The following is a 288,358-nucleotide window of genomic DNA, read 5'->3' as shown; positions in this document are numbered from 1 at the left end:
ATCCCCATGTGGCTTGTGATTCCACTTCAGGAAAAGCCCCTGTCGTCTGTGTCCATTTATGGACACTGAACGTTTTACTGGCTTCTCCTGTTGTGGAATCCCCGGTCACAGAGTGGTCGGGGATTCTGATACAGGAGTTGCCCCTGATGTCACTGTCCGTATATGGACAGAGACATCACGCGCTCTATCCAGGAGCAGAATCCCCGAACACACGGGGATTCCGCTCCTTCAGGGAGCTAAAGTGGGGCTAGCACATAGCAGAGCAGGGAGATACATCCCTGCTCTGCTATAGCGGCATCGCTACAGCAGTAGCAGCCGCAGCAGCCATCGGCCATGGGAGGTGTCACCGCTAGCAGCCGCTATCGCGGTAGCGATGCCTGTAGAAGCGCCCGGGCGGAAAGGCGGCTGCTGATTCGCGGGGCCAGGGCGCTTTTAAAACAAGCAGGGGAAAGGAGCCAGCGCAGCGCCCCCTTCCACCTGCTGTACACCCCGGCCCTGCCACACAGTACCCCTGCATACAGCAGCCCCACATTGTAGAAACTTACCTGCAGCATACAGTGCTTCGTCCGAATGGCATAAACTTCTCCTCCTCACATGCACTCTGCGCTGTGAGGAGGAGTCAGCGAGCGAAGGTAGACACGGCCATCACTCGGGACACATTCCAGTGATGGCCGTGTATTACCCGGCCCCATAGACTTCTATGGGAGCCAGGCGGCCGGGTGAATGGCTGAAAATAGGGCATGTCCCATTTTTTGACTGCCAGGTTTCCTGGCCTGTCAAAATATCGGTCGTGTGAATAGCCCCATTAGGGGTCTATTGTTCCTACTGCGGCCGTGTGACGGCCGTTTTATGAACGGCCGTCACCCGGCTGGGAAACCCTGTCGTGTGAATAAGGGCTAAGTTATGAACCTAGATGTGATTGAAAACAGCTCGATCCTACGTGTCAGAGACATGCAGTACCCCCTTTCACTGAACTAGATACAGCTGCTCTGTATACAGTATACAAAGCAGCTGTATCTGAAAAAGTAAAACAAATTTTTAATAAAAACTGATTAGAAAATTGCACCACTCACACTGACACACTGTTTTATTTAGAAAAAAAATAAATCAAGCTGAAGTTACGTAAATACAACAAATTTATTAAGAGGCACATGGAAATGGTGGAAACTATTCAAAGGCCGTAACTTTTGGGCCGTTTGCAAAATTTCAACACCAGAAAACTGGTATAGAACTGTTGTTACATTCCCTCAAAGAGTTTTTAAGAATAGGTAGTGGGACTATAGACTATCACATTGATGGACTAGATTTAGTATTGGCCATCTATGTTTAATCGTATGGGGACTGACCTCTAGGACCCAGATTGATCAGAGTCCTCATTAGCACAGTGAAAGGTAGAAGAAACCGCAGCACTCGTCCAGTATGTAAAAAAAGTATTTAAATCACTGGCGGGCACTGCACAAATATTGCCACATACCCTGAAAAGCACAATATAAAAACACAAAACACAAACGGGTATGTATATGGCAAGAAAAAATATATCATGAGATAACTATGTATATTACAAATATACGGTTTTGTTGAAAGTAATTACACCAAATGACAAAGTTAAAAACATTTAAAAAAGCATAAACATGCTACAAAGAATTCAGTAATAAACGGAAACCATAAATAAAAGAACCAAAATTTGGTGGAACAAAGCTTTCTTGGAGAAATACATCTCTAGGGGTCTTATACCCAGGGGTCTTAGAGTCCAGGTGTTTCCCTCTTTTGAGATAGAAAGTGATGACTTCAAAAAGAAGTGGGAGGATGTAACGTCCGTGGTCGCTGACCACGTACTCCTTCCATCCATTCGACGCCCTTCTCTCAAGAGATGTCTGCACATACGGCCGTCCTGCTCCACTATGACCACCAGGGTGCGCTCACGAGCTCAGTCCAGACTTAAAAAGCATGTTGGTGATTTGAGCTAATTGCTCCAGAGCACCCTGGGCTATAAGAAGGTCCCAGCCCCATCCTCCCACGCCTGAGCCTTGTTGTTGTATCCCTAGTCTGTCTTGCAAATGGCCCCCTAGTGTTTCCTGCTCCCAGTGTTTTCCTGTTCCTGTTCCTGTATCCTGAATCTAGTGTCGTGCTTGCTGTAGCCGTGCTGTACTGTATTCTACGCCTGACCTGTCTCTCCACACCGGACGTCCACCTGCTGCCAAGTTCCTGCCTAGCCTGCCTCGCTACTATCTGAGCTGCCACAGGTACCCTATACGAACTATAAACATTTACCTGCGTCCTGTTGGCCAGCTGCCATACCGCCAAGACGGTACGGCCCAGTGGGTCCACGAACCAGTCGTGACAGTGGATCTGGCCAATACATGTTCTAAAGGGTTTATGAGTCTTCTGATTCAAATCAAATTTAACCTCATTAGTGGAAATAGAAAAGGATATAGATAAAATTCAGACCATCTTGAAAAAAGATTTCCCTAATGAGACTTTGGTTAAAATAAGGGAGGATCTGGATAAAGAATATGCTAAATGGGAAAAGAGATATGCTCTGTTAAGTCAAGTAAATTTCAACGTGATGTACAAGACTACCAATCTAACAGGGTATATAGGTGGTGTATAAAACATGATCGATGTAGGTCCATATCCCACTCCAGATACTCCTCTATATCATCTCAAACCTCTGGTGATGAATCAGGTAGAACACGGGACTTAAAAACCAATACTAACACTGGAACGAACCATGGATTTCAAGGCCAACGGAGGTTGTATGACTGAAATGCAAAACGCAAAAATCCACTGAACTATCAATAGGACAAGAAGTCCGGAAACAATCTGGGAGGTAATAAACCGGTCCTCTCATGCCCTCTCTGATGCCCAATGTGAGGTCCTTAGCAAAGGGTTGACATTTTCACCCACTCTTTTGACTTTTTTACAGCTTTAACCCCTTCAGGACGCAGCCACTTTTGGACCAAATGACACAGCCTCATTTTTTAAATCTGACATGTGTTACTATATGTGGTAATAACTTGGGAATGCTTTTACCTATCCAAGCGATTCTGAGAATGTTTTCTCGTGACATATTGTACTTTAAGTTAGTGAAAAAATGTGGTCGATATATTCAATATTTTTGTGTGAAAAACACCAAAATGTAGAGAAAATGTGCAAAAAATTAGCATTTTCTAAATTCAAATGTATCTGTTTGTTAGACAGATAGTTATACCACACAAAATAGTTACTAGCTAACATTTCCCATATGTCTACTTTAGATCGGCATCATTTTTTGAACATCCTTTTATTTTTCTAGGACGTTACAAGGCTTAAGTTTAGCAGCAATTTCTCAAATTTTCAAGAAAATTTCAAAAGACTATTTTTTTTAGGGACCAGTTCAGTTCTGAAGTGGTTTTGAGGGCCTTATATATTCGGAACTCCCACAAATCACCCCATTTTAAAAACTGCACCCCTTAAAGTATTCAAAACAGCATTTAGAAAGTTTCTTAACCCTTTATGCGTTTCACAGGAGTTAAAGCAAAAAAGGAAGGGAAATTTGCAAATTTCATTTTTTTTTGCAGAAATTCCATTTTAATCCATTTTTCCTGTAATACTGAAGGTTTTTACCAGAGAAACACAATTGAATATTTATTGCCCTGATTCTGAAGTTTTTAGAAATATCCCACATGTGGCCCTAGTGCGCTATTGGACTGAAACAAAAGTCCCAGAAGCAAAGGAGTACCTAGAGTATTTTTGGGCCTTCCTTTTCTTAAATTATATTTCAGGCACCATGTCAGGTTAGAAGAGGTCTTGTGGTGCAAAAATAAAGGAAACACCCCAAAAAAGACCCCATTTTGGAAACATTTTTTCAAAACATAAATGATGAAAAGCACCCCAACATTTGTAAAGCAACTTCGCCAGAGTACGGAAATACCAAACATGTGGTCATAAACTGCTGTTTGGGCAAGCAGCAGGACTCAGAAGGGAAGGCACGCCATTTAGCTTTTGGAGCGCTGATTTTGAGGATTCATTTCTCTGAACCATGTCGCATTTGTAAAGCTCCTAAGGTACCAGTACAGTGAAAACCCCCCAAAAGTGACTCCATTTAGGAAACTACACCCCTTGAGGAATTCATCTAGGGCTGTAGTGAGCATGTTGACCCCACAGGTGTTTCATAGATTTCATTAGAATTGGGCAGTGAAAATTAAAAATTACATTATTTTCCAATAAGATGTAGCTTTACCTCAAAATTTTTATTTTTTTCAAGAAATAAATGATGAAAATCACCCCAACATTTGTAAAGCAACTTCTCCAGAGTACGGAAATACCCAACATGTGGTCATAAACGGCTGTTTGGGGAAGCGGCAGGACTCAGAAGAGAAGGCACGCCATTTAGCTTTTGAAGTACAGATTTTGCTGGTTTGATTTCTCGACACCATGTCGCATTTGTAAAGCTCCTAAGGTACCAGTACAGTGGAAACCTCCCAAAACTGATTCCTATTGGGAAACTACACCCCTAGAGGAATTCAACTAGGGGTGTAGTGAGCATTTTGACCTCCCAGGTGTTTCATAGATTTCATTAGAATTGGGCAGTAAACATGAAAAATGTCATTTTTTTTCCACTAAGACGTAGTTTTAGGTAAAAATGTTTCATTTTCTCATCAAATATAGGAGAAAAATCACCGTAACATTTGTAAAGCAACTTCTCCAGAGTACGGAAATACCCCATATGTGGTAATAAAGTACTGTATGAATACACATCAGGGCTCAGAAGGGAAGGAGCGCCATTTGGCTTTTGGAGAGTAGATTTTGCTGGATTGGTTTTTCTGCGCCATGTCGCTTTTGCAAAGCCCCTTGGGTACCAGTACAGTGGAAACTACCCAAAAGTGACTCCATTTGGCAAACTACACCCATTGAGGAATTCATCTAGGGGTGTAGTGAGCATTTTGACCCCACAGGTGTCTCATAGATTTTATTACAAATGGGCAATGAAAATGAAAAATGACATTATTTTCCAATAACACGTAGCATTACTTCAAATTTTTTCATTTTCTCAACAAATAAAAGAGAAAAAGCACCCCAACATTTGTAAAGCAACTTCTCCGGAGTACGGAAATACCCCACACGTGGTCATAAACAGCTATTTGGACACACAGCAAGGCTCTAAAGGGAAGGAGCGCCATTTAGTATTTGGAGTGGAGATTTTACAAGATTCGTTTTTTGACATGTTGCATTGAGCTATAGTACCAGTACAGTGGTACCCCCTGAAAAATTACCCCATTTTGGAAACTAGATCCCTCAAAGAATTGATCTAGGGGTGTAGTGAGCATTTTGACCGCACAAGTGTTTTGCAAAAATGAGTAAACAATAGATGTTGCAGATTGAAAATTGCTGTTTTCCAGAGATATGCCATTTCTTTGCCCAATGTGTTGTGCCCAGCTTGTACCACCGTAGACACACATCCCATAAATTGTTAAGCGGGTTCTCCAGAAAACAGTAATACCCCATATGTGGTCATAAATTGCCGTTTGGGTACACTGCCAGGCTCAGTTGAACCACCATTTGGCTTTTGAATCGCAGATTTTGCTTGGTGTATTAGTGGTATTTCAGCTTATAATGTGGGGGCATATGTGAGCTGGGTGGAGTACATCAGGGTATATGTAATCTGGGCGGAGTGTATCAGGGTATATGTAATCTTGGCGGAGTACATCAGGGTATATGTAATCTTGGCGGAGTACATCAGGGTATATGTAAACTGGGCGGAGTACATCAGGGCATATGTAAGCTGTGAGTACATCAGGATATATGTAAGCTGTGCGGAGTACATCAGGGTATATGTAATATCCGCGGAGTACATCATGATATATGTAAGCTGTGCGTAGTACATCAAGATATATGTAAACTGTGAGGAGTACATCAGGGTATATGTAATATGTGCGGGTACATCAGGCTATATGTAAGCTGTGAGGAGTACATCAGGGTATATGTAAGCTGGGCGGAGTACATCCGGGCATTTGTAAGCTGGGCGGAGTACATCAGGGTATATGTAAGCTGGGCGGAGTACATCAGGGCATATGTAAGCTGGGTGGATTGGTGTGGTACGCTTTGAACCAATCCTTTATACACAGGCCGGGTTTATTGTGTATTATACAAAATATCTGCGCTCCAGTGTTGCCTTATATTTGACTTCTTCACTAGCCCTATAAGCCGCACAAGGCCCTAAAGTTTCCTCATCTCCGCTGCGTCTACGGTGTCCACCTGTGGGGTCCAGCAAATGACGATGTGGGGTATTTTGTGATATTCTACTGGACCTAAAAATGAGTCTGGGCCGTCATTTTGTATCATTTTGCATCATTGCGTTTTGAGAGTCATAACGTGTTATTTTTTGGTTGACGGAGCTGTGTGAGGGCGCGTTTTTTGTGGAACGAGCTGTAATTTTTATTGGTTCCATTTTGGGGTACATGCGATTTTTTTATCACTATTTATTCAATTTTTTGGGAGATGAGGAAACCAAAAAACAGCCATTCCAGCACGTTTCTCTTTTGTTTGTTTTTTTACAGTGTTCACCGTGCAGTATAAACAACATGTTAACTTCATTCTGTGGGTCAATACGATTACAGCGACACCAAATTTATATCGTTTTTTTACGTTTCACTATGTTCCCACAATAAAAATACTCTTTTCTAAAAAAAATCATGTTTTAGTGTCGCCATATTCTGACAGCCATAACTTTTTTATTTTTTAGTTGATATCGCTGTGGGATGGCTTGTTTTATGCGTGACAAACTGTAGTTTCTATCGGTATCATTTTGCGTTACTTGCAACTTTTTGATCACTTTTTATTAAAAAAATTTTGAGACAAGATGACCAAAAAATAAAATGCGGTCATTGTTTTTTATTAAAAATGTTTAAGGTGTTCACCGTGCGGTAAAAATAATGTGATATTTTTATAGATCAGGCCGTTCCGAACGCGGCGATACCTATTATGTATAGTTTTTTTTTCATATTTTCATTTTTTTTCTAATAATAAAGGAGTTGATCAGGGAAACAAGTGTTGTTTTTATTATTTATTTATTAACTTTTATTTATTTATTTTTCTTTCACATTTTTTTTTACTTTTTTCACTTTTTCTTTTACACTGACCTGGGGACTTGAAGATCTGGTCTTCTGATCCCCGCTACGATACACTGCACTACTTATGTAGTGCAGTGTATCGTAACTATCATTCTTCATTTGACAGTTAGCGTATTAGGTCCTGCCTCGGGCGGGACCTAATAGGCTACAGTACCTTGGCAACCAGGAAGCCTAGTAACGGCTTCCTGGTTGCCATAGCAACAATCGCCACCCGCGATACATCGCGGAAGCCCGGGGGGGGGGTACAGAGGGCGCTCTCTCCCTCTGTCAACCACTTCAATGCGGCGGACATCATTGACAGCCGCATTGAAGGGGTTAAATGGCTGCGATCGGCGGTAACAGCCATCGCAGCCATTGCAGCGGCATGTCAGCTGTGTATAACAGCTGACAGCCGCTGAAGATAAAGCGTGCACAGCTCCTGTGCTCGCTTTATCTGCAGGGCGTAACTGTACGACCAAATGCGGGAACTCACTCAGAATTTGGACGTACAGTCACGCCCAATCGCGGGAAGGGGTTAAAGGATCTACATTTATTCTCTCGAAAACTGGTGTTAAAAAAGTTACATAGTAGGTACTCTGGATCTATGAAGATAGTGAAATGGAGAGAGAGGGGCATTACAGGCATTAGAGGAACTATTACGAGAACAGACTGCTGTGGCAACAGGTATGTTTCCAACATCGGTAATACCAAGATCCACAAGGTTTCCCCCCTTATCTCTGTGCCCTCAAGTGGAAATTTTTACAAAACTAGTGATGGATGTGTTTAAACAACTGTCCACCTCTAGGGGCCATGATAATCTAACGGCTCCTCAGAGGAAGGCTCTGAGGGAACTTCAATCACTCGATGACGTCGTTTTCAAGGCCGCAGATAAGGGGGGAAACATTCTGGTCTGGCCGACTGTTAAATATGAGAAAGCAGCATTTAGACAATTGCGGGACAAACAGACGTATGCCAAATTAACACACAACCCATTGTCCTCATTTTCCTCAGAACTGGCCAAGATTTTAAATCGAGCCCTGGATAAGGGTATTATCCATATTTTTTTTTATGAAGGACTAATGACCGGTGACCATAAGATTCCCACACTGTATTTTTTGCCAAATGGTCCACTAGAATCCATCGGACCCCCCAGGACTCCCGATCGTATCAGGTATGGGAGGTCTATGTGAACATATATGTAAATTTATTGATCACTATTTAAAACCATTGGTCATTGAGTTACCATCACACGCAAAAGATACAACAGACGTCCTGGTGAGGATCGACGGGATTCAAATAGAGCCAGACATGTACCTTGTGTCTGCAGAGGTCAAATCTCTATACACTTGTATAAGACATCATGACGGTTTGGAGGCAGTCCGCTTTTTCCTGGGGACCAGCAACCGGGATGGTGAAATGTGTGAATTAATTCTGGAGTTGCTCCAGTATATTTTGAGTCACAACTTCTTTGTGTTCAAAGACAACTTCTAGTTACAGACACAAGGCACTGCCATGGGGGCGGCGCGCGCGCCATCCTATGCAAACCTGTTTCTCGGTTTTTGGGAGAGACAGGTTTTTCATGGGGATGGCGCCCGCGCCGCGGACCTTGTGCAGTGCTTGTTACGCTATATAGATGGTATTCTCTTTATATGGCAAGGATCTGAGTCTGAGCTGACGAGTTTCATGTAGCAATTAATTGCGAAACAGTTCAATGTCAGATTAACACATACTTTTCACAGACACAGAATTTAATTTTTGGATATACAAATTTTTACTGCTCTGTATGGATTTCTCCAAACTGATGTCTTTCTCTAACCAACCTCCACTAATTCATTGCATTGCTACATGCCTCGTCCACTCATACACGCTCAACAGTGAAAGCCATCCCGGTTGGTTAGTTCCTCAGGATGAGGCGGATCTGCTCCACTGATAGCTTGTTTGAACAGCAATCTGAAGAGCTTTGATCTAGGTTTGAGGATAGAGGCTACAGCAGACGGACTATTAAGTTAGGGTAGATTAGGGCTAAAAAAAAAACAACACGCAGTGGTCTTTTGAGGAATAAAAGCCATCGAACGGGAGAAACAGGTGTACGGTTTATAATGACGTATAATAATCAATGGGAGAGAATGAGGACGATTTTGGGGCATCATTGGCCTGTCCTAAGGTCGGAACCAGCTTTGGCTCTCTGTTTGGGCGAAGGGCCCATGATGACGGCCAATAGAAGCAGAAATCTTAAGGACCTCTTTATAGAAAGCCATTATGAAAGCCATTATGTACCGAAAAAAATACATCTATTTGGATCTGAGAGTGGGATGTTACCCGTGTGGTCATTGCATGCGTGCAGGGCGACGGATTTTATGTCAGTGGACGGGAAAAGATCCTTTAAAATCAGAGAGTACATCTCTTGCAGTACCACACATGTAGTGTACTATGCGGTATGTGGATGTCCGAAAGTCTATATAGGCTTGACATCCAGAGAGTTGAGGTTACGCACTAGAGAACAGGTGCGTGACATCTCTGGAGCCAGTGCCACAGATGATCTTACACAACTTAAAACTCTGCCGAGGCACTTCAAACTATATCACGGCTGTAACCCTAAATCTCTAAAGGTCCGTGGTATTGACCGTATACATTGTGGCATCAGGAGGGGGTAATTTGAAGAAGGTTCTGGCACAAAGAGAGTGCAAGTGGATAGTCAAATTGGGTTCAATGACACCTTTTGGACTTAATGAGAAACTTTGCCCCATTTCCTTAAACTAATGCACTTCTACCATCAGCATGTTTTTAATTTTGTGTCTTGCACTATATTTTATTAGGTATCTGATGTACCATCTTCAGTCTGATTGCCTTGATAGGAAGTCTAAGTTCTAGACCGGGGTGATCCCTATAATTTTGAATTGAGAAGATTCCAATAAATGTAATTGTCCTCTGATGCGGAGTTAACATTGATATTCTTGTAATTTCCTTTTTTCCCCTTTTTCCTTTTTTACACATTATCTTGTTATGGGAGTTAGATTGTCATGTTCTGTCGATACCCATACACTTATAATTTTTTCAGATCATTTGTTAATTTAATAACTTGACGTGATCTCATATATCACGTTATTAATATTTATTTTATGAGGTTCACTGTTGCTGCACTTTACTGTGACTATTCACAGCCAATTTGTCACTTATTTTAATTATTTTACACCACGATCAATGGGAGTTATTTATTATTCCCTCTTCTATGTATGTTATAATTTATACAAAAAAAATGAATGTATCACATGACATTTTTTTGCAGTTTTAATAATGCAATGTTTTTGCCATCTCTTTGGCCTTGATGTTTTGTGGATATCTGGAATGGATCGGATTAACCACTTCAGTAGACGACTAGTTATAACTTACCTTGTTTTTCTTCTCCGTCCTAACTGTCCAATGAGGTGCGCACTCTGTTCGTACGTTGCCGGGGGTGTCGCCTGCTCTGCTCCCGCCTCGCACTGCGCATGTCCAGTATTCCTGTATGCGTCAGGAACCCGGATGTGCGCTGCGGCGCTGGAGGTTGGCTGTGGGGCATGCCTTACTTCCAGTCGCGTTGACGGACATGCGCCGTATTCTCATGGAGGCAGAAATAATAGACGAATGCACCTGGGTCTATCCAGATTTAAGGCTACAATTTCAGTTTGACACTATGCACACCCTGAAGAAGCACACACCGGGAAACGCACGTTGGGGTTTTATGCATGCTGTCCAGGCTTCCACCATGACTTTTGATATGGGTAAGGTCTTTTTTTGATTCTTCTACTTTCTTGGCTCCCAGTATATTTCTTCCCAGGACCATTGTGTCCATAATTTGATGTTTTTTATTTTTACATGTGGGGATAGCCATCTGCTGAGCAATATACTACCCATTCCATATATCCTTATTTTAAGGACTATAATCTGTACTGTATTCTCTTCAATACATGGAAAGGCTGATCTCATGCTATAATTTGTAACTTTATAGAGTCGTCTCATTCATCATGTACTTATTTTAAATCTTTGTCCCAATTCTGTGAAACGAATAAAGATTTTGATATTTATTTTTATATATATATATATATATATATATATATATATATATATATATATATATATATATATATACACACACACACACACACACACATACACACACACGTTTTTATACTCTGTTTTCTTCTCTGTAAAAAATGTCTGTGAAGGAGTTGCCTTTGCATTGAAAGAGGGAGGAAGCCTGTCACTATAATGCTCTAGGAGTTTATATAATTGCTTTGTATCCTGTGTACAGAGCAGCTGTATCTTGCACTGAGACCTGTATCCGTTAGGTCACCAGGCTGACAGGTTCAGTGACAGCGGGTCTTGCATGTCTCTGACACAGGATCCAAAAAACATAATGGACATAGCACCCAAATATCAATATGAGAATATATAGCTGACACGTATCGTCAAAAAGTATAAATCTTTATTAATACATAATAAACAATACACAATATAAAAAAATATATATACAATAAAATAGGTCACATTCGAAGAGCATCAGAGAGGTATAGATGTAATTATATCCAAGGGTAAACAGAACAACCCATCTAAGACAGTATGTACCATATCCTAACTCACCATGTTATGCAAAAACACACAGGATCCACCTGTTATCGATGAAATCTAAGTTATCAACCTAGATGTGATTGATAACAGCTCGATCCTGCGTGTCAGAGACATGCAGGACCCCCTGTCACTGAACTAGATACAGCTGCTCTGTATACAGGATACAAAGCAGCAGAAAAAAAAAATCAAGCTGAAGTTACGTAAATACAACAAATTTATTAAAAGAGTTACATGGTAATCCAAAAGCCGTAACTTTTGGGCCGTTTGCGAAATTTCAACACCAGAAAACTGGCATAGAACTGTTGTTACATTCCCTCTTAGTGTTTTTAAGAATAGATAGTGGGACTATAGACTATGACATTGATAGACTAGATTTAGTATTGGCCATCCATGTTTAATCGTATGGGGTCTGACCTCTAGGACCCAGATTGATCAGCGTCCTCATTAGCACAGTGAAAGGTAGAAGAAACCGCAGCAATCGTTCAGTATGTAAAAAAAGTATTTAAATCACCGGCGGGCACTGCACAAATATTGCCACATATCCTGAAAAGCACAATATAAAACACAAAAACACAAACGGGTATGTATATGGCAAGAAAAAATATATCATGAGATAACTATGTATATTACAAATATACGGTTTTTATTAAAAGTAATTACACCAAATGACAAAGTTAAAAACATTTAAAAGAGCATAAACATGCTACAAAGAATCTCTTTGGGGGGGGGGCTTAAACCACCCCGAGTGGTAAGAAAAATGCAGGCCCCCACAATACCTCCTAATCCCCTAAATATGCAATCCTAACATATGCACATGCAATCCTAACATATGCACATGCAAATATTGCCTCAAACCAGCATGTTACCGTAATGTATCAAGAGGGGAGAAGGGGACTGACTGCCCCACGCGTATCGCCAAAATGTGGTCTCCTCAGGGGTTATTTCTGTGAAGGGGTGTTACCTTACTTATATAGTCTGTTGTTAACATGTAACAATTAATGCAATAGTGTGCAGCTTTTGGGCGCATTTACCTCTCTCCGGTGGTCACCATGTGAGTCCCTGGTCGTCCTGAATTTGTCATGTGGTGTAATTACTTTCAATAAAAACGTATATTTGTAATCTCATGATATCTTTTTTTCTTGCCATATACATACCCATTTGTGTTTTATGTTTATAGTATGTAAAAAAAGATGTATAGCTTTATTCACCGAATCATGCGATGTTTCAACTCAACATGGATTTTTTTCAAGAATGCAAACAACGTGCAAGGTGCGTCATATATAGAGGGTGAAATCACACCGCCTTATTCAATATGCAAATATAAAAGGTGTAAAAGGTGTAAGCATTTACAAACATATTCAGGTGAAACAAGTAACAAATTCTCAATCCAATACTCACAATGGCTTAAGCATGCATGTAAAAGATATCTGTAGGATGGAAAACGGGATCATACTGTGCAAGAAATATTTTTTTCGAAGTGAGCATTGTTGGCGTTCTGACGCCTGTACTGCGCAGGGGTGTAATACTGAAGCATTCTCATTGCCAAGCAATCGGATCGCCGCATCTGTATCCATGACAGCGGTTCCGCCCACTGCGATACTTCACTAAGGCTTCCAAGATACAAGGCCATAACAATATAGAAAATGTAAATATAAGTATAACTCCATATGGTGGTGATGTTAAAACTCCAAAAAAAATGAAAAATATTTTTAAATAAAGGCCACATTATTACAACCTCTTACACACCTATTTAAACATACTAACATGCATATTTATAGACGTTCACAAGTCCAAGCCTGGTCTTCTCTATATCGGAGACACACCAGCCATTAGATAAGGCATGAGGAGGAGACTGGCTGCTTTAAAGGAGGTCAACCGTGCCATAAACACATAGTATTATCCGTATTTGCATGTTATCCTATGGGACCAACGTGTTCATATATCTTGTACTACCCACGATCTTGCGGACAGCAAGTGCAGTCATATACATTTTGTGGCTATAGGGTCGGCCATAATAATTTTTAAGGGAATGTAGACAATTATCAACATTAAAGGGCCCAGATCAAGGGAATATATATGCCATATCCTAAACGACAAATGTATATCCTATAAATGAGACAGCAGAACGCCAAAAAACTTGCAAAAATACAGATGTTATATAAGAACACAGACCGATCCGGAACTCTATCCTCGCAAAAAATCAGGTTATAAAACATGATCCCAAAAGTTATACAACAAAAGCATACAAAAGATCTTTGTTAAAGACAAAAATGGAAACAAACAAATAACCATTACAGTTGGGCACTAACCTAATACTAAAAACACCTATTCCTTTTTTAAGGGGGTTATCCGGGTTTTTAAAATTGATGGCCTTTCTATAGGTGCAGAAGAACCGTGTAAACAATGTACGAGCACCGCGGCCCCTTCAAACAGCTGATCGATGGGATTGCAGGGAGTCAGACCCCCACCAATCTAATATTGATGGCCTATCCTAAGGATAATCACTTTAATGCCTATACAGACTCACAAATACATTTAAAGTAGGGGAGTCAAAATAATGTTCTTAAAATTAAGCTTCTTGGTTCTAGAGTCCCCAATTCATAGATCCAGCGTAACTCAATTTTTTTTTAATTATTTAGTTATTTGACCTCCCCTTTTCAGGGTTGATATTCCATCAAAGACTTTCAATCCATGGAGGTTGGATGCCCAGCAATCAAATATTGATGGCCTATCCTAAAGGTAGGCTATAAATGTTATAGTCCTGAAGAACCCCTTTAATGATTTGGCCATTACCAAAATGAAAAAATTATGTTAAATATAAAAATAATCATATTGACTTAAACCGCTCACATTACAGCCATCTGAAAGCAGCCATGTATATCACTTACAGTAATATTAAAAATGATTCCATTTATGATTAAAGGACAATTTCAAAAACCATAATCTCTAATCTTTAAGATTGGATGTATTTGTAGAAAGTATTTTACTTTTGCCATACGTGGAAATTGAAAAAACCCTGTCACCATGTCTTTTTTTTTTTTTACTGTTTTATCCTGTTTAGCTGTTTTTCCGAAATGTTTGAATGACTATTAGGAGGTTTGCCTATCATTCAAGTTGGTGGAGCTTATTTAATTTTAATGGGAGTCTGACTAGGCACATTCAGTGATGCTCAGCAGAGAATGTGAGGTCACATGACAGGCCAACAGAGGAAGCTGCTAAAAGTGCAGCCAGCAGGTGGCAGCATCATCTACAGAGAGAGTCCTTGCCCCGTTAGTGAGGCGTCTTTCTGCCCGAGGGACAAGACTGGAGCATGTGAGTTATGTGTGAAGGCTGTTGCGGTTATGGAGTTATTATGGCTGTCACTGTATTTGGGGGCACTGTGACTATCACTGTATTTGCAAGAACGATGAACGAAGCCCACCATCCTTTACGGTATATTATAGATGTCCTTATTTATAGCACTATTCGCTCATGCCAGTAGAATTTTAATCACTATATTGTCTTCCATAATATCCAATCGGTATATCCTAAAAATATGTCTCATCTAACCTGGATTTTGTATTATGTTTCAGGAGCCACTAATATATGCAACTTCTTTTTGCTAGAATAATATAATGTGTGTCTTTAAAATGTACTGTACACATTAGGCTATTTTTTTGCTGTTTTTTTATTGGACCTGGCCACTGAATCCTATTTACAAGGAGTTATTTAATATTTAGCTGACGTCAACTGCGTATGGAGCAGGCTCAGCTCCTGACCCCGCTCCATACTTCCCTTTCCAACTTCCACTGTATTTATAGGGCTGATGTCAGGAAGAGCTTAATGTTTCTGTACCATGATCTACAATATGGAAAATGATTTGGCTTTACTACGAAATGGTCAAAACAGTGGAAAAATGTTTGTAACGCCGGCGGCCGCTGCCACTCCTGCCAGCGGGTCCCACCACCAGGTTGTCTACCTGCGAATCCGCTGGCCTGGTCCCTCTGCTACTCGTGGCTGCTAGCGCCTCTGTCTTCCTCCTCCTGCTCGCTGCCACTTGTTTTTTCGGGTGCATGCACTTCCTGGCCGCCTCTTAAAAGTAACCCCATTTTGGAAACTACACCCCTCAAGGAATTTTTCTAGGCGTGTAATCACTTTTTCAACCCTATAGTGTTTTTTGCCGAATCCTGTGAAATTCTGGCGTGAAAAAGAACATTTAAAATTTTTTCACAAATGCTTCATTTATAGGACAGATGTTTCAGACACAGAGCATGCAAGGGAAGAATAGCACCTCAACATTAATTGGCCTATTTATACTGAGTTCAGAGATACTCCCAAAGTAGACCAAATATGTTGTGTGGACACATGGCAGTGCCTGGAAGTGAAGGAGCAGCCTTAGATTTTCAGGGACCAAGATTTGCATGAGACTCTGAGCCCCCATAATGATGGAAAACCGCCCAGAAATTACCCCATTTTGAAAACTAAACCCATCTAAGAATTTTTCTCAGGGTGTGATCACTTTTTTGACCACACTTTTTTGGCAGAATCTTGTGGAAATCAGGCGTGAAAAAAACGTTTCCATTTTTTTCACCAATGTTTCATTTATAGGACAGATTGTTCAGAGCCTGCAAGTGAAGAATAGCACCTCAACATTTATTGGCCTATTTGTACCGAGTTTAGAGATACCCCCAAAGTGGTCAATATATGTTGTGCGGACACATGGCAGTGCCTGGAAGTGAAGGAGCAGCCTTAGATTTTCAGGGCCCAAGTTTTGCATGATTGGTTCAATGGCCCCATTTGATCTTTGAAGAGACTCTGCACCCTCAGAACGATGGAAAAAAAAAACAGAAATGACCACATTTTGAATACTACACCCCTCAAGGAATTTATCTAGGGGTCTGATCACTTTTTTGACCGCAGTTTTTTGGCAGAAACTTGTGGAAATCTGGTGTGAAAAATAACATTTTTAATTTTTTCACAAATGCTTAATTTATAGGACAGATTGTTCAGAGCATGCAAGTGTAGAAAATCACCTCAACATTTATCAGGCTATTTCTCCTGAGTTTAGAAATACCCCCAACTTGGCCCTAATCTGCTGATACTGGACATCTGGCAGGGCCAGAAAGTATTGGAACGCCACAAGGAGTTTGAGGCCTTAGTTTACTTGGATGATTTTTGGGCACATATTATATTTGCATAGGCCTAAAAAATTGTGCAGATAATACGCCATACTACAAATCCTAGGTATTCATCTAGGGGTATAATGAGTATTTTTAGTTTTGTTATGGGGGGGGGGGGATGTTAAATTTTTAAATGGTGAAATGGTAATGGTAAATGTAAGGGACGGTAATTCTAAATGAAAGGGACGATAATTATAATTGAAAGGGGCAGATAAAAAAAATAAAATGTAGAACTCCAGAGAGGTGCGATACATCTGGAAGCACTCCTTTATACATAGTCTTGGGTGGGTGGGACATGTGTTTCACTGGTATGTCGTGTCTCTTCTTATGCCTCTTTTGGCACAGACACGACACCTTTTCTGGGGGGCGCCTTTTTTTTCTGTGGGTGGAACTTCACCAGGAAAGGGCTGTCCTGGTACTATACTGGTGACATCACTACTTGCAGAGGTAGAACTTTCTCCTACCTCTGCCACATTCACAAAGAGAAGGGATTTGATCACCTTCTCCTAGTACTCCAGGTATGTCCCCTGCTCACCAGTGCTCCTGTATATTACAAAAAAGTTGTACAATGCCATTTGGACAAAGTACACCGCCAGTTTCTTATACCAAATTCTGCATGCCATTGTACGGCTTGAGCATCTGGTCAGAAAAGTCCACTCCCCCCATGTATTTGTTATAGGCCTTGATGCAGACAGGCCGTGACGTGGTGGTGGGTGTTTCACCACGCACAGGGACAAGGGAGCAGGTGGCGTCATGAATGGATGTTAGCATCAACACATCCTCCTTGTCCCTGAATTTCAGAAAAAGGACCCTTTCGCTATGGAGTGCCCTGCTCTCTCCATGCTGCAGGGTTTGGCTGAGAAGGGTTTTGGGAGCGGTCGTTGGTTTTTGCGGACCGTCCCACATGCCACCGTTTTTTGCTCCGCCAGGAATTTGAACAGGGCTACACTCGTGTACCAAGTTGTACCCCTGATTAAACAGTGGGTGCAGGAGGTCCCAGACAATCTACCCAGTTGTGGTCAGTACTGGTGGACAGTTTGGGGGCTCATTGTAACTGACCCTTCCCTCGTAAATTTTAAAATTGTGTGAAGCTCGAGTCGGACTCCATTTATAAAATGCTCCAGGAGTAGCCCTGACGTTACTGTCCATAAATGTAAAATCAGGAGCTACTCCTGGAACAAAATCCCCTGCCCTAGCGTCGGCAACGGGGATTCTGAAGCGGAATCTCCGTTGGAATCCCCTGCCATAGCGTCGGCAATTGGGATTCCGCTTCAGAGGAGCCACTGACGTCACTGTCCATATATGGACAGTGACGTCAGTGGCTGCTCTGAAGTGGAATCCCCGTTGCCGATGCTATGGCAGGGGATTCCGCTCTAGGAGTAGCCCCTGACGTTACTGTCCATATATGAACATTAGCATCTAGGAGCGGAATCCCCGGCCTATGCTCTGGCTGGGGATTCCACTCCTAGAGGGAGTCCCAATTGCGCAATCTACAGGGCGGAGGGGGTAGCACTATCTACAGGGACAGTGGTGCTATCTTCAACGGGGTGTGGCACTATATAGGAGCACTATACACAGGGGACACTGGCGCTATCTACATGGGTACTGTGGGCACTATCTACATGGGCACTGTGGCATTATCTACATGGGCACTGGCACTATGGGCATCTAAGGAGGCATTATACTGTATGGGGCATTTTACTGCATGGGGGCATCTGAAGTGGCATTGTACTGTATGGGGCAGCTATGGGGGCTTTATACTGTATGGGGGTAGCTATAGGGGAATTCTACTGTATGGGGGCAGCTATAGGGCACTATACTGTATGTGGGCAGCTATGGAGGCATTATGATGTATGGGAGCAGCTATAGGGGCATTATGCTGTAAGGGGGAATTTGATTGGGCATTATACTGTATGGAGGCATCTATATGGGCTTTATACTGTATGGGTGCATCTATGGGGGCATTATACTGCATGGTGGCAACTATAGGGTCATTATACTGTATTCTGGCAGCTAGAGGGCATTATACTGTGTGAGGGCAGCTAGAGGGAATTATACTGTGTTGCTATAAATGCTGCATCGGTTGTCCCTCTTTGTGATACTTGAAAGTTGGGAGGTATGGAGGAATCTCTGGCCAAAGTGTTGCCAATGCTTTTCCCAGGCATTCCGCTCCCTGACGTCACTATCCATACATGGACAATGACATCAGAGGCTCCTCTAGGGAGACCGAATGGCGCTATGTACAGGGAGGAGGGGGTGTAGTACTATCTACAAGAGGTTGTGCGTGCCACTATTTACAGGGGGGTGTGTGGCACTATTTACAGGCGGCTGTGTTGCACTATCTACAAGGGCGGATATGGCACTATCTACAAGAGGGTGTGTGTGGCACTATCTACAGGGGGGCACTGTGGCACTATCTACAGGGTGGCTGTGGGGTACTATCTACAGGGGGACTGTGTGACACTATCTACAAGAGGAGGTGTGTGGCACTAACTACAGGGGGGGCGTAGCACTGTCTACACAGGGGCACTGTGGCACTATCTACAAGAGGAGGCTGCTCATTATGTCACCATATAGTCTCAGAAGCATCAGTTATACAATCTATTTTAGTCTGGCACTGACATGTTTATTTATTTTCTTTTAATTTATTGTTATGGTAACTACCTTATAGAAATATATTGCTTGTAAAATGTACGAATGGTTTTATGCTCGAGTTACATAAAAAAAAAAATATGAAAAAAACCCAATGACATCTCATTGATTGGTAGAGAAAGCAAACCTGCTGAGGGGGAAGGAGATGTCGGGAAAGAGGTTGGGGGGGGGGGGTGCCAAACTGAATATTTCCCCCCGGGTGCTAGAGAACCTAGCTACGTCTCTGGGTAGCGCCAGGCCTGGCCTTAGGATAGATGACGCCCTATGCAAATTTTCTTTCAGCGCCCCACTCCATCATAAAATAAAATGCCCCATAAAAGAGTATAATGCCCCAAACAGTATAATGCCCTTTTTAGTGCCCCCACACAGTATTTTGCCCCCCACACAGTATAATGCCCCTTTAGTACCCCCCACACATTATAATGCCCCTTTAGTGTCCCCATACAGTATAATGCACCTTAGCTGCTCCATACATTATAATGCCCCCATAGCTGCCTCACACAGTATAATGCCCCTTTTACTACCCCACACAGTACAATACCTCCTCATGCCCCCACACACAGTTTATGTAACGTCTATGGCCGAGGGCCGATGCTCAGACTTACCCTCTGACGGCCCCGGCCATGGACATCTGTGTTCCCGGCGACATTTCCCTCCTGGGAAATGCCAGCACTCAATTCCGGGTCCTGGGACTGTTTCCCGCAGGGTGCGCGCGCCCACGGCCTTAAAGGGCCAGTACGCGTCCAGCTATCTCACTCAATAATTTGCCCAGAGTGCTGCTGGACTATAAAAAGGGCTCTGCCCACTTGATCCTTGCCTGAGCATTGTTGTCTACCTTAAGTTTGTCTTCCAAATGGTCTCCCAGTGTTTTTCAGTTCCCAGTGTTACCCGTTCCTGCTGCCTGTACCCTGTATCCCGTGCTATCGCATCTACAGTGAGAGTCAAGTCATGTCTTCCGCTGCATCTACTAAGCCTTCTACAGTGAAAGTCAAGTTGTGCCTCCGCTACTGTCTACATTGCCTCAGGTACCTGTTCTGGACTATAGACATTGTTTTGTACCTATTTGGCTAGCTGCTATCCCGCTACGCGGTACGGCCCAGTGGGTCCACACCCCGCGCCGTGACAGTACGCTCAGGCCATGCACCCCGCTGGTTAATTCAAGGGCATGCGGACCTGCAGGATCTGCGAGCATGACAGGATCAACTCCTTGTGGCAGTAGACTCCATGGCACAGCAGCTAGGGGCACTAGCTACTTCCTTCACTGCTCCTATTCAAGCTCCTCAGACCTCAAGAGGTTCGACAGGAGAGACGGCTTCCTAGACTGGTGCCCAACTTCTAGCAACCCCTCTTGCCTTCTTCTTCTTCTGCTCCACCCGAGGTTCCGATGCAGGTGGATCGGCTTAAACTGTCCGTTCAAGAGAAACAGCGCAGGCACACCTCTGGACTCTGTTTATATTGCGGCCTCGCTGGCCATGTTGTGCGTCTGTGTCCTCAGAAGCCAAAAAACCCCAACGCCTAGGATTGCTTGGAGAGACAACCCTGGGTGATACTGCATTTAATAGTGAACTCTCGTCCAAGCTGTTCATTCCTGTGACCATCGTCGCTGGCAAGAGACCTCATCCAGTCTCTGCCTACCTGGACTCTGGCTCTGCAGCCAATTTCATCTGCCAAGACCTTGGGGATCTTCTTCAGTTGCCCACTGTTCTGCTGGAAAGGCCGTTGATCGTTGCCTCGTTAGATGGACTGCCTTTGCCTGACCCAGTATTGTCTGTGTCCAAGCTGTTAAGACTCCAAGTGGGAGTCCTTCACTCTGAACTAATTTCCCTGTTTGTCCTGCCCAAGGCCGTCAACCCCGTGCTGCTGGGTTTGCCTTGGCTCCGTCTACATGCCCCAGTCCTGGATTGGAACTCTGGAGAGATTTTCCAGTGGGGTCCCAAGTGTCTCGACCGCTGTCTCGTGCATGTTCATCCGCCTCAGTCTCCGCCGCATCAGTCACTGGCAGGGTTGCCTCCTTGTTATTCTCAGTTCGCAGATGTCTTCGACAAGAAGGAAGCAAAGACGTTGCCACCACATCGAGCATATGATTGCCCTATCGACTTTGTTCCTGATTCGTCCCCTCCTCACGGTAGAGAATACCCTCTCTCCTTGCCTGAGACCCAGTCAGCCTACATTAAGAATAATATGGAGAGGGGTTTCATATGAAAACCCTCATCCCTGGCCGGAGCCGGGTTTTTCTTTGTCAAGAAGAAAGATGGATCCCTCCGACCCTGCATTGACTACCGAGGCCTCAACCAGATTACGGTCAAAAACAGGTATACTTTGCCTTTGATTTCTGGACTGTTTGATCGCATACGGGGAGGGGGGGCAAAAAAAATTTCCAAGCTAGACCTGCGGGGGGCTTACAATCTAATCCGGATTCGTCAGGGTAACGAATGGAAGACGGCATTTAATACACGTGATGGACATTACGAATATCTGGTCATGCCCTTCGGCCTGTGTAACACCCCTGCGGTGTTTCAAGAATTTGTCAATTCAATTTTTCGTGATCTCCTCTATGTCTGTGTTGTGGTGTATCTCGATGACCTTTAGATTTTTTCCCCAGATCATCAGGGTCATGTCCGCCATTTGTTGCTTCGATTAAGGGAGACTCATCTTTAGGGTGCGTGTTCGAAGAGAAGTCTCTACCCTTCCTGGGCTATATCATCTCTGATCAGGGTCTCAAAATGAACCCTGAGAATGTAAAGGCTGTCCTGGAGTGGCCACGCCCCCCAAGGCTTAAGGGCCATACAACGCTTCCTGGGATTCGCCAACTTCTACTGGCTGTTCATTCCAAACTTCTCATCATTGACAGCCCCCATCTCTACGCTCACAAAAAAGGGTATGAATGCCAAAATGTGGACTCCGGAAGCAGAAGCTGCATTTGAGACCTTAAAAAAAGCCTTCAAGTCAGCCACTATTCTTTACCACCCTGATGTGTCCCTACAGTTTTCTTTAGAGGTGGATGCTTCCTCTGTTGGTGCAGGTGCACTGTTGTTCCAGAGAGGTTCTAAAGGCAAGACGGTGGTATGTGGCTACTATTCCAAACTGTTTTCTTCCTCAGAGCGCAACTACTCGATTGGGGATCGGGAGTTACTGGCCATCAAGCTGGCCCTGCAGGAGTGGAGACATCTACTGGCAGGCGCAGTCCATCCTATCCCGGTCTTCATGGATCACAATAATCTGACCTATTTAAAGACGGCTCAACAGTTGAACCCTCATCAAGCCAGGTGGTCGTTGTTCTTTGCTTGGTTCCAGTTCGGACTCCACCACCGACCTGCCGACAAGAATGTGAGGGCCGATGCCTTGTCTTGGTTGTTTGAAACTGAGGAAACTGGTGTCCCCACAGAATATATTGATCCTTCCTACATCTTCTCTGTGAACCCTCTGCAGGTTAGGGACATTCCTCCAGGATGAACTTTTGTACATCTGGCAGACAGAGGAAGAATCCTTCGCTGGGGTCACAATTCCAAGCTGGCAGGTCACGCGGGTGCCCGTAAGACCCGAGACCTAATTGCCCATCAGTGAAAGTCAAGTTGTGACTCCGCTACTGTCTACATTGCCTCAGGTACCTGTTCTGGACTATAGACATTGTTTTGTACCTGGTTGGCCAGCTGCTATCCCGTTACGCGGTACGGCCCAGTGGGTCCACACCCCGCGCCGTGACAGTTTAATGCCCCCTTTAGTGCCGTTCACACGGTATACTGCACTCTTTGGTGCCCACCATGCAGTATCATGCCCCCTTTAATGCCCTCACACAGTATAAGGGCCCTTATTGTCCTCTTCCACAGTATAATGTCCATCAAGTGTCCCCACAAAGTATAAATAATGCCTTGGAGGGCCGGGGAGCAAGTTTTGGTAGGTTTTCACTCACCACATGGCACTCATACATTGCATTGTAATGTCACGTGACACGTCACATGTTAGTTTTAGTGCCTTACTCTGGCACCGGAGCAGAGAAGCCTGCACCGGAAGGCAGCTGCAGAGTTCTGGGCCCGGGCGCCAGTTTTAGACAAAGTGTGGCCCTGGGCAGAGTTAAAAGTGGGGCCCCAAATGCTGAATTACTGTATCAATAATACTGTGTCAATTCAGAAGGCGGTGTGCAAAGAACTGCATCGCTGATTTCTAGCGCCTACAGGACAGGAGTGATCCAAGCCCCAAAGCATATGTCCCCCATCTCACACAAATAAATTATCCGTATACAGTTTTTAAATCAATCCACTATACCAGATGAAATATTACCTGCCTACTGTTACTAAACACAACTTACTATTATAAGACCAATATTAAACCGTTCCCGCTTTGGCCACTTTTGACCTTGACAGAGCCTCATTTTTCAAATCTGACAAGTTTCACTTTATGTGGTAATAACTTCGGAATGCCTTTACCTATCCAAGTGATTCTGAGATTGTTTTCTCGTGACACATTGGGCTTTATGTTACTGGCAAAATTTGCTTGATACATTCAGTATTTAATTGTGACAAACATTTTTCTAAATTTAAATGTATTTGCTTATAACACAGGCAGTCATACCACAAAATTTTCTTTGCTAATTAACATCCCCCATATGCCTACTTTAGATTGGCATCGCTTTGTTGAACAGCCTTTTATTTTTCTAGGATGTTACAAGGCTTAGAACTTTAGCAGCAATTTCTCATATTTTCAAAAGGATATTTTTACAGGGGCCAGTTCAGTTGTGAAGTGGCGTTGAGGGCCTTATATATTAGAAACCCCCAATAAGTCACCCCATTTTAAAAACTTCACCCCCAAAGTATTCAAAACAGCATTTAGAAAGTTTCTTAACCCTTTAGAAGTTTCACAGGAATTAAAGCAAAGTAGAAGTGAAATTTACAAATTTCATTTTTTTTTGCAGAAATTCATTTTGAATCCATTTTTTTTTGTAACACAGAAAGTGTTACCAGAGAAATGCAACTCATTATTTATTGCCCAGGTTCTGCAGTTTTAGGAAATATCCCACATGTGGCTCTAGCATGCTACTGGACTGAAGCGCCAGCCTCAGAAGCAAAGGAGCACCTAGAGGATTTTGGTGCCTTCTTTTTATTAAAATAAATTTAGGCACCATGTGAGGTATGAAGGGCTATTGCGATGCCAAAACAGTGGAAATGCCCCAAATGTGACCCCATTTTGGAAACTACACCACTCAAGGAAATTATCTAGGGGTATAGTGAGCAATTTGACCCCACAGGTTTATTGCAGAAATTATTGGAAGTAGGCCGTGAAAATGAAAATCTACATTTTTTCAAAGAAAATGTAGGTTGAGCTAAATTTTTCTCATAGTTCACACTGCAACATTTGTAAAGCAATTTCTCCAGAGTAAAACAATACCCCACATGTGGTCATAAACGTCCGTTTGGACACACGACGGGGCTTAGAAGGGAAAGAGCGCCATTTGGCTTTTGATGCTCAAATTTAGCAGGAATGGTTTGCAGAGGCCAAGTCGCATTTGCAAAGCCCCTGAGGGACCAAAACAGTGAAAACACCCAAAAAGTGACTCAATTTAGGAAACTACACTCCTTGAGGAATTCATCTAGTGGTATAGTGAGCATTTTGACCCCACAGGTGTTTCATACAATTTATTAGAAATGGGCAGAGAAAATAAAAACAATCCTTTTTCTTCAATAAGCCGCAGCTTTAGCTCAACATTTTTCATTTTCTCAACAAATAAAGGAAAAAAAGAACCCCATCATTTGTAAAGCAATTTCTCCCGAATATGGCAATACCCCATTTGTGGTCATAAACTGCTGTTTGGGCACACAGTAGGGCTCAGAAGGGAAGAAGCGCCATTTGGCTTTTGGAGTGAAGATTTTGCTGGATTGGTTTCTTGTTGCTATGTCGCATTTGCAAAGCCCCTGTGGGACCAAAACAGAGTAAATCCCCCAGAAATGACTCCATTTTGGAAACTACACCCCTCAAGGTATTCATCTAGGGGTGTAGTGAGCATGTTAACCCCGCAGGTGTTTTGCAGAAATTAGTGTGCACTCGATGTTGCAGAGTGAAAATGGGACTTTTTCCATAGATATGGTGGTACGTGGTGCCCAGCTTGTGCCACCATAACAAGACAACTCTCTAATTATTATGCTGTGTTTCCCGGTTTTAGAAACACCCTAAGGGTATGTGCACACACACTAATTACGTCCGTAATTGACGGACGTATTTCGGCCGCAAGTCCCGGACCGAACAGAGTGCAAGGAGCCGGGCTCCTAGCATCATACTTATGTACGATGCTAGGAGTCCCTGCCTCGCTGCAGGACAACTGTCCCGTAGTGTAATCATGTTTACAGTACGGGACAGTTGTCCTGCAGCGAGGCAGGGACTTCTAGCATCGTACATAAGTATGATGCTAGGAGCCCGGCTCCCTGCACTGTGTTCGGTCCGGTACTTGCGGCCGAAATACGTCCGTCAATTACGGACGTAATTAGTGTGTGTGCACATACCCTAAATGTGGCCCTAATCTTTTGCCTGGACATTCAAAAGGGCTCAGGAGTGAAAGAGTACCATGTAAAATTGAAGTCTAATTTGGCGACTTACAAAGTATTGGTTCACAATTGCCATGCTCGGATGTAAAGTAATAAAAGAAAACCCTGAGAAGTGACCCCATTTTGGAAACTGCAACCCTCAAGGCATTTATTAAGGGGTGTAGTGAGCATTTTCACCCCACAAGTCTTTTCTATAAATTATTGCGCTGCAGATGGTGCAAAGTAAAAATTTACATTTTTCCCTAGATATGCCATTTCAGTGGCAAATATGTTGTGCCCAGCTTGTGCCACTGGAGAGACACACACCAAAAATAGGTTAAAGGGTTCTCCCGGATATGGCGATGCCATATACGCTACCGTTCAAAAGTTTAGGGTCACTTAGAAATTTCCTTATTTTTGAAAGAAAAGCACAGTTTTTTTCAATGAAGATAACATTAAATTAATCAGAAATACACTCTATACATTGTTAATGTGCTAAATGACTATTCTAGCTGCAAACGTCAGGTTTTTAATGCAATATCTACATAGGTGTATAGAGGCCCATTTCCAGCAACCATCACTCCAGTGTTCTATTGGTACATTGTGTTTGCTAACTGTGTTAGAAGGCTAATGGATGATTAGAAACACTTGAAAACCCTTGTGCAATTAGGTTAGCACCGCTGTAAACAGTTTTGCTGTTTAGAGGAGCTATAAAACTGACCTTCCTTTGAGCTAGTTGAGAATCTGGAGCATTACATTTGTGGGTTCGATTAAACTCTCAAAATGGCTAGAAAAAGAGAGCTTTCATGTGAAACTCGACAGTCTATTCTTGTTCTTAGAAATGAAGGCTATTCCATGCGAGAAATTGCCAAGAAACTGAAGATTTCCTACAACGGTATGTACTACTCCCTTCAGAGGACAGCACACACAGGCTCTAACTAGAGTAGAAAGAGAAGTGGGAGGCCCCGCTGAACAACTGAGCAACAAGACAAGTACATTAGAGTCTCTAGTTTGAGAAATAGACGCCTCACAGGTCCTCAACTGGCAGCTTCATTAAATAGTACCCGCAAAACACCAGTATCAACATCTACAGTGAAGAGGCGACTCCGGGATGCTGGCCTTCAGGGCAGAGTGGCAAAGAAAAAGCCATATCTGAGACTGGCTAATAAAAGGAAAAGATTAATATGGGCAAAAGCACACAGACATTGGACAGAGGAAGATTGGAAAAAAGTGTTATGGACAGACGAATCGAAGTTTGAGGTGTTTGGATCACACAGAAGAACATTTGTGAGACGCAGAACAACTGAAAAGATGCTGGAAGAGTGCCTGACGCCATCTGTCAAGCATGGTGGAGGTAATGTGATGGTCTGCGGTTACTTTGGTGCTGGTAAAGTGGGAGATTTGTACAAGGTAAAAGGGATTTTGAATAAGGAAGGCTATCACTCCATTTTGCAACGCCATGCCATACCCTGTGGACAGCGCTTGATTGGAGCCAATTTCATCCTACAACAGGACAATGACCCAAAGCACACCTCCAAATTATGCAAGAACTCTTTAGGGAAGAAGCAGGCGGCTGGTATTCTATCTGTAATGGAGTGGCCAGCACAGTCACCAGATCTCAACCCCATAGAGCTGTTGTGCGAGCAGCTTGACCGTATGGTACGCAAGAAGTGCCCATCAAGCCAATCCAACTTGTGGGAGGGCCTTCTCGAAGCATGGGGTGAAATTTCTCCCGATTACCTCAGCAAATTAACAGCTAGAATGCCAATGGTCTGCAATGCTGCAATTGCTGCAAATGGATCATTCTTTGACGAAAGCAAAGTTTGAAGGAGAAAATTATTATTTCAAATAAAAATCATTATTTCGAACCTTGTCAATGTCTTGACTATATTTTCTAGTCATTTTGAAACTCATTTGATAAATATAAGTGTGAGTTTTCATGGAAAACACAAAATTGCCTGGGTGACCCCAAACTTTTGAACGGTAGTGTATGGGGAAGTAAACTGCTGTTTGGGGTACTGTAGGGTTCAAAAGGTGGGGGTTACTCGCCATTTGGCTTTTGAAGCGTGGATTTGCTTGGTAGTAGTTTTGTTTGGATTATTACTGGTATTTCAGTTTATAATGCGGGGGCACATGTGAGCTGGGCAGAGTACATAAGGGGCATAGTCAGGTGGTATAATAATTGGGTAAAAAAGAAACCAATAAAATAATTCATAAATGCGTGTTACGCTGTGAAGCAATCCTTTCTGCACAGGCCAGTGTCGCACTGATAAATGTCCTTACTTATCCCCCTTTTAGTCCACACTCCTCACTTTTGCAGTTTGGGGGATTTTGCTGGGAAGGTGTTGTCCTGGTATAATACGGGCACCCTTGCTTAGAGCAGATATGTTTGGGCCCTCCCCTTCCTGGTTCCCTAATTTTAGGGCCTTGATAATTCGCCTCTTGAAACAGAAGAAATGTTCCCCTCGGGCCTGCACAACTGCATTTTTTTTATTTTCTGACTTATTGGAGCCTTAACTAATTTTATTTTTTGATAGACGCAGTGGTATAAGGGCTATTTTTTTGCGGGACAAGCTGTAGTTTTTATTGGTAACATTTTGGGGTATATGCGACTTTTTGATCACTTTTTATCCTATTTTTTCAGAGGCAAGGTGACCAAAAAAACTGCAATTCTGGTATCGTTTTTTAGTTTATTTTTATACAGCGTTCAACATGCATTATAAGGGTATGTGCACACACACTAATTACGTCCGTAATTGACGAACGTATTTCGGCCGAAAGTCCCGGACCGAACACAGTGCAGGGAGCCGGGCTCCTAGCATCATAGTTATATACGATGCTAGGAGTCCCTGCCTCTCTGCAGGACAACTGTCCCGTACTGTAATCATGTTTTCAGTACGGGACAGTAGTTCCACGGAGAGGCAGGGACTCCTAGCATCGTACATAAGTATGATGCTAGGAGCCCGGCTCCCTGCACTGTGTTCGGTCCACTACTTGCGGCCGAAATACGTCCGTCAATTACGGACGTAATTAGTGTGTGTGCACATACCCTAAATGACATGTTAACTTTATTCTGTGGGTCAGTCTGATTCCGGCGATGTTTTACAACTTATGTATTTTTTCTGTCGCCAAGTTGTGCGAACCATAACGTTTTCATTTTTTAGTCGATGGAGCTGTATGAGGGCTAGTTTTTTGCGAGATGAGCTATAGTTTTTATAGGTACCATTTTTTGATACATGCGACTTTTTGATCACTTTTTATTCCAATATTTATAGGGCAAAGTGACCAAAAAACAGAAATTCTGGTATAGTTTTTTTTAAGTAGTTTTTTTTTATGCCGTTCGCCGCATGGAATAAATAATATAATATTTTTATAGTTCAGGTCATTATGGTCGCGGCAATGCCAAATATGTATGGTTTATTTATTTTTTTCATTAATAAAGGACTTGATAAGCGAAAAGAGCAATTGTATTTTATTTTATTACTTGAAACTTTTACTATATGTTTTAAAACTTTTTTTTTTTCACGTTTTTTTACACTAGGGGACTTGAAGGTCCAACTGTCTGATTTGTTTTTTTCTAATACAGTACACAACCTATGTAGTGCAATGTATTAGATCTGTCAGTCAGTCATGGACAGCGAGCCAATTAGGCTTTGCCTCCCGGCGGGGCCTAATCGGCTTCCATAATGGCAGAGCAGGAGGCCATTGTTAGGCCTCCTGTTGCCATTGTAGCAGTCGGAAGCCGTGCTATCGCATGGCAGGGCTGCCGATCTGCTAGCAAACTCTAAGATGCAGCGATCGCTTTCGATCACTGCATCTAAGAGGTTAATGGCAATGATCAGAGGTAGCTCCAGTTCCTGCCGTTACAGTTGTAACATTCAGCTGACATCCACCGCTGATGATGCCGAGTCAGCTCCTGAGCCGGCGCCATCTTGCCGTCGGCTACAGAAGCCTTTCAGGCCCCGCCTCCGGGGAGCGTGGCCTGAACGTCTTCCATGCTAGGTAGACCGGGAGGCCAGTATTAGGGCTCCGGTGGCCATTGCAGCCACCGGAACCTCGGCAATTTCATTGCTGGGGTGCCGATGAGCTGCAAACTCCTTAAATGCAGCGATCGCTTTTGACCACGCCATTTAAGGGGTTAAAGGCGGGCATCAAAGCTAATTTCAGTCTCTGCCATTACAGCCGGATGTCAGCTGTAATACACCACTGACATCCGGCGATGATGGCACTGACTCAGCTTCTGAGCCGGTGCCATCCATTTGTCATATGGATACGGCAAAACGCGTGAAGAACTAGCTTTCCATGACGTATCCATACGACAAATGTTGGGAAGGGGTTAACAATAATAACAGAATATACCGGTCAAATTATACTGCCACACCATAACCACAGTGACTGAATAATACCCCCATATTGTTACTGAATAATACCAGCACACCATAACCAAATAGTGACTGAATAATACCCCCATACAGTTACTGAATAATACCAGCACACCATAACCAAATAGTGACTGAATAATACCCCCATACTGTTACTGAATAAAAACCACTATACAAAGACCAATATTACCACCATGTAGTGATCATATAGTGGTAGATGCAAGTTATACACAGGAGCTCTGCAGACTATATAAGAGATTACAGCACATTTATATCTAGCGACCCACAGGTGATGTTTTCTCTCATTAGAGTCGCTCACTTTCCCTTTTCTTCTCCATCTGGCCCAGACCACTGTGAAGACTTATTCCAGCCACGACTTGTCTCTGCAGAAAATGACAAACAGACTTGTTGGTTTCTCGCTTCTCCAGCATCCTCCCCACCTATACCTCTTCCTCTAAAAAAAATTGTAATCCCCCGTGTCCAAGATAGTAATAATGATCCCTCAGTGCTCGACACAACAAAAGTGCCCCTCGGAAACCATGTCCCCACACAGTAATAATGCACCCTTTGTGCCCCCTGTCAATAGTGCCACTTTGACCCCTGTAAATAGCGCCACACTCACAGCCCAATGTAGATAATGCCCGACACACAACCCCCCTCTTGTAGATAGTGCCACACAGCCCTCCCCCTGTATAGTGTAACAAAGCTCACACCCCTTTGTAGATAGTGCCATACAGCCCCCCCCGGTAGGTATTGTCACACAGCCCTCCCCCCTGCGTAGTGCCACACAGCCCCACCCTTAGTAGATAGTGCCACACTGTCTCCCCTTGTAGATAGTGGCAGACCCCACCCTAGTAGATAGTGCCACACAACCCTCCTCCCTGTATAGTATCATACAGCCATCCCCCTGTGTAGTGCCACACAGCCCTCCCCCTCTATAGTGCCACACAGCCCTTGTAGATAGTGCCAAACAGCAATCCCCCCATTTTAGATCCACAGCCCCTCTTGTGGATAGTGCCACACAGCAATCCCCCCCATTTTAGATACACAGCCCCCGAGAAAAAAATGTACTTACCTAGCCTCGTTTCGGCGACTGATGGAGCGCTCCAGGCCTCCAGACAGGACAGATGCGTAGGCCAGCATGATGCAGTGACATCATCACACCGGCCTGCGCAGGGACTCTGTCCCAGTGTCTTATAGGCTGCAGGCCTAACGTAGCCTGCAGCCTATGGTATTTAATTGTATCTGCGTCCTGAGGACGCAGATACAAGTGAATGTGGCAGTCGCTAGCACCACCCACGCCGGTGCTAGCGATGCCACCGGGCATGAGGGTGCCTGTGCCATCTGGCACATAAATCTTATCTGACACGTGGTGCAGGCCCCATAGCATACACTATGGCTGCTAGAGTGGGCAAGGGGCCGTGGGCAATTGCCCAGTTTTCCCTCCCTTAATGCTGGCATTGCTGGGCACTTCAGAATCGCAAGGGGAGGGGAGCCAGCGCAGCGCCCTCTTCCTTTTGCTGGAGTGATATGCCCTGTGCGATCGCACAGGTCGCACACCTCAAAGGCTGGCCCGTGATGGATCAGACTTGTTTCCCGCACATCCCACAAATGCTCGATTAGATTAAAAAATTTAGAGGCCAAGTCAACATCGTGAACTCTTTGTCATGTTCCTCAAACCATTCCTGAACAATTTTTGCAGTGTGACAGGGCGCATTATCCTGCTACTAGAGGCCACTGCCATTATGAAATACTGTTGCCATGAAGAGACGTACTGCAACAATGGTTTGGAAGGTTGTGTGTAGAGATGAGCGAACCGGGACAACCGAACCCGGTTTCGGTCCGAACTTCCGGAAAAGTTCGGTTCGCAGCGAATCCGAACTTCACCGGGTTCGGCCGAACCCGTTTTGACCGAACCCGGTCAAAAACATTATACAAATCGGTAGCCACTTGTCTCTATCAATCACTGATAGAGAAAAGAGGCTGCTGATTAAAAATAAAATAAAAAGCATTTCATACGTACCCGGTCGTTGTCTTGGTGACGAGTCCCTCTTCTTCCTCCAGTCCGACCTTTTCTGACGCGGCAGCCTGTGATTGGCTGCAGAGGCCTCTGCAGCCTGTGATTGGCTGCAGAGGCCGCGGCAGCCTGTGATTGGCTGCAGCGCTCACATGGGCTGCATCGTCATCAAGGGATGTCGAGAGGGACGCGTCACCAAGGCAACGGCCAGGAGACCGGACTGGAGGAAGCAGGGAGTTCCCGGTAAGTATGAACGTCTTTTTTTTTACAGGTACTGTGATCGGTAGTCACTGTCCAGGGTACTGAAACAGTAACTGCCGATCAGTTAACTCTTTCAGCACCCTGAACAGTGACTATTTAGGGTATGTGCACACACACTAATTACGTCCGTAATTGACGGACGTATTTCGGCCGCAAGTACCGGACCGAACACAGTGCAGGGAGCCGGGCTCCTAGCATCATAGTTATGTACGATGCTAGGAGTCCCTGCCTCTCTGCAGGACAACTGTCCCGTACTGTAATCATGTTTTCAGCACGGGACAGTAGTTCTACGGAGAGGCAGGGACTCCTAGCATCGTACATAAGTATGATGCTAGGAGCCCGGCTCCCTGCAGTGTGTTCGGTCCGGTACTTGCGGCCGAAATACGTCCGTCAGTTACGGACGTAATTAGTGTGTGTGCACATACCCTTACTGACGTCGCCTAGCAACGCTGCCGTAATGACGGGTGCACACATGTAGCCACCCGTCATTACGGGGCCTCATGCACACGACCATAAAAACACCCGTTATCACGGGTCGTAATTACGACCCGAAATAGCGGGCCCATAGACTTCTGTTAGCCACGGGTACCTTCCCGTTTTCTCACGAGAAGGTGCCCGTGCCGTTAAAAAGATAGAACATGTTCTATTTTTTTATTTTACGGGCCGTGCTCGTAATTACGACTCGTAACTACGAGCACGGCCGGCCGGCCACGGGCAGCCGGCCGCTTTTGCGAACCGTGCTGTCATTATAATTATAGCAGCACGGCCTGTAAAATAGAAAAATAGAACATGTTCTATTTTTTTAACGGCACGGGCACCTTCCCGTGAGAAAACGGAAAGGTACCCGTGGGTAACAGAAGTCTATGAGCCCGTTATTGCGGGTCGTAATTCCGACCCGCAATAACGGGTGTTTTTACGGTCGTGTGCATAATGGGAGCACGGCTCGGAAAAACGAACGGCTGCCCGTGCTCATCTCCTGAAATACTCTGTGCTGCCTTAAACTCTGTGGACAGGTCAGGATCCTGTTTATTTTAAATGCTGCTAGGGAACCCGCTCGATCCACTATATAAGGCTACGCTACAGTGCAGCATTTAAAAGAAACAGGATCCTGACCTGTCCACAGAGTTTAAGGCAGCACAGAGTATTTCAGGAGATGAGCGTGCAGATTCAGTGCTGCTGTGAACTCTGCTCTTACCATTACGTTGCTCTCAGTCTGTTACCTCTCCTCCACTCCTGTCCTCAAGAACACCTTCACATGATTGGCAAGTCACCACGTAATGGTAAGAGCAGAGTTCACAGCAGCACAGAGTATTTCAGGAGATGAGCATGCGGATCTTGTGCGTGGTGGTGACTTGCCAATCATGTGAACGTGTTATAGAGGACAGGAGTGGAGGAGATGTAACAGACTGAGCTACGTAATGGTAAGAACAGAGTTCACAGCAGCACAGAGTATTTCAGGAGAGGAGCTTGCAGATTCAGTGCTGCTGTGAACTCTGCTCTTACCATTACGTAGCTCAGTCTGTTACCTCTCCTCCACTCCTGTCCTCAATAACACCTTCACATGATTGGCAAGTCACAACCCCGCACAAGATCTGCACGCTCATCTCCTGAAATACTCTGTGCTGCTGTGAACTCTGCTCTTACCATTACGTGGTGACTTGCCAATCATGTGAAGGTGTTCTGGAGGACAGGACTGGAGGAGAGGTAACAGACTGAGAGCTACGTAATGGTAAGAGCAGAGTTCACAGCAGCACTGAATCTGCATGCTCATCTCCTGAAATACTCTGTGCTGCCTTAAACTCTATGGACAGGTCAGGATCCTGTTTCTTTTAAATGCTGCACTGTAGCGCAGCCTTATATAGTGGATCGAGCGGGTTCCCCAGCAGCATTTAAAAGAAACCGTGTTTGTGTATGTGTGTGTATATATGTGTGTTTGGGTATGTGACTTTGTCTGTTTTTGTTTTTATATGTGTGTTTGTGTATATGTGTGTGTGTGTGTGTATATATGGGTGTGTTTGTGTATATGCGTTTGTGTATATGTTTGTGTATATATGGGTGTATTTGTGTATATGTTTGTGTGTAGATGTTTGTGTGTGTTTTTGTATATGTGTGTGTTTGTGTATATGTGTGTATATGGGTGTGTGTTTGTGTGTATATATGGGTGTGTTTGTGTATATGTGTTTGTGTATATGTGTGTTTGGGTATGTGTGTTTTTGTTTGTATATGTGTTTGTGTATATGTGTTCGTGTATGTGTGTGTATAACTGTGTGTGTGTGTGTGTGTTTGGATATGTGTGTTTTTGTTTGTATATGTGTGAGTTCGTGTATATGTGTGTGTGTTTGTCTGTTTATGTGTGTGTGTGTGTGTGTGTGTGTGTGTTTGTATATCTTGTTGTGTTTGTGTATATATGTGTGTGGTTGTGTATGGTTGTTTGTTTGTGTGTGCGTGTATATATGTGTGTAGGTGAGTAGAAGTATTGTTATTGTTCACATTGATAACTGGTTTTTTATGTTGTTGCAGATTTTGATGTACCGATTGGACTACGTCTTCGATTCGTTGGACTACTGCGTAGATCTACGTTTTTTCAAATTTTAATAAAATGGTTAACGAGGGTTTTGTTGGGGATTTCTTATTTCAATAAAAATGAATTGTCTTTGTGTTTTTTTTTTAAACTTTATTAGTGCCTAGATAATGGCAGTTGGCTGATTGACAGCGTCCATTATTAAGGCGGTACTTAGTGTTAGCCGGTGCAGAGGCTAGCACTAACCACCCATTATTACCCCGGTACCCACCACCACCAGGGGTGCCGGGAAGAGCTTGGTACGATCCAGTACCCGACCATCTGTTGTGATGGTCGGGTACTGGGGCGGCCGTAGGCTGGTATTATGAGGCTGGGAAGGGCCAAAATCAGTGGACCTTCCCACCCTTGTAATGCTAGGCTGCTGCTGCTGTGTTGTATCGGGCTGGTTATAAAAATGGGGGGGACCCCCACGTCGTTTTTTTTTTTGAATTTAACAAATTTAGCAATAGACTGGTCCCCCACATTTTTAATAACCAGCCATATACAAGGCCGCAGCAGTCTGGCATTACATTGGTGGGAAGGGCCACTGGTTTTGTCCATTCCCAGGCTAATAACACTGTGTTGTATGTGGCTGGTTATGATAAATTGGGTGGAACCCCATGTCTTTAAAAAAAAAAAAAATTAAATAAATAATTTAAAAAAATGACGTGGGGTCCCCCCCACTTTTATAACCAGCCAGATACAACACAGCAGCAGCAGCCTAGCATTACAAGGGTGGGAAGGTCCACTGTTTTTGGCCCTTCCCAGCCTCATAATACCAGCCTGCGGCCGCCCCAGAGCCCGACCATCACAACAGATGGTCGGGTACTGGATCGTACCTGGCTCTTCCTGGCACCCCTGGTGGTGGTGGGTACCGGGGTAATAATGGTGGTTAGTGTTAGCCTCTGCACCGGCTAACACTAAGCCTCGCCTTAGTAATGGATGTTGTCACTCAGACAGCGGCCATTACTAAAGTGGTAGTAATAAAATTTGAAAAGAAAAAGACAAAGATATAGATAAAATATTTTATTGAAATAAAGCACCCCCAACACAACCCTCATTAACCATTTTATTGTAGAAAAAAAACACGTCATCTAAGTAGTCCTCGAAACCGACGTAGTCCAAACACCAAACCTGTGAAAAAAAATAATTAAATAAAACATGTCGTAGGCTTAGATTCAGTTTAATGTGTGATACTGACTGTTATACCATGTATAGAAGCCTGCCGTGAAGTTGACTTAGATACAGGGCGCCAGCAGACAGTATCATACATGGCCATACATACATATATACAAACATACATACAAGCATGCACATATATACATGCAAATATACATACATGCAAACATACACACATATATACATGCAAACTATCATACATACATGAATACACACACACACACATGAAAACATTCATACAAACAAACATGCAAAGATACATACATACATATATACAAGCATGCACAAATATACATGCAAACATAATTACATACATGCACATATATATAAACATACATGCAAACATACATGCAAAAATAAAAACACGCAAACATACATACATGCACATATATACATACATACATGACAACATACATACAAACATACATGACAACATACATACATACATGACAACATACATATATATATACACACATGCAAATATACATACAAACATGCATACATACATACATGCAAACATACATTCATGCAAACACACATACATGCAAACATACATACATTCATGCAAACATACATACATACATACATACAAATATACATACACACATGCACATATATACATACATACATGACAACATACATACATACATGACAACATACATGCAAAAATACATACATGCAAACATACATACATACATGCAAATATATACATGCAAATATACATACAAACATGCACATATATACATACATGCCAACATACATGCACAGATATACATACATGACAACATACATACATGCCAACATACATACATACATACATACATACATACATGCCAAAAAAAATAATAATACGTTCATACTTACTTTCCTCCTGTCCGGCCTCCAGCGATGACGTTTCATCCATGTCGCCGCTGCAGCCTGTGATTGGCTGCAGAGGCGGTCACGTGGGATGTAGCGTCATCCTGGCGTGCGTGACCGCCACTACAGCCTGTGATTGGCTGCAGCGGCGAAAGGGATGAAACGTCATCGCTGGAGGCCGGACAGGAGGAAAGTAAGTACGAACGTATAATTTTTATTTTTTTATTACATTTATTAAAATTGTATTTTCCGCGCGCCGAGCATGTACTGTGAAGGTTGCTGAAAGAGTTAGTGCAGCCCATTAACTCTATCAGCACCCCGGACAGTAGCATGCTCGGCGCACGTAAGTGACAGGTTCGGTCAGAACTAGTTCGGTCCGAACCGAACTTTTCTGTGAAATTCGGCGAACTAGCCGAACCGAACTTTTGATAAGTTCGCTCATCTCTAGTTGTGTGTGTCAATGTAACATCCACATGTATGCAAGGACCCAATGTTTCCGATCAGAACATTACCCAGAGCATCACACTGCCTCCGCACACTTACCTTCTTCCCATAGTTCATCCTGGTGCCCCCTCCTACACATGTAAGTGACACACACATCCAGGCATGCACATAATGTAAAAGAAAACGTGATTTATCAGACCAGGCCACCTTCTTCCATTGCTCCATCTTACAGTTCTAATTCTAATGTGCCCATTGTAGGTGGTTTCGGCGATGGACAGGTTTCAGCTTAGGCACTCTGACTGGTCTGCGGCTACACGGCCCCAAATGAAGTAAGTTGTGATGTATTGTATGTTCTGACAACTTTCTATCACAGCCAGCAGTAACTTTTTCAGCAATTTGTGATACAGTAGCTCTTATTTGGGATTTGACCAGATGGGCTAACCTTCGATCCCCATGTACTTAAATGGCCATGATGCAGATTCACAAGTTGTCCCTCCTTGGTCCACTTTTGGTAGGTACTAACCACTGCAAACCGGTAAAACCCCACAAGACTTGCCATTTGTAGACTTGCCATTTGTAGATAATCTGAGTTGTCAAGCTATTACAATTTGACCCTTGCAGCCTAGTTTGGGCCTTAAGGCTCAGAGCCCATTTTTCAAATCTGACATATTTCACTTTATGTGGTAATAACGTCGGAATGCTTAAACCTATCCAAGCGATTCTGAGATTGTTTTCTCGTGACACTTTGGGCTTCATGTTCGTGGTAAAATTTGGTCGATATATTCAGTCTTTATTTGTGAAAAATTGCAAAATTTAGAGAAAATTTACAAAAAATAGCATTTTTCAGAATTTAAATGCATCTGCTTGAAAAACAGACGGTTATACCACCCACAATAGTTACTAGTTCACATTTCCCATATGTCTACTTAAGATTGGCATCATTTTTTGAACATTATTTTATTCTTCTTGGACGTTACAAGGCTTAGAACATAAACAGCAATTTCTCATATTCTTAAGAAAATTTCAAAAGCCTTTTTTTGAAGGTACCGGTTCAGTTCTGAAGTGGATTTGAGGGGCCTATGTATTAGAAACCCCCATAAAACACCCCATTTTAAAAACTAGACCCCTCAAAGTATTCAAAACAGCATATAGAAAGTTTTTTAACCCTTCAGGCATTTCACAGGAATTAAAGCAAAGTGGAAATTAAATTTGCAAATTTCATTTTTTCTGCTGAATTTCAAATTTATTAAATTTTTTTCTGTAACACAGAAGGTTTTACCAGATAAACACTACTAAATATGTATTGTCCAAATTCTGCAGTTTTTATAAATGTCCCACATGTGGCTCTAGTGCGCTCGTGGACTAAAACACAAGCCCTAGAAGCAAAGAAGCACCTAGTGCATTTTAAGGCCTCTTTTTTATTAGAATATATTTTAGGCAGCATGCCAGGTTTGAAGAGGTGTTGAGGTATCAAAACAATGGAAACCCACCAGAAGTGACCCCATTTTGGAAACTACACCCCTCAAGGAATTCATTTATGGTTTTTGTTATCATTTTGACCGCACAGTTTTTTCACAGCACCTATTTGAATTGGGCTGTGAAATGAAAAAAAAGATATTTTTTCCAAGAAGATGTAATTTTTGATCAAAATTACTTATTTTCACAGGGAACAACATACCCCATTTTGTTGCCCAATTTGTCCTTAGTGCGGCAATACCCCATTTGTGGTGATAAACTGCTGTTTGGGCCCATGGGAGGGCTCAGAAGGAAAGGAGCGCTATGTGTTTGTTGGAGTCCAGATTTTGCTGGATTGGTTTTCGGGTGCCATGTCGCATTTGCAGAGCCTCAGAGGTATCAAAGCAATGGAAACCCACCAGAAGTGACCCCATTTTGGAAACTACACCCCTCAAGGAATTCATTTATGGTTTTTGTTATCATTTTGACCGCACAGTTTTTTTACAGCACCTATTTGAATTGGGCTGTGAAATGAAAAAAATGATATTTTTTCCAATAAGATGTCATTTTTTATCAAAATTTCTTATTTTCACAAGGAACAACATACCCCATTTTGTTGCCCAATTTGTCCTTAGTGCGGCAATACCCCATTTGTGGTGATAAACTGCCGTTTGGGCCCATGGGAGGGCTCAGAAGGAAAGGACCACCATTTGGCCTACTGGAGCTTTTCTGGTGCTAAGTCATGTATGCAGAAGCCCCTGAGGTACCAGTACAGTTGAAACCCCCGAGAAGTGACCCCATTTTAAAAACTACACCTCTTAAGACATTCATCTAGAGGTGTAGTGAGCATTTTGACCCCACAGGTACTGTGTAAAAGATAATGCGCAGCAGATGGTGCAGAGTGAGATTTGCAATTTTATATATATATATGGCATGTCAGTGTCCGATATAGTGTGCCCAGCATGCGCCACCGGAGATATACACCCCTTATATTGTAATGTGGGTTCTCCTGGGTACGGCAATACCCTACATGTGGCTGTTATCAGCTGCCTGGGCACACAGCAGGGCTCAGAAGCGAAAGATGAGGGGGGTAAGCTGTGCGGAGTGCATCAGGGTAAATTAAAAATCAAGGGATGTATGATACATTTTAAAACAATCTTTTATACAGAGCCCTGGTTTTTCGGGACACGTGTCACAATGGTATATTGTGTTCTTCCTTATCCCCCTCTTATAGCAGACTCTGCACCTCTTTTGACTCTTTCCCTTTCCACCGGTTTGGGGAACTTCTCTTGGAAAGTGTTGCCCTGGTACGATGCGTGTGGCCTCGCTTCCAGAAGTACTGGGTGCCCCCCCTTCCTGGTCCCTAAAGATTAGATCTTGAAATTCCAGGAAAGTTCCCCTCTGGCCTGCACATCGACGTAGCACGTACGCATTGTACAAAGCCATCTGTATGATGTGCACGGCCAGCTTCTTATACCACACCGCATGGCGCTGTAGGGCTTCAGGACTTGATCTGACAAGTCCATCCCTCCCATGTACCTATTGTAGTCCAGGATGCAGTCTGGTTTGGGGGTGGCCTTTCCTTCATATATCCTAAACCTGTAGGTATACCCTGATGCACTCTCACAGCTTATACATCTTCACGCCATACCTTGCCCTCTTACCCGGCAGGTACTGGCGGAATTGAACCCTCGCTTTAAAATGTACCAGGGACTCATCAATAGTAATACACGTCTCGGGGGTGTATGCTTGGGAAAACCGGGCACTGAAACGGTCTAATAGGGGTCTCCGTTTATACAAACGGTCAAAACTGGGGTCATCTCGGGGTGGGCACGTCTCATTATCAGTATAATGTAAGAAGCGAAGTATTGCCTCATTTATTTATTTTTTTAGGTTCCAGTTCAGTTCTGAAGTTGCTTTGAGGGGCCCATATATTAGAAACCCCTATCAAATACCCAATTTTAGAAACTAGACCCCTCAAAGTATTCACAACAGCATTTAGAAAGTTTATGAACCCTTTAGGTGTTTCACAGAAATTTAGAGCAAAGTAGAGGTGACATTTACTTTTTTTTTTTTTGTCAGAAAATTCTCTTTATACCATTTTTTTTATAACACAAAAGGATTTATCAGAGAAACGCAACTTAATACGTATTGCCCGGATTCTGCAGTTTAGAGAAATATCCCACATGTGGCCCTCGTGCGGTAATGGACTGAAGCATCGGCCTCCGAAGCAAAGGAGCACCTAGCGGATTTTGAGCCCTCTTTTTTATTAGGCACCATGTCCGGTTTGAAGAGGTCTTGTGGTGCCAAAACAGTGGAAAACCCCCAAAAGTGACCCCAATTTGGAAACTAGACCCCTTGAGGAATTCATTGTAGTTTTCTTGGGGTGCATGCGGCTTTTTGATCAGTTTTTATTCTATTTTTAGGTGGCGCGGTGACTAAAAAACCGCAATTCTACTATTGTTTTTTTGTTCTATTTTTTTCACAGCGTTCACCGTGCGCTATAAATGACACATTCACTTTATTCTGCGTGGCGATACGATTACGGCGATACCAGATGTTTATAGTTTTTTTATGTCTTATGGCGTTTGCACAATAAAATACGTTTTGTAAACAATCATTCACTTTTTGTGTTACCTTATTCTAAGAGCCAGAACGTTTTTATTTTTCCTTCAAAAAAGCCGTGCGAGGACTTATTTTTTGCGTAACGAACTGTAGTTTCGATCAGGACCATTTTTCGGTACATGCGACTTTTTGATCTCTTTTTATTCCATTTTTTGGGAGGTGAAGTGACCAAACAATTGTGATTGTGGTGCGGTTTATTATTTTTTTTTTTTACGGCGTTCACCGCGCGGGATAAATAACGAAATAATTTTGTAGTTCAGGCCGTTACGGACGCGGCGATACCAATTATGTATAGTTTATTTGTTTATTTATTTATTTATTTTAATAATAAAGACTGACAAGGGAAAAAGGGGGATTTTTACTTTTATTACTTTTAAAACTTTTATTTTCTTATTTTTACACAACTTTTTTTAACTTTTTTTTTACTTTTTTACTTTGTCCCATTAGGGGACTTGAGGGCAGGAGGCCCTGATCGCTATTCTAATACACTGCACTACATGCGTAGTGCAGTGTATTAGAGCTGTCAGCTACTCACTGACAGCAAGCATAGTGGGTCCTGACGTTGTCAGGACCCACTAGGCTTCCGTCTATGGCATAGCCGGACGCCATTTTTTGGTGTCCGGTTGCCATAGTCACCATCGCCGGCCGCTATCGTGTAGCAGGCCGGCGATGGCGGATTAACCCCTAAGAAGCCGCGATCGCTATTGAACGCGGCTTCTGAGGGGTTAAATCTGCGGGGACCACCGCGATCGGTCCCGGCACATTGAGCAGTGATAGTCTGCTGTCGGAAACAGCAGCTATCACAGCTCATGCACGCGCCCCGCGCGAACGGCGCCGTGTTTACTCCATGACATACTATTATGTCATGGAGCGCGAACGATGCACTTACCATGACATAATAGTATGTCCTGGAGCGTTAAGGGGTTAAAGTCTGTCAGATACTTTCCCCTGCCCATTTTTCTTGCTTCAACTCATCAACTTCAAAAACTGACTGTTCAGTTTTTTTCAGGCCAGCCAAGTTCTTCCATACAAAACTCACCCAACTATACCTTTATGGACATTGTTTTTTGAACTGTGTCAGTCATGCTGGAACAGAAATGATTCTTCTTCAAATTGTTCCCACAACGTTGAAAGCTACAATTGTCCAAAATGGTTGGTTTGTTAAAGCATTAACCGGTTCCCAACTGCTCACTGTCAATTCACGTCGGCGGTTGCTGGGCTCTGTGCAGCGCTGACGTGAATTCACTATGGGTGTTAACAGAGAGATCAGGTGTCACGGAGTGCTGCTGATACACGGAGACAAGATCGGGACCTGATTGGTTCAGGTCCCGATCATGTGATGGTCATGGTAACCAATCATGTCTATCGCAGGGAAAGTTTGTTGTAACAAAAAACTGGAAAGTTTGTAATAGCAACAAACTTTCCGGGGATTGTTCGCGGGTGTTGCCGATTGTTGTCATGGTCCTGGAATGCACAGAAGCATATGAGGCCCAGCCGAAAGGCTGGTCCTGAGAGGCTTCCTATCAGAGTGACTGTCAGCGTCACACTGACTGTTATAATGCATTACACTACCTAGGTAGTGTAATGTATTATAGCAGAGATCAGTGCTGCAGGTCTTCAAGTCCCCGAGTGCGATAAAAAAAGAAATGTAAACGGCCGAAAAATCAAAAGCAGAACTCCTCCAAACATCTGCCCTTTGATTTCAATGGGAAATACGGTGTTCTGTTCCGACAGGGCGTATTTTTACGCGGCCGTTGTTAAAAACTGCTGCGTAAAAAAAGGCCTGCGAAAAAGAAGTGCATGTCACTTCTTGAGAGGTTTTTGTAGCCGTTTTTCATTGACTCTAGAAAAACAGCTCCAAAAACAGCCGTAAAAAAAGCTGCAAAAAAACTCTAATTAAAAAAGTCTGAAAATTAGGCCCTGTTTTCTCTCGAAAACAGCTCCGTATTTTCAGATGTTTTTTAGTAAGCATGTGAACATAGCCTAATAAGTCATTTATTACATTAAAAAAAGTTATAAGAATTACCATCCACACCCTCATTGGATTGCGGATTGTCCACTGCAATTTTCTGGGAGAGAGAGTCCATACTGAATGATATTGGACTGTTACCAGTGCCGTCTGAGCGGCAAACTTAAGGGTATGTGCACACACACTAATTACGTCCGTAATATACGGACGTATTTCGGCCGCAAGTACCGGACCGAACATAGTGCAGGGAGCCGGGCTCCTAGCATCATACTTATGTACGATGCTAGGAGTCCCTGCTACTCCGTGGAACTGCTGTCCCGTACTGAAAACATGATTACAGTACGGGACAGTTGTCCTGCAGAGAGGCAGGGACTCCTAGCATCGTACATAACTATGATGCTAGGAGCCCGGCTCCCTGCACTGTGTTCGGTCCTGGACTTGCGGCCGAAATACGTCCGTCAATTACGGACGTAATTAGTGTGTGTGCACATACCCTAACTGTACGTTATAAATGTCATTTAGGGTATTTGTTGGATCATACCCATTTTAGTTTTGCCTGCTCCGGTCTGAGAGATATATTGTGGGTATTTGAGCCAAGAGAAACCACCATTATATTTGTGGCTTTCAGAATATGGTGACAAAAAAAAAAATATTTTATAAAAAAGTGATTTTATTGTGCAAACACTGCAAAACATAAAAAAAACAATATACATATGGTATCACCATAATCGTATCATTTCACAGAGTAAAGTAAAATTTCATTTATAGCCCACGGTGAACGCCGTAAAAAATAAAGCATTTCACACGCCAAAATCGCAGGTTTTTTTGGTCACCTTAGCTCTCAAAATTTTTTTGATAAAAAGTGATTAAAGAGCTGTATATACCAAAAATTGATAAAAACTACAGCTCGTCACGCCAAAAATAAGCCCTCATACCGCTCAATCGACCAAACAATAAAAAAGCTATGGCTCTTGGAATGTGGTGAAACAAAACAATTTTTTTTTAACAAATATTTTTTTCTTTGTAGAAGTAGCAAATATAAAAAAAATATATACATTTGATATCACCGTAATCGTATTTAGCCGCAGAATAAAGTTACGTTTTCGTTTTTGCCGCACGGTGAAAGCCGTAAAAACGTAACCAAAAAAACAATGGAGAAATCGCAGTTTTTTTCCAGTTTCAGTCCACAAAGAATTTTATTTTCGGTTTCCCAGTAAATTTATATGGTAATTTAAATGGAAACTACAACTCCTCCCCTAAAAAAATAAGCCCTCACACCACTCTATTGATGGAAAAATAATGTCTCTTGGAATGCAGGGAGTGAAAAACGAAAATGAAAAAGCAAAAAACAGAATGAAAAACGACATGTGGGTTATTGCTGTAATTGGGAGAAATTGCTTTACAAATTTTGGGGTGCGTTTTCTCCTTTATCTCTTGTGAAACTGAAAATGTCAAAATTTTTGTGGAAAAAAATTTGATATTCATTTTCACGGCTTAATTCCACTAAATTCTGCAAAAAAAAAAAAAAAACCTGTGGGGTCAAAAGGCTAACTATACCTTGAGGGATGTAGTTTCCAAAATGGGGTCACTTTTCATGGGTTTCCACTGTTTTGGCACGACAAGACCTCTTCAAACCTGACATGGTGCCTAAAATATATTCTAAAAAAAATGGAGGCTCCAAAATCCAGAGGCTCCTTTGCTTCTGAGGCCGGTGTTTCAGTCCATTTGCACACTAGGGCCATATGTGGGATGTTTCTAAAAATTGCAGAATCTGGGCAACAAATATTGAGATGCATTTCTCTGGTAAAACCTTCTGTAGTACAGATTTTTTTTTTATTACAAATGAATGTCGGCAAAAAAAATATTTATTTGTAAATTTTTAAAGCTTTGCTTTAATTCCTGTGAAACGCCTAAAGGGTTAAAAAAAACTTTCTGAATGTTTTCAAATACGTTCAGCGGTGCAGTTTTTAAAATGGGTTGAATTATGGGGGTTTCAAATATATAGGCCCCTCAAAGCCACTTCAGAACTGAACTGGTCCCTGAAAAAATAGCCCTTTGAAATTTTCTTGAAAATGTGAGAAATTGCTGCTAAAGTTCTAAGCCTCCTAAAGTACTAGAAAACAAAGGACGTTCAAAAAACTATGCCAACATATGGGAAATGTTAAAGAGAACCTTTCACCTCCCCATACATGTGCAGCTGAGTGCAGCATGTAATGGTCAGGGCTGCACAAACCCTTGGGCACTTTAAATTTTTTCTACCATCCTCCGTTATTTAGATATCGGTGCCGTTATATTTGGCACCCGATATTTAAATAACCCCCTGAACTGTATGGGGCATTATACTGTATGGTACAGCTATTGGGGAATTATACTGTATGGGGGCATTATACTGTATGGGGCAACAATGGGGGAATTATACTGTATGGGGCAGCTATGGGGGCATTATACTGTATGAGGGGCATAATACTGTAGGGGGCAGCTATGGGGGGCATTATACTGTATGGGGCATTATAGTGTATGGGGCAGCTATGGGGGCATTATACTGTATTGGGGCATTATATTGTATGTGGCAGCTATGGATGGCAATATACTGTGGCGGCAGCTATAGGGTCATTATACTCTGGGGGGCATCTATGCAGACATTATAGTGTGGGGGCAGCTATAGGAGCGTTATACTGTGGTGGTCAGCTATGGGGGGCATTATACTCTGTGGGAGCAGCTAAGGGGAGCATTATACTGTGGTGGCCAGCTATGGGGGGAATTATACTGTGTGGGGGCAGCTGTGGGGGTGCATTATAATGTGTGGAGGGCAGCTATGGGGGGCATTATACTGTGGGGGCATTCATGGCATCTGTCGGGCAAGGCAGCTGGGCATAGGTGTGCGCAGGGGTCTGGTGGTGTTGGGGATGGGTAGGGGGGCCCAAGCTGAATTCTTGCACCAGGGCCCATGAGCCTTTAGCTATGCCCCTGGTCCCAGGCAGAGGGCTAGTAGTGCTCTGCCCGGGACTATGGCTCTGGGGTTCTCCTGAAGCAGAATCCCCAGCCAGAGCGTCAGCAATGCTCTGGCTGGGGATTCCACTCCTAGAGGGAATCCCATAGGCGCTACCTACAGGGAGAAGGGCTGTGTGGCACTACCAGGGAGGGTGGTTGTGTAGCACTACCAGGGAGGGGGTCTGTGTGGCACTACCAGGGAGGGGGTCTGTGTGGCACTACCTAGGGGTGGCTGTTTGGCACTACCTGGGAGGAGGGGGCTGTGTGGCACTACGCACTACCTGGGAGGGGGAGGTGTGGCACTACCTGGGAGGGGGGCTGTGTGGCACAATCTACAGAGGGCACTAAATTTACGGGGGTACAAACTTGGGGCCTAACTTCTATATGGGATCATAAACAGGGCCTAACATCTATATGGGGGCACAAAGTGATGTTTTCTGCCATTTTCCTCCCGCCGTGAGTTCCCCCGCAAAGGGGCCTACTAAGTATGTGTCGTCCGAGGGCCCACATAAACCTGGAGCCAGCCCTGCATCATCTATCGCCTTTCCAGTCCCTTACTTACAATATAAGGAAAGTCTAGCCACAAACCTGAAACAGATTATCCACAATGTTTTGCATATATTAAAACTTTCTGGAGAATTACAGTAATTTAGGATCCAGGAGAGAATGTTTGCTAGATAATATATTGAGAGCCTGACAATGCTGCAAACTCTGACACAGAATTTGAGGTTTGCGTGTTTTGGGGGAGTAAACCACATTTCCAAAGATAAACTGGAGTGAGCATCTATGACAAACACTTTTGTTAAACTTCGCCCAAAAAAACAAACAAACAAAGAAAGAACATAACAACTGCCAAATAAGTACGAAGTCTGAATTTCCCAGACAAATAAAAAGGAACAGACATGGGCACCATGATCGCCGCTAGCAACGCAAATTTATTTATGAGGGAGTTTGACTCTAACATCATTAATGACTCATTTGTTACCAACATTTTTTCCGTCAATTTATTTATCATTTAGAGTGGAACTTTATATGATTTATTAATGTTTCCTGGATTTCTGCAGTGCTTATTCCAAAAAGTGGCTGATCAACGTTTCATAGGGCCAGTTCACACGTTGCGTAAATACTGCGTATTTTCCATAACGGAATTCGTTGTGGAAAATCCACAGCAAATACAGTAGCAGCAATGTGGATGAGATAAAACAAATCTCATCCAACCGAAGTGTAAAAACTGAGCAGAAAAAAATGCTCAGAGATTGACCTGCGGTGCAGAGTTTTATTCCGCAGCATGTTAATTGTATTTACGTAAACGCTACTTATTTTTTGCTGGATTTCCCCATTGAATTCAATGGGCATGTAAATCCTGCATCAAATATTAGTTATCCTGTTCTTTGCAGCGGGTTCTCAGTGATTCAGCCGGAAAAAAATGCTACTCAGAAAACAAAAAAAATATTCATCCTACCTAGGAGTCTCTGTTTCATCCTCCTGGGATGACGCTTCATCCGATGTGACCGCCGCTGCAGCCAATCTCAGGCTGCAGCGGTCTTCTGGGATGAGACCTCATCACGGTGGCTAAGTGCTGCAGTTTTTCACAGTTTGGTGCACTTTTTTGCCCGGAATACCCTGTGGCACACAGGTCAGATACGCTGCATGCTGTTACGCAGTGTATCCGCCCCATGTGAACTCAGCAATATAGTCAGTACAACGGGCTGATGAAAAAGTATGCAAGCACATAGACCTTTAACCCCTTAAGGACACAGCCAATTTTTTTACATTTCCCTCTTTGCATCCTGAAGCTCATAACTTTTATTTTTTGTACGACATAGTTGTATGAGACTGTTTTTTGCGGGACGAGTTGTACTTAATGTATTTGTACCAAAAAATGGTACCTACATAATCGTTTAATTTCTATACATTTTTATTTTGGCGAAAATGCAGAAAAAAAAGCAGTTCCGCAGCAGTTTTAATATTTAGTTTTTTTACACCATACACGATCATCATAAATAATGTTATACATTTGTTGTACAGGTTGTTACGGTCGTGGCGATACCAAATAGGTCTATATTATTTCATGTTTTGGGACTTATATTTTAAAAAGTTTATTTATTATAAAAAAAATGTGTGTGTATTTTTTAAACTTTTTATTTACATAGTTACATAGTTAGTACGGCTGAAAAAAGACACATGTCCATCAAGTTCAACCAAGGGACGGGAAAAGGGAAGGCAAAAATGTCTACACATAGGAGCTAATACTTTTTTGTTCTAGGAAATTATCTAAGCCTTTTTTAAAGCCATCTACTGTCCCTGCTGTGACGGCTCCTGCGGTAGGCTATTCCATAGATTCACAGTTCTCACGGTAAAGAAGGCTTGTCGCCTCTGCAGGTTGAACTTTTTTTTCTCCAGACGGAGGGAGTGCCACCTTGTTTTTTGAGGGGGTTTTACATGGAACAGGATTTCACCATATTTTTTGCATGTGCCATTAATATATTTATATAAATTAATCATGTCCCCCCTTAGTCGTCTTTTTTCAAGGCTAAATAGATTTAATTCTTTTAATCTTTCCTCATAACTTAGATTCTCCATGCCCCTACACATTATGTATCGTAATTTTTTTTTACAAACATTTAACTTTTTTTTTAATCCCATAAAGGGATTTATCATTTTGATTTTGTAACTGTAATGTACTGGCATAGATCTATATGCTAGTACATTAGCCTGTGTACTGATTGTACACAGGCAGTTGTGAGGGAATACCTCAGTATGCCCTAACAGGAAATAAGTTCAGACAGCCCTGGGGTTCTTCAATGGACCCTGGACTGTCTGGCCATACAAGTTGTGGGCTTTGATCGCGTCACAGTTATCTTCTGTGACGCGATCAAAGTGCAGTCCCCTCTCCTTGAACACCGCGATCAGCTTTCATCGCGGCATTCAAAGGGTTAACGGCGGAGAGAAGATGTTTCTCTTCTCTCCGCTATCAGAGCGGGGCCGTGGCTGTGTATTACAGCTGTTGCCCCACTCTCGATAGCGCGCACAGACGGCTGTCAAACAGGACGAGAATGCTCGTCCTAATGCGCCAAGTACTCGCCGCTCAGGACGAGCATTCTCGTCCTGTGTCGGCAACCAGTTAAAGACTGGTTTTAGTTGCAGAGTCTATCCCACTTCTCTGTCTTTCTCCCTATCAGATTGGAGGGTGGAGTATTTTTAATCTGGTTTGGTTCTGTCTTCTTTGCTTGTGATTCTCCTTGTCTCCTTGTCTCATGTGTTTGATCAAGCTACTGACTATACCCTGTACCTTTGACTATTTGAATTTTTGGAACTGGACCTCGGCTTGTCTCTGGATTTACCCCTTGTTTACTGATTTGGACATTCTTCTCCCGGTTGGTTTTGACCTCTGCACCAGTGTTCCCTAACAGGTGCGCGGCTGCGCACCTTACACAGTCCGCACGATCACTAAAGTTTAAAGCATGCGCACTGTCATGGGCGGTGGCCGATGCAGTGGCGTCGCTAGCACCGGAAGTGTCTACGGTGCAAGTGACAGCCAAATACACTTGTTTGTGCGTCCTCAGGACGCAGATACAAACGAATACTATAGGCTGCAGGCCACGTTAGGCCTGCAGCCTATAAGGTGCTGGGAAGACTCCCTGCGCAGGCTGGCGTGATGACGTCCCATCATCACGCCGGCTTGTGCATGCGTCCCGTCTGAGAGGCAGTGTAGCGCTTCGTCCGTTGCGGGAGCAAAGTGAGTACAATCTTTTGTTTTTTGAGGGGGCTGTGTGGTAATATACAGGATGGGGGAATTGCTGTATGGTAATATACGGGGGGAGATTGCTGTGTGGCAATATAAAGGGGGGGATTGCAGTGTGGCAATATATACAAGGGGAGAGGGGGCTGTGTAGCACTATATACAATGGGAGGGGGATTGCTGTGTGGCAGTATATACAAGGGAAGGGGTGCTGTGTGGCAGTATATACAATGGGAGGGGGAATTGCTGTGTGGCAGTATATAAAATTGGAGAGGTGGGCTGTGTAGCACTAAATACAAGGGTTGGGGGATTGCAGTGTGGCAGTATATACAGGGGGGAATTGCTGTGTGGTAATATACAGGGGGGAATTGCTGTGTAGCATGAAATACAAGGGGAAGGGGGGTTGTGTAGCAGTATACACAAGGGGAGAGGGGGCTGTGTCGAACTATATACAGGGGGTATTGCTGTGTAGCACCATATACAAGGGGAGGGGGATTGCTGTGTGACAGTATATACAAGGGGAGGGGGGATTGCTGTGTGACAGCATATACAAGGGGAGGGGGGGATTGTTGTGTGGCAGTATATACAAGGGATGGGGGATTGCTGTGTGGCAGCATATACAAGGGGAGGGGGACTGCTGTGTGGCAGTATATACAAGGGGAGGGGGATTGTTGTGTGGCAGTATATACAAGGGGAGGGGGGATTGCTGTGTGACAGTATATACAAGAGGAGGGGGGATTGCGGTGTGACAGTATATACAAGGGGAGGGGGATTGCTGTGTGGCAGCATATACAAGGGGAGGGGGATTGCTGTGTGGCAGCATATACAAGGGGAGGGGGGGATTGTTGTGTGGCAGTATATACAAGGGATGGGGGATTGCTGTGTGGCAGCATATACAAGGGGAGGGGGGACTGCTGTGTGGCAGTATATACACAAGTGGAGGGGGATTGTTGTGTGGCAGTATATACAAGGGGAGTGGGATTGCTGTGTGGCAGTATATACAAGGGGAGGGGAGATTGCTGTGTAGCAGTATATACAAGGGGAGGAGGGATTGCTGTGTGACAGTATATACAAGGGGAGGGGGGATTGCTCCAGTGGCAGTATATACAAGGGGAGGGGGGATTGCTGTGTGGCAGTATATACAAGGGGAGGGGGGATTGCTGTGTGGCAGTATATACAAGGGGAGGGGGGATTGCTGTGTGGCAATATATACAAGGGGAGGGGGGATTGCTCCAGTGGCAGTATATTCAAGGGGAGGGGGGATTGCTCCTGTGGCAGTATATACAAGGGGAGGGGGGATTGCTGTGTGGCAGTATATACAAGGGGAGGGGGAATTGCTGTGTGGCAGTATATACAAGGGGAGAGGGGATTGCTATGTGGCAGTTTATACAATGGGAGGGGGGATCGCTGCGTGGCAGCATATACAAGGGGAGGGGGGACTGCTGTGTGGCAGTGTATACAAGGGGAGGGGGACTGTTGTGTGGCAGTATATACAAGGGGAGTGGGATTGCTGTGTGGCAGTATATACAAGGGGAGGGGAGATTGCTGTGTAGCAGTATATACAAGGGGAGGAGGGATTGCTGTGTGACAGTATATACAAGAGGAGGGGGGAATGCTCCAGTGGCAGTATATACAAGGGGAGGGGGGATTGCTGTGTGGCAGTATATACAAGGGGAGGGGGGATTGCTGTGTGGCAGTATATACAAGGGGAGGGGGGATTGCTGTGTGGCAATATATACAAGGGGAGGGGGGATTGCTCCAGTGGCAGTATATACAAGGGGAGGGGGGATTGCTCCTGTGGCAGTATATACAAGGGGAGGGGGGATTGCTGTGTGGCAGTATATACAAGGGGAGGGGGGATTGCTGTGTGGCAGTATATACAAGGGGAGAGGGGATTGCTGTGTGGCAGTTTATACAAGGGGAGGGGGGATCGCTGTGTGACAGTATATACAAGGGGAGGGGGGATTGCTGAGTGGCATTTGTAATATTATAGTATTTAAAATAAGTAATCAAAACAAATTTAAAATAAGTTTTCTTATTCTCCTATTTAGCACGCTATATTAGCGTTTACTGGGGGCATTACTTTTGGTCATCAGATCGCCCAGCATTGATGGAGACTCGCCCTGCTCCCTAACTGCCCCGCTCAGGAGCTGCCAAGTCTTAGAGGGAACATTGCTCTGCACTTCCGGATATCCTCTTGTTTTGTGATTTGGATTGTCTGTTTACCCTCGGGCTGTCTTGTTACCTATTCTGGTATTGCCTGCATTGCACCTCTTGTCCAACACCTAATTCTGTTAAAGCAACCTTGGTTCTATGCAGCCAAATCCAACCTGCCTTGCGGTGGGCTATGGTGAAGAACATAGAGTAGCCTTAGACTCCGCTGATCAGAGTTGTGATGGATTTGAGGTAGCGGATTTACTTGCACGCTTGTTCCAGACAGTCTCCAGCTGCCTTTGGGGAATCACTCACATAGCAATTCCATTAAATTTCACTCTGGGAATTGATCAACTAGTGATTCCATAACAATAAGTCCTTGTTCACATATGCGATGGAGACTCCGTTAGGGATCTCCATCGCAGATCCGACCGGGATTACCAGAGACAATAGCACAGCATGCTGCGCTATTGTCTCTAGTAAAACCACGGACGCCCTGACGGAAAGCCCACAGAACCCATTAAAGTCAATGGGTTCCATCGGCCGCCGGGGGCGTCCAGAGTGCAACGGAACCGTTGCTTCCATTCCCTTTTTCTGCTTCGATGACGGAGCAGAACAATGGAACACACCGACGCAAGTGTGAACATAGCCTAAGAATTGAACAATCACAAGAGTCCCGTTTGGAAATAAAATAGAAGACTCATAATCAAAGAGAAACTAAGGAAAACTCCAAACATAATTTTATAACCACATATACAGATAATAAGGCCGGGTTCCCACATAGCGTATATGCTGCAGAATTTCAGCAAACTGAAAAAATTCTGCATCATTTAGCAGAAAAGTGGACGAGATTTTGAAAATCTCATGGCCACGCTGCGGAAAAAAAACCGCAGCGAAAACGTAAATAAATTGACATGCGGTGAGAAATTTAAATCCGAGGCATGGCAATTTATGCAGCATTTTCATTGCTTTTTTGTTGCGGGTTTTCCCGCAAAATACGCTACAGATAGCCAAGTTTTGCGAATTTTGTGTTATAGAAAAAATCTGGCTCAAAATTCCTTCAAATTTTGACCACCCTGCATTTTCTTGCCGCGTTTTTCAGCCGCGGCCATTGGAGCGCCACGGGCTAAAAACGCTGTGAAAAATGCTTTCTCTGTCTCCCATTGATTTCATCGACTAAAACCTCGAGCAGGAAAAAAAACGCCTCCGGCTCCCATTGGAAACAATGGGAGGCGGTTTTGGGCATTTTTTGGCATGGATTCCGACACGGTTTCCGCGTCTAAATTGGTCAGGTCATGTATTACCACATGGTGGCGGTTCAAGGGGTTAAAACTACCAGACATATTCCCATTAAATATACAATGAACTGAAAACAACTTCATCTGCTCTGCAATTTTGTTATTATAAATATATCCTACATAATTACAGCTTCAGAACTAAGCTCATACATATATATATGGCACGAGAACCAAGCTCAGTACATACATACATCCCCAGAACATCTATACTTCCCCATAACCAAGCTCATTACATATATACAGCACCAGAACAAGCTCAATATACATACATTATATATATATATATATATATATATATATACACACACACATGCATACATACATTATACACACACACACACACACACACACACACACACACACACACACACACACTGCACCAAGCTCAGTACATAAATACAGTTTCAGAACCAAGATCAGTACATAAATACAGCTCTAGAAACAAAATCATAACATATATACAGCACCAGAACCAAGATCATAACATATACACGGCACCAGAACCAAGCTCAGTACATAAATACAGCTCCAGAAACAAGATCATAACATATATACAGCACCAGAACCAAGATCTTAACTTATATACAGCATCAGCACAAATACAGCTCAATTTAGTGCAACCCCTGCTGTATAGGTTTGTACAGCGTAAAACTACATCTCCCAGCATGGCCCGAACAATGGTAAGGATATGCTGGGAGTTGCTGTTTTACAAAAAAAAAATCATACCACCCATCATCTCGCTGCAGATCAGACAGTGACTACAGTGCTGATTAGAGGCAGAATAAACATTTACACTAAGTGACTTACCGGTGACATCTCAGATTCTAGTTCTTTTTCTCTTTTCTACTCCATCCGTTCCAGACCTCTATGACGACTTCTCCTGGCAACAGCCCATTTCTGCAGTTTGCCGCTCAGATGTCTTCAGCTTCTCACTTTTCACACATTTCTGCACCTATAAACGAAGATAAAATTCTCATGGTGCCACACACAACGCCTCTGATTATAATAGCACCATACACTTTGTCACACACACGCACATGCACACACACACACACACACACACACACACACACACACACACACACACACACACACACACACACACACACACACACACACACTGCCCCCTGCATATAGTATAGTGCCCCAGAGCACCTGTAGGCAGTGCCCCACATAGAGCCCCCTGTAGACAGTTCCCCACATACATAGTACCCCCTATAGAGCCTTCTGTAGATACTTCCCCTCATAGAGCACCTATAGATTATGCCTCCTATAGAAAGTGCCCTACAAAGATCCCCCTGTAGATAGTAGACCCTGTAGATAGTGCCCCACATATAGCCCCCTGTAGATAATGTCCCACATATGGCCCCCACCCCCTGTAGGTAGTGCTCCACATGTAGCCCCTCACACTTTTAACAGAAAAAAACCCCTTTACATACTCCCCTAAACCCACTCCCATGCCATCCTCTTACAATGCAGGCCTGCTCTCTTCCGAGCAGGTCTGCTGGGGCTGAAGGAAGGAGCTGAGTGGCCGGGCAATCATTCTGTCCGGCCAATCAGCGCCTTTCAACGCTGCGTCGTTGAAAAGCGATGATTGGCAGGCTGCCTTGCACTGTCAATTAACGATTTAAATGGCGCGATGACGACATTGCGGTGCTTACGTCATTAAAAGCTGCTGAATAGCGACCGCGGTACCTAAGCCATTAGAAAGAGGGGTCAACCCGCTCTGACAGCCCATCGCCCCCCAAAGACGTGATGTTTGGCACGGCAGCCTGGGAGCCTAATGAAGCCCCCGGGTCAGCCATCTTTGTACTCCAGTAGGGCTTAATGGGAGCCTGTCAGAAACACAATATTATACCTTAGTTTTGCAGTTTATCTTCCAAGCGATCGAATGATCGCTTGCTTAAAACCCTTTTCCCCCCTAAAGCATTGTATAAAAAATAGTAATATAAATAAGTGTTATCGCCACATCCGTAAAAGTCTGAACTATTACATTAGACCATTATTTAACCTGCACGGTGAACGCCGAAAAAATAAAAAGCCGGAATCGTTGTTTTTTGGTCACCCCATCTCCCACAAAAATTGGACTTAAAAGTAATCAAAAATTTGCATGCACCCCAAAACAGTACCAATAAAAACGACAGCTAGTCTTGCAAAAAATAAGCCCTCATACCGCTCAAATCGACAAAAAAGTTATGGCTCTCAGAATGTGGCAACACAAAATAAATTTTATTTTTAACAATTAGATTTTTCCTTGTAAAAGTAGTAAAATATGAAAAAATATATATAAACTTGGAATCGCTGTAATCGTATTGACCTGTTGAGTAAAGGTAACATGTATTTTTTATTTCGCAGTGAACGCCGTAAAAACGAAACCAAATAAATAAACAATGGAGGAATCGCTGTAATTTCTCATTCCACTCCACAGACCTTTTTTTTCATGTTTCCTAGTGCATTATATGTTACAATAAATGGTGCCAAGAAAAACTCCAACTTTCAAATCAAGCCCTCATATAGCTTTATCGAGTTATGGCTTTTGGAAGGTGGGGAAGAAAAAAACCAAAATTTAAATCTGAAAAATTGCTGTGGCAGGAAGGGGTTAAACAACTGCCAACTTTCCCAGGCCACGTTGTCCCAGAAAGTCCTGCCTAATAAGAGAACGCAAAATGCTAAAAGTATTCTCTAAGAACTCCAGAACTTGATGTTAAAGTGTGTGAACCTTACAACGATGCTGTACAAATTTAGTTCTACATGCGAGGTATGCCAGGAGGAAACCTTTGCTGGCCAGAAGAAAAAAAAATCAGGGCAAGACTAAAGTTTGGGTCTATGAAGACCTAGGCAAATACTAGGACTTCTTGAATAATGTGATCTGGACAGAATAGTCAAAGAATTATTTGGCCACAGCATCAGAAGACATGTTTGGTTCACTAAGGTCTCATGCACACAACCGTAGTGGTGTGCACGGCCCGTGATTTGCAGCTCGGACGGCCGCGGATTGTCATCCGGGGGCCGACCCGCAAATCACGGGCTGTGCACATGGCCATTTATATTCATTTCAATGAGCCCAGACTGCAAAATGCGGCCCATATAGGACATTTTGCGGTCCAGGCTCCCGGGCAATGCACGGACCGCGGAAACCACGTTCGTGTGCATGGGCCCATAGAAATGAACGGGGGTGAATTGCCGCCACAAAAACAAGTTTGTGTGCATGAGGCCTTAGAGAAACCTTATACCAGCTGTAAATCGTGGGGGTGGATGTTATGGTTTGGGGCCAGGGCCAGACTGGGACTGAAATTCAGCCCCGTCATTTGATGGAACACAGACTTATTTGAATGTTTATTGTAAAAAAAGGTGTGTGTGTATTTTTTTAAATTTAACATTACTTTGTTTTTACTTTATTTCTAAACTTTAATGTACTGCCATATATCTATGTTACGGATAGTACACAGGCAGTTGTTAGGTCATACCTAAGTATGCCTAAGTATGCCCTAATAAAAGGAAATATGGTAAGACAGCCCTGGGGTCCTTCAATGGATCCTGGGCTGTCTGGCCATATATGGTATGTCCGATCCAAGGGGCATCCCCCCCTTCTCATTTTCCCCTGAATGCTGCAGTATAGGTACCTGTGGCAGCTTGGACAGCAGCAGGGCAGGCTCGGCTGGGACTAGGCAGCAGATAGACATCAGGGGAGGTGAAGGAGGTCAGACGTGGGATACAGCACGACACGACTTTGGCACAACACAGTTCTCGACCGGGATAGTATGGAATGCAGGGTACAGGAACAAGAAAACACTAGGAGGCCATCACAGACAAACTTAGCAAACATCAACAACGCTCAGGCATAGAAGCAGGGGACTGGAGCCCTCTTATAGTCCAGGGTACTCACGGGTTCAAGTTCATCAGAAGTCCCTTTAAGAGCGGGCACGAGCGTGCGCGCGCACCCTACGGGATCCTATTGTGGTGAGTGGATGCGAGCACTGGCGTCTCCTGAGGAGGAGGCTGGGGCCAGCGCTCACCGACTCGTGGCTGCGGCTGTCATGAGGAGATTGGAGCTGACGGCCCGCAGCAGCGGATATTACATTATCCCCCCTCTTCTTGGTACCAGAGCGAGAGAGAAACTTTTTCAGAAGCATAGGGGAATTGAGGTTCTCCTCTGGCTCCCAGGACCTCTCTTCTGGACCAAACCCCCTCCAATCCACCAAATAAAAAGTTTTTCTTCTCACTTTCTTGGTGTCCAAGTTCTCCTTAACCTCAAAGGTGTCCGAAGGGCCGCTGGAGGCAACCACAGGGCTAGGAGTCTTGATATAGCGGTTCAGAACCACCGGTTTCAGGAGGGAGACATGGAGGGAGTTGGGGATCCTGAGGGTAGGAGGCAGCCGAAGCTTGTAGGCGACAGGGTTGATCTGCTGCAGGATCTCAAATGGTCCGAGGAACCTGGGAGCAAATTTGCACGACGTCACCCTTAGTTGGATATTCCTAGAAGACAGCCAGACCTTTGTGCCAGGAAGAAACTGAGGAGGTTCTCTTCTCCTTGTGTCAGCCTTCCGTTTCATGCGGTCGACTGCCATTAGGATGGAGGATCGAGTCTGCTGCCAGATCTGCAGGAAGTCTGAAAAAGCAGAGTCAGCCGCTGGTACCTCGGAAGTATCGGGCACCGGGAGAGGAATCTGTGGGTGCTGGCTGTAGACAATGAAGAACGGTGTATTCCTTGTAGACTCGCTGGTGTGATTATTGTAGGAGAATTCAACCCATGGGAGCAACTGCACCCAGTGATCATGCTGCTTGGAGATGAAGTGGCGTAGGTAGTTCTCCAAGATCTGATTGATCCTCTCGACCTGACCATTGGACTGAGGATGGTAGGCTGAGGAAAAGGCCAACTTCACACAGAGGAGTCTGGAGAGGGCTCTCCAGAACTTCGAGGTAAACTGAACCCCTCGATCAGACAATATGCTGCGGCAAACTGTGCAGGCGGAAGATGTGTCGGATGAACAGCTTGGCCAGCTGAGGAGCAGAAGGAAGGGCGGTCACAGGAACGAAGTGAGCTATCTTCGAAAATCGGTCCACCACCACCCAGACAGCACTGCATACACAGAGAGAGGCAGGTCCATAATAAAGTCCATAGCTATATGCTGCCAGGGAGCATTGGGCACAGGCAATGGCTGTAGCAGACCAGCATGTCTGGAGTGAGTGGCCTTGTTGGCTGCACATACAGAACAGGAAGAAACGAAGTCCATAATGTCCTTGGGCAGCGTAGGCCACCAGAAATGATGAGCTATCGTATCCCGGGTCTTACGGACCCCCGCGTGACTTGCCAGTCTAGAGGAGTGTCCCCAGCGGAGGATTCTTCCACGATCAGCCGGGCGCACAAAAGTCCTCCCTGGAGGAATGTCTTCAACTTGCAGGGGATTGACAGAGACAATGCAAGACGGATCAATAATTTTCTGTGGAATCTCCATGGTGTCTTCCATCTCGAAAGACCTGGACAAGGCATCGGCCCTCACATTCTTGTCGGCCGGGCGATAATGGAGCTCAAACTGGAACCTGGTAAAGAACAGTAACCACCCGGCCTGACAAGGGTTCAGCCATTGGGCCATCTGGAGGTAGGTCAGATTCTTGTAGTCTGTAAAAATTAGGATCCGAAGAGCTGCCCCCTCTAGTAGATGTCTCCACTCTTCCAGAGCCAATTTGATGGCCAGTAACTCCCGATCCCCAATCGAGTAGTTGCGTTCTGCGGAAGAGAAGAGCTTAGAGAAATATCCACATTCCCTTGACTTGCCCTTGGGACCTCTCTGGAACAGGAGTGCACCAGCACCGACAGAGGATGCGTCCACCTCCAACGAGAACTGCAGAGAGACATCCGGATGATGGAGGATAGAGGCTGATGTGAGGGCACTATTCAGGCTATTGAATGCGGACTCTGCCTCGGAAGTCCACACCTTGGCGTTCATACCCTTCTTAGTGAGGTTAGAGATGGGAGAAGTCAGTGAGGAGAAGTTTGGAATTGCCTGTAAAAATTGGCGAATGCCAAAAAGCACTGTATGGCCCTCAAGCCTTGAGGTCGTGGCCATTCCAGGACAGACTTTACCTTCTCATGATCCATCTCGAGACCTCGATTCGAGATGATGTAGCCCAGGAAGGGTAGAGCATCTCTGTCAAACACGCACTTCTCCAACTTAACGTACAGACGATTCTCCCTTAACCGTAGCAGAACTTGATGGACATGTCTCTGATGCGTCATAGGATCTGGAGAAAAAAAATCAAGATGTCATCAAGGTAGACTACTACACAAACATAGAGGAGGTCACGGAAAATGTCATTCACAAACTCCTGGAAGACCGCGGGAGCATTACACAGATCGAAGGGCATTACTAGATACTCATAGTGTCCATCACGGGTGTTAAATGCAGTTTTCCATTCATCACCCTGGCGAATCCGGACTAGGTTGTAAGCCAAATGCAGGTCTAGTTTAGCACCACGTATACGATCAAACAGTTCAGAGATCAGTGGCAACGGATATTTATTCTTCACCGTGATCTGGTTGAGACCTTGGTAGTCGATACAAGGATGAAGAGAGCCATCTTTATTTTTGACAAAGAAGAACCCAGCTCCTGCCAGGGAGGAAGACTTTCGTATGAAACCCCTCTCCAAGTTCTCTTTCACATAGGCGGACATGCACAGAGTCTCTGGCAAGGAGAGAGGATATACCCTACCATGGGGTAGGGATGCACCAGCAATCAGTTCAATAGGGCAGTCATACGCTCGATGTGGAGGCAATGTCCCTTCCTCCCTCTTATTGAAGACGTCCGAAAATGCAGCATAATGACTCGGCAATCCTGCCAATGACAGAGGCAGAGAAGGCTGAACCTAACTAATCTGCACCAGGCAACGGCTTTGACACTCAGGGCCCTACTGGAGAACCTCTCCAGAATTCCAGTCCAGGACTGGGGCATGCATTCGGAGCCAAGGCAGGCCCAACAACACAGGGTTAACAGCTTTGGATAGGACATAGAACGATAGAAGTTCGGAGTGAAGAACCCCTACTTGGAGCCTCAGCGGCTTGGTCACAACTATAACTGGGTCTGGCAGAGGTAGTCTATTTACTAAAGCAACTATCAACGGGCTCTCCAGAGGGGTGGTGGGTAATTGCAGAAGGTCCACCAGGTCTCTACGGATGAAATTAGCAGAGGATCCAGAGTCCAGATACGCAGAGACCTGATGCGTTCTCTCACCGGACACTATGGTCACAGGTATGGACAATTTAGTTGGAAGTCCATTCTTACCCAAGGTTGTCACTCCTAGCAACCCTGGGCTTTGGGATCTTTGGGGACAGAGGCGCAGAAGATGGCCAACGAGGCCGCAAAAAAGACAGAGTCCAGAAGTGCGTCTGCGTTGTCTCTCCTGGGTGGATAACTTACACTGGTCTATTATCACAGACTCCTTAGGAGGATCGACATCTGAGTACAGCAGGGGTTGCTGCAAAGCAGGAGCCAGACTGGGAAGGACGCCCTCCCGTCGAACCTCTTGGGGGCGTTCTCAGATCCGTATATCAATCCGGGCGGACAGAAGGATGAGGTCATCCAGGGCAGACGGAAGATCACGAGTGGCAAGTTTGTCCTTAATTTTAGGAGCCAGTCCATGCCAGAATGCAGCCACCAGGGCCTCATTTTTCCCTGACAGCTCTCCCGCCAGCGTGTGGAAGTGGATAGCTTACTCACTCACGGAGTTGTCTCCTTGGCGTAGGTTAATCAAAGAAGCCGCTGCAGATGAGACCCGACCAGGCTCTTCAAACACCAAACGAAAAGTCCGGAGGAAGGCTTGGAAGTCACGGGTCTCTGGTCCCTGTCTCTCCCAGATAGGATTCGCCCATGCAAGAGCCTTGCCAGTGAGGAGAGAGATGATGAAAGCGACCCTTGCGCTATCAGACAAAAATGTCCTATTTTACAGGCTGACGTGAATCTGGCATGGATTCAGAAATCCACGACAAGTACTTGCCTCTCTATCATAGCGGTCAGGAAGTGGCAAAGAAACAAGCGGGTCAACACTGTCAAGAGATGTAGTCTGAGGATTAACACTGCCTGGAGGTGTAGTAGGAGGAACGGCAGCTTGTGCCTCGTGCCAACGTGCAAGAATGTTCAACGCCTGGAGGAGTTGGTCCTGTCGAGACCGGAGGTCTAGCATATCCGCCCGCGTTTCTTGAGACACCGTCATAGTCTTGAATTGACCAGCGGGGTCCATGGCCTGAGCGTACTGTCACGAAGGGTCTGTGGACCCTCTGGGTCGTACCGCCTTGGCGGTAAGGCAGCTGACCAACAGGGTGAAGGTCAATGTTCATAGTTCGTATAGGTACCTGTGGTAGCTCGGACAGCAGCAGGGCAGGCTCGGCTGGGACTATGTAGCAGGTAGACGTCAGGCGAGGTGAAGGAGGTCAGACGTGGGATACAGCACGACACGACTTTGGCACAGCACAGTGCTCAACCAGGATAGTACAGAATGCAGGGAACAGGAAAACACTAGGAGGCCATCACATGGACAAACTTAGGAAACATCAACAACGCTCAGGCATAGAAGCAGGGGACTGGAGCCCTCTTAGAGTCCACAGTATTCACGGGTTCAAGTTCATTAGAAGTCCGGTGCGCACGCTGCCCCTACGGGATCCGGCTGAGGTGAGTAGACGCGAGCCCTGGCGTCTCCTGAGGAGGAGGCTGGGGCCAGCGCTCGCCGAATCGTGGCTGCGGCTGTCAGGGGAGATTGGAGCGGACGGCCCGCAGCCACGGACCTTACATATAGCACTACGACCATATAGCTATGGATAGGATTAGATACAGTGGCTCAGCAGACACTATCACACATGATAGCGAGCTGAGACCTATATCTAAGCCTGACATTGCGGCTCCAACGCTGGACCCAGGAAAGGCAAGAATAATAATTGTTTTTCTTTTTTTATGTGTTACTAATTATTTTTGTGTGTTTGTGTTTTTTTACAGGTTCAGCTGTTGGACTACTTCGGATTCAAGGACTACTTCGATAACGGCGTTTTTTTTAATTCTCAATAAAATGGATAACGAGGGTTGTGTGGGATTTTTATTTCAATAAAATATTTTTTCTATGTCTTTGTATTTTTCTAAACGTTATTACTACCACCATAGTAATGGCCGCTGGCTGATTGACAACATCCATTACTAAGGCGAGGCTTAATGTTAGACGTTAAGAGGGGGAACCCCACATCATTCTTTCCAATAATTTTTTTATTTTTTAAAAATGACGTGGGGTCCCCCCCCATTTTTCATAACAAGCCAGCTACAGCACAGCAGTAGCAGCCTGGCATTACCAGGGTGGGAAGGGCCGCTGTGTTTGGCTTTTCCCAGCCTAATAGCACCTTCCTGCGGCCGCCCCATTACCCGACCATCAGTACAGATTGTCCGTACTGGATCGTACCCGGCTCTTCTCGTCACCCCTGGTGGCGTTGGCTACCAGGGTAATAATGGTGGTTAGTGTTAGCCTCTGCATCATCGGCTAACACTAAGCCCCGCCTTAGTAATGGACGCTGTCAATCAGCCAGCAGCTATTAATAAGGCGGTAGTAATAAAGTTTAAAAAAAAATATGAAGACATAGAAAAAACAGGTTTATTGAAATAAAAAACCTCCACACAACCCTCATTAACCATTTTATTGATAATAAAAAAAAAAAAAATCATCATCGAAGTAGTCCACGAATCCGACATAGTCCAACCACCGAACCTGTAAAAAACAAACACAAAAAAAAACATTAGTAAGGACCGGTTTACATCACCGCTGCCCTTCCGTCTGAGGTTTCCATCGGGTAACCCCTCAACGGTAAGGCAAACTGAAACCTCAGCTTTTGATCTCCATGGTGATGGAAACGTTGCTAAAGGTTTCTGTTTGTCACCGTTGTGACAGGGTTCCGTTGTTTTGACGGAGTCAATAGCGCAGTCGGTTGCATCAAAAACAACGGAACCTTGTCACAATGATGACAAACGGCTGTAGCGGCGATTCACAGTATTGCAGCCTGATCTCATTGAAGCGAATGGGAGAAGACGGCTGTAATACTGTGAATCGCCGCTACATCCATGTCCGTGATTCACAGAGAGCAAGTAGAAATGAAGGGGAAGCACCACTCGTATGAGCGCTGCACCCACTTCAAAACAGCTGATCAGCGGGGGTCCCGGGAGTGGGACCCCGACCCATCAGCTATTGATGGCCTTTCCGGAGGATACGCCATCAATTTTTAGGGACTAGACAACCCCTTTAATGCAAACTGTGTGGGGAAACCTCAACTCCCAGTAGGTCCTGAAGTCCTACAGGTGTCTGGGCATGCTGGGAGTTATAGTTCCACATGGAGGGGAAGGGGATAACACAATATTTTTTTTTGCATATTTACTTTCTTTATTTACCTACTTGTTGAGACTGGAGAGGACTGAAGATGGACACACTTTCCTATGAAAATGCTAGACTGACTCATTTGTCAGCTCAGCTCTGTGTGAGCAGTAAACCCGCCGCTGCGCTGTAGACAAAAGGCTGGGAATACATGCTCACGCAGAGCAGCAAGAAGCTGCACCGTGATAGGGTATAGTATGGAAGAGGCGGGGCAAATTATGGAGGAGGCGGGCCTTAGAACAGAGACAGAGAACTGAGGAGCCGTGTCAGTGGTTGAGGAGGAGGGGCCGGGACACGGCCGTGAAAAATAAATTTATGACATATAGCAACACTGGCTCAGCAGCAGGCTGCTTGCTTGGTGCAGAGGCCAGTGCACCACACAGCAGAGCGACATGATGACAGGCTAGCGCTACCCAGTGAGAGGAAGAGGTGAGCTGGAAGCGGCCCACAGCGTACACCGGCCCATCTGGCATTTGCCAGAATTTCCAGATGGGCAGTCCAGCAGTTCACCATCATATAATCCACCCAAAAAATATTCTTTGCACCAGAAGTTGCTTTAGGATAATGTGAGACCGTTAATATAAGATTGAAAACTGGACCTTGCAACATGATGACCCTAAGCAGTAAATCAACTAAAAGAATGTCTGAAAAAAATGGAAAGCTTCTTGAATCAGCAAGTTACAGGCCAGATCTGCATCCCATCGAGATCCCGTGGGAGAATTTGAAACATTTGTATACACTGCGCCAATATATCTACAGTTCTCTGATATTACAGAATACACTGTACCCATATATGCAGAGGTGGAAATTGACCGATTCTTCCAGATTCCCCCAAACCAGTTGTTAAAATAACAGCCGGTTTGGGTAACTGGGGAGAAGGGGGATCCTGACCCGGCCCTCCTTACGCTTCAATTGTATCTAAACTTAAATTTCCTGCCCCGCCATTCAATGTTTTTTCTGTGACACAGGCAGAATGATTACTTCATTGCGCCACTTGCGTCGTTCCTCAGGAGCAGAAGACAGCGTGGGAATGGGTACAGGTGAGTACTGTATGTTTATTTTTTAGGGGGCACAGTGACGCTTCATCTCTAGAGGGCACAGACTGAGGCATCAAGGGGTACTGGCACTGTGTGTGGGGCATTATACACAGGAAACAGTTTGGTACTAAAGGGGGCACCCCGTGTGACAACAACCTAAGTGGGCATTCCATGTGTGGCACTATCTACAGAGGCACCGTGTTTGTGGCACTATGTACAGGGGGGACTGTATATGTGGAACTATGTACAGGGAATAATATATGTGTGGCACTATGTAAAGGGGGCAATATATGTGACACTATGTACAAGGGGCACTGAGTGCTGCACTATGTACAGGAAACACTGTGTGTGTGGCAATATGTACAGGGAGCAATGTGTGTGACATTTTTACATTTTGCATCGGCCATGAGGCGAGGTGAGCTTCTGTCCGACTCCCAGCTATTAGCAGCCATGGCCTGTGCTGCTATCTTACATCTCCCTGTGCTGCTTTGGAAGCTCCCCCTCCAGCCCCCCTTCCCTGCTCTACACACCTCTCCTCCTCCTCCTGCTGTTACCAGTCGGGATGTGAGGGGGAGGGGAGACTGTCGGCGGGCTCTGTGTCGGGCTGTGAGCAGGAGAAACGCTGAGTGAAGGCTCCCACCCCATCAACCTGCTGAACACCCTTCACAAATATCCTACATAAAAGGTAAGTGCATGTGTGTTTACAATGTGTACTTTATATGTGTATAATGTGCATATTCATATATATATATATATATATATATATATATATATATATAATGTATGGGGAGAGAGACAGAGAGAGAGAGACAGAGAGAGGAGAGAGAGAGAGAGATGTAGAGCCGAAACGTTGCACAAGGGCTAATAAAAAGGCAATTTTTTCATTATTACTTGGAGTGCTGCCTATTCTTGGACAACTATATATATATATATATATATATAGGTGTGTGTATATAATGTATGTGTGTGTGTGTGTGTGTGTGTGTGTGTGTATAAATATATATATATATTTCTGCAGCAATTCCGCAGAAACTAGCAGAAATTCTGCTTCAGAAAAAAAGCACCATTTCCTGCGTTTTTGCTGCAGAAAAAGGTGCGTATTATGCTGCGTTTTTCTCGCTGCTGGGAGATGGTGACGACTCCTCTGAAAAACGCAGCAATTCAGTCCACTATCCGCAGCAGGAATTGACATGCTGCGGCACGAAAAATACGTACCGCAGGACAAAATTTCTGGTCGTAAATTTTACGCAGCGTCTGGATGAGATTTGTTAAATCTCAACTTTGCTGCTACTGTATTCTGCATATTTTCTGGGCGGAAAATACGCAGCAATTCTATTAAGTGTGGACAAACCCTAATACAGTAGCAGCAGAGTATATTAGATGTGAACAAATCTCATCCACACGCTGCTTAAATGATAAGTGGGGAAAAAAAGCTCAGAAATTGACTTGCGGTGCGGTTTTTTATTCCGCAGCATGTCAATTGTATTTGGGTAAATGCTGCTTATTTGTTTCGGGTTTTCCCCATTTAATTCAATGTGGAGGTAAAACCCGCAACAAATAACAGATGTTATGTAACAACGCAATTTTGAAAAAATTAAAATCTTATACTTGCCCAGAATTCTGTTTCTTTGTCCGGGCCGGCCTCCTGGGATGACGTTTCACCCCATGTGACCGCTGCAGCCAATTTCAGACTGCAGCAGTCATACGGGATAAAATGTCATCCCAGGGCTGCAGTGTAGCACTATATACAAGGGGGGGGGGAGCGCTGTGTGGCACTATATATAAGGAAGGGTGCGCTGTGTGGCACTATATACAAGGGTGGAGTGCTGTGTGGCTCTATCTATAGGGGGCTGTTTGATGCTATCTATATGGGGGCTGTGTGTGGCGCTTTCTACAGGGGGTGTGTGTGGCGCTATCTACAGGTGTGTGTGTGTGGCGCTATCTACAGGTGTGTGCGTGGCGCTATCTACAGGTGTGTGCGTGGCGCTATCTACAGGTGTGTGCGTGGCGCTATCTACAGGGGGGGGGTGGCGCTATCTACATGGAGGTTGGCGCTATCTACAGGGGGCACTGTGTATGTGGTGCTTTACTTTACAGTGTGTGACACAATTATATTCAGGGGCACAGTGCATGGTGATATTATATTTAGGGGCTGCAGAAATGGGTCATGGCCGGGAGAAGTCGTCATGAGCTCTGGACCGGATGGAGAAGAAAAGAGGAAAAAAAAACTACTAGCATCTGAGATGTCGTCACCTGTGAGTCACTGGATTTGTAGAGAATCTGTCCCCTCTCCTGAAATCTTTAATATAGGAAATCCTTGTATTCCACATAAAGTCTTTGTGCAGTCCAGGACTGATAGAAAAATTGGTGTTACCAATCCCCTTGTCAGGAGGATGTGTCCCTGCACAGTGTGATACTGTCAGTATGTAGGGACACAGCCCTGTGAAAGGGGGATCGTAAGACCCATTTGTTAATGCTTGCGCAAAAAGGTAGTGTTAGCAATAGTTATGGCGCGGCAGGGTGGCGGTGGAGAAGAGGGGCCCAAGTTTGGGTAACAGCTCAGGGCCTATGGTCTACTTAATACGCCACTGCATGTGACTGTATTTTTATTGGGCACTGTGGGTGTGACACTTTATTTTCAGGGCGCACAGTATGTAGCACTGTTATATTAAGAGGTACAGTGTGTGGCGGTATATTCAGGGGGCACAGTGTATGGTGCTATTAGATTCAGGGACGCAGTGTGTGGAATTTGTGTTAGTTCATAGGTTCGGATGTGTTGGAATAGCGAAGAGCCAAAGACATCTGAGCGCCAAACTGTAGAGATTGGTCGAGGTCGGAAAAAGTCGTATAGAAGTTTTCGCACGCATAGAGAAGAAAAGAGAAAGTAAATTACTCCAGTCACAGAAGTCGTCACCTGAGAGTCATTGATTGAAAATGTTTATTCTTCCTCTGACTTCCTCAGTGCTGTAGTCACTAATCTATAGCAAGATGACTGGTGGTAACATTCTCTTTTGTGAAACAGCAACTCCCAGTAGATCCTTAGCATTGTTCAGGCCATATTAGGAGCAGTAGTTTCACGCCGCAGGGGCAAAACTGACTTTGCAAATGATCCCTGTACTGATCTGGTGCTGTATTTATGTACTTATCCTGGTTCTAGAACTGTACTCATGTTGGCTTGATTCTAGCACAATATCTATGCATTAAAGGGAACCTGTCACCAGCATTTCACCTATTGAACTTTACCTATCTCTCACTGGCCGCTGCTATCAAAAGTTTATTGCCGTAATCCCCTCTCCTAAACTACTCCTCTGACTGTAAATAACGGTCTGCAAACATTTCGCGCCTTTTATCGTAATAATACGGTGTCCATTTGTGCGCACACAACAGAAGAGGACATCAATGCACAAGCGCAGGATTTTGTGTGCTGGGGGAAGGCGAGGAGCTGTCAATCAAAAGTATGGAAGCGGGGTAAACTCGGAAAGACTTGAGGAATGAAGATTTGACTCTTTTCAAAGGAAGATTTGACTCTTTTCAAAGGAAGATTTGACTCTTTTATGCTCATTAGCATACGGTGTGGGAACACTACAATGCTGAATATTAAAGCTACAGAGCCGACTAAGCAGACAATTATAGGTAATATAGAAATGATTTTTCACCCTCTACCACCAGGTATTGCTGGTTTAAAAGGTGAAATGCTGGTGACAGGTTCCCTTTAAGCTTGAGTCTTAGGGGGGATTCACACGAGCGTGTATTCGGTCCGTGCGGGCTGCGTGGTTTTCACGCGGCACGCATGGACCAATACAAGTCTATGGGGCAGTACAGACAGTCCGTGCTTTTTGCGCAGCGTTTGTCTGCTGCGCAAAAAGCGCGACAGGTTCAATAACTCTGCGTATTTCGCGCATCACGCACCCATTGAAGTCAATGGGTGCGTGAAAATCACGCGCACCACACGGAAGCACTTCCGTGGGACGAGCGTGATTCGCGCAACAGCAGTGAAAAGGATGAATGAAAACAGAAAAGCACCACGTGCTTTTCTGTTTCCAAGCATCCAAACGGAGTGTCTTTGCGAGGAGCGAACCCCGACAACCGAGGCAAACTTCACCGGGTTCGGCCAAACTCGTTTTGGCCGAACCCGGCAAAAAAATTTCCGGTCCGCGACGTCGGGAGAGATTCACTGTGCATGGTGCTGAAAGAGTTAAACTGTTTCAGCACCATGGACAGTGACTTGCGATCCCAAAATACATGAACCTGTAAAAAAACGAAGTTCTAACTTACCGATTACTCCTGTCTCCTTCCTGCAGTCCGACCTCCCGGGATGACACTTCAGTTCAAGTGACAGCTCCAGCCAATCACAGGCCAAGCACAGGCTGCAGCCAATCACAGGCTGCAGCGGTAACTTGGACTGCCGCGTCATCCAGGGAGGTGGGGCCCGATGTCAAGAGAGGCGCGTCACCAAGGACGCGTCACCAAGGACGCGTCACCAAGGCAACGGCCGGGAAGTTCTCGGTAAGTAGGAACTTTATCTTTTTTTTTTACAGGTTTTTCGCTGTTGTGTTCGGCATTCACTGTCGAGGGTGCTGAAAGAGTTAGCTCTTTCAGCACCTTGGACAGTGACGGGCGTCGACAAGCCTCATCTCTATGATGCCGGCTGCGCGAAAATCACGCAGCCGCGCATCAGACACGCATGACACACGCAGCTGTCAAATGGTTTTTGCGCTCGCAAAACGCCGCGTTGTTTGCGCGCGCAAAAACGCAACGCTCGTGTGAATCTCCCCTTATACTGTATCTGTAAACTAAATGTTTGTATTTGGGGTTATGGCAAAAAGCTGAGTTTTGCATGCCGCAAAGCCCTCCTCCCTTCTCTCAAAACAGAGTCTCACTACATGGGCTGCATGCACCTATGGTACTGAATGTGCACATATAGGTCTATAAGTAACAAATGGGTTTAATATAGCGAATGTAGCAGGCTAAATTCTGGATGGGAGCCACACAAAATGGGAAAGTTTAAAGGATATTACTTATACGTACAAAAATATTTGATTGGTGTATTTGGAATATTGTAACTTTAAAAAAGGCTTAGATTATTTCCTAGAACAAAAAAATATTATCTCCTATATGTAGAAATGTTTACCTTCCCTTTTCCCATCCCTTGGTTGAACTTGATGGACATGTGTTTTTTTTCAACCGTACAAACTATGTAACTGTTTTACATGATTATTCGAGTCGGCATCATTTTCTGCAGCACGCTATACTGTGCCTCTGCCGCACGTATATCCAGGGCCGCCATCAGGAATTTCAGGGCCCCATACAGCAAAATTTTCTGGGCCCCCTACCGTGGCACCGCCTATTAACGGTACTCCGTCCAGCACTATATCATGCTACCCAGGGCCGCCATCAGGGGGGGTATTAGGGGTACTGATGTGAGGGGCCCTGCCAAACTTAATTGAAAGGGGGGCCCGGCAATTGCCGTGACTTGCCCCTGCAATGAGACCCGTTTTTTTCACCAAAAGAATGTCGTGAGCTGCGGGCCCCCCAATCGTCATTGGGGCCGTCAAACACCGCCCGCCCACGCGACCGATTGCGCGCACCCGCAAACTCCAGTGCGTGCGCTCTCGCGAGCGCGAACCCGCGACCGCACGCACCTGCGGCCGCCTGGAACAGTGCACCGAATTTTGAGGCAAATTTTGACCTGCCCACACTATCTTGCCTGCGGCGATTGAGGACAGCAGACAAAAAAACGCACCAAAAAATGCATTTTCTGCCTCCCATTGATTTCGATGGGAGGTCAGAGGCGGAACAACGGCAAAAAAGGACGTGCTGCTTTTTCTTTTTTCCGCGACTGGCTCCCATTGATTTCAGATTAAATCAATGGGAGGCGGTTTTGGAAGTTGTTTGGTGCTGATTCTGACGCAGTGTCCGACTCAATATCAAGGCCCAAAAACTCTGTGAACTGGGCCTTATTGTTAGGGCTTATTCAGACGAACGTGTAATACGTCCGTACAACGCACGTGATTTTCACGCGCCTCGCACGGACCTATGTTACTCTATGGGGCCGTGCAGACTGTCAGTGATTTTCACGCAGCGTGTGTCCACTGCGTAAAACTCACTACATGTCCTATATTTGTGCATTGTTCGCGCATCACGCACCCATTGAAGTCAATGGGTGCGTGAAAATCATGCCCAGCACTTCCGCAGCAGTATAAACTATGAATGAAAACAGAAAAACACCACGTGAGGGTCATAATGATGGCGGCTGCGCGAAAATCACGCATCATACGCTGCTGCCACACGGAGCTGTCAATTTATTCTGTGGAATCGCTGCTCCTCTGTTGCGGAAATGCTGCGGTTCTGCAGCAAAAATCACAAATGAGGGAAAAAAAAGGCACTTTTTTAAATTTATAAAAAAGTTTAGACATACCCCGGCCGTAGTTTAGGTGACGCGATCCTCTATTCTTAGCGCAGCCCGGCCTCCTGTCATGACGTTTCATCCCATGTGACTGCTAAATGTAAAAAAGTACCTTTTTTTTTTTTTTCTCATTTGTGATTTTTGCGGCAGAACCGCAGCATTTCCGCAACAGAGGAGCAGCGATTCCACAGAATAAATTGACATGCTGCGGCTTAAAAAGCCACACTGCAGGTCAATTTTTTTTGCAGCGTGTGAATGAGATTTGTTCAAATCTCATCCACTCTGCTGCGACTGTAATACGCTGCGGATTTTCCACAATAAAATGTGTTTCATAAAATCCGCAGTGTTCATGCCTAGTGTGTTCCTACCCTAAGGCCAGATTTACACGAGCGTGTGCTTTTTGCGCGCACAAAAAACGTGGCATTTTGTGCATGCAAAAGGTCCATAACAGCTCCGTGTGGCAGCAGCGTATGATGCGTGATTTTCGCGCAGCCGCCATCATTAAGACCATCACGTGGTGCTTTTCTGTTTTCATTCATAGTTTATACTGCTGCGGAAGTGCTGGGCGTGATTTTCACCCACCCATTGACTTCAATAGGTGCGTGATGCGCGAACAATGCACAAATATAGGACATGTCGTGAGTTTAACGCAGCGGACACACGCTGCGTGAAAATCACTGACAGTCTGCACGGCCCCATAGAGTAACATAGGTCCGTGCGAGGCGCGTGAAAATCACGCGCGCTGCACGGATGTATTACACGTTCGTCTGAATAAGCCCTAACAATAAGGCGCAGTTCACAGAGTTTTTGGGCCTTGATATTGACTCGGACACTGCGTCAGAATCAGCACCAAAAAACTTCCAAAACCGCCTCCCATTGATTTAATCTGAAATCAATGGGAACCAGTCGCGGAAAAAATAAAAAGCAGCACGTCCTTTCTTGCCGCGGTTCCGCCTCTGACCTCCCATCGAAATCAATGGGAGGCAGAAAATGCATTTTTTTGGTGCGTTTTTTGTCTCCTGTCCTCAATCGCCGCAGGCAAAAAACGCAGCAGAAAACGCGGCAAGATAGTGTGGGCAGGTCAAAATCTGGCTCAAAATTCTTTAAGGAATTTTGAGGCAGATTTTTTCGTCCTGCAAAATACTCTGTGTGAACAGGGCCATACATGATCAGCACTTTGAGACACTTTACTCACTGTCAGAAGAGCTGCTGGCTCCCACTCCAGTCCTCGTCAGGCGATGTCTTCGGTCCAGATGTCCAGTCCTTCACCTCCAGGCTCCAGAAAATGGCGGGGATCGTAGAACTCCTGCCGCCGCGCAACAACTGGACTCCTCCCCCTCTCCTTACGCAGCTACGCTCTGGAGGAGGAGGAGGAGGCGGGCCAGCAGGTAACTAGTCTGTGCGCCGCTCTCCCTGTGTGGCTGTCCTTGCCAGTAGTTTGGCGATGTTCTTGTGGTGCGGGTTGCGCGCCGGCACGCCCGGCCGGTCGGCAAGCGGGCAGTGTTTCACGGCGGTGTTTGACGAGAGGGGGGCCCGCAGCTCACGGCATTGTTTTGGTGAAAAGAACAGGCCCCATTGCAGGGGCCTGTTTTTTTCTACCAAAGGCAAGTCGCGGCAGTTGCCGGGCCCCCCTTTCAATTAAGTTTGGCCGGGCCCTCTACAGTATTACCCCTAATACCCCCCTGATGGTGGCCCTGCGTATATCTTTGTCAGCCAAGTAGGAGACCTGTTAAAAATTGTAATCCCACCCCTGCTTATATCTACAGATCTCTAATATTACAGACTACACTACAGCATATATCAACAGTTCTCTGATATTATAGCATACACTGCATGTACATATCCACAGTTTACTCATATTACAAAATACATTTCACCCATAAATTGACAGTTCTCGGATATTACAGACTGCACTGCAGCATATATCTACAGTGCTCTCATATTACAGAATATACTGCACCCATATTTCTACAGTTTACTAAAATTACAGAATATACTGTACCCATATTTCTACAGTTCTCAGATATTACAGAATATGCTGTACCCATATATCTACAGTTCTGGCATTACAGAATACAATGCAACCATATATCTAGAGTTTTCTGATATTACATTATACACTGAATGTACATATCTACAGTTCACTCATATTACAAAATACATTTCACCCATATATCTATATATCGACAGTTCTCGTATATTACAGAATACAATGGACCCATATATCTATAGTTCCGATATTACCGCATACACTGCATGTCCATATCTACAGTTCTGATATTACAGAATACAGTGCCCCCATATATCTATGGTGCTATGATATAATAGTATATACTGCACCCATATATCTACCGTTCTCTGATGTTACAAAATAGAATGCACCCAGATATCTACAGTTCTTTCATATTAAAGCATGCACTGTACACATACATATCTACAGTTCCTATGCCGCACGTATATCAGCCAAGTAGGAAACCTAATGTTAAACATTTGAATCCCACCCATGTATATGTATATATATATATACACACACACACACACACACACACATTTCTCTGATATTACAGACTACGCTGTACTATACACATTTCTCTGATATTACAGAATATAATGCATATATATATATATATACATACACACACACACACACTTTTCTGATATTACAGTATACACTGCACCTAGACAGTATATCTACAGTTCTCTGATATTACAGAATACAATGCACCCATATTTATACATTTCTCTGATATCACAGTATAGCATGCACCCATATATCTACAGTTCTAAGATATTACAGAAAACAATGCACATGTGTGTGTATATATATATATATATATATATATATACACACACACACACACACACATTTCTCTGATGTTACAGAATACGATGCACCCATATATCTACAATTCTAAGATATTACAGAATACAATGCACCCATATATACACACAGTTCTCTGATATTACATAATATAATGCACCCATATATCTACATTTCTCTGATGTTACAGTATACACTGCACCTATACATTATATCTACAGTTCTCTGAGCTGATATTACAGCCTGCACACATACATATGAACTAGCACATTGCACAATGTGTTAAATATCGTTTCGAAATCTGATTTCCCATCAACACAAACTGCTTTCAATAAAGGGTAGGAGGTAAAGTTTCGTTATGAAAATGTGGGAAAATCCCAGGTATACACAGAATAAAAGGTCAACGAGGAAGCTGGGGAAACACACTTCATCCAGACTGTATGAGGAGAAGGAGTTGTGGTGAAGGCGACAGGTTATACCTTGGCACCACAAGCTGCGTTTAACATAGTAGGCTGTATGTGGTGAGGACTATGCCCAAACATCACCAGTGGAATCTTGTGAGGACTACACCTGGGAACTGGAGGGTGCAGGTGGTGAGGCTACACCTGGACATGGCAGACTACATAAGGTAAGAACTGTAACAGAGCACTGCAGGCTGAATGTGTGGAGTACTATACCTGGGCACCACTACTCTGCATGTGGTGGGAACTATATTTGGGCACCACTACTTGCATGTGGTGGGAACTATACCTGGGCACCACTACTCTGCATGTGGTGGGAACTATATCTGGGCACCACTACTCTGCATGTGGTGGGAACTATATCTGGGCACCACTATTTGCATGTGGTGGGAACTATATCTGGGCACCACTATTTGCATGTGGTGGGAACTATATCTGTGCACCACTATTTGCATGTGGTGGGAACTATATCTGGGCACCACTACTTGCATGTTGAAGACTATACCTGGGCACTACTAATTGCATGTATTGAAGACTATACCTGGGCATATTGTGAGCACTATTTCTGGGCACTGCAGGCTGCATATGATAAGGGCTATGCCAAGCCAGGAGTACTTGAGTGCAAGCCTGGCACACATAGAACGCTGCTTACCATTTACCATGGTCTGGAAGGTGGGTATATGAAGTTGTAGTCATCTTGAGGTGTCCGGGACAAGTGGCTTAATCCTAATAGAGTCCATGTTAGAGTTTGTGACTCCGGTCACTGACACTATCTGCAGCTGTAACTGTGTGAACATGCCATGGATGAAAAGCATTACCAAAATGTGTCCATGTCCCTCCTATGGGCTTTTCTAGTTGTCCGAAACTTCCGTGTTTCCACTTTCAGTTTCAAGCTTTGGAATGAATGGTGGCTGCCAGGACAGCGCTGGAGGATCACTAGCAGACTTGGGTGTGCTTAGCTTGCACTCTGGAAACAATCATGCTTTTAACCCTCCTCTTACACTGACAATTTATACTCCCTCTGGATGAAGTCCTAAGTTCATCACTCTGTTCTAGACAACTCGCATACTTTATTACAACACTGCATCCGAAAACATTCCTAATTCAACTATATTACCATTGTACCTGTTCATCAGGCATTCAGGGACCCTGGGGCGGAGTTGTCATTTCACCTGGTTTCCCCAATATTTCCTGTTTTTATCCTCCATCACCAGTTTACCTAATTGTCCTGCAATACACACACCCTGAAAAATGTGCAGCTTAGGGTTATGTTCACACTGGTGTTTTCTCTACGTTATTCTGTTTCAAAATGTTTCCATCAAAATCTCAATTGATTTTGATAAGAGGATTTTTCTGATGGCAAGTGCAATCACATTGCATGCCACACTATTCTACAAAATCATAAACCTGGCATTCCCTTATTTTAACCATTAAAGTCAACGCCGATACAAATGAAAGGTGTCGATTCTATTTTGATCCTTTAGAAACGTAAGCGTGACTAGTGTGAACATGTACATACTGCTTCTCTGTGTGCAGTTTTCTCCCCCCCCCCTACCTCACTGACGAACACTTTCAGGACTGTTAGAGGCCCGCCCCCGGCTGCTGCCAGTATGAGATCCTGGGACTGTGAGATGAGGAGGGGAGAGGGGTGGCTGGAGGTAAATGGAAGGGGGTAGAAGTGACCAGAGAGGAGGAAGTGATGACTGGAAGAAAAGTGTGCCACCTGCGTGAGCCCCTTATAGTACAGAGATGCATACCTTCCAACGTTTCAGAATAGGTACAATATAAGTGGCCATCGTTCCCAGTACAAGATACAGCAAATTCAGCATTACGAGAACCATCTATTGTGCTGGCCCCTTTTCCTGACACAAAAGATTGTGACAGATGCCAACCGAAGGCAGATGTCTGTCAGATATTACATTTTCTGTGTTTGATATTTTCGGTTGCTGTTTGGGTATAATAGCTCTCTCATTTAAGTCCTTCTCGACTGCCCACTGTCTTTTTACGGCAGGAGGTGCAGGTCCAGAATCTACAGCGACGTCTTTTGGCATCGCTGTAGAAAAGGCCAATGAGAGCTCATTCTCGAAGTAGGAACTGTAACTAACATCTCCCGAACTTAGAGAAGTCTAGTAAATACAGCTGGGATCGAAAGAAACTATAACCCCAGCTGTTTGAGAGTATGTTCACACGCACTAATTACGGACGTAATTCGGGCGTTTTTGCCCTGAATTACGTCCGAAAATAGCGCCTCAATAGCGCTGACAAACATCTGCCCATTGAAAGCAATGGGCAGACGTTTGTCTGTTCACACGAGGCGTAATTTACGCGCCGCTGTCAAATGACGGCGCGTAAATAGACGCCCGCGTCAAAGAAGTGACCTGTCACTTCTTTGGGCGTAATTGGAGCCGTTATTCATTGACTCCAATGAATAGCAGTGCCAATTACGTCCGTAATGGACGCGGCGTTCAAGCGCCTGCACATGCCGTTACGGCTGAAATTACGGGGATGTTTCAGCCTGAAAACATCCCCGTAATTTCTGCCGTTACGGACGCCCTCGTGTGAACATACCCTAACCCTTTTAATTGTCGCGGTCTGTGACAGCGGCATTATCAAAGGGAACTCCCCTGTTCAATCGAAAGGACCCCAGGGCTGTCTGTTCTGTAAGTCTGCTGTTAGGGCACACTATGTGTCATGGTGACACAGTTTAATGTATTAGTATACAGGAGTATGCTAATACATTGTAGGTAAAAAATAATGTTGTTAAAAAGTCTCTTCATGGGATTAAAATAAAAAATTGTAACCAAAAAAACTAATAAAAAAGAAATGTCCAAAATGTCATTATTTAGCATAAAATATGTTAGATTGCCCATACATTACATAAAAACAAAAAAGCTACACATATTAGGTATCTACACGACCGTAATAACCTGAAGAATTCATTAAAGAGGTTATTTAGTGTGAAACGTGAACGGGATTATGCCGCAAAAATAAATGTAACTTACACAGTAAAGTTTTTGTGACCCCAAACTGCGCACAAAAAATATACAATTTATCCCGCATAAAACTAGGCCTCATACAGCAACGTCAATAAAAAAAATAAGACCGTTGTGGCTGCGGAAAGGCAGAGAAGCAAAACAAAAAAATTAGCTGGTCAATAAGGCCTTTTAAGAGCCAACATGAACATTGTGTCCATTCTCTTTAATATCAAATAAAGCCAGTAAATGGAAATGTTCTTGTTTACATTCAGAGGACTTCGTTCTACTGTCCACCGGATATAGCAGTGTAGGAAAGAGCTATCAGCCTGGAGCAAAGACAGAGATTTGAGCTGCTGCTGTTCAGCTCAGAGGATTTCCTGCACTGATACAGTGTAACAAACTTGAGCTCTATACACCGTATTAGTAAATGTGCCCTAATATATAATTAACAAGTTGCATATATTTATTATACAGTGTTAGGGCTTATTCAGACGAACGGGATATACGTCCGTGCAACGCACGTGATTTTCACACGCGTTGCGCGGATCTACATTAGTCTATGGGGCCGTGCAGACATGTGCGTGATTTTTACTCAGCGTTGGTCCGCTGCTTAAAAGTCAGGACATGTCCGTTCTTTGAGCGTTTTTCGCGCATCACGCACCCATTGAAATCAATGGGTGCGTGAAAACCATGCATGTTACACGGAAGCACTTCCGTGCAAACAGCTTGATTCGCGCATTAGCTGTCAAAAGGATGAATGAAAACAGAAAAGCACCACGTGCTTTTCTGTTTACAAACATCCAAATGGAGTGTCATAATGATGGCGGCTGCGCGAAAACCACGCAGCCATGCATTATATGATGCTGCCACACGGAGCTGTCAAGTGTCTTTTGCGCAGGCAAAATGCAGCGTTTTTTGCGTGCGCAAAAGGCACACGCTCGTGTGAATCCAGCCTTATGGTAAATACAGCCACAAATGATCTGTCATAGAAACATATCAGAAGGCCACATTGGTGGAATTTGTGAGCTCAGACCAACAGTGATTTCCAAAATGATGGGAGGGCAAAAACCCTTTTGACCCTGCTCTTATGTTGCAGCAGGGCTTTAGGCTGTGTTCACACAGGGCGAATACGCTGCGTAAAAGTACACATTATATCCGCCCTGGTCCCTGCTGGGAATTTCTTCCCAAAAAAACCCCACCAAATTGTGCTGCAGTTTTTTGGTTGGAATGTCCTCTGCGGAAAACAGCAGGTAAAAAAAAAAAAGCCTATACTTACCTGTCGTCATGGTGAAGTGTCCCTCTGATGTCCTGCAGCCCGACCTCCTTGGATGCCGTTTCATCCCATGTGACTTCCGTAGACTGTGATTGGCTGCAGCAGTCACATAGGATGAAACCTCATCTCTGGAGGCCGGGCTGGACACAGAAGCATGGAGATCTGGGTAACTATATATTTTTTTCTTATGAGTTGCGATTTATTTATTTTTTTTTCCCGCAAAATCACAACTTTTCTGCTGCAAAAATGTAAATATCTGCTATTTGTTACAGGTTTTAACTCCCCATAGAATTCAATGGGAAAAACTCGCAAAAGGAAAGCAGCAATTCCGAAGCATAAATGAACATGCTGCGCATTAAGGCCTCAAGCACACGACCGTAATTTTTATGGATCTGTAATAAATGCGGATAAAAATACTGATCCATTAATTTCTTTGTCCCACGGATACCTTCCAGTATTTTTGTGTGTAAGTGTCCAGGCCGTATAAATGACAAACAAAAAAATAGAGCATGTCCTATTTTTTTAATTTGCGGACCGTGGTCCTATACTTTATAAAGGGACCACGGCCCGCAAATGGCGTGACAGTCCATGGCCGTCTGTTCCTGTATTCACGGACCGTGCAGATGTCTACGGCTGTGTGCATGAGGCCTAAAAATGCACACCACAGGTTAATTTCTGAAAAGTTTTTTGGCGCATTTTTTACACAACGTGTGGATGAGATTTGTTCATATCTCATCCTCTCTGCTGCTACTGTACTAGCTGCGAATTTTCTAAAATGAAATCCGTTGCGGATTTGTGTGGACATTGTTGAATGTGTTTGGCAAACTATGGATATTCATTAGGCCTCATTCACACATTGCAGATATGATCAGTATTTTGCTTCAGTATTTTAAACCCGAAACCAGGACTGGACCCTAAACACAGGGGAAATATAATGGAAAGATTTATACGTCTTCTCTTCTTTGCGTTTTCTCCTGATTTTGACTTCAAATTTTTGTTTTGTAAAGATTTGTAAAGTTGTATTCATATGTGGGGCGATCTTGTTGCGGTTTTGTCTTAGGTGCTGTGGATGAGAACAGGTTGTATGATCACTCCAACCTGTAAATTCACAGTGGGGTTATGAATTTGATATTCCTATTTCAAGCATTCACACGCTTTAGGGCCAAAAGCATAGGAGGCCGAATACCTTGAAGTAACACTGTCTTGATCTACTAACCAAATAACTTGTTCAAATTTGCAGCAGACACAACGCCAGAAAGGGCAGTCTAGTAACGTTTTTAAATGTCTTGCCAACAAATATCGGGTCATATTGATCGTGCGGGATCAGTAGTGGGGAAGCCTCGCTTTAAGGGCTGATTCAGACGACCGTGGCGTTTTTGCGCACGCAAAACACGCGGCGTTTTGCCTGCGCAAAAGCCACTTACCTGCTCCGTGTGGCAGCAGCATATGATGCGCGGCTGCGTGCTTTTCGCGCAGCAGCCAGTATTATGACACGCCGTTTGGATGTTTGTAAACAGAAAAGCATGTGGTGCTTTTCTGTTTACATTCATCCTTTTGACAGCTGTTGCGCGAAACAGGCAGTTCGCACGGAAGTGACGTGGTTTTCACGCACCCATTGATTTCATAGATATTGAACGTGCCACGCTTTTTACGCAGCGGACAAACGCTGCGCAAAAAGGACGGACTGTCTGTACTGCCCCATAGACTTCTATTGGTCCATGCGTGCCGCGTGAAAACCACGCGAACTGCATGGACGCAATTAACGGTCGTCTAAATCAGCCCTAACACTGGAGATCAGAGAAGCCTTTTCATTTAGGCTGGGTTCACACAACCTATTTTCAGGCGTAAACGAGGCGTATTATGCCTCGATTTACGCCTGAAAATACGGCTCCAATACGTCGGCAAACATCTGCCCATTCATTTGAATGGGTTTGCCGACGTACTGTGCCGACGACCTGTCATTTACGCGTCGCTGTCAAAAGGCGACGCGTAAAATGACTGCCTCGTCAAAGAAGTGCAGGACACTTCTTGGGACGTAATTTGAGCCGTTTTTCATTGAATTCAATGAAGAACAGCTCAAAATTACGCCCGTAATTGACGCCTCGCAAAACGCGAGTACGAGCAATTATGTCTGAAATGCAGGAGCTGTTTTCTCCTGAAAACAGCTCCATAATTTCAGACGTAATGGTCGTTATCGTGTGCACATCCCCATAAGGTATGTTCACACAGCCTAAAAATACGGAGGCTGAATGCCTTCAAACATCTGCCCACTGATTTCAATGGGAAAAACGGCGTTCCGCTCCCACAGGGCGTCTTTTACACGGACGTTTTTAAAAAAAACGCCCCGTAAAAAAGAAGTGCATGTCACTTCTTGAGCCGTTTTTGGAGCCGTTTTTCATTGTGTCAATAGAAAAACAGCTCAAGAAAAGGCCGTAAAAAACGCATCAAAAAACGCTTGATGCATAAAAAACGGCTGAGCATCGGATGCTGGTTTCCGTTGAAAACAGCTCTGTATTTTACAGCCGTTTTTTGTTTAGATTGTGAACATACCCTTACCCTTTGTATGCCCCAATGCTAATAAGTATGTGCCATAAAATGGCAACCAATTAAGGGTATGTTCACACGACCTATTTTCGGCTGTTTTTCGGGCCGTAAACGCCCGAAAAACGGCCGAAAAATCGGAAGCAGAACGCCTCCAAACATCTGCCCATTGATTTCAATGGGAAAACGGCATTCTGTTCCGACGGAGCGTTTTTCGCTGCGTTTTTTTACGCGTAAAAAACGGCCGCGAAACAGAAGTGCAGGACACTTCTTGGGACGTTTTTGGAGCCGTTTTTCATTGACTCTATTGAAAACAGCTCCAAAAACGGCCGTAAAACCTCCTCTCTTCCCTTCTCTTTTCCGGTTCACTCTTTTTCGGCCTGGTTTACACGAGCGTGTGCGTTTTTTGCACGCAAAAAACGCTGCGTTTTGCGTGCGCAAAAGGTACTTAACAGATGCGTGTCTCATCAGTGTATGATGCGCGGCTGCCATCATTATGACACTTCGTTTGGATGTTTGTAAACAGAAAAGCACGTGGTGCTTTTCTGTTTACATTCAGAGTTTGACAGCTGTTGCGCAAATCACGCAGTTCGCACGGAAGTGCTTCCGTGCGGCATGCGTGGTTTTCAAGCACCCATTGACTTCAATGGGTGCGTGATGCGCGAACAGAGCACAAAGATAGGACATGTCGTGAGTTTTTTCAGCGCACTCACGCTGAGCAATACTCACGGACTGTCTGCATGCCCCCATAGCCTAATATAGGTGCGTACCACACGCGTGAAAAGCACGCGCGTCGCACGCAGGTATATCACGCTCGTGTAAACGAGGCCTTTTTTTGTATTCTCTATGTCTGTATAATTTTCATTCGTGCTCCTATGTCCTAACTGTGTATCACAGAGTCGTGAAATGTTTTATTTCTCTGTCATTCACATTTGATAAATAAATAAAAACAGAAGTTGAAAAAAAAAACGGCCGTAAAAAACGCAGCGAAAATCGCAAGCGGCTTAAAAAACAGCTCTGTATTTTCAGACGTTTTTAGTCACTGTGTGTGAACATACCCCAAAGTACAACTCAAAGCAGGCCTTATACAGCTACGTCTTCACGGGGTTAATTTTTAGTGATTGCTCAATGTATTTGGTAATTTAATAAATTGTGAAAAAATATTATAATAGGTATACTGGTAACGGATTGTCATAAGATAATAAGATACATATGAAATTTCCATCGTCACAATTTATTCTCACAATTTCTCACTTATTTTATGGGGCGCTCAGTTAATTTTAAAATATTCTACAATAATCCCAAAAAATCTGAAGATTTTATTTTTCTAACAAAAAGTGATTACGGCTGCGTTCACATTTGCGTTGTGGCTTCCGTTCTAGCGTATCCGTCAGAGGACAACAAGAACGGAAGTTAACTTTTCCATAAAAAAAAACATTGATTTCAGTTGTGCTCAGTTAGGCTCCGTTTCGTGAGGTTTCCGTTTTTTTGAACGAAGAAATACCGTAGTCTGCTGTGCTGTTGTTTCTGTCAAAAATGACTGAAACCTGATTGGAAATTAGCTTTCCGTTTTTTTTTAACATTGAATTCAATGGATGACGGATACAAACTGATATGCCATCCGTTTGTATCAGTTAGGCTTTGTTCATATCTGCATTGGGGTACCGTTCTGACTTTCCGTCAGAGCTTTCCGTCAGAACGGGTCCCTGAACAGACACAAACTGACACCGGAAACCAGAGGTACAATAGCATAGTCGGATCCGTTTTTTTTCTGCACGAGCGCAGACTAAAAATGAAAGCAAGAAAGATGCAAAGATAAAAACGGATCCTTTAAAAACGGAGTATAACTGATGACAAACTGACACAAACTGAAACAAAAGTCAGTTTTTTTTGATGGATCCGGTAAACTGATCCGTCAAAAACAAACATATTTTACCTTCCGTTGCATTCAGTCAGTCTGTCAGTTTTTATTTTAACGGATCCACTAAAACGGATGCCACAACGCAGATGTGAACGAAGCCTTAGGGCCTGTTCACATCACCGTTCGCTTTCATTTCCTGGGGTTTCGTCTGAGGTTTCCATCGGGTGAACCCCGGAACAGAAAGTGATAGTGAAACCACAGCTTCCGTTTCAGTCACCATTAATCTCAATGGTGACGGAAACATCGCTAATGGTTTCCGTTTGTCACCATTCCGACAGGTTTCCGGTTTTCCGACGGAATCAATAGCGGAGTCGACTACGATCAATGGTGACTGAAACGGAAGCTATGCTTTCACTTTCACTTTCTGTTGCGGGGTTCACCCGACGGAAACCTCAGACGGAACCCCGGAACGGAAATGAACGGTGATGTGAACAGGCCCTTATACGTGTTCTGTATATTATTGTTTTTAATTTGATTCCTTTCTAGAGACTTTACATAATAACAGAGCCAGACAATTTATACAGCTATAAAAACGGCCACGTTAAAACACAAAAAGAAAAAGACGTGCATGTCACTTCTTGAGTTGTTTTTGGAGCCGTTTTTCATTGACTATATAGAAAAACAGCACCAAAAAGGCTGTAAGAAAAGCAGTGAAAAACGCGAGTTAATTGAAAAACGGCTGAAAATCAGGAGCTGTTTTCTATTTTTTATTAAGCTTGTGAACATACCCTTAGAATATGGCAACACAAAACAAATACCTTTTTTAAAAAAGAGTATTTTTATTGTGCAAAAGTAGTAGAAAATATTTTTTTTAATATATAAATTTGGTATTGACGTAACCGTAACGACCTGCAGAATAAAGTTATGTTATTTATACCACACGGTGCACGGCATCAATTTCTGTGTGTTTTTTTAAATATATTTATATATTACCACCGAAAAAAGCTAGCCAATAAATTCTATGTACTCCAAAATGGAGCTATTAAAAACTACAACTTGTCCCGCAAAAAAGAAGTCCTCATGCAGCTATGTCGACGCAAAAATAAAAAATGTATAGCTCCTGAATTGAATGGTAATGCTTCCGTTGCAATTGGTTTTCTGCTTTTTCTTAGTAGAAAAAAAATTGAATAAAACTACAGCTCGCCTCGCAAAAAATAAGCCCTTCTACTGCTCAATCAACGCAAAAAAAAAGCTATGGCTCTCAGAACATGTAGACTAAACTCAAATATTATTTTTAACAATCAGCTTTTTCCTTGTAAAAGTAGTAAAACGCAGTTTTTACTGCAAGGTGAATGCTGTTAAAACAAACCCCCCCCCCCCAAAAAAAATGGAAGAATCACCGTTTTTCTTCCCATTCCACCATACAAAGATTTTTTTTTTTTTCCAGTTTCCCACTACATTATATGCTACAATAAATGGTGCCGTGAAAATCTACAACTCGTCCCACAAAGAAAAAAGCAAGCCCTCATACGGCTATATAGATGAAAAAAGAAAAAAGTTATGGCTTTTGTAAGATGGGGAGGGAAAAAGAAAAGTGAAAATGGCTGTGGCGGGACGGGCCATATTCTGGCGTCTAGCAAATCTAACCGCGTATGTCCACAGAACGTCATAACCCCAGCAGTTCTGCTAACATACCAATGCACATGCTCCAAGAGCTATCTATCATTGGTTTGTCCAGACAGTCCGTGTGCTGTCCGTGATTTTCACGCACCCGTTCACTTCAATGGCCGCGTGATCCGCAAAAACGCACCAGAATAGGACATGCATTGAATTTCACGCAACAGAAACACGCTGTGTGAAAACTCACGCATATCTGAGTAGCCCCATAGGTCCATGTGCTGTCCATTGTTTTCACGCACAGCACACAGACATACGGACGTATACAACTCTTGTATGAATCAGGCCATGTAGTACAATGGAGAGGGCATTTATCGATAGTATCATAATCTACTTAGGGCAGTTGTTAGGTCATTCTTTGGTATGCCCTAACAACTTCCTCTGTACTATCTGTACTATCAGTACATAGGCATATAGATATATACCAGTACACTAAAGTTAAATAATCTAAATAAAAAATCCCCTATGGGATTAAAAAGAAGGTAAAATTAATAAAATGCAGTCATGTTAAATTCAAAAACATTTGTAGAAAAAATTCACACAAATGCAAATTTTTGTTACAATAAATAAACTTTATCAAATATAAGTCCCAAAATAAAATAATATGACATATTTAGTATCCTCTTGACTGTAACAACCTGAAAAACAAATTTATAGCATTATTTATGATGATCGTGTATGTTGTAAAAAAATAAAAATAGAAAACTGCAGCGAAACTGCTTTTTTTCTGCATTTTTGCAAAAATAATAATTGATATAAATTAAATGATAATTTAAATGTACCAAAAAATGGGAGATATATTATACTTGGTTTGTTTTTTTACTCTTTTTGCACTTGGCACTTTATGACCCTTTAGGGAGAACATTTAATATGAATTTTGATGTATTTATGTAATTTCTACTGTATTTTGTATACATTGGATTTGATTATTTGTTTGTACTCAGTACCCTTTTATTACTTTGTTCGACACACTGTTAAATGAGAAAGGACCAAGATGTTTGACAAAGGCCCATGATGGGGTCTGAAATGTCGCATCACAATGGGTGAAAAAAAGTATAATTTATATCAAACCGAGTGCTGCCTATTCCTTTGAAAGTTCTCTTATCTATCTATCTATCTAAAAATATAGAAACTGGCAGCACTCCAAAAAATGTAGCGATTAAAAGCTGAATACTTTATTCCCCCATACGTATGTGCAACGTTTCAGCCCTTCCCCCAGCTCAAAGGCCCCATGAAAAAGCATACATACTGTAGGTATTCAAATGCATTATAAGGATAACAATTAAAATGTTTAAAGAGGCTCTGTCACCAGATTTTGCACCCCCTATCTGCTATTGCAGCAGAGAGGCGCTGCAATGTAGATTACAGTAACGTTTTTATTTTTAAAAAACGAGCATTTTTGGCCAAGTTATGACCATTTTTGTAATTATGCAAATGAGGCTTGCAAAAGTCCAAGTGGGTGTGTTTAAAAGTAAAAGTCCAAGTGGGCGTGTATTAGGTGCGTACATCGGGGCGTTTTTAAGGGTATGTGCACACACACTAATTACGTCCGTAATTGACGGACGTATTTCGGCCGCAAGTAGTGGACCGAACTCAGTGCAGGGAGCCGGGCTCCTAGCATCATACTTATGTACGACGCTAGGAGTCCCTGCCTCTCCGTGGAACTACTGTCCCGTACTGAAAACATGATTACAGTACGGGACAGTTGTCCTGCAGAGAGGCAGGGACTCCTAGCATCGTACATAACTATGATGCTAGGAGCCCGGCTCCCTGCACTGAGTTCGGTCCGGGAATTCCGGCCGAAATACGTCCGTCAATTACGGACGTAATTAGTGTGTGTGCACATACCCTAATACTTTTACTAGCTGGGCGCTGTGAAGAGAAATAACATCCTCTTCTCTTCAGAACGCCCAGCTTCTGACAGTGCAGATCTGTGACGTCACTCACAGGTCCTGCATCGTGACGGCCACATCGGCAGCAGAGGCTACAGTTGATTCTGCAGCAGCATCAGCGTTTGCAGGTAAGATCGACTTACCTGCAAATGCTGATGCTGCTGCAGAATCAACTGTAGCCTCTGGTGCCGATGTGGCCGTCACGATGCAGGACCTGTGAGTGACGTCACAGATCTGCACTGTCAGAAGCTGGGCGTTCTGAAGAGAAGAGGATGTTACTTCTCATCAGAGCGCCCAGCTAGTGAAAGTATTAAAAACGCCCCGATGTACGCACATAATACACGCCCACTTGGACTTTTACTTTTAAACACACCCACTTGGACTTTTGCAAGCCTCATTTGCATAACTACAAAAATGGTCATAACTTGGCCAAAAATGCTCGTTTTTTAAAAATAAAAACGTTACTGTAATCTACATTGCAGCGCCGATCTGCTGCAATAGCAGATAGGGGTTGCAAAATCTGGTGACAGAGCCTCTTTAAGCAAAAGTCCTCTTGTGGAACCAAAAAAAATACAAAGTTTAATAAAATAATTTGTTTAAAAAAACAAACAAACAAGCACATGAAAAGTAAAGAATAAACACTATTAGTTTTACTAAAAACTGTTTTTATTAAATAAAAATCATAGCACATAAAAAAATACATATATTATATAGCCACTAAACATATTCCTAAATTTAAAACATATTTCATGGTTTCCAGAGAATGACAAAAACCACATAAACACATTGGCGGATGTAAATTTTTTACGCATTTCAGTTACAAATCTTAATATATATTAAACCCAAAATTATAGTTACAAAAAAAATATAAACCCCTATACATAAAAAAAAAGCAAAACCTCACACAGCAACTTCAGCAAAAAAACAAAAAAAAAAAAACTTTTTATGTTAGAAACAGAAAAATGAGCTGCGTCCGTTAAAGATATACGCATTTGAGCTGTGCATTACAATAACATTGGGTTTTATCTATGCTATTATTAGTTTTAAGTAAAATGTAATATATAAAGTGTGTGTGTGTATGTGTGTATACATATATATATATATGTATGTGTGTGTGTGTGTGTGTGTGTGTGTGTGTGTGTGTGTGTGTGTGTATATATAGTACAGTAAGATGTCTCATTAAAAATATAGGAGGTCCTGCCTTGGATTTCTGGGAATTCAGTACACATCCACAAGATTTTTAGTCTAGTAGCAAGCTAAATAAATCTGCATATAGGTCTTGAATGTTTGCGGACACCTACCAGCGTATTTTTGGGTCAGTACTTGTGTGCTACAATATTGCACAAAAATGTATGCAGGAATCAAATGGTAAGAATCCATGGGTTAAATATACTGAATCTAAACGCATTCAAACACAATAACATAGTCTTTATGGGGACAAACGGTTTATTAAATTACAACATATTTTAAGATTTTATATTTATTATGTTATTGTCTTTCACACACATATGATACAGTGTATTTACCAAATAGATGATTACCAACTAATTCATACACATTTTTTTCCTTTTATAGCTCTACATTCATTTTAGTTTATTTCATTTGAAAATAAACACTTTCTAGAAATATCCGCTGCAAATTTGTGATAGTTTAACACTATCACTAACAGTCTAATTCGGTATTGCAAACTTTAGGGGTCATACATTATATAAATTTTTTTTTAATATATAATACATTTTTCTGTCTGATATTGTTTTGGGTGATGCACATAGAAATATGCGTAACCACATGTGAGCTGTACATCTGATGTATACATTTGTATGCTAGAACAAATTGAAAAAACCTATACTGTAAGGCTATGTTCACACGGGGTATTTTGCCGAGTTTTTTGACGCGGAAACCGCGTCGCAAAACTCGTCAGAAACGGCCCGAGAACGCCTCCCATTGATTTCAATGGGAGGCGTCGGCGTCTTTTTCCCGCGAGCAGTAAAACTGCCTCGCGGGAAAAAGAAGCGACATGCCCTATCTTCGGGCGCTTCCGCCTCCGACCTCCCATTGACTTCAATGGGAGGCAGGAGAAAGCGTATTTCTCGCTGTTTTATGCCCGCGGCGCTCAATGGCCGCGGGTGAAAAACGGCGCGATAATTGCCGCGAAAATCGGCGTGCAGGGAGAGGAATATCTGCCTCAAAGTTCCAAACGGAATTTGGAGGCAGATATTCCTCCCCCAAAATACTCCGTGTGAACATAGCCAAACATGGGATTATAACCTCAATTAATTTACAAATAACCATAAAGACACATAAAAGAAATTTCGGATTAACCCCTTCCCGCTGTGGCAAATTTTGGCCTTCCTGACAGCCTCATTTTTCAAATCTGACGTGTCACTTTATGTGTAATAACTTTGGAATGTTTTTACCTATCCAAGCGATTCTGAGATTTTTTTTCTCATGACATATTGGACTTTATGCTAGTGAAAAAATGTAGTCGATAAATTCAATATTTATTTGTGAAAAACAACAAAATTTGAGAGAAAATTTGCAAAAATTTATATTTTTCTAAATTTAAAAGAGTCTGCTTCTAAAACTGATAGTAATACCGCACAAAATAGTTACTAGTTAACATTTCCCACATGTCCTCTTTATGTTTGCATCATTTTTTTAATGTTCTTTTAATTTTCTATGACGCTACAAGGCTTAGAACTTTAGCAGCAATTTCTCACATTTTTAAAGAAAATTTTAAAAGGCTATTTTTTCATGGACCAGTGCAGTTCTGAAATGGTTTTGAGGGCCCTATATATTAGAAATCACCCATAAATCACCCCATTTAAAAAACTGCACCCTCAAAGCATTCAAAACAGCATTTAGAAAGTTTCTTAACCCTTTAGGCGTTTCACAAGAATTAAAGCAAAGTAGAGATGAAATTTTCAAATTTCCTTTTTTTGCAGAAATTCCTTTTTAATTCATTTTTTTCTGTAACACAGAAGGTTTTACAAGAGAAACGCAACTGAATATTTATTGCCCATATTCTGCAGTTTTTAGAAATACCCCAGATGTGGGGTAAAGTGCAGACTCTCAGCTATAATTTGAGGGTATTCACATTGTAATTTGAGGAAAGGTTTAGGAATTACAGCACTTTAATATGTAGCTGCCTCTTTTTCAAGGGACCAAAGGTAATTGGACAATTAGCTCAAAACCTATTTAATGGGCTGCAATATTCCCTTGTTAATCCATCAGGTGAAAGGTCTGGAGTTGATTCCAGGTGTGGCATTTGTATTTGGAAGCTGTTGCTGTGAACCCACAACATGAAGTCAAAGGAGCTCTAAATGCAAGTGAAACAGACCATCATTAGGCTGATGATCCAAATCACACCACATCCTCTGTATAACATGGTGGAGGCAGCGTGATGGCATGGGCATGCATGGCTGCCAAAGGCACTGGGTCACTAGTGTTTATGATGATGTGACTGAAGACAGAAGCAGCGAGATGAATTCTGAGATGTCCAGGGATATACTTTCTGCTCAGATTCAACTAAATGCAGCAAGGTTGATTGGACGTCGATTCACAATACAGCTGGACAATGACCCAAAACATACTGCGAAAGCAACCCAGGGGTTTTTTAAGGCAAAGAAGTGGAATATTCTGCAATGGCCAAGTCAATCACCAGATCTCAAACCAATTGAGCTGCATTTCACTTGCTTAAGACAAAACTTAAGGCAGAAAGACCCACAAACAAGCAACAACTAAAGACGCTGCAGTAAAGGCTGGCAAAGCATCACAAAGGAGGAAACCCATCGTTTGGTGATGTCCATGGGTTCTAGACTTCAGGCTGTCATTGCCTGCAAAGGATTCTCTACAAAGTATTAAAAAAAAAAACATTTTATTTATGGTAATGTTAATTTGTCCAATTACTTTTGAGCACCTGAAATGAGGAGCCTGTGTAGAAAAATGGACGTCCGACAACCGAGCCCCCAGAAGGGGCAGAGCCAGCTAACATACAAAAGACGCTAGATTCAAGGCGCTCGCTGCCACTGCCATTTGACTTTGACTTGTTATGCCATTACCCTGAATATCTCCCTGACGACCCAGAAATAAACTGGTGAAACGCGTAGGAGCTATAAGTTAGGAAAACAGTCTCAGCAATAGGGATAGGTTCTAGTGATAACAGGGTCGTTCTTAGTCACTGTGTGTGAACATACCCCAAAGTACAACTCAAAGCAGGCCTTATACAGCTACGTCTTCACGGGGGTTAATTTTTAGTGATTGCTCATTGTATTTGGTAATTTCATAAATTGTAAAAAAATATTTATTGAGGTATACTGGTAACGGATTGTCACAAGATAATAAGATACATATGAAATTTCCATCGTCACAATTTATTCTCACAATGTATCACTTATTTTATGGGGCGCTCAGTTAATTATAAAATATTCTACAATAATCCCAAAAAATCTGAAGATTTTATTTTTCTAACAAAAAGTGATTGAGGCTGCGTTCACGTTTGCGTTGTGGCTTCCGTTCTAGCGTATCCGTCAGAGGACAACAAGAACGGAAGTTAACTTTTCCATTAAAAAAAACATTGATTTCAGTTGTGCTCAGTTAGGCTCCGTTTCGTGAGGTTTCCGTTTTTTTGAACGAAGAAATACCGTAGTCTGCTGTGCTGTTGTTTCTGTCAAAAATGACTGAAACCTGATTGGAAATTAGCTTTCCGGTTTTTTTTAACATTGAATTCAATGGATGACGGATACAAACTGATATGCCATCCGTTTGTATCAGTTAGGCTTTGTTCATATCTGCATTGGGGTCCCGTTCTGACTTTCCGTCAGAGCTTTCCGTCAGAACGGGTCCCTGAACAGACACAAACTGACACCAGAAACCAGAGTTACAATAGCATAGTCGGATCCGTTTTTTTTCTGCACGAGCGCAGACTAAAAATGAAAGCAAGAAAGTTGCAAAGATAAAAACGGATCCTTTAAAAACTGAGTATAACTGATGACAAACTGACACAAACTGAAACGAAAGTCAGTTTTTTTTTGATGGATCCGGTAAACTGATCCGTCAAAAACAAACATATTTTACCTTCCATTGCATTCAGTCTGGCATCAGTCAGTCTGTCCGTTTTTATTTTAACGGATCCACTAAAACGGATGCCACAACGCAGATGTGAACGAAACCTTAGGGCCTGTTCACATCACCGTTCGCTTTCCGTTCCGGGGGTTTCGTCTGAGGTTTCCGTCGGGTGAACCCCGGAACAGAAAGTGATAGTGAAACCACAGCTTCCGTTTCAGTCATCATTAATCTCAATGGTGACGGAAACATCGCTAATGGTTTCCGTTTGTCACCATTCCGACAGGTTTCCGGTTTTCCGACGGAATCAATAGCGGAGTCGACTACGATCAATGGTGACTGAAACGGAAGCTATGCTTTCACTTTCACTTTCCGTTGCGGGGTTCACCCGACGGAAACCTCAGACGGAACCCCGGAACGGAAATGAACGGTGATGTGAACAGGCCCTTATACGTGTTCTGTATATTATTGTTTTTAATTTGATTCCTTTCTAGAGACTTTACATAATAACAGAGCCAGACAATTTATACAGCTATAAAAACGGCCACGTTAAAACACGGCCGCGAAAAAGACGTGCATGTCACTTCTTGAGTTGTTTTTGGAGCCGTTTTTCATTGACTATATAGAAAAACAGCACCAAAAAGGCTGTAAGAAAAGCAGTGAAAAACGCGAGTTAATTGAAAAACGGCTGAAAATCAGGAGCTGTTTTCTATTTTTTATTAAGCTTGTGAACATACCCTTAGAATATGGCAACACAAAACAAATACCTTTTTTAAAAAAGAGTATTTTTATTGTGCAAAAGTAGTAGAAAATATTTTTTTTAATATAGAAATTTGGTATTGACGTAACCGTAACGACCTGCAGAATAAAGTTATGTTATTTATACCACACGGTGCACGGCATCAATTTCTGTGTGTTTTTTTAATATATTTATATATTACCACCGAAAAAAGCTAACCAATAAATTCTATGTACTCCAAAATGGAGCTATTAAAAACTACAACTTGTCCCGCAAAAAAGAAGTCCTCATGCAGCTATGTCGACGCAAAAATAAAAAATGTATAGCTCCTGAATTGAATGGTAATGTTTCCGTTGCAATTGGTTTTTCGTTTCTCTCCGTTCCGTATGGTTTCTGGTTTTTCTTAGTAGAAAAAAAATTGAATAAAACTACAGCTCGCCTCGCAAAAAATAAGCCCTTCTACTGCTCAATCAACGCAAAAAAAAAAAGCTATGGCTCTCAGAACATGTAGACTAAACTCAAATATTATTTTTAACAGTCAGTTTTTTCCTTGTAAAAGTAGTAAAACGCAGTTTTTACTGCAAGGTGAATGCTGTTAAAACAAACCCCCCCCCCCCTCCCAAAAAATGGAAGAATCACCGTTTTTCTTCCCATTCCACCATACAAAGATTTTTTTTTTTTCCAGTTTCCCACTACATTATATGGTACAATAAATGGTGCCGTGAAAATCTACAACTCGTCCCACAAAGAAAAAAGCAAGCCCTCATACGGCTATATAGATTAAAAAAGAAAAAAGTTATGGCTTTTGTAAGATGGGGAGGGAAAAAGAAAAGTGAAAATGGCTGTTGCGGGACGGGCCATATTCTGGCGTCTAGCAAATCTAACCGCGTATGTCCACAGAACGTCATAACCCCAGCAGTTCTGCTAACATACCAATGCACATGCTCCAAGAGCTATCTATCATTGGTTTGTCCAGACAGTCCGTGTGCTGTCCGTGATTTTCACGCACCCGTTCACTTCAATGGCCGCGTGGTCCGCAAAAACACACCAGAATAGGATATGCATTGAATTTCACGCAACAGAAACACGCTGTGTGAAAACTCACGCATATCTGAGTAGCCCCATAGGTCCATGTGCTGTCCATTGTTTTCACGCACAGCACACATACGGACGTATACAACTCTTGTATGAATCAGGCCATGTAGTACAATGGAGAGGGCATTTATCGATAGTATCATAATCTACTTAGGGCAGTTGTTAGGTCATTCTTTGGTATGCCCTAAAAACTTCCTCTGTACTATCTGTACTATCAGTACATAGGCATATAGATATATACCAGTACACTAAAGTTAAATAATCTAAATAAAAAATCCCCTATGGGTTTAAAAAGAAGGTAAAATTAATAAAATGCAGTCATGTTAAATTCAAAAACATTTGTAGAAAAAATTCACACAAATGCAAATTTTTGTTACAATAAATAAACTTTATCAAATATAAGTCCCAAAATAAAATATGACATATTTAGTATCCTCTTGACTGTAACAACCTGAAAAACAAATTTATAGCATCATTTATGATGATCGTGTATGTTGTAAAAAAATAAAAATAGAAAACTGCAGCGAAACTGCTTTTTTTCTGCATTTTTGCAAAAATAATTGATATAAATTAAATGATAATTTAAATGTACCAAAAAATGGGAGATATATTATACTTGGTTTGTTTTTTTACTCTTTTTGCACTTGGCACTTTATGAACCTTTAGGGAGAACATTTAATATGAATTTTGATGTATTTATGTAATTTCTACTGTATTTTGTATACATTGGATTTGATTATTTGTTTGTACTCCGTACCCTTTTATTACTTTGTTGGACACACTGTTAAATGAGAAAGGACCAAGATGCTTGACAAAGGCCCATGATGGGGTCTGAAATGTCGCATCACAATGGGTGAAAAAAAGTATCATTTATATCAAACCGAGTGCTGCCTATTCCTTTGAAAGTTCTCTTATCTATCTATCTATCTAAAAATATAGAAACTGGCAGCACTCCAAAAAATGTAGCGATTAAAAGCTGAATACTTTATTCCCCCATACGTATGTGCAACGTTTCAGCCCTTCCCCCAGCTCAAAGGCCCCATGAAAAAGCATACATACTGTAGGTATTCAAATGCATTATATTGATAACAATTAAAATGTTTAAGCAAAAGTCCTCTTGTGGAACCAAAAAAAATACAAAGTTTAATAAAATAATTTGTTTACAAAAAACAAACAAACAAGCACATGAAAAGTAAAGAATAAACACTATTAGTTTTACTAAAAACTGTTTTTATTAAATAAAAATCATAGCACATAAAAAAATACATATATTATATAGCCACTAAACATATTCCTAAATCTAAAACATATTTCGTGGTTTCCAGAGAATGACAAAAACCACATAAACACATTGGCGGATGTAAATTTTTACGCATTTCAGTTACAAATCTTAATATATATTAAACACAAAATTATAGCTACAAAAAAAATATAAACCCCTATACATAAAAAAAAAATCAAAACCTCACACAGCAACTTCAGCAGAAAAAAAACGAAACTTTTTATGTCAGAAACAGAAAAATGAGCTGCGTCCTTAAAGAGGCTCTGTCACCAGATTTTGCAACCCCTATCTGCTATTGCAGCAGATCGGCGCTGCAATGTAGATTACAGTAACGTTTTTATTTTTAAAAAACGAGCATTTTTGGCCAAGTTATGACCATTTTTGTAGTTATGCAAATGAGGCTTGCAAAAGTCCAAGTGGGTGTGTTTAAAAGTAAAAGTCCAAGTGGGCGTGTATTATGTGTGTACATCGGGGCGTTTTTAATACTTTTACTAGCTGGGCTTTCTGACGAGAAGTATCATCCACTTCTCTTCAGAACGCCCAGCTTCTGCCAGATCACGCTGTGACGTCACTCACAGGTCCTGCATCGTGTCAGACGAGCGAGGACACATCGGCACCAGAGGCTTCAGTTGATTCTGAGCAGCATCGGCGTTAGCAGGTAAGTCGATGTAGCTACTTACCTGCAAACGCTGATGCTGCTGCAGAATCAACTGTAGATCATACTGAATCTAAACGCATTCAAACACAATAACATAGTCTTTATGGGGACAAACTGTTTATTAAATTACAACATATTTTAAGATTTTATATTTATTATGTTATTGTCTTTCACACACTTATGATACAGTGTATTTACCAAATAGATGATTACCAACTAATTCATACACATTTTTTTCCTTTTATAGCTCTACATTCATTTTAGTTTATTTCATTTGAAAATAAACACTTTCTAGAAATATCCGCTGCACATTTGTGATAGTTTAACACTATCACTAACAGTCTAATTCGGTATTGCAAACTTTAGCGGTCATACATTATATAATTTTTTTTAAAATATATAATACATTTTTCTGTCTGATATTGTTTTGGGTGATGCACATAGAAATATGCGTAACCACATGTGAGCTGTACATCTGATGTATACATTTGTATGCCAGAACAAATTGAAAAAACCTATACTGTAACATGGGATTATAACCTCAATTAATTTACAAATAACCATAATAACACATAACATAAATTTTGGATGAACCCCTTCCCGCTGTGGCAAATTTTGACCTTCCTGACAGTCTCATTTTTCAAATCTGACGTGTCACTTTATGTGTAATAACTTTGGAATGTTTTTACCTATCCAAGCGATTCTGAGATTCTTTTCTCGTGACATATTGGACTTTATGTTAGTGAAAAAATGTAGTCGATAAATTCAATATTTATTTGTGAAAAACAACAAAATTTTAGAGAAAATTTGCAACAATTAGCATTTTTCTAAATGTAAAAATATCTGCTTCTAAAACTGATAGTAATACCACACAAAATAATTACTAGTTAACATTTCCCACATGTCCTCTTTATGTTTGCATCATTTTTTTAATGTTCTATTAATTTTCTATGACGTTACAAGGTTTAGAACTTTAGCAGCAATTTCTCACATTTTTAAAGAAAATTTTAAAAGGCTATTTTTTCATGGACCAGTGCAGTTCTGAAATGGTTTTGAGGGCCCTATATATTAGAAATCACCCATAAATCACCCCATTTAAAAAACTGCACCCTCAAAGCATTCAAAACAGCATTTAGAAAGTTTCTTAACCCTTTAGGCGTTTCACAAGAATTAAAGCAAATTAGAGGTGACATTTTCAAATTTCCTTTTTTTGCAGAAATTCCTTTTTAATTCATTTTTTTTCTGTAACACAGAAGGTTCTACAAGAGAAACGCAACTTAATATTTATTGCCCATATTCTGCAGTTTTTAGAAATACCCCAGATGTGGGGTAAAGTGAAGACTCTCCGCTATAATTTGAGGGTATTCACATTGTAATTTGAGGAAAGGTTTAGGAATTACAGCACTTTAATATGTAGCTGCCTCTTTTTCAAGGGACCAAAGGTAATTGGACAATTATCTCAAAACCTATTTAATGGGCTGCAATATTCCCTTGTTAATCCATCAGGTAAAAGGTCTGGAGTTGATTCCAGGTGTGGCTGTTGCTGTGAACCCACAACATGAAGTCAAAGGAGCTCTAAATGCAAGTTAAACAGACCATCGTTAGACTGATGATCCAAATCACACCACATCCTCTGTATAACATGGTGGAGGCAGCGTGATGGCATGGGCATGCATGGCTGCCAAAGGTACTGGGTCACTAGTGTTTATGATGATGTGACTGAAGACAGAAAGCAGCCAGATGAATTCTGAGATGTTCAGGGATATACTTTCTGCTCAGATTCAACTAGATGCAGCAAAGTTGATTGGACGTCGCTTCACAATACAGCTGGACAATGACCCAAAACATACGGCGAAAGCAACCCAGGGGTTTTTTAAGGCAAAGAAGTGGCATATTCTGCAATGGCCAAGTCAATCACCAGATCTCAAACCGATTTGAGCATGCATTTCACTTGCTTAAGACAAAACTTAAGGCAGAAAGACCCACAAACAAGCAACAACTAAAGACGCTGCAGTAAAGGCTGGCAAAGCATCACAAAGGAGGAAACCCAGCGTTTGGTGATGTCCATGGGTTCTAGATTTCAGGCTGTCATTGCCTGCAAAGGATTCTCTACAAAGTATTAAAAAAACCAACATTTTATTTATGGTAATGTTAATTTTTCCAATTACTTTTGAGCCCCTGAAATGAGGAGCCTGTGTAGAAAAATGGATGTCCGACCATCGAGCCCCCAGAAGGGGCAGAGCTAGCTAACATACAAAAGATGCTAGATTCAAGGTGCTCGCTGCCACTGCCATTTGACTTTGACTTGTTATGCCGTTACCCTGAATATCTCTCTGACGACCCAGAAATAAACTGGTGAAACGCGTAGGAGCTATAAGTTAGGAAAACAGTCTCAGCAATAGGGATAGGTTCTAGTGATAACAGGGTCGTTCTTTTCAGAACGACCCTGTGATCACTGGACCCCAGGTAAGGCTGCCGATTTCGTATAAACCTCTAAGATGCAGCGATCGCTTTCAATTGCTGCATCTAAGGGGTTAATGGCAGGGATTTGAGATAACTCTGGTTCCTGTCGTTACAGCAGGGTGTCCGCTGTAAGTATATAACATAAAGCGGACACCCACTGCTAACGCCTGCTCAGATTCTGTCGGCGCCATCTTGGCTTTGGTACCGGAAGCTTTTTAGGCCCCGCCTCTGAGTGGGGCATAGGAGGCTTCCATTGCTGGCTGACCAGGAGGCCAGTATTAGGCCTCCAGATGCTATTGCAGCCACAGGCAACCCAGCGATCACGTTGCTGGGGTGCCTGTGGCTAAAAAACCCTCAGATGCTGCGATCTCTATTGAACGCAGCATATGAGGGGTTATTCGGATGGATCGGAAGCTAGCTCCGGTCCTGGCCGTTACATCAGAGTGTCCGCTGTAAGATACAGCTGGTACCCGGCGATGATGGTTCGGGCTCAGCTCCTGAGCCTGCACTATCACTGTGACGTAATAGTACTGCGGTTCGCGGAAACTCCTGCCCGACAGCGCTATATATATATATGTCGGGAAGGTGTTAAAAAGGCCGCTAGTGCTTTAGATTGGATTGCATAAACAATAACCATAATGTAACTCCGCTAATAAACTCGATAATAATTTTAAATATTTATATAATCATTGTCCGCCCAGCCCAAAAGCCGGGTGACTGAGATGACTAATAAGGATACAACATTATATTCTTGAAAAAGGGTAGGGTAAGGGTGAATTCAAACATGGTAGATTTTGCTGCAGAAATTTCTGCGTCTAAACTCCAGTTCCAATCATCTGATTGGTACTTGCAGAAATCCATGTGCTCGCTTCAAAAACAACAGCCATTCAGATTAACGGAACTGATATTTAGATGCAGAAATTTCTGCTACAAAATCTGTAACATGTGACTGCACCCTAAGGTCTTTCTTGTTTAAGGTTCTTGATAGAAGACAACTGATCTGACAGGAATGCTGGCTATTTTTAACTCTGCTTTTCCGCCACAGACTCAGACAGGATTCAAGCTGGAATCTTCTGAAACCATCTCGTCCCACCCACATCACAGTTAAACCTTTCAACTAAAAAAATAGGTAAGTAACATTAACCCCTTAAAGGGTTTATCTGGGTTCTGAATTTTTTTTTTGTAAGGGCTGTAAATAAGATAAATTATTAAAAGAAGCATTACTTACCTATTCTTTAATTCTTAATTTAGCTTTTTTGCATGCATTAAAAAATTTATAATTTCAGAACCAGGATGCGGCCTTCAGGATGCAGACCCATTTTTCAAACCTGACGTGTCATTTTATGTGGTAATTACTTTGGAATGCTTTTACTTATCCAAGTGATTCTGAGATTTTCTGTGGCACATTATACTTTTATTTGGTGGTAAATTTTGGTCGATATGTAAAGAAAATTTGGATAAATTAGCATTCTCCCAAATTTGGAATCCTCTGCCTCTAAAATGGATAATGATACCACACACATTAATAAATACATTAGGTTCACCATATTTCTTCTTAATGTAGACATCATTTTTTAAATTTAATTAAAAATGTTTAGGATGTTATAAGGTTTATAAGTTTAATAGCAGTTTTTCACACTTTAACCCTTTCACGACCAAGGACGAAAATGCACGTCCTGGTCGGCTGCTAGTTCCCGCACCAGGACGTGCATTTTCGTCCGCATTTCAAACTGTCACTCTGTGTAAACACAGAGTGACAGACCCGCGCTGACAGCTGTCCTAGACAGCTGAGACATCAGTCTCGCTGGACAGCGGACCATCGCCGCTGCTTTCGGCAGTTAACCCCTTAAGTGCGGCGACGGATTGCCGTCGCCGCATTTAAGTGGTTTGAAGCACATCGGCAGCCCCCACGAAGTGATCGTGGGGGCTACCGATGCTTGTCACGGCAATCGGAGGTCAGATAATGACCTCCGGGTTGCCATGCACGGAAGCCTCGGAGGAACAGCCTACGGACGTTCCTCCTCTGCTTCCTGTCAGTGTGACAGTCACGTCACAATGACAGTTAGAGTACATTACACTACGTGTGTAGTGTAATGTACTCTAGCAGCGATCAAAGCTGCAAGACTAAGTGTCCCCTAGTGGGACAAGTAAAAAAAGTTAAAAAAAGTAATAAAAATGTTTTTAAAAAAGTGTAAAAATAAAAGTTATAAGTTATATAAACACAAAATGCTTTTTTTCCTATAATAAGACTTTTATTATAGAAAAAAAATGAACACGTTAAAAAAGTACACATATTTAGTATCACCGCGTTCGTAACGACCCCAACTATAAAACTGTAATGTTATTTTCCCCGCACGATGAACACCCCAAAAAAAATCAATAAAAAACGACGACAGAATCACAATTTTTTTGGTCACCACCGCTCCCTAAATAAAGAATAAAAAGTGATCAAAAAGTCGCATGTTCCCAAAAATAGTACCAATAAAAACTTCTATCCGTCCCGCAAAAACAAGCCCTTACACAGCTTTTTTGACTAAAAAATAAAAAAATTATGGCTCTCAGAATATGGTGACACCGAAATTTTTTTTGTTTATAAATAAGTCATTTTATTGTGCAAACGCTAAAAAAAAGGACCAAACCTATAAACATATGGTATCGCCGTAATCGTACCGACCCGCAGAATAAAGTAAAAATGTCATTTATAGCGTACGGTGAGCGCCGCAAAAAGAAAACCTAAAAAACTGTGTCAGAATTCCTGTTTTTTGCTCAGGATTGCAAAAAAATTGAACAAAAAGTGATTTTAAAAAAAATGGCATGTACCCCAAAATGGTACCAATGAAAACTACAGATTGTCCCGCAACAAATAAGCCCTCACACAGCTCCGGTGGTGAAAAAATAAAAAAGTTCTGGCTTTCAGAATATGGCGATGCAAAATGTGCAGAGTGTCCAAAAGCGGATAAGATCGGGCACCATTTATCAGTGCGACACCGGGCACATATCTATGAAATATTATTTATTTACCCCATTATTATACCCTCTTATTATACCCTGATGTACCCCGCACAGATTACATATACCCTGATGTACCCCGCACAGATTACACATGCCCCCCACATTATAAACTGAAATACCAGTGAAACCCAAAACAGAAAAACTACCAAGCAAAATCTGCGCTCCAAAAGCAAAATGGCGCTCCCTCCCTTCTGAGCCCTGCAGCGTGCCCAAGCAGCAGTTTGCGCCCACACATATGGTGTCGCCATACCCGAGAGAACCCGCTTAACGTTTTATGAGGTATTTGTCTTCTGTGGCACAAACTGGGCACAACATATTATGCACTAAAATGGCATATCAGTGGAAAATTGCAATTTTCACTTTGAACCATCCGCTGTGCATTAACCCCTTTGCGCACTATGACTTAATTGGCGGTCATGGTGCGGCGGTTGATGTATGGAGCGGGCTCATGTGCTGTGCCCGCTCCATACGCTGCGGGTGTCGGCTGTGTATTACAGCAGGTCCCCTCGGTACTAACGGACAGGTACAGCGATCGCTCTGTTACAGAAGCCTGTAAGAATAACAATATACTGCAATACATTAGTATTGCAGTGTATTGTACCAGTGATCCAATGATCGCTGGATTAAGTCCCCTGAGGGGATTGATTAATAAAATGTGTAGAAGAATTATAGTTATTAGTAGTGAGAATTTTTTTTTTTAAAGTTAAAAAAACAAAACACCTTTTCGCATTTTTCTTCTAAAGTAATGTAAAAAAATTAACAAAATTGGTATAGCTACGTCCGTAAAAGTCCGAACTATTACAATATACCATTATTTAATTTGCACAGTGCACACCTTAAAAAATGTAATAATTGAAACCGCCAAAATCGCATTTTTTTTTTTGTCACCTTCGCTCTAAAAAAAAAATTCCTTGAAGGTTATTCCAAAATGGGGTCACTTTTGGTGGGTTTCCACTGTTTTGGACCCTCCAGTGCATTGCAAATGCGACATGGCACCGAAAACCATTCCAGCAAAATCATAAATCCAAATGGCGCTCCTTCCCTTCTGAGCCCTGCTGTGGGTCCAAACAGCAGTTTATTACCACATATGGGGTATTGTCGTAATCGGGAGACATTGCTTTACAAATGTTGGGGTGCATTTTCTTCGTTATTCCTTGTAAATAATAAAAATTTATATGTTGTTTCAGAAAAAAAGTACATTTTAATTTTTACAGACTAATTCCAATATATTTAGCGAAAAACCTGTGTGGTCAAAATGCTAACTATACCCCTAGATAAATACCTTAAGTGGTCTAGTTTTAGAAATGGGGTCGTTTATGGGGAGTTTCTATCATTCTGGCAGCTCAAAGCTTCTCCAAATGTACAGTGGGGCCTAAAACATTTTCAAGCAAAATATGAGTCCTGAAAGCCTCCGGGTGCTCCCTTCCTTTGGGGCCCTGCCGTGTGTCCAAACAACGCATTAGGGCCACTATGTGCGTATTTTTGAAAACAGGAGAAAGAGGGTGATAGATTTTGGGGTGTGTTTCTTCATTTTCATGTTCGCTTTACAAAGAAATCGGTCTTCAAACAAATACTTTTATGAAAAAAGTGAAATATTTTTTTTTTCCACCTGATATGCATTAAATTTACCAAAAAACTGTGGGGTCAAAATACTTACTATACCCCTAAATAAATACCTTATGGGGTCTAGTTTTCTAAATGGGGTCGTTTATGGGGAGTTTCTATCGTTCTGGCAGCTCAAAGCCTCTCCAAATGTACAGTGGGGCCTAAAACATTTTCAAGCAAAATATGAGTCCTGAAAGCCTCCGGGTGCTCCCTCCCTTTCGGGCCCTGTCGTGTGTCCAAGCAATGCATTAGGGTCACAATGGGGGCATTTTTGAAAACAGGAGAAACAGGGTGATATATTTTGGGGTGTGTTTCTTCATTCTCATGGTCGCTTTACATAGAAATCGGTCTTCAAATTGATACTTTTATGAAAAAAGTGTTTTTTGTTTTTTTTTCACCTGCTATGCATTAAATTTAGCAAAAAACTGTGGGGTCAAAGTACGCACTACACCCCTAGATAAATACCTTAAGGGGTCTAGTTTTCTAAATGGGGTCATTTATGGGGAGATTCTATCGCTCTGGTAGCTCAAAACCTCTCCAAATGTACAGTGGGGCCTAAAACATTTTCAAGCAAAATATGAGTCCTGAAAGCCTCCGGGTGCTCCCTTCCTTTCGGGCCCTGTCGTGTGTCCAAGCAATGCATTAGGGTCACAATGGGGGCATTTTTGAAAACAGGAGAAACAGGGTGATAGATTTTGGGGTGTGTTTCTTCATTCTCATGGTCGCTTTACAAAGAAATCGGTCTTCAAAGTGATACTTTTATGAAAAAAGTGAAATTATATTTTTTTACGCCTGCTTTGCATGAATTCTTACAAAAAAACTGTGGGGTCAAAATACTTACAACACCCCTTAATAAATACCTTAAGGGGTGTAGTTTTCAAAATGGTGTCACTTGTGGGGGTTTCCACCATTCTGACACCTATGAGCCTCTGAAAACCTGGCTTGGTGCAGGAAAACAAAATTTACTTCAAAATGTCTAAAATGATTACTAAATTTGTAAGTCTTCCAAATTGCTCAAAAAAAAAATTTTTTTTCCAAAAGTGCTGCCAAAATAGAGTAAAGAGATGGAAATATATATTTAATTAAAAAAATTGTGCAGTATGTGTGTACATATGTCACATATTGCAGTTAAAAATAGGGAAAAATGATAATTTTTCCAAATTTCTTCAATTTCTCTATTTTTTAATTAATTTCCGCAAATCGTATCAGTCTACTTTTACCACTAAAATAAAGTACAACATGTGACGAAAAAACAATGTCAGAATTACTTGGATATTCAAAACTTTCACACAGTTATTCTCTGATAAAGTCAGACATACCAGATTTGACAAATCTGGCTTGGTCATTAAGGTACAAACATGCCCGGTCATTAAGGAGTTAAACAAAATTTGCAAAACCTATTGTTTTTTTTAGGGTATGTGCACACGTAGTGACCAAAAACGTCTGAAAATCCAGAGCTGTTTTCAAGGGAAAACAGACCCTGCTTTTCAGACGTTTTTTTACCAACTCGCATTTTTGGCGCCGTTTTCGCGGCGTTTTTTACGTCCGTTTTTGGAGCTGTTTTCATTGGAGTCTATGAGAAAACAGCTCCAAAAACGTCCAAAGAAGTGTCCTGCACTTCTTTTGACGAGGCTGTATTTTTACGCGTCGTCGTTTGACAGCTGTCAAACGACGACGCGTAAATAACAGGTCGTCTGCACAGTACGTCGGCAAACCCATTCAAATGAATGGGCAGATGTTTGCCGACGTATTTGAGACGTATTTCCAGACGTAAAACGAGGCAAAATACGCCTCGTATACGTCTGAAATTAGGCCGTGTGAACATACCCTTAGGCTTCGTTTCAGGTTTGAAGTGGCTTTGAGGTGCCTAAATATTTGAAATCACCAAATTTAAAAAAAAACTGCACCCCTCAACGTATTTAAAACCGCATCTAGGAAGTTTTTAATCCCATTAGGCATTTCAAAAAAATTAAAGCAAAGAGGGTTGAAATGTACAAATTTCATTTTTTTTTGCAAATATTTAATTTAAATCCTTTTTTTTTTCTGTAACACAGCAAGTGTTAACAGAGAAACACAAATTAAAATATATTACTCTGATTCTGAAATTTTTAGAAATATCCCATATGTGGCCCAAGTGTGCTACTTGATTCAAACAGAGGCTTCAGCAATAAATTAGCACCTTGTGGATTTTGAGACCTTTTTAATTAGGATGTTTACCAGGCACCAATTAAGATTTTTGGGGTTATTACGATGTTTTGGCACCTCAAGGCCCATACAAAGGATACTATTTTGGAAACTACAAACCTCAAAAAAAAATTCTAAGAAAGTAGTGAGATTTTGACCCAACTGGTGTTTCATAGAACTTATTCGAATTGGTCCATTAAAATAAATATTATTTTTTTTTTCAATGATAGATTTAGCACAAAATTTGTCATCTTCACAAGAAATTCCGTAGATAAAGCACCCCAAAAATTCTAAGGTGATTTCTTCTGAGCACAGCAATACCTCATATGTGATCATAAACTACTGTTTGGGCACACGGCAAAGCTCAGAATGGAAGGAGCGCCATTGGGCTTTTGGAGAGCCATTTGGCATACTGAGCGAAGATTTTGCTGGAGCGGTTTTCAGACGACTTGTTTTGTTTGCAAATCCCCTAAGGTATTAGTGCAGTAAAAACCCGCCCGAAATTACCCTATTTTGGAAACTACTCCCCTCAATTCATGTAGTGGGTATAATGAGCATTTTGACCCCATGGTGTATGATGGAATCTATAAGAATTTGTATATATTATCGGGGAAGAAAATTGACATTTTCACAGGGAACACAGAATAAAAAGCATGCCATAATATGCAATGCAATTTATCCCAAATACAGCAATACCCCATATGTTGTCGTAAACTGCTGTTTGGACACATGGCAGATGGGGAGGAACGCCATTTGGCTTTAGAAAACCATTCTAGCAAAATCTGCATTTCGAACGCCATGTGCCATTTGCAAAGCCCTTGAGGTACCAGTACTGTGGAAATCCTCAGAAAGTGACTCCATTTAGGAAATTACATTCCTTAAGGAATCTACGGATGTATTGAGCATTTTGACCTCACAGGTGTTTTTTTTAGCAAATTAATTAGAATTGTAACTAGAGATGAGCATAAAGATTCTACATGAATCAAATTAATAACAAATTTCCAAAAGGTTTGGATTTTAGCAAATCTGAAACTGTTGGAATTCATGTCGGGCAAATTGCTCAAAATGGCGGCTGCTATTTTACACATCAGGAGAAGACAAGAAGAAGGATTATATGACCTTGGGCGGTGGCCTAACGAGCTTCCCTATAATGCCTTGCAGACAGCTCTCCCTGAAGCACAGCCAATCATGAGGTGTATAGGGTGTGAGTCATCATAGCCACTATAACAGGTCTGTCATCTTTGTACTCCTATTAAATCCTGCCTGTCCGAATCACGATATACTGCAATACAATAGTATTGTGTTATATCTTGTAAGTGATCCAACGATCGCTGGTTCAAGTCTCCTAGTGATTAACTATTTTTACTATCTGAGTTTTTTTTATCATATATAAAAAATACTCCTTTTCTCATTTTCCCCAAAAAGCAATGTAAAACAAAAAATATAACATAACTGTAATTGCCGCATCCGTAAAAGCCTGAACTATCACAATATAACTTTAATTAACCCGCAGATGAAACGGCGTAAAAAAAATGAAACCGCCAGAATCACTGTGTTTTGGTCCACTCATCTACCACAAAAAATTGAATAAGAAGTGATCAAAAAGTCTCATGTACCCCAAAATGGTATCAGTTGAAACTGCAGCTCACCCAGTAAAGAATAAACCCTCATACGACGGAAAAATAAAGATACGGCTCTCCGAATATGGCGACACAAAACAAATAATTTTTTATCAATTATTTTTTTCCTTGTAAAAGTAGTAAAAAAAAAAAAAACTATATCAATTTGGTATTGCCGTAATCAAACTGACCACAAAAATAAAGTTAGCATGTCGTTTTTACCTCACGGTAATTTAAAAGCATAACCCCCCCCCCCCCAAGAATAATGGAATAATGGAGGAATCACTGTTTTTTTTTTTTGTCATTCCACCCATCAAATAATTTTTTTTCCAGTTTCCTAGTACATTTTATAGGATATTAAATGAGAAAAAAATGGATCATAAATGGAGCTGCTACAGTAAAGATCAAAATGAGCATGGAGACTAGGCAATGTGAACTAAAGTAATGAATTTAATGATAACCATGATTAAGGCTACGCGTTTCGACGTTGGATTAGCGTCTTCCTTAGGCCGTACATACGACAAACAGATCTGGTGTTCCCGCAAAGCACAGTACAGTTACGTCGCGGTGATGGTGCGGGCTCAGAAGCAGAGCCGGCACCATCACCGCGGGGTGACAGCTGTAACTGCCAGGACCGGAGCTATTCTCCGATCTGGCAGATTAACCCCTCAGATGCTGCACTCAATATTGCGCAGCATCTGATGTCCGAGTCTGCCTTGTACGGGAGCCGATGAGGACCTGCCTACGGCGTGTCCTCATAGGCTTGCTGTCAGTGAATAACTGACAGCGCTAATACACTGCACTACGTATGTATTGCAGTGTATTAGAGTAGCGATCGGGGCATCAGGCCCTCAAATAAAAAAAAGCTAAACTGACTTTTTTCCCATAGTAAGTCTTTTTTATTATAGGAAAAAACGTAAAAATTAAAAAACTATACATAATTGGTATCGCCGCGTCCGTAACGCCCCAAACTACAAAACTATTCTATAATTTATCCCGCACGGTGAACGCCGTAAAAAAAACAAATGAAAAACAACGCCAGAATCTTTGTTTTTAGGTCACATCTCCTTCCAAAAAATGCTATAAAAAGTGATCAAAAAGTCACATTTACTCCAAAATAATACCAATAAAAACGGCAATCTGTCCCGCAAAAATTAATCCCTGACACCGCTTTGTGTACGCAAAAATAAAAAAATTATGGGTCTTAGAATATGGCGACACAGAAAACAAATGATTTTAGCAAAAAAGTGATTTTATTGTGCAAAAGCTGCAATACATAAAAAAACTATATAAATTTGGTATCGCCATAATCGTATCGACCCGCAGAATAAAGCTAACATGTAATTTAGGGCGCACTGTGGATGCCGAAAAAAACCCCAATAAAAAACTATTCCAGAATTGCTTGTGTTTGGTAATTTCCTTTACCAAAAACTGAAATACAAAGTGATCAAAAAGTTGTATGTATTCTAAAATGGTACCAATAAAATCTACAGCCCGTCTCGCAAAAAACAAGCCCGCACACAGCCCAATCAACTGAAAAATAAAAAAGTTATGGCACTAGTAATGCGGTGATGAAAAACATCTCAATGCGCAGGCCGGAGGGGAACATTCCTTCAGTTTCAGGGCCCTAGTATTTAGGAACTAGGAAAGGGAAGGGACATCGCACATCCGCTGGAAGCGAGGGCGCCCGTATTATACCAGAGCAAAACTTTCCCAGCAATATTTCCCAAACTACGAAGTAGAAAAGGTCCCCAAAAGGTGCATAGCGTTACAAAAGGGGGATAAGAAAGAAAACCGTTTATCAGTGTGACACCGGCCTGCGCATAACAGATCGCTTCACATTGTAACACACATCTATGGATAATTGTATTATTTACCCCATTTTTATACCCTTTTATTATGCCCTGATGTACTCCGCACAGATTACATATGCCCCCACATTATAAACGGAAATACCAGCAAAACCCCAAACAGAACTATTATCAAGCAAAATCCATGCTCAAAATGGCGGTCTTTCCCTTCTTAGCCCTACAGTGTGCCCAAACAGCAATTTATGGCCACAAGTAAGGCATTACCATACCCGGGAGAACCCGCTTAACAATTTATGGGGTAAGATTCTCTAGGGGCACAACATATTGTGCAGTGAATGGGCAGATCAGTGGAAAAATTGCAATTTTCACTTTGCACCATCCACTGCGTATTCATTTCTGAAAATCACCTGTGGAGTCTAAATTCTCACTACACCCCTTGATAAATGCCTTTAGGGGTGTAGTTTCTAAAACGGGGTCACTTTTGTTTGGTACATCAGTGGTTTAGCAAATGCAACATGGCGTCCTCAAACCATTCCAGCAAAATCTACGCTCCAAAAGATAAATACCGCTCCTTTCTTCTGAATGCTCCCATATATGTAAACAGCTGATTATAACTACATATGGGGTGTTACCGTACTCGGGAGAAATTTCTTTACTAATGTTGCCGTGCTTTTTCTTCTCTATTCCTTGTAAAAATGAAAAATGTTGATCTAAAACTGCATGTTGTTGGAAAAAAAAAATATTTTTCATTTTCATGGCTTAATTCTAATTAATTCAGCAAAAAACCTTTGGGATCAAAATTTTCACTATACCCCTAGATGATTCCTCAGGGGGTGCAGTTTCTCAAATGGAGTCACTTTTGGGGTGTTTCCACTGTACTAGTACTACAGGGGCTCAGCAAATGTAACATGGCGCCCAGAAACCATTCCAAAATCCAAATGGTGCTCCTTTCATTCTGAGCCCTACCGTGTGTCCAAACATATGTTTATAATCAAATGTGGGGTATTGTTTTACTCAGGAGAAATTGCTTTACAAATGTTGTGGTGCTTTTTCTCCTTCAGTCCTTGTGGAAATGAAAAAAAAATACCTAAACCTACATTTTCTTTGAAAAAATTTAGATTTTCATTTTTACGGCCTAATTCCAATAAGTTCTGTAAAACACCTGTGGGGTCAAACTGCTCACTGTACCTCTAGATAATTTCCACATGGGGTGTAGTTTCCAAAATGGGGTCACTTGTTGGGGGTTTCCACTGTTTTGTCCCCTCAGGGGCTTTGCAAATGCGACATGGCCACCGCAAACCATTCCTGCTAAATTTGAGTTCCAAAAGCCAAATGGCGCTCTTTCTCTTCTCAGCCTCGCCGTGTGTCCAAACAGCCGTTTATTACCACATGTGTGGTACTGTTTTACAAGGGAGAAATTTCTTTACAAATTATATGGTGCTTTTTCTCCTTTAGTCCTTGTGGAAATGAAAAAAAATTAGCTAAACCTACATTTTATTTGAAAAAATGTAGATTTTCATTTTCACAGCCTACTTCCAAAAATTTCTGCAATAAACCTGTGGGGTCAACATGCTTACTATACCCCTAGATAATTTCCTCAAGGGGTATAGTTTCCAAAATGGGGTCACTTGTTGGGGGTTTCCACTGTTTTGTCCCCTCGTGGGCTTTGCAAATGCGACATGGTCTCCGCAAACCATTCCTGCTAAATTTGAGTTCCAAAAGCCAAATAGCGCTCTTTCCTGTAAAGGATTTGCCAGACACCGCTTCTGTGTCGACGCCCGTGGGCAATCAGTCTGCACCTGCTCCTATGTCTGTGAGACTGACTCCATCTTCCACCACTCAGGATGGCAGGCTTAGGAGTGGGAGAGCCTATCACAGCCTGGCCAGACGGAGCTAACTCCCGCCCACTGTCTATTTATACCTGCCTTTCCTGTTCCTCCTTTGCCTGTGATTCTTCTATGCTTGTTTCCTGGCTTGCCGCTGCTACTTGTACTACTCATCCTCTGCTTGTTATTGACCTTGTCTTTCTGACCACTCTCCTGCTCAGCGTTTTGTACTTCGTTCTCTCCTGGTTTGACTCGGCTCGTTCACTACTCTTGTTGCTCACGGTATCTCCGTGGGCAGCTGCACCGTTTCCCTAGCTTCTGTGTACCCTTGTCTGTTTGTCTGTCTTGCACTTACTGAGCGTAGGGACCGTCGCCCAGTTGTACCCCGTCGCTTAGGACGGGTCGTTGCAAGTAGGCAGGGACTGAGTGGCGGGTAGATTAGGGCTCACCTGTCTGTCTCCCTACCCTGTCATTACATTTCCCTTCTAAGCCCTGCCGTGTGTCCAAACAACCGTTTATTACCACATGTGGGGTATTGTTTTACTCGGGAGAAATTGCTCTACAAATGTTGTGGTGCTTTTTCTACTTTAGTTCTTTTGGAAATGAAAAAAAATTAGCTAAACCTACATTATATTTGAAAAAATTTAGATTTTAATTTTCATGGACTAGTTCCAAAAATTTTTTGCAAAAAAACTGGCAGGTCAAAATGCTTACTACACCCCTAAATAAATTCCTCGAGGGGTGTAGTTTCCCAAATCGGGTCACTTTTGGGGGGTTTCCACTGTTTTAGTTACACAAGACCTGTTCAAAGATGACATGGTGCCTAAAATATATTCTAATAAAAAGGAGTCCCAAAATCCACTAGGTGCTACTTTTGCTTCTGAGGCCGGTGCTTCAGACCAGTAGCACGCTAGGGCCACATGTGGGATATTTCCTAAAACTGCAGAACCTGGGCAATAAATTTTGAGTTGCATTTCTCTGGTAAAATCTTCTGTGGTACAAATAAAAATGGATTCAAAATTAATTTCTGGAAAAAAATAATGAACTTTGTAAATTTCACCTCTACTTTGCCTTAATTCCTGCGCAAAGTCTAAAGGGTTAATAAACTTTCTAAATGCTGTTTTGAATACTTTGAGGGGTGCAGTTTTTAAAATGGTGTGACTTATTGGGGGTTTCTAATATCTAAGGACCTCAAAGCCACTTCACAACTGAACTGGCCCCTGTAAAAGTAGCATTTTGAAATTTTCTTGAAAATGTGAGAAATTGCTGCTAAAGTTCTAAGCCTTGTAACGTCCTAGAAAAAATAAAATGATGTTCAAAAAATGATGCCAATCTAAAGTAGACATATGGGTGATGTTAGTTAGCAACAATTTTGTGTGGTATAACGGCCTGTCTTACAAACAGATACATTAAAATTGAGAAAAATGCAAATTTTTGCAATTTTTCGCTAAATTTTGGTGTTTTTGACAATTAAATACTGAATGTATCGGGCAAGTTTTGCCAGTAACATAAAGTCCAATGTGTCATGAGAAAACAATCTCCGAATCGCTTGGATAGGTAAAAGCATTCCGGAGTTATTACCACATAAAGTGAAACATGTCAGATTTGAAAAATGAGGCCATGTCAGGAAGGTCAAAAGTGGCCAAAGAGGGAAGGGGTTAAAGAAATATATAAGTAGGGAAAAAAAAGGAATATTTGAAGAAATAGAAATTTAAAAACACTACATCAAAAAAACTTTACAGTAACAAAAAAAGTATACAGTATGCTGGAAAGAAACTCTAGATCATCAATGAGACAGTTTTAGTAAGGGAAAAAAAGTCCATATAAAAAAAATTACTTACATCAAAAGAAAGGGAAAGGGACCCCGAAAAGCACCAAGACAGCTAACGCGCCGCTGATTGCACAGGTACACAGGCGGCACAGGAACGCGTCCCTGGAGACAAGGCAAAACAGAAGCGGCTACGGAAGCCGAAGAGGGCCAAAAAGGGAAGTGATGGACAAAAACACGCTGCAAGAATGGTAAGTAATAGGGGGATTAGTAAAACAGATTACGATGTACTTTAGACTTTTGCAAGATCTTTGTATTGGATCATAAACTAAAATATATGGCCGTTAGGTAAAGAAATGGGGGGGGATTTTCGGAACTTTCAAAATGTTTCTGACAAGTGAAGAATGTATACCAGATAACACCAATTGCATCGATAAGAGAATACACATATTAATCAAGTGATGATTCAGAAATATCGAATTGAAAGCTGCTCTTCCACACATAATCGTCAATTCGACACAATTACTATTACCCCTATTGAACATATTCCCCCTGATGTTCCAAATAGATTCCATAAATTAAAACAACAAGAGAATTATTGGATCTTTAAACTTTCAACCTTAGACCCAGGAGGTTTAAATGATATTTATGAATCATCCATCACTTGATTAATATGTGTATTCTCTTATCGATGCAATTGGTGTTATCTGGTATACATTCTTCACTTGTCAGAAACATTTTGAAAGTTCCGAAATTTATTCCCTCCCCCCCTATTTCTATACTTAACGGCCATAAGTTTTAGTTTATGATACAATTTGCTGCATTGTACATCATAGACAAAGATCTTTCAAAAGTCTAAAGTACATCTTAATCTGTTTTACTAATCCCACTGTTACTTACCATTCTTGCAGCGTGTTTTTGTCCATCGCTTCCCTTTTTGGCCCTCTTCGGCTTCCGTAGCTGCTTCTGGTTGCCTTGACTCCAGGGACGCGTTCCTGTGCCGCCTGTGTACCTGTGCAATCAGAGGCGCGTTAGCTGTCTTGGTGCTTTTCGGGGTCCCTTTCCCTTTCTTTTGATGTAAGTAATTTTTTATATAGACTTTTTTTTTTCCCTTACTAAAACTGTCTCATTGATGGTCTAGAGTTTCTTTCCAGCATATACTTTTTTTGTTACTATAAAGCTTTTTTGATGTACTGTTTTTTCATTTCTATTTCTTCAAATATTCTTTTGTTTTTTTCTACTTATATATTTCTTTAATTTATACACACTTTTTGTTGATGTTTTGTCCTCTTATTGTAATGGTTTGCAATGTTTTTACAAACTATTCATTGTGGTTTTATTCTGTCAATGACGTCACGGCTGCACTTTGACCTTTTTGCCTTGGCGGCTTTTTTTTTTTATTAAATATTTTTAAGTATTTAAGGAGCAGATCTGTTTGTATGTATGGCCTGAGGAAGACGCTAGTCTAGCTTCGAACCGCGTAGCCTTAATCATTGTTATCATTAAATTCATTACTTTAGTTCACGTTGCCTAGTCTCCGTGCTTATTTTGATCTTTACAGTAGCAGCGCCGTTTATGATCCATTTTTTTTCTCATTTATTATCCTATTTCATTGCGGTGACCTCTTGATTAACCGGTCTGGATCTTGGCAGCAGCACACCTTGGACCTACCATTTATTTACATCAGAGTTGGGCCGGTTTTTGAGCACAACCACTATAGGTGAGCATACCACTGTTTCTACCTATATGTTCTATCACCTTGGATTTACCTGCACTATGTGGCACCGTGCATTTTCCTTTTGTTTCTCTGGTACATTATATGGCACAATAATGGTGCCATGAAAGACTACAACTCTTTCTGCAAATCAAGCTCTCAAATGTCTATATCAATCGAAAAATAAAAAAAGTTATGGATTTTGGAAGGTGGGGAAGAAAAAATGTAAATTGAAAAAATTATTGTGGCGAGAAGGGGTTAATTCAGTACCATTGCCATGGGTGTATAAAATCAAGCACCTAGTCATGCAGTCTGCCTTTATAAACTTTTATGAAAGAAAGGGTCATTTTAAAGATCTCACTAAATTCCAGCATAGTACTGTAATAGGATGTCACCATTGCAATAAGTTTGTAAAACGTTTTCCTGCCTAGATATTCCACCATCAACTGTGAGTTGTATTATTGCAAAGTGTTTAGGAATCACAGCACTCAGCCACGTAGAGGGCGACCATGTAAAATTACAGAGGAAGGTCACCGAGTACTGAGACGCATAGTGCATAAAACTCGCCAACGCTCTGCTGACTAATGGCATGAGTTTCCATGGCATAGCAGCGGCACGCAAGCCTTTCATCATAAAGGACGTCGCCACTGGACTCTGTAGCAGTGGAAACATGTGCTGTGGAGTGACTAAACACCCTTCTCCATCTGTTTGTTGGATGATTCGGGGTTTGGCGAATGCCAGGAGAACATTACCTTCCTGACTGCATTGTGTCAACTGTAAAGTTTGATGAAGGAGGGATAATGCTATGGGGTTGTTTTTTTAGCGGTTGGCCCAGGCCCCTTAGTTCCAGTGAAGGGAAATCATAATGCTTCAGCATACCAAGACATTTTGGACAATTGTATGCTTCTAACCTTGTGGGAACAGTTTGGGTTGGGCCATTTTTTGTTCCAGCATTACTGTGCCCCAGCACACAAAGCAAGGTCCAAAAGGGCATGGTTGGGTGAGTTTGGTGTAGAAGAACTTGAATGTCCTGCACAGAGTACTGACATCAACACCATCAAACACATTTGGGATGAACCAGGAGGTTGCGAGCCAGGCCCTCTCGTCCAACGTCAGTGTCTGACCTCGCAAATGCTCTTATGGATGAATGGGCAAAAATTCCCTCTGACACTCTCCAAAATCTTTTACAAAGCCTTCACAGAACAGTAAAAGCTGTTTTCGCTGCAAAGGGGAAAACTAACTCCATATTAATGCCTATGGATTTAGAATGGAATGTCATAAAAGTTCCTATAGCTGTAATGTGAAGGTGTCCCAATACTTTTGTCCATATAGTGTTTATGTATGTATGTGTGCGTGTGCGTGTGTGTGTGTATGTATATATATATATATATATAATATACTTATTAATTTATTTTTGGGACGCCTGTTAAAAAGCGTGTATAAACACCGGCAGGCATCTAACTCCATGAAGAGATAATTTTTGGACTTTTTATTTTTATTTTAAAATGCATAAAAAAATCAGACAGTGCAGTGTATAAACAGACTGTTACCAACAGCTACCGTCTTTTTACCCATAGCCATATATGTTGCTGTCACTTTGACATTACTTATTCTGTCTTGGCATTAAAAAGCTTGAGAGGGATTAGATACAGTCCTACGACTTTTTAGGGCAATCGAGCCACTTTTAATTTGCAATGAATTTATACGGACTGAATTGAATCTGATGGCCGTTTTAATAAAACCTGACCCGAAATAATTTACGTGTAATTCGCTCATCTGTAATTGGAACGTAAAAATTGAAAAATTTTTAACCAATAATATGTTGTAATAATAATAATAATACCCCATATATGGACAGCGATGTCAGGGAATTCCACAGAGTCCTGGAGCAGAGCCTATACTAGCGCTCTGCCTGGGACTCCGCTCTGTGGAAGAGCCTGTCAACACTGTCCATATATGAACAGCGATGTCAGGGAATTCCACAGAGACCCGGAGGAGAGCCTGTACTAGTGCTCTGCACGGGACTCCGGCTCTGGTGAAGCCCTAGACATAGCTGTTCATATGTGGACAGCGATGTCAGGGAATTCCAGAGTCCCGGAGCAGAGTCTGTACTAGCAGCTCTGTGTCCCGCGGGCCGCAGATGACAGCCCCAGGGGCCGCGTGCTTGAGATCCCTGGTTTAGGGGTTATCTAGTATTTTAGTTTATAATGTGGGGTCTTATGTAATCTGTGCGGAGTATATCAGCGTATAATAAGGTGGTATAATGTGGTGAATAATCCATGGGTTGGTGTGGTACGTTTTAAAGCACTACTTTATGTACAGGCCAGGTTTTTTCAGGGCAGGTGTCCCACTTATAAATGGTGTCCTTATTTATCCCCCTTTTGGAACAAACTCTGCGCCTTTTTTGGGTCCTTACCTTCTTTGTTGCCTTGATACAATACAGACGGTCTCGCTTCCAGCAGAGATGATGACGTTTTAGGGTATGTGCTTGGGCCCTCCCCAGGGCTGCCAACCATCCTTAAATTTACATACAGTCCACAAAAAATGTTGGTTTTTTTCTGCCGTCCGTAGCGTTTGTCAGAAAAAAGCACCGTCTGCGGTTTTTCCACATTCTCCATTTAGTAGTGCGTCTATGACATGAAGTCAGGTGACTCATGTCTGGTGACTGGACTGGTCCACTCCCGGGCCGCGATCTACCCCAGTCAAAACGCTGTCGCATGACCTCCTGGCTCCTCCTAACAATAGGTCACATCAGGCAGAGCGGAGAGAGGTAGCAGTAGGCTACCGCTCTCCACTCTGGGGGCAGTGTGACACTAAGTATAAGGGGGAGGGGGGGTGGCACTAATTACAAAGGGGTGGGGGCGGTGTGGCACTAAGTACAAGGGGGCGGTGTGGCACTAAGTACAAGGGAGGTGTGTGGCCCTATGTACAAGGGGGGCAGTGTGGCACTAAGTACAAGGGTGTGTGTTGCCCTAAGTACAAGGGGGGCAGTGTGGCACTTAGTACAAGGGGGCAGTGTTGCACTTAGTACAAGGGGGGCAGTGTGACACTAAGTACAATAGGGGGCAGTGTGGCACTAAGTACAATAGGGGGCAGTGTGGCACTTAGTACAAGAAAGGCAGTGTGGCACTAAGTACAAGGGGGGTGTCAAATTCTGCAGGGATGAGTCGTGGCTGGAATAAGTCGTCACAGTAATGTGGGCCGGATGGAGAAAAAAAAGGGGAAGTGAACGACTAATCAGAGAAAACTTCACCTAAGTTAGGCCGGAAGAAAACGAGCGTGTTCGGTCCGTGACATACGGACCGTATTTCGGCAGTATTTCCCAGACCGAACACACTGCAGAGAGCCGGGCTCCTAGCATCATAGTTATCTATGATGCTAGGAGTCCCTGCCTTGCTGTGGAAAACTGTCCCATACTAAAAACATGATTACAGTACGGGACCGTTTTCCCGCAGCGAGGCAGGGACTCCTATAGTCATAGATGACTATGACGCTAGGAGCCCGGCTCCCTGCAGTGTGTTCAGACCGGGAAATACTGCTGACATACGGTCCGTATATCACGGACCGAACACGCTCGTGTGAATCCGGCCTTAGTGTGGGAAAGCTACAAGCGGAGCTGTGATTGGTTGAGTCACTCCTAGCACACTGCACAGGCAATGGTTTTGCAATGTGTTCGTAAAAATGTTGGTCTGTCTGTGATTTTCAACTCCGTTGTCCAGAAATTACTGAAGTGGAGGTTCACAACCCAGGCCCTCCCTTTCTTGGTTCCCAAATATTTTTCCATCGACATAGCCATATAAGATATTTTTTTGTGAGACATGTTGTATTTTTTACTGTAATAAAAAAACCAATACCGCAATAGTTTTTAGGTTTTGTTTTTATGGCGTTCATCGCGTGGTATAAAGGACATATCAACTTTATTCTGCGGGTCAGTACAATTACAGTGATACTAAAGTTATATATATTATAAAAAATCATGTTTTAGTGTCGCAATATGCTTATCTTGTTTGTTTTCCTTTCAAAAAGCTGTAGCTTTTATTGGTACAATTTTGGTGTACATGCTACTTTTTGATCACTTATTATTCCATTTTTTTTGAGAGGTAAGGAGACAAAAACAAATCTGGCATTGTTTTTTATTTATTTTTGTATGGCTCTCACCATGCTGTATAAATATGTTAAATTCATTTTGCAGGTCGATCCAATTATGGCAATTACAAATTTATATATATATATATATATATATATATATATATACATATATATATTTATTTTTTATCTGTTTACACAACAAAAACATTTTCTAAATTATGTTTTTGTGTCGCCATTCTGAGAGCTATAACTTTTTTATTTTTTCATCGATGGAGCTGTTTGAGTTTTTGATCACTTTTTCTTTTTTTAGAGGTGAGGTGACAAAAAAACAAGCAATTCTATTTTTATTTGACTTGGGACTTTTATAAAACATTTATTTTTTCTTTAAAAATCGTCCGTAATTGCAGACCGTAATTACAGTCCGCAATTAAGGACCCATTCACTGTGATTGTCCACGGACACCTTCCCGTTTATTTACGGCAAGGTGTCCGGGCTGTAGAAAGCCGCTGCAAAAGATAGGACATGTGGGTAGAAAATGCGGGTGGCTGTCTGTGGCTGGTGGCGGCCAGCTGGGCCCGCGATCACGGGCAGTGATTATGGGCACGACCGTGTGCATGAGGCCTAACTTGGAGATTTGAAGGCCTTTACTGCAGTCTATTGTACAGGCGAACACTAATACTTTTGTAGTGTAGTGTATTGCAACTGTCATTTTTAAACTGACAGGCAGCCTAATAAGCCCTTGCCTCTGGCAAACCAGGAGGCAGACTTTAGGCTTCATGGTTGCCATAGCAACCATCAGCAACCTTGCGGGGGGTTGATGGATTACCCTATGTCAACCATTTAGATCCTGCGGTAGCGATTCCCCGTGGCATCTAAGGGGTTAAACAACCAGGAACAGAGCTAGTGCCGATCCCGGACATTGTAGTAGGAGCCTCGCTGTATATAACAAAAGACATTCACTGGAATCAAATGCGGACTCAATTTCGGGTAAGCTCCTTCCCAGCCATGACACACTAATACATCCTGGGGCGGGAAAGGGTTAATAACAGTGAATGTATTAATTAGTATTTTCACCATCATGCAATTGGCCCCTTACATTTAATTATTCCTGGTGCTTTACATGAGATTAAATTACAAATAACCATATACTTAAATAAAGACATATAAACATACGTTTTGGATTAAACAAGCCGCAGTGCTTTAGGCCCTGTTTACATGGAATTTTTTTGGCGCTGATTTTGACATGGAAACCGCATCGGAATAAATCTCAAAAAATGGCCCAAATCTCCTCCTATTGATTTCAATGGGAGTCAGAGTTTTTTTTTCCTAAGCCTTTTTTGTCCGCTCGCGGTAAAAAAAAATACTGACATGACCTATCTTGAGGCGTTTTCCACCTTAAAAACCCCTTTGGAATCAATGGGAGACGAAAAAAACGCAGCAAACGGCCGCATCAGTTTTTGACACGTTTTTTTACTCTTTGTTTTGTTCATAATCACTCGCGGTTTTTTCCTTTGTCTGTTAAAGAAAGAGGTAAAAAATGCCTAAAAACGCATGCGGTACAAAACCACTTAAAAAAACAACTCCGTGTCAACTGGGTTATTTAAACACCTATCCAATAATAAAAAATAGCTCAGGAATTACAGGACACGATCAAAGAACTCCCTAATGGTAAATCACCGGGTCCTGATGGCTTCTCTTATCTCTATTACAAAGTCTTTCAGGATTCACTAACTCCACACATGATAGACCTCTTTAATTCCTTCCTGTCGGGGGAGCAGATACCCCCCTCAATGCTTCATTCTTTTATCACGGTTATTCCTAAACCGGGGAAGGACCACTCTGATTGTTCTAACTATAGACCGATATCGCTGCTGAATGCTCCCTTCTGCCCGGGTTGATCCAAAAAGATCAAGTGGGATTTGTCATACATAGACAGGCGGGGGATAACACTAGAAGAGCTATAGATCTGATAGATGTTATCAATAAATCAGAAACATCGGGCCTACTCTTGAGTCTGGACGCTGAGAAAGCATTTGATCGATTAGACTGGTCCTTCCTCTTCGCCACCCTAGCGACGATTGGCATCTCTGGCCCTTTTCTTCACGCGATATGTGCACTATACTCCTCCCCGAACGCAACGGTAAAATTGCAAGACATAAACAAACTCATATCTAGATGGTCTGTCCTGCCCTTGTCTTTTTTCGGCAGAGTATCGGCGGTTAAAATGACTATCCTACAAAAGTTTCTATACCTTTTGGAAACCCTTCCGGTTCCTATACCACGAAAAGACCTGTGCAAATTTCAAACGACTCTTTTGAAATACATTTGGGCGGGTAGACGACATAGAATCCCAAGCTCAGTCATGCTCTCGTCTGTTATGGCGGGTGGCTTAGCTATCCCAGACGTTTACCGGTACTACCTGGCGGTACATTTGGGAAGGCTCCCATGCTGGACCTCACTAAGGGCATATAATAAATGGACTGAGATTGAGAAATGATGGATCGCACCTACACACCCGAATGCTTTGTTGTGGTCTGGAACGGCGGACACCCTGACGACCCCCCTCCTACACTCAATGACGTTCACTAGGAAATTTGGAGGATATCTAAAGCGAAGTACGCACTGTCTTCCTCAAAATCCCTAATGACACCCTTCCTATATAATCCTTCCTTACCTGTGAGCCTTACTACAAAAATGTCCCAGCCATGGTCGAGAGCCGGTTTATTTTACTTTGCTGACATAGTAGACCCCAGTCAACGAACGATTTTACCGTTCTCGACGTTGCAAGCTAAATATAATTTACCAAAAAACTCCTACTTCAGTTATATGCAAATCACACATTTTGCTAACTCTATGCGAGCGGAACCGTGTTTTTCTAAACCCACAGCCTTTGAAATGCTCTGTAAAATAACTGTCCCAACTAGGGGGTTAATATCAGGGATATATGCTATTCTTGCTGATTCGCCTCTTCAGGAGACGGCCAGACATGGCTATATGGCCAGGTGGGAGGCGTACCTGGGCAGGGAGCTCCCCATGTTGCTGTGGCAAATCATCTGGTCCCAGGCAGCGAAATCATCTCTATGTGCGGCTTATAAAGAAAACCAATATAAAATTTTGATGCATTGGTATCATACTCCGGAATTCCTCCATCGCATTTTCCCTTTGGTATCGGATAGGTGTTGGAGATGTCACAGCGACGTGGGGTCACTTCCTCATATCTTTTGGGACTGTCAACTAATAAGGCCCTTCTGGAGGGAAGTTGGAGACCTTATTCAGGGGGTTTTGGGGGTTAGACCCCCAAGGCAAGCTTTGACCTATCTTCTAAATGTGCCACCGAAGGGATGGGGGAAGGTCCAGTCCCGGTTGCTTCTTCATATACTTACAGCTGCGAAGTGTCTTATTGCGGCCAATTGGAAACGCAATACTCCTCCTACGTTGAATACCCTTCATAATAGAATTAGGGAAGTCAAGAGAATGGAATCACTGACGGCCTCATTGAATAATTGCATAGATCGCTTTACAAGTGTGTGGAGGCTCTGGGACATGTATGACTCCTCTAGACCACCATGATAGGGACCATTGCTCTCAAAGTACACTTAAGCCTAATGGATAGAATATAACAGCTCCTGGGATCCATCTTTACCTTACCTTCTTTCTACCCTTGTGTATCTGTCTATTGTCATGTTATTATTGTTGGAATCTTTTCTTATCTTGTGTAGGCGGTGGATGCTGACGTGAAATAGCATAAAGCTAAGCTTCGTATTTCTTACTGTATATTCCGAGCGGACAGTAGCCTCATCAATGTTTTCATAATGTATAGATAGAACTTGGAAAGTCCGCCCATTGAGTCCTTGTACTACATTGTGGTAATATTGTGTTGACCTATGTATGGACGATCAATGTAATGTACAAATTTTTCTTTTGTTCATCCACTTTGTGCCCTCACTTCTGTATTTGCTACTGTTTTTTCTTTCAATGTTGATGCAAATGAAAATAAAAATATATAATTATAAAAAAATAAATAAAATAGCTCAGGTAATAATCTTGAGCCATTAGCCACAACAATCTCAAATATTTATGTAAACAATATCCACCCAGTGTAAGAGCTGGATGACTTGGCTTATAAACCAGTGTAAGCTAAAACTCTAAAAAATGCCCCCCCCCCCCCCAACAACACCACGGCCTTTAAAGAAAAAACCCGGCAAAACCTAGATAAAATGAATCTAAACTTACGTATGATAAATGAATCAGTCATTCCTGGAAAAAAAAAAAACATCCAAATCTCTGTGTGTCAGGGAGTAACCGCCAATTAGAGGCGTAAACTTGGCAATGGATTTATATATACTTTTCCTAATCTTATTAAAAAATCTTTGATCTCTACCAAACCATGAATACCTAGGAACTTCTGAAGAAAAACTGAGCAAAATAAAACAGCAATTGAATCCTTAGTTTTTATTTTACCTACATTGTTTCCTCTTGCATGAACAAAAATGAAATAAGGAAGGGCCAACCAAACTTAATCAGGCTACATTTAATCTAGGTTACTCTGAGATTTACGAATAGAGCAAAATCTAGACCATCTCCGCTATGAAAAGAATAATTCAGAAAAGTCTTACAGGCAACTGATCTTCGAATGTTATCAACAATTATTCCCTAATTTCTCCCCATATGAGGCTGTGACACTCTGCTCCAATCTCATCTACTTCATGCACTAAATCTCGTAACATCCGCCACTGGACATGGCACCGACCACCGCATCTGAGTGGTTTTAGAGGGAGGGGGCTCCCTCTCTCACCCCATCGGCATCCCGCAATGCAATCGTGGGGCGTGTGCATGGTTTCTATGGCAGCCTGGGGGCCTAACAAAGGCCCCCAGGTCTGCCTTTAGTAAATGCCTGTTAGCTTTACTAAAGGTATATATTCTGAAAGGCATAATACACTGCAATACAGAAGCATTGCAGTGTATTAAAAAAGCGATCAAAAGATCACACATTAAAGTGCCCTAGTGAGACTAAAAACAAGTTAAAAAAGTTTAATAAAGATTGTAATAAATAAATAAAAGTTCCAAGTAAAAGTTTTTCTTAAAAAAAACAACACTTTTTCCGCCTTATAAAATACATTATGAAAAAAAGTGAAAAGTTAGTTATATTTGGTATCTCTGAGTCCGTAACAACCCGATCTATAAAATGATTGCATTATTTAACCTGCATGTTGAACGCCGCAAAAAATAAAATAAAAAACAATGCCAGAATTGCTGTTTTCGGTTCATCCTGCCTTCAAACTTTAATACAAATTTGATAACGTGATCAAAAAGTCGCATATACTCCAAAATGGTACCAAAAAAAACTACTAAATCGTCCTGCAAAAAAAAAAATCCCTCATACAGCTGTCAGCAGAAAAAGTTATGGCTCTTAAAATATGGCAACACAAAAACAAATAATTTAGAAAAAATAAGTGTTTTTACTGTGTAAAAGTAGTTAAACATAAAAAAACTATTTAAATTTGGTATCGCCGCTAAATTAAGTTATTATGTTATTTATACCACACAGTAAACAACGTAAATTTAAGACACAAAAAAGTGTCAAAATGTAATTTTCTTTCCTATTAGCCCACCAAAAAAGTTAATAAAAGTTAATAAATAAATTATAAGTACCCCAAAATGGTGATATTAAAAAATACAACTTGTTCCGCAAAAAAAAAGGTCCTTATACAATTATGTCGACGGAAATGGAAAACTAAAAAAGTCATAGCTCCTTGAATGCGACCATGGAAAAACTAAAAAAATTGCTTGGTCATTAACCCCTTCAGGACACAGCCTGTTTTGGCCTTCAGGACGCAGCCAATTTTTTCAAATCTGACATGTTTCACTTTATGTGGTAATAACTTCGGAATGCTTTTACCTATCCAAGCGATTCTGAGATTGTTTTCTCGTGACACATTGGACTTTATGTTACTGGCAAAATTTGCTCGATACATTAAGTATTTAATTGTGAAAAACACCAAAATTTAGCGAAAAATTGCAAAAATTAGCATTTTTCTAAATTTATATGTATCTGTGTAAAGGATCTGCCAGGCACTGCTTCAGGGTTAACTCCCAGAATTAATCAGTCAACACCTGAGTGTACATCCCTGAGACAGACACCAGCTTCCTCCACTCAGGCTGGCAGGCTTAGGAGTGGGAGAGCCTATCGCAACCTGGCCAGACTCAGCTAGCTCCCGCCCTCGGTCTATTTAAGCCTGCTCTTCCTGTCCATCTGTGCTTGTGAATTCTTTCCTTGAGGTTTCCTGGCCCAGCTACAGCTCCTGCTACTTTTTGATCCTGCTCCATACAGACCCCGGCTTACCGACTACTCTTCTGCTTTTCGCTTTGTACCTCGCACTCTCCTGGCTTGACTCGGCTCGTTCACTACTCTGTTGCTCACGGTGTTTCCGCGAGCAACTGCCCATTTCCCTTGCTTGTGTTCCCTTGTTTGTTTGTCATGTTTGTCATGCACTTACTGAGCGCAGGGACCGCCGCCCAGTTGTACCCCGTCGTCTAGGGCGGGTCGTTGCAAGTAGGCAGGGACAGAGTGGCGGGTAGATTAGGGCTCACTTGTCCGTTTCCCTACCCCCCCCCACCATTACAAATTCACAAGCCCTATACCTAGTCTACCCTGGTCCCTGACACCATTATGGAACCCCGTGAAACCCTGGCTCAGCAAATGCAGGGTCTCTCCCTACAGGTCCAGGCCCTGGCTCAGAGGGTCAACCAGCCTGATGCTACCTTGGTAGTTCCCCTCACCGCACCCCTTGAACCCCACCTCAAGTTGCCCGACCGGTTCTCAGGTGACCGGAGGGCTTTTCTCTCCTTTCGGGAGAGTTGTAAGCTTTACTTTCGCTTAAAGCCTCACTCCTCAGGTTCTGAGAGCCAGCGGGTGGGTATAATTATGTCCCGGCTCCAGGAAGGGCCCCAAGAGTGGGCCTTCTCCTTGGCTCCTGGCGCCCCTGAACTTTCCTCCGTTGATTGTTTCTTTTCTGCCCTCGGACTTATTTATGACGAGACTGACAGAACTGCCTTTGCCGAGAGTCAGCTGGTGACCTTACGTCAGGGTAAGAGACCTGTTGAGGAGTATTGCTCTGACTTTCGGAAGTGGTGCGTAGCTTCTCGGTGGAATGACCCTGCCTTAAGGTGCCAGTTTAGGTTGGGTCTGTCGAACGCCCTGAAAGACCTGCTAGTTAGTTATCCCTCTTCTGACTCCTTAGACCAGGTTATGGCTTTAGTGGTACGACTTGACCGACGTCTCAGGGAACGACAACGTGAACGTTTATGTGTTTTTTCCTCCGACTCCCCCATGATGCCTCCCGAAGTCCCGTTGCTTCGTTTCTCCCCTAAAGACTCAGAAATACCTATGCAACTCGGGGCCTCCGTGTCCCCTCAACAACGTAGAGAATTCCGCAGGAAGAATGGTCTCTGCTTCTACTGTGGGGATGTCAAGCATCAAGTAAACAACTGTCCCAAGCGTAAGAATGCTGCCAGAGAGCTCCCGCGTCTAAGTGATCATCGGGGAGGTCACTTGGGCGCACAGGTATTTCCCGTAAATATGAAACGTACTAAGATATTGCTTCCCTTTCAGGTCTCGTTTGGTGGTAGGTCTGCTACCGGCAGTGCCTTCGTGGATTCAGGGTCCTCTACTAATATCATGTCTGTGGAATTTGCTATGTCTCTCGCTATGCCTCTGATTGATTTGCCTAAACCTGTTCCGGTAGTGGGTATCGACTCCACTCCTCTTGCTAATGGTTATTTTACACAGCATACCCCTGTTTTTGAACTCCTTGTTGGCTCCATGCATTTGGAGCAATGCTCTGTACTATTGATGCAGGGATTATCGTACGATTTGGTTCTAGGTCTTCCCTGGTTGCAGTTGCATAATCCTACGTTTGACTGGAATACTGGGGAGCTAACCAAATGGGGTAATGAATGTTGTACGTCATGTTTTTCTGTTAATTCTATTTCTCCCCCTAAGGAGGTGAATACGCTACCCGAGTTTGTTCAGGACTTCGCTGATGTTTTCTCTAAAGAGGCCTCCGAAGTATTACCGCCTCATAGAGAATACGATTGCGCTATCGAATTGGTACCAGGAGCTAAGCTTCCTAAGGGTAGGATATTTAACCTTTCTTGTCCCGAACGTGAAGCCATGAGGGAGTATATCCAGGAATCCCTGGCCAAGGGTTACATTCGTCCCTCTTCTTCTCCGGTAGGTGCTGGCTTCTTCTTCGTAGGGAAGAAGGATGGGGGTCTTAGGCCATGCATTGACTACCGTGGCCTGAATAAGGTCACGGTAAGGAACCAGTATCCCCTTCCTTTGATTCCTGATCTCTTTAATCAGGTTCAGGGGGCCCAATGGTTCTCTAAATTGGATCTACGGGGGGCGTATAACCTTATTCGCATCAAAGAGGGGGATGAGTGGAAGACTGCGTTTAACACGCCCGAAGGCCATTTCGAATACCTCGTCATGCCCTTTGGGTTGTGCAATGCCCCTGCGGTCTTCCAGAACTTCATAAATGAGATTTTGAGAAATTACCTGGGGATATTTCTTGTAGTGTACCTTGATGACATATTGGTGTTTTCCAGGGACTGGTCCTCCCACATAGAGCATGTCAGGAAAGTGCTCCAGGTCCTTCGAGAAAACAAACTGTTTGCCAAAATCGAAAAATGTGTATTTGGGGTACAGGAGATACCATTTTTAGGTCAAATCCTCACTCCTCATGAATTCCGCATGGACCCTGCCAAGGTTCAGGCTGTGGCTGAATGGGTCCAACCTGCCTCCCTGAAAGCGCTACAGTGTTTTTTGGGGTTCGCTAACTATTACAGGAGATTTATTGCTAACTTCTCGGTCGTCGCTAAGCCTCTTACGGACCTCACTCGCAAGGGTGCTGATGTCCTCCATTGGCCCCCTGAGGCCGTCCAGGCTTTTGAGACCCTCAAGAAGTGCTTTATCTCGGCCCCCGTGCTGGTTCAGCCCAACCAAAGGGAGCCATTTATTGTGGAGGTTGACGCGTCCGAGGTGGGAGTGGGGGCCGTCTTGTCCCAGGGTACCAGCTCCCTCACCCATCTCCGCCCCTGTGCTTACTTTTCTAGGAAGTTTTCGCCCACGGAGTGTAACTATGATATTGGCAACCGCGAACTTTTAGCCATTAAATGGGCATTTGAAGAGTGGCGCCACTTCCTGGAGGGGGCTAGGCACCAGGTAACGGTCCTTACCGACCACAAGAATCTGGTTTTCCTAGAATCTGCCCGGAGGCTAAACCCGAGACAAGCTCGATGGGCGTTGTTTTTTACCAGATTCAATTTTTTGGTTACCTATAGGGCCGGGTCTAAAAATATTAAGGCGGATGCACTGTCGCGTAGCTTCATGGCCAGCCCTCCTTCGGAGGAAGATCCTGTTTGTATTTTGCCTCCAGGTATAGTCATTTCCTCTATCGAGTCCGATTTAGTCTCTGAAATTGCTGCTGATCAAGGTTCAGCTCCTGGGAACCTTCCTGAGAACAAGCTGTTTGTTCCCCTGCAATTCCGGCTAAGGGTACTTAGGGAAAATCACGACTCCGCACTATCTGGCCATCCAGGCATCCTGGGTACCAAACACCTCATTACCAGAAATTATTGGTGGCCTGGTTTGCCTAAAGACGTTAAGGCCTACGTCGCCGCCTGTGAGGTTTGTGCCAGGTCCAAGACTCCCAGGTCCCGACCAGCGGGCTTACTGCGTTCGTTGCCCATTCCCCAGAGACCTTGGACACATATCTCCATGGATTTTATCACCGATTTGCCTCCATCCCAAGGCAAGTCGGTGGTGTGGGTGGTGGTAGACCGCTTCAGTAAAATGTGCCACTTTGTGCCCCTCAAGAAACTACCCAACGCCAAGACGTTGGCTACCTTGTTTATCAAACACATCCTGCGTCTCCATGGGGTCCCCGTCAATATTGTTTCTGACAGAGGGGTACAATTTGTTTCATTGTTTTGGAGAGCCTTCTGTAATAAGTTGGGGATTGATCTGTCCTTCTCCTCTGCCTTCCATCCTGAAACCAATGGCCAAACGGAGAGGACTAATCAGTCTCTAGAACAATACTTAAGATGTTTTGTCTCTGACTGTCAATTTGATTGGGTTTCTTTCATTCCCCTCGCCGAATTTTCCCTTAATAACCGGGTCAGTAACTCGTCAGGGGTCTCTCCCTTTTTCTGTAATTTTGGGTTTAATCCACGGTTCTCCTCCGTTTCACCTGGTTGTTCCAACAATCCCGAGGTGGAGGTCGTTCATCGGGATCTGTGCACAGTCTGGGCCCAGGTTCAGAAGAACCTAGAGGCGTCCCAGAGCATACAGAAGGCTCAGGCCGATAGAAGACGTTCTGCTAACCCCCTGTTTGTGGTCGGGGATCTGGTGTGGTTGTCATCCAGGAACTTGCGTCTCAAGGTTCCGTCCAAAAAGTTTGCTCCCCGGTTTATTGGGCCGTATAAGGTCATTGAGGTCCTCAGTCCTGTCTCTTTCCGGCTGGAGTTACCCCCGTCTTTTCGTATACACAACGTGTTTCATGCCTCCCTCCTGAAACGCTGCTCCCCGTCCTTGGCCCCCTCGAGGAAACCCCCTGTTCCCGTCCTCACCCCTGAGGGGGTGGAATTTGAGGTGGCCAGGATCGTGGACAGCAAGATGGTCCAAGGCTCCCTCCAGTACCTGGTCCATTGGAGAGGATACGGGCCCGAGGAGAGGACTTGGGTACCCGCCCGGGATGTTCACGCTGGGGTATTGGTCAGGAGGTTCCACCTGCGTTTCCCCAGTAAGCCAGGTCCACTTAGAAAGGGTCCGGTGGCCCCTCATAAAAGGGGGGGTACTGTAAAGGATCTGCCAGGCACTGCTTCAGGGTTAACTCCCAGAATTAATCAGTCAACACCTGAGTGTACATCCCTGAGACAGACACCAGCTTCCTCCACTCAGGCTGGCAGGCTTAGGAGTGGGAGAGCCTATCGCAACCTGGCCAGACTCAGCTAGCTCCCGCCCTCGGTCTATTTAAGCCTGCTCTTCCTGTCCATCTGTGCTTGTGAATTCTTTCCTTGAGGTTTCCTGGCCCAGCTACAGCTCCTGCTACTTTTTGATCCTGCTCCATACAGACCCCGGCTTACCGACTACTCTTCTGCTTTTCGCTTTGTACCTCGCACTCTCCTGGCTTGACTCGGCTCGTTCACTACTCTGTTGCTCACGGTGTTTCCGCGAGCAACTGCCCATTTCCCTTGCTTGTGTTCCCTTGTTTGTTTGTCATGTTTGTCATGCACTTACTGAGCGCAGGGACCGCCGCCCAGTTGTACCCCGTCGTCTAGGGCGGGTCGTTGCAAGTAGGCAGGGACAGAGTGGCGGGTAGATTAGGGCTCACTTGTCCGTTTCCCTACCCCCCCCCACCATTACAATCTGCTTGTAAGACAGATGGTAATACCACACAAAATTGTTGCTAATTAACATCCCCCATATGTCTACTTTAGATTGGCATTGTTTTTTGAACATCCTTTTATTTTTCTATGACATCATAAGGCTTAGAACTTTAGCAGCAATTTCTCACATTTTCAAGAAAATTTCAAAAGGCTATTTTTACAGGGGCCAGTTCAGTTGTGAAGTGGATTTTAGGGCCTTATATATTATAAACCCTCGATAAGTCACCCCATTTTAAAAACTTCACCACTCAAAGTATTCAAAACAGCATTTAGAAAGTTTCTTAACCCTTTAGATGTTTCACAATTAAGGCAACATAGATGTGAAATTTTCAAATTTCTTTTTTTTTTTGCAGAAATTAATTTTTCATCTATTTTTTTTGTAACATAGAAAGTTTTACCAGAGAAACGCAACTCAATATCTATTGCCCAGATTCTGCAGTTTTTAGAAATACCCCACATGTGGCCCTAGTGCACTTATTGACTTCAGCACCAGCCTCAGAAGCAAAGGAGCACCTGGAGGATTTTGGGGCCTCCTTTTTTATTAGAAAATATTTTAGGCTCCATGTCGGGTCTGAAAGGCTCTTGCGGCGCCAAAACAGTGGAAATCCCCCAAAAGTGACCCCATTTCGGAAACTATACCCCTTGAGGATATTATCTAGTGAGCATTTTGACCCCGCAGGTATTTTGGAGAAATTATTGGAAGTAGGCAGTGAAAATGAAAATCTACATTCTTTCAAAGAAAATGTAGGTTTAGCTAATTTTTTCTAATTTCCACAAGGGCTAAAAGGAGAAAATGCACCACTACATTTGTAAAGCAATTTCTCCCGAGTAAAACAGTACCCCACATGTGGTAATAAACGGTTGTTTGGACACACGGCAGGGCTTAGAAGGGAAAGAGCGACATTTGGTTTTTGCAGCTCAAATTTAGCAGGAATGGTTTGCGGAGACCACGTCGCATTTGCAAAGCCCCTAAGGGACCAAAACAGTGAAAACACCAAAAAAGTGACTCCATTTAGGAAACTACACCCCTTGAAGAATCCATCTAGGGGTGTAGTGAGCATTTTGAACCCATAGGGGTTTCATAGATTTTATTAGAATTGGGCAGTGAAGATAAAACAAATACTTTTTTTCCAATAAGACGTAGCTTTAGCTCAAAATTTTTCATTTTCTCAACAAATAAAGGAATAAAAAAAAAAAACAACATTTGTAAAGCAACTTCTTTGGAGTACGGCAATACCCCATTTGTGGTCATAAACTGCTGTTTGGGCACACGGCAAGGATCTGAAGAGAAGGAGCGCCATTTGGCTTTTGGAGCACAGATTTTGCTGGATTGGTTTCTTGACACCATGTCACTATTGCAAAGCTCCTAAGGTGGCAGTACAGTGGAAACTCCCCAAAAGTGATTCCATTCACAAAACTACACCCCTTGAGGAATTCATCTAGGGGTGTAGTGAGCATTTTGACACCACAGGTGTTTCATAGATTTTATTAGAATTGGGCAGTGAAAATTAAAAAAAATCCTTTTTCTTCAATAAGACGTAGTTTTAGCTGAAAATGTTTCATTTTCTCAACAAATAAATGAAAAAAAGCACCACAACACTTGTAAAGCAACTTCTCCTGTGTACGGCAATACCACATATGTGGTCATAAACTGCTGTTTGGGCACACAGTAGGGCTCAGAAGGGAAGGAGCGCCATTTGGCTCTTGGAGTACAGATTTTGCTGGATTGGTTTCTGGGCGCTATGTCGCATTTGCAAAGTCCCTGTGGGACCAAAACAGTGGATCCCCCCCAGAAGTGACCCCATTTTGGAAACTACATCCCTCAAGGTATTCACTTAGGGGTGTAGTGAGCATATTAACACCACAGGTGATTGGCAGAAATTGGTGTGCACTCGATGTTGCAGAGTGAAAATGGGATTTTTTTTCTATATATATGCCAATATGTGGCGCCCAGCTTGTGCCACTGGAGACACACACCCCAAAAATTGTTAAAAGGGTTCTCCCGGGTATGGTGATGCCATATATGTGGAAGTAAACTGCTGTTTGGGCACACTGTAGGGTTCAGAAGGGAGGTAGCGCCATTTGGCTTTTGGAGTGTGGATTTTGCTTGTAGTAGTCTTGTATTGAGTCTTACTGGTGTTTCCGTTTATAATGTGGGGGTACATGTAAGCCGGGCGGAGTATATATGGGGAATAGTCAGGTGGTATAATAATGGGGTAAACAAAACAATAAAAAATAATCCATAGATGTGTGTTACGCTGTGACACAATCCTTTCTGCACAGGCCGGTGTCGCACTGATAAACTGTGTCCTTTCTTATCCCCCTTTTGGTCCACACTCCTCACCTTTGCAGTTTGAGGAATTTTGCTGAAAAGTGTTGTCCTGGTATAATACGGGCACCCTCGCTTTCAGCAGATATGTTTGGGCCCTCCCCTTCCTGGTTCCCTAATTTTAGGGGCCTTGATAATTCGCCACTTGAAACAGAAGAAATGTTTCCCTCCGGCCGGCACAACTGCATATTTTTATTTCCTGGCTTATTGGAGCCTTAACTAATTTTATTTTTTCATAGACGTAGTGGTATGAGGGCTGTTTTTTTTTGCGGGACGAGCTGTAGCTTTTATTGGTACCATTTTGGGGTACATGCAACTTTTTGATCACGTTATCCTTCTTTTTTTTTTGGGAGGCAAGGTGACCAAAAAACAGCAATTCTGACATTATTTTTTTTAATTCTTTTTATACAGCGTTCACCATGCGTTATAAATGACACGTTACTTTTATTCTGCGGGTCAGTCCGATTCCGGTGATACCTAATTTATAGAACTTTTTTATGTTTTACAACTTTTTGCACAATAAAATAACCTTTGTAAAGAGAATGGATTTTTTCTGTCGCCATGTTGTGAGAGCCATAACGGTTTTAATTTTTTCGTTGACGGAGCTGTATGAGGGCTTATTTTTAGCGAGACGAGTTATAGTTTTTATAGGTACCATTTTTGGGTACATGCGACTTTTTGATAACTTTTTATTTCAATTTTTGGAAGACAAAGTGACCAAAAAATAGCAATTATGTCAGTATTTTTTAGTTTTTTTTTTATGGCGTTCACTGTGAGGAATAAATAACATAATATTTTTATAGTTCAGGTCGTTACGGTCGCAGCGATACCAAATATGTTTGGCTTTATTATTTTTTTCAATAATAAATGACTTGATAAAGGAAAAAGGGCGATTGTGTTTTGTGTTATTATTTGAAACTTTTATTGTATTTTTACAACTTTTATTTTTACTTTTTTTACACTTTTTTTTTACACTTTTCTTTAGTCCCACTAGGGGACTTGAAGGTCCAACTGTTTGTTTGATGTTCTAATACATTGCACTACCCATGTAGTGCAATGTATTAGAACTGTCAGTTGTTCACTGACAGCAAGCCGATCAGGCTCCGCCTCCGGGCGGGGCCTAATCGGCTAACGTAATGGCAGATAGGAAGCCTTTGTTAGGCTTCCATTTGCCATAGCAATCGCCCCCCCGCAACAATCGGCCCCCGCAATCGCATAGCGGGGTGCCGATGTTGCTATAAGAACTTAAATGCGGCGGTCACTATTGACTGCCGCAATTAAGGGGTTAATCGGTTCGGATCACCGCTGTGATCCGACCCGATGTTTTCCCCCAGTACTAAGGCTGCTAGTAGCAGCCTGTACTGGGAGATGCCGGGCTGCGGGGAGTGTCTGTGTGCTCTGTTAGGAGCACACGTGGATTAACGGGCTGCAGGCACAACGACCAGCTTTGCAACCCGTTAATCTACGTGGGGTGGTCGTGAAGGGGTTAAAGGGACTCTGTCCCCATTTTATCAATTCCCTATCTCCTAACTAATCTAATAGGTGCTTTGCTGCTGATAACTACAGTGTCTCAAAGTTATGAGCATTATTTGCAAAGTTATAAGCATTTTTCTAAATATGCTAATGTGGCTCTAGTAGCCAAATGGGAGGTGACTTGTTCTTTTTACTCTGGGCGAAATAATGTTTTCTGTATGACGCCTTCCCCTTGCCAGTTAAGATGTAAGTATACGTCAAATGTTGGCAAGGGGTTAAGCAGCACCTTTCTCCTTGTGACCATAAAAACAATAGTCCTTTAAATTTGGATTCTTTTTTTTTCTGATTCGTGAAATTCCATCAAGTGTGACTCAATAGTGATCCCCAGAAACGTAATCATTCTACAAGGGAAGATCAGTTTTTCTTCTGCTAATGGAAAGCCAAAATTATCAGCCATATCTTTAAATCTTTGTAAAAACCTAAAATTATAATTAGAATCCTTATGAACAATGAACAAAAAATCATCTAGGTAGTGTACGCATCTACCCCAATGTCGAACTCAAAAATAGAAAGTAGAAAAATGCATTTGTCAAAAGAAAAATCTATCAAAATGAAAACCTAATGAGCTAAAGCTTCAAGGGTTTTCATCATCTAAGTATCGTCATATAAGTTGAACTAGTTATCTGACCTGAATAGCGCCGTCTCCCTGATTCCAGTGCTGTTTATTTATTTTTTCCTGGACTCCCCCGTTCCAGAAATATGGCCCACTTTTTTGTGTTGGCTCCCCATATGCTAATTTGTTGCATTTAGCCAATGGGGTGGAACAAGCTTCCTTGCCTCTGATGCTGACCAATCAGCGCGAGGCAGCTTGAGGGTTGTTCATGCCCTGTTGGCTAACTACAGCAAATTAGCCTAGAGGGAAGCAACACAACAATGGGCCATATCTCTGGAACAAGGGTTTCCAGAAAAAAAATAATATATGCGCTGGAATCAGGGAGACAGCGCTATTCAGGTCAGTAAACCAGTTCAGCTTATATGACCATGACAGGTCCTCTAAGTTAGCAGTCAAGGGCCTTCCTGCTCAATGTTGCGCCAATTATTGTCCCACTGAAACCTTCGCCTATTAGGAACATACACCACATAAATTCAGCACATGGGGGACTCCTCATACTTGCGATGGACCCCCAATTTTTCCAAAATGTACCTCCTTCATAGTCTCCATTCCCGCAAGCTGCTATCAACCTGCACAAAAAGAAGCGAAAACAAAAGGAAAAACAAGAAACAAAGCTGGGGTGGGTTCGTTGGTACGCTGATCTACTGCTGGATTTTGCCTGCTTGACTCCTCTCTGCCTATATTTACCCCCCTATAGACCCAGTTTATCCAGCAATAAGGTAAGTGGCTACCCCCTTTCCTTCCTATTACACCTCCCCTTGTACTTCTGACCTCTACTAGCCCGCTATTTATTCATTAATGCTGTAACCCTTTCCTAACGTACCCAGAGCCAGGCCCTACCCTTAGCTGCACCCCGGTCTTGGCCCATGCTATACTTTTCTGTGTCTACACTTGTTTATTTGGCATCACTAGAATAGCTGTACTGTTCTTAGTTGAAAAAATTAATCCCCAAATGTTGCAATATTTTTTTATTAACAAATTGAAATGAGATGCATGGAAAAATAGCTCCTCAATACCACAGGTAAATATTTAAGCCGATTCTTTATTGAATAAATGTATTACTTTTATGCTCCCTGTACACAACCGTGTTAGGGTGCGATCACATGTGGCGTATTTGTACTGTATTTTTGCAGTGTAATCATACGCTGTGGAAAACTTTACAATGTATGCCTATGAGAAAATATTCTGCAATGCAAGAGCTAGAGAAATCTGTCCTATTTGCAGAATATTTTCCCCATAGGCATACATTGAAATTTTCTGCAGCTTATTTATACGCTGCAGAAAGACAATCAAAGTAAACCACATGTGAGCGCATCCTTACTGCTCCGTGCATGAGCCCAACAATGAGGATGATAAGTCACAGGGGAAAACATAAATTTATATAAGCTCTATTAAATAAAATATTTTTTTTCAGAAATGTGTTCTGCGTCATTTTTGAAAAGAAAAACCCCAATTTTTTTATATATATATATTTTCCCTACGTTCAGAGTTGGCGGACAATTGCAGCAATAAAACCGCAATAGATCTGATTTGTTACATGCTGCTTTCTCCCAACAGAATGAGAATGGTGCGGATTTGAAAATCGGCAGCATTCTCTGCTTTCAGTGCAGATTTTATACATTACATGAGTATCCGTTTTTGAAAACCCCCATCCGCTTGTATTGTACTGTAAATTGATGCAGATTTGCAATGCAGAATCCACAACACAAATCCACGTAAATCCGACACGTTTGAACGTGCCCTTGGACTTATATTTTAATTTGGGCTGAGTTCCCACGGGGCAGATAAATTGCGTAAAAGCATGCAACGTATACGCCCTATGTGCCGCAGGGGACTCCGAGCGAAAAACTGAACCAAACTGTGGTGCAGTTTTTCGCCCGGAACGTCCGCTGCGGAAAACTGCAGGCCTTCTAGCAGGCCGGCCTCCTGGGATGACGTTCATCCCAGGAGACCACTGCAGCCTGTGACTGGCTGCAGCGGCGGTCACATGGGATGAAGTGTCATCCCAGGAGGCCGGCCCTCTGATGTCATCCAGACTGGCCTCCTAGGATGATGTTTCATCCCAGGTTACCGCCGCTGCAGCCTGTGATTGGCCGGATGGAAACCGATACTAGACAGAGTCTATAAGCTCAATAAAAATAAATACTTAATTTAATTTCTTAAAAGTTTAACAATATATTTAAAAATGAATCCACACTGATGAACAGATAAAATCACCACGCCAGGAATGTCATATATCAACACTTTGCAGAGCTATCTATTATCAATAAATATATAACTGCTAAGGTGTATGCAGGGCGTAACTAGGAAAGACTAGGCCCCATAGAAAACTCTTGACTGGGCCCTCCCAGGTGCCACTCGCGGCCCACCTTATAGATGGTGCCCCCTGTGGATTGTCAGGTCATATATTACCGCATGGTGGTGGTTCAAGGGGTTAAAACTACCAGACAGGTTCCCATGAAATATACAATGAATTGAAAACAATTCTATCTGCCCTGCAATTTTGTTATTATAAATATATCCTATATAATTACAGCTCCAGAACCAAGCTCATACATATATACAGTACCACAAGCAAGCTCAGTACATAAATACAGCACTAGAACCAAGCTCTGACATATATACAGTACCACAAGCAAGCGCAGTACATAAATACAGCACTGGAACCAAGCTCATACATATATATGGCATGAGAGTCAAGCTCAATACATAAATACAGAACCAGAACAAACCTCAGTACATAAATACAGCACTAGAACCAAGCTCTGACATATATACAGTACCACAACCAAGCTCATACATATATATGGCACGAGAGCCAAGCTCAGTACATATATACAGCACCAGAACTAAGCTCAGTACATAAATACAGCACCAGAACAAAGCTCAGTACATAAATACAGCACCTGAACAAAGCTCAGTACATATATACAGCACCTTAATAAAGCTCAGTACATATATACAATACCAGAACCAAGATCAGTACATAAATACAGCACTAGAACCAAGCTCAGTATATATATATACAATACCAGAACAAAGATCAGTACATAAATACAGCGCCAGAACAAAGCTCAGTACATATATACATCCCCAGAACCAAGCTCAGTACATATATACTGTAGCGTCCATAGCCGCGGGCCATCAGGTTTACTCACCTCCCGAAGCCCGCAGCCATGGATCCGTGAGCGCTGGTCCCCATCTCCTTCCTAGCAGATGCCAGCGCTCACTTCCGCTCTGGTCTGCTGTGTCCCGTAGGGTGCGCACCAAGGAGATCATCATCATCAACTGCCATGATTTCCTGGTCTATAAGAAGGCCCCAGGCCATCTGATCCTTGCCTGAGTGTTATTAGTTTTCCCAGTCTGTCTTGCAAATGGTCCCTTAGTGTTTCCCGTTCCAGTTGTTACCCGTGCCTTGTTCCCTGTTCCTGTTTCCCGTGCTGTGCCTTTAGTATCAAGTCGTGCCACGTCCTGTCTCATCTGCCACATCCGGAGGAATCCGCCACGTCCTGTGTCATCTGCCACGTCCGGAGGAATCCGCCACGTCCTGTGTCATCTGCCACGTCCGGAGGAATCTGTCACGTCTGGCGCAACCTGTGTCATCTGCCACATTTGGCGTTATCTGCTGCAACCATCTCCATCAGTCCAGAGCTGCGGCCACTGTCTGGACTATCCAGGTACCCTTGTGCGGGACATTGTATTTCTGGGGTTTCCTGTTTGGCCAGCTGCCTCTCCGCTACGGCGTTACGGCCTAGTGGGTCCACTAACCTGCTTCGTGACATATACAGCACCAGAACCAAGCTCAGTACATGAATAAAACGAGATAGAAGATATCGAGGCACTCACCGGATATTCAACAAACTTCTTTATTTCTGGATCTCGGTCAGGATGTGGAATTAGCCTACGGCCGTTTCACGTGCGTACACGCTTCCTCAAGGCCTTGGCGTCACTTCCTCTACCTGCCTTTTTATCCACATGTCAGTACAAAATGTTATGCAACAAAATACTAAAAGACAGGGAAATACACAATATATAATATGGTGAAATAGTATATCATATTTGTATCAGAATAGAGTAACAAAGTGTTACTATTTATTCATTACGTTTAAAAACAACAAGGTTCTTTTATGTTATAAAGGCACTAAGGTCGTTTCGGTCATTGAGGCCGAGAGGTCCTAGTGCCCCTGTCTGTGAGATGATTTCTGCCTCTTTTTGCAATAGACCTCGATGCCTGTCTCCTCCAGACACTAACGGTTTAATGTGAACTATACCCACAAAATATACCCTATACCCATAAAAATGGCATGAATATGAGTTTTACACACAAGTTTGGTGATCAGGAAATCGAATTCTTGGACGTATATGTGACGATAGAGGAGGGTGAAATGCAGACAAAAGGATATCGAAAACCCACAGCTACTAATACACTTTCACGATATGATAGTTACCATACAAAACATGTAACTCAATCTTTACCATATGCTAAATTTTTACGTTTAAGAAGAATTAATAGCAGTGATGTGACATTCCTTGAGCAGGCAGATGAAATGAGAAAAAGGTTAGAAATTTGTGGCTACCCTTCTAGATTGGTAGAAGAAGCTTTAAATAAAGCTAATAACAATAAACAGTTATCTCTATTACAACACAATAAAAAGAGAAAAAAATAAAAAATAATAATTTAATACAAAAGAGGATAAAAGGTTAGTTTTATCCTTTGGTCATAGTCCAATGAGCGATGTTATCCGTACGAGTATTAGAAAAAATTGGCATCTTGTTGAAAATGATCCTCTATTAATGGAGGTCGCAGTTAGGAAACCAATAATATCTTTCCGTAGATGCAAAAATTTGAAGGACATATTAGTTAGAGGTCGTTTTTCCCAAAAATAGAAGGGAAATGAGAATTGGTTATCAGCCATAGGACCGAAAGGTAATTATAAATGTGGACAGTGCAACTATTGCAACTCCATTATCCGCACTAGGAACCTTAATTTAGGGGGCTGTGCGTTTGAAATTAATGAGCTGATAACATGCAAAACCCAATTTGTTGTATATGCTATTGTCTGTAACTGTGGCAGATTTTATGTAGGTAAAACTATCCGACCCATGTATATTAGATTTCGTGAACATATTAGATCACTAGTCACAAGTGAAGGTTGTCCTAGATTAATACAGCATATGCAGAAAGAACATAAAGGCAATGCTAGATGTATGCGTTTTGTGGGTATAGTTCACATTAAACCGTTAGTGTCTGGAGGAGACAGGCATCGAGTTCTATTGCAAAAAGAGGCAGAAATCATCTCACAGACAGGGGCACTAGGACCTCTCGGCCTCAATGACCGAAACGACCTTAGTGCCTTTATAACATAAAAGAACCTTGTTGTTTTTAAACGTAATGAATAAATAGTAACACTTTGTTACTCTATTCTGATACAAATATGATCTACTATTTCACCATATTATATATTGTGTATTTCCCTGTCTTTTAGTATTTTGTTGCATAACATTTTGTACTGAAATGTGGATAAAAAGGCAGGTAGAGGAAGTGACGCCAAGGCCTTGAGGAAGCGTGTACGCACGTGAAACGGCCGTAGGCTAATTCCACATCCTGACCGAGATCCAGAAATAAAGAAGTTTGTTGAATATCCGGTGAGTGCCTCGATATCTTCTATCTCGTTTTATTCAAGCTATATTGTGCTGTGCTGATCGATGAGCACCTCCGGGCAACTTGGCTGCTATAATCAGCAAAGATAAGAAAACCATTTAGATATACTCCGTTTACACAAGTGATTCTGGTTCAGCAGTGCCAGCCGTTTTTTCCTTCTTCCTATTCATGATTCAGTACATGAATACAGCACCATAACCAAGCTCAGTACATATATACATCACCAGAACCAAGCTCAGTACATACACCGTGTTCCAAATTATTATACACATTAGATTTAAGTGTTATCAACATTTAATTATTAGTTTTTCAATGAAACTCATGGATGGTATTGTGTTTTAGGGCTCTTTGGATCATTGTAATCAATCTCAGACACCTGTGATAATTAGTTTGCCAGGTGTGCCCAATCAAAGGAAAACTACTTAAGAAGAACGTTCCACATTATTAAGCAGGCCACAGGTTTCAAGCAATATGGGAAGAAAAAGGATCTCTTTGCTGCCGAAAAGCGTGAAATAGTGCAATACCTTGGACAAGGTATGAAAATATTGGATATTTCAAGAAAACGTAAGCGTGATCATCATACTGTGAAAAGATTTGGGGCTGATTCAGAGCACAGACGGGTTCGTTCAGATAAAGGCATAATGAGGAAGGTTTCTGCCAGACAAATTAATAGGAATAGGAGAGCAGCTGCTAAAATGCCATTGCAAAGCAGCAAACAGATATTTGAAGCCGCTGGTGCCTATGGAGTCCCGCGAACCTCAAGGTGTAGGATCCTTCAGAGGTTTGCAAGTGTGCATAAAGCTATTATTCGGCCACCCCTAAACAATGCTCACAAGCAGAAACGGTTGCAGTGGGCTCAGAAATACATGAAGACTAATTTTCAAACCGTGTTGTTTACTGATGAGTGCCGTGCAACCCTGGATGGTCCAGATGGATGGAGTAGTGGATGGTTGGTGAATGGCCACCATGTCCCAACAAGGCTGCGATGTCAGCAAGGAGGTGGCGGAGTCATGTTTTGGGCTGGAATCATGGGGAGAGAGCTGGTAGGCCCCTTTTAAGGTCCCTGACGGTGTGAAAATGACCTCTGCAAAGTACGTAGAGTTTATGACTGACCACTTTCTTCCGTGGTACAAAAAGAAGAACTGTGCCTTCCGTAGCAAAATTATCTTCATGCATGACAATGCACCATCTCATGCTGCAAAGAATACCTCTGTGTCATTGGCTGCTATGGGCATAAAAGGAGAGAAACTCATGGTGTGCCCCCCATGTTCCCCTGACCTCAACCCTATTGAGAACCTTTGGAGCATCCTCAAGCAAACTATGAGGGTGGGAGGCAGTTCACATCAAAACAGCAACTCTGGGAGGTTATTCTGACATCCTGCAAAGATATTCAAGCAGAAACTGTCCAAATACTCACAAATTCAATGGGTGTAAGAATTGTGAAGGTGATCTCAAATAAGGGGTCCTATGTTAACATGTAACCTGGCCTGTTAAGTTTTTTTTGATTGAAAGAGCTTTTGATTTCTGTAAATATGAACTCCTGATCCTGCAAATTCAACAAATTACCATTTTAGTTCTCTTTACAACCTTTAAAATGTTTTGATCTCTGTTGTGCATAATAATTTGAAACAGTGCATTTTGAGTTTTTTACTTCTAAAAAAAATCTGTTATCATTAGGAGATTTGTTCAATAAAATTTACATTATACTCCGGTTGATGGCTTGAAGATTATACTGACTGTCGTTTGCATTGACTATTTAGGAAAAACAGCGAAAAATAACATTTGCATAATTATTTGGAATGCAGTGTATATACAACACCAAAACAAATACAGCTTAATTTAGTGCAACCCCTGCCGTATGGGTTTGTACGGCGTAAAACTACAGCTCCCAGCATGGACGGAACAGTGGTAAGGATATGCTGGGAGATGCTGTTAAAAAAAAAAAAAATCATACCACACATCATCTCACTGCAGATCATACAGTGACTACAGTACTGATTAGAGGCACATTAAGTGACTCATCGGTGATGTCTCAGATTCTAGTTCTTTTCTTCTCCCTCCGGTCCAGACCTCTATGATGGATTTCTCCCAGCCACGACCCATTACTGTAGTTTTCCACTCAGATGTCTTCAGCTTCTCACTTTTAAAACATTTCTGCACCTATAAACGAAAGTAAAATACTCAACATCTCTAAATATAATAGCGCCATACACTGCACCTCTAACTATAATAGTACCATACACTGTGTCCCACACACACATCATGCCCCCTGTAGATAGCGCCCCCATGGCCTCCTGTAGATAGTGACCCCATAGAGCCTCTCTAGATAGTGCCCTACATAGAAGCCCCTGTAGATAGTGCCCCACATACAGCCCTCTGTAGATAGTGCCCACATATGGACTCCAGAGCTGCAAAGCAATAGTGCTAAACACTGAGCCACCGTGCTGCCCTACATATAGCTTCCCCTATAGATAGTGCTCCACATATTTCCCACCTCTGTAAATCGTGCTTCACATATAGCCCACCCCTGTAGACAGTGCCCTACATATAGCCCCCCTGTAGATAGTGCCCCACAGGTAACCCACCCCTGTAAGTAGTGTCCCACAAATAGCCCACCCCTGTAGATAGTGCCCTACAAATAGCTCCCCCTATGGATAGTGCTCCACGTATAGCCCATCCCTGTATATAGTGTCCCACATATAGCTCCCCCTGTATATAGTGCCCCACATCCCCACATATAAGACCCCCTGTAGAAGGAGCCCCCACTGTAGATAATGCCACTCACAGTTTTAGTAGAAAAAAAAAAAGTACATACTCACTCTGATCCCGTTCCCGCGCCGCCCCGTGGCAATGCAGATCTGCTCTCTTCTGACAGGTCTGCCGGAGCTGAATGACGCAAGCGGCGTGTTGTTGAAAGGCGCTGATTGGCAGGGCAGAATAACTTGCCATGTCAATCAGTTCCTTTCAAGCACGGAAGTGGTGCGATGACGTCATCGCACCGCTATCGTAGTTGAAAGGCGCTGATTGGTCATTCAGCGCTAATGCATGTATTTGTACCTGCGTGCTATAGATGCAGGTACAATTACTGCAAGAGGGGGTGGCTGTCGCTACCAGCGGCCCCCTCCGGTGCTAGCGGTGCCAATGGCCATATGGGGGGCATGTCGGCAGGCAGCACGAGCCCCCTCATGCCGCGGGCCCCGTAGCAGGCGCTACGGCTGCTACAGCGGTTGTTACGCCACTGGGTGTATGTACAGGTAGTATAAGTGGAGAAAGAAAGGCTAGTATAATAATGGCTAACCTGTGGCAATAACAATATTATTAAGTAGCAGGGAACTTACTCAATTCCCATTCAAATGGGCACTATTGCCATATATAAAGTGCCAAGTGCAGAAGTTGATAAAGAACTAATCATATTCCCCCCATAATAACATCACCACTACTAACCAGTCATCTCTGATTGCCTGGAAGGGCTTCCTACCCCAACGTGGGTTTCGGCAAGTATCTTCGTCTAGGGGTCTGTGATTGGCTGTAGCGTTCACATGGGATGATACGTCATCCCAGGAGGCCACACTGGGGGGAGGAACACAGACTTCTGGGTGAGTATGAGATATTTTTTTTTCTGAGCTGCGTTTTTTGCAGTGGAATTGCTGCGAACCCGCCGCAAAATACGCAACGCAAAACTGCTATTTGTTGTGGGATTTACAGATGTAGCCGTCTTTACCCTGACTTTTAACGCATTAAATACACAGTGTCAAAATCCTTTTTATCTTGACTTTTTCAATGGCTTTTGTTGTGTGATATCACAATGTAGGAAGTTATTAGAGTCACGATAAAGATGGCTACATCCGTACCTCCCCATTGAATTCAATGTAGAAAACCCGCAACAAATAAGCAGCGATTAGGCAAATACAATTGACATGCTGCGGAATAAAAATCTGCACCTCAGATCACTTTCTGAACGTTTTTTCCGCTTTATTATTTACGCCTCGTGTGGATGAGATTTATTTTATCTTATCCACTTTGCTGCTACTGTATTTGCTACGGATTTTCCAGAACAAATTCAGTTGAGGAAAAACCGCAGTATTTACGCAACGTGTGAACTGACCCATAGGCTTTAACCCTTTAATGACCAGCCTATTTTGAACCTTAATGACCAAGCTATTTTTTAAGTTTTACCTTCGTTGCATTCGAAGAACTATAAGTTTTTTTATTTATGCGTCGACATAGCTGTATAAGGTCTTGTTTTTTGCGGGACAAGTTTTTTTTTTTTTTTAATAGCACCATTTTGGGTTACATATAATTTATTGATTAACTTTTATGAATTTTTATTTGGGGGTAATAGAGAAAAACGCAATTTCGCCACACTTTTTTGCGTCCTAAATTTTTTGCCGTTTACCGTGTGGTATAAAAAACACAATAACTTTATTCAGCGGGTTGTTACGATTGCAATGAAAGCAAATGTACATAGTATTTGTATGTTTTACTATTTTTAGGCCCCATGCACACGACCAGGGGCGTAACTAGGAAAGACTGGGCCCCATAGCAAACTTTTGACTGGGGCCCCCCCTCCCATGTGTGTCACACAACCCCCCCCTTGTAGATAGTGCCTTTTTTACAGCCCCCCCTTGTAGATAACGCCATACAGCCCCCTCTGTAGATAACGCCATACAGCCCCCTCTGTAGATAATGCCATACAGCCCCCTCTGTAGATAACGCCATACATCCCCCCCTGTAGAGAACGCCATACAGTCCCCCCTGTAGATAACGCCATACAGCCCCCTTTGTAGATATTGTAACGCCCATGGCCGCGGGCCGTCGGGTTCACTCACCTCCCGACGCCCGCAGCCATGGATCTGTGAGCGCTGGCCTCCGTCTCCCTCCTAGGAGATGCCAGCGCTCACTTCCACTCCGTCCTGCCGGGTCCCGTAGGGTGCGCGCGCACGCTCGCGCCCGCTCTTAAAGGGCCAGCGCGCGCACATGAAAACTATGATCATTAACCCACGTGATTCCCTGCTCTATAAGAATGCCCCAGCCCTTCTGATCCTTGCCTGAGCGTTGTTAGTTTTTCCCTGTCTGTCTCGCAAATGGTCCCTTAGTGCCTCCCGTTCCAGCTGTTACCCGTGCCCTGTTACCGTTCCTGTATTCCGCTTTGTTCCTGTGCCTACCCGTGTTCAAGTGCCATCTGCCACGTCAAGTGCCATCTGCCACGTCAAGTGTCATCTGCCAAGTCAAGTGTCATCTGCCACGTCAAGTGCCATCTGCCACGTCAAGTACCATCTGCCACGTCAAGTGTCTTCTGCCACGTCAAGTGCCATCTGCTCATCGGATACTGCCAGCCACGTCTGGCGCCACTCTCCGCACCTGCCTCCATCCAAGCTGAAGCCACAGCCACCGTCCGGACTATTTCAGGTACCTAAGCATTACTGTCTGCCATCTTACTTTCACATAGACTGTGACCTGGTCAGCTGCCTCCCCGCTACGGCGGAGCGGCCTAGTGGGTCCACAAACCCAGCGTCCGTGTCAGTACGCTCAGGCCATGGAACCCGCTGGCCAGCCCAAGACCCCAGTACAGAAGATTCAGACAGAGATGCATGACCTACGCACTCGTCAGGATCAACTCCTTGAGGCGGTGAATTCTATTCTGGTCCGCCTGGATCTACTCGCTGTTCCACCCCCGGTTCTTCCTCCAGAAGCTGTTGCCGTGCCACTGCCTGTTGCTCCCCCTGTTTGTTTCGGATCCCCAGTTCCTCTGCCTCTTCCTCCTCGCTACGACGGTGATCCCAGAGCATGCAGAGGATTTCTTAATCAATGCACGGTGCATTTTAGGCTACGGCCACATCTCTTCCCCTCCGAGGAGGCTAAAGTAGCGTTCATTATCTCCCTCCTCGCTGGCAAGGCCCTCGCATGGGCGAACCCAATCTTGGAGCAACAAGGACCTGTATCTGCTGACCTAACCTTGTTCCTGCAGTCCTTTCGTGCCGTGTTCGAGGAGCCGGGTCGAACATCCTCTGCCGCAGCCACTCTGTTGACCCTCAAGCAAGAAGGCTCCACAGTAGGGGAGTATGCGATCTCCTTCCGTACCCTAGCAGCCGAGCTGGCATGGAACAATGAGGCACTGGTGGCGACCTTCTGGCAGGGACTGTCCTCTCCCATCAAGGACGAACTGGCAGCCTGCGACCTTCCTTCTACCTTGGATGCCCTCATCCTGTTAGCCACCCGGGTTGATATGAGAATCCGGGAGCGCTCTCAAGAGGTTCGTCAGGAGAGCCGGGCCCACAGACCAGCACCCCCTGCCCAGAGACCACAATTGTCCACTCCTAGTGCGCTACCTGAGGAACCCATGCAGGTAGACAGAGTCCGGTTATCTGAACAGGAGAAGCAGCGCAGACGCTCCTCTGGACTTTGCATGTATTGCTGCCTCAAGGGTAATTTTGTGCGTCAATGCCCACAGAAACCGGGAAACTCCAGTACCTAGGGTTGGTAGGAGAGGCAACTCTAGGTGGAACGTCTCCAAACGTTAAAACCTCTTCCAAATTATCGATACCTGTGGCCATCGTCACCGGACAGGCATCACATCCTTCCTCCGCCTATCTTGACTCTGGAGCGGCTGCTAATTTTATCCACCAGGATCTAGTGGATCGGTTTCAACTACCCACAGTCCGTCTGGAGAGACCCCTGGCAGTTGCCTCTGTGAATGGTCTACCGCTGCCTGATCCAATCATGCTCATCACTGAGCCAGTGACATTACGGGTCGGAGCTCTTCACTCAGAACAGATCTCCTTCCTGGTACTACCCAAGGCTATCAATCCTATCCTGCTGGGTCTGCCATGGCTCCGTCTACACGCCCCGACACTCGACTGGAGTTCTGGAGAGGTTCTTCAATGGGGCTCCAGATGCCATAGCCATTGCCTGTCACAAGTCCGTCCTGTTGTGCCCCCTCTGCCTCAGTCACTCTCCGATCTACCGTCTCAGTATGCCAGTTTTGCGGATGTCTTCTGCAAACGAGAGGCTGAGACGTTGCCTCCACATCGGAGTTATGACTGTCCCATTGAACTGGTTCCCAATGCTTCTCTTCCCCGTGGACGAGTATATCCTCTCTCCTTTCCAGAGACGTTATCAATGTCAGCCTATATCAAGGAGAACTTGGAGAGGGGTTTTATTCGAAAATCTTCCTCCCCGGCCGGGGCAGGATTCTTCTTCGTTAAAAAGAAAGATGGATCTCTCCGACCCTGCATTGACTACCTTGGTCTCAATCAGATCACGGTCAAGAACAAATACCCGTTGCCACTCATTTCCGAGCTGTTTGATCGCATACGAGGAGCCAAACATTTTTCCAAGCTAGATCTGCGGGGGGCCTATAATCTAATACGGATTCACTGGGGTGACAAATGGAAGACGGCATTTAACACCCGCGATGGGCACTACGAATACCGAGTGATGCCCTTCGGACTGTGTAACGCTCCCGCAGTATTTCAGGAGTTCGTTAATGACATCTTCCGAGATCTCCTCTATACGTGTGTTGTAGTTTATCTCGATGATATTCTAATCTTCTCCCCAGATCTGATGACCCATCGGAGGCACGTTCGTCAAGTTCTTCTGCGACTAAGAGACAATCGCTTGTATGCCAAGTTAGAGAAATGCACATTTGAAAAGAGGTCTCTGCCCTTCCTGGGCTATGTCATCTCGGATCAAGGCCTTAAGATGGACCCTGAGAAGTTAAAGTCTGTCCTGGAATGGCCACGTCCTCAAGGCCTAAGGGCCATACAGCGCTTCCTTGGTTTCGCCAATTTCTACCGGCAGTTTATTCCGGACTTTTCTTCTCTGACGGCCCCCATCTCTACCCTTACCAAGAAGGGTGTGAACGCCAAGGTGTGGACTCCGTAGGCAGAGTCCGCATTCATTAGCCTCAAGAAAGCCTTCACTTCAGCTTCGATCCTCCATCACCCTGACATATCTCGGCAGTTCTCACTGGAAGTGGATGCTTCCTCTGTTGGTGCAGGCGCACTTCTGTTCCAGAGGAGCTCCAAAGGAAAGGCAGTAGTGTGTGGCTACTATTCAAGACTGTTTTCCTCTGCTGAGCGCAATTATTCCATTGGAGATCGGGAGCTACTGGCTATCAAATTGGCCCTGGAGGAGTGGAGACATCTTCTGGAGGGCGCTGCTCACCCCATCCTGATCTTCACCGACCACAAGAATCTCACTTACCTTCCGTCCGCTCAAAGACTGAATCCTCGTCAAGCCACGTGGTCACTGTTCTTCACCAATTTCTGCTCCACTACCGTCCCGCGGACAAGAACGTGAGGGCCGATGCCCTGTCCAGATCATTCGAAACGGAAGACACGGTGGAGTCCCTTCAGACGATCATAGACCCATCCTGCATTGTCACCGCCAATCCTCTGCAGCTTAGAAATATCCCTCCAGGGAGAACTTTTGTTCGGTTGGCTGACAGAAAAAGAATTCTCTGCTGGGGACACAGTTCTAAACTGGCTGGGCACGCTGGTGTCCGTAAAACCCAAGACCTGGTCGCTCGTCACTTCTGGTGGCCCACGGTACCTAAAGATGTTCTGGACTTTGTCTCTGCTTGCACGGTGTGTGCCTCTAACAAGGTGGCTCACAGCAAGCCTGCCGGCCTGCTTCAACCCCTGCCTGTACCCAGTGCCCCCTGGCAGCACATCGCTATGGACTTCGTCACGGATCTTCCTCTCTCAGCAGGATGCAACACCATCTGGGTGGTGGTGGACCGGTTCTCTAAGATGGCACATTTTATCCCGCTAACCGGCCTACCCTCTGCTCCTCGACTGGCAAGCTTCTTCATTCAGCACATCTTCCGCTTGCATGGCTTGCCTCTTCACATTGTGTCCGACCGGGGGGTTCAGTTTACCTCCAAGTTCTGGAGAGCCCTCTGTAAACTCCTGGATGTGAGTTTGGACTTTTCCTCTGCCTATCACCCCCAGTCCAATGGGCAAGTTGAGAGGATCAACCAGATCATGGAAAATTACCTCCGCCACTTCATCTCTTCACAGCACGATAACTGGGTACAGCTTCTACCATGGGCGGAGTTTTCATATAATAACCACACAAGTGAGTCCACCACCTCCACTCCGTTTCACATTGTGTACAGTCAACATCCCAGAGTTCCTCTTCCAGTGTCGACTTCATCTCAGGTACCTGCTGCTGACTCTGCATATGGGGACTTCCTGCAAATCTGGCAACAGACCCGGTCCTCTATTTTGCAGGCGGTAGATCGCATGAAGCGTAAGGCAGATACCAAAAGAAGAGAGCCGCCTCAGTATCTTCCTGGGACTAAAGTCTGCTTGTCCTCTCGAAACATTCGCTTGAGGGTGCCTTCATACAAGTTTGCTCCCAGGTTCCTTGGTCCCTTCGAGATCCTGCAACAAATTAACCCTGTTTCCTATAAGCTGCGGCTGCCCCCTACCCTCAGAATCCCTAACTCCTTCCATGTGTCCCTCCTGAAACCAGTGGTCCTGAACCGCTACAGCAAGACCTCTAGTTCCACAGTTGCTTCCAGCGGTCCTTCTGATGTATTCGAGGTAAAGGAGATCCTGGACCGCAAGAGTGTAGGAGGAAGGACTTTCTATCTGGTGGACTGGAGAGGGTTTGGTCCTGAGGAGAGGTCCTGGGAGCCAGAAGAGAACCTCAGTGCTCCTGCTCTTATTAAAAAGTTCCTCTCTCACTCTGGCCCCATGAGGAGGGGGTGTAAGAGGGGGGATACTGTAACGCCCATGGCCGCGGGCCGTCAGGTTCACATGAAAACTATGATCATTAACCCACGTGATTCCCTACTCTATAAGAATGCCCCAGCCCTTCTGATCCTTGCCTGAGCATTGTTAGTTTTTCCCTGTCTGTCTCTCAAATGGTCCCTTAGTGTCTCCCGTTCCAGCTGTTACCCATGCCCTGTTACCGTTCCTGTATTCCGCTTGTTCCTGTGCCTACCCGTGTTCAAGTGCCATCTGCCACGTCAAGTGTCATCTGCCACGTCAAGTGTCATCTGCCACGTCATGTGCCATCTGCCACGTCAAGTGCCATCTGCCACGTCAAGTACCATCTGCCACGTCAAGTGTCATCTGCCACGTCATGTGCCATCTGCCACGTCAAGTACCATCTGCCACGTCAAGTGTCTTCTGCCACGTCAAGTGCCATCTGCTCATCGGATACTGCCCGCCACGTCTGGAGCCACTCTCCGCACCTGCCTCCATCCGTGCTGAAGCCACAGCCACCGTCCGGACTATTTCAGGTACCTAAGCATTACTGTCTGCCATCTTACTTTCACATAGACTGTGACCTGGTCAGCTGCCTCCCCGCTACGGCGGAGCGGCCTAGTGGGTCCACAAACCCAGCGTCCGTGACAGATATCTACAGAGGGGGCTGTATGGTGTTATCTACAAGGGGGTCTGTATGGCGTTATCTACAGGGGGCTGTATGGCGCTATCTACAGAGGGCTGTATGGCGTTCTCTACAGGGGGGACTATATGGCGTTATCTACAGGTGGGGGCTGTATGGCGTTATCTACAGGGGGGACTGTATGGCATTATCTACAGGGGGGGTCTGTATGGCGTTCTCTACAGGGGGGGCTGTATGGCATTCCCTACAGGGGGGCTGTATGGCGTTCCCTACAGGGGGGCTGTATGGCGTTCCCTACAGGGGGGGCTGTATGGCGTTCCCTACAGGGGGGGCTGTATGGCATACATTTGGCTCTTGGAAGACGGGAAGTGAAAAACGAAAACGGAAAAATGGCTGTGACTGCAAGGGGTTAATGTATGAGACGTGCATTTAGGGCACATTCAGACGTGGCTGATTTGCTGTGGACTTGTGCGGATTCCGCATCGTAAATCCGGATTGACAGTGCAATAAAAGTGGGTGTGGCTTCCAATACCCCATCTACATGTAGCGGAAATAATCTGCACTGAAAGCAGAGCATGCTGCAGATTTTCTAATCCACAGCATGCTCATTCTGTTGCAGAGAAGCAGCAGATTTTCACAGTGGATTTAACCCTTTGCAATGCATGAACTGAAACCTGCGGTACTCTGCAACAAAATCTGCGTGCAACATATGCAGATTTTGAAGATAATTGTGGATTTGCTAGGAATTCACGGCAAAATCTACGGCGGAAATTGTGCACCAGGTCTAAAGTGTCCTTAAGGTGCCTAGCGCATGGAAACATTAAGTTCTCACGGATTTAGGAAAGCACTGTGCGATGCTGATGTTCCCCCCCTATGAACCAATTGTCATCTGAGATACAGGTCAGTAATAATTATGATGGCCATATTTACTTACAGCTTATTCCCAGCTTAAAGGCCCTGTTCACACAGAGTTTTTTGACGAGTTTTCTGGCTCGGAAACCGCTCCGCAAAAAACGGCCGAAAATGCCTCCCATTGATTTCAATGGCAGGCGGAGGCGGTTTTTTACCGCGAGCGTAAAAAACGCATCGCGGTAAAAAGAAGGTTTTCGCCTCCAAAACCCCATTTCAATCAGTGGGAGACGGAAAAAAAACGCCTCGACGAGTGTTTTGACACGTTTTTGTCAAACCACTGTGCAAAAAACGTCTGGAGCGATTTTGCAGGAGGAATTTTTTTTTTTTTTTAGTTAAACATCTATTATTTCAGTGATTACACATTGTTTTAATTTTTTCAGAAGTCAGAAAATATTATAAATTAGATTCTAATTTATAACATTTCCATGTGCTAGGCACTAGAGGGAGCAGTTCCCAAAATTGCAGCATAGTCAATGTGGTAAAGCAACCTCACTGCTGCAAATTTGCTCTCTAGTGCTCTCTAGTGTCCTCACACAATCCCCCCTCCCTTATTCTGGCTAGTGCCAGGAGAAGGAGGGGGTTTGAATCGTCAAACCTCCTACACTGTGTGCCACCATTTTCTGAGCGACTGCACAGTGTAGGATGATTAGATACAGTGCTCAGCAGACCGTATCACAGATCACATACGCGAACATAACTTACCTGCTCCTGCCGCCGCTGCCGCCTCCGCTCCTATTCCTTGCGCCTTCGCCTCCTTGAACATATGGCCGGAAACCGCGGCCGGAAGTCGCCATCTTACTGTCTGGCCGCGGCTTCTGGTCCACATGTAAATGTCGCCGGATTTCGCTCTGGCAAAGTCCTTCCTTTTGGTTCCCACACAGACGGTGTACACTGCAGTGAATGGAATGGCTCCCGTTCGCATTCTCTATGGGGCTGTATGTGCCGTATTCCATCTCTGTATGTGTCGTTAATCAACACATACAGAGATGAATAAAAAAATGGCAGCCCCCATAGAGAAATAAAAGTAAGAAAAAAGTAAAAAGTAGAACATAAGAACACAAATAAATAAAATTTATTTTAATATCATACTAAAAGCAATTTGATAAAAAATCATGACACCTTCACTTTAAACTCATGTACTCCTGGAGGAGACACATTTCTTTAAAGGAAACAATAGAATTTAACTGGAAAATCTGGCCATGGTGGGTGGTTCCTACAGAACTAATGTCTGTTGCAGCAAAATGTAATTTATTGCATGTTTTCAATTCCTTACATTAATTTCAGATGTAAAAAAGAATTTGCTACCTGCAAAAGCTCAACAAGCAGGACAGGCTAAATAAAGTTATAAAGGTGTTTTTATTCTTATTTTAGTTTGTTATACTTATGAAATTTGTTGAAATGCCAACTCCGTTATCCATGAAGACATGATGTTTTGGAATTTAATGCATGTAATTAATCTGCCAAATTATACAGAACAATGGTCTTATTATTCAACATTATTTTCAGTGAATCCCAGGACATCAAATCTATGTTTTTTCATGTCTTACTTTGCTTGTATTGGCTGAGAAATTACAATTACCGGTAACAATTGACAAGACTAAACACATACAGTACCTGGATCAAGTACCTACACTAATGTGGACCAAAATAGAAGCAGTTCTAAATTAATAAACACATGATCAACTTCCATATGTAAATAAATGCCACACTCCAGATGAAGGCATCCAGGTAATAGTATAAGATAATATAATACAAGTCAATGGACATTTTCTTGCTGATGTCTCTGTAAATAATATTTATATAAACATCTCTGATATACAGAGATGAGTGGCGCTACAAAGGCGCGGGTTAACTTTTCCTGCGGAAGCAGGTTGTAGAAAGTCACTTTTGTAGAAAGTTCTTTCTCCTGTGCCAACAACTGATTGACTCCCTCATAGGCTCCCTTATTCTTTATGAAAAGGTTCTTGAGCAGCTGCAATGTGTATTATAAAGTACTGTGCCACAACTGCTGCAGAACATAAGTAGGTGCTGCATCCCTTCTTTATGAATAGAATGAGGGTATTTAATATCAATCGATTAATGGTTGACAGGAATCTGCTCCATACGCAGCCAAATTTCAGTAGGACAAACTGTGCTACATCATTAACCCCTTTTGCTATGAGAAAAGTGCTTTAACCACTTCCTGACCAGAAGCTTTACCCCCCCCCCCCCTTCCTGACCAGGCACATTTTTAAGTTTTAGCCATGTGCCAATTTAAAAGCAAATTGTTCTTCTATTACTCTTCCAATCTACATGTATTTGGTCTTGATTTTTTCAGAACATATTGAGCTTCCATATTGTGTAAAAAAATAATAGATATATTTTACTTTTTTTTAAAATACGGAAGGAAAAATGGAAAATAAAGTTGAAAAAAATGTGAATGTGTGATTTTAGATGTTTTTTTTTACATCTGGTGCATGCCACTGGGTAAACAGACCTCAATACATATTTGGCAACTTCTACCGACTTCAACAATACCAAATATGTGTGTATGTCTTACACGCTGGGCGCAAGGTGGCACTTACAAATAATGGTGCGCAAACTGGGTTTTAGAGAAAAAAAATTCCAAAGCTGGTTCGCTGACACCATACGACCATTACAGATGTTGTGATGTTCCCAGTCCACAATAACTGATGGCCTATCCTCAGGTTAGGCCATCAATATCTGATCAGTCAGGGACCGATACCCGGTACCCCCGTCGATCAGCTGTTTTGTAGGGACCACAGTGCTTATACGAGCACTGCTTCCCCTTCATTTCCTTTACTGCTCACACTGTGAATCGTGGACACACTTGTAGTGGCTGTTCACAGTATTACAGCCTTCTCATTCAAGTGTATACTGTAATACTGTGAACCGCCGCTACAAGTGTGTCCGCGATTCACAGTGTTTTTTATTAGATGCAATGTCGGCTACGGGACATATCGATTTTTAGCTGGTCGACCGGTGTCGTGCATGGCCAAAGTCGCCGTGTTGAAGATAGACAAATTTATATAAAGAGAAAAATTTTCTTGAAAAAAAAAAACTGTGTGTGTTTTTTTGTTTTTTTTTACATTACATTATTCTTCTCTCTGGCAGTCTGCCAGAGAGGGAGAAGATTCAACTAGTGATCGCTGTGACAGGCTGTCACGGCGATCACCTGACCAGAGACCACTCCGAAGCTCGGTGATACAGCTGTCTAGACAGCTGTATCATGGAGCTCCTTACCATCGGCATGGATGTGATCGCTGTGACAAGCTGTCACAGCGTTCACATAGCTGAGCGCCTTACCGTCGGCGCACAATTGCTGCTGGGAGGAGCAATGTGATCGCTATGACACGTTTTCACAGCGATCACATGACCGTAGACCACACTAAGTGGTCTCCGGGTGAAAGCTCAGTGATATCAGCTGTCTCTAGACAGCTGTATCACTGAGCTCCTCACAGTCGGCACGTAAGCACTGATGTTAGGAGCAATGCGACAGGTTGTCACAACGATCACACGACCGGAGACCACGCTGAGTGGTCTCTGGTTAAAGTTCCATGATACAGCTGTCTAGAGACCGCTGTATCACGGAGCTAAAGGCCCCCGGGGAGCGGCAAACAAGCTAAATCTGCAGGACGTTCTGGAACGGCCCTGCAGAGTTAAATGCCGAGCGCCTGGACGTTTATAGTCTATGGGCGGTCCGGAAGTGGTTAAAGGTGTATTTACATGTAGCATAATTTTTGTATTGGAAAAATTCACTGCAGAAATTTAAAACATGCATTCCTCTATGTGGAAAAAATTTGAAAACACATACATGGTTTAACCCCTTCCCGCTTTGGCCACTTTTGACCTTCCTGACAGAGCCTAATTTTTCAAATCTGACGTGTCACTTTATGTGGTAGTAACTTTGGAATGCTTTTACCTATCCAAACGATTCTGAGATTGTTTTCTTGTGACACATTGAAAAATTGCAACATTTCGCATTTCTCTATGTTTAAATGTATCTGCTTGTAAAACAGGCAGTTATACCACACAAAATAGTTGCTAATTAACATCCCCCATATATCTACTTTGTCATTATTTTTGAACATCCTTTTATTTTTCTAGGATGTTACAAGGCTTAGAACTTTAGCAACAATTTCTGACATTTTCAAGAAAATTTCAAAAGGCTATTTTCACAGGGTCCAGTTCAGTTGTGAAGTGGCTTTGAGGGGCCTATACAATACAAACCCCTCAAAGTATTTAAAACAGCATTTAGAAAGTTTCTTAACCCTTTAGACGTTTCACAGGAATTAACGCAATATAGCGGTGAAACTTACAAATGTCTTTTTTTGCAGAAATTCATTTTTAATGAAAAAAAAATTTGTAACACCGAAAGTTTTACCAGAGAAACGCAATACAATGTTTATTGCCAAGGTTCCCCAGTTTTAGGAAATATCCGACATGTGGACCTAGTTTGCTTATGGACTGAAGCACAGACTTCAGAAGCAAAGGAGCACCTAGAGAATTTTGGGGCCTCCTTTTTATTAGAATATATTTTAGGCACCATGTCAGGTCTGAAGGGCTCTTTTGGGGCCAAAACAGTGCAAATTCCCCAAAAGAGCATTTTGACCCCACCGATTTTATGTAGAAATTATTGGAAGTAGGCCGTGAAAATGAAAATCTAAATTTTTTCAAAGAAAATGTAGGTTTAGCTACTTTTTCTCATTTCCACAAGGACTAAAGGAGAAAAAGCACTGCAACATTTGTAAAGCCATTTCTCCTGAGTAAAAAAGTACCCCATATGTGGTATTAAATGGCTGTTTGGACACACGGCAGGGCTTAGAAAGGAAAGAGCGCCATTTGGCTTTTGGAGCTCAAATTTAGCAGGAATGGTTTACGGAAGCCATGTCACATTTGCAAAGCCCCTGAGGGGGCAAAACAGTGGAAACCCCCAACAATTGACCTCATTTTGGAAACGATCAATCATTGGGGTTGCCTCAGCTGCTCTCCTGGGTCGCCTTTGGGGGGGTTCCTCATCACAGGAGGAGGAGGAAGAAGAGGAGGAAACAAAAAGCAGTGGGGCATATTCCTCGTCTCCCTCTCTGGCCGTATCAGCGTCAGAGGCAATGATGACCAGAGGCAATGATGACGTATGCCTCCTCGGCTGAATACAACCTTTTGGATGATTGAGACATTTTGATTTATTACAAGGGGTGGCTGTGGTGTTTTAACATGTGTAATCAACTTTTATTTTTACACAGGTGGGTGGGTGTGTTTAGTGTTTCTACATGTGTATGGTGAACAGAAATTAAAGATAAGAAGAACTAAAAAAAAAAAAATCTGAAAAAAATAAAAGATTAGGCGGACATAAAAAGTAAGACTAAATTAGAATAAAATTAAACTAAAACAATAAAAAAAATGTGACTAAAACAGTAAATCTATGTTATGTAAAATTTACTGTACGAACGTCTGTTAAAGAAAACCTGAACGTCTGTCAGTAACAGACGCTATCTATTACTAAAAAAACCCGGTAGTCTAACTAATGTGCTACAGTAAAACTAGGCGCTAAAAATTTACTGTACGAACGTCTGTTAAACAAAAAAACGGAACGTCTGTCACTAACTGACGCTATCTATTACTAAAAAAAACTGTTATCTAAGGGTATGTGCACACGACCTCTTTTCAGACATAATGGAGGCGTTTTACGCCTCGAATTACGCCTGAAAAGACGGCTCCAATACGTCGGCAAACATCTGCCCATTGCTTGCAATGGGTCTTACGATGTTCTGTGCAGACGAGCTGTCATTTTACGCGTCGCTGTCAAAATATGGCCTTTTAAAATGACGGCTCGTCAAAAGAAGTGCAGGACACTTCTTGGGACGTTTTTAAATCCGTTTTCTCATAGACTCTATTAAAAACAGCTCCAAAAACAGCCGTAAAACGCAGCGAAAAATGCAGCGAAAAACGTGAGTTGCTCAAAAAACGTCTGACAATCAGGAGTTGTTTTCTCTTGAAAACAGCTCCGTATTTTCAAACGTATTTTGTTAATCGTGTGAACGTATCCTAAGGGTACATTCACACGATTAACAAAACACGTCTGAAAATATGGACCTGTTTTCAAGGGAAAACAGCTCCTTATTTTCAGACGTTTTTTGAGCAACTCACGTTTTTTGCAGCGTTTTTACAGCTGTTTTTTAAGTTGTTTTCAATCGAGTCTATGAGAAAACGGCTCCAAAAACGTCCCAAGAAGTGTCCTGCACTTCTTTTGACGAGCCGTCATTTTACGCGCCGTATTTTTACAGCGACGCTTTATAATGACAGTTCGTCTGCACAGGACTCGGAAAGGGAGGGGGTGGATTGGGACAGGCGTCGGGTGGGACAGGCCAAAGGACAGGGAAACGGCCAAAAAAATCTGTCTGATTACAATAAAAAGACTGCTGGTGATCAGACAGCAGCAGCAGCAAAAAAGCACTCTTATTTTTTACAGAGTAGTGCAGATCGCACTACAAATCTCAGCAAAGCACGCACAGATAGTCTCTCAACTGCTCTTCTCGCCTCCTTGACCGGAATGGCGGCGTGCAGAGCGGTGTCGGTAATCATAACACCTGCTGGTGCTCTGATTGGTTGGACTGTAATGACCAACCAATCAATCAACCAACCAACCAATCAGAGCGCTCTTAGAGGTGGCATCACTGCCACCCCCCTAGATGACATTGGTGGTGACGGGTGCTGTCTTAGACAGCACTAATCACCATCGTCTAACTGTGACTCCCGGGCACAGTTTTAAGAAAAATGTCTGTGATTGGCCGGCCGAAACGGCACACTAGTCGAGTATGTAGAGATGGCCTGCTATCAGGGACAGCAGCTATCTTTACTTTTGTCACGGTGTAATCAGCACCGGTGACCGCTTCCCTGCTGAGCCGTACCTATACGGCGCTTTGCGGGAAGCACCTCCCAACAGCGCCCTATATATACGGCGGATGTCGGGAAGGGTTTAAGGAAGCACTCCAGCAATTATTATTTTTATTTATTTGCACATATCATGCTAACTCACGAGTTGCATCTTAACATTTTTAATCCTTTCATTATGGGCAGCTAGGTCATGTGATCTCAGTATAACCACCAAAATAACACATGCTCTCATGTGTAGACAAGAGGTTATTCTCACTTGTGTGGCTGACTTCCTGTAAACTACAGAATTACATAATCACCAACCAAATCGCTCCTGGCAGCAATGAGACACCTGCTCTCTCCACCCAGCTCCACACTCCTTGTTCCTTTGTAGGTCCCCCATGCATATAGTGCTGCTGAAGAGATAATTTTGCCCTATCTAAGGGAGCAGAAGTGCAGTGATATAATATGTGAATCCATACAATCATTAGATGCAGAGTTATAAAACTCCCCTGATTCAAGCTGCCTGTCTATACTACCTGTGAGTGCAGTGTGCAGAGAATCCAGTATATTTCTATGAGATTCTGCTTCTTACTGTCCCCTTTTTGTATCGGCTAACATGGAGAAACCTATCACTAGCAGAAGTGCAGTGATATAAAAGGTGAGTTCAAACAAAGATTTGCTGCAGAGTCATAAAACTCTCCTGACTCACACTAACTGTCTATACTATCTTTGTGTACTGTGTGTAGAGAGTCCTGTGTATTTATATGAGATGCTGCTCCTCACTGCCTCCTATGTAAAAAAATTACAGAGAGGAATCTATCACAAGTAGGAGGCAGAGGAGACAGACTGAAGCTGTGTGAAGAAGGTAGGCAGCACTCAAATGGTGGAGATAAATAGGCAGTGGTTTATTCCACATGCAGTGAGTGGCATTTCGGCTTGTGTAAGCCTTTATCAAACATACAAATAACTGATACAATACAGACTTATATAACAGTGTACATCACACATGGCGTTTCGAAATCATTGAACAAATCAAGAGGCCTGTAGTGTAAAAAGTTGGGCAGCAACATTGGTTTTCCAATGGAGATGTGTGTAATAGCAAAGAACTTGTCTGATTGTCTTGATGACTGTGAGTAAACAAATGGTGGTTATGGTCAGAGTGACCGTGGTGAGACAAATACAACCATTAGGTTACAATGATGGGTGAATGAAGGGATAGGTTGTTTGGGGTGGGTACATACCTAGATATGATCGTAGCCGGGAGAGATCCTGACACTGTATGCATACCCCATATGTGGTATTAAATGGCCGGAGTGTGGCGCTGGTGCTCTCATCTGAGGCAATGTGATGTCACGCATTGCGCCAGGGTCCAAGGATCACGGGGATAATGACGCAATAGCGTCATATGCCTAGAGTGGAGGATACGGCATTCGTCAGGTCCATAATGACGCACCAGCGTTATACATCTGGGGTAGAGACTAAGTGTAATGACGTGTAGCTAGACTGCAGCTATGGGCTGGTAAGGAGAGTGCAATGCCCACCGTTACTATGGAGATGGGCTAGCATTAAGAGCGTAGTCTCAGGATTGTAGAGTGCCCAAGATTGGTTTACACATGTCATAGGAGAGTGCTGGGATTGGTCAACTCTATTGGTGTCCTGTATACATATTTGGAGCTTTACTGATGACCTGTACAGCTGTATGCATGGAGTAGTCCTATGATCTGTATGTCTGTTCTGAACATGCATGTACTATATATAATAAATGGCATATGTGAGAGTATGTGTATACAGGCAAAAAATTGCAAAACCTGAAGCTGCATCACATAGGATACACTGGGATTCTGCAGTGCGAGTACAGAAGTTCTAGGTCACTGATCTATGTATCACTTGCTGCACTTAGATGGGTCTCCGAGCAGAGCAAATGCAGTGTGATGAGACTCTGCATCTCTGCCTCTGCAAGGCTAGAAACATCATGGGAAATCTAGGCTCCATTGGGCCTGAGGAAGGAACCAAGATGGCAGACAACCCATAAATGGCAAATTAACTAAAACAGGTATACACAAGGCATACACAGGAGCCTCTACTTTATTATTTAACAATAGCTTATGCTGCACTATATAGTAAAAAAAAAATTGCTGGCGTGCTTCTTTAAATTTCGGCATGAGATTCTTCCATATGCATTTTCTTTATGTGTTGCAGATTTTGAATGCGGAATTTCATCATAGACTTTAATGTTATGTATAATTCTGCACCAAAAGCTTCAACACAAATCCGCTGCAAATATGCCACAAAATCCACAACACATTAGTGTTGCAAATGTTGTGGCGTATGTTTATGAAACGTGTGATTTCACCCTTATTGTGAAAATATAGTAAAAAACATTAACAAAAACTTTACATATCTGGTATTGCCATAATCGTACTGACCCATAGAATAAAGTTAAAATGTTTTTCATACTGCATGGTGAAAGATGTGAAAGAAAAAAAAAACTGCCGAAATTGTTGCCAACAAAATAGTAATAAATAAAGTTAATTAAGTTAAATGTAACTCAAAACAGCATGTTTTGGGGGGAAAAAAAACACCTCATTCCACATAAAAAAACTCCTTATACAGCTATCTATTGGTAGAATAAAAAACGCTGTGGCTCTCCGATTGTGATGATGAATTGAAAAACAATTGTTGTGTCCTGTAGGCCAAAATAACCTGCATTCTATGTACTAAAGTGACCCAAATTATGTGCCAACTATACTTTCACAAGACAGAAATTCAATGTCTACGATAAACACTTTTGGGACAGTTTTTCACATTTTTATGTGACCGAGAGATTAAACCACAATCTCTGTTGTGGCAAATCTAATCTGTTATGCAACAACTTGGTGAAGTAGAAAGCACTCGAAACATCTGTCCCTTTATATTAGTTTATAAAGAGCATTTAAATGTTCTAACTATATATTTTTTAATTAGTGTTTTTAGTTTAATTTGCCATAGTCTGTTTAAAATACACCAGTGCAACAACGAAGCTCGAAATTCACATCTATCTATTATGCATATAAGAACATAACTTTGGCACACTATATATTTCTGTAATTCAAACTACTAGAAGGAAAGCAACATTTATCCAACAGTACTGTTTATAGTGTGTTAACTGATATTTGAAATAATTCAATAAGGCCGCAGATTTATTCCCGCTCATGTTTTCTTCTTACTTTGCAGCCTCCAATGGCGAAAGGGTAACAATGTAATACAAAATCATGCCGAATCACTCAGACTGGGAGTCACTCTGCAGTTAAGCAGAGGTCACGTAAACCCGGTACTACATAAGCCTATAAGTGTGCAGGCAATTATTTCAACATGTATACAGATGTTTTAGGCTTCATGGCTCTCATCAGTACAAGATTTGGAAAGCATGGCTATTAAGTATGATTATAGTATAGCCAGGGAAGGTCAGTGTGAGGATAATTTTACATTTTTGTATTAAGAGGAGTTAATGTCCACAGCAAATTTTCACCTTTTGAAATGCCACATTCTAAGGGTGAATATTTTTATCATTATATATATAACCCCTGCTGGGGGGACATTGGGGGCAGTTAATTAAGCCTGAATCTAAAGAAAGTTGGAGTTAGATGCAACTAATTTATTAAGAGGCACATGTCCTCCTAATAAATTAGGCAAATTTGTGGCCATCTGTGCACCAGAAAATCAAATCTACTTCAGCCATAAACTGGAGTAGATTTACGCTATAATTTACGCCCATTTAGTGTAATCTAGCGTAAACTATAGTAAATTTATCGGATCACAAAGGCCCGGCCCCCTCCGCTGACCCCAGGCAACTTTTTTGAAAACTGGCAGAGGTGGCTGAATAATAGAAAAGTCACAAAATTTTGCTCAAAAAACATAAATTGCCGCTATTGTGTGCAGTGGATGCTGAAGCTGGTGCGAAACAGGGACTGACAGCAGCAGGTATCAGCACTTCTTCTCCTGAAATGCACCGGACTACAGTTCTCAGCACCCCTTGCTTCTGTGTGCCTGGACGAGGAAGAGTCACAGAGGAAAAGACAGATTGGCTGAGCAAGGACCTGGTGGGAAGAGGGGCCCAGTGATTGCATCATTCAGTTGCTCTGCACGGTCACTGGCTTTACTGGTAACAGTTATGCAGTGTGTGGGTTTTATTCCATAAATCTGACAGATTCACAGACATTTCTACCCTTATAGACTCAGAGTTTTCTTTAAATATTTAACCCTTTCCGTATTATGATGTAACTGTATGTCATGGCTCCACGGGAGAAGTATGGAGCAGGCTCACGGGCCGGGCCCGCTCAATATGCTGCGAACTTTGATCCAGCAGTTTGCTTATATTTCACGGTCAATAGCATCTAATCCGTTAGAAAGAGGAGGTGAGCTTACTTCGGACCAATTTTGGCTCAAAGTGTAACTTTAGGCACATCCTTTTTGCGCTAAGCTTCAGGCCTTGTCGGATGAGTTGCAAAAAGTGTCTAAAATACTTCATTAATGTGGCGCACAGCATGTGCACCAGAATTCTGGCTCAATTTGAGCCAGAGTTTTGGTGCATTTTGAATAGCAAATCTGCCCCAGTGTTCATTCGCGTGTAAACCAACAATAGAACACTATTTGAGCTTTATATTTTTCTCATGTACTAGTGCTAGACTCAGGTTTTTTTTTAACTAGCATTGAAAGGACTATCAAGTTAATGAATAACAAGAGCAAGTACCAAATAATTATTTGTATTGGATAACACATGATATGTCTCGGGCTGAAGTATGATATAAACGTGAACCTGCCAAACATAATTTTAGACCAATGTCCAAGTCTCCTGTTTGGATGTGAGTCAAATGACGACTTTTCGGTATGCAAAGTACTAGTTTAAAATGGGGAAAAATACGAAATACATAAATAAATCAAAGAATTTCAACTTGTTGATTTGTATCTTAGTAAATTCTGATTGCTTCCTATCCCTAACAAGTTTAGTTGCATTACTATTTTATACCTCACTTAAACTGAAATGTCATAAATAAGAAAACATCAAAATAAAACACAATTTTTCATAAAATTGCAGGCAATACCTGAAACTTTTAAACTGTGTTGCCAAAACTGAGATCGGAGGGTACACAAGACTCATGGTTGTTGGTCCGGTGTGTTCGTGAGCTGAGTCTCCTCACGCCCACCTTGCAGTGGTTGACTATTGGCTGCTGTGAATATGCATGCATGGCCGCCCGTCAGTTGCTGAGAGGAGAGCTGTGGGAGACATGGAGAGGCAGGGGAGCGCTCTCTTTGGGAGTGCACCGGAACTCCTGGCTGTGGGTCTAGAGTATTCTTTCGATCGCTTCAGTTAGCCGAGTATTTTTGTGCCGTGTTGGCCGGTGGAGGAACGGACTTGTCCTTGTGGTGTGCTGCCCTTGCTCGGGGCAGCATATTAAGGTGACCGATCTGATTTAAATAAAATTAATTTCTTCAAGCACACTTGTGTTACATAATTCTTATATATAACAACCGCAACCACACAACAGCATACAAACTTACCTGGTCAGTCCTTAAATATGCTACCCTCTTTCCATCTCAATGCAGCTTTAATATATTTGTTTGATTGCTTTCTCTTCTGATTGTAATACCCCCTGAAGTGTACTCACCCCAAGTTATGTAAAACAGGACGTTTTCAAAATATCACTACATTCTCAAACAATGAGAAATAATATATTCTGAAACTAGACACGCTGCTAACATTTAAAACTGCTTTCTGTATTTTACACTGCTGCAATTGGTGCAAAGCACAACTTTTGAGAAAGAAATATCAAAAATAATAATTTCTCACACTAAGGGCCTCATGCACACGACCGTGCTCGTAATTACGACGGGCAGCCGACCGCTTTTGCGAGCCGTGCTCCCATTATAAAGTATAGGAGCACGGCCCGTAAAATGAAAAAATAGAACATGTTCTATTTTTTTAACGACACGGGCACCTTCCCGTGAGAAAACGGGAAGGTGCCCGTGACTAACAGAAGTCTATGGGCCCGTTATTGCGGGTCGTAATTACGACCCGCAATAACGGGTGTTTTTACGTTTGTGTGCATGAGGGGGGGGTTACCAACACAAAAAAGAATTGTGTGCTAAAAACAAAGATGCCACACGTGTCTAATTTTACTTGGCTAGATCTTTAGAGAATAGCAAGAAAAGTAAACATGGTTGCCACGATTAAATTTAAAACCTTTGAGAAAACAGTTATGGAAATTATATATATATTCGACTCTATTGAAATTAAAACTGGTTTCTCCAATAAAGTAATTTGAGGTTAAAATGCAAAAATTAAAAGTTACATTTACATTTCTTGCGCAGGTAAGGAGTAACAACCACAAACCCCCCCCCCAAAAAAAAAGTTAAAAGAACCACAGATACCACACCGAGGTGTTTTTAAAGGAATCATGCCGTACCATATTTAACTATTTGGATCTTGATGATTTTGGCTCCACAGTTGTGAAGGTACGGTAGGTGGATAGTGAGGGGTTGGGCGGGTAATGGTAGATTGAGGGATAAGAGCCTTGCTTAAAATTAGTAAGGGTGGTGAGGTGGTAACTTTTGGAGAAAGATTTGTGGTATTCTATAGAGGTAGGGGCAGCTAACAATCAATGCATGCAAAAGTACAATGTGCAAACAGTAAATAAATAAAATCCAAGGGGAGAGAAAAGACATGGACCGCACATCCACTGTATACAATGATCAATTGCGGCTAGGCAAAATATATTCTTTGTAACATTTTGATCAAATTGTATGCAAGCCCACTTGCCACTTCACGGCGACCTCTGAAAGTGGGTCCCTACTCTTGCTGTAGTGCTGCACTTGTGGGGGGACATGGCCCAGAGCCAAGGAGGCTTGGCACGGTCTGAAGGCATGGGTGCTTTTGGGCCCCTGGGTTGCTCCCTCTGCAGGAGCGGCGCTGCGGTGGCGGTAGCCGCCATGCGGTGCTGCAACCGTTAGAGTAGGGACCCACTTTCAGAGGTCGCCGTGAAGTGGCAAGTGGGCTTGCATACAATTTGATCAAAATGTTACAAAGAACCTCTCGTTCATATTTATATATTTTGCCTAGCCGCAATTGATCATTGTATACAGTGGATGTGCGGTCCATGTCTTTTCTCTCCCCTTGGATATTATTATACAGAGTCTATCCCCTCTGTTTTTTTGTTTTACTTGGTACCAGCACTCCACACTTTTGGCCCAGCTGATTTTAATTTAGGAATGACCTGATAAGTGTTCCTGCTCCTGCTTGTACTCTCAGTTGGCCACTGGGGGCGCATGGCAAGGTGAGCTCATTTCCATCTGTTCACATGTTGTGGTGCTGTGTGGTGGTGTCTGTTGCTGTAGTGCTGCACTTGTGGGGGGACGTGGCCCAGAGCCAAGGAGGCTTGGCACGGTCTGAAGGCATGGGTGCTTTTGGGCCCCTGGGTTGCTCCCTCTGCAGGAGCGGCGCTGCGGTGGCGGTAGCCGCCATGCGGTGCTGCAACCGTTAGAGTAGGGACCCACTTTCAGAGGTCGCCGTGAAGTGGCAAGTGGGCTTGCATACAATTTGATCAAAATGTTACAAAGAACCTCTCGTTCATATTTATATATTTTGCCTAGCCGCAATTGATCATTGTATACAGTGGATGTGCGGTCCATGTCTTTTCTCTCCCCTTGGATAGTAAATAAATAAATCTGCTGATAATGGCATGTAAACTCTCAATACATTTTATGACTGTAGATAGATGGAGTGAAACTAGTGAATATCTTATTATTATAAAACAATATAATTAATATAGTAAGTTATGATATTTACCTACTACTTTTATGTCTAGTGTTCTTACATTTATCAGAGACTATACTAGTCCAGCTCAATGAATTAGAATATCATCAAAAAGTTAACTTATTTCAGTAATTCATTTCAAAAAGTGAAACTCATATATTATATAGATTTATTACACACAGAGAGATCTATTTCCAGCATTTTTTTTCTTTTAATGTTGATGATTATGGATAACAGTTAATGAAAACCCAAAATTTAGTCTCTCCGAAAATTTTAATATTGGGTAAAAGCTCAAGATTATACACTCATGGTGTCACACTCTAATCAGCTAATCAACACAAAACACCTGCAAAGGTTTCCTAAGCCTTTAAATGGTCCAACAGTCGGGTTCAGTAGCTACACAATCATGGGGAAGACTGCTGACTTGACAGTTGTCCAGAAGAAATCAAGGTCCCAGAGTCTGGAGGAAGAGGGGAGAGGCATCAATCCATGTTGCTTGCGGTCCAGTGTGAAGTTTCTGCAGTCAGTCATGGTTTGGGGAGCCATGTCATCTGCTGGTGTTGGTCCACTGTGTTATATAAAGTCCAGAGTCAACGCAGCCGTCTACCAGGAAATTTTCAAGCACTTCATGCTTCCCTCTGCTGACAAGCATTATGGAGGTGCTGATTTCATTTTCCAGCAGGACTTGGCACCTGCCCACACTGCCAAAAGTACCAATACCTGGTTTAATAACCACAGTATCACCAGAAAATTTGCCTGACCTAAACCCTATAGAGAATCTATGGGGTATTGTCAAGAGGAAGATGAGAGACACCAGACCCAACAATGCAGAGTTGAAGGCCGCTATCAAAGCAACCTGGGTTTCCATAACACCTCAGCAGTGCCACAGGCTGATCGCCCCCATGCCACACCGCATTGATGCAGTAATTCATGCAAAAGGAGCCCCGGCCAAGTATTGAGGGCATATACTGTACATACTTTTCAGTAGGCCAACATTTCTGTATTAAAAATCATTTTTTAAATTGGGCATATATAATATTCACATTTTCTGAGACACTAAATTTTGGGTTTTAATTAACTGTTACCATAATCATCAACATTAAAAGAAAAAAATGCTGGAAATAAATCACTCTGTGTGTGTAATAAATCTATAGAATATATGAGTTACACGTTTTGATTTGAATTACTGAAATAAATGAACTTTTTGAATTTTGATGATATTCTAATTCATTGAGATGGACAAGTATATGGGAACTTTACAACATTGTTCTTTAAGTCTAGAAGCTTAGAAGACATTATTTTCCATGCACTGAATCTTAACTCAATCAATTCAAATCAAATTATTATTTAATGTGTTAGATTAATTTTAGCATTGTTCGTGAGACTCAATGCAGATGAGACCAACAGTTGTTCAATTGAAATGAATAGGGCTCTAGGGATCGTTGATTGTAGGACAAAGGTATTATTTAGAATTTAAAGATCACCTAATCCTGCTCCTGCCAATCCAGTGTTTTCCATAGCTCATTTCTCTACAGACAGAAAGGAAAACTCTGCTGACAATGAAAACTGTGTGACATTATACTGTTGTAGTTGGTGCAGTGCTACAGAAGTAGATGGTAAGTTATGGTTAGCAAGGCCACCATCCAATGTTTGATCAATTAGAAAATAGTGGAACATTTTTAAGGAGTTTATGCTATGCCTACATTTGCATGGGTTTCATCTGAGGTCTAGGACTTTCATCCTTTCTCCAAAATTATCCTTTTGGCTAGCCATGTTAAAGAAAATAAAAATGTTTAATAGTGTATGTATGTGTAATGTCAGATTACAGTCCCATTGATATTAGTGGGAGTGCTGTCAGCATGTATGGCTCAGATATATAGCTAGATCAGTTGGCATAATACCATCGCTGAACATAATAAGGGACTATTGGAGCATAGTATGGCACAAAATGAGTGCTATATGACATTATTGGGGAAATGTATGCCACAATATGGTCAATGTATGGCACATTATAGTCACTAAATTATGTTATTTTTTTGGGCAATGTACAGCAGTATTATTTTTACTCTTTTATAGGTAATTTTTGAGCATTGTGTGAAGTAAAAAAGTAGAAACATTTTTTCAGACAGTGAAGCAGTATCCAGATGCATCACATCTAAGGACATGTAGCTTTACTATTATTCTCAACATTTTTTTTCGGCCACCTTTACTAAAATAGTGGTATGCCATGGGGATGTCTTTACCTTCTATATTAACTGCTACATGTTTATGTATGTGCAAGCCTCCATTATTGCAAATGTTTACATGTGCCCTGGTCCCACAGTACATGTTACAGATCGGGCAGGTGAAGTAGAACTTTAAAATTAGCAATTAGTAATTCTCATAACTTTATTTCATGGCATATGACAGCAATGTATAAGAGCGTTTGTACGTATGCAAGTTCTGCACTGTCACACGCATACGAAAATAAAAAAATACACACATCCTAAAGTTTTAATACATACTTTGTAAGGAAGACTTGTTAGGTAAAAATACTTGCCTGGTGTCTTCCTAAAACACATTAAACCTATGTCACAATATCCCAAACCTAGAATGTCTTTTCCATTATTTTTTTTTAAATTGCATTAAGCTGTCTGTTTATTCTATTGTAAGAACATTCCAAACAATTATTGTTAACTGAGTAATATTTGTAAACCTTAACCCCTACCCGCACGAGCACTGGCGTAGCTATAGGGGTCGCAGCGGTCGCAATTGCGACCGGGCCCCGAAGCCAGGGGGGCCCACGGCCCCCCACACCACATCAATAAAAAGTTACTATAGTAACTCGGGCTGCGGGCCCCTGTTACTATAGTAACAGACTGTACTTACCTTCCTGGTTCCGGATCGCAGCGGAGGTCCTGATGTCAAGCGCTGTGCGCAGCGCATGACGTCACAGCGCTATGCGCCGTGCACAGCATCGAGACGACAGAACTACCGCCGCGGCTGAAGAGGAAGGTAAGATTAGCCCTGACTGGCGGGGTCCGACTCCCGGGACCCGCCAATCAGCTGTTTTGAAGGGGCCACAGCACTCGTACGAGAGCTGCTCCCCTTCATTCCGGTCACACTGTGAATCGGTGTCGGCGATTCACAGTGTGAGCGAGTAGTGAAATGAAGGGGAAGCAGCTCTCGTATGAGTGCTGCGACCCCTTCAAAACAGCTGATTTGCGGGTCCCGAGAGACGGACCCCGACACATCAGCTATTGATGGCCTATCCTGTGGATAGGCCATCAATGTTTAGGGACTGCACAACCCCTAAGCCTACAATGTAGCAGGCTTAGAGGGCCCATGAGACAGGATCACAGGTTGTGTGATCCTGTCTGCTGGGCCCTGTATCTAAGTCAATCATATGGTAGGCTTAGATACATGGCCCATGCGTGATCCTGTCTGCTGGGCCCTGTATCTAAGCCAATCACATGGTAGGCTTAGATACATGGCCCATGCGTGATCCTGTCTGCTGGGCCCTGTATCTAAGCCAATCACATGGTAGGCTTAGATACATGGCCCATGTGTGATCATGTCTGATGGGCCCTGTATATAAGCCTACCACACTGTAGGTTTAGATACAGGGCCCCAGCACACAGTAATCTTATACTGTATAAGATTACTGTCTGCTGGCCCCTTTATCTAAGCCTACCTTGTGGTAGGCTTAGATACAGGGTCCCACAGACAGTATCACACATGGGCCCTGTATCTAAGCCTAACACGTGTTACTAATAGTTTTTTTTTGTGTGTTTTCTTACAGGTTCGGTCGTTGGACTACGGCGGATTCCAGGACTACTTCGATGACGGCTTTTTTTTTATTATCAATAAAATGGTTAATGAGGGTTGTGTGTTTTTTTTTTTTTATTTAAATTAAATATTTTTTCTATGTCTTTGTTTTTTTTTAAACTATATTACTACCGCCTTAGTAATGGCCGCCGGCTGATTGACAGCATCCATTGCTAAGGCGGGGCTTAGTGTTAGCCGATGCAGAGGCGAACACTAACCCCCTTTATTACCCCGGTACCCACCGCCACCAGGGGTGCTGGGAAGAGCCGGGTACGATCCAGTACCTGACTATCTGTAGTGATGGTCGGCCACTGGGGCGGCCGCAGGCTGGTAGTATCACGAGGGGAAAGGCCAGATACAGTGGCCCTTCCCACCCTGGTAATGCTAGCCTGCTGCTGCTTTATTGTATCTGGCTGGTTATGAAAAATGGGGGGGACCCCACGTCATTTAAAAAAATAAAAATAAAAATAAATTATTGGAAAGAACGATGTCGGGTCCCCACCCCAATTTTCATAACCAGCCAGATACAACACAGCAGCAGCAGGCAGCATTACCAGGGTGGTAGGTGCCACTGTTTTTGGCCTTCCCCAGCCTAATACTACCAGCCTGCGGTCGCCCTGGTACCTGACCGTCACTACAGATGGTCGGGTACTGGTTCGTACCCGGCTCTTCCCAGTACCCCTGGTGGCGGTGGGTACCGGGGTAATAATGGGGGCTTAGTGTTAGCCTCTGCACCTGCTAACATTAAGACCCGCCTTAGTAATGGAGGTTGTCAATCAGCCAGCGGCCATTACTAAGGCAGTGATAATAAAGTTTAAAAAGATACAAGCACATAGAAAAAATATTTTATTGAAATAAAAAAACACAACCCTCATTAACCATTTTATTGAGAATAAAAAAAACGCCGTCATTGAAGTTCTCGTATCCGAAGTCCAACAACCGAACCTGTGAAAAAACACAAACACACAAAAATAATCAGTAACACAAAGAAGCAAAATTATTATTCTTACCTTTCCTGGGTCCAACGCTGGACCCGCAATGTCAGCGAGCTGAGCCCTGTATCTAATCCTATCACGTGTGATACTGTCTGCTGAGCTCTGTATCTAATCCTATCATGTGTGATACTGCCTTCTGAGTCACTGTATCTAATCCTATCATGTGTGGTACTGTCTGCTGAGCCACTGTATCTAATTATATCATGTGTGATACTGTCTGCTGAGTCATTGTATCTAATCCTATCATGTGTGATACTGTCTGCTGAGCTGTGTATCTAATCATATCATGTGTGATACTGTCTGCTGGGCCACTGTATCTAATCCTATCATGTGTGATATTGTCTGCTCAGCCACTGTATCTAATCCTATCATGTGTGATACTGTCTGCTCAGCCACTGTATCTAATCCTATCATGTGTGATACTGTCTGCTCAGCCACTGTATCTAATCCTATCATGTGTGATACTGTCTGCTCAGCCACTGTATCTAATCCTATCACGTGTGATACTGTCTGCTCAGCCACTGTATCTAATCCTATCATGTGTGATACTGTCTGCTGAGCCAATGTATCTAATCCTATCCATAGTTTATAGGGTCGTAGTGCTATAGATATGCTATGCTGTCTCCTATACACACACTTTTTTTTGGGCGGACACATATGTATAGGGGCTATTTCCCCTGACATTTTAAGCCCTTAGGGTATGTTCACACGGCAGCATCCGTTACGGCTGAAATTACGGTGCTGTTTTCAGGAGAAAACAGCTCCGGAATTTCAGACGTAATGGCATGTGCAGGCGTCTTTCGCTGCGTCCATTACGGACGTAATTGGAGCTGTTTTCCATGGAGTCCATGGAAAACGGCTCCATTTACGTCTGAAGAAGTGACAGGCACTTCTTTGACGCGGGCGTCTTTTTTACGCGCCGCCTTTTGACAGCGGCGCGTAAAAAAAATGACCGTCGGCATAGAACATCGTAAGACCCATTCTAATGAATGGGCAGATGTTTGCCGACGCTTTTTCGGACGTAATTCAATGCTAAAACGCCCGAATTACGTCCATAAATAGGGTGTGTGAACCCAGCCTTAGTGACGCCCCCGGCTGCTAGTGCTGCATTGTTGGGTCACTTAGGAGACCCAGCGATGCAGCTGAAAGCTGCGGACCGTCGGCCATGAGGAGTTTGCGGTGGGGGGGGCCCAATAAGAACTTTTGCATCGGGGCCCATGAGCCTTTAGCTACGCCCCTGCGCACGAGTAAGTAACTGTACGTCGTTGCGGGAGGTTACTTCCCGCACGAGGACGTACAGTTACTGAGTCATTCTTGCTGTACACCGCCGGTGGATGTGTGCGCCGGGAACCGGGATAGAAGCTGTCCCTGACAGCTAACACTCCCTAGTCACCGGCAACGTACCCCGATTAGCGGTCCGATGCCGGCGATCGATGTGGTCAGTGGATTTGTACAGATCCACCGATCACAATTTTTTAAATGTAAAAAGTTTTAAAAACCTTTGTCGGGACTTGTAATTAAGTCCGGGAATGGTTACAAAGGTCCCCCTTCCTTCCCCCATGTCCCATGTGACCGGCAATGGACTGCTGCTATTGGTCTATTGCCAAAGAGAGCTGTGATTGGTTGGTTTGTTCAGACCCACCAATCACAGTGCACTTTTAGCCGGGGAGGGGTAAAAAATGCCCTCCTGACAGCTTACACATGTCACTCACCGGCAACAAACCCGTAAAAGCGGTCCAAGGCCGGCGATCGATGTGATCCACCCATCCTCTATAAAAGTTATGAAAAGTTTTGAAAAGTTTTCAAAACTGTTCCTGTACTCCCACCAACCCTCCCTCATGTCCCTCACCCATGTCCCTCCCCCATGTCCCATGTGACCGGCAATGGACTGCGGCGAGAGCTGTGATTGGTGGATCTGTTCAGACCCACCAATCACAGTGCGTTTTCTTGCAGGGCGGGTGAAAAATACAGGATACAGGCTCTGATCTCTTAGTTGGTGTTTAGTAGTTGGAGAGAAAGGAGCCTGTATTGTGTTGTCAGTGAAAATAGTGAATAACTCCTAATTTTCACTTCCCCTGTTCCCCAACGCCTCCCAGTGCATAAGGGAGATATTTTTTCTCTTATTTGATCACAAATAATAATTTGATTTAGTTCGTAGGTAGTTGCTCGTCTACGTCAATTCGTCGCGTCAGTGTGTCAGTGTCCGTTGTCAGTTAGTCTGCGTCAATCCGTTGTCAGCGTCAATCCATTACTGTCAGTCGCGTCACTTGTCAGTAAGTGTCAGTTAGGGCCTGTTCACATCACCGTTCGCATTCCGTACCGGGGTTCCGTCGGAGGTTTCCGTCGGGTGAACCCCGCAACAGAAAGTGAAAGTGAAACCACAGCTTCCGTTTCAGTCACCATTTCTATCAATGGTGGCGGAAACATCGCTAATGGTTTCCGTTCATCACCATTCCGGCAGAGTTCCGGTTTTCCAACGGAATCAATAGCGCAGTCGACTCCGCTATTAATTCCGTCGGAAAACCGGAAATCTTTCGGAATGGTGACGAACGGAAACCATTAGCGATGTTTCCGTCACCATTGCTATCAATGGTGACTGAAACGGAAGCTGTGGTTTCACTTTCCGTTGCGGGGTTCACCCGACGGAAACCTCCGACGGAACACCGGAACGGAAAGCGAACGGTGATGTGAACAGGCCCTTAGACAGAGTTAGTTAGTCAGCATCAATCCATTACTTTCAGTCGCGTCACTTGTCAGTAATTGTCAGTTAGTCAGCGTCAGTTAGTTAGTGTCAATCCATTACTGTCAGTCACGTCACTTGTCAGTAAGTGTCAGTTAGTCAGCGTCAATCCATTACTGTCAGTCACGTCACTTGTCAGTAAGTGTCAGTTAGTCAGCGTCAATCCACTGTCAGTGTCAATACGTAGCGTCCGAGTCAGTCAGCCTCAGTGTCCGTTAGTAAGTTTTACTAAGTGCTATAAAACCAAAAAATCAAAAAATCTTTGTTAGACTTTGTTACAGTTCTCTGAGCTACGTGTGCGTAAACACTGCATATACATATATACGCACACACACACACACAAATGGCAGCGAGACTTTAGACCGCTGAAGAGGCGTATGCCATGATCGCGTCCAATACGGACTCAGCGAGTGGGGAGGAACCACAGTTCTTTCTCTCATCCTCCTCCTCCAGTGACAATGAGGAACCTCCGCGTAGTCGCAGGAGGGTTAGTGCCCAGGTTTTGCCTGACCCTGAAACTGCCGATCTGCCTGACCCTGGTACAGTCAGCAGTTATTGGTCAACTCCAACCAATTACACCCCCCAAATCCCAGAATTTACTGCTGCGGCAGGCATTCACGTACAGACAGAAGGGCTGCCTTTTATTGGATTTATTGGACAATTTGATCCAGCTCATGGTTGATCAAACTAACATTTACGCCCAGCAATTTATTTCGGAACACCCCAACGCCTTTCATGCCCAGGCCAATCGGTGGCAAAGGACTAATTGTGAAGAAATAGTATTGGGGGTTAGTCCTCAACATGGGTCTCACTAAAAAGCCCGAAGTGAGATCCTACTGGTCCACGGACATTCTCTATCATTGTCCGCTGTACCGCAATACTATGACCAGATCCTGCTTTGTGGCCCTCCATAAATTTCTTCAATTTAGTGACAATTCCCAATGCCCCCCTGTGGATGACCTAAACTTCGATAGACTTTTTAAAATTAGGCCCCACATTAAAATTTTATCCCAAAATCAGTCTACACCCCTCAAAAAGAAATATCTATAGATGAATCCCTGGTGCACTTCAAGGGCAGGCTGAAGTTTCGCCAATATTTACCAAATAAGCGCGCCAGGTACGTGATAAAAATGTACAAGCTGTGTGAATCGGACACCGGATACACACATGCTTTCCAGATTTCTGAGGGGAAGGACAGGACAATACAGCCCCCATATTGTCCCCCCGTACGGTCCACAACAGGGAAGATAGTTGGGACCTCCTGCACCCACTGCTTGATCAGGGGTACAACTTGTACTTGGACAACTGGTACACAAGTGTACCCCTGTTCAAATGTCTAAAAGACAAAAAAACAATGGCATGTGGGACGGTGCGAAAAAATCAGAGGCACCTTCCCAAGACCCTCATCAGCCAATCCCTGCAAATTGGCGAAAGCAGGGCATTGCTGCAGGATGGGATCCCGTGTCTCAAATTTAGAGACAAAAAAAGAGGTCTGTATGCTGACATCTATACATGACGCCAGCTGCACCTCTGTCCCCACACGTGGATTCAAATCATCCACTATGAAGCCTGTGTGCATTCAGGCATACAATAAATTCATGGGGGGGTTGACCTGAATGATCAGGTGTTGAAACCATATGGTGCCATGAGAAGGAGTAAAATCTGGTACAAGAAATTGGAAGTGTACCTTGTCCAGCTGGCACTATATAACTCCTTTTTAATTTTTAGTAAAGCTGGCAATCCGGGTACATACTTGGAGTACCAAGAGAAAATTATAAAATGTCTTTTATTTGGAGACGAGGTGGGGGAGACGTCTGCTGCTCCAAGTAATGTTTGCCGAATTGTTCCTGGGCAGCACTTTCCTAGTGAAATGCCTGCTACAGCAAAAAAACACAGGGCACAAAAAAGGTGCCGTGTCTGCACAAAAAGGGGTATCTGTAAGGATACCACATATCAGTGCGACACTTGCCCATCTAAACCCGGACTGTGCATGAAGGAGTGCTTCCGCATCTATCATACCTCCCTGGATTAAAAATGTTATACTTTTAAAACCCCCACCCCTCCCTTTATCATTTTGGTCTTTTACCCATTTTTAAAATTGGACACTCTAAAAAAAAAAAAACCCTCAATATACCCCTAGATGAATACCTAATACTCTAACAAATGTGTATGATCTGCACAATTTTTTCAGGCCTATGCTTGTGGCTAAAAATCATCCAAGTAAAAATAAGGCCTCAAAACCCTTGCTTCTTCACTTCCAGGCACTGCTAAGTGTCCAGACCACTTTGGAGCTATTTCTAAACTCAGAAAACACTAAACATTGAGGTGTCTTCCTGCACTTACATGCTGTGTCTGAAAAATCTGTCCTATAAATTCCGCATTTGTGAAAAATGTAACATTTTATTTTTAATGGCAGATTTCTACTAAATTCAGCCCCCCAAAAAAACTGGAGTCATAAAGGTGATCATACACCTAGATATATTCTTTGAGGTGGCAGTTTCCAAAATGGGGTCACTTCTTTGGTGTTTCCACTGTACTGCTACCTCAGGTGCTCTGAAAATGCGACATGGCACACGGAAACATTCCCAGCAAAAGCTGTGCTTCAAATGGTTCTCCTTCCCTTCTGAGCCCTGCCGTGGGTCTAAACAGCAGTTTATTACCACATATGGGGTATTGACGTAATCAGAAGAAATTGCTTTACAAATTTTGGGGTGTTTTTTCTCCTTTATTCCTTGTAAAAATGAAAAAATTCTATGCTTTTTACGAAAAAAAAGTAGATTTTCATCTTCACAGACTAATTCCACTAAATTCTGCAAAAAAACTGTTGGGACAAAATGCTAACTATACCACTAGAAAACTTCCTTGAGGGGTGTAGTTTCCAGAATTGGGTCACTTTTGGGGGGTTTCCACTGTTTTGCTCCCTCCAGGGTATTGCAAACATGACATGGCACGAAAAACTATTCCAGCAACATCTGCGCTCCAAAATCCAAAAGGCGCTCCTTTGCTTCTGAGCCCCGCTGTGAGTCCAAACAGCAGTTTATTACCGCATATGGGGTATTGCCATAATTGGGAGAAATTGCTTTATAAATGTTGGGGTGTTTTTTCTTCTTTATTCTTTGTAAAAATGAAAAAATTCTATGTTTTTTCAGAAAAAAAGTAGATTTTCATCTTTACAGACGAATTCCACTAAATTCTGCAAAAAACTGTGGAGACAAAATGCTAACTATACCCCTTTAAAAATTCCTTGAGGGGTGTAGTTTCCAAAATAGGGTCACTTTTGGGAAGTTTCCACTGTTTTGGCACCACAAGACCTCTTCAAACCTGACATGGTGCCTAAAATATATTCTAAAAAAAAAAGGAGGCCCTGAAATCCAGTAGGTGCTCCTTTGCTTCTGAGGCTGGTGCTTCAGTTAATTAGCGCTCTAGGGCCACATGTGGGATATTTCTAGAAACTGCAGAATCTGGGCAATAAATATTGAGTTGCATTTCTTGGGTAAAACCTTCTGTGTTAATGTATCCTAAAGGGGTTTATTGAAACGTAATGTTATTGTTTTATTCAATTTAACCCTCTAGTGACCAACCTATTTTGGGCCTTAATGACGAAGTGATTTTTTTCAGTTTTTTGATCGTCACATTTGAAACGCTATATATTTTTTTATTTTACTGTAAACATAGCTGTGTTTGGGATTGTGTTTTTGTATGGCAAGTTGTAGTTTTTAATGGCACCATTTTGGGGTACAAAGAATTTATTGATTAACTGATTTAGGGGTAATGGGAAAAAAAACCTGAAATGTCACTATTCTTTTTAGCGTCTTAAATTAACACCATTTACTGTGTGGTATAAATAGCATGATAACATTATTCTGCAAATCATTATGGCGATACCAAATTTATAGATTTTTTTTAGGTTTTACTAATTTTGCACAATAAAAACACTTTTTTTTTTAAATTGTTTGATTTTGTGTCGCCATAATTTAAGAGCCATAACTTTTAGATTTTTCCGCCAATGTAGCTGTATGAGAGCTTATTTTTTTGTGGGACGACTTGTAGTTTTTATTGGTACACGCAACTTTTTTTAACGCTTTATCACATTTTTGTAAGGCAGTATGTACAGAAAACAGCGATTCTGTCAGGGCCCTATATGCATACATTGAAGGCAGACTTGGGGGCCTTTCTTTGTAGGACCCCTGGCTGCCATAAAAACCATCGGCACAGTGAGATCGTGTCACAGGGGTGCCGATGGGCTGACAGAAGGAGTCCCCCCTCTGAAACCACTTTGATGTATCTAAGGTGTTAAACGGGCGGAATTAAAGCAAACCTCAATCCCACCCATTAGAGGGGGAGCCCAGCTGTCTTTAGACAGCCTGAAACCTGATCTACCCATGCCAGGCTTATGTCACAGTGCCACCTTTTCACAGCGCTGTGGCATAAGTACCCTTAATTACTGCCATGAAAATGTGGATGGGCGGTCATTATGGGGTTAATACAATTAACATTGAAATTAAAGAAAATGTTTAACTTTATTTTTTGGGAATTTCTATTTTTATTTTTTTTATTAAAATCCCCCTTCCTTCACCTAACCCTCCCTTAGTTACCGAGATTCAGGCGCACGAGGGAAAATGTTACAGAGAGAGAAAAGACGGTGAGAATTTTTTTTAGAATAATCAATAAATTATTTCTTTTTACTTCCAATACTTTATTTAAGGTTCCTATATCCACTTCTCGACAGGATTGTTTCTAATTCTTTATCCTATTTGTCTCCATTTTACCCATTTCTAAATTTCGGTTAGCTGCAATCCACTCTTTAGCAATTGCTAATCTCGCAACAAAAACTTGCTTATAAATAGCTTCCCAAAGAGGTCTGGATGTACCTTAATTACTCTTTTCTATACATTTTTCCCATTATTTGCAAAAAATCTGCAGTTTCAAAAATTTTCTTTCCTTTTGAGTTATATCCGACTCATCTGCCTTACATCTTTGGTGTGGCTGCTGAAGATCTAACACCAAAATGTTTCAGTTTTATAGGGGTATGGTATAGCCTATAAATAATAAAGAGCTGTGAAACCTTATGTGAGGCATTTTTCAAATACCTAGAAGCATTAGTATATGCATTTTTCCGCAATAACCAATGAGTCCCTATCTCTAGTTAGCCAGGACAGTATATGGCATCCATCACATAAACGGATGGGTCGGGAATCTCTAGTGATTTTACTATCCATATACTGTATGAACAGTTACCGCTTGATGTTCCCGATGCAGCAAAGGCTGCCCTGCGCGCCCGCATAAGGGCCCTTTCCCCCGCGACCACAAGACCGCTACAGCCGAAGAGTCCAGCTGCTTTTGAAGCAGACAGAGTCCCCAGCTTCCACCTCTGCTACCCATATATGGACAGTGACGTTAGAAACTTTGCAATACCGGAGTCCCCAGCCAAAACGTTGGAGGCGCTCTGGACGGAGATTTCAGACACCACCCACACAGTGGCACAATATCCCCCGTGCCTGCAGAAACTTTAAAGTAGCGGGAGTCCTGGTTGGCCAGCTATGTCACTGAGGATACCTCAGGAAAGCTCGAGTTATGTAGCTTCCCCGGGCAGAGTTAGCAGCTGAGGACTCCAGCAGCTTTGAAAGTAGCCGGGGGCTTCAGCTGTAACAGAGATAGGGCCCCCGTGCAGGCAGGTAGGACAGCCTCTGCTGCGTCGGGAAGCTCTAGCGATAACTGTCTATATATAGACAGTTATGTCACTGGAGCTTCCAGATGGATAAGTTTAAAGGTGGATTGTGACGTATGCCATACAGTGGCATCCGTCATACATAGGATCCCATGTTAAAAAAAGTATACCGTTCGGTTTACGTTTTTTTTGCGGAACTTCACTGGATGGAAAAGTGTACTACACTATTCCATCCCTCAAAAAAAATAACGTTTTCCTGACGTATCCCAGTCCGACCGAAACCAAAAGCACACTCTTTTGGCCTTCATCAAGCTAATGGTGCCCTGTGAACAAATTTAGCTTTCCCGATGTACGCGCTAAACGTTATTGTAAAACACGATGGGAACTAGCCTAGTAGAGTCTAAGGGTGATGGATAAAATTGTATGCCATTCATAACATAAAAGTATGTGTTGGGAAGCTCCATATGTGGACAGTTATTGCTGGAGCTTCCCGACACAGCAGACGCTGTCCTGCACACCTGCATGGGGCCCTATCCCCCGCAACCTCAAGATCGATACAACCGGCGTCCCTGACTTCTTTCAAAGCAGCCAGAGTCCCTGGCTCCTACCTTTGCCTGGGCTAAGCTACACCCCTGGAGCTTCCCTGGGGTAGCCCTAGTGAGCAAACTGGCCAGAGATGTAGCTTCCCTAGGCAGCGATAGCATCAGGGGATTCTAGTTGCTTTGAATGCAGCCAGGGACTCAGGCTGCTTTAAAATTCCTGTGGTCACGGGGATATGGTGTCTGGCATTTGGCATGTATGCATACTGATGTCAGTGTCTTCTTCCAGGCTGCAATCCCCAGCCAGGGCGCTCCTGTCACTCTGGCTGGGTATTCCGACATTGCAAAGCTCTTGACATGGTTGTCTATATATGGGCAGTGATGTCAGGGGCTTCTCCAGGGTTGAAATACCCAGCCAGTGCGATTCCAATGATCTAGCTGGGGACTATAGAGTTGAGAGCTCCTGACATCAATGTCTATGTATGGACAGTGACGTCAGGAGCTTCCCCAGTGCGGGAATCCCTGCTTCCGATGCTCTGGCCCGGAACTTCGTTGTTTAAAGCTTCTGACATCACTGTCCAAAAAAAATTCACACTCCCTTCCTTCATGTGATTAACATGGAAGAGAATTATTAATTTTGCAGAAGCAGTCAGTGATGACCTTCTTTGTGAGAGACTTGCCTTTTCTGTTGGGAAACAACATGGAAAATAGGTAAGTATAGGGCAGGCTCCAATAATGTGCCCAATGTGCCCAATGGTGACGCATTGAATAGCCATGTCCGAGACATTGACCTCTTTTGATGAAAGGCAAAGGGCATAAATGTGATCAATAATTAATCAAGCTAAATGTTTTAATTGATTTCAATTAGAGATAATAATTTTTAGCTAACGGATAAATAATTTTTATATTTCCTAAGCACATAAAAGAGCATCAAAATATAAAAAAATTGTAAACAAAAATCCCATTGAAGTAAATGGATATGAAATCCTAAAGTAAAAATAAGAATGGCTGAGATAAAGTATGCTGTCTTCCAGGTGTCTCATATTATCGCATATATGTCACGCTGAATGTTTTCAGTTTTCCACTTTTTCTTTTTTTTTCAAATATATTTTTATTATTCAAAGCCAGAACAGTTACAAGTATGCAGTGTGTGTCACACATACAATAATACGTACATCAAATAACAATGTGTTCCAGCTTCAAAATTATTTTCCATTTTACTTTTCATCATTAAGTTACAAAGCAATTAATAAGGCAAAACAAAGCCAACAATTCCCTTCCCTCCCCCCAACTCTCCTCCATCTCGGTGAACATTTTCTTAACTAGCTATCAGCATGCCTAACGTGCCCTGGATACTCTGTGAACTATACGATGATGTGTGTCGAAATGTGCGCATGAACACCCCTATCTCTGCTGTGGGATAATGTTGTTCAATGAATGTACGCCAAGTTTTAAAAAATTGTTCTGTAGACCTTTCTTTGTGTCTTTCTAGGTCCGTTTTATCATATCCCAATAAAGTCTTGAGAGTAGTCACGACCTCCGCAATCTCCGGGACCGATGCCTGTAGCCAGTGGCGCAAGATGCACTTCTTGATAGCCAATAATGCCATATGTATTCCTTTCCGGGCCACTATAGGTGGTCCCCCCCCCCCACCTGGATCCAATGGGATATAGTGAAACAACACTGCCTGTGGGTTTGCGTGCACCTCTTCCCCCCAGGTGTCTTTAATAAATTGTAGAGCAAGATCCCAAAACGTCCGAATTTGTGGACACAACCACATCCCGTGAAGTAAATTAGCTTTGTGTAAGTCGCATTTAGGACAACTACGCAGATAGTGTGCTGGAGCGTCCCTATAGGATAAATTAAAGGCGTATGTCGCTCTGTGCATAAACCGGAAGTGCATCTCACGCCACTGTTCATTTACCATGACCTTCCTCACCCTCTCCCATCCATCTCGAATTTTGCTGGAAATTTCTGGATCCTCCACGTTCTAAAGCAAGAAGTACTAAAGGAATCAAGATGAGCATTCCGAAGTTTACCATATAAACTTGCAAGACTTCTTCCCGTACCACCCTGCGGCACTATCCCATCAAATGCTCCCCGCATCTCCACTACATCAATATTGCAGACTTTGGTTTTACATAGCTCTGTTACTTGAGCATATTGCAGATACTGATTTCCCCTCAGATTATATTTGCTAGAGACCTCCTGCCACGTAAGCCATCTTCCCTCCTCAACATTCATGAGTTGGCCCAGAACATTGATCCCTTCATCTCTCCACTGCGAAAACAATTTATTCTGACTCCCCTGTGGGAACATGGGGTTATCCCACAACGGACAGAATTTAGAAAGACCATACGGAAGACCAAAAAGCTTCCGCACCGCCTTCCAGGCGCCGATTGTATCTTTCAGCAACAGACTTGACTTAACATTAGTAGGCAGTTGAGCATATGGCAGATGTAACAGGGCATGCAGCGGAACCGATCCTGCCAAATCCTGCTAAAGCTGAACATTGGAGTACAAATTAGTGTTATGTATCCAATCCCCTATATGCCTGCAGATGGCCGCTAAATTGTAATATCGTATAAGTGGTAGCTGAATGCCTCTGTAATGGCAGGAAGGAGGTGAAGGGAAAGTGAGCCCTAATCTACCCACCGCCCTGTCCCTGCCTACTTGCAACGACCCGCCCTAGGCGACGGGGTACAACTGGGTGGCGGTTCCTACGCTGTCTAAGTGCACGGGAGAACAAACAGGGAACACGCAAGGGAAGGGGCAGTAGCCCACGGAACGCCGCGAGGAAACGGAGCGGTGAATGAATAGTCAGGACCAGGATGAAGTGGAGTATACCAACGTGAGCACGGAGAAGGAAGCAAGCCAGGGGCAAAGCGAAGCAGGTTAAGCAGAACTGCAGCAAGGCAGAAGCACGGCAGAAGCAGGCTGGAGCAAGCGGCAGTGGGGCCAGGAATCCAGAAGAATTACAAGCACTGAGGAAGAGAACACGGCAGGTGATAAAGGACAGGGTGCGGAGCTAACTCCGACTGACCAGGCCGCGATAGGCTCTCCCACTCCTGAGCCTGCCACCCTGGTTGGTGGGAGACGGTGTCAGTCTAACAGGTCTGGCCTCAGGTGTGGATTGATTAATCCCAGGAGTATACCTAGACGTAGTACCTGGCAGATCCCTAACAGTACTCCCCCTTTTATGAGGGGCCACCGGACCCTTACTAAGAGGACCCGGTTTAGTAGGGAAGAGAAGGTGGAACCTCCTGATCAATACCCCAGCGTGAACATCACGGGCAGGTACCCAAGTCCTCTCCTCCGGCCCGTATCCTCTCCAATGGACCAGGTACTGGAGGGAGCCCTGGACCATCCTACTGTCCATAATCTTGGCCACCTCTAATTCCACCCCCTCAGGGGTGAGAACGGGAACAGGAGGTTTCCTCGAGGGGGACCAGGACGGGGAGCAGCGTTTGAGGAGGGAGGCATGGAAGACGTCATGTATGCGAAAGGATGGGGGCAGCTCCAGACGGAAGGATACAGGGTTGAGGACTTCAATGATCTTATAAGGTCCAATAAATCGGGGAGCAAACTTCCTGGACGGGACCTTAAGGCGCAAGTTCCTGGACGACAACCAGACCAAATCCCCGACGACAAACCGGGGGTTAGCAGAACGTCTACTATCAGCCTGAATCTTTTATGCGCTCTGGGACGCCTCTAGGTTCTTCTGAACCTGGGCCCAGACTGTGCACAGTTCCCGATGAACATCCTCTACCTCATTATTATTGGAACAACCAGGGGAAACGGAGGAGAACCTTGGGTTAAACCCGAAATTACAGAAAAACGGGGAAACCCCTGACGAGTTACTGACCCGGTTATTCAGGGAAAATTCAGCAAGGGGAAGGAATGAGACCCAATCGAATTGACAGTCAGAGATGAAACACCTTAAATATTGTTCCAGGGATTGGTTAGTCCTTTCCGTTTGGCCATTAGTTTCGGGATGGAAGGCGGAGGAGAAGGACAGATCAATCTCCAACTTTTTACAAAAAGCTCTCCAAAATAAGGAAACAAATTGTACTCCTCTGTCAGAAACGATATTGACTGGGGCCCCATGGAGACGCAGGATGTGTTTCACAAACAAAGAAGCTAATGTCTTGGTGTTAGGTAGCTTCTTAAGGGGCACAAAGTGGCACATCTTGCTGAAGCGGTCTACTACCACCCACACCACCGACTTGCCCTGAGATGGGGGCAAATCGGTGATAAAATCCATGGAGATATGGGTCCAAGGTCTCTGGGGAATGGGCAAGGAACATAGTAGGCCCGCAGGTCGGGACCTAGGGGTTTTGGACCTAGCGCAAACCTCACAAGCGGCGACGTAAGCCCTAACGTCTTTAGGCAACCCAGGCCACCAATAGTTTCTGGTAATGAGGTGTTTGGTGCCCAAGATGCCAGGATGACCAGATAGAGCGGAGTCATGGTTTTCCCTGAGTACCCTTAGCCGGTATTGCAGGGGAACAAACAGTTTGTCCCCAGGGACGTTCCCGGGAGCTGAACCCTGATCAGCCGCAATATCAGAAGCTAAATCAGAATCCGTGGCAGAAACGATTATACCAGGGGGTAAAATACAAGCAGGATCCTTCTCAGAAGGAGGATTGGCCATGAAACTACGTGACAGAGCATCAGCCTTAATATTCTTGGACCCAGCCCTATAGGTAACCAAGAAATTAAATCTGGTAAAGAATAATGCCCACCGAGCTTGTCTAGGATTAAGCCTCCGGGCCGATTCTAGGAAAACCAGATTCTTGTGATCCGTAAGGACCGTTACCCGGTGTCTGGCCCCCTCCAGGAAGTGCCGCCACTCTTCAAAAGCCCATTTAATGGCTAGAAGTTCGCGGTTGCCAATATCATAGTTACTCTCCGTGGGCGAAAACTTCCTAGAGAAGTAAGCACAGGGGCGGAGATGGGTGAGGGAGCTGGTACCCTGGGACAAGACGGCCCCCACTCCCACCTCGGATGCGTCAACCTCCACAATAAATGGCTCCTCTTGGTTGGGCTGAATCAGCACGGGGGCCGAGATAAAGCACTTCTTGAGGGTCTCAAAGGCCTGGACGGCCTCAGGGGGCCAATGGAGGACATCAGCACCCTTGCGAGTAAGGTCCGTAAGAGGCTTAGCGACGACCGAGAAGTTGGCAATAAATCTCCTGTAATAGTTGGCGAACCCTAAAAAACACTGTAACGCCTTAAGGGAGGCAGGTTGGACCCATTCCGCCACAGCCTGAACCTTGGCAGGGTCCATGCGGAATTCATGAGGAGTGAGGATTTGCCCTAAAAATGGTATCTCCTGTACCCCAAAGACACATTTTTCAGTCTTAGCAAACAGATTATTCTCCCGAAGGACCTGGAGCACCTTCCTGACATGCTCCACGTGGGAGGACCAGTCCTTGGAAAACACCAGTATGTCATCAAGGTACACAACAAGAAAATTACCCAGGTAATCTCTCAGGATTTCATTAATAAAATTCTGGAAGACAGCAGGGGCATTACACAACCCAAAGGGCATGACCAGGTATTCGAAATGACCCTCGGGTGTGTTGAACGCAGTTTTCCACTCATCCCCCTCTTTGATACGGATAAGGTTATATGCCCCCCGTAGATCGAACTTAGAAAACCATTGGGCTCCCTGAACCTGATTAAAAAGATCCGGAATCAAAGGAAGAGGGTACTGGTTCCTTACGGTGACCTTATTCAGGTTACGATAATCAATGCATGGCCTAAGACCACCATCCTTCCTCCCCACGAAGAAGAAGCCAGCACCTACAGGAGAATTCGAGGGGCGAATGAAACCCTTGGCCAGGCATTCTTGGATATACACCCTCATAGCTTCACGTTCAGGACATGAAAGATTAAATATCCTACCCTTAGGAAGCTTGGCACCAGGCACCAAATCGATGGCGCAATCGTAATCTCTATGGGGGGGCAACACCTCGGAGGCCTCCTTAGAAAACACATCGGCGAAGTCCTGAACAAACTCCGGAAGCGTGTTTACCTCCTCCCGGGGAGAAATAGAGTTAACAGAAAGACATGACATAAAACATTCATTACCCCATTTGGTAAGCTCCCCAGTATTCCAATCAAACGTGGGATTATGCAACTGCAACCAGGGAAGACCTAATACCAGATCAGACGATAATCCCTGCATCACCAGTACAGAGCACTGCTCCAAATGCATGGAGCCAACCAGGAGTTCAAAAACAGGAGTATGCTGGGTAAAATAACCATTAGCAAGGGGGGTTGAGTCGATACCTACTACAGGGATAGGATAAGGTAAATCAATAAAAGGCATCTTTAGAGACATAGCAAATTCCACAGACATGATATTAGCAGATGAGCCAGAATCCACGAAAGCACTGCCCGTGGCAGACCGGCCAGCAAACGAGACCTGAAAGGGAAGCAAAATTTTATTGCGTTTCACATTAACGGGAAATACCTGTGCGCCCAAGTGACCTCCCCGATGATCACTTAGGCGCGGAAGTTTTCCGGCTTTTTATTCTTGCGCCTGGGACAGGTGTTCAGTAGATGCTTGTCGTCCCCACAGTAGAAGCAGAGACCATTCATTCTGCGAAACTCCCTACGTTGTCGAGGGGACATGGAGGCCCCGAGTTGCATAGGTACCTCCGAGTCCTCCGTGGAGGGGCGAGGAGACGGGACCTCGGGGGGAATCACAGGGAAGTCAGAGGGGAGCACATTGAAACGTTCAAGCTGACGTTCCCTGAGACGTCGGTCAAGTCGTACTGCTAGGGCCATAACCTGGTCAAGGGAGTCAGAAGAGGGGTAGCTAACCAGCAGATCCTTCAGGGCGTCAGATAATCCTAACCTAAACTGGCACCTTAGGGCCGGATCGTTCCACCGAGAAGCTACGCACCACTTTCTAAAATCAGAACAGTATTCCTCAACCGGTCTCCTACCCTGACGTAAGGTCACCAGCTGACTCTCGGCTAAAGCAGTCCTGTCAGTCTCGTCGTAAATGAGTCCGAGGGCAGAGAAAAAACGATCAACAGAGGAAAGTTCAGGGGCGTCAGGAACCAAGGAGAAGGCCCACTCTTGGGGCCCTTCCTGGAGTCGGGATATGATGATACCCACCCGCTGGTTCTCGGAACCTGAGGAGTGGGGTTTTAGGTGGAAATACAGTCTGCAACTCTCCCGGAAGGAGAGAAACGTCTTACGGTCCCCTGAGAACCGGTCAGGTAACTTGAGGTCGGGTTCTAGAGGTGAGGTGAGGGGTACTACTAAGGCAGCGTCACCCTGGTTGACCCTCTGGGCCAGGGCCTGGACCTGTAGGGAGAGGCCCTGCATCTGCTGGGTCAGGGTCTCAAGGGGGTCCATGATAGCGTCAGCGTAGGAGAATGGTAGACTACGTATGGGCTTGTAATTATGTAATGGCAGGAAGGAGGTGAAGGGAAAGTGAGCCCTAATCTACCCACCGCCCTGTCCCTGCCTACTTGCAACGACCCGCCCTAGGCGACGGGGTACAACTGGGCGGCGGTCCCTACGCTGTCTAAGTGCACGGGAGAACAAACAGGGAACACGCAAGGGAAGGGGCAGTAGCCCACGGAACGCCGCGAGGAAACGGAGCGGTGAATGAATAGTCAGGACCAGGATGAAGTGGAGTATACCAACGTGAGCACGGAGAAGGAAGCAAGCCAGGGGCAAAGCGAAGCAGGTTAAGCAGAACTGCAGCAAGGCAGAAGCACGGCAGAAGCAGGCTGGAGCAAGCAGCAGTGGGGCCAGGAATCCAGAAGAATTACAAGCACTGAGGAAGAGAACACGGGAGGTGATAAAGGACAGGGGGCGGAGCTAACTCCGACTGACCAGGCCGCGATAGGCTCTCCCACTCCTGAGCCTGCCACCCTGGTTGGTGGGAGACGGTGTCAGTCTAACAGGTCTGGCCTCAGGTGTGGATTGATTAATCCCAGGAGTATACCTAGACGTAGTACCTGGCAGATCCCTAACAGCCTCCATCAACTTTGGGCAGTGCCAATTTTTTATATGCAATCCTGGGTCTCTTCTTTTGCAACAAGAATTGTAGAAATGCTGTCTGTAATTTCTGGTTATCTAGATGCTTGATCAATATGGGTATGGTTTGCATTGGATATAACAGACGAGCAAAGCTTATCATTTTTAAAAGAGCAGCTCTCCCAAACAATGACAACGGCAGTGACGCCCACCGATTTAGTTCCTTATGAATTTTTTCAAACAAGGGTGAATAATTTAACTTATAGAGGGAAGAGGGAAATTTGCCTATTTTAATCCCCAGGTATGTGATATAAGATCTGGCTATTTCCACCGTACCCTGCAAGGGTGGTCTTACCCCTGATTCCTTCAAGTAAAGTAATTGACTCTTTTGCGCATTGACTTTATAGCCTGAGAATGACCCAAAGTATCTTAGCTTCTCCAGCACCCCCCCCCCCCCCCAATGATCCCCAGGCGATTTTAGAAACAACAGAAGATCGTCAGCAAAGCATGTCAGTTTGATCTCCTGACTGCCAACCATTATCCCTTCAAAATCCCTGGAGGACAAAAGGTGTCTCGCTAGCGGTTCCAAAGCCAAGTCAAACAGCAATGGAGACAGGGGGCATCCCTGCCTTGTTCCCTTCTGTAAATGTATCGGTGCTGACAGAAAACCTGTAGTGAACACCCTAGCTAGAGGTTCTGAATATAACGCTTCCAGGTAATTCCTAAACAATCCTTGTATCCCAAATCTATCTAGAACTAACCTCAGCCAATCCCAGTGGACATTATCGAAGGCCTTTTCGGCATCTAGCGTTAAAAGTGCTGGCGAATCATGTCCCTCCATATTAGAAGTCCTCATTGCGTCTTGTACCGCCAAAACCGTGCGTATGTTTTTGACCGCCGATCTCCCCTTAACAAAACCCACCTGGTGTGGCCCAATCAAAGTCGGGAGAAACATGGCCAACCTGTCGGCCAGTATCTTCGACAATATTTTAACATCCTGATTTATCAAAGAGATTGGGCGATAAGACCCCGGGTTAGCCGGGTCTTTCCCTTCCTTGTACAATACTTTGATATAAGCTACATTGCCCGATTTCAAGAATTCCTTATTTAACAGCATATGATTATACACCGGCAATAAAATGGGCGTGACTTCCTCCCTCATAATTTTGTAAAAATCGCTAGAAAATCCATCTGGCCCTGGCGCTTTGTTATTCGTCAATGATTTAATGGTCGATATGATCTCTTGTTCCGTGATTAATGCATTTAATGCTTCTCTATCAGAGTCCGAGAAAGATGGTAACGTTAAGGAGTCCAGAAACTCCCTCCCCTCAGTCCTCTCCGAAGTGTCCTGTGCATATAGCGCAGTGTAATAATCTCCCAGTATATCATTGACGATCTTTGGATCTTTCTGTACTTCCCCGTTCCCATCTCTCAACCCCCCTATGTGAGTCGGGCGAAATTGTCCTTTCGCCATTTTGGCCAGCAGGGAGCCTGATTTGTTCCCATATCTAAAAAAATGCGCAGTTGTTTGCTCTCTCTGGAACCTTTCTTTTTTATCCAGCCACATTTCAAACTCTGCCTTAGCCGTGAGCCAGTCCCCCCTAAGCGCTAGTGTAGAGTTTGCCAAGTACGCTGTGTATTTCATGCGAAGATTCCTACTAGACTCGTTATAATGCTTGTTGGTTTTTCGTTTAAGCGACGCCACATAAGAAATAATCCTCCCCCTCAGCACTGCCTTGGCTGTGTCCCAAAACAAGTAGCTGTTCTCTCTATGAGCTTGGTTTTCCTGACTATATTCCCATAACCACCCCTTCAAGCATGATTGAAAGGATTCATCAGTTGCCAAAAACGACGGAAATTTCCACAATATATCCGACCCCCTTTTAAATGTATCTGCCAAGATCAGAGAAACCGGTGAATGGTCTGAAATCACCAAGTCCTCTATGCGAGCACTAAGGATCCTAGGGAGGAGCACCGGAGAAGCCATAAAGTAGTGAATGCGCGACCATGCGGTATGCGCATGAGAAAAATGAGTGAATTCTCTACCTAATGGAAATTGTGTTCTCCATACATCTACCATGCCCGTGGAAGACAGTAATGGGGCCAAGACTTTATCGTGTGTTCTTTCAACCAATACCCTACCATCTCCCCTTCGCCTGTCCTCTGTTGTGCATAAGACTGAGTTAAGGTCCCCTCCCAGTAGAATCTGAGGTTCTTTATCCGCTAAAAGTTTCCCTTCCAGAAATTGAAAAAAGACCCGATTGTTGTCATTCGGTGCGTATATACAGTACAAACTCTCTCTCCCGATGGCACCCTCTAAGATCACATGCAAATATCTGCCCCCCTCATCCCGCTCAGAAGTAATCACAGAACATTCAATTCTTTTGTGTATGAGGAGTAAGACGCCCGCCTTGCCATTAACTGCTGGAGAGCCCATTACTGTGCCCACCCATAATTTGCGCATTCTCTGAAAATCACGTTCCAATAGATGGGTTTCCTGCAAAATCGCTATATCCGCTTTCAGCTTTTTCAGGTGGCGAAGAACCATCATGCGTTTATGTGGGGACTGCAGTCCCTTCACATTCCATGTTATTACTTTAGGCATCTCACAGTAATGGCAAAGCAAACCTCATCCACCGAGACCGTTTCCCCCCCTCCTTCCCCCTCCCTAAACATAAAACAGAATTGAAACCCCAACAACAGATCATTACTAGTTTCAGACTTCTCTTTTTTCGCACATTTTAGCGTGAAATCTCTGTACATTCCACCACTAGAAACCCCTTGGTATACCATGAACCCCCTGTATACCCGGAAAGTATCAACAACACCTTACACTCCCACCCGACTCCTTGCAAAAATTTCCTCAAGCCTCACTTCAGCTGCGCCCTCCCCTACCATTAACATCAGTAAACCTCAACCTCCGATGTACCGATAGGTATAACAATTATGTCTCAGACAATGCGAAACTTAAAATAACATGAGTCTCCTTCCATCACCGCCTGGGCATCTCCCTTCAATCCAGAGAAGAAGAGGTGAGACCCCTCCTCATACTCCTGTTTCTGGAACGTCCCCTGCGAGGCAGACCGTCCCTGTGTGTCTGGCTATCACCATTATTGTCTTTGGACAAGCTTTCCCCATATTTAGCCGCCTCCCCTGGAGAAGAAAACGATTCCACCCCACCACCGGGCTCGAAGATCCTGAGAATGGCGGGAAACATCAAAGAGAACCGAATGTGTTTCTGGACCAGTAGAGAGCACACCGTGCTAAAAGCCCGCCGCTTACGTGTAACCTCAGCCGAGTAATCTCCAAACATTAAGATTCTGTTGCCTCGTACTCTCACTTGTGCCGATGACCTTCGGTAGGCCTGTAACACATTCGTTTTATCCACATAGTCCATGTACTTCACAATGACTGGTCGCGGCCGTGCTGGGGCGCCATCTTGGGTCACACTTCTCATCGGTCCCACTCTATGAGCTCTCTCCGCTCTCAGCGGGGCTGGCAATCCCAGCGCCTGAGGCAACTCCACCGCACACAACTTTAGCAACTGGCCTGCTGGTATAGACTCTGGGAGCCCAATAATACGTAAATTGCTCCTCCTCGAGCGATTCTCCAGGTCATCCACTTTATCAACCAGCTGTAGATTGCAAGCTATCACCTTCTTCACCTCCTCCTGTGTTCCCGCTAGCTCATCCTCCAATAAACTGAACCGTTGTTCCAAATTGTTAATTCGTTCCGCCTGAGCTGAAACATCCGACTGAATTTGGTGCAATAATTTCGACACCGTCGCCTCCAAAGAAGCTGTGATATCTGGGGCTATAAGTTTCGCTACTTCCCTGGCCAAGACTCGACATGAAATGTCCATATTGTAAAACATAGTCTCAGGCTCACCGTCTTCCACTTCTGGCTGCACCAGAGGAGGTTGTGATGCCGAGCGCGAGCTCGTACTCCTCGTGTTCCTGGCCGGCTCAGGCGCCATTTTCCCCAGCGGCAGCATGTCGTCAGTCTGCAGGGCCTGTGATTTTAATCCTGGGGTCCCGGTTTTCACCAGGTATCTCTCCATACGCCGGAGAGAAGCCTGTACGTAGGGTTGTCGGCCAGCAGCCTCAGGTCAGGTATCAAAGCCTCGGGACCCCGGTTTTTGAGTCGGGTTAACGGAGCTCTCCTTACTCGCGTCTACTCATGTGCGCGCCGGAACCGGAAGTCCCACTTTTTCAACTAAATGAACTATTTAACAAAGGAAATCGGAGTAATCACATATTACTTATGAGATAAAGTAATTTGGGCTTTGAAACAAAATAACTTGTCCCACCATCAGCACTAATGGTAATAATTGCAACCAAATGCTTCATATAGTTCGACATCAGCCTTTTACATGGCTGAACCTCACTATACATTTAGCCTTATCAATGAAGTGGATAAGTTACCACAAAACTTTTACAAGAACCTTGTGCCACAATCAATTGCAAATTTCAGAAAAGTGTGAGAACAAAAGTATATGTCAGTCTGGAAAGGGGTTCAAAGCCTTTTATTAGGCTATGGGATTTCACTGGATAATAGTGAGAGACAATATCTCCAAAAGGTAAAGAATTTTAACAGTTGTTATATGGGCGTAACACTTTGGACTACACCTGTTTCATTCTGTCAAATTTGAAGCACATTCAGCATTCCATAGTAGGAATACCAAAACGGCGACTCAGTGGTTAGCACTATTTCTTTGCAATACTGGGATCATGGGTTTGGATTTAAACTCCTGCATTGAGTTTGCATGTTCTCCCCATGTTGTGTGGTTTTCCTCCAAGTATTCCGGTTTCCTCCCACTAAGGCCGGCCTTAGGATAGATGGCGTCCCGTGCGAAATTATCTTTCGGCGCTCCACTGTCTGATAAAATAAATGCCCCATAAAAAATATAATGCCCCCCACAGTATAATGCACTATATAGTGCCCCCACACAGTATAATGCCCCTTTAGTGCCCCATACAGTATAATAATAATATAATATATTATAACGCCTTCAAGGACACAGTATTTTGTTTAGTTTCGAGAAAGATAGTAATCGGCTAAAAACAAGCACTCCACTCTTAGGGTATGTTCACACAGTGTTGTTTGTAAGGCAAACTATCAGGAAAACTATTTTGCCGAATCATAGTGGCCGATTGTCTCCAATAAAATCAATGGAGAATTGACAACAATCGCCTCTCTCCATATCTGCAATGGAGTAAGACGTGCGCAAGCACTACCATCTCTCTATTGATTTCAATTCTGAACCGTGGTGGTCGCTTAAGTGACCTCCGTTTTCACAATGGGGTCCCTGTAGTTTCTTTTAAATGGGAGACCTGCACCTATCAGGCATTTATAACATGTACTGTGAATAAACCTATCACGGAGCGGGTTAGTGGACCCACTAGGCCGTACCGCCGCAGCGGGGAGGCAGCTGGCCAAACAACAGGACACACCAGAAATACAATGTCCCGCACAAGGGTACCTGAATAGTACAGATGGTGGCCGCAGCTCTGGCACAGATGAGATGGGTGCAGCAAATGGCGCCAAACGTGGCGGATGACACAGGAGCCGCAAGTTGCGCCAGACGTGGCGGACTCCTCCGGGCGTGGCAGAAGATACAGGACGTGGCGGATTCCTCCGGACGTGGCAGATGACACAGGACGTGGCGGATTCCTCCGGATGTGGCAGATGACACAGGACGTGGCGGATTCCTCCAGACGTGGCAGTTGACACTGGACGTGGCGGATTCCTCCGGACATGGCAGATGACACAGGACGTGGCGGATTCCTCCGGATGTGGCAGATGACACAGGACGTGGCGGATTCCTCCGGACATGGCAGATGACACAGGACGTGGCACGACTCGATACTAAGGCACAGCACGGGAAACAGGAACAGGTAACAAGGCACGGGTAAAAATTGGAACGGGAAACACTAAGGGACCATTAGCAAGACAGACTGGGAAAACTAACAACGCTCAGGCAAGGATTAGAAGGCCCGGGGCCTTCTTATAGACCAGGAAATCGTGGCAGTTGATGATGATGACGATTTCCTATTTGCGCGCGCTGGCCCTTTAAGGCCGGGCGCGAGCGTGAGCGCGCACCCAACGGGACACAGCCGAATGGAGCGGAAGTGAGCGCTGGCGTCTCCTAGGAGGGAGACGGGGACCAGCGCTCACGGATCCATGGCCGCGGGCGTCGGGAGGTGAGTGAACTCGACGGCCCGCGGCCATGGACGCTACAATACCATAGCTGCCAAAAATGTGAATAACCCTTTTAATTATATTCTGTAATTTTTTAGACATTTACGGGAAATCTGAGTAAATATCAACCACTCGTATAGTCACCACAGGTGTTAAACTTTTGACACCGCTACTCCAGAGTTCTAATTGATGATTTAGCAGTTGGTTACCTATCACAGTAAAATTTGGTAGATTAGCCATTCAGGAGTCTGTGAAAGCTCGGTGATAACTCCTATGGCAGCTGTTAATATTGATTTTATTGCTATATTGATTAAAACCTAGATATTAAGATACAGATGAATAGAATTTTGAACAATACAAGGACTTAAGAACCCAAGGATATAATGTGTTTGCTAAGATGCAGAAATAGAGATTCTAGGGAAATGTTTTATGTTTTTCTGCAGTTTTTGAAGTTTCTTGGAATGCACAATTTTCATCTTTAATGTTTAGCTAAACGTTTAACAAACTTCTGACATGTCATAGTCAGAAGTTTTGATTGGTGGGGGTGTGAGAACAGAGACCCCCACCAATTGCTAAAACGAAGCAGCTGAAATGCTCGTGTGAGCTTTCAGCCGTTTCGTGTCTGTTCTGCTTTTTCCGGAAATCAATGTATCGGAGTGCGGAGTCAATATATATGAGCCCGTACTCCGATACATTTATTTCCGGAAAAAGCCGAACAGACACGAAGCGGCTGAGCGCTCTAAGTGCTCGTACCCCCACCAATCAAAACTTCTGACATGTCATTATAACATAAAAAACACAGAGAAGGCCATAATTACTTAAAGGGCAGGTAAAAACACGTTCCCAAAAGGCACTATGACATGTCAGAAGTTTGTTAAACGTTTAGCTACACTTAAAACAGCTTGGAAGCAGATGTTCCCACAACTACACATGCTATCTATTCAGCATAATTTACCTGCCACATATTTACTCATGTAATGCTGATTCAGGAATTTACTGTATGTGACACAAATGGCATGACTCAGCAGTTTAATTCAGTATATGTATGCATATATAATGCTATAAATGGAATATAGAATAACGCACCACTGCTGCCATAGTACATTTGAAAACTGTGTTCCCCCAAGGATCTAAGAACTAAGGGGCTGCATTACTTGTAAAGCTGCAACTCAGCCTCATCTAAGTGAATGGGGCTGTGTTGCGCTACCTGCACAGCGCAAGGCATAAAAAAAATTACAGAGGGGCCACTGAGCCTCACTGCAATGATCAGTGGAGATCTGAGAAGCTGGACCCCAGCCAATCATATACTTGCGGTATAACATAATATATTGGTGGTGAAAGATCACAGATTGCATTCATTATTCAGAGACACATTCGAGACACAGATTTCAACTATATTAGCCTATAATATATTGATATATGAATATGCTAATAGCTGCACTAAGATGTGCCTACCACCCATGCCCCCCCCCCCCCCACACACACACACAAATGAATACTAACAGCACCAAACTGACATGAGGCTCTTTTAAGAACTATTGATCACATACAATAATTTTACTCAGTTAAAAAACATGTAAGAATGTTTTTGACATTTTGGAAGTATGTTTCTTTAGATATCTATGACATCACTATGAGATTGCTATTATGAGTGAACACATAAATTACCATAACACACATCACCTTTCTGCTACCAATAAAAAAAAATTGAATAAAAAAGCAGCAAAAACTATATATAAAAAAACCTTTTTTAAGTATAGGAAAACAAATCTTGCCATTTTCCTTCATGAATCATTCATACTATTCCAGAACATCTTGCATTATGCAGAAGCAATTCACATGGTTGTAATTTACGTGTGTTACAATGTATTAGTATCATAGACCAAGTACAGTATTCAGAAAATAATGTTGACAATTTTAATCTGCCTACTTCCGGCCCCATGTATTCTTAGGTGCAGTTAGAAATGTTCAAAACCAAAATTAGCTGCATTTTTTTAGGCTTTAGAATAATTTTTTACCTTGGATAATAAAAATGTTTGTTTTATGAAATTTATATCCGATACTAGTGATAGTTTACTGACTTAGTGTAATGGCAGGAAGGAGGTGAAGGGAAAGTGAGCCCTAATCTACCCACCGCCCTGTCCCTGCCTACTTGCAACGACCCGCCCTAGGCGACGAGGTACAACTGGGCGGCGGTCCCTACGCTGGCTAAGTGCACAGGAAGACAAACAGGGAACACGCAAGGGAAGGGGCAGTAGCCACGGAACGCCATGAGGAAACGGGGCGGCGAACGAACAGTCAGGACCAGGACGAAGGAGTACACCCGAGCGGGCACGGAGACAGAAGCAAGCCAGGGCAAGCAAAGCAGGTCAAGCAGAACTGCAGCAAGGCAGAAGCACGGCAGAAGCAGGCTGGAGCAAGCAGCAGTGGGGCCAGGAATCCAAAAGAATTACAAGCACTGAGGGAGAGCACAGGGCAGGTAATAAAGGGCAGGGGGCGGAGCTAACTCCGAGAGACCAGGCCGCGATAGGCTCTCCCACTCCTGAGCCTGCCACCCTGGTTGGTGGGAGATGGTGTCAGTCGAACAGGTCTGGCCTCAGGTGTGGATTGATTAATCCCAGGAGTATAGCTAGATGAAGTACCTGGCAGATCCCTAACAGTACTCCCCCTTTTATGAGGGGCCACCGGACCCTTACTAAGGGGACCCGGTTTAGTGGGGAAGAGGAGGTGGAACCTCCTGATCAATACCCCAGCGTGAACATCACGGGCAGGTACCCAAGTCCTCTCCTCCGGCCCGTATCCTCTCCAATGGACCAGGTACTGGAGGGAGCCCCGGACCATTCTACTGTCCATAATCTTGGCCACCTCGAATTCCACCCCCTCAGGGGTGAGAACGGGAACAGGAGGTATCCTCGAGGGGGACCAGGACGGGGAGCAGCGTTTAAGGAGGGAGGCATGGAAGACGTCATGTATGCGAAAGGATGGGGGGAGCTCCAGACGGAAGGATACAGGGTTGAGGACTTCAATGATCTTATAAGGTCCAATAAATCGGGGAGCAAACTTCCTGGACGGGACCTTAAGGCGCAAGTTCCTGGACGACAACCAGACCAAATCCCTGACGACAAACCGGGGGTTAGCAGAACGTCTACTATCCGCCTGAATCTTTTGTGCGCTCTGGGACGCCTCTAGGTTCTTCTGAACCTGGGCCCAGACAGTGCACAGTTCCCGATGAACCTCCTCTACCTCAGGATTATTGGAACAACCAGGGGAGACGGAGGAGAACCTTGGGTTAAACCCGAAATTACAGAAAAACGGGGAGACCCCTGACGAGTTACTGACCCGGTTATTCAGGGAAAATTCAGCAAGGGGAAGGAATGAGACCCAATCGAATTGACAGTCAGAGATGAAACACCTTAAATATTGTTCCAGGGATTGGTTGGTCCTTTCCGTTTGGCCATTAGTTTCGGGATGGAAGGCGGAGGAGAAGGACAGATCAATCTCCAACTTTTTACAAAAAGCTCTCCAAAATAAGGAAACAAATTGTACCCCTCTGTCAGAAACGATATTGACTGGGGCCCCATGGAGACGCAGGATGTGTTTCACAAACAAAGAAGCTAACGTCTTGGCGTTAGGTAGCTTCTTAAGGGGCACAAAGTGGCACATCTTGCTGAAGCGGTCGACTACCACCCACACCACCGACTTGCCCTGAGATGGAGGCAAATCGGTGATAAAATCCATGGAGATATGGGTCCAAGGTCTCTGGGGAATGGGCAAGGAACGTAGTAGGCCCGCAGGTCGGGACCTAGGGGTTTTGGACCTAGCGCAAACCTCACAAGCGGCGACGTAAGCCCTAACATCTTTAGGCAACCCAGGCCACCAATAGTTTCTGGTAATGAGGTGTTTGGTGCCCAAGATGCCAGGATGACCAGATAGAGCGGAGTCATGGTTTTCCCTGAGTACCCTCAGCCGGTATTGCAGGGGAACAAACAGTTTGTCCCCAGGGACGTTCCCGGGAGCTGCACCCTGATCAGCCGCGATATCAGAAGCTAAATCAGAATCCGTGGCAGAGACGATTATACCAGGGGGTAAAATACAAGCGGGATCCTTCTCGGAAGGAGGATTGGCCATGAAACTACGTGACAGAGCGTCAGCCTTAATATTCTTGGACCCGGCCCTATAGGTAACCAAGAAATTAAATCTGGTAAAGAATAGTGCCCACCGAGCTTGTCTAGGATTAAGCCTCCGGGCCGATTCTAGGAAAACCAGATTCTTGTGATCCGTAAGGACCGTTACCTGGTGTCTGGCCCCCTCCAGGAAGTGCCGCCACTCCTCAAAAGCCCATTTAATGGCTAGAAGTTCGCGGTTGCCAATATCATAGTTACTCTCCGTGGGCGAAAACTTCCTAGAGAAGTAAGCACAGGGGCGGAGATGGGTGAGGGAGCTGGTACCCTGGGACAAGACGGCCCCCACTCCCACCTCGGAAGCGTCAACCTCCACAGTAAATGGCTCCTCTTGGTTGGGCTGAATCAGCACGGGGGCCGAGATAAAGCACTTCTTGAGAGTCTCAAAGGCCTGGACGGCCTCAGGGGGCCAATGGAGGACATCGGCACCCTTGCGGGTAAGGTCCGTAAGAGGCTTAGCGACGACCGAGAAGTTGGCAATAAATCTCCTGTAATAGTTGGCGAACCCTAAAAAACACTGTAACGCCTTAAGGGAGGCAGGTTGGACCCATTCCGCCACAGCTTGAACCTTGGCAGGGTCCATGCGGAATTCATGAGGAGTGAGGATTTGCCCTAAAAATGGTATCTCCTGTACCCCAAAGACACATTTTTCAGTCTTAGCAAACAGATTATTCTCCCGAAGGACCTGGAGCACCTTCCTGACATGCTCCACGTGGGAGGACCAGTCCTTGGAAAACACCAGTATGTCATCAAGGTACACAACAAGAAAATTACCCAGGTACTCTCTCAGGATTTCATTAATAAAATTCTGGAAGACAGCAGGGGCATTACACAACCCAAAGGGCATGACCAGGTATTCGAAATGACCCTCGGGTGTGTTGAACGCAGTTTTCCACTCATCCCCCTCTTTGATGCGGATAAGGTTATATGCCCCCCGTAGATCGAACTTAGAAAACCATTGGGCTCCCTGAACCTGATTAAAAAGATCCGGAATCAAAGGAAGTGGGTACTGGTTCCTTACGGTGACCTTATTCAGGTTACGATAATCAATGCACGGCCTAAGACCACCATCCTTCTTCCCCACGAAGAAGAAGCCAGCACCTACAGGAGAAGTCGAGGGGCGAATGAAACCCTTGGCCAGGCATTCTTGGATATACACCCTCATAGCTTCACGTTCAGGACATGAAAGATTAAATATCCTACCCTTAGGAAGCTTGGCACCAGGCACCAAATCGATAGCGCAATCGTAATCTCTATGGGGGGGCAACACCTCGGAGGCCTCCTTGGAAAACACATCGGCGAAGTCCTGAACAAACTCAGGAAGCGTGTTTACCTCCTCCCGGGGAGAAATAGAGTTAACAGAAAGACATGACATAAGACATTCATTACCCCATTTGGTGAGATCCCCAGTATTCCAATCAAATGTGGGATTATGCAACTGCAACCAGGGAAGGCCTAAAACCAGATCAGACGATAATCCCTGCATCACCAGTACAGAGCACTGCTCCAAATGCATGGAGCCAACCAGGAGTTCAAAAACAGGAGTATGCTGAGTAAAATAACCATTAGCAAGGGGGGTTGAGTCGATTCCTACTACAGGGATAGGATAAGGTAAATCAATACAAGGCATCTTTAGAGACATAGCAAATTCCACAGACATGATATTAGCAGATGAGCCAGAATCCACGAAAGCACTGCCCGTGGCAGACCGGCCAGCAAACGAGACCTGAAAGGGAAGCAAAATTTTATTGCGTTTCACATTAACGGGAAATACCTGTGCGCCCAAGTGACCTCCCCGATGATCACTTAGGCGCGGAAGTTTTCCGGCTTCTTATTCTTGCGCCTGGGACAGGTGTTCAGTAGATGCTTGTCGTCCCCACAGTAGAAGCAGAGACCATTCATTCTGCGAAACTCCCTACGTTGTCGAGGGGACATGGAGGCCCCGAGTTGCATAGGTACCTCCGAGTCCTCCGTGGAGGGGCGAGGAGACGGGACCTCGGGGGGAATCGCAGAAAAGTCAGAGGGGAGCACACTGAAGCGTTCTAGCTGACGTTCCCTGAGACGTCGGTCAAGTCGTACTGCTAGGGCCATAACCTGGTCAAGGGAGTCAGGCGAGGGGTAGCTAACCAGCAGATCCTTCAGGGCGTCAGATAATCCTAACCTAAACTGGCACCTTAGGGCCGGATCGTTCCACTGAGAAGCTACGCACCACTTCCTAAAATCAGAACAGTATTCCTCAACCGGTCTCCTACCCTGACGTAAGGTCACCAGCTGACTCTCGGCTAAAGCAGTCCTGTCAGTCTCGTCGTAAATGAGTCCGAGGGCAGAGAAAAAACGATCAACAGAGGAAAGTTCAGGGGCGTCAGGAGCCAAGGAGAAGGCCCACTCTTGGGGCCCTTCCTGGAGTCGGGATATGATGATACCCACCCGCTGGTTCTCGGAACCTGAGGAGTGGGGCTTTAGGCGGAAATACAGTCTGCAACTCTCCCGGAAGGAGAGAAACGTCTTACGGTCCCCTGAAAACCGGTCAGGTAACTTGAGGTCGGGTTCTAGAGGTGAGGTGAGGGGTACTACTAAAGCAGCGTCACCCTGATTGACCCTTTGGGCCAGGGCCTGGACCTGTAGGGAGAGGCCCTGCATCTGCTGGGTCAGGGTCTCAAGGGGGTCCATGATAGCGTCAGCGTAGGAGAAATGGTAGACTAGGTAAGGGCTTGTAATTATGTAATGGCAGGAAGGAGGTGAAGGGAAAGTGAGCCCTAATCTACCCACCGCCCTGTCCCTGCCTACTTGCAACGACCCGCCCTAGGCGACGAGGTACAACTGGGCGGCGGTCCCTACGCTGGCTAAGTGCACAGGAAGACAAACAGGGAACACGCAAGGGAAGGGGCAGTAGCCACGGAACGCCACGAGGAAACGGGGCGGCGAACGAACAGTCAGGACCAGGACGAAGGAGTACACCCGAGCGGGCACGGAGACAGAAGCAAGCCAGGGCAAGCAAAGCAGGTCAAGCAGAACTGCAGCAAGGCAGAAGCACGGCAGAAGCAGGCTGGAGCAAGCAGCAGTGGGGCCAGGAATCCAAAAGAATTACAAGCACTGAGGGAGAGCACAGGGCAGGTAATAAAGGGCAGGGGGCGGAGCTAACTCCGAGAGACCAGGCCGCGATAGGCTCTCCCACTCCTGAGCCTGCCACCCTGGTTGGTGGGAGATGGTGTCAGTCGAACAGGTCTGGCCTCAGGTGTGGATTGATTAATCCCAGGAGTATAGCTAGATGAAGTACCTGGCAGATCCCTAACACTTAGTGTTTATTTTTCACTGCATACAGGTCATGACTATTTGGGTTTGGTGGTGAGTAGAAAAAGGCAGAAGAAGCTTCCCTGAAACAAACAAGTCCACTGAACAGTTGATCGCCATGAGTCCGCGTGCAGAACCCCGTGGCATTTCGTTATCACTGGGAGAAGTTGGCAGGGGTTTCATATTTCAGTGAATGATCAACAATGTAATATATGGTTGTTATGAGTCCGTAAGAGCAGGCTCTTTGCGGCAGCTTTCTCTCTCGCTATTCATGGTCCCTAGCAGTGGTCTCCACTGTGTGATGTCCATAGTTTGCCCAGTTGAGTGATTACAAAGTTGCATGCTCAGAAGAGTAGGGGAAATTGGGTCTTCCCTAAGTTATTACGACTATAATGTGGAATAGTATTGAAAAGTCGGTAAGTTATAGAGATAAATCAGTAAATAATCAGTAGTCAATAATGTTGCCAGACAATCAATATCATTATACCATTGATTTGAGGTCGTTTAATTATATATTCATTAAGACAAATACATAAACTGAACCACACATCATATGGTCATGAGGGCTGACCTGTTACACTCCAATTCTGAGAAGCTTAATAAAGACCATGAGTTTGAAACCTTGTCGATCTTGTTTAGCATGATAGCATAAAATGAAAGAACATCTATTTCTTGTTTGATGCCACATGTTTAACCCCTTCCCTCTTTGGCCACTTTTGACCTTCCTGACAGAGCCTTATTTTTCAAATCTGACATGTTTTAGTTTATGTGGTAATAACTTCGGAATGCTTTTACCTATCCAAGCGATTCTGAGATTGTTTTCATGTGACACATTGGACTTTAAGTTACTGGAAAAATTTGCTCGACATGTTAAGCATTTAATTGTGAAAAACACCAAAATATAGCGAAAAATTGCAAAAATTCGCATTTTTCTCAATTTAAATGTATCTGCTTGTAAGACAGCCAGTTATAACACACAAAATTGTTCCTAATTAACACCCCCCATATGTCTACTTTAGATTGGCATCATTTTTTGAACATCCTTTTATTTTTCTAGGACATTACAAGGCTTTGAACTTTAGCAGCAATTTCTAAAATTTTCAAGAAAATTTCAAAAGGCTATTTTTACAGGGGCCAGTTCACTTGTGAAGTGGCTTTGAGGGCCTTATATATAAGGGTATGTGCACACACACTAATTACGTCCGTAATTGACGGACGTATTTCGGCCGCAAGTACCGGACCGAACACAGTGCAGGGAGCCGGGCTCCTAGCATCATACTTATGTACGATGCTAGGAGTCCCTGCCTCGCTGCAGGACCACTGTCACGTACTGAAAACATGATTACAGTACGGGACAGCTGTCCTGCAGCGAGGCAGAGACTCCTAGCATCGTACATAAGTATGATGCTAGGAGCCCGGCTCCCTGCACTGTGTTCGGTCCGGTACTTGCGGCCGAAATACGTCCGTCAATTACGAACGTAATTAGTGTGTGTGCACATACCCTTAGAAACCCCCAAAAAGTCACCCCATTTTAAAAACTTCACCCCTCAAAGTATTCAAAACAGCATTTAGAAAATGTCTTAACCCTTTAGACATTTCACAGAAATTAAAGCAAAGTAGAGGTGAAATTTACAAATTTCATATTTTTTTGCAGAAATAAATTTTTAATACAATTTTTTTTATAACATAGAAGGTTTTACCAGAGAAATGCAACTCAATATTTATTGCCCAGGTTCTGCAGTATTTGGAAATATCCCACTTATGGCCGTAGCGTGCCACTGGAATGAAGCACCGGCCTCAGAAGCAAAGGAGTACCTAGAGGATTTTGGGGCCTTATTTTTATTAGAATATATTTTAGGCACCATGTCAGGTTTGAAGGGCTCTTGCAGTGCCAAAACAGTGAAAATCCCCCAAAAATGACCCCAATTGGGAAACTACACACCTCAAGGAAATTATCTAGGGGTATAGTGAGCATTTTGACCGCACAAGTTTTTTACAGAAATTATTGGAAGTAGGCCGTGAAAATTAAAATCTACATTTTTTCAAGGAAAATGTAGGTTTAGCGATTTTTTTTTCTCATTTCCACAAGGACTAAAGGAGAAAAAGCAATACCACACATGTGGTAATTTGGACACATGGCAGGGCTTAGAAGTGAAAGAGCGTTATTTGGATTTTGGAGCTCAAATTTAGCAGGAATGGTTTGCGGAGGCCATGTCACATTTACAAAACCCCTGAGGGGACAAAACAGTGGAAACTCCCCACAAGTGACCCCATTTTGCAAACTACACCCATTGAGCAAATGATCTAGGGGTATATGTAGGTTTAGCTAATTTTTTCTCATTTCCACAAGAACTGAAGGAGAAAAAGCACTGCAAAATTTGTAAAGCAATTTCTCTCGAGTTAAACAATACCCTACATGTGGTAATAACGGCTGTTTGGACACACGGCAGGGCTTAGAAGGGAAAGAGCGCTATTTGGCTTTTGGAGCTCAAATTTAGCAGGAATGATTTGCGGAGGCCATGTCACATTTACAAAGCCCCTGAGGGGACAAAACAGTGGAAACCCCCCACAAGTGACCCCATTTTGGAGACTACACCCATTGAGGAAATTATCTAGGGGTATAATGAGCGTTTTGACCCCACAGTTTTTTTGCAGAAATTATTGGAAGTAGGCCCTGAAAATAAAAATCTAAATTTTTTCAAAGAAAATATAGGTTTAGAAATTTTTTTCTCATTTCCACAAGAACTGAAGGAGAAAAAGCACTGCAAACTTTATAAAGCAATTTCTCCCGAGTAAAACAATACCCCATATGTGGTAATAACCGGCTGTTTGGACACACGGCAGGGCTTAGAAGGGAAAGAGCGCTATTTGGCTTTTGGAGATCACATTTAGCAGGAATGGTTTGCGGAGGCCAGGTCGCATTTGCAGAGCCCCTGAGGGGACAAAACAATGAAAACGCCCAAAAAGTGACTCCATTTAGGAAACTACACCTCTTGAGGAATTCATCTAGGGGTGTAGCAAGCATTTTGACCCCACAGATATTTCATAGAATTTATTAGAATTGGGCAGTGAAAATAAAAACAATCCTTTTTCTTCAATGAGACGTAGCTTTAGCGCAAAATTTTTCATTTTCTCAACAAATAAAGGAAAAAAATAACCCAAAATTTGTAAAGCAATTTCTCCCAAGTACGCCAATACCCCATATGTGGTCATAAAGTGCTGTTTGGGCACACGGCAGGGCACAGAAGGGATGGAGCGCCATTTGGAGTGCAGATGTTGCTGGATTGGTTTCTGGGCGCCTGTGGGCCCAAAACAGTGGAAACCCCCCAGAAGTGACCCAATTTTGGAAACTACACCCCTCAATGCATTTACCTAGGGGTGTAGTAAGCATTTTAACTCTGCAGGTGTTTTGTAGAAATTAGTGTGCACTCAATGTTGCAGAGTGAAAATGGGATTTTTTCCATAGATATGCCAATATGTGGTGCCCAGCTTGTGCCACCATAACAAGACAGCTCTCTAATTATTATGCGGTGTTTCCCGGCTTTAGAAACACCCTGCATGGGGCACTAATCTTTTGCCAGGACATTCGACCAGGCTCAGGAGTGAAAGCGTACCATGTAAAATTGAGGCCTAATTTGGCGATTTACAAAGTATTGGTTCACAACTGCAGAGGCTCAGATGTGAAATAATAAAAAGAAACCCCTGAGAAGTGACCCCATTTGGAAACTACACCCCTCAAGGCATTTATTAAGGGGTGTAGTGAGCTATTTCACACCACAGGTCTTTTCCATAAATGATTGCACTTCGGATGGTGCAAATTAAAAATTTATATTTTTCCCTAGATATGCCAATTCAGTGACAAATATGTCATGCCCAGCTTATGCCACTGGAGACACACACCCCAAAAATTGTTAAATGGGTTCTCCCGGGTATGACGATGCCATATATGTGGAAGGAAACTGCTGTTTGGGCACATTGTAGGGTACAGAGCGGAGGAAGCGCCATTTGGCTTTTAGAGAGCGGATTTTGCTTGGTAGTAGATTTTGTTTGATTATTGCTGGTGTTTCCATTTATAATGTGGGGGTACATGTAAGCTGGGCAGAGTACATCAGGGGCATAGTCAGGTGGCATAATAATGGGGTAAAAAAAAACAATAAAATGATCCATAGATGTGTGTTACGCTGTGAAGCAATCCTTTCTGCACAGGCCGGTGTTGCACTGATATATGGCGTCCTTTCTTATCCCCCTTTTGGTCCACACTCCGCACCTTTGCAGTTTGGGGAATTTTGCTGGGAAACTGTTGTCCTGGTATAATACGCGCACCCTCGCTTCCAGCAGATATGTTTGGGCTCTCCCCTTCCTGGTTCCCTAATTTTAGGTCCTTGATAAATTGCCTCTTGAAACAGAAGAAATGTTCCCCTCGGGCCGGCACAACTGCATATATTTTATTTCCTAACTTATTGGAGCCTTAACTAATTTTATTTTTTCATAGACATAGTGGTATAACGGTTTTTTTTTGCGCGGCAAGCTGTAGTTATTATTGGTACCATTTTGGGGTACATGCGACTTTTTGATCACCTTTTATCCTATTTTTTGGGAGGCCAAGTAAACAAAAAACGCAATTCTGCCATAGTTTTTTTTGTTTTTTTTATACAGCGTTCGCCAAGCGTAATAAATTACATGTTAACTTTATGCTGCGGGTCAGTACGATTCCGGCGATACCTAATTTATAGCACTTTTTTATGTTTTACAACTTTTTGCACAATAAAATTACTTTTGTAAAAAGAATGTATTTTTTCTGTCGCCAAGTTGTGAGAACCATAACTTTTTAATTTTTTTGTCGACGGAGGTGTATGAGGGCTTGTTTTTTGCGAGACTAGCTATAGTTTTATAGGTACTATTTTTGGATACTTGCGACTTTTTGATCACTTTTTATTCTAATATTTGTAGGTCAAAGTGACCAAAAAACAGAAACTCTGGTAACATTTTTTACGGGTTTTTTTGACGCTGTTCACCGCGTGCAATAAATAATATAATATTTTGATACCTCAGGTCGTTACGGTCGAGGTGATACCAAATACGTATGGTTTATTATTATTTTTCGATAATAAAGGACTTGATAAGAGAAAAAGGGCGATTGTGTTTTATTTTATTACTTTAAACTTTTATTGTTTTCAAACTTTTATTGTTTTCAAACTTTTATTTTTTTCACTTTTTTATACTTTTTTTTACACTTTTTCTCAAGTCCCACTAGGGGACTTGACGGTCCAACTGTAAGATTTATTTTTTTCTAATACATTGCACTACCTACTTAGTGCAATGTATTAGATCTGTTAGTTATTCACTGACAGCAAGCCAATTAGGCTCCGCCTCCCGGTGGGGCCTATTCGGCTTCCGTAATGGCAGAGCAGGAGGCCATTGTGTCTCCTGTTGCCATAGCAGCAGTCGCCAGTCCTGATTGCCTGTCAGGGCTTGCGATCTGCTAGTAACCGCTACGATGCAGCAATCGCTTTCGATTGCTGCATTGAAGGGGTTAATGGCAGGGATCGGAGCTAGCGCCAGTTCCTGCCATTACAGGTGGATGTCAGCTGTAACATACAGCTGACTTCCACCGCTGATGACGCCGGATCAGCTCCTGAGCCGGCGCCATCTTGCCGGCAGCTACGGAAGCCGATCAGGCTCCGCCGCCAGGCGGATCTTGACCGGCTTCCGTGCTAAGCAGACCGGGAGGCCAGTATTAGGCCTGCGGTTGCCATTGCAGCCATCGGAACCCCAGCAATTTCATTGCTGGGGTTCCGATGAGCTGCCAACAGCTTAAATGTAGCGATCACGTTTGAACGCTGCATTGAAGGGGTTAATGGCGGGGATCGAAGCTCATTTCGGTCCCCGCCATTACAGCCGTATGTCAGCTGTAAGATACAGTTGAGATCCGGCGATGATGGCACCGGCTCAGTTTCTGAGATGGTGCCAAACATTTGGCGTAAGTGTACGACATTTTGCGGGAAGCACTGGCTTTCCATGTCGCATACTTACAACAAATGTCGGGAAGGGGTTAAAGAGTTGTTCAGTGTATTTGTCCATTACAATACAAGTGCTATGTGTGAGTTGTTACCTGTCTTTTCATGCAGTCCCATCCCAGGCTGCCAACTATTTTAATTTATATTCAAACCCAAGTAGAAGGAGAAGTTAAAGGGTTATTCTCAACTGATAGATGAAGCTCCCAGCTCTGGGACCCGCACGTATATCGAGAATGGAGGTCTATGGGACTTAGGGTGTGTTGAGTTGACATCAGCGTTGGGTTTCCATTCATGGGTTCCGTTCGAACTTTCCATCGGAAGGAACCAATGAATGGAAAGCCAAACGGAAACCATAGCTTCCGTTTGCATTACCATTGTATTTAATGGTTCTGCTTCCATTGCAGTTGGCTTCCCTTTATTTATGTTCCGTAAGGTTTCCGATGTTTTTCACAGAAACAATTACGTAGTCGACTATGCTATTGTTTTTGCGAAAAAAACGGATACCTTCTGGAACGGAAACAAACAGAAACCAATTGCAACGGAAGAATTACCATTAATATCAATGGTGATGAAAACGGAAGCTATGATTTCCGTTTGGCTTTCCGTTCAATTGGTCCTCCGACGGAAAGGTCGAACGGAAGCCCAACGCTGATGTGAACAGGCCCTTAGAGCTCATTCAGACTAACCATTTTTTAACGTCTGGGTGCTGTCCGAGTGTAGAAGGTCAGCACCCTGACTAAACATGGACACATTATAGTTAACGAGCCAAATCACATGATGAAAAAAATCACAGCATTCTCTATCTTTGTCCACCACGTGGATGCCATCCGTTCCGCTCGGTTTTTCATGGATGGTTGCCTTGAAACACTTAAGAAGTGAAAACACAAATTAACACCAGAGCAGTGTGGTCCTGAATATGAGACATGGTCAGAAGTCAAAAATATGCATGAGAAAAATATAATTTAAGCAAATGTAAATGGTGTTTCTGTGGATGTGTGACCATCGTGGGAGTGTTTTCAGTAGGTTGGAACAATAGAGGACATTCTTCAGTTTTTTTAATGGCATGAAAAACAAATTCAAAATCATGTTTTTCACAGACTGAAAACAACGCTCATCCTTAGGGTACGGTCAGACGTGGCAGATTTGCTGTGGAATTCCGCTGTGGACAGGCTGTAGTGGAAATCCGCAGCAGACCTTTTTTTTTCTATGGTTTCTTTTGCTTTTTAGGTAGCTTAGTGCACACGTTACAGAAAATAACAGTGCGGGCAGTATGCACAGTCTGTTGCGGAGAAGCAGCAGATTTTCACTGAGGATTTCAGCCTTTGCAATGCAAAGACTGAAATCTGCGGCAAGACCGCTGCAAAATCCAGCACATCGGAATAATCTGTCAAATAGGCACATTTTGTGGCAGAAACCCACATTTATCAGACATGTATGGCATATCCTGTGGATATGCCATGAATGTCTGAGTTGGGAATAACCCTTTAATTACCTTGGTAATCATTTATTTTCATTCTCTTGGTATCTACAAGGTAAAAATGGCGGAGGAGGTCTCCGACTGCCAGGGAAATCTAGGTGACCTGTATACGTTCTTCACAACATTTATTTTATTTACCTTTCTTTTATTATCCATATTATTTTGAATCCCATTTTCTCAAAATGTTAAAACTTATAGGAATTAACGATTTAATTATTATTTGAGACTAACTATTTACTTCTACCTGCGAGTAGAACTGTTCACATATATTTTCTTATGTCTCAACTCTTTAATAAAGACATATTGAAACAGAAAGAGATATTTGCTCCATGAGAACAAATATGGACAACAAGAAGTAGCTCTGAGACACAAAGTAACACAATGACACCAAGAGCCTACTTACCGTATCCAGCATAGTCTTTCAGCCATTTTCAGAACCGGAGCTTTCTCGCACTACACACCGGAGCCCTCTCAAGTGGTCAAAGTGCAGTATTACATGCTGAAGCACCTTCTAATTGCCTGCATGAGCAACCACCTTCAAATTAGAAAACTTCCCTCTGCTGTCACATGATCAAGTTGGACTGCCTTTAGAAACCTCTTTCTGAGCACAAACAGGTGCCAGAGTATTAGGCCCCATCATGACTCCAGTACCTGAGATTTACTATTTGTGTACCTGACCTTAGCTAGTGACGTTTCTGAACAATTGCATGTGACCCTGACCTCGGTTTTGTTTGACTATTTACTTGGATCTCAATTTGGTGCTGCATCCCCACAATTTCCCCTGCCTGTCTCCAACTAGCCACGTTAGGGAACTGTTATAGGGTCACAACCTGCAGGTCCCAGGCAGCTAAGTCCATACCGCCTTCCAGTGGCCCCTTGTGAAAACCAGGGAGCCTGTTTGACTCTGCACCTTGTCACTGCTAGCACTAATCCTAAACTGGTGAAAAGGAATCCTATATGTCCAACCAGGTACATGACAGACAGAATCTTCCTCTCTTAGGAACCAAAGGCTGGAAAGGTCTAGGACCAAGATGCTGAATTTAGAAAAAGACTATGTGCAGTGAATGTATAAAAAGATTCAGCAACACTGTAAAGTTGTAATTTTGAGGGAAGTATCAAAAAAATTTAATGAATACCATATGTATATGTGTAAAAACATAGTATCTTAATACACATCACAGAACCTGAGATTACCTCTATCATCCCTATGTGCAACAAGGATCTACCCACCCTATTTGTTTGCCTTTGTTTTCCCTCTAACCTCTTATAGAGGCTCTGTCACCACATTATAAGTGCCTTATCTCCTACATAATGTGATCGGCACTGTAATGTAGATCACAGCAGTGGTTTTTATTTCGAAAAACGATCAATTTTGACCAAGTTATGACCTATTTCAGATTTATGCTAATGACTTTCTTAATAGACAACTGGGCATGTTTTTACTTTTTGACCAAGTGGGCGTTGTGGAGAGAAGTGTATGCCGCTGATCAATCAGCGTCATATACCTCTCTCCATTCATGTACTCAGCACATCGTGATCTTGCGAGATCCCGATGTGCTGTCACTTACTCACACATTAACTTTACTGAAGTGTCTTGAGAGTGAATAGACATCACCTCCAGCCAGGACGCGATGTCTATTCACAATCCCGACACTTCGGTAACGTCGACTGCGCTATTGATTCTGTCGAAAAAACGGAAACCATTAGCAATGTTTCTGTCACCATTGATATCAATGGTGATGTAAACGGAAGCTAAGGTTTCCGTTTGACTTTCCGTTGAGGGGTTCACCCGACAGAAACTTCTGACGGAACCCCTGAACGGAAAGCCAACGCTGATGTAAACAGGCCCTAAGACTGCATAATTGAAAACAATAAGTGCAAACCCTACAAGATGGTGTTCCTACTCTTGAGTATGCCTTTGTTGTGTACTAATCTAAATAGGAAAAGAACATAGAGAGACATAAGTATAGGGATTTCATATACAACATCGGCGCTCCTGGTTAAGCTGAAGACGGGCTTACATAGAACATCTAAAAGCCCATCTTCATCCTAACGAGGAGCACCGATCACATCCGAAGGTGCATCGCTTCTGCACCTTTCATTCAACAATGGTGGGGGTCTCATTACCCGGACCCCGACAGATCAAAACTTCAGATATCTCTCTGACATATAAAAAAAAAAAAAAACTTAAAGTGCAGATACTTTTTAAGTGAAGTAGTCACCACAAAATTTCTGTAAAAACACTTTGCCACAATCAAAGGATTTTAAATGATTTTTATTAATTCATTATCATTACCCTTCTTAGAAATAGCCAGCCTGTCTAAATGACTTTAATGGGGTTGTCCACTTTTTTATCAATTTATTTGTAGAAAAGAAAATCATACAGTTAGAAATTCTGCTCACATACATTTCTTATATCAGTGTAGTTGCTTTTGTCTAAAAAAAATTGTATATCCTACAGAATAGTCCATAGAATTGCATCCATAGAATGACTGATTGGACTAAAGATGGTGTCAGCCATGTGACCCACATCATGTGACCCCTGGCATTCAGGTAACACTGTCCAGGTATTTAACAGGTGAATAATAGGTTATTAAGGAGAAGAAGTTATTAAGTATTTCTACCTACAACATCATCTCATCATGTCTGTCAACGTCTGTGTAAGAGAGCTCTTAAATTTTTCTCCGTCTCCTGTGTGAGTGTTTTTTTTTACCTTAACTTTATTAACATGACAACATCCCATAGAGACAGGCAGCCATTTTATAAATCATCTAGCAAGAGTAAACACACGCAAAGTCAAACAGTTGTTCATCGTTATTCCACCATTACTCCTCCTATTGACCTTGCCCATGGTTGTGTACTCTATGTGGCCCCAACACATGTATGTCATGTAACCCTGTTGCTATCTGAATGCTTGGTTGGTCACATGGCGTGTGTGTGTGTGTGTGTGTGTGTGTGTGTGTTAGTCACATGACTGACGCCATGTTTAGCCATATTCAGTTAGACTGTGGATACATTACACAGGACTAATCTGTGGGTTATACCATTCTACTGTGAAGATACAGGACCCTACTGTTATATGAGAAATGTATGTGAGCAGAATTTCTATTGCATGTGTATTAAAAAACTGTATGATTTCCTATTCCACAAATATATAAAAAATGTAAACTGGACAACCCCTTTAATGGAGTAACAACAACTACTGCAATAATCAATGCTGTGTAGCACATAGTTCTAGTGAGAGTTATTACAAGGCACCTGCCTCACTCGGCCGTGAGATCTTTCCTCCCCATCAGCAGTTAGGATTGTAATGGTGGAACCACGATTTTTCACAATACGGATTGTTCTTCAATGATTTGAAAAATTGTGGTGTATAAACATGTCTTTAATATTAGGCCTTATTCACACAAACTTATTTCTCATCCATGTGCTGTCCGTTTTAACAACAGACAGTTCACTGACCCATACAAGTCAATAGGGCTATTCACATGTCCATTTCTTTTAATGTAGCATGTATCCATTGCGGGAAACTCACAGCATGCTCTATTATGGTCTGTTTTTGCAGACCAGACTCGCTCATTGAATTATATGGACACATGAAAAAAAACGGATAGCACCCGGGCAACATCCATGGACGGATAAAAAAAAACGAATGGCACACGGAAATTAAACAGTCGCAAAACGGGCATTCATATGGATGATAAAAGTTCAGATTTTTGTAGATGCAAATCTGACATGCTCGTGTGAATAAGGGTATGTTCACACAACTTATTTTCAGGCTTATTTTGGAGCGTAAAAGCCTTGTATTACGCTCCAAAATACACTTGAAATAAGCCTGCAAACAGTTTCCCATTGATTTCAATAGGAAATACACTGTGCTGTTCCCATAAAGCGTATTACGCCTCAGAAAAAGAAGCCTTGTAAAAAGAAGTAGCATGTCACTTATTGAGCCGTTTTTGGAGCAGATTTTCCATTGACCCTACAAAAAACGCCCAAAAACAATGGCTACAAAAAGCCTCAAAAGAAGCATCAAATTAAAAAGAAGCTTAATTTTCAGCTTCAAAAACTCACTGAAATCAGAGACTGTTTTTCCTTGAAAACAGCCTCGTGATTTTCAGCCACTTCCTCTTGTACTGTACGTGTGAACATATCCTTAGACCTTAAAGTGTCTGATCTACTGTACAACATATATTGTCTGTTTCCATCTCAGGAAAATGTTGCTTGTTACATACAAAAAAACACAGTGGTCGCCATAGCAATAAAGCCGGATGTGTTAAAGCCTAACACCATTGTTTCTATATTGTTCTAATTGAATCATTCTGCCTTATTTATTCTATCCTTTCCTTCATGTGGATCCCCTTCTTCTTCTGAACTTGCACTAGTTTCAACAGGTTGCTTACCAACCAAGTTATTTCCATCTCCAGTGACCACCAACATAGTACATGTTACTTAGTTAGTTCGAGCAGAATTGTAGGAGACAGGTGGAAATGTATAGTTTCTACCACTTCTTCTGAGGGTATGTTCACACGCAGTGAGCAAAAACGTCTGAAAATACGGAGACATTTTCAGGCGAAAACAGCTCCTGATTTTCAGACGTTTTTTTAACAACTCGCGTTTTTCGCTGCGTTTTTTTACGGCCGTTTTTGGAGCTGTTTTTCAATGGAATCAATGAAAAACGCCTCCAAAAACGTCCCAAGAAGTGTCCTGCACTTCTTTTTATAAGCCGTCATTTTACGCGCCGTATTTTGACAGCGACGAGTAAAATAAAGGCTCGTGGGAACAGAACATCGTAATTCCCATTGAAAGCAATGGGCAGATGTTTGTAGGCGTATTAGGGGCGTTTTTTCAGGCGTAATTTGAGGCGTAAAACGCCCGAATTACATCTGAAACCACTGCGTGTGAACATACCCTCACACTCTAAAAAGGACCCTTCAAATAAATGCAAAAGCAAAGTAATGTTTAAGCCCCCCCCAAAAAAAAAATCTACTATCAGGATTCAACACCTTTAGTTGGGGTCTAAGGGGAGAAAAGTTTTTTAAATGTTATTCCCCTCACATTTGTATTCCTAGAACTTCCTAATCAGATCATCAAAGATGGCCACAATGGAAATAGAAGATCAACGAGATGCCTTCACTTTGAAGTTGGCAGGAGGAGGAACATGCAATGTTCCTCCATAATGGAGTTTTTCTCTATGCCGGAGGAACATTCCACAGGGCCAAAACATTTGAAAAAGATTTCTAAGAACCCTTTGCTCCAAACCTATGAACAATCAAATAAAAAAGTACTAAGAAAAAAATCCATGAAAAAAATCTTCACCTGATAGAGGTGAAAATGAGAAACCAAGTACTACACTATGAGGACATACTTTGTAAAATGCAATGAAATATTAAACTGTGTCGTTGTATAAAATGCATCATCACTTACGATGTGTGACTTCAGATGTGATCACATGAGGTTGGTAAATGTGAGCCTTGTATTCTTTGCAGGTTTTGAAACTGTGATAAAACATCTACACTATAACAACGCTAAACATCGTATTAGTTCTCAATGTGCTAATTGCTTTAACAAACATGTCAGTTCCAGTGTGCTGTTCATTAAATTAGGGTTTTATTCACTAAATACACTTACAATACCAGAGCGCAAACATAACAGGGTTTTTTTTTTTTTTTTTACTATTATGAAAAACCTATATAGTTATGTAATATATCATTTTATGCTCTGGGGGTGCTGGTACTTGTTACAGAGACACAACTAATATGGATTCTTACAGGCAATGCTCCATGGGATAGAAAATATGCAAATTATTTCTCCAGGAGAATGAAAACAATCTCTCTAGTGCCACCTATTGGAGGTAGCTTCCCTACCCAGCCACCAACTGCTCTGTACTGACAAGAGGAAAAAACTCCCTTAAAAAAATCTGTCTACAAACGTGTTTCTCTTCCTTTTTGACAAGACTGCGTTGGCTAAAATCCCTAGTCACGTTTTAGGGCTCTTCTACAGGTCGGACATTGACTTAGAGGGAAGCTACCTCCGGTCACTAGAGAGATAGTTTTCCTTCTCTTAGAGTAGAGCTAAGTTGCATATATCATTTTATGTTATGCAAAATAGCTGTACTTCAGAACAAAAAATACTGTAATCACCTATAGGTGATTATTCCGTAAGTCAATGTCTGACCCTGATACATAACAAGGGTTATCAGCTAGACCAGAGACACCCATTGCAGAGAGAACTGTTTCAGAGTTGTTGCTCCTTGTCAGTACATAGTAGAGTTCAGGTTGCCTGTGTAAGATGCTACTTGTACTAGATATAGGATAGTTATAGATTCCCCAGCAAGAGGTACAGAGGACGACAATACAGCCCGAGAAACTATTCAAAAATAGACTTTATCTGCTGATGGGCTCACAAGAATATCACATGAAATTTGCATTTCGTGCATTTTCCATTCCTATTAACAGGATACTTCTGCTAATAACTTGGAAATATATCAATAATAATTGTAAATTAGGGGATTGCTGTTTATGCATTTCCCTAAGGTAAGTTCATCAAAGCTGTGGCTCCCTAGATATTGGCGGCTGCATATGCTATTGTGTACTAGTGGTGCCTTGGTTGTCATAGCATTGCTAAAAAATGTTAACTCTAGGAGAAAAGCCATATTACATGGTCATAACGTTAATAGACTTTTTCCCTTTCCTCATATTTAGGCCTTATTCACACGTTGCATTTTGCACGCGCAAAAGTTCAGTGTGACATGTGTATATGGTGCGTGGCCGCGTGATTTTCACGCAGCCGGCATCATTATGACACTCCCTTTTTATGTTACGACACAGTAAAGAAGGAGGGAATTTTATGTTTCCCTTCTCTTCTTTACCAGCTGTTTCCGTGTGCCGTGCACGATTTGCATGCACCCATTGACTGCGCGAAACACGGGCAAGTATAGGACATGTCGCTGCGTGAAAATCACTGACAGTCTGAACGGCCCCATTCACTAACATAGGTCTGTGCGACGCGCGTGAAAATCACGGGCGTATCACGGACGTATAACACGTTCGTGTGAATAAGGCCTAAGTGTGGCCCAACACCACCTGTTATATACACCGTGTTATTATTATGTCAAATTATTATGCACATTGGATTTAAGTGTCATAAACATTTAATTATTAGTTTTTCAATTAAACTCATGGATGGTATTGTGTCTTAGGGCTCTTTGGATCATTGTAATCAATCTCAGACACCTGTGATAATTAGTTTGCCAGGTGTGCCCAATCAAAGGAAAACTACTTAAGAAGGACGTTCCACATTATTAAGCAGGCCACAGGTTTCAAGCAATATGGGAAAGAAAAAGGATCTCTCTGCTGCTGAAAAGCGTGAAATATTGCAATACCTTGGACAATTGGCTGATTCAGAGCACAGACGGGTTCGTTCAGATAAAGGCATAATGAGGAAGGTTTCTGCCAGTGTAAAGGATCTGCCAGACACAGCTTCTGTGTCGACGCCCGTGGTTAATCAATCTGCATCTGCTCCTAGGTCTGATAGAGTGACTCGATCTGCTACCAGTCAGGCTGGTAAGCTGAGGAGTGGGAGAGCCTATCACAGCCCTCGGTCTATTTATATCTTCATTTCCTGCTTGTCCTTTGCCTGTGATTCTTTCCTGTTTCCTGGCTCTGCTGCTCCTTCTATTACTATTGACCTTGCTTCATTTTGACCTTGGCTTTACTGACTACGCTCCTGCTCTGCGTTTGGTACCTCGTACACTCCTGGTTTGACTCTGCTCGTTCACTACTCTTGTTGCTCACGGTGTTGCCGTGGGCAACTGCCCCATTTCCCTTAGCTTCTGTGTACCCTTGTCTGTTTGTCTGTCGTGCACATATTGAGTGTAGGGACCGTCGCCCAGTTGTACGCCGTCGCCTAGGACGGGCCGTGCAAGTAGGCAGGGACTGAGTGTCGGGTAGATTAGGGCTCACCTGTCTGTCTCCCTACCCCGACATTACAGCCAGACAAATTAATAGGATTAGGAGAGCAGCTGCTAAAATGCCATTGCAAAGCAGCAAACAGGTGTTTGAAGCCGCTGGTGCCTCTGGAGTGCCGCGAACCTCAAGATGTAGGATCCTCCAGAGGTTTGCAAGTGTGCATAAAGCTATTATTCGGCCACCCCTAAACAATGCTCACAAGCAGAAACGGTTGCAGTGGGCTCAGAAATACATGAAGACTAATTTTCAAACCGTGTTGTTTACTGATGAGTGCCGTGCAACCCTGGATGGTCCAGATGGATAGAGTAGTGGATGGTTGGTGAATGGCCACCATGTCCCAACAAGGCTGCGACGTCAGCAAGGAGGTGGCAGAGTCATGTTTTGGGCTGGAATCATGGGGAGAGAGCTGGTAGGCCCCTTTAGGGTCCCTGACGGTGTGAAAATGGCCTCTGCAAAGTACGTAGAGTTTATGACTGACCACTTTCTTCCGTGGTACAAAAAGAAGAACCGTGCCTTCCGTGCTTGTGAGCATTGTTTAGGGGTGGCCAAATAATAGCTTTATGCACAATTGCAAACCTCTGGAGGATCCTACACCTTGAGGTTCGCGGGACTCCAGAGGCACCAGCGGCTTCAAATACCTGTTTGCTGCTTTGCAATGGCATTTTAGCAACTGCTCTCCTAATCCTATTAATTTGTCTGGCAGAAACTTACTCATTATGCCTTTATCTGAACGAACCCGTCTGGGCTCTGAATCAGCCACAAATCTTTTCACAGTACGATGATCACGCTTAAGTTTTCTTGAAATATCCAATGTTTTCATACCTTGTCAAAGGTATTGCACTATTTCACGCTTTTCGGCAGCAGAGAGATCCTTTTTCTTTCCCATATTGCTTGAAACCTGTGGCCTGCTTAATAATGTGGAACGTCCTTCTTAAGTAATTTTCCTTTGATTGGGCACACCTGGCAAACTAATTATCACAGGTGTCTGAGATTGATTACAATGATCCAAAGAGCCCTAAGACACAATACCATCCATGAGTTTAATTGAAAAACGAATAATTAAATGTTTATGACACGTAAATCCAATGGCATAATAAATTGGAACACGGTGTAATTTGAAACAGTGCATTTTGAGTTTTTTACTTCTAAAAAAAATCTGTTATAATTAGTCGATTTGTTCAATAAAATTCACATTATACTCCAACGGTTGATGGCTTGAATATTATACTGACTGTCATTTGCATCGACTATTTAGGAAAATCAGCAAAAAATAACATTTGCATAATAATTTGGAATGCGGTGTATATAAGTGCTTCGCAACCTAAAATAAAATGTCGGGGAACCATAAATTTGAGTTATAGATTCTACTGCCTTCAGTTTCTGTGACAAAAGGAGCTGCTCAACAGCTACCATTGTCAGCCATATTAGATCTAATTTATCATCCTGCCAGCCAGAGGTTCCTCTTCTTTTCTCTAAAGTCTCTGCAATAGTAAACTACAGTGAAATAACCCTTCTGCTCCAGGCTCATAAAAATATTTTCAAGATGGGGGACCCTCCACCTGAGCATATATGGACAAGGGCTATTCAAATGGGACAACCCATTTAAAGCCCATAAACGTACAAGGTTCAATAGTGACACGTGTGAGGAAGGAAGTAACTGGCTACTCTTAGCACTTCAGTGTAACATAGAAATGAGCAAGACATGGGCAACATTTTATTGCACACCATGAGATGCTCTGGAACTCATTTCTAATGTGCAAGTCGTTTCTTCTGTAACTTAAATGCAGTGTCAAAAAATGCGGGATCTCCTGTTTTTTTTTTTTCCATCTTAGACACTTTCATGGAAGAAGAAAACAACACTGACACATATAGGTTGGAAATACAAAAAAGGAACATGAAATTGACAACTGAAAATCCAATTATATAAAAATGCACAATTACTAAGCTAAGAATGTTCTTTCCTTTCTTGAACTTTTGTGTCATGAGCTGAAATTACAAAACTAGGAAACATACATCACAGGCAGATCCCTAATTACCAGATTTTTTTAGCAGGTTGCTCATTTACAGATTGGAAACCCAGGTTATAAGAGGGGTATCACAGCTCATGTATATGTATCTCATTGAATCAACTATCAATCAATGAAGTTCTTCATTTTCCTTCAATTTCTATATCATTATATTCCTTCAATACATATTTCAAGTAATATCTCGAGATAGCCTTAGCTAAGCCTTGTTTAATGTGGATGATCAGTTTACAGCATACCTATTGATATCACTTTTTTACTCCAACTGCAGTTCTCCATTCCCTGCCTGCAATCTGTCTGTTTAGAAACCTCTCAGTCCCCTAAAAAAACAATAAGCAGTAAATACCAGACGGGGAGGAGGAGGGGGATGAAGCTGCAGTATGTCTGTTTTAGGGCAGATTCACACGAGCGTTGCGTTTTTGCGCGCGCAAACAACGCGGCGTTTTGCGAGCGCAAAAACCATTTGACAGCTGCGTGTGTCATGCGTGTCTGATGCGCGGCTGCGTGATTTTCGCGCAGCCGGCATCATAGAGATGAGGCTTGTCGACGCCCGTCACTGTCCAAGGTGCTGAAAGAGCTAACTCTTTCAGCACCCTCGACAGTGAATGCCGAACACAACAGCGAAAAACATGTTAAAAAAAAAGATAAAGTTCCTACTTACCGAGAACTTCCCGGCCGTTGCCTTGGTGACGCGTCCTTGGTGACGCGTCCTTGGTGACGCGCCTCTCTTGACATCGGGCCCCACCTCCCTGGATGACGCGGCAGTCCAAGTGACCGCTGCAGCCTGTGATTGGCTGCAGCCTGTGCTTGGCCTGTGATTGGCTGGAGCTGTCACTTGAACTGAAGTGTCATCCCGGGAGGTCGGACTGCAGGAAGGAGACAGGAGTAATCGGTAAGTTAGAACTTCGGTTTTTTTTACAGGTTCATGTATTTTGGGATCGCAAGTCACTGTCCATGGTGCTGAAACAGTTTAAGGGTATGTGCACACACACTAATTACGTCCGTAATTGACGGACGTATTTCGGCCGCAAGTCCCGGACCGAACACAGTGCAAGGAGCCGGGCTCCTAGCATCATACTTATGTACGATGCTAGGAGTCCCTGCTACTCCGTGGAACTGCTGTCCCGTACTGAAAACATGATTACAGTACGGGACAGTTGTCCTGCAGCGAGGCAGGGACTCCTAGCGTCGTACATAAGTATGATGCTAGGAGCCCGGCTCCCTGCACTGTGTTCGGTCCGGGACTTGCGGCCGAAATACGTCCGTCAATTACGGACGTAATTAGCGTGTGTGCACATACCCTAACTCTTTCAGCACCATGCACAGTGAATCTCTCCCGACGTCGCGGACCGGAAATTTTTTTGCCGGGTTCGGCCAAAACGAGTTTGGCCGAACCCGGTGAAGTTTGCCTCGGTTGTCGGGGTTCGCTCCTCGCAAAGACACTCCGTTTGGATGCTTGGAAACAGAAAAGCACGTGGTGCTTTTCTGTTTCCATTCATCCTTTTGACAGCTGTTGCGCAAAGACGCAGTTCGCACGGAAGTGCTTCCGTGCGACATGCGTGGTTTTCACGCACCCATTGACTTCAATGGGTGCGTGATGCGTGAAATACGCAAAGTTATTGAACCTGTCGCGTATTTTGCGCAGCGAACAAACGCTGCGCAAAATACACCGACTGTGTGTACTGCCCCATAGACTTCTATAGGGCATTGCGTGCCGCGCGAAAACCACGCGGTCTACACGCTGCCAAATCACGCTTGTGTGAATCCCCCCTTAGGCTGAGTTCACACTGAGTTTTTTGCAGGCAGAAAATTCTGCCTCAAAATTCCGTTTGGAATATTGAGGCAGATTTTCATCTGCCTGCACGCCGTTTGCACGCCTTTTGCCACGAGCAAAAACACAGCAAAATACGCTTTCTCTGCCTCCCATTGATGGCAATGGGAGGTCAGAGGCGTAAACGGCCGAGGATAGGGCATGTCGCTTCCTTATACCGCGATGGTTTTTTACCGCTCGCGATAAAAAAATGCATCCGCGTCCCATTGAAGTCAATGGGAGGCATTTTCGGCCGTTGTTTGGCACGTTTTCCGACGCGGTTTCAAAATACTCTGTGTGAACAGGGCCTGAGCCTGTGTTCACATCAGCGTTGGTTTTCCATTCATGGGTTCCATTGCAGCTTTCCGTCGAAGGAACCCATGAATGGAAAGCCAAACGGAAACTAAAGCTTCCGTTTGCATTACCATTGATTTCAATGGTAATGCTTCCTTTTGCCTTGGTTTCCGTTTGTTTCCGTTCTGTAAAGTTTCAGTTTTTTTCGCAGAAACAATAGTGCAGTTGACTACGTATTTTTTAAACGAAAAAAACGGAAACTTTACCTTATGGCCTAAGGGTACCTTCCTGAACAGTGCTTTAAGGGAAAAATAAAAAAATTTTGTGGTGTTTTTCTAACCTTTTCGTGTTGCATTTTATTCGCAAAAGACGCTGCGACCAGATATTACCTGGAAGTATTTAGAGAAATATTGAATGCACGACAAACAGTGCGGTTATGTTTGGTGGCAATATTTTCTTTTGTGTAACATTTTTTGTCTCAGTCGCGTTTTTTTAAATTGAGGCAAGGGGTTGATTTTGCGTTTTTTCAGGCAGTTAGGGTTTTTTCTTTCATAGAGCTCCAAAGGAACAGAATAATGGAAACATTTGCGCAGATGTGAACAGAGCCTTACTAAGCCTAAAATGCCTTGACAGAGCATGGAATTCTATCTAACCATGTATAACTGATCTAGGCTGTTTAAAGGGAGTCTGTTAGTAGAGATTTTATACCACCAAACAGCTGACACTGCTAGGTAGCTATTGGGTAAGGAATAAGGGATGCATCTTTGTTGAAGGTGTGACTGTTTAAATCCGCAAAAACCGCATTGTTTGTAGTTCATTCAATATTTCCTTATTAACTTCCAGCTAACATCTGGCCGCAGCAATTTTTTTCAACAAATGCGGCAGAAAAAAGTTGGAAAAACGCCACAAAAGCACTGTGTGAGGGTATCTTTAGCGTATGTTCAGACGTGGCGGAATTGCTGGGGAATTCAACTGCAGACAGTCCGCACTGGAAATCCGCAGCAGACTTTTTTTCCATTACTTTCTATGGCTTTTTACGTAATTTAGTGCAAACGTTGTGCAAAATAGACTGCGGTGCAGAATTTTCATTCCTAAGCATGCATGGCCGCCAGTGGAGAAGCAGAGGATTTTTACTGCGGATTTCAGCCTTTGCATTGCATTGCTTCTGTGGCAAATCCGCAACATCTGAACAAACTCTCAAATATGCAAATGTTGCAGCAGATTCGTTGCATAATTGCACGAATTTGCAGCAAAATAAACAGTAGAAAACTCCACCATGTCTGAACATGCCCTTAGGGTGCACTCGCATATGCAGGTTTTGATCAGGTTTTGTTTGTGTCCGGTATCTAGCGCTTTATACCCCCCCCCCCCCCATTCAGTTGATTGACAGTTCTGCTTGATGATAAAGACAAACAGAACTAATTCAACTGCAGATGGAAGAGCTAGAAGCACTAGATGCCGGAATGATTCCTGGTTCAACAGACACGGTAGGCAGCAGAATAAATCTTATTTTTTACACTGTTTCCATCAGTAACATCCTCAACAATGACATGTTCCATATCCGTTACCTGACAGTTACCTTGTGGTTTCAGCTATTTGGTAGTATAAAATCTCCTGATATTTACATATGTAATTTTACAGGCTATGTAAACCTTTAAAGTAATATTTGTATATATATATATATATATATATATATATATATATATATATATATATATATATATATATATATATATATAAATAAATAATATATTCAAAAATAAATATATATATATATATATATATATATATATATAAAACTATGTGTAATGTGAATTTATACAACTTTTAATTAGTTTTTTTTACTTTTTGAGATACAGCTTCTATATATACACGCACACACACACACTCGAAAAATAGAGGCTGTATCTTGCCATCAAAGCCAAATCCGTCAGGTCAGCAGGAGTTATGTTCAGGATCCAGCTGTTATCGATCACATTTAGGCTGGATTTACACGAGCGTGTGCGTTTTTTCGCACGCAAAAAAAGCGGCATTTTGCATGCGCAAAAGGCACTTAGCAGCCGCCATCATTATGACACTCCGTTTCGATGTTTGTAAATAGAGATGAGCGAACTTATGAAAAGTTCGGTTCGGCTAGTTTGCCGAATTTCACGAAAAAGTTCGATTCGGACCGAACTACTTCTGACCGAACCTGTAATTTCCGTGCGCCGAGCATGGTACTGTCCAGGGTGCTGAAAGAGTTAATGGGCTGCACTAACTCTTTCAGCAACCTTGACAGTACCATGCTCGGCGCGCGGAAAATAAAATTTTAATGTAATAAAAAAAATTAAAAAATACATTCATACTTACATTCCTCCTGTCCGGCCTCCAGCGATGACGTTTCATCCATGTCGCCGCTGCAGCCAATCACAGGCTGTAGTGGCGGTCACGCACGTCACGTGACCACCTCTGCAGCCAATCACAGGCTGCAGCTGCCTCTGCAGCCAATCACAGGCTGCCGCGGCCTCTCAGCGTCATACACTCCTCAACATCTGCATGCTCCTCTCCTGAAATATTCTGTGCTGCTGTGAACTCTGCTCTTACCATTACGTAGCTCTCAGTCTGTTACCTCTCCTCCACTCCTGTCCTCAATAACACCTTCACATGATTGGCAAGTTACCACGTAATGGTAAGAGCAGAGTTCACAGCAGCACAGAGTATTTCAGGAGATGAGCGTGCGGATCTTGTGCGGGGTGGTGACTTGCCAATCATGTGAAGGTGTTATTGAGGACAGGAGTGAAGGAGAGGTAACAGACTGAGAGCTACGTAATGGTAAGAGCAGAGTTCACAGCAGCACAGAATATTTCAGGAGAGGAGCGTGCAGATCCTGTGCTGCTGTGAACTCTGCTCTTACCATTACGTAGCTCTCAGTCTGTTACCTCTCCTCCACTCCTGTCCTCAATAACACCTTCACATGATTGGCAAGTCACCACCCCGCACAAGATCCACATGCTCATCTCCTGAAATACTCTGTGCTGCCTTAAATTCTGTGGACAGGTCAGGATCCTGTTTCTTTTAAATGCTGCTGGGGAACCCGCTCGATCCACTATATAAGGCTGCACCTCCATCCTCTTCTGCCCCAGTCACTTATTCCCAAGCACTGTAGCGCAGCCTTATATAGTGGATCGAGCGGGCTCCCCAGCAGCATTTAAAAGAAACAGGATCCTGACCTGTCCACAGAGTTTAAGGCAGCACAGAGTATTTTAGGAGATGAGCACGGCCGGGCACGGCCGGGCACGGCCGGCCACGGGCAGCCGGTCGTTTTTCCGAGCCATGCTCCCATTATAAAGTATAGGAGCACGGCCCGTAAAATAAAAAAAATAGAACATGTTCTATCTTTTTAACGGCACGGGCACCTTCCCGTGAGAAAACGGGAAGGTAGCCATGGCTAACAGTAGTCTATGGGCCCGCTATTTCGGGTCGTAATTACGACCCGTAATAACGGGTGTTTTTACGGTCGTGTGCATGAGGCCCCGTAATGACGGGTGGCTACATGTGTGCAACCGTCATTACGGCAGGGTTGCTAGGCGACGTCAGTAAATAGTCACTGTCCAGGGTGCTGAAAGAGTTAACTGATCGGTAGTAACTGTTTCAGCACCCTGGACAGTGAATTCCGATCAGAATATAGAGTAACCTGTGAAAAAAAAAGACGTTCATACTTACCGAGAACTTTTTGCTTCCTCCAGTCCGGTCTCCCGGCCGTTGCCTTGGTGACGCGTCCCTCTCGACATCCGGCCCGACATTCCTGGATGACGTTACAGCCCATGTGACCGCTGCAGCCAATCACAGGCTGCAGCGGCCTCTGCAGCCAATCACAGACTGCCGCGTCAGGAAAGAAGGTCGGACTGGAGGAAGAAGAGGGACTCGTCACCAAGTCAACGACCGGGTACGTATGAAATGCTTTTTATTTTATTTTTAATCAGCAGCCTCTTTTCTCTATCAGTGATTGATAGAGACAAGTGGCTGCCGATTTGTATAATATTTTTGACCGGGTTCGGTCAAAACGTGTTCGGCCGAACCCGGTGACGTTTGGAATCGCTGCGAACCGAACTTTTCCAGATGTTCGGACCGAAACCGGGTTCGGTTGTGCTGGTTCGCTCATCTCTATTTGTAAACAGAAAAGCATGTGGTGCTTTTCTGTTTTCATTCATCCCTTTCAGTGCTGTTGCGCGGATCACGCTTGGCCCACGGAAGTGCTTCCGTGTGGTGAGCGTGATTTTCACGCACCCATTGACTTCAATGGGTGCGTGATGCGCGAACAGCGCACAAAGAACGGACATGTCGTGACTTTTACGCAGCGGACTCACGTTGCGTAAAAATCACGCACCTGTCTGCACGGCCCCATAGACTAATATAGGTCCGTACGACGAGCGTGAAAATCACGCGCGTTGCACGGACGTATATCATGTTCGTGTAAATGAGCCCTTAGGGCTTATTCAGACAAACGTGATATACGTCCGTGCAACGCGCATGATTTTCACGCGAGTCGCACGGACCTATATTAGTCTATGGGGCCGTGCAGACAGTTGCGTGATTTTTACGCAGCGTGAGTCCGCTGCGTAAAAGTCACGACATGTCCGTTCTTTGTGCGTTTTTCGCGCATCACGCATCCATTGAAGTCAATGGGTGCGTGAAAATCACGTGCACAACACGGAAGCACTTCTGTGGGACAAGCGTGATTCGCGCAACAGCAGTGAAAAGGATGAATGAAAACAGAAAAGCACCACGTGCTTTTCTGTTTACAAACATCCAAACGGAGTGTCATAATGATGGCGGCTGCGCGAAAAGCAGGCAGCCGCGCATCATACAGGGCTGACACACGGAGCTGTTAAGTGCCTTTTGTGCACGCTAAACGCCGCATTTTTTGCGTGCGCAAAACTCACACGCTCGTGTGAATCCGGCCTTAAGCTCATGAACTTAGATGTGATTGTTATTAGCTGGATCCTGCGTGTCAGACCATGACAATTTTCCTGGCTGCATAAAAGATCCGATCAGCTTATGAACGAACGTTTGCTTATTCATCGATTGATCGCTGCCCTGTAAAAGGGCTTTAAAGAGAACCTGTTACTAGATCATCATATAGGAACTGCATATCTGACCTAAATATCGCCATCCCCCTGATTCCAGTGCCGCTTTTTCTTTTGTTCCTGGTACCTCTGCTGCGGAGATATAGCCTCACATTGTTTTGGCACCCAATATGCAAATTTACTGGCTAGTCAACAGGGTGTGAACTTCAGTGATTCTCCGGGGGTGGAGCCAGCTTCACAGCCTCTGATGCTGTCCAATCAGCACAAGGCAGTGTAATGGTGGGGTAGGGAGACAGACAGGTGAGCCCTAATCTACCCGCCACTCAGTCCCTGCCTACTTGCAAACGGCCCGTCCTAAGCGACGGCGTACAACTGGGTGACGGTCCCTACACTCACTAAGTGCACGACAGACAAACAGACAAGGGTACACAGAAACTAAGGGAAATGGGGCTGTTGCCCATGGCAACCCCGTGAGCAACAAGAATAGTGAACGAGCCGAGTCAAACCAGGAGTGGACGAGGTACAAAACGCAGAGCAGGAGAATAGTGAACGAGCCGAGTCAAACCAGGAGTGGACGAGGTACAAAACGCAGAGCAGGAGAATAGTCAGTCAAGCCAGGGTCAATATGAAGCAGAAGACAAGTAGTAAGCAGCAGCAGCAGAGCCAGGAAACAGACTGAAAGAATCACAGGCAAAGGAGGAGCAGGAAGTGAAGGTATAAATAGACAGAGGGCGGAAGCTAGCTCCGTCTGGCCAGGCTGTGATAGGCTCTCCCACTTCTCAGCCTCCCAGGCTGATTGGTAGAAGAAGGGGTCACTCGACCAGACTTAGGAGCAGGTGCAGAGTGACTAACCACGGGCGTCGACACAGAAGCTGTGTCTGGCAGATCCTTTACAGGCAGCTTGAGACCTGCTCTGGACTCTCCACCAAGCATGGGCCTGGCCGGGGTGAAGTGACCTCACAGTAATTGAACTGCACCAGAAGCTGTGAAGCTAGCTCTACCTCGGGAGAATCACTATAGGTCCCACGCTGTTGGCTAACTACAGTGAATTTTCATATCGGCCCCCAAAACAATGGTGGGCTATATATCAGGAAAGAGGGAAGGCAGGAGCAAAAAATTACTGTGCTGGATTGAGGGGGACTGTGAGATTCAGGTCCAATATGCAATTTTGATTTAATGACCTAGTAAAAGGGTCCTCTTTAACCCCTTCGGGCACCCTGACGTGCCATTATGTCAGGGTGCGGGGGGTGATGTTTGGAGCGCGCTCACACGCTGAGTGCGCTCCATATGCTGCGGATGTTGGCTGTATTTGACAGTGGACACCCGGGACTTGCAGCTGGGAGCGGCGAGCACGCTGCTCCTGGCTGTTTAACCCTTCAAATGCTGAAGTCAATCGCGATCGCAGCATCTGAGGCGTTGAAAAGAGGGGGGCGGCCCCCTCCGACAGCTCATCGCCAACCCCGGAGTGAGATCGGGGGGTGACGATGGTTGTTATGGCAGCCCAGGGGCCTAATGAAGGCCCCCAGGGCTGCCTTCACTCTGCCTCTGCTAAGCCATGCCTGTTAAAATGAGGACATACTTCAATACATTAGTATTGCAGTATATTGTACCAGCGATCTAACAATCTAGCCCCCCTAGGGGGGCTAATAAAGTGTGTGAAAAAAAGTAAAAAAAAGTTTTTAGTAGTGAAAAAAAAGAATTATTAAAAGTTCAAAACACCCCCCTTTTCCCATTTTCTCCCTAAAGTAATGTCAAAAATAAAAAAAATAAACAAAATTGGTATCACTGCGTATCTAAGAGTCTGAATTATTACAATATAGTGTTATTTAATGCGTGAAAGGGCGTAAAAAAAAATGTAAACCGCCAAAATCGCTGTTTTTTGGTCAACTCAGCTTTCAAAACATTTTTAATAAAAACTGATCAAAACGTTCTACATACCAAAAAATGGTACCGATAAAAACTACAGCTTGTCTCACATCGCACCATCTGTGAAATAAAAAGTTATGGCTCTCAGAATGTGGCGACACAAAACATTTTTTTTTCTCAACAAAAAGTTTATGATCAATAAAAGTAGTAAAATATAAAAAAAAACTATATAAATGTGGTATCACCGTAATCGTATTGAGCCACAGAATAAAGATAAGTTGTTGTTTTTACTGCACGGTGAAAGCCGTAAAAACTAAACCCAAAAAACAATTGAGGAATCACAGATTTTTCCATTTTCAGCCGGCAAATAATTTTTTTTCACTTTCGCAGTACGTTATATGGAACTATAAAGGGTACCAAAAGAAACTAAAACTCCTCCCACAAACAATAAGCCCTCACACCACTCTATTGATGGAAAATTAAAAAAGTTATGGCTCTTGGAATGCGGGGAGTGAAAAACGAAAATCAAAAATCAAAAAACGGCTTCGTCCCGAAGTGGTTAAGGTGTGGCGCAAAATAGATGCAAAATAGCCTTTGCTAGCACTCTGCCTGGGACTTCAGCTCTGCTCCGAACATCACTATCCATATATGGACAGTGATGTCAGGGGCAAGCCCAGAGCCATAGTCTCGGGCAGAGCGCTACTAGCACTCTGCCTGGGACTCCTGCTCTGCTCCTGCTGACATCACTGTCCATATATGGATAGTGATGTTCGGTGCAGAGCTGAAGTCCCAGGCAGAGCGCTAGCAAAGGCTCTGCTCCGGCTCTGGGGAAGCCCATGTCATCATTGTCCATATATGGAAAGTGATATCAGGGGCAATACCAGAGCCAAAGTCCCAGGCAGAGCACTACTAGCGCTCTGCCTGCGACTCTTTCTCTACTCCTGACATCACTGTCCATATATGGACAGTGATGTCCGGGGCAACCCCAGAGCCAGAGTCCTCGGCAAAGCGCTATTAGCACTCTGCCTGAGTGTAATGTCGGGGGAAGGAGACAGACAAGTGAGCCCTAATCTACCCGCCACTCAGTCCCTGCCTACTTGCAACGACCCGCCCTAGGCGACGGGGTACAACTGGGCGACGGTCCCTACACTCAATAGGTGCACGACAGACAAACAGACAAGGGTACAAGGAAGCCAGGGAAATGGGACAGTTGCCCACGGGGAAACCGTGAACAACAAGCGAAGTGAACGAGCCGAGTCAAACCAGGAGATGAGCGAGGTACAAAAACGAGAGCAGAAGAGTGGTCAGTAAAGCCAAGGTCAATCACAAGCAGAGAATCCGAAGTACAAGCAGCTGCAGCAGGGCCAGGAAACCAACAGAGAAGAATCACAAGCAAAGGAGGAACAGGAAAGGCAGGTATAAATAGACGGAGGGCGGGAGCTAGCTCCGTCTGGCCAGGCTGTGATAGGCTCTCCCACTCCTAAGCCTGCCATCCTGGGTGGTGGAAGATGGAGTCAGTCTCACAGACATAGAAGCAGGTGCAGACTGATTACCTATGGGAGTCGACACAGAAGTTGTGTCTGGCAGATCCTTTACACTGAGAGTCTGTAGCCTAGTAGGGAGCTACCTCCCTGATCTGCCATAGCGTTCAATAGTATCTGCGTCCCAAGGAAGCAGAAACTATTGAATGTGGCGTCACTACCGCTGTAGCAGCTATAGCGGATTCTAGCGGGGCCACTGGGCATGGGGGGGTTTTGAAGGTGGGTGGCATAGGCTGGGCATAGGGGGTAGTTACGCCACCTTCTAGACAGGGGCTCCCTCTAGAAGTGGAATCCCGTCGGCACCACTCTGGCTGAGGATTCCTCTCCAGGAGTAGCCATGATGGCAGCGACAGCAAGGGTGCTGATGTCGTCCCTGCAACTGATAGCAGGTGTGTATTAAATATGTATGCTTCATATACACATTTTATCTGGGATAGTGTAATCTGTGACATGATCTTCTTGACGATATTCTATCATTTTTGATCTTAACGTGGTTGCCTAATTTCTTAAACCCCTTTTTATATACCCTATAAGGTCATTCTTAGTTGAAGGGGTACATTTTGTTAGGATCATCTTCTTGTCCCAAAGAGCATCTCTTTCAGATGTATAGAATCAGTAAGGCTGTATAAAGTTATTTACGGTTGGAGGAGGGGATAACGCCAATGAACTTTTGACAGAAGCGGCCAGTGAGGGGTGAGTAGAGTTCAACAGGTGAAATGTTGGCGACAGGTTCGCTTAAAGTTTCTTGCCACAGTGTATTTAATGCATTGTGTCAAGTTAAAGATTGATACATCTGTGTTTGTGAATTAATCCAATATAGTGATAAAAAAAACCCGATCTATTCTAAAGTTAGTCTCAGATGGTGTTGTTGTCTTTTTGATCTTATGGTTTTTATTGTGGTCTTTATTATATCAGACCCAGGGCCCACCATAGGATCCTCTGGTCCCCTGGAATGAGACTATAGAAATGTGACTGCTTACAGCTATTCCCAAGTAGATTTTATTTTGTTAAAGGACAGAAAAGTACTAAGTTTTTATAAATCCTGCATTATATCCCTATTGTCTACTGGACAGCTAGAACGTGTCCATATACAAAAGGTTCATATGCCTTACAATAATTCCTCCTCTGATGTCCCTACTTTTAAATCAATGTCTTCTACTGTCCAAGTTTATATGAGGAAGCTGAAGAAATGTTCACAGATGAATATCAGCCATATATAACATGAATAATCTTCTGCACAGCGGGGGTAAACCCAAGCCTATTAAATAACAGCTGTCTCTTCTGCAAGATAAATGGATATCATATAACCTTGGGAAAATGCAATTTAAAAGGCTTCTTCATAAGATGCTTTTCATGCCATTCCTGCCATTCAGTGACATCTCCTGACATGTAGAAATGGCCCAGTTATACAAATGTGTTTATGTAGATGTGAGATATAGAGATATCATTTTACACCATGTCAGGATTTTGGGGCTTCGTATACATATTTATTTAGATTCATTCTCCCGTTAAATATTATGTAACTGTATCTTCGTTTTATACCTCTAAGACTCAGATGCAGATAAAAATACACAGAAATACATTGGACTCAGCTCTTGAGGTGTAATGGTATTTCTAGCAGCTTTCTAGACTACAGTAGATAGGATACTTAGCCAGGGAATGTAAATATAATCATGTAAAAACTCATTTTCTCAGTATAAATTTTAAAATTTCTTTGAAAAATAGGGTAGTAGGTGGCTCGTGCTTGAACTAGTCGCCCCATCATGAAAACCCCTTACCAAATGTTATGGTTATTACCATGTTAGGTAATATACGTAGATGTCATAGACAAGGGCTCCCCACTTGGGACCTCTTCTATGAGCTAGAACAAAGAGCAGCGGCTTTTACTCTAGGGGCCACGTTGATGTATTGCATGGTTGGCCATTTCTTTGAATCGTTGACATATAATACCACATTTCTCCTGCAGTTACCAGCCACATGATTACTCAGCATAATTAGCTTTTGGCTGGAGAGTCGGACCCCGAGCGATCAACTGGTCACTGCAAATGGCTCTCATATTTAACCATAGAACATCTTATCTGCTTCATCTCCCACTTGGACACTGTTCTTTTATCTACTTTTCATCACTTTAGAACTCCATAAGTAATTACAATAAAATGTCTTATTTTAAAGGGGACTCTTGTTTTCCCTTAATCTATTTAAGTTTTTTTTTGCTAAGTCTCTTAATGAATTTGTTGTGTCTTCGGCAGTCTGTGCGACTCTGAATGAAATCTATTACAATCATAAGCTGGTGTAGATCTCTGCTATAATTATTGCCAGTTTCTGGCGGAAATTATAGTAAATGTGTTGGGCCACGGGTGGCCATGCCCCCATCTGCTATGCTCTGCCCACCTTTTTTGTAAAGCAGGGGAAACGGACCACATTTTTGTGACTTTTGGGTCGTTTGCGACATTTCTACACCACAAAACTGTCCCCCTCGAAGACGTATAGTTACTGAGTTGTTTCCGGTGCACACTGTCGGCGACAGTGTGCACCGGGAACCGGGAGGTCAGCTGTCGCCGACAACTGACACTCCACTCTTGCCGGCCAGCGGTCCTTTGCCACTGATTTCAGCGAATTAACCTCTTAAATACGGCGATCGGTTGCAATCACCGCATTTTAGGGGTTACTAGCATATCGGCAGACCCCGGTCCGAAATCGCGGGGTTTGCCGATAGTTAGCATGGCAAACGGAAGCCAAACAATGGCCCCCGTGTCTGCCATGGACGGAAACCCATCAGGGGACGGAAACCCATCAGGACCAACATCCGGCTGGTCCTGATAGGCTTCCTGCCAGAGTTACAGGAAGTCACTGTGTCGTTCCCGATGCACACTGTTGGCGACAAAGTGTGCATCGGGAACTGGGAGGTCAGCTGTCCCCGACAGCTGACACTCCAGTGTTGCCGATCAGCGGCTCAGCACCACTGATTTCGATAATTAACCCGTTGAATGCGGCGCTTGATTGCGATCTCTGCATTTAGGGGGTTTGTAGCACATCAGCAGCCCCCATGCAATTGTGGGAGTTGCTGATGCTTGTGATGGCATCCAGAGGCCAGGCAGCAGCCTCCGGGTCTGCCATGTATGGAAGCCTACGAGGACCAGACTCTGGCTGGTCCTTGTACACTTACTGTCAGAGTGACGGTGACATCACACTGACAGTTGGAATACATTACACTAATAGGTAGTGTAATGTATTCTAAGAGCGATCAGAGCTGCAGGTAAATAAAATAAAGTGTAAAAAGTAAAAAAAAAAAGTTAATAAAAATGTTTTATAAAAGTGTAAAAATAAAAGTTTTTGTTTTCCTATAATAAATTATTTATTCTAGGGGAAAAATGAAAATGTTAAAAAAAAGTACACATATTTAGTATCACCGCGTTCGTAACGACCCAAACTATGAACCTATAATGTTATTTTTTCCACACGGTGAACGGCGCGAACAAATTAAATGGAAAACTATGTCAGCAACGCTATTTTTTGGTCACCACCCCTCCCAAGATATAGAATAAAAAGTGATCAAAAAGTCGCATTTACCCAAAAATAGTACCAATAAAGACTACAACCCGTCCCGCAAAAACCAAGACCTCCCACAGCTTTTTTGACTATAAAATAAAAAAGTTACGGCTCAGAATATGGTATCTCAGAAAATAAATTATTTTATAGAAACTTAATTTTATTGTGCAAACGCTGCAAAACTTAAAAAAAACTATATACATATGGTATCGCCATAATCGTACCAACCCGCAGAATAAAGTAAAATGTAATTTATTGCGCACTGTGAACGCTGTAAGAAATAAAGAATTTAAAACGCCTAAATCGCTGTTTTTTGGTCACCTTAGCTCTAAAAAAGATGTAATAAAAAGTGATCAGGAAGATGTATATACCATAAAATGGTACCAATAAGAGCTACAGCTCATCCCGCAAAAAAATAAGCCCTAACACCGTTCAATTGACCAAAAAATAAAAAAGTTCTGGATGTCAGAATATGATGATACAAAACAATTCTTTTTTTTTAACAAATAGTCTTTTTTTTTTTAAAGTGGTAAAATATAAAAAAACCTATATAAATTTGGTATCACCGTAATCGTATTGAAACGCAGAATAAAATTAAGTTGTAATTTTTACCCCAAGGATGATAGACTTAAAAACAAAACCCCAAAAACAATGGAGGAATCACAGTTTCTTTCCAATTTCAGCCTGCAAATAATTTTTTTTTCAGTTTCCCAGCACACTTTATGGTACTTTAAATGATGTTAATAGAAACTACAACTCTTCCCGAAAAAAAATAAGCCCTCACGCCGCTCTATTGACAGAAAAATAAAACAATTATGGCTCTTGGAAGGCGGGGAGTGAAAAATGAAAATGAAAAAGCAAAAAAGGATCAGTCCTGAAAGGGTTAATTTATTTCTAATAAAAAAACATCTAGGACCACATATGGGGTATTGCCATAATCGGGAGAAATTGCTGTACAAATGTGGGGTGACTTTTCCTCTTTTATCCCTTGTGAAAATTAAAAAATTTTATTGGACAAAAATGTTGGTATTCATTTTCACGGCCTAATTCTACTAAATTCTACAAAAATCCTGTGGGGTCAAGGTGCTCATTATACCCCTAGAAAAATTCCTTGAGGGGAGTAGTTTCCAAAATAGGGTCACTTTTGGGGAGTTTCCACTGTTTTGGTTCCTCCGGGGCGTTGCAAACCTGACATGGCACTGGAAACCAATCCAGCAAAATCTGCGCTCCAAAATCCAAAAGACGCTCCTTCCCTTCTGAGCCCTGCAGTGGGACCAAACAGCAGTTTATTACAACATATGGGGTATTGCCATAATCGAGAACAATTGCTTTACAAATGTTTTCTCCTTTATTCCTTGTAAAAATGAAAAAATTCTATGTTTCCACAGAAAAAAAGGTGATTATCATCTTCACAGACTAATTCCACAAAATTCTGCAAATAAAACTGTGGGGTCAAAATGCTAACTATACACCTAGAAAAATGCCTTGAGGGGAGTAGTTTCCAAAATGGGGTCACTTTTGGGGGGTTTCGACTGTTTAGGTACCACAAGACCTCTTCAAACCTGACATGGTGTCTAAAATATATTCCTAAAAAAAAGGAGGCCGGTGCTTCAGTCTATTAGGACACCAGGGCCACATTTTGGTTATTTCTAAAAACTGCAGAATCTGGGCAATAAATATTGAGTTGCGTTTCTCTGGTAAAACCTTCTGTGTTACAGAAGTTTTTTTTATTACGAATGAATTTCGGCAAAAAAAATTTAATTTGTAAATTTCACCTCTACTTTGCCTTAATTTCTGTGAAACGCCTAAAGGGTTAAAATACTTTCTAAATGTGGTTTTGAATACTTTGAGGGGTGCAGTTTTCAAAATAGGTTGACTTATGGGGACTTTCTAATATAGAAGGCCCTTAAAGCCACTTCAGAACTGAACTGGTCCCTGAAAAAATAGCCTTTTGAAACTTTCTTGAAAATATGAGAAATTGCTGCTAAAGTTCTAAGCCTTGTAACGTCCTAGAAAAATAAAAGGACGTGAAAAAAATGATGCAAACATAAAGTAGACATATGAGGGATGTTAACTAGTAACTATGTTGTGTGGTATTACTATCTGTTTTACAAGCAAATACATTTAAATTTAGAAAAATGCAAATTTTACGTTTTTCACAAATAAATATTGAATTTATCGACCATGCATAAAGTACAATATGTCACGAGAAAACATCTCAGAATCGCTTGGATAGGTAAAAGCATTCCAGAGTTATTACCACATAAAGTGACACATACCACAAAGAAGAGAAACGAGCTTATAGCCAAATTATGTATAAAAAGTAGAATTTTATTTAACATATATAACAAACAACGTTTAAAATTTGAACAAAAGGACAAGACCTTAGTATAAGCATAGGAGCGATTACTAGCACTTGCAAAGTATTGGGTATTTGTATACAAGCTATAAGTCATATATAAATCCACCAAGGATAGGCTCCCCTGTTTAATAATTAGTGAACCCTATATAAATGTATTAAGTCAATAGTAAGGTAAGAAGCGATAGCTTACCCATAACTGCAAGAAGGAATAATAGTCAGTGCTCGCTCCAGCACATGAACCCCAACGCGCGTTTCGCTAAAGGTGCTTCCTCAGGGGGGATGTGTGTATATGTCCTGCAAATTACTGCCCTTATATAGTGTATCATATTTGGAGTGGCGCAGTGCGATGACTGATGGCGCGTCCCCAGTGACGCGGCCGGAAGCAAGGAACCGCCCCAATTCCGGCTCCTAGCACTGGAGCGCATATCCGGATTCCCGACGCGTAACGGGAGTTCCGGACATGCGCAGTGTGCCATCGGAGACGGATATGCGCTATTATTCCTTCTTGCAGTTCTGGGTAAGCTATCGCTGTTTGTTTCAAACATCGTATTTATGCACTAGCACTTTAGTTAATCATTGGTCTCCCCTGCTTTCTTACCTTACTATTCACTTAATACATTTATATATGGTTCACTAATTATTAAACAGGGGAGCCTATCCTTGGTGGATTTATATATGACTTATAGCTTGTATACAAATACCCAATACTTTGCAAGTGTTAGGGTATGTGCACACACACTAATTACATCCGTAATTGACGGACGTATTTCGGCCGCAAGTACCGGACCGAACACAGTGCAGGGAGCCGGGCTCCTAGCATCATATATATGTACGATGCTAGGAGTCCCTGCCTCGCTGCAGGACAACTGTCCCGTACTGTAATCATGTTTTCAGTACGGGACAGTTGTCCTGCAGCGAGGCAGGGACTCCTAGCATCGTACATAACTATGATGCTAGGAGCCCGGCTCCCTGCACTGTGTTCGGTCCGGTACTTGCGGCCAAAATACGTCCGTCATTTACGGACGTAATTAGTGTGTGTGCACATATCCTTAGTAATCGCTCCTATGCTTATACTAGGGTCTTGTCCTTTTGTTCAAATTTTAAACTTTGTTTGTTATATATGTTAAATAAAATTCTACTTTTTATACATAATTTAAACTCGTTTCTCTTCTTTGTGGTTGGTATACAATATGGAGCTGCCTATATGGTAAATTATGGGGGGACGCTTCTGTTGTGAACCGTGCCTAGCCCGTAGTACAAATGCTTTTGGAGTGCATATATTGATTATAAAGTGACACATGTCAGATTTGAAAAAATCATCTGAACCACGAAGCCAAAACAGGCTGTGTCCTGAATATGCATTTAATGTCAAATTAAAGTTTGCTACATCTGTACATCCAGAAGCTGAATAAACCTCTCCCCAGCGGCTCCTGGAACCTGATGTTAAATCTGTACCATGGTCCCTCAACAATTATATACCATTTATACTACTGGTGTCTTCCTACATGGTAGAAGAGTGATATGACCCCTTCAGGTACCAGAGTCCAAGCGCGACTGCGACCTCTGCGCCCTTTATAGCTACACCCATGCCCCTCACCTAATTCTTTTTATAGCTGAGAGTTTGTTACAATTGTACCCAGTCTAGATATGAAATATATACATAAGAAGCACAAATCCTTCTTGTCCTGATAGTTTCCAACAATGTTGAATTCCAGACTGTGTACAGAGGATCACCTAGAGGACTAAATAAAATTGTAGCAAACTCTCATCTATGAGGAGAAATATTTGGCCTATACATTTTTAAGGTCTCTGCATGTAAACTACAAACCACAGAGATATATTAAAAAGGGGGAGGAATTGAGGCTAAAGTATATTAGAAATATGAATAACATTATACATTGATCAAAGTTATTTAACAAAAAAACGGAGATCCTGTTAAGTGAAGAATAAATAGAACCTATCTCCTGAAATCCCATTATTTTTTGTCAATGTCATTATTCGTCCAGAAATTGGATAAAACAGGCCCGCTCTTCATTTCTGCACTCAGTTTCATGTCACTGCCTTAAAACCCCCAATTAAAATATGCCACTGGGAAAGGGACATCGGCAAAGAAAGTGTCCTGCTGGGCAAGAAAATTTAATATGACTGACAATTATATATGTCAGCTGCTGAAATTACTTCATGATAATATCATATGCCAATGCGGCAGACATTATACTGGAATATAACACCATAATATAAGGGTGTACTTGAAAAATCATATGAGGTAATTTATATACAGTTTAACCCTATTATATAGTAGAGCATATGAAGTACAAAACATGTCACTAACTGTAACCCAATATTAGACTTTATTGTGTGGCCAACTGTTCAGATTCTCCAAATGTGTAATTCTTGCGCGCTCACATTTTCTGTGTTTACCAACTTATTTTGTAATGTTCTAAAGATTCTGGTAAAAAGTAGGTGAAAAACAAAATTCTTTATGTGAATTTCATTTCTGGTTATGAGTGGTTTTGACTAAAACAAATTCTTAACCCGTTAGTGACCACCAATACACCTTTTCACAGCGGTCACTAACGGCCTCATGCACACGACCGTAGTGTTTTTCTGGTCCGCAAATTCCAGGACCGTGTTCCGTGAAATGTTCTCCGCAGTTCATCCGTATGTAATCCGCAACATGCGGATAAAAAAAAAAAGCCTAGGTAAAACAGGATGACGACAGAACTCATTCCCGGTCGTCGCCTAGCAACACTTCCGCAAATCCGCAAACTGCGGTTGACACACGAAGGTGTACCCGCATTTTCCACGGGACCATTGACTTCTATGGTCATGTCCGCATCGAATTTGCGGGCCGTAATAAGATATGTCCTGAGTTTCTGCGGCACGGATTTGCGGACATGCGGAGACCCGTGAAAACACTGATAGTGTGTATGGGCCCATAGAAATTAATGGGTCCGCAATTCTCCCGTGGATTTGCGGGGGAATTGCGGACGCAAAAACACGTTCGTGTGCATGGGGCTTTAGGTTGGGCCGCCTCCTTCTCACGACGGCTTAGTCTAAGTCCTGCACGGGTGTCCCGTACAGGCTGGAGAGGGTGCTTGGAAATCTTATGACAGTCGGGCTCCTGCTGTAATGATAGCAATCAAAGTTTAGTTCGATTGCAACCGTTTAACCCTTTCAATAGCAACCACAGTATTTAAGTGGCCCGCAAATGCGATCGCCTCCAGGCCTGTCCTGGCTGTATGCCTATTAGGCCGTGCCAGGGGAATGGCCTAATAGATTGCCTGTCAGTTTTACACTGACAGGCAATAATGCTTTGGTATACTTAGTGTAGCAAAGCATTATATGAGTGATCAAAAGTTCACGTAGTGAAATCCCCTGGTGGCACTAAAAGAAATAAAATAAATACGAAATAAAAATTATTAATAATGGTGCACAGTAAAAAAAAAAAAAAATAATAATTTTTCAATAAAAAGTGATTTTATATAGTAAAAGTGTAATAAATAAAAATACACATATATGATATTGGTGCAATCATAATAACTGGATAATAATAAAGTTACATGTTATATAAACCACAAGGTGAACGCAGTAAAAACACTAACGCAAAAACAGCGGCAAAATTTCTACTTTTTTCATTGTCCCCCCGAAAAATAAGAATAAAATTTAATCAATGAGTCCCATGTACCCTAAAGTGGACGAAAGGAAAATTACGTTTCGTCCTGCTTAAAAAAAATTCAAATGGCGACATCGAAGAAAAAATAAATAATTTAGAGTTTTTAGAAAGTGGCGATGCAAAAACAAATAGATTTAGTTCATAAGTGTTTTTATTCTGCAAAAGTAGTAAAACATGAAAAACCTCCACATATGTTGTATACTGATACATAAAACAAAGGTAACATGTTATTTAAGCTGCACGGTGAATGGCGTAAATTTAAAACACATAGAACAATGGCGGAATTGCTTTTTTTTTTTCTATCCCCCCTAAAAAAAGGTTTCAAAAGTAAATTAAAAAGTTATATGTACCCCAAAATGGTGCCATTGAAAAATCCAACTAATCCAACAAAAATGTTTTACTACTTTTGCGTAATAAAAACACTTTTGCACTAAAATTATTTGTTTTTGCATTGCCACTTTCCAAGAGCCATAACTTTTGTATTTTTACATCAATGTTGCCGTATGAGGGCTTGTTTTTTGTTGCAGGACGAGACATAGTTTTTATTGGTACTATTTTGGGGTGCATGGGTCTTATTGATTAACTTTTATTATTACTTTTTGGAGGAGTAATTGAAAAAAAGAGCAGTTCCGCCGTTGCTTCTCTTTTTTTTTTTTATGGCGTTCACCCTGCGGTCTAAATTACATATTGACTTAACCTTTACCATAAGTACTGTGACACTTTTTTTTAACCTTCCTCTGGATCAATATGGGTAAACAAAGTTCTACAGTTTACCCATATCCTTCCCTTTTTCCCATCCCTTTGTTGAACTTGTTGGACATATGTATTTTTTCAACCATACTAACTATTTAACTATAATGTATTTTTGTGCGGCTACTATTAAGCCCTGCGAGCACAAAGATGGCAGACCTAGTAGCCTTCACTAGGCCCCCAGGCTGCCATGACAACTCTCTGCACCCTGCAATTATGTCGTGGGGGAGGGGCGATGGGATGTTGGAGTGGACCGATCCACTCTTTCTAATAGCTTGGATGCCGCAGTCGCTATTGACAGCAGTATCTAAGTGGTTAAATGTCCGGGATTGCAGTTATCACCGATCCTGGCCATTAGAGTGACGTTTTGGCTGTATGTTGCAGCCAACACCTGCTGAGTATGGAGTGTGTGAGCCCGTAAGCCCGCTCCATACTTTGCTTTGGTGGCTGTTATGCACATTTACGTGACATGTTACCAAGGAGATACTCTGGTCTTTTCCTCTAGTTACCATCCTAAGAGTAATAGACAGACTGAAATTATCAACCAGGTCCTTGATCAGTGTCTTCAAGCCTATGCTAATGCTCATCAGGATTATTGGTTCGAGTCTGGCAGTCCACAAAGAATATACAACTTAAAGTTATATTAAATAAACTTACTCCATGTTTCATTGTGTCATTCCAGGTAAAGTTGTGTATCGCCTGAAGTTGCCTCCTTCTCCCTGGATTCCTAATAGTTTCCACATCTCACTACTTTGACCTTTAATTATCAACTGGTTTTCCGCTAAGGTAAAGGCTTCTTTTACCTCTGCTCTTGAATCCTTATCAGATTTTTAAGTTGAGTATATTCTTAACTGTAATAAAGTACATAAAAAACTTTATTATGTTATTGACTCGGAGAGATATGGTCCTGAGGAAAGAACTTGGGTTCCTAAGGAGGATGTTCATTCTCCTCAATTCAGCTCGTCAAGAAATTCCACTTGAAGTTTCCCCTAATGCCCTTTTAAATCTCTTCGGGAAGGGGCCCTAAGATCTGGAGGTACTGTTACATCTCACCCGGTTTGCGCAGTAAATACACTTGGGTGCCCGTTTCTCCAGCTGGTGACCACATCTTGTTGCCAGGCAACTAGACCCTTCCTCCTGTCCGTCATCCTTATTCTTCCCCCTGCTGGATCGGGTTGCGGCTCGCCTTCCCTGCTGGGACAGCATCGTGGGAAGATATCAGGCAACGTGGCTAATTTAACGCCTTAAGTACCAAGCCTATTTTGGTGTTAAGGACTGCAGGAATTATTTTTTCTTCTCGTTGCCGCATTCTGAGCCATAATTTTTTATTTTTCTGCTGACAAAATCGTACAAGAGCTTTTTTTTGCGGGATTAGTTGTATTTTTCAATAGCACCATTTTGGGGTACATATAACTTATTGAGGAGCTTTTATTAACTTTTTCTTCTGGAAGATAAAAAACAGCAATTCCGCCAGTGTTTTTTGCGTTTTAAATTTACACCGTTCTCCATGCGGTGTAAATAACATGTTACCTTTATTGTATGGGTCTGTATGATTACGGCAATACCTAAATATGTACAGGTTCTTTTTGTGTTTTACTACTTTTGCACAATAAAATCGCTTTTTTATTCAAATTAGTTTTTGCCTCACTGCATTCTAAGTCATAACTTTTGTATTTTTCTGCCGATGTAGCCATATCTTGGCTTGCTTTTTGTGGGATAAGATATCGTTTTCATTAGTACCATTTTGAGAATTATTGATTAAATTTCATTATTATTATTATTTGGGAGGTGAGATGGAAGATAAAGCAATTGCGCTGTCTATTTGCTTTATCTGCGGTTTATATAAAGTGTTAACATGTGTGTGTGTATGTGTATGTGTGTGTGCGTGTGCGTGTGCGTGTGCGTGTGTGTGTGTGTGTGTGTGTGTGTGTGTATTATGGAAAAAATTGTTTGTTTTGCTTTTTTTCACTGTGTAGTTTCTGATAAAATTTATTTTACAAAATAATTTTTTAAGTCCCACTGGGAAACTTCACTATGCAATCTTCTGTTTGCTTATATAATGCTTTGGTATACTTAGAATACAATAGCATTATTGCCTGTCAGTGTGAAACTGACTGGTAATCCATTAAGGGGGTTTTACACTGGTTGATTATCGGGCAGATAAGCGTTAATAGAACGCTCGTTGCCAATAATGGCTCTGTGTAAACAGGGCTGCGATCAGCAGATGAACGAGCAAACGTTGGTTCATCTGCTGATCGTATTGTTTCAAGAAAAAGTCAAATATTATCGTTGTTGGCAGCACATCTCCCTATGTAAACAGGGAGACGCGCTGCCGACATGATAATAACGTATGGGGATGAGCGATCGGAGTAACGACCGCTCATCCCCATCCATAGATCCATGTGACAGGAGCAAACAAGCGCCAATCAACAATGTCTCGTTGATCAGCATTCGCTGCACTGGCCGCTTATCGGCCAGTGTAAAAGGACCTTTAGGCTGTGCTTTTGGCCTGTCCTAATAGGCATACAGCCATTGCAGGAGATCGCGTTCGCGGGCCACCGATGGGTGACAGTGTGAGCCCTCTCCCTCTGCTAAATCATTTGAATGCTGCGGCCGCAATTGACTGCAGAATTTAGGGGATAGATCTGATACCAGCCATTACAGCCGGAGCCTGGCTGTCAGTCAACACCAGGATCCTGCAGTGATTGCTCAGGCACAGCTTCTACATTCCTGACTTTCCTAGTTCTTCTCTACAGAGCAACCACCACCAATGGGTGACTCTGCTGGGGACTGTGACTTCGGAATCTAAATGGGAAAGTCCATACAGTACCTCCTTGGGTAGGTTAAGGGTAGAGAATGGTGAGTTTCCTTAGACTTCATAAGCCAGTCTAGCCAGCGCCAAGCCGATTGCGATTAAAAGATCCACTACACTGGTTTGACATTTTACAGCAGAATCTACTCCTACACATTAGAATTCTATGGGAAAATAAACATGGGTTGATACAGATTCATAATTAAGTAAACTAAGTAAAGTTTTAGCTTATGGAGAAATAATAAAGAAATCTGTTCTCTTTTAACCCTTTAATGACTGCCCACTGTCTTTTAACAATGGTGCAGGTCCTTAGTTTACAGCAACCTGTTTTGGCGTCACTGTAGAAGATGAAATCGAGCGCTCCAGTGATCTCCTACTAACAGCTCCATTCTTAGAGATGCCTCCTGAGGACTTCCGTGATTGGATCCCGGTTGTTTAACCCTTTGATCACAGCAGTCTCTGACCGAGGCATGATCAAAGAGACTCCCCCCTACGTTCGCCTCATCAGGTTTCCCGTTGACGTAATCCGTGAGTGGGGCAATTGGCAGGGGTCACAGTGGTCTGTCCCCTGTAAATTGGATATTAGTGCCATTTTCCAGCAATATGCTACTAATGTCTATCCTGAAACAATCCCTTTAAACTACAACAGCCATTTTTAGAAGCTTTAAAGAAATCATTTGGTCATAGGTTCAACCAGGCTTCATAGAAATGTAGAGTCCCTGCTTTATTCTCTCTCTTTTTCTCTCTGAATCATTCTATTAGAGTTTACACTGCATCATATAAAGTGCCTAATCTATGGCAGCTTGGGTTGGAAAAGAGTGAAATAAAGTAAAATATTATGTTTTACAATAAGTTTTAACTATATAGCATGGCATTTAGAGGTGTTTGGTAAAATAATCCTAACCATAGGATGAATTGGACTATCCTGGTTAGTCCGCTAATATTCATATGCGTGGCTAAAAGACTATGTGGGTAAATTTGAAAAGAAATATTTTGCATAGTGACCATTAACGTCTGCACAAATACTCATTTATAAGAAATACCAGCAGTTACAATTTGCTGTCATTTCACAAGAAAATTTTGTCTCATCAGTAGTGTGCTCCAGTTTCCTCCAGTTTAAGGAAATAACACATAAAATCTGCCATTTACGCATTCTTAACATGTCCCTTATGCATCACTTATTGTGTGGTAATAGTTTGTGAGAGAGCCAATTAACTGATAAATGCTGCTTTCTAATGATATCACTTAACCAAGCCGTCCTGACAAGCAGGCTATAATATTGAGGAATTAACTCTTAATAGCATTAATAAACATTATATGAAATGCTTAATAAGGAGAAGGGAGTAGTAACAAAACACTTTGCGAAGATTTAACCATTATCTCTCCTAGTACATCACCTGGAATTCTAAAATAAATGTATAATGTAATTTAAATATGTGTTGTTCCTGCAAATAGTGGTATGAATTATTTCTTATTTATTACTGACTTTCTACTGGTGATATTAAAGTACAGTTTCAATACAAATATTCCTACTCGGCAGATAAGGCTACATTTAAAGGCAGTATAAGACAAGTAAAAGATTCAATGGTGTATTCCCATCAGGACAACCGGTCTCCATATGTGCTACAAGGACATATAGACATCATAGAAGGGGGTAGCCTGATCAGGACACTCCTCTATTATCCTGCTAAGAAAGAGCAGTTCTCATTCTGGTGGGCTAGGCTTGTCTCTGTATTACATGAATATATAGTCCTGGCCAAAAACGTGAGAATGACACAAATTTTGTTTTTTACAAAGTTTGCGGCTTCAGTTTTTACAGTGGCAATTTGCATTAACTCTAGATTGTTATGAAGAGTGATCAGATGAATTAGAATTAATAGCAAAGTCATTCCTTGCCATGAAAATTAACTTAATCCCAAAAAAATACATTTTCCACTGCATTTCAGCCGGCCGGAAAATGAGCTGCTGACATAATTTCAGTGATCTTCTTGTTAGCTCAGGACTTAGGGTATGTGCACACGATAACTACAATTACGTCTGAAATTACGGAGCTGTTTTCAGGAGAAAACAGCTCCTGAATTTCAGACGTAATTGCATGTACTCGCGCTTTGCGGGGCGTCTTTTACGGATGTAATTTGGAGCTGATCTTCATTGGAGTCAATGAAAAACGGCTCCAATTACGTCCCAAGAAGTGTCCTGCACTTCTTTTGACGAGGCTGTAATATTACGCGCCATCTTTTGACAGCGACGCGTAAAATGACAGGTCGTCGGCACAGTACATCGTAAAGCCCATTGAAAGTAATGGGCAGATGTTTGCCGACATATTGGAGCCGGTTTTGCAGATGTAATTCGAGGCGTAAAACGCCTCCATTACATCTGAAAATAGGTTGTGTGAACCCAGCCAAAGTGTTAATGTGGACAAGGCAGCTGATATCACTCTGTCATCCTGATTGAATAAAAGGAGCAGACAGGTTGCTTTAAAAGGGGGATTGTGCTTTAAATCATTGTCTTCTTCGGTTAACCATGGTTACCTCCAAGAAAACACGTGCAGTTATCACTGCTTTGCATCAAAAGTGCTTTACAGGCAAGGACATTGCTGCTTGTATGATTGCCCCAAAATCAACCATTTATGGGATCATCAAGATCTTCAAAGAGAGAGGTTCAATTTCTGTGGAGAAGGCTTCAGGGCACCCAAGAAAGTCCAGAAATTGCCAGGACCCTCACGTAAAGAGAATTCAGCTACAGGATTGGTTCAACACCAGTGCAGAGCTTGCTCAGGAATTGCAGCAGGCAGGTGTTAGTACATCTGCACGCACAGTGAAGCGAAGGCTTTGGGAGACTGGCCTTTTGTCAAGAAGGGCAGTGAAGAAGCCACTTCTTTAAAAATACAAAACATCAAGGACAGACTGACATTCTGCAGGAAGTACAGGGATTGGACTGCAGAAGACTGGGGCAAAGTTATTTTCTCTAATGAAGCCCCCTTCAGACCGTTTGGGACATCTGGAAGAATGATTGTCCGGAGAAGAAAAGGTGAACCCTACCATGAGTCCTGTGTCATACAAACAGTAAAGCATCCTGAGACCATTCATGTGTGGGGTTGCTTTTCTTCCAGAAATAAAGAATAGTATTTAAACATCCTCCAAGAGCAACTTATCCCAACGATCCAGGAGCAGTTTGATGATGAACAATGCGTTTTCCAGCATGATGGAGCACCATGTCACAAGGCAAAAGTGATAACTGAGGGTCTCAGTGAACAAACATTGAAATTTTGGGTCCATGGCTAGGAAATTCCCCAGATCTCAATCCCATTGAGAACCTGTGCTCAATCCTCAAAAAATGGGTGGACAAACAAAAATACAGAAATTGTGATAAACACCAATCAGGATTTGGCCCAGAAGCTGATATCCAGAATGCCAGGGCGAATTACAGAAGTCTTGAAAAAGAAGGATCAACACTGTGTATATTGAGTCGCATAAACTTGATGTACATGTCAATAAAAGTTAAAAAAAACTTATGAAAAGCTTATGATTGTACTTCAGTATACCATAGAAATATCTGACTAAAAGATCTAAAAACACTGATGCAGCAAACTTTGTGTCAGTCTCAAAACTTTTAGCCAGGACTGTACAGCATGTAAGGGGGCCCACAGTAGCATTAGTGGCTCTGTACACCTTTAAAGGCTTTTTTTTTTTCAATATATAGATCAGTCAGTATGTTTGGTGTAACTATATGTATTCTCTATATGTATTCTCTATGTATTCTCTATACAGAGCAGCTGTATCGTTCGCTTTCCACTGAATACGACAGTCCCGCGGACCTGACGGGTTCACATCTATCACATCTAAGTTCATAACTTTGATGTGATCGATTACAGGTGGATTCAGTGAACGGGTGGATTCAAGGAAACGCGAATGATACAGCTGCTCTGTATACAGAGAATGCATTAAATATGTAATTGAAATCTATATATACTGGCAGCTTAAGCTCAGTAGATGTGTCCTGATATTAAGCTTCTCTGGTCCCTAACAGAGTCTCTATACATGGTCATCACTAACAGGGTAGCAGGCTTATCAGCTACTATAGCTTTTTGTTGCCATCATTGTGCAATATACCTGTGGTGTATCTAGGGAGATCAGATTCTAGATTCCTGTTCTCTGGTGAATTATTTCACATTATTTTTAAATGTTTGTTGTAATAATTATATAGGGTCATGGTGGACTTTCCCCATCCGAGTCTTTTTTAATTGTATGTTTTAACTATTGTATGTCATTGAAGGGGGGTTTCCCAATATGGGATAATAAAGATTTGAACTTTTTCTAATACTGGAATACTTTTGTGTATTTCTTGGTTCAGACATTTTTGGGGTTTTTGATGATATATTTATGTGTTGATCGTTCATTGTATGCTTAGGATACATATTGGTGGATATTATCAGCTACTATGGGGCCAACCACAAAAGTCAAAGGAGTCAAAGGTCACCAGAAGAAGAAAAGGCAGTAGATGGCAGAATACAGACGATTTATCAGGCCAAGGGATTGAGGACAAGGCACAGGGATAGAATTACATCCATTCTAATCATAACCCTTCAATTTCCAGAACATTGATGATGTTAGGCCCCTTTTCAAGTGTTGGAATTGTCTTTATTTCTTCTTTCCGCATAAAAAGCTGACACTAATGGCTTCATATATAATATGGCTGTGTACTGATGGGGTAGGGAGACAGACAGGTGAGCCCTAATCTACCCGCCACTCAGTCCCTGCCTACTTGCACGGCCCATCCTAGGCGACGGCGTACAACTGGGCGACGGTCCCTATGCTCAATATGTGCACGACAGACAAACAGACAAGGGTACACAGAAGCTAAGGGAAATGGGGCAGTTGCCCACGGCAACACCGTGAGCAACAAGAGGAGTGAACGAGCCGAGTCAAACCAGGAGTGTACGAGGTACCAAACGCAGAGCAGGAGCGTAGTCAGTAAAGCCAGGGTCAAATGAAGCAAGATCAATAATGAAAGCAGGAGCAGCAGAGCCAGGAAACAGGAAAGAATCACATGCAGAGACAAGCAGGAAATGAAGGTATAAATAGACCGAGGGCGGGAGCTAGAACCGTTTGGCCAGGCTGTGATAGGTTCTCCCACTCCTGAGCCTACCACCCTGAGTGGTAGCAGATCGAGTCACTCTATCAGACTTAGGAGCAGGTGCAGACTGATTAACCACGGGCGTCGACAGAAGCTGTGTCTGGCAAATCCTTTACAGTACCCCCCCCTTTTATGAGGGGCCACTGGACCCATTCTAGGTGGACCTGGCTTATTGGCGAACCGAAGATGGAACCTCCTGAGCAATACCCCAGCGTGAACATCCCGGGCGGGTACCCAAGTCCTCTCCTCAGGCCCGTATCCTCTCCAATGGACCAGGTACTGGAGGGAGCCTTGGACCATCCTGCTGTCAACAATCTTGGCCACCTCTAATTTTACCCCTTCAGGGGTGAGAACAGGGACCGGAGATTTCCTCGAGATAGCCAAGGACGGGGAGCAGCGTTTCAGGAGGGAGGCATGAAACACGTCATGTATTCGAAAAGACGGGGGTAACTCCAGTCGGAAGGAGACAGGGATAAGGACCTCAATGACCTTGTACGGCCCTATATACCGGGGAGCAAATTTTTGGGACGGGACTTTGAGGCGCAAATTTTTTGAAGACAGCCACATCAGATCCCCGACCACAAACAAGGGGTTAGCAGAATGTCTTCTATCTGCCTGAGTCTTTTGTATGCTCTGGGACGCCTCTAGGTTCTTCTGAACCTGGGCCCAGACTGTGCACAGTTCCCGATGAACGACATCTACCTCGGGATTGTTGGAACCACCAGGTGAAACGGAGGAGAACCGTGGATTCAACCCAAAATTACAGAAAAAGGGGGAGACCCCTGACGAGTTACTGACCCGGTTATTAAGGGAAAATTCGGCGAGGGAAATGAAGGAGACCCAATCATATTGACAGTCAGAGATAAAACACCTTAAATATTGTTCTAGAGACTGATTTGTCCTCTCTGTTTGGCCATTAGTTTCAGGATTGAAGGCCGAGGAGAAGGACAGATCAATCTCCAACTTTTTACAGAAAGCTCTCCAAAACAAAGAAACAAATTGTACCCCTCTGTCAGAAACTATATTGACAGGAACCCCATGGAGACGCAAGATGTGTTTGACAAACAAGGTAGCTAACGTCTTAGCATTGGGTAGTTTCTTGAGGGGCACAAAGTGGCACATCTTACTGAAGCGGTCTACTACAACCCACACCACCGACTTGCCTTGAGATGGAGTCATATCGGTGATAAAATCCATGGAGATATGGGTCCAAGGTCTCTGGGGAATGGGCAAAGAACATAGTAAGCTTGCTGGTCGGGACCTGGGAGTGTTGGACCTAGCACAAATTCACAAGCGGCGACGTAGGCCTTAACGTCTTTAGGCAACCCTGACCACCAATAGTTTCTGGTAATGAGGTGCTTGGTACCCAGGATGCCTGGATGGCCAGATAGTGCAGAGTCATGATTTTCCCTGAGTACCCTTAGCCGGAATTGCAGGGGAACAAACAGCTTGTTCTAAGGAAGGTTCCCGGGAGCTGAACCTTGATCAGCCGCAATTTCGGACACTAAGTCAGAATCAACAGAGGAAATGATTATACCTGGGGGCAAAACACAAGCAGGATCTTCCTCCGAAGGAGGGCTGTCCATGAAGCTACGCGACAGTGCATCAGCTTTAATATTTTTAGACCCAGCCCTATAGGTGACCAAAAAGTTGAATCTAGTAAAAAACAACGCCCATCGAGCTTGCTCGGGTTTAGCCTCCGGGCAGATTCTAGGAAAACCTCCAGGAAGTGGCGCCACTCTTCAAATGCCCATTTAATCGCTAAGAGTTCGCGGTTGCCAATGTCATAGTTACTCTCAGTGGGTGAGAACTTCCTGGAGAAGTAGGCACAGGGACGGAGATGTGTGAGGGACCTGGTACCCTGGGACAAGACAGCACCCACTCCCACCTCGGAGGCGTCAACCTCCATGATGAATGGCTCCATTTGAAAAGGCTGAATCAGCACTGGGGCCGAGATAAAGCACTTCTTAAGGACCTCAAATGCCTGGACCGCCTCTGGAGGCCAGTGGAGGAGATCAGCACCTTTGCGAGTAAGATCCGTAAGAGGCTTAGCGATGACCGAGAAGTTACCAATAAATCTCCTGTAATAATTAGCAAACCCCAGGAAGCACTGTAACGCCTTCAGGGAGGCAGGTAGGACCCATTCAGCCACAGCCTGAACCTTGGCAGGGTCCATGCGGAATTCATCAGGAGTGAGGATTTGACCCAAAAATGGTATCTCCTGCACCTCAAACACACATTTTTCGGTTTTAGCAAAGAGTTTGTTTTCCTGAAGGGCCTGGAGCACCTTCCTGACATGCTCAATGTGGGAGGACCAGTCCTTGGAAACCACAAGTATGTCATCAAGGTACACTACAAGAAATACCCCCAGGTAGTCTCTTAAAATCTCATTTATGAAATTCTGGAAGACCGCGGGAGCATTACACAACCCAAAGGGCATGACGAGGTATTCGAAATGACCTTCGGGCGTGTTAAACGCAGTCTTCCACTCATCCCCCTCTCTGATGCGGATAAGGTTATAAGCCCCCCGTAGATCAAACTTAGAGAACCATTGGGCCCCCTGAACCTGATTGAAGAGATCAGGAATCAAAGGAAGGGGTTACTGGTTCCTTACAGTGACCTTATTCAAGTTTCGATAATCGATGCACGGCCTAAAACCACCATCCTTCTTCCCTACGAAGAAGAAGCCAGCACCTACCGGAGCAGTAGTGGGGCGAATGGAACCCTTGGCCAGGCATTCCTGGATATACTCTCTCATGGCTTTACGTTCGGGACAAGAGAGATTAAATATCCTACCCTTAGGGAGCTTAGCTCCTGGTACCAAATCGATTGCGCAATCGTATTCTCTATGAGGAGTTAACACTTCGGAGGCCTTTTTAGGAAAAACATCAGCGAAGTCCTGAATAAAACTCAGGTAGAGTGTTCACCTCCTCAGGGAGAGAAATAAAATCAACAGAAAAACATGACGTCATGCATTCATTACCCCATTTGATAAGATCCCCAGTATTCCAGTTAAACGTGGGATTATGCATCTGCAACCAGGGAAGGCCTAAAACCAAATCAGACGATAATCCCTGCATCACCAGTACAGAGCACTGCTCCAAATGCATGGAGCCAACAAGAAATTCAAAAACAGAGGTATGCTGTGTAAAATACCCATTAGCAAGGGGAGTGGAGTCGATACCCACTACCAGGACAGGTTTAGGCAAATCAACCAATGGCATAGCTAGAGACATAGCAAATTCCACAGACATAATATTAGCAGAAGACCCTGAATCCACGAAGGAACTGCCGGTAGCAGACCTACCCTCAAAAGAGACCTGAAAGGTAAGCAAGATCTTATTAGGTTTCATATTTACGGGAAATACCTGTGCGCCCAAGTGACCTCCCCGATGGTCACTTAGGCGCGGAAGTTCTTCCAGCTGCTTATTCTTACGCCTAGGACAGTTGTTCACTTGATGCTTGTCATCCCCACAGTAGAAGCAGAGACCATTCTTCCTGCGGAGCTCTCTACGTTGTTGGGAAGACACGGAGGCCCAGAGTTGCATTGGTTCATCCGAGTTTTCCGTGGAAGAACGAAGCAACGGAACCTCGGGAGCCATCATGGGGGAGCCAGAGGAGAAAGCACAAAAACGTTCAAGTCGTCGTTCCCTGAGACGTCGGTCAAGATGTACCGCTAAAGCCATAACCTGATCTAGAGAGTCTGATGAGGGATAGCTAACTAACAGGTCTTTCAGGGCGCTCGACAGACCCAATCTAAACTGGCACCTCAAGGCAGGTTCATTCCACCGGGAAGCTACACACCACTTCCTAAATTCAGAACAGTACTCCTCAACGGGTCTCTTACCCTGACGTAAGGTCACAGCTGACTCTCAGCAAAGGCAGTCTTGTCAGTCTCGTCATATATGAGCCCGAGAGCAGAAAAAAAAGATCAACAGAGGAAAGTTCAGGGGCGTCAGGAGCCAAAGAGAAGGCCCATTCTTGGTGCCCGTCCTGGAGCCGGGACATAATTATACCCACTCGCTGGCTCTCAGAACCTGAGGAGTGGGGCCTTAGACGGAAATAGAGCCTACAACTCTCCCGAAAGGAGAAAAAAGTCTTCTGGTCCCGAGAACCGGTCAGGCAACTTGAGGTGTGGTTCAAGAGGTGACGTGGGGGGCACTACCAGGGTAGCATCATGCTGGTTGCCCCTCTGAGCCAGGGCTTTCACCTGTAGGGAGAAGCCCTGCATTTGCTGAGCCAGGGTCTCAAGGGGGTCCATAGTTGTGTCAGGGACCAGGGTAGAAAAGGTATATGGGCCTGTGATTATGTAATGACAGGGTAGGGAGACAGACAGGTGAGCCCTAATCTACCCGTCACTCAGTCCCTGCCTACTTGCACGGCCCGTCCTAGGCGACGTCGTACAACTGGGTGACGGTCCCTATGCTCAATATGTGCATGACAGACAAACAGACAATGGTACACAGAAGCTAAATGAAGTGGGGCAGTTGCCCACGGCAACACCGTGAGCAACAAGAGTAGTGAACGAGCCGAGTCAAACCAGGAGTGTACAAGGTACCAAACGCAGAGCAGGAGCGTAGTCAGTAAAGCCAGGGTCAAAATGAAGCAAGGTCAATAATGAAAGCAGGAGCAGCAGAGTCAGGAAACAGGAAAGAATCACAGGCAGAGACAAGCAGGAAATGAAGGTATAAATAGACCGAGGGCGGGAGTTAGAACCGTCTGGCCAGGCTCCCACTCCTGAGCCTACCAGCCTGAGTGGTAGCAGATCGAGTCACTCTATTAGACTTAGGAGCAGGTGCAGACTGATTAACAACGGGCGTTGACACAGAAGCTGTGTCTGGCAGATCCTTTACAGGCTGCATGTGTAATACACAATACCTGACTTAATTTATAGTACTTTTAATCAATAGGCTGATCTGGCACGTTAAAAGAGGTCGTCTGGTTTACAGAATCTATTTTTAAATACCCTTCTAAGGAATTTTGAGTAAATAGAGGGAAGTTTCTGTTCAGGACCCTCATCTATTAGCCAGGGAGGAGAGCAGCTTCCAAGAGCATTTCTTATTCTTGAGGACTCAATACGTCTGTGCATTGCCAGGTTGCCTACCTGATGTTTTTCTTATTTTTTTGGACAACCTGTTGTCGATCACATGTGATCGGTAAGACACGCAGGATCCGCTGTCACTGAACCCGTCAGTCCAACTGTCCTGACAGATACAGGTCTCAGCGTTAGATACACCTGCTCTGTATACAGGATATAAAGCAGCTGTATCTCAAAAAGTAAAGATATTTTTTAATAAAATGTATTTAGAAAGTTGCACCAAACACGCTGATACACATTTTTATTAAAAAAATAAATGTAAAAAAAAACAACAGAATTTTACATAGCTTTTAACATCAGACAGGATAAGAGCAGTGGAATTTTTATTTTTAGAGAAGTGATATTGTGTAAAACTCTAAATGTAAAATAAAAACCAGATGCTATAATTTACATTTTGGATTGCTGACAACTTTGACTTGAGGAACTGGCTTGCATATGGTACAGTAACCGTAATTTCTGCAATAACCCATCAAATTTCATGCATGGGAGTAGTACTATAAATATGTCACTGCATAGCTGGACTGTGAAAACTAGGTGTGAACTGTAATGGTGGCCACTTTAATTGTCACCCAGCTTTCCCGTAGATGCATAGAAATGGTTGAATATAATTAATAAAAGCTTGGTAAATTGGGGCAACTGTGGTGATGTTTCTGTTGTAGAAAGAATGCTCTTAAGGAGTTTGTCCATTTTAGAAAATCTATTTTTACATACTCTATTAGGGAATTCTAAATTAATAAAAAGGTTATTCTTAAAAAGGTATTATCCAAGATTATGAAAAAGGCAGAAACATACCTGTATGTGTCTGAATGGTAACCAGGTGGTGCCACCATAACTCAGAAATTATTATTTTTCGTTATGTTACCCAGCTCTGTACAGTACTGCTGTTTTTATGCTGTGTGAGATTATCATGTAAAGGACTACAGTTCCCATGATTCCTCTCTCCTATCACAGACATTGCTTCTATTTACAGAAGCCTACATGCCCCTCTATTACAATATGTAACATAGTGCTGTAATTACTTACTGTCTTCACACACAACACAGGCTCTGCTACTGACACTGCAAGATCTGCTGCCCAGAATGTGAAATTCAACAGAGAGGAAAGTTGGGAGCAGGGGAGATAAAAGTTATGTGATGTGTGACATTTAAAGGGGTTAACGGAGTTATTTCAAACAGACCCGGCTCTTTCAAACAGCTGATCGGCAGGGGTGCCACGAGTTGGACCCCCACTGATCTAAAATGTATAGCCTATCCTGAGGATTCAATTTTATTAACCTGGAAAACCCCTTTAATACTTCAGAAAGGGAGAGAAGGAAGGGCGAGAGGGTAAATAACCACATGTTCAGAATACGAAACCTCAAAAGTTTTTTAAGACTCATGATTCATTGGCCTCATCATCTTTATCATGATCATCATTATCCGCATTACCCTTTAAATGGGATGTCTTCTTTGGACAATGCCTTTTTCTTAGAAATGTCCCTCAATGATAAGAAGACGAAAAAATAATGAGGACCCTGGGTAGTTGGCGGGCACAATATACAACTAACAACAGAATGCCTACAGGCAAAAAAAGCGTATTTCCCAACTACCCTAAAAGATAAAGTAAATTCTTTATTGTGCTACGTATAGCAAGAAGACAGACCACACATAAATATATTAAAATTGTCACTGCTAGAAACCGGACATAGGAGTAGGAGACTAGTGCAAGTGCAGCGGTGTGAAAATACCCGGCGTAAGGACCGTTATTTCTGGCAATTAATTGGTTCAATTGTCTAAGTTGTCTAACAGTAGGTCCGGCATAGCGCAGGAATTAAAATAAAAGAAGCCCCCCCCCCGACATGTTTCGCTACCAAGAAGCGTCCTCAGGGGTACACGGGGCTAATGGCGGCGCAGCGAGAAAGCTCTTCCTATTATGGACATTTCCGACGACGTACTTAGGGGGTGTGTCAGAACAAGCGGTCAGTCAGAGTAGGCGAGAGCCGGCTGGCCACCAGAAGAAACAGATTGGCAAATCACAAGAAAAGTAAGGTAAGCCAATGAAAGGTAGGGGAGAGCGCATGCGCACATATGACAAATGAGGACATAGTGTAAATGGTCCGTAAGAGGTCAGCGCATACTCGCTGGATATATGAAAACCAGCGAAAAATGGTGACGCATGCGCAGATGCGTAGTGAAGGGACTTATACTAATTCTCATGGGTAGCAAAGACCCAGAGATCAGCGCAGTCGCATGTGTGAAAACTAGGACTTGGTGCAGAAACAATCAGTTCCTGCAAGGTGCCAAGGGTAAGTGTTGGAGAATATTAATACAGTCTGTACAGGACACGTAAGGAAAGCCCATAGGGGAAGAGTACATGTCTTATATGTCGGCATGCAAATGAGGTACTCAACCAAGGGGCATGCATATATACATCCTACACAAAGGCACCAATGATAATGGAGGTACAATATAAAGTATGGAAATGATTAAATACGAGACAACCAGAACCGGAAAATATGGGAGAGACAGGGAGCTGCCATACCTGTGTGGTCAAAAGTCATGAAATTAGTTTATATGGTGTAGAGGAGAGCTACCACACCATTAGAGGTGTATATATTAAATTTTTGAATTTTAAATAAATATTTTAAATGGCATATAGAGCAGGTGACACTTTGAGGGGTAACCCCACGGTCAGTTTTCTATCAGAATTATATGCTCTTCTTACTGATGCTAAGAGAAATAACCTTATTACTATGGACGAATTTAAACGTTTGTACAATTTTACTCCAACTTTGGCGACTTTTTACGCCTTGCCAAAGGTCCATAAGGCCATTCGCCCTCTCCCTGGCAGGCCCATTGTGTCAGGTAATGACAACCTGATACAGGGAATTAGCCTCTATGTGGATGAAATATTGTCACCTTTTGTTTCTTCCTTATCCTCTTACCTAAAGGACACTAAGGACACTGTCACCAGAATCCAGGAGATCAATGTCACTTCCACCACCATGATAGCGAGTATAGACGTGGAGTTAATATACACTAACATTCAGCACGATTTAGGCCTCACTGCAGTCAAACATTTTTTGAGCACCAAAGGCACTCAATTTCAGCGACATAACGAATTTGTCCTGGGACTCTTACGTTTTCTGCTCACACATAACTTTTTTATTTTTGATGATAAATATTATCATCAAATAAAGGGCACGGCCATGGGTACTGTTTGTGCACCGACTTACGCAAATCTTTTTCTGGGGTGGTGGGAAGACACCATTGTTTTTTCCGACGACTTACTCTTTTTCACATCTCACATTTCTTTCTGGGGTAGATACATTGACGACATTCTCATCCTGTGGGATGGGGATGCCAATACATTCACTAACTTCATGTCTATACTCAATGATAATCATATTGGAATGAGGTTTACCTATGAGATATAAGCTAAACAGGATAAATGGTTATACACAATACCTAATAGAAATCCCAAAATATGCAATCCATATATAGCACGGTGCCGTTTCGGAGAGCAATAATTCAAAAAGAAAAAAATAAATAAAATATTTTCCAAAACATACCAGGCACTCTTTGGGATAAGAATAATTTTGTACAAATTTTTATTAAATTCCATATAAAAATATATTTTTTTAAAGATTTTTCATGTATAAATATATCTCTTTCCTCTATTATCCATGATACCAAGAAAATTTATATAGGAAAAGGAAAGGGTTTGAACAAACACATTTGTTTCAAACTAGATGTACATAATTTCAAATTGTCTCCTGGCCAGGATACCAACACAGACATTTATAACGTTACTTCCATTAATTTATCCCCCTCTAAGCATGATAACATATAATGATAAGATGTCCAAGTAGTATCAATTCTATACACCAGCCATTATCAGACCCATATAAGAAATTAGCTATAAGAACCGGTTCTGAAGATTTTTATTCAGACACCGTTGATCTCAGTTCACACTTGCGTTTTTTTCTTTTTCCTCCTTCTTTTAGAATTATGGTCCGGAACCAACAGGAACAGTTCCACTTATGTGGTAGCAATGCAGATATAAATAAAGAGTTGAATACTCATCTTTATGTTGATCTCGCAACTCAAGGTGGACTCGAAGTTCACTCTTTTCCACTGCGTTACTCTTCCTGGGACAATTGTAGGTTTAAGGCAAATTTTAGAGCTATATCAATCGGGTGTTTCACCCCTTTGATCTCTTCAATGGCAGACCATAGATCCCACATCGGAAAATCTCCTTATATCCGCTACATCCACGGTCGGTGCTTATGTTAAATAGCTTGGATCTTCCTATACTCGGGGGCAGCCGAGATTTCACCCAAAGGTGAACAAATTTTAGCAATGGAGCATACTCCTACAATGAAGAGTCGTTATCCTGCTATGCCGGTATCAACGTTGGATTTTCTGTTCAGACACCAGGTAAGCAAATTTTAGCAATGGAACACACTCCTCATTGGAGAGTCGGTATCCTGTTATGCTGGTATCCACGTTGATTTTTTCTGGCAACTCTGGAGACTACAAGACGAGGCAAGGTTGACGTCATTACCTGCCAAGTGTAAACTAATTGTTCAGCTGACGCGTTTCATCCCGGACCGGGATTTCCTCAGAGCCATTTCATGAGTCCAGTAAAGTCTGGCACTTTTATAGTGCCGAATTTAAAGGGAACTGGACCCATATAAGAATATCACATTAACTACTCATAGAATCCAATGATTCAAGTCCAAAACATCATGTTATACACATGTTTTATCTATATCTATAGATTCCCCTCAGTATTTCATCCAACATTTCTATCAGGAGACATACATATATAAAGTGCCAAAATACATACACAATATGTGTATGTATTTTGGCACTTTATATATGTATGTCTCCTGATAGAAATGTTGGATGAAATACTGAGGGGAATCTATAGATATAGATAAAACATGTGTATAACATGATGTTTTGGACTTGAATCATTGGATTCTAGTAGTAGTTAATGTGATATTCTCATGAAATGGCTCTGAGGAAATCCCGGTCCGGGATGAAACGCGTCAGCTGAACAATTAGTTTACACTTGGCAGGTAATGACGTCAACCTTGCCTCATCTTGTAGTCTCCAGAGTTGCCAGAAAAAATCAACGTGGATACCAGCATAACAGGATACCGACTCTCCAATGAGGAGTGTGTTCCATTGCTAAAATTTGCTTACCTGGTGTCTGAACAGAAAATCCAACGTTGATACCGGCATAGCAGGATACCGACTCTTCATTGTAGGAGTGTGCTCCATTGCTAAAATGTGTTCACCTTTGGGTGAAATCTCGGCTGCCCCCGAGTATAGGAAGATCCAAGCTATTTAACATAAGCACTGACCGTGGATGTAGCGGATATAAGGAGATTTTCCGATGTGGGATCTGTGGTCTGCCATTGAAGAGATGGAAGGGGTGAAACACCCGATTGATATATCTCTAAAATTTGCCTTAAACCTACAATTATCCCAGGAAGAGTAACACAGTGGAAAAGAGTGAACTTCGAGTCCACCTTGAGTTGCGAGATCAACATAAAGATGAGTATTCAACTCTTTATTTATATCTGCATTGCTACCACATAAGTGGAACTGTTCCTGTTGGTTCCGGACCATAATTCTAAAAGAAGGAGGAAAAAGAAAAAAACGCAAGTGTGAACTGAGATCAACGGTGTCTGAATAAAAATCTTCAGAACCGGTTCTTATAGTTAATTTCTTATATGGGTCTGATAATGGCTGGTGTATAGAATTGATACTACTTGGACATCTTATCATTATATGTTATCATGCTTAGAGGGGGATAAATTAATGGAAGTAACGTTATAAAAGTCTGTGTTGGTATTCTGGCCAGGAGACAATTTTAAATTATGTACATCTAGTTTGAAACAAATGAGTTTGTTCAAACCCTTTCCTTTTCCTATATAAATTTTCTTGGTATCATGGATAATAGAGGAAAGAGATATATTTATACATGAAAAATCTTTAAAAATATATATTTTTATATGGAATTTAATAAAAATTTGTACAAAATTATTCTTATCCCAAAGTGTGCCTGGTATGTTTTGGAAAATATTTTATTTCTTTTTTTCTTTTTGAATTACCTATGAGATACATGATCATGTGATCAATTTTCTCGACCTCAAGATCTCTCTGGACCCTGGTGGTAGTGTCCAAACTGATATTTTCCGGAAGGCTACGACCACTAATAGTTTCCTACACTGGGATAGTCACCATCCACCTGCACTTACGAAAGGAATACCAATAGGCCAGTATCTTAGAGCCAAGCGGAATTGCTCTAATGAACTATCCTTCCAAGTGGAATGTGATGGACTTTATCACAAATTCCTAGCACGAGGATATCCAAAAAAGTGGTTACACAGGGCCTATGCCAGGGCCAGGGTGTCTGACAGACACGATTTACTTTCAAATAGGGGAACCAAACCTGTTGTGCCCGGATCATCCAGTGCCATATGTTGTATATTCACCTTTGATGTATCCTCTCCCCAGGTTATTCATATTCTGCAAAAATATTGGTCCATACTTACTGCCGATCCCGATTTGAAAGATGCCCTTTCGGCAAATCCAAGTATCACCTACCACAGGGGGAAAAATCTGCAGATGTTCCTTTTGCCCCTTTTGCCCCTTTATGCCAACAGTCAAGAAGTTCACCAATCCAATTGATGTCAAATCATACGAGATAAAACAGTTCATGAACTGCCAAAGCAGTGGGGTCGTGTATATTGTTAAATGCCCCTGTCCTAAGCTATATGTCCTAAGCTAGACTGTTCAGGAACTGAGGAGAAGAATTTCCAAGCACCTCAGTACCATCAATCATAATGAAGATACCACTTTATCAAGACACACTCATAATTTTCATGGGGGCAACCCTCGATTGCTTCAATTCTGGGGTGTCACCCAAATTAAGCTGGGCTCTAGGGCTGGTAATCTAGATCGTAGACTCCTGCAAGAGGAGGCACGGTAGATTCACCGCTTGAACACCATGACCCCTTTGGGTCTTAATGAGGCGTTTACCTTTACCGCCTTTCTTTGATCCCATGCTGTATTTCATCAATGTTGTGTATTTCATGTCCACTTTTACGTTGGGGAACACAAGCTATTCTATGGATTAACCCTGAACCTGCTCTATATACCATTTAAAATATTTATTTAAAATTCAAAAATGTAATATATACACCTCTAATTGTGTGGTAGCTCTCCTCGACACCATATAAACTAATTTCATGACTTTTGACCACACAGGTATGGCGGCTCCCTGTCTCTCCCATATTTTCCGGTTCTCATTTAAGTTGAACGATTGGCTGTCTTGTATTTAATCTTTTCCATACTTTATATAGTACTTCCATTATCATTGGTGCCTTTGTGTAGGATGTATATATGCATGCCCCTTGGTTGAGTACCTCATTTGCATGCCGACATATACGACATGTACTCTTCCCCTATGGGCTTTCGCTACGTGTCCTGTATAGACTGTATTAATATTCTCCAACACTTACCCTTGGCACCTTGCAGGAACTGATTGTTTCTGCACCAAGTCCTAGTTTTCACACATGCGCCTGCGCTGATCTCTGGGTCTTTGCTACCCATGAGAATTAGTATAAGTCCCTTCACTACGCATCTGCGCATGCGTCACCATTTTTCGCTGGTTTTCATATATCCAGCGAGTATGCGCTGACCTCTTACGGACCATTTACACTATGTCCTCATTTGTCATATGTGCGCATGCTCTCTCCCTTACCTTTCATTGGCTTACCTTAATTTTCTTGTGATTTGCCAATCTGTTTCTTCTGGTGGCCAGCCGGCTCTCGCCTACTCTGACTGGCAGCTTGTTCTAACACACCCCCTATGTACGTCATCGTAAATGTCCGTAATAGGAAGAGCTTTCTCGTCGCGCCGCCATTAGCCCCGTGTACCCCTGAAGACGCTACTTGGTAGCGAAACATGTCGGGGGGGGGGGGCTTCTTTTATTTTAATTCCTGCGCTATGCCGGACCTACTGTTAGACAACTTAGACAATTTAACCAATTAATTGCCAGAAATAACGGAACTTACGCCGGGTGTTTTCACACCGCTGCACTTGCACTAGTCTCCTACTCCTATGTCCGGTTTCTAGCAGTGACAATTTTAATATATTTATGTGTGGTCTGTCTTCTTGCTATACGTAGCACAATAAAGAATTTACTTAATCAATGATAAGAAGGTCACCGTGAGTCCTGCTGTAAGGACCCACAGCGATTAGCTGTAATCTGTGAGGAAACTCGCAAATGTTCCGATTGCCTGCAGCACTGCCATAGGAGAAATGAAGCATTACACAATTACCAGTGAATTAAAAGGCTCTGTAATGGATGGATCTGCTGGGTCATCAAGAGCAAGAGCTTTATACTGTATGTCCGACCTGTATAATAGATGAGAAACTTGAACAGGGGACCCACCTCTATTCCTTAGTATTTGAAAATGCGTTTTCTAAAGCAGACAACTACGTAAAGCACTACTTAACCTATGATAGATATAAGAGGCTGTGAAATGTATGAAAATAGACTGAATATTGTGTGAAAAAGTAATCAGATTAACAAGCAACGGCAGATAATGAATTTACAGTGAAGTTTCTAAGTCAATAAAAACAGAACATACGAGTGTATTTAGAACCGATTACTAAATAGTATATTGCATCTGAAGTCATTTAGTAATTAATGGAATCTATGGAGATAAGAACATGCTTCACATTATTATATGTCAACGTGCCTTTTTGTGAGAAATATAATGTATACAATAGCAAAATATTTTCCCAGAGGCTGTTCTATTGATATAAATGAAAATGTCCTAACAAAATTACATAACACAATCCCAAGAACTCTCTGTTTTGTTTGTATGACAAAGTCAGGACCCACTATGCTTGCTGTCAGTGAGTAGCTGACAGCTCTAATACAGCTCTAATACACTGCACTACGCATGTAGTGCAGTGTATTAGAATAGCGATCAGGGCCTCCTGCCCTCAAGTCCCCTAGTTGGACAAAGTAATAAAGTAAAGACAAAGTAAAAAAAAGTTGTGTAAAAATAAGAAAATAAAAGTTTTAAAAGTAATAACAGTAAAAATCCCCCTTTTCCCCTTATCAGTCCTTTATTATTAATAAAAATAGATAAATAAATAAATAAACTATACATAGTTGGTATCGCCGTAACGGCCTGAACTACAAAATTATTTTGTTATTTATTCCACGCGTTGAACGGCATAAAAGAAAATAACAATAAACTGTACAAGAGTCACAATTTTTTTGTCACTTCACCTCCCAAAAAATGCAATAAAAAGAGATCAAAAAGTCGCATTACACGCTCCTTTGCCAGTTCGGCAGACAAGTACAAGTCTGTGTGATCTCTCGCGAGAGATCAGTTTTGTCCTTGTCTGCCGAGAGCTGAAGAGTGAGAGGCTGCGCGCGCATACGCTCTCATCTCTCCAGCTCCTGCTGTGATACTGTCCGTAGCTGTTTGGACAGTGTCACAGTCAGGTTACACGCCCCATTGCCATTACACGCCCCATTGACAGTTCAGGGAGTAAAATATTACATCGTTTGTACGGTTGAAAATAGACACATGTCCATCAAGTTCAACCAAGGGATGGGAAAGGGGAAGTAAAACATTTCTACACATAGGAGCTAATATTTTTTTGTTCTAGGAAATTATCTAAGCCTTTTTTGAAGCCATTTACTGTCCCTGCTGTGACCAGCTCCTGCGGTGACTATTCCATAGATTCACAGTTCTCATAGTAAAGACTTGTCGCCTCTGCACATTGAACCTTTTTTTCTCCAGATGGAGGGAGTGCCCCCTTGTTTTTTGAGAGGGTTTTACATGGAACAGGATTTCACCATATTTTTTGTATGTGCCATTAATATATTTATATAAGTTAATCATGTCCCCCCTTAGTCGTCTTTTCTCAAGGCTAAATAGGATTAGTTCTTTTAATCTTTCCTCATAACTTAGATTCTCCATGCCCCTTATTAGCTTCGTTGCTCTTCTTTGTATTTTTTCCAACTCCGGGGCATCCTTTCTATGAACTAGAGCCCAGAACTGGACTGCATATTCTAGATGAGGTCTCACTAATGCTTTGTAAAGTGGTAATATTACATCCCTGTCCCGCGAGTCCATGCCTCTTTTGATACACAACAATATTTTGCTGGCCTTTGAAGTAGCTGATTGACACTGCATGCTGTTATTTAGTTTATGATTTACAAGTACACCCAGATCCTTTTCAACAAGTGACTCCCCCAGTGTAGCTCCCCCTAGGACATATGATGCATGCAGGTTGTTCGTACCCAGGTGCATAACTTTACATTTATCTACATTAAACTTCATTTGCCAAGTGGACGCCCAAACACTTAGTTTGTTTAAATCTGCCTGCAATTCACAAACATCTTCCATAGTCTGAACTATATTACATAGCTTGGTGTCATCTGCAAAAATATAAATAGTGCTATTATTCCCATCCTCTATATCATTAATAAATAAGTTGAATAATAGTGGTCCCAGCACTGAACCCTGGGGTACACCACTTATAACCGGGGACCATTCAGAGTAGGAATCATTGACCACAACTCTCTGGATACGGTCCTTGAGCCAATTCTCAATCCAATTACAAACTATACTTTCTAAACCTATAGTCCTTAATTTACCCATTAGACGTCTATGAGGGACAGTGTCAAATGTCTTTGCAAAGTCCAAAAACACTATATCCACAGCGGCCCCTCTGTCTAGGCTTCTGCTTACCTTTTCATAAAAACAAATCAGGTTGGTTTGACAGCTTCTGTCCTTTGTAAAACCATGCTGGATGTCACTTATAATACTATTTATTGTCACATAATTCTGTATATAGTCCCTCAATAGCCCCTCAAACATTTTCCCCACAATTGATGTTAAGCTTACTGGTCTATAATTACCCGGCGAAGACCTAGAGCCCTTTTTGAAAATAGGCACCACATTTGCCCTGCGCCAGTCCCTTGGCACTATACCAGTCATGAGAGACTCTCTAAATATTATGAAGAGGGGGAAAATATAACATCACCGATATCTAAATAACGGAGGAGGGTAGAAAAAAAAATGTAAAGTGCCCCAGGGTTTGTGCAGCCCTCCCCATTACATGCTGCACTCAGCTGCACATGTACGGGCAGGTGAAAGGTTCTCTTTAAGTCAATGTACACCCATACATGTTTCAGGTAATATTAGCTGTCATAGAATTGAAATGTGCACATACATGTCCAATCGGACAAGAAGACTACTGCCCAATGTATGGACAGAAGTGACACACCCTTCTACTCTCCTCCTTTATGGGTTGTCATTTGCAAAACAAGTTATACACATTCAACTCCTTTCGATACTAAGACGAAAATTTCCAACAATTGATACCAGTTTTTTTAGAAAATTACTGTTGGCCATCGGGCGGCTGTAACAATCGTTTGCTTTATTTTCTAAATGGCGATCATTTGTTATGGTAAATCGTCCACTTTCATCAACAGTTGTCTAATTGTATGGCCACCTTTAGAGGTAAATTATAAAATTCGGGCTGGTAAATGTTTGTGTTCTTTTATTTTTTTTACGAATGAAAACTCAGATAACTCTTTTACGTTTGAGATCTTTAGACAGCTCAAGAAGGATTAGTCAACAGTTCCATAAGATTTAGGATGCATCAGTCCACAGCCCTGCAGTCCAATAAGCTTCACAGATTACCTCCACAACCGACAAATTAAGTTCGTCCCTCATTTTATGACTGCCAGTAGTATTGCTAGCAGCAGACTTCAGGGGCATATGTCTTGGATCTTTTGCCTAGTGCCCCAAGCCGCCTGGCATCAACAATTACCACATTGAATTGTATCTGCTTCCTTCCCCTTAACCAGTGCCCCATGGTGCCTTAGGTATCTTTGGGGTCTACCAACACCTCTGATGACCGATATACTATGGCCTATCAGCTTTGTCAGTTCAAACTAGCCTCCACAACCTTCAAGATTTTTGACAGATTATCAGGTTTTGGGTTTAAATAATGCAAAATGTTAAGATTGCAAGGTATTCCCAAATGATAAAACAGTTTAGAACCACATTTCCAGATTGACAGGTGTCAGATTGCTCATTTTAAAGTAATATATCTAGTTAATATTTTCTTCTTCTTGCTGTCAAACTTTCTTATGACTTAAAGAATTCAATGACTAACAAGCTTAGTGTAATTTGCAAAAATTGGTTGAAAGGTATTGGAATATCTACCAACACGAGTGAAGGCAACTTTATAATGCCCTTTCCATCTAGACTACCTATTCTTGCTACTTCAAGATTAAAAAATGTCGTTGGGGTTTATGTAATGCAACATTTTAAAGCTATTGAGTAATCCCAGATTGTTTAGCAGAACATTTCCAGGTGCTAGATTAGTAATTTTACAGTACTTGTCTTCAGTTAATGATTTCTTATTGCTGTCTAGCATTCTTATATGATTAAACAGGATTATGAATTTTAATGAATGACATGCGAGACTTTGTTCACTTCATGTCTTAAGTCTACGTTTAGCATAGACAAACGTAGAGAAAGTATGGCATTCTTATACTTCCATCCACATTTTTTTAAATATACGTTAAAAGTATAACCATACAGTTGCATCTATTTGTGTATCATGTTAAACATTAAAACATCTTTTTATCTTTGATTCTACTGAAAAGAAGTTAAAAAGGTATTAGTTTAACATATGCAAATGTAAAGCCTTATGTTGTCATATGTCAGCCATTGACAATAATGTAAAAAAAGTAAATGTTAAGTATACGTCTTATTTCGAGGACAGAATAGCAAGGTAGACTATGCTTTTCTGCCTTCCAAAAAAAGTATTTGCTGACATAAAAACAGTCAAATGTAGTCAAAAGTATACCCTTTTGGACTATGTTTGGCCCATTAAAGTCAATGGATATGCAGAGGAATGCATTTGAACACCATTTTTTGATATTCAAGTGTATATGCATAAACGTGATGTTAACAAAGGACGGGTGTCGCGGAATTATTTTTTTTATATAATATTGCTTTTAGTATGTTATTAAAATTCATTTTATTTATTTGGGTGTTTGTGTTTTACTTTTTTCTTTTTTCTAACTTTTACTTCTCTATGGGAGCTGCCATTTTGTTTTTCATCTCTGTATGTGTCGATAAATGACACATACTGAGATGGAATACGGCAGCTACAGTGCATAGGGGTCAACGGGAGCCGTTCCATTGACTCTGCTCTCTGGCTCTGTACTGCGCAGACGCAGGTAAGAGTCACACAGCAGATCAGCTGTTTGCAGGGAGATAGCAGGCGCCATACTGAAGACCAGCTGCACTGCAGGTAAGATGTGTGTTTCTGTCTGTCCCTCCCTCTATCTCACAGACCCCCGCTCTCGTGACCCCCGACGGCCCCCCCCTGATCCCCCCCCCGACGGGCCCCCCCTAACGGGCCCCCCCCCCCTGTATGAAGGACACATGATGCAACTGTACAGGGAAAGCCCTGTTTGGGGATGTGACTGATGAACCTCTCAGTCTCAGCACAACAAGAGAGATTTATCGTTCAGGGGTCTGGGAAAGCTGGATGACCACCATTACCCCTCCTACTGGAGTGTGTTTGGGGATGTGACTAATGAACCTCTCACACTCCAGTAGGAGGGGTAATGGTGGTCACCTAGCTTTTCCAGACCCCTGAACGGTAAATCTCTCTAGTTGTGCTGAGACTGTTTGGGGATGTGACTAATGAACCTCTCAGTCTCAGCACAACTAGAGAGATTTACCATTCAGGGGGTCTGGGAAAGCTGGGTGACCACTATTACCCCTCCTACTGGAGTGTGAGAGGTTCATTAGTCACATCCCCAAACACACTCCAGTAGGAGGGGGTAATGGTGGTCACCCAGCTTTCCCAGACCCCTGAACAATAAATCTCTCTAGTTGTGCTGAGACTGAGAGGTTCATTAGTCACATCCCCAAACAGTCTAAGCACAACTAGAGAGATTTACCGTTCAGGGGTCTGGGAAAGCTGGGTGACCACCATTACCCCTCCTACTGGAGTGTGAGAGGTTCATTAGTCACATCCCCAAACACTCCCGTAGGAGGGGTAATGGTGGTCACCCAGCTTTCCCAGAAGCAGATATAACCAGGAAAGGTCTGGATGGACGGGCTGAGGGTGCACAGGGTTTTTGGTGACCCCCCTCTGTCATGTGATCGAACCTAGGTTACCGGTTCATCAGACGGGGTTCATGTGACTATAAATCTGTCCATAACAAGAGACAGTGCACTCAGGACAAGCCCTGCCCTCATGCCGTAGTTGTGTGGTTCTGTCTGCAGTGATGGCGGTGGGTGGCTCTGACACCCGCCTTCCCCGTCGGGTCATCTCAGGACAGAAGGAGTGTCCGGATTGGAGACACAGCGCCGCACCTGTCCTCAGGTTGTGTCTGGTATTGCAGTTCACCTCCATTGAAGTGAATAGGACAGAGCTGTAATACCACACACGACCTGAGGACAGGTGCGGCGCCATGTTTTCCTGGCGACCACTTTAAAACTTTTCCCGTGTGTGTGGCAGAGTGGAGTGTGCACGGGCGCCGCTGATACTTCATAGCCGCTTATCAGCTGTTTTGAAGAATCAGCGGCGAGCACCCCCCCCCCCACACACACACACACAAATCCCCCCAAACACGCAAAATCAAGTGTAATCAAGCGTTTTTTTAATGCGTTTTTTTGCACGGAAAATGTGCAAAAAGAAAACTTATCAAATACACGGCGTGTGAACCGGTCAACTGAACAATCATTCACTTCACTTTCATCATTCTAAGGGCTCATTTACACGAGCGTGTTATACGTCCGTGCGACGCACGTGATTTTCACGATCATCGCAGGGACCTATATTAGTCTATGGGGCCGTGCAGACAGTCCGTGTTTTTTGTGCAGAAAAAACTGGTTCAATATCTTCTGTTGTCTTCCTGGACGGTAAAGTTACTAGCACAATCAATCAAAATTCTACCCGAAAATTTGCCAGCATGATACTGTTCCTATGAGTTTTTTCCAGCTACCATGTAGTCAACATTTCGTCCAGGAACCACAATACTCCTCTGGCAAAAACTTCGTTCTATATACAGTGCATTCGGAAAGTCTTCAAACCCTTTCATTTTTTTACATTTTGTTATATTGAGGCCTTGTGCTGAAATAAAAAAAAAACAGTTTTTCCCCATCATTCTGGACTCAATACCCCATAATGACAAAATGAAAACAGAATTTTAGAAATTTTTGAAAATTTATTAAAACTGAAAAACTCTAATTTCACATGGACATAAGTATTCATACACTTTGCTATGACACTTGACATTTAGCTCTGGGGGTCTCTGATTTCTCTAGATCATCTTTAAAATGTTTTAACACCTTGATTGGCGTCCACCTGTGGTCAATTAATTTGATTGGACATGATTTGTAAAGACACACCCCTGTCTATATAAGGTCTAACAGCTGGCAATGCATATCAGAGCAAAAACCAAGCCATGAGGAGGGTACAAAAAAATTCTGCTGCACTGAAAGTTCCCAAGAACACAGTGGCCGCCATAATTCTTAAATGGAAGAAGTTTGGAACAATCAGGACTCTTCCTAGAGCTGGCTGCCCAACCAAACTAAGTAATTGGGGGAAGGGCCTTGTTAAGAGAGGTGATGAAGAACTCAATGGTCACTCTGGCTGAACTCCAAAGATCCTCTGTGCAAATGGGAGAAACTTCCAGAAACTTACAGAAGGTGAACCATCACTGCAGCACCCCACCAATCTGGGCTTTATGGCAGAGTGTCCAGAAAAAAGCCTCTCCTCAGTAAAAGACACATGAAAGCTTGCCTGGAGTTTGCCTGGAGTTTGCAAAAGAGCACCTAAAGGACTCTTAGATTGTGAGAAACAGGATTCTGTGGTCTGATGAAACCAAGATTGAACATTTTGGTCTCAATTCTACGCGTCATGTCGGGAGGAAACCAGGCATTGCTAATCACCTGCCCAGTACCATCCATACAGTGAAGCATGGGGGTGGCAGCGTCATGCTGTGGGGATGTTTTTCAGCGGTTGGGAGAGGGAGACTGGTCAGGGAAAGATGAATGGAGCACAGTACAGAGGTATTGTTAATGAAAACCTGTTCCAGAGTGCTCTGGACCTCAGACTGGGCTGAAGGTTCACCTTCCAACAAGACAATGACCCTAAGCACACAAATGAGACAACACAGGAGTGGCTTATGGGGAACTCTGTGAATGTCCTTGAGTGGCCCAGCCAGAGCCCTGCCTAGAACACAATCGAACATCTCTAGAGAGACCTGAAAATGGCTGTCCACCGACGGTCCCCATCCAACCTGACAGCGCTTGAGAATACCTGCAGAGAAGAATGGCAGAAAATACCCAAATCCAGGTGTGCAAACCTTGTTGCATTATACCCAAGAAGACTGGAGGCTGTTATCGCTGCCAAAAGGTGCTTCAACTAAGTCCTGAGTAAAGGGTCTGAATACTTATGTGAATGCAATATTTTAGTTTATCTTTTTCATTAAATTAGCAAAGATTACTAACATTCTGTTTTCACTTTGTCATTATGGGGTATTGAGTGCAGATGGGGAAAAACTAGAATTTTTTTTATTTTAGCACAAGGCCTCAACATAACAAAATGTGAAAAAATTTAAAGGGTCTGAAAACTTTCTGAATGCATTCTATATAGTAATCCATATAATGGCAAGCTATGAAAAAGTATAAACTTGATGAAAGATTATTGGCTCAAAAGTGATTGGACAAATTAACATTACCATAAATAAAATGTTTTTTAAAAAAAATACTTTGTGGAGTATCCTTTGCAGGCAATGACTGCCTGAAGTCTGGACCCCATGGACATCACCAAACGCTGGGTTTCCTCCTTTGTGATGCTTTGCCAGGCCTTTACTGCAGCTGTCTTCCGTTGTTGCTTGTTTGTGGGTCTTTCTGCCTTAAGTTTTGTCTTAAGCAAGTGAAATGCAGCTCGATCAGGTTGAGATCTGGTGATTGACTTGGCCATTGCAGAATATTCCACTTCTTTGCCTTAAAAAACTCCTGGGTCACTTTCCAAGTATGTTTTGTGTCATTGTCCATCTGTACTGTGAAGCGACGTCCAATCAACCTTGCTGCATTTAGTTGTATCTGAGCAGAAATTATATCCCTGAACACTTCAGAATTCATCCGGCTGCTTCTGTCTTCAGTCACATCATCAATAAACACCAGTGACCCAGTGCCTTTTGAAGCCATGCATGCCCATGCCATCACACTGCCTCCACCATGTTTTACAGAGGATGTGGTGTGCTTTGGATCATAAGCCGTTCCAAGCCTTCTCCATACTTTCTTCTCCCCATCATTCAAGTACAGGTTGATCTTAGTTTCATCTGTCCAAAGAATGCTGTTCCAGAACTGGGCGGCTTCTTTAGATGATGTTTGGCAAAGTCTAATCTGGTCTTTAGATTTTTGGGTCTGATTAATGGTTTGCACCTTTTGGTGAACCCTTTGTATTTGCTCTCATGAAGTCTTCTCTTTATGGTAGACTTAGATATTGATACACCTACTTCCAGGAGAGTGTTCTTCCGTTGGGTAGATGTTGTGAAGGGGTTTTTCTTCACCATGGAAAGGATTCTGTGATCATCAACCACTGTTGTCTTCTGTGGACATCCAGGCCATTTGGAGTTCACAAGATCACCAGTGTGGTCTTTTTTTTTTTCAAGAATGTACCAAACTGTTGATTTGGCCACTCCTAACATTTGTTCTATCTCTCTGATGGATTTCTTCATTTTTTTTTCAGCCTAACAATGGTCTGTTTCACTTGCATTGAGAGCTTCTTTGATCATGTTGTAGGTTCACAGCAACAGCTTCCAAATGCAAATGCCACACCTGGAATCAACTCCAGACATTTTACCTGCTTAATTGGTGATGGATTAACGAGGGAATAGCCCATGCAGCCCATTAAATAGCTTTTGAGATAATTGTCCAACTGTCTTTGGTCCCTTGAAAAACAGGTAGCTACATATTAAAGAGCTGTAATTCCTAAACCCTTCCTCAAATTAGTATGTGAATACCCTCAAAGTATAGCTAAGATTCTGCAATTTAAGCCAATATTGATTATATAACTATATTTAATATGTTTTGGTAAACCGCTAAAATGCTAAACCTTGTGTCACTGTCCAAATAATTTTGGACCTAACAGTATGAGGCACACTGGACTAAATATGGGATGCTAGTCCTATTTATTTCCCACTATACTTTATGTAGTATTAACATATTACACAATGCTCATTTCACCTTACACACGCACACATGCAAATCACATAAATTACGCCAATTATTATAGTGGGGAAAACAAATAAACCCCACACAAATACTGCTCTGGCCATTTAAGTGCAGCAAGGCAAAAAAGGCAAATAATCGAGCCACCGCTTTGTTCCTAGTCTAGTGTAAACTCTCTGTATGTGCTATAATTAAACATGTGACTGCCCTCACATTTTTCTCAGCCTTCGTCTGTTCCTTATGACATTAAGTTAGCTAAGTTTGGCGATGACATGACATAGGCAAGTATAATATAATTTTTATGGCTTCAGATAAATAATAAGCTTCTTAAATGGACAGTGCTTGACAATGTGAAATAATAGTACAAAATGCTACAATGGGGAAAAAATACCAAAATATTGATTTAGGAATTTTCTCATGAGGACAACCCCATTTTTAATTGAAGCCATTCTTGCAATTGTCTGATCTATGCTGGTCCGGCATTATTGCAAATAAAAGCTTCAGCCAGCCATAAAGTGTGATGTGTCAGCCATTTAAAGAAGTGGCCAACCATGTTATACATGGACGACTTTGTCCACTACCCACTTTGGCGCTTAAGGCAATTGAAGTGTAGACTTTCAGGTTTAATTCAAGGGGTTGAACAAAAATATTTGTTTCATTTCAACTATTTCAACCATTTGTTTCATTTCAAATCCAATGTGGTGGCATGCAGAACCCAAATCATGAAGATTGTGTCACTGTCCAAATAATGCTGGACCTTGCTGTATATACAATTATATAACATTCCAATTATGACATCTTAAATTCATTCTAAGAGTTAGCAATTTAAATTTCCCTTTTTTGGATTTTAATTAATTTTATTGGAAGGTTTACCTACCGTATTTTATGGACTATAGGACTCACTGGACCATAAGACACACCGATAAATTATAGCATAAAAGAGGAGAACAAAAAGGTTTTGCCTTTAACTGTACATTTCCTGGGTAATATTGAGACAATAGGGTACCACAGTGCCCAATAACAATGTCAGACACAGAAATACAAGATATTGGCAGCTATAGAGCTCTCACCCTCCCCTGAACTCACCAGACATCAGAGATGTGGAGTGGCAGGGGTTAATTGTGTTGAAGCTGCTCTTCTAGCTGTGTACACAGGAGGGGGCGTGGCTAGAAGGTCCTTGCAGATCAGTAGCAGCACAGATTCACTGGCTGTGTGTACTAATGTCTGTGTTATTTGCTCACTGAACAGTCAGATTTGACAGAATTCTGCGTGTAAGATGGGACTGTTCAGTGAGCAGATAACAGAGATCTTTTACACACAGCACAGGACATGCTGCTGCCATTACACTGCACTGCAAGGACCTTTGAAGCTCAGAGCTCAGTCTCCTGCTCCTGGCATTTGTTTGCCTTCCGGAGATGAGATGAGACTCAGCAGAAGATTACAGCTCTGATTCTAAGATAAAAACTGCATCTTAGGGCAGATTCACACGAGCGTTGCGTTTTTGCGCGCGCAAACAACGCGGCGTTTTGCGAGCGCAAAAACCATTTGACAGCTGCGTGTGTCATGCGTGTCTGATGCGCGGCTGCGTGATTTTCGCGCAGCCGCCATCATAGAGATGAGGCTTGTCGACGCCCGTCACTGTCCAAGGTGCTGAAAGAGCTAACTCTTTCAGCACCCTCGACAGTGAATGCCGAACACAACAGCGACAAACCTGTAAAAAAAAAAGATAAAGTTCCTACTTACCGAGAACTTCCTGGCCGTTGCCTTGGTGACGCGTCCTTGGTGACGCGCCTCTCTTGACATCAGGCCCCACCTCCCTGGATGACGCGGCAGTCCAAGTGACCGCTGCAGCCTGTGATTGGCTGCAGCCTGTGCTTGGCCTGTGATTGGCTGGAGCTGTCACTTGAACTGAAGTGTCATCCCGGGAGGTCGGACTGCAGGAAGGAGACAGGAGTAATCGGTAAGTTAGAACTTCGGTTTTTTTTACAGGTTCATGTATTTTGGGATCTCAAGTCACTGTCCATGGTGCTGAAACAGTTTAACTCTTTCAGCACCATGCACAGTGAATCTCTCCCGACGTCGCAGACCGGAAATTTTTTTGCCGGGTTCGGCCAAAACGAGTTTGGCCGAACCCGGTGAAGTTTGCCTCGGTTGTCGGGGTGCGTGATGCGTGAAATACGCAGAGTTATTGAACCTGTCGCGTATTTTGCGCAGCGAACAAACGCTGCGCAAAATACACGGACTGTGTGTACTGCCCCATAGACTTCTATAGGGCATTGCGTGCCGCGCGAAAACCACGCGCCCTACACGCTGCCAAATCACGCTCGTGTGAATCCCCTAGAGTTAAACTGTTTCAGCACCATGGACAGTGACTTGAGATCCCAAAATACATGAACCTGTAAAAAAAACCGAAGTTCTAACTTACCGATTACTCCTGTCTCCTTCCTGCAGTCCGACCTCCCGGGATGACACTTCAGTTCAAGTGACAGCTCCAGCCAATCACAGGCCAAGCACAGGCTGCAGCCAATCACAGGCTGCAGCGGTCACTTGGACTGCCGCGTCATCCAGGGAGGTGGGGCCCGATGTCAAGAGAGGCGCGTCACCAAGGACGCGTCACCAAGGCAACGGCCAGGAAGTTCTCGGTAAGTAGGAACTTTATCTTTTTTTTTTACAGGTTTGTCGCTGTTGTGTTCGGCATTCACTGTCGAGGGTGCTGAAAGAGTTAGCTCTTTCAGCACCTTGGACAGTGACGGGCGTCGACAAGCCTCATCTCTATGATGGCGGCTGCGCGAAAATCACGCAGCCGCGCATCAGACACGCATGACACACGCAGCTGTCAAATGGTTTTTGCGCTCGCAAAACGCCGCGTTGTTTGCGCGCGCAAAAACGCAACGCTCGTGTGAATCTGCCCTTATAGTCCAAAAAATACTGTATTGTACTGTGGGCTGTCAACTATGGGCTGGCATGTATAGGAAGCTAATAAATTATGTATTTCAAAAGGAAGGACAATTTCTAAACCACTAATGAAAATTCATGGGCAATTTTATTGATTGAGTTTAGGAGGATCCCAATGTAAGCTAAATGCATGTTGCCTGCTTTTGATTTCTAAATAAACATAAAGCAATAGAGAACCCTCTCAGCCATCAACACATAACAGGATTATTTTGTATCAGTTTTGTGTTTCTGCTTTTGATGTACAGTTTAACTCAAATTAATTGCAAATTTATGGTGAGAATGCTGGCGACACCTTCATTAGGTGTTGATAATAATTTCTTCTGATAAGTGAAATCTCTAAAGTTCTATCTCACTGGAATGAAAAACATCTTAAAACTCAGGGACGACAGGGCTGCTAATGATCAGGGGGGAAGTGCCACATCTTTGAAAATAATGACAAAATTCTGTTAATAAATGCAGAAGATACCACAATACTGTCAAGCTGTGTTCTGGGAATTAAATAAGTTATAAATACCATTTTCAATTTATAATATTAACAGTTCAATTTTTATTCTCATATATACTGAAACCATCTATGTCCAAAGTCAGCTGAGAATGGCCATAGCTGTGTTACAATAAAAGAAAAACAACAGACTTGATACACTGCTTTTTTTAACGGCCGCCATACGGCTGCATTGAAATCAATGCATGTCTATGTGGCTATTTACACAGACGTTTTTTTTAACGGACAGTGTGAATGGCCCAGGAAAAAATAGGACATGTCCTATTTTTGCCTGTGTTTCTGGATGCCTGAGTAATCTCAAGTCAACGAGGAATCCTTGAAAACAGGTCCAGCACAGGTGCAAATCTGCCGTGAAATTACACGGCTGATTTGACACTCGGTCATGTGAATAAAGCCTAAAGCATAGGTTCACGTTCCTTGAGATTTGCTGCCTGACAATTAAAGTTCTGCTGGTTGCTCCTTTGTAACAAACTACAAACTGTTGGGTTATGTGCACACGATATCGACAATTACGGCTGAAATTACGGAGCTGTTTTCAGGAGAAAACAGCTCCTGCATTTCAGACGTAATTGCTCGTACTCGCGTTTTGCGAGGTGTCAATTACGGCCGTAATTTGGAGCTGTTCTTCATTGGATTCAATGAAAAACGGCTCAAATTACGTCCCAAGAAGTGTCCTGCACTTCTTTGAAGAAGCTGTTATTTTATGCGCCGACTTTTGACAGCGACGCGTAAAATTACAGGTCGTCGGCACAGTACGTCGGCAAACCCATTGAAATGAATGGGCAGATGTTTGCCGATGTATTTGGATCGTGTTTTCAGGCGTAATTTGAGGCGTAAAACGGCCTGAAAATAGATTGTGTGAACTCAGCCTTGCTGTTACTAGAAAAGCATGCATGTGTAGCCTATTTCTAAGGAGCAACTAACAGAATTTCAAAAGCTGTTTGGCAAATCTCAGAGAATGTAAAGCTATGCGAAAAATGACATTTCAGCTACCACATCCCACTCCCTGTTATTTGTGGTTACTGCCTGTATTTTTACAATAAATACCAAGTGGCTGTAATTTTAGGCTTTGTTTACATCTGCGTCAGGGTCCCATTCTGACGTTCTGTCAGAGTTTTCCTTCAGAACGGGACCCTGACTGAAACAAACAGAAACCATAGGTTTCTGTTTGCATCACCATTGATTTCAATGATGACGGATCCGGTGCCAATGGTTTCTATTTGTCTCAGTTGTGCAAGGGTTCCGTCATTTTGACGGAATCAATAGCATAGTCGACTACTATTCCAGTCTAGGAAATTTATCTGCTACATTACACTACACATGTATGAGTTGGCAGTTAGACTTTCATGTGATAACCAAGAACCTCACACGGTGGGGTACATTTAAACGCCGGAATAATACATTACAAGGAGTTTGGTTTAAAGAGAGTGTGTCACCAGAAATTTGCCATTCAAACCAGCAGCAGAGTAATATCGTGTAGCCTCACCTGAATATAACGCTGTTTTCGTTTTTTTTTACAGAATAACATTTTATTGAAATTTTACAGAAAGGAAAAATGCAAAAGATATTGCGCATAGGCGCCACATTACATCAAGTAACTTGAGTAAATGTTAGAATACACAATAATGAGGCTCAGATGTACTTTTCAATATAATAAAAAGAAACAAAACATATCAGTCGTACTGTACCAGAAATAGGTATGGGCATACTGGCGTAAGTTCACGCTACTTGCACTAACCTCAAGGAGGAGGGGGTAGAAAGGATAGAAAGGGGGTAGAGAGGAAGGAAGGAAAAGGAAGCGTACACAGCTGGCTGGCGCCGCAACCCTCAGCTCCAAATTGAAAGGGTATGAACTAGTTCTCTGTCCTAGTAACCATCTTCTTAATCTGTACCCCATAGGTGTTGAAAGGAGCTATTTCTACAGAATTCAAACCAGGGAGCCCATGCCCTCTGGAACTTGACATGAGAGTGGAACTCAAGATGCGATAACTCCTCCATTCTCGCCAATTGGGCGCCTTTCCTAAACCAATGGATTATAGGTGGCATAGTCTCAGTCTTCCAGTATAACGGGATTAGGGCTTTGGCCGCTGCGAAGAGATGTAGCCATAGTTCCCTATGGGCCCCCCTGGGGAAAGTTGGCCACAAATTAAGAAATACTACTCGAGGGGAAATGGCAATAGAGGACTGAGTTATGGTGTTGAGGAGATTCTCTATCTCTGACCAGAAGGGAGAGATTTTCTCGCATTCCCACCACAAATGTAGATATGTACCTGGGGCTTTATGACACCTCCAACAATCCGGGGAAATCTTGTTACACATTTTATGCAGTACCCCGGGGGTCTTGTACCACCTAGAGGTCAGTTTTTATGAGGACTCCTGCAGTTTAATACATCTCGAGGTCCCAAGGGAGTTCGGAAAAACTGCTCTAGTATCCTCATCAGAAAAGGTAGTATTAAGTTCCAACTCCCAAGCTTTAAGAAAAGAAGGTTGTACAGATGAGTTCATCTTAAGGAGATTATTATAATATAGCGTAATCAATTTTTTAGGAGTTCGCCGAAGGAGGAGGGTTGTTTCCAACCAGGATAGAGGGCGTTCAATCGGATCCTGTCTAAGCGCTCTCAAGTAACTCCTTTTGAGGTGCATATACGTGAGAAAATTAACAGACGAGAAACCCGGTTGAGACCGCAATTCGCTGAGAGTTGAAACCGCCCCGTCAATCAATATGGAGTCATATGTGCTGCTGGAAGCCCTCCCAGGCAACGAAGAACAATCCCGAAATCTCTCGGTCTGCGATTGCACAATGTCACGAACCGTCATCAAAGGCGACGGTATTTGGTGCAGAGATTTCATCTCACTTTTCATCCATGTCTGATACGCTGCAGAGGTAAGGGAGTTGCGGGACAGAAACAAAGCTGCGTTGTGTTTGTCAAACCACACAAGGGAGGTGAGGGACAAACCTATGGAGGCCTCCTCCACAGGAACCCCGAGTCTAATAGATGTATTGTCAAACGATTCAGTTATCCTGGCTAATTGTACGGCGTGGTAGTAGGATTCAATATCTGGGAGTCCTATCCCCCCCAAACGTTTGGGGCGAATAAGAGTGTGAAAAGCTATTCTAGGTTTAGTTTTATTCCAAATGTATTTAGAGAACAGCCGCCTAATGGAAACAAAAAAGGCTCTAGGGAGGGGGATCGGGAGAGTCTGGAAAAGATAGAGAAGTTTAGGGAGAATAATCATTTTTAGCAAGTTGGTTCTACCAATCCAGGATATGTACGGGATATGCCATGACAGGATAGTGGCCTTAATCTCAGAGAGTAAAGGTGTGTAATTGCAGTGATCCCAGTGGTCTGGTTAGGGAGTTAGATTAATACCCAGATATTTTATACTATCCGTTCGCAGTGTGAAGGGGGAGCTAAGCTTTAGAGACTTTAATAGAGCCGGAGTACAGGAAACACATAATCCCTCAGATTTTCTAGCATTAATTTTAAAATTGGATAGGTCCCCAAAACGGGTAAACAGCTCCTGAAGTCTGGGTAGGGCTGTGGAGGGATTTGTGATAAAAAACAGCAAATCGTCAGCAAACGCGGCTGTGCAGTGCACTCTGTCCCCAATGGAGACCCCCGACAGAAGTGGTTCCTGACGCAGACTCTGGATCAAAGTCTCAATAGTGAGGACGAAAAGGAGGGGAGAGAGAGGACACCCCTGTCTCGTACCATACTTGATCTGGATAGGGTTGGAGAGGTGACCATTTATTCTAACTTTAACCTGTGGGGAAGTATATAGAGCTAAGATTTTGTGGATAAAAGTTTGTGGAAATCCAAAATGGGAGAGCGCCTTCACCATAAAGATCCAGTCCACCCGATCAAAGGCTTTCTCCGCATCCGTTGATAGCAGGACCAAAGGGATATTTCTTGCCCTGGTGTACTGGATCAGATGGAGAACTCGCGTAGTGTTATGTTTACCCTCTCGTCCCTTAACAAACCCTGTCTGCTCTGGGTCAATTAGGAATGGGAGTAAAGATTGCATCCTATCGGCTATGAGTTTGGCATATAGTTTAACGTCTACATTTAGGAGTGATATTGTAAAGGATCTGCCAGGCACAGCTTCGGGGTTAACTCCCATAATTAATCAGTCAGCACCTGAATCTACATCCCTGAGACTGACTCCAGCTTCCACCACTCAGGCTGGCAGGCTTAGGAGTGGGAGAGCCTATCGCAACCTGGCCAGACTCAGCTAGCTCCCGCCCTCGGTCTATTTAAGCCTGCCCTTCCTGTCCCTCGGTGCTTGTGATTCTTTTCGTGTGGTTTCCTGGCACAGCTACAGCTCCTTCTATTTTGATCCTGCTCCATACAGACCCTGGCTTACTGACTACTCTTCTGCTCTTCGTTTGGTACCTCGCACACTCCTGGCTTGACTCGGCTCGTTCACCACTCTGGTTGCTCACGGTGTTGCCGTGGGCAACTGCCCCTTTCCCTTGCTTGTATTCCCTTGTATGTTTGTCGTGTTTGTCGTGCACTTACTGAGCACAGGGATCGCCGCCCAGTTGTACCCCGTCGCCTAGGGCGGGTCGTTGCAAGTAGGCAGGGACAGAGTGGCGGGTAGACTAGGGCTCACTTGTCCGTTTCCCTACCCCCCGTCATTACATAATCACAAGCCCATACCTAGTCTACTCTGGTCCCTGACACCACTATGGACCCCCGTGAGACCCTGGCTCAGCAAATGCAGGGTCTCTCCCTACAGGTCCAGGCCCTGGCTCAGAGGGTCAACCAGCCTGATGCTACCTTGGTAGTTCCCCTCACCTCACCTCTTGAACCCCACCTCTAGTTGCCCGACCGGTTCTCAGGGGACCGGAGGGCTTTTCTCTCCTTTCGGGAGAGTTGTAGGCTTTACTTTCGTTTAAAGCCTCATTCCTCAGGTTCTGAGAGCCAGCGGGTGGGTATAATTATGTCCCGGCTCCAGGAAGGGCCCCAAGAGTGGGCCTTCTCCTTGGCTCCTGACGCCCCTGAACTTTCCTCCGTTGATTGTTTCTTTTCTGCTCTCGGACTTATTTATGACGAGACTGACAGGACTGCCTTTGCCGAGAGTCAGCTGGTGACCTTACGTCAGGGTAAGAGACTTGTTGAGGAGTATTGTTCTGACTTTAGGAAGTGGTGCGTAGCTTCTCGGTGGAATGACCCTGCCTTAAGGTGCCAGTTTAGGTTGGGTCTGTCGAATGCCCTGAAAGACCTGCTAGTTAGCTATCCCTCTTCTGACTCCCTAGACCAGGTTATGGCTTTAGCGGTACGACTTGACCGACGTCTCAGGGAACGACAACGTGAACGTTTATGTGTTTTCTCCTCCGACTCCCCCATGATGCCTCCCGAAGTTCCGTTGCTTCGTTCCTCCCCGAAAGACTCAGAGATACCTATGCAACTCGGGGCCTCCGTGTCCCCCCAACAACGTAGAGAATTCCGCAGGAAGAATGGTCTCTGCTTCTACTGTGGGGATGACAAGCATCAAGTGAACAACTGTCCTAAGCATAAGAATGCAGCCAGAGAACTTCCGCGCCTAAGTGATCATCGGGGAGGTCACTTCGGCGCACAGGTATTTCCCGTAAATAGGAAACGTACTAAGATCTTGCTTCCCTTTCAGGTCTCTTTTGGTGGTAGGTCTGCTACCGGCAGTGCCTTCGTGGATTCAGGGTCCTCTACTAATATCATGTCTGTGGAATTTTCTATGTCTCTTGCTATGCCTCTGATTGATTTGCCTAAACCTGTCCCGGTAGTGGGTATCGACTCCACTCCTCTTGCTAATGGTTATTTTACACAGCATACCCCTGTTTTTGAACTCCTTGTTGGCTCCATGCATTTGGAGCAGTGCTCTGTACTGTTGATGCAGGGATTATCGTACGATTTGGTTCTAGGCCTTCCCTGGTTGCAGTTGCATAATCCCACGTTTGACTGGAATACTGGGGAGCTAACCAAATGGGGCAATGAATGTTTTACGTCATGTTTTTCTGTTAATTCTATTTCTCCCCCTGAGGAGGCGAACATGCTACCCGAGTTTGTTCAGGACTTCGCTGATGTTTTCTCTAAGGAGGCCTCCGAAGTGTTACCTCCTCATAGAGAATACGATTGCGCTATCGAATTGGTACCAGGAGCTAAGCTTCCTAAGGGTAGGATATTTAATCTTTCTTGTCCCGAACGTGAAGCCATGAGAGAGTATATCCAGGAATGCCTGGCCAAGGGTTACATTCGTCCCTCTACTTCTCCGGTAGGTGCTGGCTTCTTCTTCGTAGGGAAGAAGGATGGTGGTCTTAGGCCATGCATTGACTACCGTAGCCTGAATAAGGTCACGGTAAGGAACCAGTATCCCCTTCCTTTGATTCCTGATCTCTTCAATCAGGTTCAGGGGGCCCAATGGTTCTCTAAGTTGGACCTACGGGGGGCGTATAACCTTATCCGCATCAAAGAGGGGGATGAGTGGAAGACTGCGTTTAACACGCCCGAAGGCCATTTCGAATACCTCGTCATGCCCTTTGGGTTGTGTAATGCCCCTGCGGTCTTCCAGAATTTCATAAATGAGATTTTGAGAAATTACCTGGGGATATTTCTTGTAGTGTACCTTGATGACATACTGGTGTTTTCCAAGGACTGGTCCTCGCACATTGAGCATGTCAGGAAGGTGCTCCAGGTCCTTCGGGAAAACAAACTGTTTGCCAAAACCGAAAAATGTGTGTTTGGGGTACAGGAAATACCATTTTTGGGTCAAATCCTCACTCCTCATGAATTCCGCATGGACCCCGCCAAGGTTCAGGCTGTGGCGGAATGGGTCCAACCTGCCTCCCTGAAGGCGTTACAGTGTTTTTTGGGGTTCGCTAATTATTACAGGAGATTTATTGCTAACTTCTCGGTCATCGCTAAGCCTCTTACGGACCTCACTCGCAAAGGAGCTGATCTCCTCCACTGGCCTCCTGAGGCTGTCCAGGCTTTTGAGGTCCTTAAGAAGTGCTTTATCTCGGCCCCGGTGCTGGTTCAGCCCAACCAAATGGAGCCATTTATCGTGGAAGTTGACGCATCTGAGGTGGGAGTGGGGGCTGTCTTGTCCCAGGGTACCAGGTCCCTCACCCATCTCCGCCCCTGTGCCTACTTCTCCAGGAAGTTTTCGCCAACTGAGAGTAACTATGATATTGGCAACCGCAAACTCTTAGCCATTAAATGGGCATTTGAAGAGTGGCGCCACTTCCTGGAGGGTGCTAGGCACCAGGTAACGGTCCAAACCGACCACAAGAATCTGGTTTTCCTAGAATCTGCCCGGAGGCTAAACCCGAGACAAGCTCGATGGGCGTTATTTTTTACCAGATTCAATTTTTTGGTTACCTATAGGGCTGGGTCTAAAAATATTAAGGCTGATGCACTGTCGCGTAGCTTCATGGCCAGCCCTCCTTCGGAGGAAGATCCTGCTTGTATTTTGCTTCCAGGTATAATCATTTCCTCGATCGATTCTGATTTAGTCTCTGAAATTGCTGCTGATCAAGGTTCAGCTCCCGGGAACCTTCCTGAGAACAAGCTGTTTGTTCCCCTGCAATTCCGGCTAAGGGTACTTAGGGAAAATCATGACTCCGCACTATCTGGTCATCCAGGCATCCTGGGTAAAAAAAACACCTCATTACTAGAAACTATTGGTGGCCTGGGTTGCCTAAAGACGTTAAGGCCTACGTCGCCGCTTGTGAGGTTTGTGCTAGGTCCAAGACTCCCAGGTCCCGACCAGCGGGCTTACTGCATTCGTTGCCCATTCCCCAGAGACCTTGGACACATATCTCCATGGATTTTATCACCGATTTGCCTCCATCCCAAGGCAAGTCGGTGGTGTGAGTGGTAGTAGACCGCTTCAGTAAGATGTGCCACTTTGTGCCCCTCAAGAAACTACCCAACGCCAAGACGTTGGCTACCTTGTTTGTCAAACACATCCTGCGTCTCCATGGGGTCCCTGTCAATATTGTTTCGGACAGAGGGGTACAATTTTTTTCATTGTTTTGGAGAGCCTTCTGTATGAAGTTGGAGATTGATCTGTCCTTCTCCTCTGCCTTCCATCCTGAAACCAATGGCCAAACTGAGAGGACTAATCAATCTCTAGAACAATATTTAAGGTGTTTTGTCTCTGACTGTCAATATGATTGGGTCTCATTCATTCCCCTCGCCGAATTTTCCCTTAATAACCGGGTCAGTAACTCGTCAGGGGTCTCTCCCTTTTTCTGTAATTTTGGGTTTAATCCACGGTTCTCCTCCGTTTTACCGGGTAGTTCCAACAATCCCGAGGTAGAGGTCGTTCATCGGGAACTGTGCACAGTCTGGGCCCAGGTTCAGAAGAACCTAGAGGCGTCCCAGAGCGTACAAAAAACTCAGGCTGATAGAAAACGTTCTGCTAACCCCCTGTTTATGGTCGGGGATCTGGTGTGGTTGTCGTCTAGGAACTTGCGTCTCAAGGTTCTGTCCAAGAAGTTTGCTCCCCGGTTTATTGGGCCGTATAAGGTCATTGAGGTCCTCAATCCTGTCTCCTTCCGGCTGGAGTTACCCCCGTCTTTTCGTATACACGACGTGTTTCATGCCTCTCTCTTTAAACGCTGCTCCCCGTCCTTGGCTCCCTCGAGGAGACCTCCTGTTCCCGTCCTCACCCCTGAGGGGGTGGAATTCGAGGTGGGCAAGATTGTGGACAGCAAGATGGTCCAAGGCTCCCTCCAGTACCTAGTCCATTGGAGAGGATACGGGCCCGAGGAGAGGACTTGGGTACCCGCCCGGGATGTTCACGCTGGGGTATCGGTCAGGAGGTTCCACCTGCGTTTCCCCAGTAAGCCAGGTCCACTTAGAAAGGGTCCAGTGGCCCCTCATAAAAGGGGGGGTACTGTAAAGGATCTGCCAGGCACAGCTTCGGGGTTAACTCCCATAATTAATCAGTCAGCACCTTAATCTACATCCCTGAGACAGACTCCAGCTTCCACCACTCAGGCTGGCAGGCTTAGGAGTGGGAGAGCCTATCGCAACCTGGCCAGACTCAGCTAGCTCCCGCCCTCGGTCTATTTAAGCCTGCCCTTCCTGTCCCTCGGTGCTTGTGATTCTTTTCGTGTGGTTTCCTGGCCCAGCTAATGCTCCTTCTATTTTGATCCTGCTCCATACAGACCCTGGCTTACTGACTACTCTTCTGCTCTTCGTTTGGCACCTCGCACACTCCTGGCTTGACTCGGCTCGTTCACCACTCTGGTTTCTCACGGTGTTGCCGTGGGCAACTGCCCCTTTCCCTTGCTTGTATTCCCTTGTATGTTTGTCGTGTTTGTCGTGCACTTACTGAGCGCAGGGATCGCCGCCCAGTTGTACCCCGTCGCCTAGGGCGGGTCGTTGCAAGTAGGCAGGGACAGAGTGGCGGGTAGACTAGGGCTCACTTGTCCGTTTCCCTACCCCCCGTCATTACAGATATAGGGCGATAACTACTGCATAATGAGGGGTCTTTACCCTCTTTTGGTATCACCGAAATATGCGCTTCAAGTGCTGAGGGAGAGAGATGTTGAGAGGCGTTGAGTGAATTACATACCCTGAGAAAGAATGGCAGCAAGACCCCTCCAAATTGTTTATAGTATGAGGCCGGGAGACCATCAGGGCCAGGGGACTTACTAGATGGCATGCTGGAGAGTGCCTCCTGGAGTTCTTGAAGTGTAAAGGGAGATTCTAATCGGGTTTTTTGCGTCGTAGTTAAGGATCGAAGAGAGAGGGAATCCAGGAAAGAATCAATTAGCTTACTTCTGTCCGCAAGTTCCCTGGGCGTCTCTCCAGGGCGTAGGTCATACAGTGCTTGATAGAAGGAGCAAAACTCAGCAGCAATGTCATTAGTGTCCTCAAGTACAGTTCCCGAATGGGGTCCTGATTTTGGGGATATAGTTCTGTTGTCTTCTCTTTTTAGCTAAGAAGGCCATGAGTTTGCTCCCCTTATCGCCGTGCATGTAGTGTTTGTGCGTAGCATAAGTATACGCCTTTGCTGTGCGCAGATTCAAACATTGTTTGAGTTTTTCTCTGGATAATATAAGCGAGGAGAGAACCCCTTGAGCCGCGGACCGCTTATGCTGGCTTTCAAGATCAGATATTTGGGAGAGAAGATCATCAATCTCCTTGTTCCTCTCTCTCTTCACGAAGGAACCCATGCTAATGAGTATTCCCCTGATCACTGGCTTATGTGCTTCCCAGATAGTGCTAGCAGAGACATCTTGCGTATCATTCTCCGCAAAGTAAGACTTCAGAGCTGCCTCAACCCTCTGCTTATTGTGTGACGAGTAGAGGAGAGTTCAATTAAGTCTCCAATTGTATTGCCTAGGTTTAAGAGTGTGTATGTTGACGAACATGGACATAGAGGCATGATCCGACAGGAGAATATTACTTATAGAGGGTGAATCCACTAAAGGGAGCTGACTATCCGAGATAAACAGGTAATCTAGTCGTTGGTAGGAGTGGTGAGGGTGGGAGTAGAAAGTATAGTCTCTAGCCGTGGGGTGAAAGGATCTCCACACATCCAGCAATCTTAAAGATATGAGGAGTCTGCGGATTCCGCAAAGCTGGGTAGCTATGGACGGAGGTTCCCGTGGAGGAATCCAACAAGGGTTCAAGTGCAATGTTGAAGTCCCCTCCCAGAAGCGTCAGGCCCTCAGAGAACTGAGAAAACTTGTCTAGAGTCTCCCTGGCCCGAGTTCGGAGCGTATATGTTACCAATAGTCATCATAGTATTCGCCACTTTGCCTTTTATAAAGAGAAAGAGAAAGCGGCCCGTGTCATCTGCAATCTGGGAGACAAATTCAAAGGGGATGTCAGACCTCAGTGCTATACTAACCCCATTACGTTTGCCACTATCATTACATGAATGAAACCAAGTAGTGTAGGGTGATTTTGGGAGGTTCGGGACTTTACCTTTCAAAAAGTGGGTTTCCTGGAGCAGCAGAACAGACGAGTCCATTTTCTTAAGGGAGTGTAGGACCTGAGAGCGCTTAGAGGGGGAGTTGAATCCCTTGACGTTCCATGTCGTAACCTGAATACGCGACATGGAGGTACCAGTACGGAGAGAAAGAAAGAGATGAAAAAAAACAAAAAGAAAACACAGAAAAGAGAACACTAAGAAATGAACTGTTTTCAACTTTTGTAGTAAAGTTATTTGCACTGATCAACAGTGCGGTATTAGTCAGCAAAACACTGACTGGTAGGGAGGCGTGGCGGCGGTGAGAGGAGTGAACGAGTGTTAAGGATCTGCCAGGCACAGCTTCTGTATCCACGCCTATAGGTAATCAGTCTGCACCTGCTTCTATGGCTGGGAGACTGACTCCATCTTCCACCACTCAGGATGGCAGGCTTAGGAGTCGGAGAGCCTATCATAGCCTGGCCAGACGGAGCTAGCTCCCGCCCTCTGTCTATTTATACCTGCCTTTCCTGTTCCTCCTTGCTTGTGATTCTTCTTGTTTGGTTTCCTGGCCCTGCTGCAGCTTCTTGATCTATCTGACCCTGCTTCATACTGACCCTGGCTTACTGACTACTTTCCTGCTCTGCGTTTGGTACCTCGTACACTCCTGGTTTGACTCGGCTTGTTCACTACTTTCCTGCTCTGCGTTTGGTACCTCGTACACTCCTGGTTTGACTCGGCTCGTTCACTACTCTTGTTGCTCTCTGTGTTGCCGTGGTAATAGGTAGTTGGGAAATTAGGCTGGTCGCCTGAGGGCGACACTTTCTTCTCCTGCAATTGCCGTGGGCAACTGCCCGTTTTCCCTTGCTTCTGTGTACCCTTGTCTGTTCGTCTGTCATGCACTTATTGAGCATAGGGACTGTCGCCCAGTTGTACCCCGTCGCCTAGGGCGGGTTGTTGCAAGTAGGCAGGGACTGAGTGGCGGGTAGATTAGGGCTCACTTGTCTGTTTCCTTACCCCCGTCATTACAACGAGTGAGTAAGAGTGTACACCCATGAACACCTGTCACCACGGCCCCAAATAATTAACAATTAGGCAAGCATTAACTACACAGATTTAAAGCACGGCTATTAAACCACCTAAGGAGATAAAGTTAAGACATCTAACCCGTACTCAATCTTATCATTAGACAGATGTAAAAAATATGCACATGAAAAAAAAATACTCCTAAGCAGGACCGCCATGTTATTACGGAGGATTATTTGCTGGTCTCTTCTTAGACGGACGAGGTCTGGGATTCTGCCAGACATCCGGCCTAGGCAAAGATGGGAGAGAGGCAACATCTGTATAAGGCTGCCAGAAGGGGATGCTGGTATGGTCCAGGTCCAATGGAGAGCAGGCATTTTCTAGATCCTCCACCGAACGAACAATGAACAACCAGCCCTCGTAGTGATAGGATAGTCCAAACGGGAAGAGCCATTTATATGGTATTTTTAGGGATCGAAGACGGTCCGTGACCACCCCCAGAGACCTACGTTTGGATAGGGTAGTTGGGGAAATATCTTGATAGAAAGACATTTTATGTCCCTCGAACTGAAGGTCAGGCATGTCGCGTGTCTTGCGGAGCACTGCTTCTTTAATAGGAAAGGACAACAGCTTACACACAATATCCCTCGGCGGTTCCCCTTCCTTGGGTTTCGGGCGTAGAGCCCTATGAGCTCTCTCAATTTGTATGTCAGGAGGGGAATCTGGGCTGAGTACAAATTCCAGAATTTTCTTGGTCATAGACATGGTAGTTTTCCGGCATTCCCCTAATCCGAAGATTATTGCGTCGTCCCCTATTGTCTTGATCTTCCAGGTAAGTGTGGAGAGAGTTCAGGTGGCTTTGGACGTTGCCTCGTCCGAAACGCGTAGGCTTATAGGATCATTCTTTCCTTCTATCCACACACCGAGACCATACTACAATGGACTTTTTAACGCAATCTAATTAAACTTGGAAAAATATTTTTTCCATTTTACTTCTACTAAAGCGCTGGACCTCATTTCCTCTGCTACTTCTGTTCCTGCATCGTGTGCCGACACGAAAAAGATCCAGGCGCTGACAGTGACACCCAATCCTTGTGTCAGGTGAGCTGGAGGATTTCTCCCTTTGTTTCCTACGGCTTTGACATGCCTGCAGTGCTGAGGAGGTCGCATCTCCATGAGTGAGTAAAGCATTTTGGGTTTCTTCAAGTCGCTCAACTCTACCTCCAATGTGGTGGACTTCCTGTTTAATATCGGCAAGTTCACGCATCATCGGCTGTAGGGCCTTCTCAATAATCTTTTGCAGGCCTTTAGTGGAGATGGAGACCATGGATGACGGGTCAGGTGACACTTCATCCGCTTGGAAACTTTCCGCATCTGAAACATCTCGGTGGTCATTAGACGGTAGTGATCGTTTAGCAGAAGATGTAGGCCTCTGGGGGGAGCGTCTTTTCAAGAATTTATCCATTTCCGGTTGGGCTTTATTTTTGCTTGGGAGTAGTAGAAGGATCTCCTTGTTTAGCTGGACCAATTTTCACCATCTTGCGTTATCTAAATATCCGAGAGGGCCGGGTATGAGGAGGCCGCAGGTCGCTCACATCAGACAGCACAGATTCAGTAGATATGTAGTGGTAAGATCCTTTCGGTCAAAGCACCACAGTCAATGGTGTAGGCAATAGGAGGGAGCCCCAGTAGCTAGGAGATAAGGCAGTCCAGCAGCGTATGTGGGACCGTGAGAGGGTGCAAGCTGGCACACTGACGGGCCAGGTGGAGGAGGGCGGAGGTAAGAAATGGCAGGAGTTCGCCCCTGGTGTAATAGAGGGGGTAGTTGCTTGAAACCCCTGGTGCGTAGGGCAGGGACTGTAAGGCTGAGTAAGCCAAGGTCGTGTCTCAGCAGCCTGGGCCTCAGAGACCAGTGGGGCCTCTCGCCCAATACAGGGGACCGGAGCAGCAAGCCAGTGTAGTGGGGCCGCCGTAATCTAGTCCGGGGATCCGGTGTTCTATCTAGGCCGCCGGTCTTGTGCAGCGCAAATG

General features: G+C 43.5%; 1 long non-coding RNA gene across 1 annotated transcript; it reads left to right on the top strand.

The window, feature by feature from the left end:
• Positions 1-75,067: 75,067 nt before the first annotated feature.
• On the top strand, positions 75,068-240,337 carry LOC142652522 (uncharacterized). The gene is made up of 4 exons (XR_012847866.1): positions 75,068-75,244; positions 99,643-99,726; positions 114,075-114,142; positions 240,263-240,337. It is a non-coding gene; the product is annotated as an uncharacterized LOC142652522 (long non-coding RNA).
• The last annotated feature ends 48,021 nt before the right edge of the window (positions 240,338-288,358 follow it).

Source organism: Rhinoderma darwinii, chromosome 5 (genome assembly GCF_050947455.1).
Source record: "Rhinoderma darwinii isolate aRhiDar2 chromosome 5, aRhiDar2.hap1, whole genome shotgun sequence".
NCBI classification, from domain to species: domain Eukaryota; kingdom Metazoa; phylum Chordata; class Amphibia; order Anura; family Rhinodermatidae; genus Rhinoderma; species Rhinoderma darwinii.
Note: the sequence above shows the minus strand (reverse complement) of the source record. Positions and strands in the feature narration are given on the sequence as shown.